The sequence below is a fragment of the Gymnodraco acuticeps genome, unplaced genomic scaffold (assembly GCF_902827175.1).
Source record: "Gymnodraco acuticeps unplaced genomic scaffold, fGymAcu1.1, whole genome shotgun sequence".
In the NCBI taxonomy this organism is placed as follows: Eukaryota; Metazoa; Chordata; class Actinopteri; order Perciformes; family Bathydraconidae; genus Gymnodraco; species Gymnodraco acuticeps.
The window spans coordinates 2,859,987-3,148,344 of NW_022992193.1; the positions used below are offsets into that span (position 1 = coordinate 2,859,987).

The following is a 288,358-nucleotide window of genomic DNA, read 5'->3' on the forward strand; positions in this document are numbered from 1 at the left end:
AGGGGAGGAAGGGTGAAAGAGGAAGTGAAACGCGACACGGCGAAGGAATCAAAGCTTTGATCGGGGTTGACCTTTAAAAGGTTAGTTTCAGCACTGACTGACAGAACAAACGGAAGAAGATGAAGAATAACAGGATGTAAACACAGAGGCTAACAAATGAAATAAGTTATGCATGACTATTCCAAGAAGATAACAGTCCCGGGGTTAACATCATTAAATAGATTCTACTCAGAGATATTGGTATCTGCCAGAAACATTAACGGAGTGTTTCTCAGATATCTCGCCGGACACTGACCTCGCTGGGTCACAAAACAGGGTCAGTACAAGTGCAGTTTGCCCTGACATTTCACAACGAGTTATTGTGCGGATCTTTTGAGAATATTTGTTAGGAATAAGAGAGCATCGCACAAATATTTAAAGCAACAGTTTCAACAGAGATCCAAACCCAAAGATATCTGAGGGGAAAGAAAACAGCTTGGCATGTGAAAACATTTGGAAATACTCTAATTGCAAGGACTTTTTGGCAAACAAGTACAGATATTGAGGGGATTCCAGGGAGAGATCGGACCGATTCCAAATCTGACCAGCATGTTTGGGGGTCAAGAAGCTTGGAATTTGTGTATACAAATGGAAGAAGAACCAGTCGGATTGTATCTTGTGACAGATATAAAGATTATACATTAATGTCCAATTTAACCACAGTCTTTAATTCTATTCATGCTTCAAGTGACTGCGTAAAACAGGCAAGCCCCAGCTGGAAGGAACCAGAAACACAGTGACCAATAATCATATAATATTTCCTCCATAAAAGAAAGAATCCTCTTGCTATAAATCTATATCTTAACAGGCGATTCGGTTTTGTCAACCCAAAATAGTTTTCTTATCAACACACACCACATGTTTGTCCTGTGTGTGACATGAATAATGTTGCATTAGGTCACACTTTCTTTCTTTTCTGCCAACTTCCGCAGCCATTTTGATGTGATTCTTCCCTGAGAGGTCTGTAAACACTAAAACTACTTTTCATTTCCACTTAAAATAACTTCCCAATCTGGCAGCACAGTTAGGAAGTTCTTTGGCTGGCATTCAAACAAAACTCTTCAACTGTTTTAATTAAGTTTCCAGCATTATTTCAAGAAGAGATCCGGCTGGCTTTCACTACACTTAAAATACGAAATGCTAAATAGCCACTGTGCGAGGAGAGAAAGACACCAGATCTTATTCAGTCGCCTTCAGGAGCATCGTCTCCTATCTGGCAGATCTGGAGGCATGCCAGCACCCGCCCTGTGGAATCAGCATCGCAGCGCACGGAGTTGACAAGTGCGCCTCCCCCTCCAAACGTTGTTTGACATACCCATCGTTGTAGGCTTTGCCTCTGGCAGTTTCTTTTTCAAAAAGCAAGCTCAAAGCCACAGATTATACATTTTGCTCGCAGCCCGTGCGGGATAAATAACCTACAGAGAGAGCGACAGCGTGTAACAGGGCTTTTATCTCTCATTTGGAGACGAGTAGCTTGCGCGTAAACGGCACCGGGCATCACTGAAGATTGAGATCCAGGGATATTATTTTGTTATTTTAATATTTTGCAGGGAGGGAAGACTATTCGTGGATTGTGAGCATCGGATGCAGTGATATTTGAGCGCGCAAAGCACCTGTGGATGCAACACCCCCTCTGATGCTTGGACTCAAATCATTCGCAAAGAAAGGATTCAGCGTGAGATATAGTTGATAATCGTTTCCAACCAACGCCCTGCTTTTAATATACGAGTCTCGCGCCATGCTGTGGAGTGTTTCCTTGCTGCTGCTTCCCCTGCTGAGCATCACCGGCTGCGGCTCGTCCTTCGTGCCGTGCCAGCCGTGCGATCAGAAGGCCCTGTCCATGTGCCCGCCGGTGCCGGTGGGCTGTCAGCTGGTGAAGGAGCCCGGCTGCGGCTGCTGCCTGACGTGCGCGCTCGAAGAGGACCAGCCGTGCGGCGTGTACACCCGGCCGTGCACGCGCGGACTCCGCTGCCTGCCCAAGAATGGAGAGGAGAAGCCGCTGCACGCGCTGCTGCACGGCCGGGGGATGTGCAGGAACGAGAAGTTGTATAAAATGCTGCATCCCTCCAAAGGTAGGCAACCACTGGGGCTCTAATGACGCTTAAACAGGTCACTGACTTGAATGCAACATTAATGAAGCCATTCATTAATAGCAGCTTCATATTTTATGCATTATAGTTGGTGCAGACCTTCTTTTGTCTTCTTCCACCTATTATATCCCACTATGAGGCTTTATAGTTATTTACAGTGTCCCTTTAAGGCCTGCATCTATCATATTTATGTCAGCTCTGATAGTGTTTCATAGATTCAAAGGCTTAATGTACATAATACACAATATCTAAAGTGCAATTGTGGCCAATAATGTTAAACTTAAGTCTCTGGCTATTCCAACAGTGCAGCATACATATACTATACTTAAGAGACAAAAGAACAAAAAGACATTAAACAGTGCAAGAAAACAGTGGGTTTTTATTACAATGATTGTGTTTCAACCACATATGTAAAAGGCTCTGGTGCAAAGAAAAAGCAAACAGCTGTATAATGATGATACTCCTCCTTTGTCAGGGCTGGAATTTTAATGAAGCCCTCTGACACACACATAGAGTCAGCCAGTGATGAATTAAGAAAAGATGAACAAATGTGCTCTAAAAACACTCCACACACCATGTCATAAAACTTAAATCCAACAAGTATTCTTTTCTTAAGGCGTGCGATTTAAAAAGGTGAGGTGTAAGTGCCCTCCCTGCCTCTCTTATGTGAGTCACTTCGCAGCCCTCTTTGAGACGGGCTGACACCTGTCATTAAAGGCACACGACTCAAAAGCCCCCGTGAGTCTTGACCCTGTGAACTCTGTCAACAATTGGTGCGGAGCGTCGATTAACCTGTCTTCTGGGTTTGAAAAGCCCTGGTGGGGCTGTGAGCCGTAAATCAGTAGGTTTCGTGTGAGTGGCCCATCGCCTCGGGGCGCCCAGCCGACATAAAACAAGGGAGAAGATTACAGGTGGTGCTCCGTGCGGCTCCTTGTTGGCTCCGCTGAATGGTAGTTCAGGGACAGTCACTGTGTCTGCTGGGGAGCATTGTGGGAAATGTTGGCCTGTGACACTCTCTTCATGGTCTGATTTATCCCTTTTCCCTTCCTCTACAGTTTCTTTTTTCTTTTGTCAACTTTCCTTCATCCACCACCTGTGCCTTTTCCCACACCTAACCCGCCTTTATGTCTCTCTATTCTCTCTCATCACACTGCATCTTCTCCTCTTTCACTGCCTGGCTACTGTCCCTCTTCATCTTTTTCCACCCTATTATTATTTCCCACCCATCCACAGTTTCACCCTTTCCCATTCTGTGTTATGCTTTACTCTCCTGCAGATTGGCGTTTTGGTATAGAAGCAAATCTACTCTGGAAACAAAAATAATCTCAGTGGTGGGGTTAGACCTCAGGACTGAGCCAAATAACCACGGTGTATTGGCTAAGAGTGAAGTCCAATAACAAAGGCAGAAGATAAGAAAAAATGCCATACACATGTATCACATGTGAGGATTTATACCATTATAATTTGGAGTTGCTGCACTCTTCTCATCAGACTAAGCTAATTTAGAGCATCTTAGAACTTGTCGTATACCCAAAAATATTCTTTTCATCTCCCTTTCCCACACTCTCCTCTGCTCCCCTCCCACCACTCTTTGTTAGTCCCACCCTGGTCTCTTCATCTGCCTCCCTCCCCCTCTCCCCCTCCCTCTCTCGGTCACGGCGCTGTAGGCAGGCCCAGGCTGTGCCGTGATTCAGCAGAATGCAGGCTGAGCGTGGGTTACTGATCCCCCCATCTGTCCGCCCGTCAGCCAGCTTCTCCGTTAACTCCACATCTCCTGCTGAGCACACATAAATTAAACAAAACCCATGTGCACACTTGTGATGAATACACACATCATTACATTTTACAGAACTAGAATGAGCCAAAAAGGTATATGCATGCATATAATCTAGTAGGAGCTGCCAAAAAGCTTATATGCACTTGAACACATCCTTAAGAACAGTAATACACCATGTGTCATGTTTGCTAGTACATGACACATTAAACTATTGAAGTAGTGCAACTTTATCCGGACAGATTTCACATTGATTTCCAAGGAAGGAGTTTCTCTGTGACTGCAAGGATCACCATGTTTCACAATTCCAACTCGAGGAAAAGGGTGATGAAGCAATGATAGATGTGATCAGTCAGCCCAGGTCAGATTAGACAAACTCGAGGATTAGCAAGTGAGGACTTGATTGGGTTTACGCTGGCTGCTGATCTGCCTCAGCTTTCAATGGACGGAGAAAAAAAGAACTGTGTCAGCAGTAAACTGAAGGATAGTTCTTGCGTGCTTCCAAGAACTTGGAATTATGTGGATGGATGACATAACCAGTGGCGTTTTTATATGTACAAAAGTGGTGGGGCACAAAAAACGTGTCTATATATAAGCTTCTGCAGAGAGGTTCATGGCTGGTGAGGCACTGGCACTGACTCTTCAGGTTTACAAATATTATATTTGGACCTAAATCAAAATATAATATTATTTTCAAAAGCTTTTTTTCTCTGATGCTTCGATTAATTTTAAACGGACAGTTCAACAGAAGGATACCCAAAAAATGTAATTTTCTCATTTAAATATTGGATTGTTCTCTCTTAGTAAGATCCCATTTTCAATAAAATTGTGGTCTTACCTTGACATGAAGATGAAGTCCATTTGCCTATCCTTCTGGACAAAAATCTCTTACTTTTTGTAAAAGTCCTCCTTATCTTCTTGTAGTTTCAAAAGTCTATCATAAATCTAATCTAATCGATAGATTTATGATTCGAAAATTATAAAAGTAGGGTAGACATGTGGATATTATCCGGCTGAACAAAACGTGCATTTATCTAACAGCTACGTTTCCCACAGATCTTATTTTGAGCTATTTTCTAAAATCCTATGGAGAAATCTCATTGCTTTTTTTGTGGAGGGAAGCCATGCGCAGCTTACTTCCGGGTTTTAGGATGCGTCACTGCAGCTCTCTCGTCTCCTCTTCACACACCACACTTTTCGCGGCACACGTACTTACAGCCAATCAGCTCTGAATGATGTGAGATGACGTATGGTGGGGATGGCAGCTCTATGCCCCTATGGTAATTATTTTTTTGCCACACACATTAAATAGGAAAATACTCTGAGCATGCGCAGTGTAGTTTTTACAGTCACCGTTCACTTAGACAGAGAGATGGAGGGGCAGGATCGGGTTTTGTCCCACATGGCTCTAAACAGCTCAATAGGCACACACTGTAGACACTAATTAGAAGAACACAGACTAAAACAGCAATGTACAGACGAATCAGATTATTAAACATGATCTTAAAATATATTTAATATATTTTTTTGCATTTATTTTGTAATCATTATTTTTAATACTTTCTGCTGACACTAGGTGGGGCTGTGCCCCACCTGCCCCTAATGACCAGCCGTGATCTTCCTCATCACTTGGGGGGGTTTGCCAGATTTTAAGCATCATTTGCAATGACCTAGTTTCCCCGCCCAGTTAGCGTAGTAGCTTAGCGATCACGCCAGTGCAGAAATGTGGAATCTGCCAAAATGAAAAAAAAGGGCGTGTCACAGCAGTGGAAATGGGCCAGCGGAGGCTTAAGACACATAGAAGGCCGATGCATGTTTTAAGCTTTAAATGAAGTGAAATATCAGCATAAAAGTGCTTTTGGGAAAGAAAGCCTCAACACAGTTGTTGCGGTGGGATGAATAGAGGGTGGGACGAGGCAGAGGGGCGAGCTGAGGTTTGAGCGACAGTGCGCGGCCCCCGAAAGAGAGCTATATTTTTGCACAGATGAAGGCTGCATGTACATGTGGAGGTTGGGACCCAAAATGGGCTGCGGCTGTTTCTGGTGGTCCGCCACATGACAAGTGTAATAGTATGTTTTCATGGGCCTGGGTGCCAGGGTGAGACTAAATATCTCATTTAGGTCACCGGCTATATACGTTTTAAAACCCCCGGTCTACATATACCCCAAACTGGCAACCTAGCTTGCCATAAATGTAGGCTATGTTGTTCTGTATGTCAACACTTCGGATCTGAAGCTGGCCAGTAGCCACTAACAGTGCTAAATAAGCATTTAGCTGCTGCAGTGAAATCATCTCGTCGTGTTGTGTGACATTCTCCTGTCCTCTTCCATCATGAGTTGATCTTTACTTGTTAATTTTAGGCCAAGTGGGAGCCATCATTATGCTTTTGATTTTGACCCCTTTTCTTCTTCAAACAGTCTCTTGAAAGCAGTAGAAAAATGCTTTGAAGCCTTGCTCTGCACAGGGCTAATATTACACCCGTGGACATCAAGTTGTTAGTAATAATTGGTATCGGGTTATTTTATTCCTGCATGTCTGTAATTTGTAAAGATCCGGTGTACCAACTGCACTGTGGTGAAGACAGTTCTCCTCTGATAATAGTAGTCCTGTGTGAATCAAGCTTCAGAAACACATTCTTGTTGTTGCTTTTGTTCTTGTGTCAGTATTCTATCATCCCATGCTCATATTCAAGTTGTATAGTAGTTTGAGTCAGTCCTATGTGCACATGTACAGTATGAAAAAAAACATCCCTGTGATACAATACACATTCCCATGTTCGACAGCATGCAATCATTAGTTTGCAAACAAAGTAAACTACACATTTTGATACAACTGTAACCTTCTAAGTGTGTTTTTTGTGTACCTAATACTGTTGTGTTCATGTTTAACATTAGCATATAGCTCATGTTGGCTTACATGAGCTTCAATGTATGCTTAGTAGCCAAGTTTATTTATGAAGGATTAGCACGATAAAACAATGTGTGCAATATAAAAGAGTGGCATTTTTATATTATTGATCTATAACTACACAAGATGTTCCGCCATTGGTTCTGGCGAGGCTGGAGCTCTGCAGTGGGATGCTGGAGAGAAATATAGAGAAGCACTATGAAAAAGCAGAGAAGAAGTCAAAACTGCTGATAATCAGCTTTGCAAATGTTTTATGGGGGAGGAATGTATTCAACACTTTTATTAGGCCTAAAGGATAAGCTGTTTATTTTGATGAGGATATTTAAATATAACTTAAAAGAAAAGCCCAGAGGGCCCCTTTAATAGCCCTCAAACATGCATGATCAGGGGGAGTGACCTCATCTGTCCTTGCCTTTCTATCAGACAGAGAATCTCAGCAAACCAAAGCGCCCTTAAGAGACCACATCAGCAGTCGGAAAGCCCAGGCCATGAGGCAGGCCAAGGATCGCAAGAAGCAGCTGGCCAGGCCGGGACCCTCCAGCAATCTGGACTTCTCCCCGCTGAGCCTGGATAAATCGGAGCCCGAGTTCGTAAGTGAAGCACAGACTACAGTCAGGCATAGCAGGGGGAAAATCTCACTTAGCTCAGAGGGGAAATAAATATAAAGAAACAAGTTCTGACAAATCCAAGCCAAGATGCCCCGCAGGGCCACTTTCACACATACAACAAGGTGTGAACCCAGTCGAATGCCAAATTACTGAAGTACTCATTAGTGGAGGTATTTCCCGTAATCACAGCATCTGGTTACCTCAAATGTCGCCAGGAAAACTATTGTACTAAAATGTAAAAACGGAAAGAAATAACCACATCCTATTGGTTTAATCCTAAAATAGTGGTTTAACAAAACTACAGCTGCAAAGATGACTTAAATATTCAATTTCGAAATCAACCTTCTAATCAACTCTATTTCAATATAGATCTTTAGGTCTTTAACCTGTATTACCTTCCTGTCTTGATGTCAGTATTGTTGCAGAAATAGACACAAAACACACATTGTGACCATGCACACACTCACACCTGTGTCTGTGTGTGTAGGGCCCCTGCGGAAGGAGACTGGATAATCTCATTCAGAGCATGAAGGACACTTCTCGGGTGTTGGCTCTCTCTCTGTACATCCCCAACTGTGACAAGAAGGGCTTCTTCAAGCGCAAGCAGGTACGAATACTGTCCATTAAAGGTCCCCTAGTATACTCTTTTTCAACAATATATTTGTCAGATATATACAATATATACAATCTATAGAATATGTCTCTGAAGTGTTTGGCTGAAATACCAACCAGATCATTGTAACATGCCTAAAACCCCTTTATTTCCAAAGTGCTGACTCTGTGTTAACTCCACCCTTGCAGTGTAAGCCGTCTCGTGGTCGGAGAAGGGGGATCTGCTGGTGCGTGGACCGATTTGGCGACAAAATCCCCAGCATCAACTACACCGAGGGAGACCTGCAGTGCAAAGATTTCGACAGCAGCAGCAACACCAACGAATGAGAGGGAAGCTCTTCTTAAACCCACCAATCAAGCTAGTACACGTCATGACGGCCAATCAGGAAAATATGGCACAAATGCTTCTAAGTATGGCCAGGTGTGATGGACTGTTTTTATTTGTTTGTTTTTTTGAAAAGCTTCACATGTAGGTCTTAACGCCCCATTGGCCGTATATGTTTGATGGTAGCTAACACCTCACCTCTTCATATCCATAGATAATAGAGGATTATATATATTTGTATTATATTGATAATATGTTGTGTACTGAGTGTATCCTAGAAACTATGAGACAAGACATGTTTTCAATGTGGCTTTAAAAAAAAAAAAGGTTGTGGAGACACAATTGAAGAGTTCTCGGTCCAAATTAGCATTACCTTACTAACTGTTACATGTGAATGACAACAGGATGTACAAAGATTGTTATTCCTGACTTTATATCCTGCCGACTAACATTAAACGTACCATCTTTTAGCCTACTTGTGCAGGAAAAAGAGGCAAACTGTTCTGGATTGCTGTCGAAATCCTGTTTTCCTCTCAAAAAACTGTCCATGGAAAGAATCCACTTCAGATGTTGGGTATGCTTATAAATCATTTTCTTTAGAGATGATTACTTTCTTCATGTCAATCAAGCACTCTTAAACAAACATATTGTTCTTTAACAGGTTAGATATTTGGCCGTCCAGACAACTGCGTCCACTCTTTGTAAATGTGTGTACAGATTGTGTCTGTATGTGTGTACCTAATGTGCCATGCCCTTATAGTTCTCAAATACAACAAGAAGCTTCATTTCTCACTTGAGCTACTGTCGGACAAAACGTGGTGCCGAGCATTTCCCTCCGCACACAAATCGTATGCAAAGGCCCACGCGCTGTTTGTGTTTCCGCCTGCAGGTTGTAAGTCTGCTCTCGGTCTTTATCGGCTCCTGTATCCTCTTAAGAGCGAGGTTGCTGAGTTTGTATGGAAATTAAAGTGCCTTCTGCCCTACGCCACTTTGAATTGTATTTGCGTGTGGTCCGATTGTATTGTCGAATCAGGGCCAACACAAAGGAGGTAAACAATTTGAAGTGTGTATGTGCCGTGTTTGAGTTTTATTTTTAACACAAAAATAAACGTACAATGACAGGGGACAACATTTTCGTTCTACAGCTCAACATTTGTTTGTTATAATCTTAATGTTCATGTATTGACTGTCACTCGTATAATCTCAGACATTCCTAATCACTATATTGTGACATAAGGAGAGCGTTGTGTCATCAGCTTATTCTTCCCCACTGTATCATGACTAGCACTCATGTAAACGCATCACGGTGACACTTTGAACATTTAAGAATCTCAGTTAAAAAAAAGCAATGTGAACATTTATGGTGAAATATTTATCAGGCGTGTAATTGATGTACTCGTTTTATTTTTTTGTAATGACAAATCACTATTTAAATAAAGTTCATGTAGTCACAACAAAGCCATGTCAGCAGTTTTGTCTTCAATGTGTGAATTGTTGAGTCAGTGTATTTTGTGACTGCTATCTGTATGACCTTCATACTGCTTAAGACACATAGGTGATACTCCATGAGGGTGTTTCCATCTGCTGTCATGGCGATACTGGTTGCCATGATATAACTCATAGGGGTCTAGCAAACATGTTTTTTTAATCAAAACCATAGAGGGTATGATTCATTTTGGCTTTATCATCAATAAATGTGATTTAAAATTCTAATATCATGCGAATTCCCACTTGATTTTTCTACTGCGGCATTTTCTAAATATGTTTGGGGTCCTAATGGCAAGTCTTCTTCAACACATCTTTATGTTACAACTCTTGCATTTAGAGTAAATAGACGAACAGACTACAAAATGTCTATGCAATATGTAGGAGTTTTTCTTTCCTTTACATAAATACAAATACTACTGCATCGAGTGTGCCAAATTCAAAGTGTGTTTACAAATCAAAACACAGGCAAGCCCAATTTGAATTTATTACCTTTTTAATAGCATCATCTGTTAATAAGGTGTAACAGCAAGCTAGGACATGAAAACACACCTAAAAACACCAAACATGTTGAAGGCTCCTCGTTTTTCAACACATACAGTAAAAAAACACTGATAACAGAAAAATCTGAGCAATAATTAGTAAAGCTACCAACACTCTGAACATCTACGAGGAAAAGAGTCTTATCTCCCGTTACATCCCACTCAGCCAACTGGATTCTAAGACTTTTTTGATGGTTAATATTTCAAACGTCACTGTCCTCAAATGAACACACACACACACACACACACACACACACGCACTCAAAGATAATAGCTTTCTCAGATATTTTTTGTTCCCAAGTACTTTACAGTTTATTTTTTGTTTCATGCCACATTATATCTGGGCCATGTCAGGGGTTTCTAGCTCCAGCTCCAGGTCTCTGAGGTACTGGCTGCAGTTGGGGTCTCCCCTCACAGTGGGGGCTGATGGGATAGTTCGGCCGGTGTGGGGGCTGACGCACCAGCACTCGCCCCTCTGACCGTGGAGGGACATCTTGCACTGAAACACAAAATGCTGTGTTTATTTCTGTGTGTTTTAGTTCCTTTTACATACTTGCAACCCTAAAAAAGCATATGAGGTGTATGTGCAGAAATATTGCATCAAGTTAACAGAGCCAATGTCTCTTGCTGACATAGTGAAAGATACATTTTTTTAAACCCAATAAAAGTGGTTTTAATGTTTAACAATTTTTAGGTAATTTGTCATCATTGCAACAACCCTTAATGCATGTAAATGTGTTGTTTGTGCTGAAATATGCAGAAAAAATAGTTACTGCATTTTTTGAGATTATTTTCTTTATATATATACAGTTTAAATAGTTAAATCATGGTGAAGATAATGTCTTAAAGAGCAACTTGCAGTTTTTTTTTACTAGATTTATACTTAACCTTGCCTGAAAATTACAATTAAAAAAGTTAATGTAGGATTTGATATGTTTTACGAGACATAAGGGCAGGAATTCAGAGGGGAAAGAAGCCGTTTTGAGCTCTGCTACTAAAAACTGCTTTTTTTAACGTCATACGTCAAACGCGTCAGATTACGTCACATGGGGGAGCAACTTTCTCGGACTCCTTCTCTGCCCAATCCGTGGTTGTAGTTTGTAGTTGGTTTGAGCGGTTGTGATTTAGTGCTGGTATTTTTTCGGTAATTTCACATTGCATTTCATCATTTGTAATCATGGTGAGCCTGTCAGCACATCGAGTCCACAGTTTCCCTAACAAGAAAAGGACCGGAGCTAGCTTTCGTTCCTGGGTGCGTTGTGCGAGGTGCATCCACCTCCCTGCAGCACATACTCTCCAGCTGAGGCCTATCAAACAAAACGTTTATCAGCAAACCGTATTACATCTCTCTCCCCCCCTTCACTGCTCTCTCTCTCTACCCCCACCCCCTTTGCTCCTCTCTCTCTCCCCTCCTTCGCTCCTCTCTCTCTCTCCTCCGGTACACACAGCACCGTAGACGTAGTGCGGAGTTGCATTAGGTAACGCGAGATACGGCTGATACTTGCGCATTAGTTTCTGTTATGGATCAGTATCAACAGTCCTGTCAGTAACGTTACTATATTATTATTATTAGTTATAGCCTGATATATGATAGCTAACTTTACAATGTTGTGATGTGACCGGCGTTAGCTAACATAACTGTAGCTAACGCCGGTCACTCACCAAGACATCTGCCCTGTTCTCCACTGGTTCTCCTCACACCACAGCTCCATTTCTCTCCGAATGCCGTTATTCCTTCTAATCCTTGGCTGCTCCTGGTCTCTTGGACGCCTAGCAGGCTCATAATTATCATGTTGTGGTCCGTCATATGCATACGAATATACATTTTCAACCTCTTCTGTGTCAAAACTAGCATTGTGAACCATGTTTATTCATACGTTAGACGTCACACGCGGGTGGTCTTTTTTGATGCGGAAGTAAAAACGTCTTACAAAAACGACGCCAGATGTCACTGTAGTGTATATTTATGTATATATCTTTTTTAAATCTAGTGTATAGGCCTACATCATTTTCCTACACATTTATTCACTGGGGTCTCTAACAAGTTGCTCTTTAAATTCCCTTCTACATAATCAAAATGAACACTATAATGATTTGTATGATTTAATGTTTATTTTATTCGTAAAATACAACATATTTTTGTCTTAAGGGGTGGTAATGATGCTTTACCGACCTTTTTCTCCTCTAAATACTTCCATATTATCCCTCTCCGTTAACAACCCTCTTCCCCATATTAACTCGACTCACCTGTTTGAGGTTGTACTGCCCCCTCTTGTCGCAGTTGGGGATGTGCAGGGCGTACAGGTCTTCCAGGGGCCCTCGGTTATCTCTGAAGGGCATCTTAGATATCCTCTCCAGGATCTGGTCCAGCTCCTGCTGACACTGAGTCTTGAAAAGAGCAAAAACAACAACACATGTCATGTTTACAGGCCCTTATTGCAGCATATGGGTGTGTTGAAGTCACAAGATTCTGTGGGTAAAAAATGTGGCAAAAAAATCCTGTTTATTTGTTTGAAAATATGGAAGGTGTTCTTTTGTATCACAAATCTAATTTAAAAAGTGCAAAAATGCCTTCAAATTCGGCAAAACTCATAAAATTCATAAACACTGAGTTGTGTTTGCAAGGGAATCGGCAATTTGGACAAGCTACATCAAATAGCTTTTAAAAGGCACACACACATTGACACACACGCACATAATAAAGCTTAACGGCTTTCTGTAACGAGCAAATTAATCATGTGTTCTTGCCTGTAATGAGTAACAACTCTTGCCAGTGACCTCAGGTTTACCTCACATCTCCACAGTTATACGTTTTCCGGTGCACTAATAACGTTTCAATGATTTTTATGGCATATGGAAAATACCACGATGCAGGTCCACTTGTGAGACCAAGCTCTGTTTCCCGAGGGGGTCAGTTCAGAATCTGACTTTTTATTAAAGGGCAGTGCATGGTGGGAGTTATGAATGGAAGGAAAATTAACTTTGTGCCATGACTGTTTTTATCCCGTTCAAATATTATTTGGTCTTTACTGTTTTTTCCTTTTTGGGCTTTGAAATTGCACTTTAAATGACCTGCATATGGCAATAAAACACTTTGCACCATGCAAACAACTTCAGCTGCTGTACCACAGGGAGGCGACACTGAACTGCTCCACTTCCCTCAGTAAAATGAAGAGTTAATGTAGTGTCTTCCACACTAACAAGACTTAAGGAGATTTACTAGAGACACATTTAAAAAAAAATACTATAGCATACTGTATCTCATTGCATTGTGTTAAAAAATCTTCAGTCTTTTCTAATTTGAACACGTTCAAAAATAATGTAGGTGTATTCAGAGTTCCTTTAAGTGTGGTTTTAAGACTTTTAAAGATTGGTTTAATGCAATTTGGAATACAATTTAAGCTCAAATATCTGACTGCTCTCCAGATAGCCACGACATTAATTTTTGAGATTAAACAATGCAACGTCAGAAAAAGCGATTCATAAAACCTACTTCCCACGTATATTAATTTTTTGATTAATATATTCACTGCGTTTAATTATCTGCAGGGACCTTAAACTACCTTTAATTAACTTAAAGTGCACCTATCATGCTATTTCAAGGTATATATTATGGGTCTCAGATATATAGGCCTACAAATATATAAAAACATGTCTATGATGTGTTTTGCTCAAAATACAAACAGATCATGCATTTTAGACATCCCTCATATCCCTCTATTCCAGGCCTGTTAGAGAAACGCGGATTTTGGGTCCTTAGCTTGAAAAAAAAGAGGAGGCGGAGCTAATGCCTGATCAGAATTCTACCGGAGATAATGTTACATTCTGCTGTGATAAAACGCCATCCTGTTCTAAACCACATCAAGGATTATTTCTGAAACAGTATGGAGCTCAAATGCTTTTCCTCTTGCGGGTTTATCACAAGGGTTTATCACAAGGTGAGTTCCTTTTTTTATTTCCTGCTTTTTAAACACATGTGCTCTCCAGTAGGCTACAGGTTAGATCTGAGTGTTAGCGAGGCTTGCTAATGTAAACAAAGACGAGATTACGTCCAAAACACGTCAGGCATTGTTTCTGATAGCAACTTTCTGTGGGTCCACCATCCGAAATTACGTCATATCGGCAGCAAATCTGTATCCGCTCGTTGCCCCAGTTTTTTTAAAGATTTGGGTACGGAGGAAAAGAGAAAGGGTTTTATTTTCTGACGCAGTGTGAGTTCCCCGACACACCCACCGGGGACACATATTTATGTATAAAAGACATACTTTAAGTCAAAGAGTGAAACCACCCTGTAACTTGTGCAGTGTGATCTAAATCAGATATTATACAAAAATGTATATCAAAAAGAAAAAGAGTGCCACATTGGAAGGAGTGTGAAACATACAGTTGTGTGTGGTCTCTATTGAGGAAGTTTACTAGGAAGCGTATGTTATTTGGTTTTAGAAGACGGCAAGAAAAAAAAAAGAAATAGTAAGAATTAATTGGGGAAGTAATGCTCGAATGGAAAAACTGACATGCGTCATCGGACTACAACAAGCAGACTTTGCAGCTGCAATAGAACACAGTCACAAATTAGTGCCGGATAGAATGCATTTCATTGAATTTAATCATTTAAGTGACTTTCACTCAACATTTCAAGAGCTAAATCTGTCTAAAGTGATGTCCCTCACCTGTTTGGGCCGTGCAGGCTTCACCTCCTCCACCTTGTTGGTCTTCATCTTGGTCTTCATCTCCTGTCTGTGCTGGCGTACGGCGCTCTCTTTGGGCCCCAGCCAAGTGGTCTCTTTGCTGGGCTTCCTGATGGCCGGGACCTCACTCACACCCTGCTCAAGCAGCGGCTCCACAGCCTCACCTGCAGCGAGGAGACACAACAGGAATATTATAAAAAAATCAATAGTAAGGAATATCATAAAAGTTGGCGATAATTTTTCTGTCTTTTGACCACAATTCTTCTAAAGATGATGTTGGGGGGGTAGGCTTAAGTGTCCAGAGCACTGTTAAAGTGCTCAGAAATGCATCAGCACAATCGATGAGTCATGACAATCCTTTTATTTTCTCACAGAGCGAATCAACCACATGCAGCTCCATTAACAAGCCTGTGGGCTGAGAGAAGTTGGCCACTGTTTGTCACAGTCAGGTTTCCATGGTTGCTTTTTTTCCTAACTGGTGGTTTAATTTCATGAGCAGATGTGAAAAGTGGTGATAAATGGACACATTTATTAGGCATTGAAACTCTAAAACTTGTATTTTGAGGTCGTTGCTGGTACATCAAAAATTATGGCAGACATTTTTTTTCGGGCTAAAGAAATGTTAGGGTAACATTTTGTGTTGGGACAACCTAAAATACATGATTTCATAGTTTTAAATGACTTTTTGATTCAATTAAAGCATTTTTTAAAGTGGTTCTGACCAAAAAGACACAGAAACTAAGCAGCTTAAGTGTCCTGAATGCAACATGATTTTTAAAAGAACAAGGCCAGTACACATGATGCACAACAATAGAAAATCCTCACTGTGCAACAATAAATATATCGTTTTAACACAAGGAAAGGTAACAAGGAAGTCATATTTAAACATGAGGCAAACATCCCACTTCCCTTGACAAAGCAAATACATTGCATGTGTTTTTCCTGTCCCTGAAAATACAAAACAGCAGAGTCTCTGTGGCCGGAGATTCCCCAGGCGGTTCTCATTCAGTTTGACCGTCTCCTCTCTCCTTGGAGTCTTGTTAAACATCAACCCTGAAAAAAACCCCTCTCTTCAAACAGATGGAGCAAACAATGTGAGAGGCCATCAGGTCCAACCCAACATGTTGTTTCTGACAACAGAGCATACTTAGAGGTGGAGGGTTGACAGAGAGGGAGAAGAAAAAGGAGCGTCCTTCCAAAGCAGCGGATTTTAGAGAAAGAAATGTTACATGAAAGCAACATTTCAGCTCTGTGTAGCTAGCAGTACAGGAAAGTGTTTGTTTTTACAGATTTTCCAGTTCAGCATGTATTTCACCTACTGTATGCAGGGCTTTATCTGACACCCGAAGGAAAGAAGGGGAAATAAGCACAGACAGTAGAGAAGGTCAAACAGTGGGCCAGTAAGTGGATAGTTATGCAAGGGCCGGGCTGTAATGTGCAGACTCGTTGAAAGGCGTTTGCAGGACAGAGAGTGTGTGTTACCGGTGGAGGTGGACTGGAGAGGCATTCTCTGCACTCTGCAAGAGGTACATTTGACATCCGGTTGTAGAATATGATTACAAAAGGCCTAAGAGAGAACGGGAGAAAGGAAATTCCAAACGAAACAAGGTGCTGGTGCCTTTTGCCATCAGATAGATCTGGTGTTGTTGGACTTCAGCTCCCCTCATGACGCTCAACCGTGCTTTCTCTGGCTCTCCTTTGAAGTTTCTTTCCCAAAAAAAGGGGCAAAAGTCAACTGAAATCAGGTGTGTGCTCTCACATGTGTGTGCAGATAAACACACGACACACTCATTGAAAATATTGGCGGATGGGGTGCCTTTTTAGTTTTGCTGTCTTACATAATCCCCACAGAATCCTAAGTGCAACACCATCACTTCCTCTCCTCTAAGGAAACCGGAGATGAAAACTCACATAGACACACACACACAACACAAACAAATCTCCATCTTGAATATACACACACACTAACACACAGGGTCAGGACCCCACTTTCAGGGGGCGCTAGGCCTCTGCAGACCGAGCCGTTCCACAGCGGTGGGCTTGGGATCAGCAGTATCAACAGAGCAGCAGGCCTACTGTCCAGTCTACTGCTTGAGTTAATCCTCACACAATGGCCCGAGAGGCTTGCTTTCTATATCTGATCCATGTCGAATTCCAAGATGGCACGTAGGCCAGAAGTGTCATGTCCGATTGTCCTGATTCTGGTCAACTGAGCAAATGGCAGACTTGGCCTCGGGTGGAGAATGGAAAGCATGGAAAGCATTCTCGCTCCATTATTTCCATAGAAACCAAATAGAGACTTGTTCTTTTGTCATTTCCTTCTTAATTCTCGCCATGTCGCTGAAGGAATGTTGACAGGTTAGCTAGTTGTGGAAAAATCCAAGGGAATTCATCAGAAAGTTAACATTTGGTAAACACTTTACATTCACTTGAAAACACACCAAAGTGAGAAGAATCACTTTCCAACTCCGACTATCTGATTAAAGACTTTCTTTATGTCTTTATTGAATACTTGAAGAAGTTTGTATGACTTTTACTGTCTAAAATGAGCTTACCTGAGATCACCTGTGACGATGCCTGTGTATCAAGGATTCTAACTGCATACAAATCGATTAGTAAAGCGCCAAACTGACTCTGGAACAGAAGGAATATTATTCCCCCCAAAACAAACCATCCCTCTTAATGTCGGAAGGAGGAAATCTGTTTCTCAAAAGGTCTTTTAATGCAGCTCGGACGTGTGAAATAGTTCATTTAAGAAGTGGATGAAAGGCACTGCAAAGACTAGCTGCAGTCCATCATCCATAGCAAGGCCTGGAAACACAAATTCAGCAAAGTACAGATATGTTTACCTTCCAGGCTTTCTGGTCCGCAACAGACATCTAAAAGCAGGCTTTGGACAGGCTTTGGACAGGCTCTGGCACGTACGTACACAGCGCGGCATCCAAGGCCATCTCGCTCTCTACCGGCACCGCTGGGTGAACTCTAGGGCGATTGTACGGGCCCTCAACTAGGACATGAACTGAGGCAAGCTGGAACACATCGAGATTGTACAGAATCAAATGCAGATGCCACTGACAGTCAACCATGGAAGGTGAGATATGTGAGTAGACGGAAAACACTAAAAGTCGTGGGGTTGGTTTTAGATAACATCAGCGTGTAGAGGATTTCACTGAAGTTAAAAGAGAAGAAGAAACAGATCAGGCCCCAACAGTTCCACTCCGTCCACTGTCAGTATTATTTTGGACAGTAATGGTATTGTCTTGAATCGCTCTTGACCAAAAAGGGTTAGTGGGAAGTTATTCTGGATCTCAATAGGCACGAGGAGATTCTTGGCACGGGTACAAGTGATGTCGACGCCTCGGGAAGATGGCGCAAATGCCCCTGTTTGTAGAGAAGCCTGGCATGAGGGGGGGGATTATCTCGAAGCTATTTCAGTCCTGCGGGCTCCGTTTGGATGCCCCCGCAGGTACACAGGAATGCCCCCTGTCAGCTAACAATGTTACATCAGTCGCCAGGTGGCATAGGAGTTTTCCACTTTTCTATCCACCCCATTTTTCTCTTCATAACAGATTGTATAACACTATTGATACAAGAACTGATTCTAGTTAAGTTAGGGTCAAATAACCAATTATAGCAACAAAGTATGGGTTTTGTTTTGGCTTTTTAATCAACTGGTTCCCGATAGAGGTCAAATATAATACAGTCCAAGTCAAAACAACTGAACGCCCATCAAGTACGATTAAAGGGACCTTTATTTGGGTCTAGGTTTCTATGGGAACAGAATATCAGGTGATGCTGCGCATAAACAGAGAGGGAAAGTCGTGGGTGTTCGTTTGGAAAATTCATCTAAGATGGAGTCGTTTTGTTATTAGTAAAAGTCTGATATTGAAATGAAAATAAACGTAGTTATATTATTCAAATCCATCCAAGTTTACCATGAAATATTAAGTTGCTTGGAGAAGAAAATGCTTTTACAGTGTGCAAACGTCTCATAGAGATAATGGAACCAAGCTCAGATTGGGAAATATTTCAACATGCATCCCTTCATCTGGTTTTAACACATGTGGATTGCTTTGGTAGGAAGCCTTAGAGATAAATACAAATCTATTTGAAGACGCACTTTATTTAATCAGTTCTGTCACCATGTTAAGTCAAAACTTACAAAACAAGCGTTTTTATTTTCTCAGATTCTCTGTGTAGTTGCCTGCAGTGTAACACATGCAGGCAATCACTCGTGCAGCACACACACACAGATCAGAGATGCTGAAGGCCTTAAGGGGGGGGGGGGAGATCAGAGCGCACAGGATTTGGTTTTGGTCTTATTCAACCCAACCAAGTGCAATTTCGCATTTGCATTTCAGACGTTCTGGAGGGTCCACATGTCTGCGTGCTCACATCCAATTGTAAGTCTGAGCACCACAGGAACATCGCGTGATATTTGTTGAATTCAGTTCCTTTTCTCTGAGCAGTGCTTGCATTTTCAATTGATTTCATATCTAGGATCAAATCTTGTAGGTATATCAGTGTTTTAGTAGCTATGTAGACAAGAAAGCAACAGCTATATTAGATTGTAATGGAAGTGTTAATCATTAGCCTCAACAAAACAACAACAACAACTGAATTTGTATCTCTTTAAAATGTATAATCTCCTAGTCACTCATCTTAATGTCCCTCCTCTGACTGATTTCCACCTCTCTTATGTTCTCTATCTTACCTCTTACATAATGATTCCAGGTTGGGGAGAATATTGTCTCTGACCTTTGACCTCTATAGTGGTTTGCAGCGCTGGGGTTTACAGAGATTGCTGCTGTCATTTTAAATTCCTATGGATACCCCATTCATTGGCATAAAACAAGCACTAAAACCAGGATGCCATGTCTGCAGTGGCCTATTAGTATCCAAATAATGCAGCTGCAATATTTCATACTTTGATTAAATACAACCACTTAATCGTTGTATAATCAGCCCATTTTCTGAGATTAATGCCAGTGGATTTTAGCCAGAACGTTCAAGTTTGCTCTAAAAATCCCCCGGCTTCTCCCTTGAGCTGAATTTGATCATAGATTTCATTACTTCCTCTTTTTGCTGTGTATCCGAGAAGAATTTAAGACAGGAAATCAAGTCTGTGTATAGTCTGAAACGGGGCCAAAGTAAAAGCAGGAGACTGACAGTAAGCATCCATAACACCAAGAGTATTATTTTAAATCACATAACATCTAATGGCGTAAATTGAAGCTCATTCTGCGTTATATGACCTCTAGGAGAAAGACCCTTCTGTGAGTCTTCTCTGATAGATTTGTGTGTCTTTGTGGTCATTTTGTGTCTCCCCATAGTCAATTTGTGTGTTCTTTTGTCTCTTTATTGTCATTGTGTGACTTTTTGGTCATTTTATGTGTCTTTGTATTCAGTTAAATCTTTCTGTAGACTTGTTATGTTGCTATGGATTATATTGAGTCTCTTCCTTGTTGGTACTTGTGTGCTTTCTGTGACATATTGTGAGGTGAAGGCCAACACACTGGAAGAAGAAACTCCTGTGCTATCTTCTGATACAAAAACATTACTCTCTTATCTTTTGCCCTTGAGAAGTTGCTATACACTTTGACCATGCACTGTGACACAGAAATGACTCTTGCATCCACAGCAAGGCTTTAATCCATAATTCAGAGAACATTTTACCGGTAATCAAACTGAATCCCAGACCACAGTATTGACACAAACTGTAGAAGAAAACAAATTGCCTTCTTGTTTCCTTGACATACTTTGTCCATGCATTTTATTCTCTTCTTTTGCTCTTATGTAACTTCAAAAACCTTGTGAACCTTGCTGAATAAGGTTGCATGAATGTGGGATTAAGTCCGGATGGTGGCTGATTATCAAACCACAAATGTGGCGTGGAGCATTTTTGACCTTTTTAAAGAGTGCTGCAGAGTTCTGACCGAAAACAGGGTTATTCTGAACGCCATAGTTTCTCTATACGTTCCAGGAGTTCAGTGCCAAAACAAACACGTGTCAGTCTGGAGGTAAACTCTGACAAAGCACGGATTAGGAAATGAGTAGAAATCACACTGCCGCTGGCTCCACTGGACACTCATTGACTGTGTGCAGCTTTTTATGAAATCATCCAATTAAATGAGGCTGTTTAGTTTTCTTCTTCACTGCGACCTGTTCTTGTTTAAACACAAACCACATGCTGGCTGCAGGCCGCACAGATCTTCATTGTGATCATCCTGCACATTCATCTTTGATCATTTCCCAGGTAGACAGCCCATAATGTAGTTACTTTAAACACCAGTTTATTGCTATTTATGGTCAAAGCCTAAAGTCCACTTTTCCAATCAATACAGCATTCCTCCTGCTGTCTCCCGCTCCACTCCCCTTTGGAAATGTCAACATCAATACTATGATGTTTTCTGTGTCTATCCAACTCATTCTAAGAACTATGCCACTACCTTGTTCTCTGTTACAGTGCTTTAAAGGCTGATTTGTTCAGACACTGGGAAAGACTGGAGGGCCAGCTGTTCGGAGCATAGTGCATGCACACCAGGAGGATCCTCAACACTATAAACATGTATGCAACATTAACAGGAGTGTAAGAAAACTGCAACAAGCATAAAATGAACCATATCTACAGTAGAAGTTAGAAAATACAGCAATAACATAAATGATTATGCAACATAATAAAGTGCTCCAACCACAGATTTGTTGTAAGTGTATAAATCCTGAATGCAAATGGTTTAAATTATTAAACAATGCATGTTAAAAGGATGCATTGCAGACTTTAAAGCAAACTATATATAAAATCATAAAATATATCTTAAAGATATCATGCACTATTGCATAATGGTCACACAGATTGGAGCTTCATGACAATGCAACATTTCTACTCTATTCTTCAGGCTGCAGTCTAGACAGTGTCATTAAAAATTGATGGGAGAAAAAGAACAGGATCCAGTAAACTGACTGACCGCTGGTCTGCTCCCGCTGCTCCTGGCTGTGAGTGGCGGTCTCGGGGTCCACTTTGCGCCGGCACTGGCCCTGGCCCTGCACCAGTTGCTCCAAAGGAACCTCCGAGTCGGGCGTCGGGTAGCACCGCAGACCGGTGGCGCACCTCGGAGTGTACACGCCGCACATCTCGGTATCTTGCTGGGCGCACACGGGGCAACAACCGCATCCCGGTTCACGCACTATCTCCGCGCAAGTCTCGTTGAGCCTCGGGCACAGAGCCTGGCGCTCCGCGGTGCAGCCCGGGCAGCGGAACACCATCTCGGCCAGGGAAGCACCGGCGAGAGACGCGGAGAGGATCAGCAAGCTGCAGCCCGCGTACGACAGCATTGTTAAAGGCATGAGGGTTTGGGTCATTATCATGGGGCGATGGAAGGCAATCCCAAGTGGAAAAAAAGGGGAAGAAATGTGCATGCGAACAGGTGAAGCCCGGGGCTGCGAGGCTGCTGGGTCCTACAAATTCCCAGGTTTGCTCTAGGGGCCACATGTGGGTGTTAATCTGGGAGCATCGGAAGACGTTTGTTTCAAATGTTATAGTTTGGCTGGCATTTTTGCACAAGTATATTTTCTTATGTTATACTAGAATTGTCTAAAATGGCTCAGAATGAGAGCATACCTCATGTAAATTAAAGATAATTGATACAATTAAAGTGTTGAGAATACAGCTGCATGATTAGATGAAATTACTGTTAATTTATTTTTGCAACTTCCTCTAATAGGGATACAGTGACATCTAATATTGAGGACGGAAACACATGTTTATAAAGAAAAATATACCTATATAAATTAATATATCAATGAGGTTCACAAAAACATGCTTTATATTGACTCTCTTGGGTCCTCTTTAGCTGACCCCTAACCTCTTTGTGGCAATAACAAAGTGATTCAAAGGCAATTATCAATACAACAGTTTGGCTTAATAGAAGTAACTTGAGCTGGTGCTCCAGTTTCAAAAGCAAGGCAGTAAATCACAGCTCCCTGGCAGTAAGACTCTGCATCACTTTACATAATACTGTGCCGGTTTGTTTCAATCAGCACCGTCTGCCCAAAACTCCCAGAATGCATAAATAAATAAAGAAACAAACAAACAAAAGTGCTATGTGCCATGCATTCCTCACGTGGAAAGACCTCCCCACCCACCAAATGTCCATTGACACTCAATTAAAAGTTGCCAGCTGCAAGCAAAACGTACATGCCTGTGTACAGTAATGCCACTGTGCACGTATTCAGAAGTGTTTCCTATCGATCAGCGAGGGCCAAGCCTTGAGGTGTCGTGTCTGCCCACGGAACAGGCCCCTATTAACCCTGTCCAGTGCGGTTCACTAATAGCTGTTTATCCAAGAGCCCAGAAATAGAAGTGTAACCTTACTCCAACTAAATTCAGATTATTTAGTTTTGTGGGTGCCCCCTGATTTGATGCTATTTGGCCCTATTCACAATTGGGCATCCTGAGGGAGAAAGGGCACATTTGAAGCTGTCTAATATCTCAGGGGTGGGAGTCAGGAGGACGCCCAGAAGACTGTTTGCTCATAGAACCTCATATGTCACTTTATGAAACCGTGGCTGGAAAAGCAGCAGGATAGCGACAGCTAATAGGCCGAATGGGCCGCAGTATCTGCCCATGTGTGCAAAGTAATCCCCACCAAGGTCAGTTACTTAAATTCCTCCCTGTGGAACTGCTAAGCAAACACAAACTCTGGATAAACTCTACATTGATAGAGGAGGGTATGGGATTACAGATGGGCTGAGGACACATACAGTACATGTGCCTCAATGGGTACACAGAGACTGGTTTGTATGGCAGATGTCATCTCCTACAGTGAGTCCCAAAGTTCTGCCCAGCCTTTCAGCCATTTCAGCACATAAATTAAGCTCATGTGATGAGTTATAGTTGGTGATTAAGACATTATTAAACACTTAAAATGTGTTTACAACTGAAGTGGCGTATAAATAATCTATTAGTTGCTCAAAAGTAGGGTTACAGCTGTTATTTCTTTAATCAATCCTTTTAAGAGCTTTTTCGTGATGTATGACATGTTTCCAAAATAAATGTCTGGTAAACAAATCGTATTTTTTAATACAAACTTTAGCATGATGTCTTTAATTGAGTACACCCCTAATAAAAGGGGGTTGTTAATATAAAGTGTGTTCATATTACAAGCCATATACAGCATGAATGTATATATAAGGACATTCACCATGTTGAAAAACGTTTGCCAACACAAATAACTCCTCAGAATAGGCCAAATACTAGAATCCTGATGATTTGGTGACATAAATTACTAGGCAATTCAAGTTTGTAAGATAATATTACATTACATCTGACTTATCTGACTTATCAGCGATAAAAATCCAGCATTGTTTCATCCTTAGACGTTCTCTAAAACATATTTTACCTTATGTAATAAAGCTTAAGCAAATAATTTCACAACTGTCTCTAAATCTAAAATGCATATTCCAAAACAAACACAGTTAGGTTTAGTTTTACTGTAATGTTGGCTCTTATCAACTGAAACGGGCCCCTAAAGACATCCTCATGTTCATTTGTCAGCCTCTGATAATGAATGAGGGCGCTGTTTAGTGTTTGGCTTTGATTACACTTAATTAAGGCTCCCTTTGCTTGGACTACTGATGAGATAAGTACAGGCAATGAGTACGGGGGTTGGAAAAGTAATTCATCATCTGATTAGTGGGAACCAAGAAATGAAGTCACACTTACATAAACTAAACAGCTGGTTATGTGTTTATATGCTACATTTAAATGTTCCTTGTCAGACAAGAACTTGAAAGATAAGTAAACAGATGTGAAGCACTTCATAAATCGGCATCAACAGATGAAAACTGGAAACAATTAAACACAGCCAGAGCGAAATTAAATATTGACTTAACAAATGAAATCATAACACAAATGAATCTTATCAGACAAAGGAATTATGAATTTGGCAATAAACCAAGTAAACTACTTGCCTATCAATTAAAGAAGGAGCAAGCAGAAAGGGCTATAAAAGCAATTCGTCTGAAAGACAACAAGATAACCTACCACCCAAAACAGATTAACCAGACTTTTTATGAATTTTATAACAAATTATACAAATCTCAATCTGAGTACTCACAAGATGAACTGGACAATTATCTCCATAACATTAATGTACCTACATTATCTGATTTAGATCAAGAGTATCTAAACTCATCAATTACAGAAGTAGAAGTTTTGGCTGCAATTAAATCTATGCCTAAATAAAAGCCCAGGGCCAGATGGCTTCTCGGCAGAATTTTATAAAGAGTTTTGGACTGAACTTCAACCTATATTTATGTCAATGATTAACAACTTCTCTCACAACAGAACACTTCCTCAATCAATGAATCTTGCATATATTACTGTACTACATAAAGATGGAAAAGACCCCTTGAATTGTTCTTCATTTAGGCCTATAAGCCTCTTGGATCATGATTATAAGATTATCACCAAATTATTAGCAAAACGACTGGAAATGATTTTACCTAAACTAATTAGTCCTGATCAAACAGGTTTTGTCAAGGGCAGATATTCTTCTGATAATATAAGGAGACTTTTGAATGTTATAAACCATTTGGACACCTGTCAGAAGCCATCTCTGCTTCTTTCTTTAGATGCCGAGAAGGCTTTTGACAGGGTTGAGTGGAATTTTCTTTTTGCTATCTTGAACAGATTAAATATGGGCTCTCGGTTCATAGAGTGGGTCAAATCAATTTATAAAAATCCTAAAGCAGCGGTTATTACTAACTGCAGTTCCTCAGATTTGTTTCCACTAACAAGGGGGACAAGACAGGGATGTCCTCTGTCACCTTTGCTTTTTGCAATTGTAATTGAACCACTGGCGTCATGTGTGCGAGACAACATAAGTATTCAAGGAGTGAAGATTAACGATGAACACAACATTTCTCTGTATGCTGACGATATCATTCTTTACTTAACAGACCCAGAACATTCAGTACCACATCTAGAGCAATTTGGAAGATACTCAGGATGTCAAATTAATTTGAAGAAATCTAATTGTTTCTTACATATGACGCCAACAGCAAATTTGGAAAAGTCTTGTTCTTTTAATTTGTCACCAGGTGGCTTTAAATATTTAGGAATACATATAACACCACACCTGGATAATCTGAATTACAATCCGCATTGACAAAATCAAACAGGATTTATCTAAATGGTCCACATTACCAATATCACTGCTAGGAAGAATCAATGTTATAAAAATGAATATTCTACTGAGATCTAATTTTCTTTTTCAAATGTTACCATGTTATTTATCTGCTGACTATTTTAAATCTCTCAATAGACACATCTCAAAATGTATCTGGTGTAATAAAAAACCAAGAATCAAGTTACTTACTCTTATGAAACCAGAAACTATGGGGGGTCTTGGTCTGCCCAACTTTCAACACTACTTCTGGTCGGCTCAATTAAGAAATGTACTGTCTTGGTCTCTGGGAAGAAAGGATTCACTATGGGTTCAGATAGAAGCCAATATCTTTGACCCGTTGCCAGTGGAAACTCTTATATTTGTTAAAGATTTCAATAAGGTGAAAAATATGGCCAAATGTTTTACAGTGGTCAATACACTTTTAGCCTGGAGGGACTGTACAAAAAAAGTTCATGTTAACTCTGGTATTTCAATTTTGTCTCCTATTTTAAACAATCCTGATCTTAGCAAATATTTGTTGTCAATTAATATAAACAAATGGACGAAATCAGGTATAAAGCAATTGAAACATTTGTTTCACAAAGATATAACATTAAAATCATTTAATGATTTAAGAGCAGAATATGACATTTCAAATAAGGATTTGTTCAGATACCTGAAAATTAGGAACGTGATCCAATCAATTATTAAAAGCAATAAATTGAGATCGGGATTGTTGGAAGAGGAGGAGACATTGATGTCATCGAGCACGATCAAAGGTCAAATTAGAGAATTGAATGCAGTTTTTTCTAAAAGAGCTCAGTCATCCTTTCCAACTTTAAAAAATATCTGGGAAAAGGACTTATGGATACAGATAGATGAAACTACTTGGCTGAATATCTGTGAAAGAACACATTTTCCATTCACAAGCAATAAAATCAAAGAAGCAAACTTTACATTTCTCAACAAATTTGACCTCACCCATAAAGATGCATAACATTTCCAAAGAAAACTCCAAATTGTCCGAGATGTAAAGTAAAAGAAGGAACATTTATGCATCTGTTTTGGGACTGTGATCTCTTGAAACATTTCTGGGATTCGATTAATGCGCTCACAAAAGCCGTTTTAGGTATCGAAATGAGCCTAAATCCATGTTTCTTCCTGTTAAATGACATGCCAAACTTTAAACTGAACCCCAAACATTACAGAATACTAATCACAATAACATATTTTGCCAAGAAATGTATACTTTTAAACTGGAAGAATGAACGTCCTCCAACATTTAAACTTTTCATTGATCAGATAACACATTTTTTACGTCTGGAGAAAATGACATTGTAAAAATATAATCGTGGACATATTTTTCAAGCTCTGTGGGGGGGGGGAGTGTAGTGAGTGTACTGTGGTACTGTGATATTACAATATAAATGAAATGGCATCGATCACTGTACACTATAATGAAATAAAAAGACTTGTTGTGCATCTGAACTGCAAAGGAAAGAGTCCATACGGGTAAGGAGACTAGCTTTCATGCATGCACAGTTAACAAACGGGTGCAATGTGCAACATCTCAGTGAATGGAAATGTTTACCAAATTGCAGTACATAAATCCTTTTTGTGTATGTGAACGTCCAAGTGTTAGTGTGTTTGTTTGCTGCTTAGCAACAAAGTGATGCATGAGCAAATTAGGAAAGTGTTTGCTTTATTTGTTCATACAAATCTTTGTGAAGAATCTGCCACAGCGTTAGTTACTCCCCAAAGAGACAAAATAAAGACCTGCTAAAAAGTGCTCTGTGAATGTGTTAAGTTAATGCGTTGCTTTACAGTCCAGAAGTTCAAGCCTCAGCCTGGTTATATGCTGATGTCAGTATTACACTATTCACTGACATAACTGTTTTTCCTCTATCAAAGTTTCTACCTTCTAACTAAAAGCATTTCACTAGGAAACAGACTTTCCAACACAACATGTCTCCTTTATTCAAAAACCACTACACTTTATTGCCATGTAAAGTAAAGCATTAGTAACACTCACTTTATTTCACCAACCAGCTACCCATCTCCATTTTTCATTGCTGCCATGACTCGGATATGGTTTGACCAACAGCTGCCAACATGCAGATGTGGTATGAGACTCAAGTTGGTACATTTGACAGATGGCATTAATAGAAACCTCTGAAACCACAAAGCGCGTGCCTAACTACCTGGGACTTAAAAACTGAGAGGCACAACAGATCCTAACCCAATTTTAGTCAATACGTTCAAGATTTGAAATGCTGTTTCTGGCTTTATGGTTAAAAGAAAGACCTCATTTTCAACAAAATGCTGTTTTGTTGTTGTTGCTATGCATGGTGCAGCAGCTTGCTTTTCTAATGAATGGTTGGATGGATTCAGTGTCTTTGCTGGCCATAGTGAGCACTTAACTGGACTTTTTTTATTGGCAAAAATCATGTCTGCATGCTTTGTAAATTCTGGGTTACTCGCTAAAGGGCGACACCCAGTGGCCACCTACAGTAACTGTTCAAATGCCGCACAATTAACAAAAAAGTGCAAAAGCAGCACAAAAATGTACTATTTGTATGTCATTTTAAGTTAAAGCTATTGTTTAATGTAGTTATCTCATTAAAACCATACATTTTATAAGATGTGACAGCATTTGTCAAGCAGTTAAAGGGGAACACACTGAAAACAGGCGTTTTTGAGTTTACATTGAATAGTTTCTACTTTAATGTCTTCCAAGCAGTGGGTAATGAAGCTCTTATCCTAAGCACCAATACACGAAAATTAAAACGGTGATTTCCTATTTTTTTGACAGTTTACATCTAGGGAGGGGAGTGGTTGCGACTTTTTGACTGACTATCAGTATTTTGTTACCTCGTGGCCACCGTAGAAGTGTTAGAACTGAATCATGTGACGAAAGGATGTCAACATTACCGTGCACTGCTCTATGACACCCAAAAAATACAACTGAGACGTTGTTTTCCCTCTAGTTCAACAATGAAGACGATTTAGTTCTGCCTACTCGAAGTAAAACTATATGTTAGCTATCCATTGTTTGGCTGTCACGGCACAGGTATGCCGTTTTTTGCCAATTAACGACGGTTAGCTGAGCTAATGTTAGCTGCTGCAAGTGCAGAGTTTATAATGCTAACGCTAAACAACCATTCTAAAATGCATTGACATGTACAGTACACAAATGTATTAATTAGCACGCTGAAATGTTTGTTATCAGCTGCTAAAGAAGGACATGTTCTTTATGTATGTATATTATAATGTCGTGCTAACATAATGCCTTGTTTCAGGATGGCTGCACCTCACAGTGGACAGTCCTCCCTTGTACACAGCTTGGCCACACTCCTCCGAAATGATGGTAAATTACACTCTTATTCACATACTACCCAATGTGTACATACATACCAAAATACTTTGGCCGACAAAAAGGTCGTGTCAAGTGAATTAGGGCTGAAGTTCCACCTGCACAATGCAACCAAAACAAGAGCTGGGTGTATTCACTCAGACAGGAAGCTATTAAAACAAAGCATGATATTTAAGTCGTTTAATTCTGAAAATCTGAGGTTGCTGACATGCTTTGGTCCTGCTTTGACATTGCTTAGAAACAACACAACAAATGACATTATTATTATTATAACAATATGCAAACTAACTGTGATAAATATGTTTGATTGTCAGAGAAGATATACCTTAGGTATTTTTGCATAGTCAACCCTCATTTAATGTAATTAATTCAATAGTGGCTGAAGCCTTTTTGTCAAACTCAAGTTTCAAAAGTTATATTTCCATTTCTTTATTATTATATATAATGTCTTCTTTAACAGTTGTTGCAATTTGCTGCAGATTAAAGTGTACTATTAGATTAGGTAACTGAGTTGTCTCTCCTCACCTCCAGGAGCCTCGGTGCTGGACGGCAGCTCCACGCTCACCCTGCAGGCGGCCAGCTTGCAGCAGCTCACCCGGCTCTTTGAGCAGTACTTGCTGTCCAGGAGCCAGCAGCATGGCTTCCTGGCGCTGCCCTCCCACCCTGCGGACACTGCCTCTCTGCTGCAGCTGCAGTTCCTGTTTGACGTGCTGCAAAAGACCATCTCCCTTAAGGTAAGCTAGGGCCCCTTAAAATGATTTCCATTGATAGTCATGATAGGCTCCAAGTGACCTCTATCTGCTATTTAAAAAGTCTATCTAAAGCTCCTCCCAAAGCTTCCCATAAGTCATTGAATACGATTCGATAATACTTTATTGTCAGATGAAGTCTGAAATTATTCCTGCATCACAGAAGCTTCATTTGCAACCTCAACAAAGTCACACTTTAAAAAAACAAGGGAACCATCATTTAACACAACTGAATTACATCTATTTATTGAGATAGCTTTTAACCTGAGCTGTCATTCATTTTTGTAAGAAGGTGTGTTTTTTGTAATAGTGGTAACAGTTGTTTAAATATCACTGTACCTTTCCTGGATTCCTTATTCATGACATGTGGTGTCTTTATTTCAGCTCATCAACCCGCCAGGGGTCAAACTCCAATCTGTGGTGAAAATCTTCCCCTTCAAGTCTTTGAAGTGTTTGGAGGTAGTGTGAACCCTGACTGCATTCATTCACTAATTTCTACCTCTGTCTTTTTTATTTCACGCCTGCTTCTGCCTTCATTTTCTATTTGTCTTGAAAACATTCAGATTTGTATTGTTCTGTCTTGTAGCTAAAGCGAATCCCTCCACACTGTCTGGAGGGACTCAGAGGAGTTTACTCCCAGTTGGAGGTCTTCACATGTTCAAAGAGCCTCAGCTCCCTGGAGGTGATTAAATGTTTGCAGCATATTGTCTTACTGTCGTTGGATCTATTTTGGGCAATCAAAGTAATTTATCTGTGTTCTCGTTGATGTTTTTTCAGGAGCTGCTCTCTCTGTGTGGAGGTGACCTGAGCTCTGCACTGCCTTGGCTGGAGCTGCACACACTCAACTTTAGCTACAACTCTATTGTTTGCCTGGACCAGTCCTTAGTGAGGACACAAACACAGATGCATCATTACTGACCTATGAGCTGATCATCCCCTCACTTTAACCTTTCTTCTTCCGTAGAGTTTACTTAACGTCCTGAAATCCTTAGATTTAAGCCATAACAAGATTCAGGAGGTTGCTGAATTTCTTAAGGTTAGGTTATTTATAAAATTCTACTTATGCTTGTGACCACACCTTGTTTTGCAGCTGTCTTATTTCCTTATTTCCTTGTTACAGCCCTTGAGTGAACTGGAACACTTGAACCTGGGCTACAACTGCCTGCAGAGGGCGCCAACGCTGGGCCAGAGTGCCAGGGCCAAACTCGTCACACTCATCCTCAGGAACAATGAGCTGGAGACTATTAACGGTAAAATCAACTCATTCAGGGTCAGGGTGTTACTCATGTTGTTCTTTAAAGCATTCCTGAGTCAGATCAGGGATAGAATCACAAAGAGACAAAGCAACCTGAAGAGGAAAACTGGAAAAACGGGAAGCTGCCACACTGCCAGCTGTTTTCGTAATCCATCTGTCTTTCTTTGATATTGTTTATCAGCACTCAGTCAAACATTAGATCACCTTACACCTGCCTGTTTATTATGTCTGCTTGGAATAGAGAGCAGAACAGCATGAGGATTTGAGCTGCAGGTTTCCTTTTATGTCGACACTTTTGTGTTGTTTATACTGCGTGTTCTTGATATAATCCGTCTTTTCCTGTGTGGTTAAACAGGTGTGGAGCAGTTGTCTTCACTCCAGCACTTAGACTTAGCCTACAACCTCCTGTTGGAGCACTCCCAGCTGGCCCCTCTCTCCCTGCTGCACTGCCTCAACACAGTAAGGAAACACATGTACGCTGACACATGTATTTCCCTTAAAATATAAACTTGACGTAGCGTGGTAAAGCAGACACTGTAAAATGTAATGTCTTCTTCCAGCTTCACCTGGAGGGCAACCCGCTGTTCTTCCAGAAGACACACCGCACCGGCACCGTCAGACATCTCTCCCCTAAGGCTGCAAACATGAGAGTGAGACATTATTCTAGCTAGACGTTTACACATTTTGAATATAAAATAATGATCATAAAAGTTGTTTTGGAGGCATCAGCACAGGATGTAGTATATTCAGAATCAGAATACCTTTATTAGTCCCACGGAGGGGAAATGTGCGTAGTTACAGCAGGAAAAAGAGCCACAGACAGCTTAATGTTACATATGTTAAATATGTGAAGTGCATTTTTAAAAAAAAGAAGTACTAAGTTATGATATAATTAAAAATAAAAAGTTACATAATTAAAAAAAATAGACATCCTGTAACAGTTCTAACAGCAGCCAGGTATATATTACACAGTTATTAACGGCATCTATATATATTGCACATCTAGCACATATTGCACATAGGTGGTTGGTATTTAACAGCAGCAAGTTACACAATTTACAAAATACACACCTTGTAACAGTTCTAAGGATTTAGCAGCCAGGTATATATTACAGTTTTTAACGGCATTTATATATTGCACATATTGCACATAGTTTGGTGGTATTTATTCAAAACAGCATTTGAAGACAAGGATATCAGCTAAACATCTAGCAGGTCCAACAACATAAGACTTCTTGGAGCTACTGTAAGCAACAGTTGGCGGTTAGGAGTCGTTTAACAACAAACAAAGCTTTCTGTCCATCAGGAAACTCCATAAATCACATCATAGGGGAAACCAAAAACAAATGTAGAGTTGAGTAGTTACTAGGGATGTAACGATATATCGAATATCGCGATATCGCGGTAAATAAATGTCAATACCGTCGTGAGACTGACAAAATCTACCGCGATTTAAAAAAAAAAAAAAAATTTAAAAAAAATGTTTTGCTGGCTGCTCAAATTGACATTTTTTTTCTTTATTTTTCAATATCGCGATAACTATCGTACTGTGGACTTTTTATCGCGATATTATCGTACCGTGAGTTTTTGGTATCGTTACATCCCTAGTAGTTACACTGTGTGGCTTTACGTTTTGGGTAAGCTGGTACATTTCCAAAGTAGGCTGTGATCTGAAAATATATCCAGCAGGTGTTGGCTCAGAGGAGTTATACTGTAGGTATTGATCTATTAAAAGCACACCCTCTATACATTTACAAAAGAGCTCTGTCACGGAGGTGATCTCTGGGCTCATAGATCTCGGCCTCCGTTACGGGTTGTTTAGTTTTTTGTTGTTGAAAAGTGTTCCCCTTTCCCCATGTCTGTCGTTGATTGTGTGCACCTGGTGCCCTGTGTTGTCTCCTCCCCCCTCACCTGTGTCCTGTTGGGTTGATTGGGTTGGGCATTTAGGCTCTTAGGGTCATTTAGGGTTTTGCTGTTAGAGAGGGAGTGTGTGTGTGAGATCCTGGTGCTGGCTGGTGACTGTGTGCACAGGAGCAGCAGATTGAGGCTGTGTCATATCATGTGTATGATTTAATAAATGCCCACACCGGGTTGTATTTTTGGACGTTCTGCCTCCTTGCTTGGTCTGGGCTGTTCAATTGTCAGCTTCACAACTCCAAATCAGCTGCCTCTGTACCACTGAAAACAATTTCTACATGTTTTGTTTTTCTTCCAGCTCAAACTCAACGGTACCACGCTATCGTCATCTGAGTTATCAGTAAGTTTCAATCTCATATAATCATCCCGGGGTGGTAAGCGTTTGTGTAATGGGTAAACTGTACAAAGTTGCATTTTAAAAAAAAAATAATAATAATTCTGAGTTAAAAGTCAAATAACTTTCTTCTGCAGGTTCTGTCCAAACAAGGCCAGCTGATTGTCCCTGTACAGACTTTACCTCCTGTTGCCATGTCGACAGAACGGAGTAACCAGGATGGGTCCAGTGGTGCCGGGGAGCTGAGTGACAGCATGTCAGTCGGAGAAGTAGGAGTCACACGCCTTCGGAAGAGGAAATCCAGAGTAAGAGAGCTTTTAGTAGTGCTTTTTTATAATGTCAAATATTTCCCATATAATGACTTCTTCTTCGTTACTAAATGACACATTTTTCAAATCATTCTGTGTTTCAGAGTAAAGTGAAAGTGCGAAGGGCTAGCATATCAGAGCCCAGCGATACAGACTACCAGCCCAAGCTGCGTTCCTCCTCACAGAGTGGGTATTATAGCATGTCTTTCAAAGGATGCTGTTAACATATGACTTCTTAATCAGAAAAAACACTTTTTTATGATACACTTTTTATTATTTGGTGTCTACTACAATTTTAAACCAGATGAAGGATCATTGGACGTCTAAAGTTATTTAGAGGAACAAGCTAAACTAACGTTAGCGGTTAGTTTGCAGCCACTCTGTTCTGTGTCTAATGGAGAGACACAGATTTGAACCCTGAAACGGCTTTATTCTTTATTCTTTAGCAGGTTTAACCACTCTATCTGAACACATGATACAAATATTAATATTGTGCGTTTAATATGTTCTTCCTGCGCTAGGCATTGTTCTTCCTCACCAGCAGGAGATTGAGCGCATGTCCAGCTTCAGAGATCAGCTGGGGGAGGATTGGCTGAGGTACCAACACCATCTAGATGAAGCACAACCCTCTACTGTTACCACCGCTGTCGTCAACGGCAACCCTCCCCCTCAACCCCTCCCCAACGGCCTTAACACCACCACATGTCCATCTACTAGTGTACAGTCCATGGAGGTCCCAGAAGTCCTCCCCCCTCCGCTGCTCTCATCCGAGCCTAGATTGGAGACGTCTATTGATGCAGACTTTGAAACAGAATCCACGCTCCAATGGCATGGCACCTTAGAGGAGAGCACGGTGGATGACCCTATGGAGAGCCAGGAAGTGGGGGGTTCACCTGAGCCCAGTCCAGGCTCCCAAAAATCGGTCAGTAGGGAGAGAGCAGACACCAAGGAAGAAGAAGAGGAGGAAGATCTGGGAGGTAGGGTACTCAATAGATGAAAATACAAAGACTAAATCAGCAAAAATTCTTCTGATCTCCTTTCCTTTTTTGGTTTTCAGTGGACCTCTGTCACCCTCTACTTGTGGGTGTCTTATCAGACAAGGAGGAAGAAGACAGAGAAGGACGGCGGGAGAGGGGGAGGAACAGGAGGGAGGTGTTCCTGTGCATCAAACAGGGCCTGGTGCTGGAGGTGGACATGCAGAGCGGCCGTGAGAGGTGCCGCCTGGAGCTCAACAGCCTGGCCCGGGTGGAGACTACAGAGGCTGCCTGGACCCGAGGGGTGAGGGCAGGGGTGTGGGGGTGTAATGGTTCATTGATCAACCCTCTGTTAAAGGTCTATGCAGAGTGGAAACATCCACACGTCTTGAAGAAACGCCGCTCTGCATTACTATGAGTTACCGTTTGTTACTATTTATTAGTACTTATGTGGTTGAGGGGGATTGTAATTTCTATTTGAATGAAGGAAAGTCCAATTTGTTTCCTCTTCAGAAACGTATTGATTTTCTGTGTCTCTCAGGAGACAGAAGAGATGCTTCCAGCTGTGGAGCTTCATTTCGACTACATCAGCAGAGACAAAAAGAGGAGATGCTACGTCTTGCTTGATGATGATCCACAGCAGGCACTGCAGGTTAAAACACACAGAAACTCAAATTCACACACACACACCTTTTAAAGGTGGGGTAGGTAAGTTTGAGAAACCGGCTCGAGATACACTTGTTGTTATATTCCATGGAATGCTCTTAACATCCCGATAGCAATGCATATCTTAAGTGCTTTGACAAAATATCCATAAAGAAATGTCATCTGTGGAAGCCTGTGCACAAACTTATCTCGTGCCCTCATTGGTCATGTGCGCGTTCGTGTGTGTTGGAGGAGGGGCTCTGTAAGGAAGTGGCAGATTTTTTCCGGTTGTGTATTTTCAAATTCTAGCGCACTCGATCTGGTTTCTCCAAAATTACCTACCCCACCTTTAAGAACCGTTTTTATCTTTCAAGATTACAAGTTCACCCTACTGTGGAAAAAAACGAAACTGACAGATTAACCTACCCACCCACATACAGTGAGTCAGAGAACACACACATTACCTAGAATAACACACACCTATAGGGCGAGCCCGGTCCTGTTTACATTTCTGAATGTGCATGCAGCAGCACACTGTGTTCCAGGTTAGCTACCCTGTTTACGACTTTCTGCTCTTTTATTGTCCAACATTAAATCAGCGTCGGATATAATTCAAAGAGCAGATTCCAGTATGTCATGACTATGATTTATGCTTTGTAAACAAACACATTGCTTAATGAAAAGTATAAAACCACAATCAACACCCACACAATAGCTGATGGTGGCCGACCTACAGCGATTGTTTTTTTCCTCAAATCATCCCTTAGTCCTACTGATTTTAAACCTTTTACAAGCTTCATGTAGCTCCTACTGTTCCAAAGCTTTTAACAAGAAAATTGTTTGTGTTTATGTCTACTTGCCAGAGAGAGCTTTTTTTCTCAACCAAATATCATTTAGCTGGGATTTTACACGAGCTGGTGACAGCCGAACAAATCCTAGTGAATGTTGGATTGGTTTCTCAGTTGTCTTAGTAATAAATGAACTTTTTTTCTAACGTTCACTGTCAACAAACTGTTCTAAAAACCTAACTTTTTGGCCGACCAGGCCTTGACGGACCTGCTGACCCATGTTGCCGAGGAGAACCAGCAGCGGGAGCTCCTTCCCAGCTGCGTCCGCCTACAGTGCCTCCGCTGCAGGGCAGAGTTCACGCTCAAGAGAGAAGGACGAGATGAGCTGGCGGGGGGGAGGGCGAGGAGGAGAGGGGCCGCCATGGTACCTGACAGTGCGGAGGACGAGGGCGAGGAGGAGGTAACACAGTTCCATGATGACAGCAAAGGTGAGAATGATGAAAGGGGGAGTCATTTAACCAAAAATAAAAAGCTAGCAAGTTCTTTAATATCAAGGAAAACGTGGTCATGAGTTCCACAAACCAAAGCCTTTTTATCTATTTAAAGGGACAAATATTTACATACACACACATCTGTATTTCCCTTGTAAATACATGTGTTGTTGCGTTTATTTAAAATGATAGAAAGTTGAGAATTTTTGCTGGTCAGTGCCAATTCATTTGCCAAAAAACTGTCATATCTCATCCAATGTACATCTGTAGAGCCTGGCAAGATGTAAAAGGCACCCTAATAATGAAAATGTGTACAAAGTAAACATGCAAATAGGAACAAAGCAACAACATGACAGGATATGAATAAGTAAATATGTGGAGCAGGGAGAAAAAAGGGTTAAAACAATCATCATATCTTGGACTGTTATCACTAACCAAATGTTTAAAGGAACTTTGAGAAAATGTGTAAAAACAAATTACAATATAAATTCCATTTGCGCACAACTGTAGGTGAAACACGGGCCCAAGCAATGTGATGTTTGGCTTGGGTTTATATCTGAATCAGTCATCCATAGATGTCAAACAATCCCACACACATGCCTCAGCTCTGAAAGACCTTTTTTCCAATTCCTCCCTCATACTGAGACACGCACATTGAGTCATGCTTCAGCCTGACAAACTCTAAACCGGACAAAAATCAAAGCATTACATTCATTTAAAATGTTCCACTCAAATCTGCACTTTCATTCCTCACCGTCAGCGGCCTTTGTTGTTGACAAATTGGACAGAAAAGTGGCAAACACAAGGTCGCACATGTACACCTGGAACAATTTATGCAAACAAAACAAATGTTTATCGTGAGTTGACGTCAAAGCACTCCTACTCGACTATCAGGTTCCCATTGGAAGGCTGCATATTTTCCCAAAACAAACTCCGAGACGAGTTCAGCATCTCAGGAGTTATCTCCCCTCTTTCATTGCCTTGCTTCTCTATAGTTAGCAGTAGATAGATGACACCCTTCGCTCCAGCATTTGGACCAAACCTAACATTAAGACATGCTCCGGCACGCACACGCTACACAGGCTTTGTCCCGCAGATGTTCTGGGGGATTTCATGGATCAGCGCGCCTTTGTTTGTGTTAGTGTTCGTGTTTCAGGCTGTAAATACCTTTTGTCATTCGCACGTGTCTAAACTAAAACATTTGTTTGCTTGTGGGTAACAGACATACATGCCCTGCAGATACGAAAAAGAAAAAGGTCCACCTCATATGAAACTTGTTAGGAATGACGCATGTTTCCTGCCCATATTCGTGCATACAGGTCCTTTGGTTGTCAGAATCATTAAACTGTTCCCCTGTTCTTCAGCAGGGATGGACACAGATGATTTTAAAATGAAACACTCTGGTTAGGTTAACGCGCAGTCAGTGGAGAAAGTACTCTTGCTTAAGTAAAAGTAATAACACCACAGTGTACAATACTCATTAATAAATGTCCTGCATTGAAATGGTAAGATTTGCACCAGATAGAGAAGTACTTTAATGCCAAATTGCATATTTCAGATGAATACAGTATATTAGATCACTGTTATAATTATTGAATTCATTTTAATTTTAGGATCTGTATGAAACTAGGCTTTTAATCTGTACAATACAGTTTGTAGGCTCGTCCAGGATTATATTTTATTATATTCATCCTTAACCAATATTGCGCTTACTGTGATTTAGATATTGCAATTTTGACAAATGGTGCAGATCTAGTTTTTTCGGGTCTGGTTGCCTCCGCCAATAACCTTTTTTTTCCTCTTTGTTTTCTCAGGAGACATTAATATTTGTCTAGAATGTGGTAGCGATCACGTTGTCCATGTGGATGGCCAGTCCACTCCCTACAGCAGTACCCCAAACAAGCACTCATCCAGGCCGGAGAGTGAGGACGATCTTCTCCATGTGATCCACAGCACTCGGAATACCAATAAGGTCTTTCAGAAAACAGTAAAACACTTCCTCTTTGTCCATTTTATATGTATTTCCCACCAACTCCTCTCTCTGTCTCAACAGGAGGATTACACAGACGGCAGTATTAGCAGCAGTCCAATCCTGGAGGCCACCGCCACCACAGAAGACCCCGCCTTCTTCACTGCCCAGGGAAGCTCCTTCTTCATCGGGGACGCTCAGGGGGATTCCTCCAGCCTGTCCTACAACACAGAGTGCCAGAGTAAAGAGGACCTGGCTGGGAGCTACTGCTACACCGCGACAGGTGCTACACCACCTGAAGTCCAGGCACCTCCTGCAGGAAGATCCACCCCTAATGGTGGGTTGATAAACCTTTGGTTAATCCATTCATCCATTTTCTAACGCTTATTGTCGCGGTCTCATTCATTTGACTAGTTATTATAATTATTTGACTATACTCTTATGCTTCGACATGTAGGATTGGGAATCGGGTATTAAAGGTCCCATGTCATGGCCATTTTTACTGATCATCATTCCATTGTTGAGGTCTACTAGATGGATTTCAATTGTGCAATTTTCCAAACTCACATTGGTTTCTCATACAGCATCTCTGTATAGTATGTGTATTCACTCTCTGTCCTAAACGCCTTGTTGGAGCTCCTGCCCCCCCCCTCCCTGTGAGCCCAGTGTGCTCTGATTGGTCAGCTCGCGCACTCTGTTCTGATGAGTCTACCACCGTGACAGCGGAACATCAGTGATTATGTGTTACAATGGCGTTAGCAACCAGAACAAGACACCAGTAATAACAAACAGATGAGAAGGCTGCGTGGGGTCTGTGTGCCGTGTTGGGGGGACGTTGCGAGGCTCGCTGCTGCGAGGAGCGGACAGTGTGAGCTGGCTTACTGGTGTTGTTTCCTGGTTGCCGAGCACACACACACACCCACAGCCTCGCCGCGTCCCGCCGTCTCAGGCTGAGAAATCTGCGGAGCTGCAGCTGAGAAAAGATTGAGTGTGTGAGGAAGTCCACGGATTGGTCCATTTGGACGCTTACGGTATGGTGACGTAACGGAACGGCTCCGCGGACGTGAACGGCTCCGCGGACGTAACGGCTCCGGATTGGTCCATTTGGGTATGGTTACGTCACCATACCCAGGAAGAAAAAATGTAAAAAGAGAAATCTCCAACGAGGCGTTCTGGGGCAGCACAGACAGGTCTTTTCTGTGTTAGAGTTTTACTCGCTACAGGGTGTACTTTGAGGGTTTTTGACTCTGCAGACCGTTTACATGCAGAAAAAGCTACATAACACACAAGGGGACGGGTAATAACCAGAAAAGCATGTCATGGGACCTTTAAAGTGCATTCTGTGAGTGTTGAAAATGTCTTTAAGGTCCTAAAGTGAACTCGGTGAACCCTGCAGAAGCCCTGTTTTTTTTATAGCTGCAACTAATGATTGGTATTTTTACAAGTGAGGCTCCAAACCTAATTTTCCTTTAGACATTACGTCACAGCCCACTCACAGTGCAATGTTTCACCCATTAGTTTGTTTTCTTTAATCACTTCTGTGGATTTAAATCCTTCCTATTGTGAGGAGATGTGGGTAATTATTGTGCTGCCCTTCTAAAAAAAAAAAACATTTTAAAGAATTGCAGAAGTAACAACTTACTTAGTCCACATAAACTACTTGGAGCAGGAAATATAAAATCAAATCAAGTTTTATTTATATAGCACATTTATAAACGATTTTTGGTCGAGCCAAAGTGCTGTACATAAAATAAAAATAGCCTACAGTAGAGACACTTTACAGCAAATACAACAGCACAGATTGTTCAGAATATCAGTATGAGAAAAAACGACACCCTCTGTCCTTAGACCCTCACATCGTACAAGGAAAAACTTCCAGAGAAAACCCACAGTTTAAGGGGAAAAATGGGAGAAACCTCAGGGAGAGCAACAGAGGAGGGATCCCTCCTATATAAAAGATGTTTATAAAAATTCAACAAAGCTTGGCACCCAGTTAAATAAAGTGGACACCTATCAATTGGGATCTGCTGGTTTGATGTATAGCATGTACAAAAAAACTGAAGAACTCTCACAACATAGTATGTCAGAGCTTAAAGTTATCAAAAGTCCAACTTTGTCTAATTTAAAGTCATCTAAAACAGAGAAAAGTATCAAATCCTCCCATTTGAATAGCTAGAAAAACCGAAACAGTTAATATGTTTTTGCTTGAATGTTCACATCCTGTCAGCTGTGGTTTTTTAACATCCATAATAACATTTTGATGTTGGCAGGACTGCTTATTGGAGGAAAGCCCAAACAGCAGTAAATTATAAATGATATTTTATGACTTGATTTGAATTTGGCTGTTCACATGGTCATTGTAAAACACATGGACTGTGGCGTGCGGTTTAAACTGTGTACGTCAGCCTCGTAGCCCTCTCTAAAGATATATTTAACTCTTAATTGGACGCGAGCAGAGATGGAAAGTATTTTGTGGATATTTTGTGGTGCAGAAATCCTCCAGAGCGCTCTGTATCTCTGTGACAGCATCCCGCGCATCTGTCTGCCATTTTTCGATGAACCACATGGTGCAGGAAGACAGATTGGAATCATTACTGGAAGTGATGGGAGAGGAATGAAAGTCTGAGAAAGGGAGGGCTAATAAAAGTTTTCTGTGTCTGTTTGGAAATGCTGCAGTCTTTCTAAAAGCAAAGTCTTAGGACAGTGAACTCATCCTAAACACTGACACTAAATATGGGGTCCTTTTTCCGTGGCACAGAGCACCCATTGTTGTCTCTTCAGAAGCAGCTCTTGATGAATCAATGTGTCTCTGTGCGTCTCTCCTTCAAAAAGAAATGTGTCTTAGGGTTCAAAGGCCTCTTTAATCTGATCTCTGTTTGCACACTCTTCAAATGAAAGACGTTGCGTTTGTTTAGGCCCCCGCGGGTCAGCACCCTGTCATTTCTGATTAGCTCTAACCATCCATCAACGCTCAAATAACCTCCAGTGCAGTTCATTGGTTAATTTATTGCTCTTAAATGTCGTCCTGCTGCTGGCTAGTGCTCCCGTCTGCTGCAGTAAAAGCTGTCGTCATAAAAGTGAAGAAATATAGGTTCGCATTTCTGCCAGAGAACTTTACTATTAATGTGAGATATCATCGAGGGAATCAATAAAGTTCACTTTATTTAAGCCGTCTATTGTTTGACATGTCATGTTAGATCACTCATTTACATTTTCCTTGTAGATGATTTGGACTTCCTGTCTGAGGACTACGAGGCGGTGGACCATCGGCTACAGCTCTTCCTCGATGTGGAGGTCTTCGAGGAGGAGGAAGAAGAGCTTCACTCCTTCCTCAAGGTATGTAAGAGTGAGGCAAGTTTTGGAACCGCATGGTATCACTAGGGTTTCTTTACTGAATAAACAAACACTAGATGAGCTTTAGAACAGAGCCAGGATAGCTGTTTCTAATAGTTTTGCTAAGCTAACTGGCTATTAACTGTATCTTTTAAAAGACAGCTTTAGCTAGATGGATGAAAACACATTTAAACTGTTTTTTTTAATTCAAATCAGTTGCAATGCAGATCTAATAACTGTCTGATTGGTGCAAGTGTGTACCTTATTCCAACTAAGCCCTGCCTTGTTAAACAACCAACAGAAATGTCTATTGTGAAATAACCAACTCCTTTTACTTTGGCAGAAAATAATATGTTCATGTTTGACTCTACTGCTTACAATAAAAAACAGATTTAAAAATAGTCTTTTCAGGCCTTTTAATCTTTATGGAGCTAATATTAAAGCAGGAAACAGTGGCTGCCTGTGACTGATCGTCCAAATTCTACAGTGTAATATTTTTTATGCTTCTTTTGTGATTGTGGTTTTAAAAGTTCCTCTAACATATACGATATACGATCTAATAGCCAAGAGATTCCCGCTTAATGGGTGGTGACAGCTTATACTGCAACACTTCAGCTGCGGTTTCATCTCCGTCAGCCAAGATGAGTCAGTTAATCTCCACGCTCCAACTTCGTCTTCTTCGGGAGATTTTTCCAGCCCCCCCTGCCCGCATTCACTGAGACACTCTTTTAATATGCAATGCACCCTGGGAGCTCTTCAAGTCAGACGGATATTGCTTTTCTCTGTCAGACACCTGGACGAGCAGCAGAGAGACGTACAGGATCAAGCAAACGTCCCGGTCCCGCTCCATTCATTTTTAGTTCAGTTTATTTATCTAGTGACAGGGCCGCTCGCTGTTCACTGTTTTGACTTCTTGGGTTGTTTTAGAGAACGTTAAGGATGATTTTGGTCCAGAGAGGTTTGATTTTAAACTCCTATAGAGCCTGTGCAAAACTGTTATTATGATAACAAAAAAGGCATATTATATAGAATAAGTCCAATATTGGTCCAAGGCAAACATACAAATATATCTGAAGTAGAAGGACGATTTATTTCAAGGAATAAAAACAATCCTTCTTCCATCATAGTTTTCCTCTTCGACCCTGCTCAACTCCTTCACTAATTCACAGGGAGGAGCAGCACTTTGAGTAAACAATCTTTCCCACTCCAGACAATGTGCATTCAGCTTAATGTCATGCTTCCTTTTTACTGTGTGGCTTCAGATGTCAGCTGTGAAGTTTGGGGAGCCCGGGCAAGTCCCCTCTCTGCTGGTGGTGTCCAACATGCGCATCTATTTCCTGGAGATGACATCAGAAACCCAGTGAGTAGAGCCACTTCACAGACTAGAAACAAAATAATAAGTGGCTTACACTGTAGTGATATGTATTATATGCATAACACGTATCTTGGCAGTATAAAGTCAAGTCTGTGAGATATTTAGACAACACATTCCAATTGATCAAAAGGGTAATTAAATCCTGCTGGAGTGGACAGAGGTTCAAAAGAGGGTATTGTGGTGTGTGTGTGTGTGGTGTGTGTGTTGATGTGTGGTGTGTGTGTGTGTGTGTGTGTGTGTGTGTGTGCTGTGGTGTGTGTGTGTGTGTGTGTGTGTGTGTGTGTGTGTGTGTGTGTGTGTGTGTGTGTGTGTGTGTGTGTGTGTGTGTGTGTCGTGTGTGTGTGTGTGTTGTGTGTGCTGTGTGTGTGTGTGTGTGTGTGTGTGTGTGTGTGTGTGTGTGTGTGTGTGTGTGTGTGTGTGTGTGTGTGTGTGTGTGTGTGTGTGTGTGTGTGTGTGTGTGTGTGTGTGTGTGTGTGTGTGTGTTGTGTGTGTGTTGTGGTGTGTGTGTGTGTGTGTGTGTGTGTGTGTGTGTGTGTGTGTGTGTGTGTGTGTGTGTGTGTGTGTGTGTGTGTGTGTGTGTGTGTGTGGATTATATTGCATAACCTGTTTTCTGGGTCACATCTTGAGAACACATTGACCTCGCAGTGTCTCTGGACTGTGGAGTATTTGTTTTATAGTTTTAACCCCTTGTATTGGTTTTTTTTCTTTCCTACCACACACGCATGAAACCTTACAAGGAAATAATGCTAATACACCATTGAATATTGTAATATACATGTTGTATATTGTGCACATTTTTACTTCTTTTGTCAATTTAAATATTTGTCTTATCTGTTAAAGGACTTTTATTGAAATATCTTTATTCGGTTTTATTTTATATTTTATTACACTTGTTCAAACTACCTATTTGTATTTAGATGTTTGTATACTATTTTAATTATTATTTATCTTTTATTTTATTTCATAATGGAAACACTGTCTTTAAAACCCATTTCCCACAGGATAAATGAAGTATTGTGATTGTGATGAAAGTAACTGTGACCATAGGGACTTGTTCGTGCAAGAAGTCCAACTATTATTTTGACCTTATATTTCCATCTTTAAAAAAACAAGGTAATTCATAAGTTATTGTCATGTAAAGTAAACTCTGGCTTAACAAACACATTTTAAAGTGTTGTTCTGGCAGTCACACCTCCAAGTGTCACAGGTCATGTAAACCATTTCATCGGTCTCGCTGCGACTACATTTTCACTTTCTGATGCCTGATATTCCTCCCAGCAGAGGCCAGCTCTCCGATTGGCTGCAGAAGCGGGACAGCCACCCAATCATGGAGCTCAGCTACCTGGAGGTGGGACTTGGTTCCCAGTGCATCCACATGGCGTTTGGGGGAGTGGCCTACACCCTCCTCGTGAGGGACAGTTTACGCTGCAAACGCTTCTTTGGCCTCCTGACAGGTAAAAGAAACACTGCCAAACACAATGTTTAATGTATGGAAAAACATATAAAAGGACCCTTTTGAGGGAGGAACTCACTGACCCTGTTCTTTCTGTACTAACTGGTCTAAGCAAATCTCTGCCCCCCACAGTATTGGGTTCACACAAACTGAGCACATCCTGCCCAGCGTCTGCACGGGAGGACCAGCGGCCGAGAAGAAAACCTTTTATTAGAGGGGGCTCGGACCTGGAATGTCTGGGAAAATTAGTGAAAAGTCTGTGAAGTAAACAGGAAAACACGTTACATTTTGGGACATTTGTAACAGACAGTGTTAATTTTCCACCAATTACTGTTTCATATTATCAATGAAAGGGTGCAAAACATTGAACACAGGCAAAAAGCTTTTAAATTCAGCAAACAGACACGCTGATTAGAAGAGCAGTCGCAACTTTTTCCACTACTCCCCGCATCCAGCTGCTGTCTGAGGGGGCATCTGTCCAGCTTTCACTCACACACAATCAAGCAGGAATATTCTTGGAAGAACATGAAAAGTGTTGTTTGATATATATATTCTTCTAGCAATTCATTCAGTTGGACACAAAAACGTTTTAATTCATTACATTTTTCCATTATTTTACCCCGTGAAAAATCAAACGAGACCAGGCCAAGAAGGCAGCATATGAAAAATATTAAATACAAAAAAGTCTTCTTCTACCCAGAATAATGTTATAATAAAGCAAAAACATTTGAAGCATCATATCATAGGGAAGAAATGACTAGACCTATGTTACATATTTGTGCTGTGTCATTACATTACATGACATGAAAATGTAACGCCAGATTGCCTGTAATGATATCCTTTCTTTTTTGCACACGCATCAGCATTGTGGTCGTGTTTCCCTAAATCCAACCCATCCTTTTATCCCTCCATTTGTTCCTAGCTTCCGCTGTATCCTCTGGGAGCTTTTTTACTTCTATCCAAATTCATAAACAGCTGATTTAAGCTATTTTTTTGTCACCGAAATTCATTCCAGATTGCTCTAACCAAGGGCGAAGAGCTTGTCCAAGACATGAATAATAGTTTTCCTTCCCTTAATTCTAAACACTTACACATAAAGTATACAAGGTCTATATTTCCTTAGATCCGTTACAACCCAAGCTGTTATTGTGGCAAACTATGTATTTCCTAATGCCGAATTAACCTCAAAACAGCTGTTGTAAGATTCTGTCAGAAGTACGGGAAAGCTTAACCAAAACAAACTCGGTCTATTGTCCAAGCTGGCTCCCATCATGCGCACGAAGATGAAAGCTGCAGTGACGGAGGACTCTGAAGTTTGAAACTAAAACAGTTTTCTGGATTTCAGAAACAAACCCAGTCTGACACAACTTTATTGAAACAGGAGAGATAACACGAGACCTCTGAAATCTGCAGCCAAGAGACAAAAAAGTCCAGAATTTGTGTTACTGATCTTCTGTTGTTGAGAGGAATATATCAGTCTTTTGTTGTACTCGGTAGGAACGATGAATGTATTTGGGTTAGGGTGAAATGTCCCCCTTTTAGGTGTTGTTTTTGAATCCGTTCCCTTTTCATACTGTCCCGTCTCCGCTGTCCGACGTATCAAACGGGGCTTTGGTGTTTGATTTCGTGTGAAAATCATCGGGGGCATTGTTGTTGGTGTTGTAGGCAGCCAAACAGTCTGGGACTGAAACAAGAGGAAGCGGGAGTATTGACACAGAGCAGAGCACTGTTGGGGGTTCTAAACGTGCCCGTCTGGTAACCTTTGCTTGCTTCTGATTGCGATTCTACATGGCACCTTGCTAAAACTGTCCGTGTTAGCAAGTTATAATAGCTTTAGCTTGGTCTGACATCCTCTGTTTCTCCTCAGTGCAGATTTTCGTGATCAAGCTTTGTTTCAGTATCAAGTATTTTGTTGAGGCATTCAAACATTTCAGTTTCAAAATGATTACAAGGCCGATTACAGAAACAAATGTGACACTAAAACAATACAAGAGAGAGAGAACAGGGCAGGAATGTTACATTTTCTCCAACAGCAACCTTCAGCATCCATTACAATTTAGCAATTCAACAGTGAAACCATGTTATATGCTTTCCACAAAAGATTAAGGGTTGTGGTGCAAAGTTGGTTAGTAAAGTGTTCACTGCAGTCAAAATGTTGTATTTAATTCATGTCTTACTTTGTTTTATAGTTTTATAGTCAAATAGTGTTTCTACAATTTTCTAGAGCAACATCTTGTGGTTGTCGACTTCAAATCATTGATTAATTTTTATCCAGTTCCATCCATCCATCTTCTCCCGCTTATCCGTGGTCGGGTCGCGGGGGTATCAGTTCCAGCAGAGAGCCCCAAACGTTCTTTTCCCTGGCGACATCAACCAGCTCTGACTGGGGGATCCCAAGGCGCTCCCAGGCCAGCGAAGAGATATAATCCCTCCACCTGGTCCTAGGTCTAGGTGGACGTGCCTGGAACACCTCCCTAGGGAGGCTCCCAGGTGGCATCCTAACTAGGTGCCCGAACCACCTCAACTGGCTCCTTTCGACGCGAAGGAGGAGCGGTTCAACTCCGAGTCCCTCCCGGATTACCGAACTTCTCACCTTATCCCTAAGGGAGACACCAGCCACCCTGCGGAGAAAACCCATCTCGGCCGCTTGTATCCACGATCTCGTTCTTTCGGTCATGACCCATCCTTCATGACCATAGGTGAGGGTAGGAACGAAAATGGCCCGGTAGACAGAGAGCTTTGCCTTCTGGCTCAGCTCCCTTTTCGTCACAACGGTGCGGTAAAGCAATCCAGTTATTTATTTATCCAGTTATCCAACACAATGTTAGATCCTGGACTATTTTGACTATATATTCTAACTGGATGAAGGATTTTATTCACTAGATGTCTGGAGTTATTTTAAAAGAGCAAACTAGCAGTTAGCTCCTTGCCCCTTCCTTCCATGTCCTATTCTACGTTTCCTTTAACAAGAAACTGCTTCATTTAGTGTCTTACTCAGCATGTCCGTTTGTCTGGAAAAGGAGGAGACCTCTGTAGATATTTCGTCTCTAGTTATTAGAAAAACAGGCTGAGCAAACATTTGTGTAACTCGGCCCGCATCCCCCTCCAGGACATCAGTTGTCTGCTGAGCGGTGCAGTAGGAACTCAGATTGGTTTGACATGAAACTGCTTTATTTAACAGTTTTCATCATTGAGTCCATTTGTTCTGGAGAGAGTACCTCTATGGATCATTTGTTTACAATTTCCTTAATGTACAAGATGGGTTGAAACCTTTACCATGAGTGTGGAAAATGTTCACACTCGCACTTCCATGGTCAGATTCCTCGTCTTGTTTGCTCCTTCTTTGGTCAGATAGTTCCTGTTGTGGTCAGGAAAAGTGTGTGTTGTATTCAGAAATAAAACGCCTTCACACACACCTATAAACAAACTTCTAGGAATAATGGAATGTGTTTGTTTGTTTTTTGTGGAAAAATGATATTCATGAGACTCCCTTTTCTGCTCGCTGCACCTTCCTACTTCATAAGAAGGATTTTGATAATCTTATTTTCCTTTGTGTCCCTTTTTAAAAAAAATCCTTTTTTAAAGTCCGTCTATTGTAACTTGAGTGTGGAGCCACACTACAGATACCCTCTTATCCCCGTATTGTTGTCACACTCACTGATACGCTACAATTGGTAAATGTGAGCGTGACACAGCACATTGTGTTCCCAGCCTTTTCTCACCCACGGCTTCTATGGAGATGAAATCTTACACCTGCAACGAGAGACCTTTTGGCTTTTTTATCATGGTTGTAGAGAAGGAAGGAGTCTCAGATTAGTTTGGCTTTTGTGCTTTCAAGAACTTCTGGGTGTGACATATTTTTAGTCCACTGTACCTTTTTCTGTGGCCTTCAAAAGCTAAAAGGAAGTTTTTTCTAGATGCTGTCATGCCTGCAATTTGCTATGCTGATCTAGGTTTACCCCGTAGAAATCTGTAACAGTTTGTTTGATCAAAAAGTCAACAATGACGATCGAATCCAAAAGGCATCCTCTATTTCCTCCCAAACGTCTGATGAAAGTCAGCGCACATGCTTCCATTTACTCCCAGATGTGTTTCTTACACGCAGCTCTTCACCTTCACAGCTGTTCCAACAGGCTCAGGGCTTGTATGCAACTTTGGTCGGCTGTTAACTATCGCAGTCTAAATCACCTTTCCTTCTTTGATTTGTAAATGGGTTTTTAATGTTTGGTCGTTTAGATTTTACAGTTATGAGTATAATGGGTTAATCGGTTGATTATTTTAGTGTTAGTAGTAATGTAAATAGTGAAAAATAACCATTACACTCTGTTATCCAAGTTTACATCTACAAATTGCTCATTGTACTCATTAAACATATCCATAAAGACACGCAATTTACAGTAATATGAAGCTAGGAAACCAACCAAAAGCAATAATATGACAGAAGTCTGGTTTTATAAAAGTCCATAAAAGAATGACCTTACTTCTCACTTGATTTGTTGCCTACGGAAATATATTTCTGATAAGTTTAGGGTCTCAATCACTAGTTTATGATCAGGGCTGCACATAACTGGTGCGCATCCCCCGCCAAAAAAGGCGAGAGAGAGAGAGAGCGACAGAGAGAGAGAGAGAGAGAGAGAGAGAGAGAGAGAGCGACAGAGAGCGACAGAGAGAGAGAGAGAGCGACAGAGAGAGAGAGAGAGCGACAGAGAGAGAGAGAGCGAGAGAGAGAGAGCGACAGAGAGAGCGACAGAGAGAGCGACAGAGAGCGACAGAGAGCGACAGAGAGAGAGCGACAGAGAGAGAGCGACAGAGAGAGAGCGACAGAGAGAGAGCGAGAGCGACAGAGCGAGAGAGAGAGCGAGAGAGAGAGAGCAACAGAGAGAGCGACAGAGAGCGACAGAGAGCGACAGAGACAGAGAGAGCGACAGAGAGAGAGAGCGACAGAGAGAGAGCGACAGAGAGAGAGAGAGAGCGACAGAGAGAGAGCGACAGAGAGAGAGAGAGAGAGCGACAGAGCGAGAGAGTCCGTCCGCGAGCACGGCGGCATCTGCAATCCCTCGCTCTACCCCTCGCTATCGCGTGAAGGGTCTGCTTTGTGCGCTCCGCACAGTAGCCCTGCTGCGAGGCACGGGCGAACAGTTCATGAGCGTGCTCACTAGCGCACCTCCCCCCTCCCCCCGTTCATAAAGTCAAGTACCCCTCAAAAGGTCCGGTTTATTTCATTTTAAGGATGCGCACCAAGCAACATCTCCAGGTGCTCCTTTGAGTACCAGGGCAAAAAAGTTATGTGCACCCCTGATTATGATTGACAGGTTGATACTGCAGAGTTAGGTTTAAACCCTTTCAAAGTCTGTTTTCAGGTCATAACACTTAAATGTAATAGCTTGGTTACCTACAATCGTCTTGTTTAGTTTTCAAATGTATTTATCTCCACCCTCATGTCACTTCTGCTTCCATCAAACAAGAGGGCTTCGTCCAATATGCCAAACTCAAGGCCTCAAAACCATAGTCAATGGTGACTTTGTCTACTTCTTACAAATAAACACAATGATATCATATATTTTTGAATTGTTTGTGTCCTTATTTCCTCAGGAATTGTGCGCGAGATGGCTCACAAATCCGACAGCAAGCTGGAGTCCATCTCCACCACGAGACTCGACCCTCAGCACCATCTCTGGTACGTCCCACTACAGACGCAACGAGACAATGGCAGCCGCCTGTGATTTTATTTGTGAAAATGCCGGAAGATGTGGTCGAAATACCGTTGTGTAGTTAGAGTTAAAGGGAGTGCTAACACTGCGCACATCTTTGCTTGATTACAATCAGCCTTTTCTTTTTTGCACTTCAATTTGTAAAGCAAGCACCACTAAATTAGCGGGGGAACCACATCTTAATTTATGCCATGTGTAGCGCAACAAATCCTGACTCATGCACCAGTACTTTCTCACCACCTGATATTTGTAGCAGTTTGGGTGGTGGGCTTTGTAGAAACACTCTGTAAAAGTCCCTCATTCCCAATGTCACTACTTACTAGTACTTGAGTACATACTTAGTTCCTCTCCAGCATTCTAGTTACTTTACCAAGCCAAACATGCTTCATCCAGCTTAACCCAGGTACCAACGCGCTCTTGTATCTTTAAAAAATCTTCCAATTTGTCCTCTGCTCGATAGTCAAATAAATGGAGACGAATCAGAGCAGCGCCTTGATGTGCAGCGAGGCGCTAACCGCAGTCTCACACTTCCTTGGTTTTCACAATCCAAGCTCTGTCAGCTATTATTATGTCAATTATCCCCTTTGCTTCACAGTTACTGGGGAGTTCACCCTGTGATGCTCAAGTGCTTCCATCTGAGACAGCACCGCACACCCTGTCATATATGAAAACACTGGCAGTGGTTTTATTATTGTAATGTTATTGATCTCTTCTGATCTTTTCAGGCCTCTGGTGTGTGAAGACATCCAGGCAGACATGGAAGATGGACAGCTGCAGTTTTTCTACATCCTGGCTTTTGTTCTGCAAGGTGACGTTTATTCAGCAAAACACGAATACGGTGTGAACTTCACGTTTTCAGCTCACTGTTTTTCTCTCATATCAGGTCATCTACATTCCTCCGTCTTACTGGGAATGACCTGACACGTGTTAAAAGGACGAACAGATCTCAACATGTCATGTTATGATTTCTCGAAGGCTAATTGCTTTGACTGCTTGTTTTCCTGTCATCTTGATTTATAGTCGTTTTCAAGATATTTCTCAGTTGTATTTTGGTCATCTAGCTCACTATTATAGGGATTATATAGAATATAGAATGATAGCCAGGAAAGTATGTTATTTGCGAAAAAATGATTTTATTTCAAATAGAAACACATGTTATTCGGATGTGATTTGTGGGCTGTTGTGAGACACCTGTTGCTGATCCCCATTAAACGAGGCATTAAAGTGTTGTTTTGACTGAGATGAGTGACAGAACAGTGCCCATTATAACTCACTTTCCGTGCTTCATGAAGCAAAGGGAGCTGCAGGCTACACACAGCAGTGCACGCCTGTGGAATTTGAAGTGCGGTAATTTAGCATGCCGAGATCTGCCTTTTTCCTCGACTGCTCTACTGAAGACAGGGCAGTTCTGACATGAAATATAAAACCCAAACTAGCAGAAACGTCATAAATATGTGTTGGTCGTTAATTCAAGACGTTAAATGATAGTACTAAATGAACACTTGAAAATGATTTTTTTTTATCAAAGATATGAGGCCAGAGGGTGAAGTTCACTATCATGTGGCTCACAACAGAATTGGCATAAGATGTTAATACTTTAAAGGCCCCTTATTATACTCTTTTTCAACAATATATTACAGCTCTCCTCTCAGATATATACAGTACAGAACATGTCTCTGAAGTGTTTGGCTCCAAAGTGCTGATTCTCTGTCTGTTACTTTAGAGGAAAATAAGGAGCCCCTCCCCACACCCCTCTGAGAGAGATTTGGTTACAAAGAACTCAATGGTGCTCTAGCAGGAGATTCAGGTGATAAGGTGGGGGGGGGGTTACCTTGGTTGGTGATTGGCTAATGGTTACACAAGCCAAAAAAACACTGACATCACAAAGTGGCCAAAATCTGATCAGCTCATTTTCAGTTTATATATAGATGATAGATCTCTTAAAACAGTGGGGGGACATATTTATATTTATTATAAAAGACATGAAAAAGTGGATTTTGCATAATAGGTGACCTTTAAGTAGAGACACTACAGGGGAATAGGGTAGCAAACTTTAACTAATATATTTCACAAACTTCCAAAGTTGTGTGTTTAGTGAGTTTTTTGTATCACAAGTTTTCTGAACTTTATTGTTTGGATATGCAAAAATATTTCATGCTTACTCTTTATGAATGAAGGAAACATCTACCTACTTACATAGACAATGTTTTCTTTCAACTGCTTTCTTGTAATTGTAAAAGTAATTTCTGATTGTTTTGCAAACAAATTAACAAGACAAACATGTCGCTGATGACGATGACCAAAAATATATGCTAGAGGGGGGTAGGACCAGAACCTTTTTTAAGCTTCTTCTTGCCCCTGTTGAACATGACAGACTATTTAGTTATAATTATTAATTTGAGTGAGAAGAAAAAAAGAATATATGTTATTGTTGGATGTTTTAGTTTCTGACATGTTCAATAAATTGACTAAAAAAGCCTAAAAGTGATGTTATTGTCTTTATTACAGAAGACATTTGGACGCCCCTTACAGTCCTGGCCACCCGGGAAACCCTGTACCTGCTCCAAGAGGATCACCAGTGGTGTAAAAACCCAAACAACACTGAAAACAATGAAGCCAGCAGCGGGAGTGTTGACATTTTAGAAACGCTGCCTATCAGCTGCGTGAGCTCAGTCGACCTGTGGCCATCAGATCAGTGCCGGATGGATATCAAGCTTTACGATGAGGTGAGTATTCAAGGGTGGAGAGATGCAACGGGACACACAAGGAAACACTGTTCTTTCAGATGAAATTAGAATCGTTTTAAACACATGCATGACTGTGATTTTTGTTTTCCTCCTGCAGACGGTGAAAGAGGAGAAGACGTGGTATGTGCGCTCCGATAGCGCTGAGCTCCCGCAGGGTCTGCTGGCCTGGGTCAGAACACAGTGGGAGGCCATGTTCGGAGTAAAACTGCACACAAGCCTGCAAGACAAAGCAGCGTAATGGGGGGAGGGCTCGACTGTGTGTGTGTGTGTGTGTGTGTGTGGGGGGGGGGGGAAGAAATGTTTAGTGAGCGTGAGCCGAGGTTGTCTTTATTTTCTCTCAGTCTGCTTCCATTACGCTTTCATCGTCTGTTAAGGCAACAACTTGGAAATGATTGCACTCATTCATGTGGCACACAAGCCTGTAAAAGCACTGGTTGCATAATTCCCGATTCCCCCCCCCCCCAGATAGCATCCTGCTTTTCCACAGCTCAAATGGAGTGTGCCTTGTTTCTGAATGCACCTCAACGTGTCTCGTGTTCTTCAATCACCGTGGCGTCTTGCAGATTTGAGTTTTGGGGGCTTTGGGTTTAGATTTTTTTTTTTAAACATCCCCACCCCCCTTCATTCATCTAGACAGAGCCCTTCCTCGCCGACTTAGGGTGCAGCGTTTTGGGAAATCACGCGCTCAACACGAGGCTGGGGGGTGTCATCTAGGTCACCTCACACCTTCCCACCCCAATTAGGGTCTCATGGTGTTTGTGTGTGTGTGTGTGTGTGTGTGTGTGTATATAGCATAGGTTTATGTCAGGTAAAAATAAGAAATACTGCCTCATAAGATTAACAGCAGTTATTGTCTTTCAAACTTGGGAGCAGATGTTTTTTTTATTAAGCTGTATTCTTTTGTTTATCGTCCTCATTTATGTTTTGATAAATGCAATGGATTTTCATTACTAAGTATAAATCCTTACGTTTAAAATGTTGAGCATTATTATTGTAATCTATGTACATATTACAACCATGCACAGTAAATATAAAAACTCAGCGGAAAGATTAACCAGTTAACTTAATTTCTTAGCTTTGTTTTTTCATTATGGTTTGATGCAAAAGTATTTTATTTTTATATAAATGCCATCATAAAAAATACATTGGATGTATCATGTGTATAATGGGATAAAAATGTGTTTGTAGTATTTGTGTGGTTTATTTTTCTGGAATAGGTTCACGTTAGCAGCATGCAAGAAATGTGAAAAATCCTAGATTATTGTCTTAAAAATACGTTACTTGTATATGTTAATGTTCTGTACTGCAAACAAGAATCAAAAAAGGTGACAGAATGTTAAATATCAACCTACAGAAAGCTGTGAATGACATCAGCACAGCTGCAGTCTGCTCGGCCTCTTCTGCAGGGTAATTATTGCTACATCACTTCTGGCAGCAGTTAAAAGCTGCACCAGTGAAGGAATGCTAAAAGATCTGCAGAAGACGTCAGGGATGTTGGATCAAATGTATGGCCATGTAGTTACATAGCATTCTTTTTTGTTGTGCTCACTTAACACTTCCAGGCTCAGCTGTGTAAAGGTATGCTAACCCATTTCACAGAGTAAATATTGCTTTAGCCACCTAAATGCTAGATGCTATTGAGTACATGTGCTGTGCATATGCTCGTTGGAGACCTGGATCACCTTCAATTGCCCCCAGGTGGCTGACAAACCCCCCGATCCTGATCTGGGAGCCGGTTTGAGTGTTATTCACATTCATATGAGGAAAAAACAAGTGTGGTTAATTCTGTTACTCTTTCTGTTTCTTGCATCAGGTACAGAACAACATCCTGAGAGCTAATAACGGATAGACTTTCTGAAGTGTTGATACATCACAGCTCTCACAGTAAAAGAACCAACTGAATTACAGGAAGTGTGCATTAAAAAAGCTTGTGATTAAGAACTCTTGTGCTGCTACCTTTCATGGGATTTTAGGATTATGTTGAGCACATAAGTCAGCAATAATAAGCGCTTGAATTGGAATCAAAAAGTACTTTTAACCAGCCTCCCACACGGCACTTTCAATGAAAACTGTGATGGGGTTTTTGCAGAAACGAACATTTGAATTTGAACAATGAAGTCTATTTTTCAGGGGGGGGGGGAGCTGGAGATTAACTAAGTGCCTCAAAGTGCATTTTTCTCCCCTAAAAAGTAGTTGCCATGAAATCAATAAAGGGCAGGTACATAAAAGTGAGTTAATGGTGTGGTATATTACATGATTAATTCAATGTTATGTTTCTGATATGGCATCTGGGACCATTTTCCTCACTCTCACATGCCCATATTACGCCATGCATTTCAACATTTTATTGTCCTTCCCCATGTGTTAATTGTTCATTTTCTGTGAATGCTTAAGAACCTCGTCCTTCCTGCCAGGTTGCCTTTTGTTTTTGGCCGAAACCACAGTAAAATTAATGAGCCTAGAAAGTCGGCATAAAACCCTGCACGTCATGAATTTAAGTCACAACGTTTTATGTGGAGGAGGAAATAAGCAATCGAGACTGATACTAAAACACAACATTTGTATTTTCAAGGATGTGCAGGTGGGGCAAAAACCAAAAGGCTTCACACCAGTGAGTCATTCATGCAATTAATATATGCACCGCAGGGGGGGGGGGTAGGAAGGAATGTTGAGCCTCAACAGGGACCCCTTTTTTCATTTTGGATAAATTGCATTATCCTATAGTGTCATTTTTCATCGCTTATTGTCACGCATGTCACTCACTCAAGTGCCAACATGAAAAGCTAATTCTCCCAGGAATCCACAAGTGAACATAAAAACGGCTGCGAGATGCCAAGAGAGTAATCATTTGTGTGTGTGAATAAGTGAGGATAAATGGTGCAGGTGAATGAGTTCACGCCTGAGGAAGCTGGGATGCAGCCATGGTGATTTGGCTGGGCGAAGACATCTGGCCTTCCCACACACGTTTGGGCTCCTCTGGTAACTCAGGAGCACTTCAGCTGCATGACAGCAAGAAATCTGTTGTTTGAGTCATCTAAACTCTGTCAGTGGGCCTCTGCCTCTAAAGCTGCAGTCACGCAGTCAGGCCAGTGGGATGCCAAACTGTGGGCCGCCGCCGATAGAACGGGGTCCCCTGTAAAAATGCCAATGATTCTATTATGGGGTTGCACTCTGTGTAGTTTTAAGCATATAAAGACAAGAATTTAGCAGATAAAAAGGGCCAGTCCACTCATTTTATACATCAAAATCGCGCGTGTGTGTGTCCATCCAATTGATATTAGAGAGTAAATATTAGAAACACATTGTGAAAATGAAGTTATAGTGGAGAGGTGCATAACAAACCCCAATATGCTCATAATATAACATGTTAAGAAGAAATGGCACAATATGTGCTAAGATTGGTCTAAAGCTTTGAAATCTGGTGTGTATATATATATATATACCTTTTGACAAATATCTAACAGTATAACTTTGCCAGTTTTGGCTCACAAGGAATGTCATACTTTAGTGATAGTCAAGAGCCAGCATCTTTGAAAGATAAAACCATTTTAGAAATGTATTTAAGCTGCATATGTGGCCAAAGCTTTGATATTCCACTTTGTATGAGCTTAATACTTGACTGTGCTCCTTGTTATTTCTGAGTAAGACATTTTTCTTATGGTATATTTAGTCTGGGCACATGGGGATACAGTATGCCAACCAAAAACAAAATCAAGAAATTCTTCAGATGTGTGCTTTATGCAGCAAAAATCCTGGAAGTTCAACAATATAGTAACATAAAACCATACCAATGTTACAATTATAAGGAATCAATTAAAGAAGAATGAATAATATATTGAAATATGTTAAACATGACATGGCTGTCTATTGTTGAGTACTATATTCCTCATCAATACTTTCCAAAACAGCTATTTTAGTTGGAGAAAAAATGTAATAATGACTTTAAGGAGGGCCTATTTGTGTATCTATTTAATTCCTATACTCTCCCTGAGTTGAAACTGTGACACTTGCATAGCATCATCCTTTTATGAACCGTATAATAGGAGAGTGTTTTGTGGGGAGGGCAGAACGGTAGTCAGCGTCCCGGGGCTCAGGTTTCACGCGAAGGGCCTCCTCTTCTTGAATGGGGCCGAGTTAGGTGGAGGAGGTGTGGGAGGAGGACAGCAGGAGCCTGCGGGAACCACAGATCCTTCTCTTCCTTTGTCCTGCATGGGGTCAACACGGGCTGAATGGCTTCCTGCTGAAAGACTGGCTCGGACGCGGAAGCGCGCAGACGCCGATGAGAACGCGCACTAATTAGGAAAACCTGGTCGAGCAATTAAGGAGAGAAGCCGCGCGGAACGGAGCGCAAAAGGTGGGTGTTTGGTAGCGGGATAAGTTTGTTAAAACTGCTTGTTACAAGTTTTTGAACCTGCTTTTAGTTTTGCCATCACGCTGCTGTGTTTTCAAGTCTGAATTTGCAAAGTGAGTTCCACGTAACGACTTTTGGAGTGTGCGCTTGCCGGAGAGCGGTGAGTCGACGCTATTTTCGCCCGTTTGAAGCTAAAAGGAGAATATTAACGTGTAAAAGAGTTTGAAAACCACTGTTTGTTTCGCTTTAACATTGTATAACTTCTTACAGGTTGATAAACTTCCAACAAACGACATGTAATATCATAGAATAAGACCTTCTTCATCGTGATGGCTAAAAACACTCACACCATCGACTAAGAGCATTGTTTTTTTTGTTCCCCGACTAATTGTGGTTAACGTTCCAAACTTCTGTGTCTCTGACTCTGTGAAATGATGGCTTCATCTTCAGATTTTTGTTTGCCCACTAAAGCTTGGCAGCACTTTTTCCTCCAGGAATGCCACAATTTCCAAAACAAGTCAGTCTGACTCAGCAAACCGTGTTCATGGCTCCCAAGTTATGCAGCGGTGCTTTAAACTTCCTTTTAAAACTTTTTTGTACTGCCCATTTGGAAAACCAGCATTCTCCCCCTCTGGATGTCTTAACGTCACAAAGTGGTATTTGTTGACGCCACAGAAGAGGAGCATTTGTTGGAGCTGTGTTCTCCATGTGCTGTTCAGACTGCATGGAGATTTCATGTGCCCTCTGTCTGCTCCCTGAACCCTAAAAATCCAGCTCTCTGCTTTTGGTTAGGCAGGAATGCTCGCTTTGCTTTGTCCAGATCCTTTGCCCAAAAACTTCTCCAACCCCCTCCATCTCCTCCTCCCTCCATCTCCTCCTGACTCCTGAAGCAGAAAAGCTATTAAATCAGTTGAGCTTGGTTTAGCCCACGTGAGCAAATGAGCTACTGTTTAGAAGCTGTCTTTGGTTAGCTTTTTGGAAGGGTGGCACTGCAGAAATGTTTGCATTTAGGAAACCAGTTTGTCCTTCTTTGGAGACTTCTGTCTTTCTTTGAGTGTGTTTATTTGAAGAGAAGCAGTGTTGGTATTTAACAGTGTGTTCACAAGGAGGGCTGTCTGAGTTTCATCTGATTTGTTCTGGCTTCTGTGGAAGAAGTCTACACCTCTGGAAACCTTTCACAGGCCAAACTCATAGTCACCTGTTGTAGCCTAAAGAGTTTAAAACACGGTGAAAAATGAAGTCTGGAAGTACAGGAAGTTTCTTAGGGTGAATAGACTGAATGTACATTTGTTCTGAGCAGACACACGGTAAGAAATGTAACGCCCAAACTGTGAAAATCTGTGACATGTCATTTGAGAAAATGGTGTTGTGATAAATATCAATCCCTTTGACTGCAGTTGCTCATCATTCTGATGTAATATTGGACCAAATGCTGCTTGTATAACCTGTATCTTGGCAGTGGCAAGTTATATCACATGTTGATTGTCCAGGTGACTGAAGTGCAGTGATAAGTGTTTTTAAAGGTTGATAAAATGGCACCAACAGAAGTAGAGGTCAAATTTGAAATGTCAGCCTTTCGCGTCTTGTTTTGGCAGCTCAGCATGCGTTTTGGTTGTACTGATATTAGACGACAATTAGTGGTTAGGCTGCTCAGGATTCATGACGGTAATGCCTCTAATTTTTCAGAAGATGCTTTTGGTCAGCACATATTTGTTTGGGGAATCAGGTCGTGTCCTCACAGCACAGTTTGAAGGGGAGACGGCTGAATATCTGATTGAAAAAACAGGAAATCAAAAAAGTTGAACGGATGCTTTTTAAAGGGCCAATCTGCATCACTCACTGTCAGGGCTTTTAAATGTTATCACTGTATGAGACAATGCATGTTCTTTTGTGTTTTTTAAAGTGCTTTTTCCATTATGTCACATGTAGGCTACTGAAACACCTATGGCCATGTACTTGTTCCCATCCCACACTTTATTTCAGGGTCATAAAGCTGTCTGTGTCCTCAAACTATTATCTATTCCCACCACCAAGAAACACGGAGGCACAGACATGTTTTTTGTGTGGAGATAAGGATATGTGAATCTGGTTTTCTCAAAGCTTAACTGGAGCTTAACCATGAAGAAAACCTCTGACTTACTTTTAGATCTGAGAAGTGTCGAGGCCTGTAATTTTCAATGTCTGTTCCTGGCCAACTTTGGTGAGGCTTTTTTTTTTCCTTCATATGAGGGTTACGATTTTGTCAGAATTTGTTTCCGCTCAGGCAGGTTGCTAAATCCCTTCTCCAAATTGCCACATTCAGATGCTAAGAAAGCGAGGGGATGAGTAACCCTGCGAGGGTGAACTCATCTTAGGAGGCATGCCTATGTAAGCTTGTAAAGGCTATTTCAATGAGTCATGAAAGCTGGTTATTGTCTTTGCAACAACCACTTTGCTGAAGGTTCTTGAGTTAATTTAGCTGTTATTCCACTGTTGCTGTTAAAAATTCAAGCTTTTTCTGTAAATGAAAAGCATTCCCTTGTAATGGCTACTGAAAATGACCAGTATTGTTATTTTCTCCGTGTCACAGCTATGTAAAACTGAGGGTTTTTAAAGGGCTGGCAGTGTGCCAGAAAATACATTCCTCGCCCCATGCTCTGCTTTAGTATCGTAAGCTCTCCTCACGGCTAGCTACATCTTGCCAGTCGACACTTTGATGTTTGATTAAGCAGCTCGCGCTCAGCATGCCAAGGATCTGTAAGAATGTAGCTTCACTGAACCATTACCAGGGCTCTGACCAGCAGCACTGATCCCATGTCTGCTGTTTAGTTTCCGCATGGATACCTGCCCGTCTGCGATCTCTGTCTGATTAAACAAAAGCACGTGGCTCTGTTCATCCCTCAGCCCAGCGGTTGAGGTCTACCTAAAACACTCGCAGGGCATCATTTAGCCTTGTGTTCTTCAATGATTTTGTCCATGTGTCAACATGGTGGTGCGAACCCCTTCTGTTACTTCAGTGGGGGCTATTTGAGTCATGCCTTGAGACTTAAGTGTCAGATTTCATTTCATCAATCATTTGGACTAAAAACTGTAAAAATAGTTTAAAATGTCTCAATTTTCTCGTCAATGTTTTCAAAGGTCTTGTTTTTTTTGACCATCCATCAAACCAAAAGAAAAATTTAACATCTAAAGAAATCCAGAAAATATGTATATATTATAGAAGAGATTGGTAAATATTAGGCTGACATCATTTCTATTTGACTAAATGTTAAATATTTGAATATCACACTTTGGATGTTGACTGACTAAATGTTGGTTATAGTTGTTTCCTAGTTAAATGTAAAGTAAACGTTGTGTTTGTGAGCAGAGGTTTGCAATTCAACCACAGGCCAAAACATCTATAATTGCTCATTTGAATAACGGTTTTATTTCCTCAATTTCTTTTTTCCACAGAGCTCATTTAGCTCCCCGGTCACCTTGGCACCATGAGTTGGAGTTTCCTCACTCGTCTGCTGGATGAGATCTCCAACCACTCCACCTTCGTGGGGAAGATCTGGCTGACGGTGCTCATCGTCTTCCGCATCGTGCTGACAGCCGTCGGAGGCGAGACCATCTACTACGATGAGCAGAGTAAATTTGTGTGCAACACGCAGCAGCCCGGGTGTGAGAACGTGTGCTACGACGCGTTCGCGCCGCTCTCACACGTGCGATTCTGGATCTTCCAGGTGAGCTGCACATCACATTTCAATAGAAGTTCTGTTTAAACCCGTAAATGTGTCAGATGTGTGAACCGTGCACATGCTGGGTCCAGGTCATCTTGATCACCACGCCCACCATCATGTACCTGGGCTTCGCCATGCACAAGATCGCCCGCATGGACGACAGCGAGTACCGGCCCGTGCGCACCCAGAAGAAGAGGATGCCCATCGTCAGCCGCGGGGCCGTCCGGGACTACGAGGAGGCGGAGGACAACGGGGAGGAAGACCCCATGATCGCTGAGGAGATTGAACAAGACAAGCCTGAGAAAGTGGAGAAAAGTAAGGTGGCAGTTTAAGGAGCACTTTGTTCTGTTATACTTACTCTGAGTCAGATCCTAACCAGTCTCTATTTTCCAGCCTCGGAGAAAAAGCACGACGGCCGCCGGCGGATCCTGCGTGACGGCCTGATGAAAGTCTACGTGTGCCAGCTGATGTGGCGCACTTCTTTCGAGGTCGCCTTCCTCTTCGGCCAGTACATCCTCTACGGCTTCGAGGTGATCCCTTCCTACGTGTGCACCCGCTCGCCGTGCCCGCACACCGTGGACTGCTTTGTGTCCCGCCCCACAGAGAAGACCATCTTCCTGCTGGTGATGTACGTCGTGTCCTTCCTCTGCCTGCTCCTCACCATCTTTGAAATCATCCACTTGGGGATCGGCGGCATCCGAGACACCTTCAGGAAGCGGGCCGCGCTCAGCTCGCGTACCCCCCTGCCGTCCTCCTCGCGATCCGTGGCGACGGCTCCACCGGGATACCACGCCACCATGAAGAAGGAGAAGAGGAAAGGAGAGCTGAAAGGAGAGCTGAGAGACTCCCCGGTGGTGGACTCCGGGCGGGAGAGCTTCGGGGACGAGGTGCAGTCGTCCAGAGAGCTGGAAAGGCTGCGACGGCACCTGAAGCTGGCCCAGCAGCACCTGGACCTGGCCTACCAGGTGGACGAGGGGACCCCCTCCCGCAGCAGCAGCCCCGAGGTCCACACGGCCACACAGACCGCCGCCGAGCAGAACCGCCTCAACTTCGCCCAGGAGAAGCAGGGGCAGGCTAGCGAGAAAGGTCCCGTGGAAACTCCTTACTTAAGATTCACTACTTTTTTATGATTTAAAAGATCTGAAAAATATTTCTTTGCGTAATTTTTAGAACCCAGAATCTGTATACTTTTTTTCAGTGAACATTCATGCTAAATATTCCCAATGTTTGTTTGCTCTTCTCCTAGGAATACATGCCTGAGCGTGCTTCCTGCCTCAAACCTCTGTTCTTACATTCCTACTGGCCTTAAACACATGGGGGATGCACATATGGGAGTGCAGTCAGACCACTGAGGGAGACCAAATCGTGTGTTTGTGTGTGTGAAATGATGCCTTTCAGTATTAGGGGTCAGACAGAAAGAAAAGAAAATGCTGACCAAGCTGTGTTGTGACAAATGGTTAATCCCCACGACTCTAAACTTCAAAGCCCGCCACATCTCCAGTTTCTACTCGCTGACCTACGTCCAAATCTTCACTGTGCCTTGGGCCTGCGCTTTGTCTGCACCCCGGTCTCTCGCCCACTCTGTTTTTGTGGCCTTTGCAATAATCTTCATCCAGTTCAGAACTCGTAAGGATTATCAGACGCTTTAAACTCCTCTGGGCGAGTGTACTTTATGTTGTTGTCGTCCACACACAAGAGAGGCTCTCTTTCTGTAAAATGTCAGATGTTAACGTCTCGCTTTGTCGAGACTTGTTGGCCTCAGAGATTTTTTTCCAACCACTTTCTGGAGCGTGTGCAGCAGCGTTTCCGTGCGGCTTAACCTGCCAAGTCATGTTTAATTCAAACAGATTTGATGTTAGGGATTATCAGTGTTTATTATACGCAAGTCACACCATTTCAGAAATATTTGATTAATATTGAAGCCTGTATATTTACTCCAATTGGCCAAAATGTTTACCTGGGAAATGCTTGAATTCTTTATCGACAGGAAATGTTCCATGGAATTTCCTAGAATATTTTTTTTTTGTACAACCAATTCATTTAAAACACCATTTATTTTAGCAGAAGTTATTGTTAGTACTATTTCCTGACCAAAGCTGTAGATTATGTACCTTGTTCTTGTTTAGAAGTGTTGGCATCATGAATGCCACTTAGTTCTTGGGTATTTAGTAACTCTGCTTCTTCCCTAAATGATGTAATGATGTAATTAGAAAAACAAATTGTCCTTAAATGCAGAAATGTGAAGAATATTACGTGAGTTTTCTTTTGCTAACCAGCTGGAAACATCTGTCTTCTGGGCTACCATCAACAATAATTGTCTGTCCTTGTCTTTTGAAATGTACATTCTTCTTTGGTGAGACATATTTTCCGTCCTTGACATGCACCACCACCCCTCTGTTTGTGCTGAAACATGGATGCTTTTATGCATCATGGAAAAAAACACAACCCAGAGCTGCGTAAACTCATCGTGAGACTTTTGATCAATACTGTTCAGTTTGGACTTTCTCGTAGCCCGTCAGCTGGTTTTATGATCTTTGGCTGGAATAATGGATCTTGCCAAAGAGATGTTTAATGCTGTATTTTTGTAATCATCTCACTTCCGATTTTGCTACTTTTTGGCAAGGTACGACATTCCATTTTTGAACCTTTCTCCAATGGTTTATACTTTATTTTTTTTCTATTGCAAATGTTGTAGTTTTTGTAACTGTAGAGATTATTTTGTCTTCAGAGTTAATAAAATAAATATATTTGAACATTATGCGTTGGGCTTTTGCACTCTTTCTGTGGTAAAGTTGTGTAAATCCATCAGGAGCTTAAACATTTTAACTTGTGATGTAAGCAGAACACAACATGGTTAAATCAATGATTTATTAATAATAATATACAACAGAAGTCAGACTGGATATGAAGTAAAATGGTTTAAAAATAGGCCGATGCTGCCCTCTAAAGGTCGTATCAGAACACAATAAAAAAGCAATATAATGTTGGCCTTAAGGTATTTTACAGATTGTGGCTAAATACAAATAATGCAAGAGAAAAATGCTAGTAACACTCGTTTGTAAAATACGCCATTTAAAAGGAAAACTCTAATTGGTCCGATAACCCAAAATAACGATTATCTTTCAAAGACTGTAGAAAACAGGAAATATCCTTTTGTGTTATTTGGGTAAACTGGCCTTTTTAAGATGTCACATACAAGTACACTCTTCAGGCATGATGTTGGGCAGGGTCTCATAATTGAACGTGTACCCTCCGTCAGATGTTGTGGTGATCCTCAGGGACCTCATGGTCCCCGGCACCGGGGCGCAACACTGTTTGATCCCCAGCATGGTGGCGGTCCGACCCTCGGCTGAGCAGTTCCCCTGGCAGTAATAGAAAGTGAGCGCCTTGGGGTGCACGATCCAGCTGTCCCAGCCCAGCTCCTCGAAGCTGATCTGGACCTCCGCTCTGGTGCAGTCGCCGAGTCGCTCCTCAGAGGGTCTCTTGAGCAGCTCCACAGCAGCAGGAGACCAGGGGATGGTGACACTGCGGGGGGAGCGGGCAGGACCTCGAGGCTGAGCGTGGAGGTGGAGGAAGGGGGTGTGGTCTGGTTCACTGCTGCTGCACTGACAGGCTGGACAGCGGACCTGCAGCAGGAAGGGGCCCTCAGCCACAGAGACCAGATTGTCTTGCTCCAGGTCAAAGGTCATCCACCCGTCTGAGCTCGTCTTTGAAGGAGCCTCCGCCGCCTGATGGAGCTGCTGAGCTGAAGTCACCATGAACAGCTGGGCGGAGGAGTTGGCTGCTCCTTCGCCTGCGTAGAACCAGAAGTGGGCAGACGTGACTGAAGTCTCTTGGCTGTTCATGGAGGGCTGGAAGTAATATGTGAAGTGGCTGCTGGCGGTTTCTGCAGAGTCAGATCTGGCACAGGATGAGTCTGCAAAGGAGATAAGACAGCAGTCAGGGACGTTTTATAGCTTTTTATTGGGGCAATTTCGCCTTTTGTTGTCTAAACACCCTTCACAAACAGGAGGTCATAACCTAAGACCTTTTTTTACTGACCTCCACTGCTACGAAATGACACTCAAAATAGACACTAAACATCTCCAAAGAGACATATACATATAGAAAGAGATGCAAAACAGCTATGAAAAGACACACGCTCAAAAACTGTGAGGAGATACTCCCAAGAAAAGACACGAAGGAACTATAACGAGACACAAAACAATTCCAGATAGGCACAAAACCAAATCGATTTGCTGCACTTTTAGTCCATTCTTATTCTCAAGCATCCTATAAGACATGAAGACTGAATATCTCAAATGTATTATCGTGTGAACTGGCCAGTTTTGTTGTGAAAAGAATATAATAAACAGTGCTAAATTGAAATGTAATGTAATGTCCATTGTGTTCGTTATAGAACTCGAGTCTGTATAATTTGAGTCTATACAAATCTGAATCTCTTCAATTCCTATTATTTGACACAATTCCATGATCTGAAATGAGGGAATTTTGGCGCGCGCAATACATAAATAAGGTGTTAAAAGTTTTAGGAGCGTTATTCTTGTTAAAAAAACTGCATATTTCTCACCAGAATTTGGGAAGAGAATAATTTCCGATGTTTCCTGCGTCGGACTGCTTTGTTGCTTGACCCACGTTGTCCTGCTCGCCCTGGCGGCCCTTTGAGGTGCGGGGTCCCTATCTGGAGCCTGCACTGGGGTTAAAGGAGGCTCCTCCAGCCTGAGGCCCTCCAGGACCCGCACTCTGACCCAGGACAACACCTCTTCCCGGGACAAATCCTCTCCGCTGCATGCATGTCCCAGAATGTGGACCCACAGAGGGCCGAGGATGAAAAGAGCACAGGACACCATGACTGCACTGTATGAGAAAGGTGCAAAAAAGTCTGATTTATGGTCCAGTTAGCTCCAGAAAACCGATTATCCTCTGTAACTTTCCTGATTCTCACACATTTGTTTCTCTCTGCAGATATCTGTGTCTGAGGGAAGTCTGTAAGCAAAGCATTCTGTTGCCAACACACAAATGGCAGATTGCAAAGAGTGGCCTTGGCGGGTGGGATGCTGCATTATCTGTTTCACACAGTATCAGAGGACATTCCCTTCTGCTTGTTTTTGTTTTCTTTCTTTGTGTCCTGCAGCGTTATTAAATGCCAAATTGTTCATTATTAATGTAATGCACATGAGGGATCGTTTTAACATTACACTGTGCAGTTAGTGTCAAGTCACCAGAGCTGGATTTAGGAATGAGTAAATATGCCTCACTGTATTTAGTATGCATGTTCTTCCATAATCCTAATTATAAAACATCATTGATTGACCTCCTGGTAAGTATTAGCTGTAGAGCAAACTTTTTAGGATGCAGAAGTGTCAGCTTTGCAAATTCTGACTTATCATAGCGCTCATATCTAACACACACCTGGTTATGGTCACAAGTATACTGTTAGGGAAACCTCTTTATCTGCCCGGCCTTGGATCCATGAATCGGTCTCAGAGAAAATGTTTAAACTGTTTTTGTTCAACATTTTTTACTCAGGACAAAGACCAGGTGTTACTACAAGCCTTATATTGAACTAACAAATTGTCTTTAGAGTTGGGTATGCTTGCTATTCTAACGTTTTAATAGCATTTTGTGGTATTGTTAGAAAGAAAATGACTGATCAGGACTGAGCATCCTCATCCTCCTCATTGTTGTCCATTATCATCAGTTTTTTCCTGTGGTATTTGTGTTTAATTCCTGCCTGTAAACAAAAGCAATACCTGTGCCTTCAGTTGGATGACCTGCCTGCCTGGGAAGAAGAGCAGGAAACAACAAACTGGTGAGAAACACACTTTGTTTACTTCCTGTTAAATACCATTAATGCTTTAAATAAGAAAACATTTTATACGTTTTGTAATACTTGTCTCTATGGATCAGTGTAAGCTACTAAAAGTGAATGTCGATGTGTTTACATTTTGTATTATTTGTATAGCTGTGATGCTTCTGGTCATAATTGTCAGTGTGTAATGTTTAATCTTACCATTACCTGTCTTCACCACAAGAGGGCGACAAAGTACTACATCAGTGTGTGTTTTTTGACAGTTAATGTTTTTTGGCCAAAACAGCACAGATCATGGCAGTGAGTGGGTTCCTTCAGATAATGTGGGATGTCTGTAATTTGATATGCTTTCTGCTGTTCCACTCGAGGGTAAATTACAAATAAAAGCACTGTTTATTTGTTCAAATAACTGCATACTTTACAAGGACTAAAGGGGCGATTTTAGTTTCTTCTGTTTTTGTTGTTTAATTTGATATAAACTGCAATCTTCTTTGGCTGGAGGACTTGTTGCCACAGCAACAGCTCCTCAAAGTCAAAGCAGCGAAAAGCAGGATAAATTCAGTGTGATTTGAAGCGTGCCCGGGTCCTTCAAGTTTACTCATCCATTAACTCAGCTGAACGTGTGGTGGCACTTTCTCTCAGAGTCTCAGTGGATCAAGGTGCTCGGCTTGAACTGAGAAATGTCCACAGGTATATAAAGTTTAAAAAATGAAAGCTGTTACCTTTATATATTTAAAAAACAACGTTTACATAGTTGTAATGTTAATTTACTTTACATCCAAGGTGGGCTTGATGATGTTAAAGTAGATCCTAATTCATTTTGAGAGTGTGTAAGATAGTGATTATTTAATTTTGGAGATGGTTTGTAATCTTGTTTCTATGATTTGCTTATTACAATTAAATGTATTGCCACTGTCCATATACTGGCTTATAAGATATGTTTATGAAAAGCTGTGAAAGAAGACATTAAACATAATTTCAGCCATTATTTACTTGGGTGTGACCGTTGTTTATTTTTCACGCACGCCTGTATTGATTTGCATTTTATCACATGCAACTTTTTCCCATGTTTTTATTATGTCAATATGATCCCTCAAGGATCTGCTTTGTATTTGCATACTGTATGTTTATGTAACACTGCCTGTCAGATGGATTAGCTCAGTGTGATAAAGAAGCCCTCAGAAAGCATGAGGTTGTGACTTCAACTCCCACAGTGTGGTAGAGAGCCTATCATGTCGTTTTAAACTGCCCGATCAACTTGTTTTATGGATTTAAACTTTCTAACTAATAGAGAGCAGAAGGTGTCTGTCAATGGACGCCTCTCTGACTCTGTCATCACTTCCACAGGCTCGCCTCAAGGATGCGTTCTTTTGCCCCTACTTGTTATAATGTACACTGATAAATGCAGGAGCATGCAAGACAACAGCTACCTGGTTAAATTATCTGACGATCCCGCCCTCTTGTCCCTCCTTAGCGGCTCAGAATCAGAGTGTGCTCTTACTGATTTTATTTCCTGGTGTGATGACAGTTTTCTGGATTTAAATGTCTCTAAAACCCAGGAATTGATCATTGATTTTAGACGTCACAAGGATGTTCCTAAGGAGTGCATCATACACAATGACAAGGTAGAAATTGTCACATCATACAAATACTTGGCCACCATTTTCGATGACCACCTCAAATTTGATGTGAATACTGAGTGTATTGTGAAGCGGGGCCAACAGAGAATGCACCTTCTTCGCAAACTGAACTCTTTCTCCATCAGGCCTTTCATTCTTTGTCGTTTTTACCAAGCATTCATTGAGAGCCCTATTTGTTTATCTGCTGGTTCCATAGCCTTACACTGAAAGACAGGAACAGCCTTGTTAAAACCTGCTCCAAGATCATCGGCGTGAAACAGAGAGACTTAAATTCCTTCTGTAACCAACAGATTCTGCGGAAAGCAGAGAGCATTCTGAACTCTCCAGGTCATGTACTTTCACATGAATTTCGTCTGTTGCTATCAGGGCGTAGATATGCTCTACCTGATCAAAGGACTAATCGCTTTTCTAAATCATTCATCCCTTCTGCTCTCAAACTTTTAAATTCGTGAAAGGCTTTTAACTTGATTATTTATGTATTATTGTGATGCTATGAACTATTTATAGTGTAAATTGGAATGATCCACATCTGTGCTCCCGGGTGTATCTGTGTGTTTTCTTCTTGTATGTTCCTGCCTGTGTTCATGACATAAGCTGCTGCTCATAACCAATTGCCCCTTGCGGGATTAATAAAGTTGTTGATTGAATATGTTTATCAATTTGTCGTTAGATCCAACACCAAGAGAGAAGAAATCAAAAGCTCTAACACAAATATGGAAAGCACATCTGATCATACTGATAGATGTTGGGTTAGAAGATCTGAGGTTGTGTGTTTGATTCATATTTGGTGCAGTGACTTTATAAATCCAATTTCCCACAGAAGAAGAACAAATGTGTCCCTGTGACTGTGAAGTGTGTTCAGTCATATAGCTCAGAGTGGAAGATGGGTGGTCTGTCGAGCTGAGGTTGAGTGTTTGGTTCCTGCTTGGGTCGACCACAAAGAAAATTACTTTGAAAGGTTATTATATTGTTTCTATGAGATTTCATAGCTCATGGACTTATGAGGAAGCTCAGTAGAGCTGATGTTGTGTGTTCGATACTTAGGTTTTGAAAGTCCAACATGCAGAGGTTGTGACACAAACTCTACCAGAGACCTGTCTCAGATCTCATAGAGTGATGTTCTGAAGAACTGTAGTCTTCGGTTCGATCCTCATGAAGTGCAGTGATTTTCACAAAAAACAACACCCACCCAGTACAAATGTTTTTTGAAGTCCAAGACCCAAAGTGTAGAATTAGATTACCAAGCGACACAGAGTCAAACCAGGACAAATGGCTCACAGGTATAACACACCGCCTTGAACACAGGAGGTTGAGGGTTCAATGCTTATCATTGGCAGGGACTTTTAAGGTCAAGCACCCGATATAATGACAGTACAAGTTATTGTAGTTTTACATTAACATCTGGTGGTGGTGCAATTCCGTTACATACTATACTATGACTTTCTTCACATTGACTTTGTTTCACAACCCCTACCAAGAGACAGTCTCGACCAGAAAACTGACAGAGAGCTCAGGTCCTTTAGCTCAGAGTGATATGAGAAGGATCAGAAGACCAGAGGTTGTGAGTTTGATTCTTAGAGGGAGCAGTGATATTAAACATCCAGATTAAAGAAGAGCAGAGTTTTACATTTACTTGTGTCCATGGTAACTGTTCTAGGCACAGCTTTATGACAAACTACGCAATTACTTTTTTTACATTTCCTTTTTGAAACAAAGTCTTGGACAGTTGGACAACGACTGTCTCCGATCTGATAGCTCAGAGTGATACTACGCTGCTCAGGTGAACTGAGGTTTAAGGTTCGATCCCCATGAGGTGCAGGGATTTTCTGGAGTCCAAGACCCAAGTGGAATTATTACCAAACGCAACACATATGGGCCAGGGAAAATGGCTGCCTGGGATAAAGCACTGCCTTGAAGACTGGAGGTTGTTGATTCAAACCTCTTTATTTCCACTGGTTTTTCAGGTAAAACATTCAAAATGAGGTAAAGAAGAGTTTTTCATTTATAAATGTTGGTGGCACAATTGTATGACATACTTACACGGATAGTTTTATTGGATGCACTGCACAATAACTTGTTCTATTTCCTTTTTTACATTTTCATTGTTACATAATCTACCAAACAACCTGAGACTTCCACAAATGAAATAGCTCAGTGGGATACAACGCTGCTCAGGTGAGCAGGAGTCTTGGGTTCGATCCTCATGAGTTTCATGTATTTTCTAAGTCTAACAACCCAAAATAGAGAATTAATTTAACAAATGATATGTGTCACTGGTCAATTGGCTCAGAGGGATAGAAGACGGGTTAGAAAGTCTGAGGTTGTGTGTTCGAGTCCTCGTGAGCTATAGTGATTTTTAAAGTGCTTTACTCAAAATGAAGAAGATAAATGCGCCCGGAGCACAGGTCTTCATGTACATGTGTTGGTGGCCGGATTGGGTCTGTTCTCGGCATTAAGGCGCCCGTGTCGAGTTCAGGTCTGCTGCTTAGCATGTACGGGGTTCGAGACTCGGAGTAGCTGAGTTAGGCATACTAAGTGAGGCAGGTAGTTCATACTAAGTGAGGCAGGTAGTGCACCGTAGATGAGGCAGGAAGTGTAGGGTAGGAGTGTCGCGTAGCATAGGAGAGGCAGGTGGCGTAGGAAAGCAGAACGAGTAGATCAGGGTAAAAGGGTTTCGAACCCTGGCATCTAGGATTCTTCCTGGCTCACTGTGCACATACCCTACCAGGTGAGCCACTAGGTCATACAAAGAAGGAAGGTTTAAGTTATATTTATCATGACGAGTAATAATCACCTTTAAAAGAATGACATTTATTTGATACGTCATTATTAATGACTTTTAGAAACTATTTATGATTTTCTAAAGGCATTTCACATTTTAACAACATTATTAGCTAATTATTGTGGATTTAATTAACTTTTCTATGACTTTTTGCAGTTTAATGATTTTCTGCTCTGACTTTTTAAACAACTTTTTATGAAAAATGTAATTGTTTTTTGTAACTTCTCTTTGGCAAACATTGTAATGAAATTCTTGTGACTTTTAATCATTCTTATGAATTTGTTGCTATACTATATACTATGACTTTCCTATGACTTTTATTAAGGCAAACTATACTATGACTTTTTCTGACACTAAATTACGCATGGCGTAGTAAACTATTATGGCATTTCTAAAGTTTTTACTTTCCTAAGACTTTCTGAACACATTTAAAGGTTTGCGCTTACTAAGGCTTTTAAATGCCATACTTTACCACGAGTGGAGGAAGAAGAGCAGAAGTGAAGAAACCCGGCCGTCCTCAGATTTGTTCCAGAAACTCTGCACTCATCTTGGGGACAAATGAAGAGAGGGAAGACAGCGTTAGGATTATTCTGGTTTAAGACATTTTAAAAACTAGTTTTTCTCTCTACTTTTTCAGGTATTTATTGTGCATTTTTTAAATATTCTTCACCTCGGGAAACAAATATTTCGTCAAAAAAGGAAGGCATACAGAAGGGTTGATGTTATCTCAGGGACTGATGGCTGCTGTATTTCTGTATGTGGTAATTGTTTCCCTTTTCATTATTTATAGAATATTTAGAGTGGTTAAATGTATTCTTTCTGCATTAAGTACTTAAGTACCTTTTACTGATTAAACATATATTTTCTCAAGAAACATCAACATGATTTTTTATGACAAATACAATAATACATTTGTCACGGTTTCCTAAACTATGAAATTAAATCAAGCCATTCTACATCAGCTCACCTTCTACTCATACTTAAAATAAAGCCTCCTCCCCCACTGGTTTCAGTGAGTTGAAGATGATAAAACAGCTTTACATTTGTCAAAATACCTGTCAGAAAATAGTAGTTCTGAATCTCGTGTATTTCAACAAGTAGCTTCATAGATGTTACTAAAAGTGTTAAAAGTAAATCCGTTTCTGAACACATTCAGGAGACTGATGCACCACAGGAGATTTAAATTATCTTAGTATTCAGGACAACAAACATGTTGGCACAGAAAGCTTTTAAAATTAAAAAGATAAAAGGTAAACATTAAACTATATAAATACAATATACATGTAGTGTCTTACATAAAACAATAATGTTTACGCTACGCCATTGTGAGGTTGTAAACACGGAAGTGGAACGTGACTAAAACACTTACAGACCTTTCTGATAAAAGTTAGCGTTACTGTGAGTAAACCTGACCCACGCGTAAAACAACAACACTGTCTACTAACAGTATTTACTTACCAATGTTGACGGGATATCAGAATGCGCAGGTTGTTTGTAGAGAAAACGTCAACAAGTTATTCCACACCGGTGCCGTGCTGCTTCTCTGCACGATGAGACTTCCAGGGTGTTTCCTGCAGAGTGACTCTTTCCTGCAGAGAGGCTCAGCTGCTGAACGCATCACATGTAAACAACGTAGTAAACTATAATCTAGTAGTTCTGCAGCAAAACTGTGGATTAAAAGGGATACAAATCAATGTATGGAAGATTCATGCAACGCTGACGCATGCGTAAAGTGGATAGATCGACACATTACGCGCACCTTTACCTCGATTAAAAAACAGGTAGGCAGTGAAAAGTAAGTTCATTTACTCAAGTATTGTACTTAAGTACTTAGGTACAATAGTGGTTCCATGTAATGCTACTTTATACATCTACACCACTGCATTTCAGAGGCATATTGTTCTTTTTACTCCACTACATTTATTTTAACACTCATAGTTACTTTGAAACACATGATATGCTCACATGCAGTACAGTATTACTAATCTACACAGTATTTCTAGTAACTACATGTGGTCCACATTGACAAACTACAACACTAAAGTGCTCTTACATGTATAAAAACAGGATAATATAACAACCATGATATATAATACTGTGAAAAGATCCATTCTGCATACTTTTAATACTTGAAGTACATATAACTAGCTATAACTGTTGCACTTTAAGACCATAGTATTTGTACTTTTACTTATCTAAAATATCTAAGTATTTCTCCCAGCACTGCAGATAGATCGTACAGTATCTAATGTGTAGCCCGGGTTTAAATAGCATCTGCCATATTTTATATATTCAAGCAGAGTATCTGTAATCATGCTTAAAGCCAAACTGTCTTCATGGTATAATTGTTGTGAACACTCCCTCCTTTTACATGTGAGCATTTGTATCTGCAGCACACTCTTCTCAAACTAGTATTTTTTATTTTCATTAGCTAAGCAACATTTAGATTATTAAACTTCAGGTATTTTGAAGAAGCCTGATACAGCAATGCGTTAACAGGAAAGGTTTTAATTGGAATGAGGATATGTTAACGATATTTTATTTACTCAAACCTAAATATATTGCCTTATTTTTCCTGCAGTGGTTCATTTATTAGATTACTCGATTGCTGAAGAGCTACAATTGCACAGGAGCATATTTCGAGTAAACATGCGTGACTGAACCTTGGATAACACAAAGGACGAAAGAGACATGTTATGTAATGTTATGATATCTTCTTGCAGGCATACAACTCTTTTTGAAGGACGAATCACAATCGCTTTATCAGGTATTGACAGATAATGGGATATATAGTGATTGTATGCTGATGCTATTGACACTTTATTTGTTGCTTTCAAGAGGATAGATTTGTCAAAAGCCTGAGTATAAAAAAGGGGAAGGATTTAACAAATGATTTGATAAGAACACTACAAATTGGCTTCCGGTGAATAAATGTATGACTCATGTTATCCTATTGTGTCTACTACAACTGTTCCAACCACTTATACTGCCTTGTAGTGTTATATCACTGCCCTACAGTTGTATGAATCACTGTTCTGTCTTTATTCTTAGACTTTCTTTTTATAGCAACTCCAACTGTCACTCGCATGCTGTCTCTGCCTGTCTCTCTCAAACACACACACACACACACACACACACACACACACGCTCTCACATATATTGGTAGATAACATTATCTAAAAGGGTTGGAGTGTGGGAGCTTGCGTGCGTGCCTGTGTGTGTGTGTGTGTGTGTGTAGGTCATACTTGGCAGCCCAAGAAATGTGACCTATCTGTGGTGCAGCTGTCGTTCCCAACCTGAGGGAGTTGGGGGTGAAGCAGTGAGATGGGAGAGAGGGAGACAGATAACATGAACTGATTGAAGAACTAAGAGGCCTAAAAAGGTTTAAAAAATGTCAAAATTCAAAGGTAGGTAAAACACACTAAAGCAGAGGGCCTGAGTGCTTTGACATTTGGGGAAAAGGTCTCTCTCTCTCTCTCTGTGTCCCACCTCTCTTCACCGGGGTTGAAGCTGTTGAAAGGTACCAAGGCAGTGGCTGCTAATGCTACATGATCTAGGGCGGACTTACACCTCCAGCCAGTGCTCGCTAAAGGACACGTAGCGACACAGGCTTTAGCAAATGGTTTGAGATGAAATACTTCACTCCACGGATCTTGTTACTTTACCTTGGACTTTGCGGGCATGTCCAGATGGATTCCTTTCGGCTTTAATGGGTGAGGTAAGATGCATTTATTTTCTAATATCGGGCTGGGTTTATTTTAAGAAATGCTTTGGATCAGCTTAGTGCAAACCCATGAAATAACATTTGGAGCAAATCCAAAAACGAAAATGTATTATTTGATAATGGCATTTCTATGAACTCAAATGACACATTTCCAAAAATATAGTACACTTTCAAAGTTTTCATGACATTGCAAGAGAGAGATAAAGAGAGACATCTTGACTTTTGTCCCTCAGTAAACTCCAAAAAACGATCCTACTTTTCCCATAATGCAACTGGATAGCACCTCTACTTAGGCCACCCCACCTATTTTATTTTCACACTTTCATTTTCCCAGTTTGTCAGGCTTTGGAAAACACATCTTGACCTAAAACCAAAGCTGTAATACCCAGTCACAATATAATACACAATGTCACTGTTTTCTCAGGTAGCAATTCAGTAAGCTTTTTGCACTCCAATGCTGTCATTCTTTTATTATGAAGTTATTATTCTGTCACTGTAAAATATTTGTCACAATAATGTCAAAATGTGTGTTTTTAATCCATTTGAAAAATCCACCAATGATGTCATTTTGTATCTGATAAGCACATAAACAAACAAGAAGTGTATGTAGTCAAACTGTTTCATATACTTAAACATATTTGTAATCTAATTCTGATGTGCTCTGGTCATTACAGTACTCAGTGTAACAGCTCAGCTCAAACATCTGCAGCAATGAAGACTTTCAGAAGAGGCAGAGAATAACTTCAGCACATCGAAATCAGTTACCAGAAAAGGTTAAAGAAGTCTAAAAGAAATCAAGATGGCTGATGGTCCAGGCTCCAGTCCCGGCCTCCCATCTAAGAGGCCCAAAATCACCAAAGACAAGATTGTTCCGGATACTGGTTCATCAGAACCCACAGCACCATTTTTCACACGCAAACTCCGTAAAGCAGCAGTAGGAACAAGCTGTGATATCCGACTGCGGGTGTCCGTGGGAGGATTTCCAAAAGCTACTCTCACCTGGTACCACAACAATGAGCCGCTCCCTCCATCAGAGGCCCAGGATGCAGGCGGGCTGTGGATACGGGACTGCCGCATGAGCGACGCTGGCCTGTACACCTGCATGGCAACCAACGAGCTGGGAGGGGCAAGCTGCAGCGCTGTACTGGCCATCATGGACCTCGGTGAAGGTAATCACAACCCTAACGGAATGACTCTTTCTTCAACAGGAAGCTTCAATCACATTTTCTTTTAAACAAGTTAATGTGGACCCCCGAACAGGTCCTCAAATAGACTCAATGGCATTCTTGACACCTTGTCTATTATTTGATTCTTTGAAACATTATCCCTGTCAGTGAAAGCTCACAAACAATTATGGATACAAGAGTTTGTTTTGATCATCAGGCAGTAAACTTGTCTTCCATTTCTGCAGACCTGCACTGTGAGATACTTGAATTAGCTTGTGTAAGTAAGTAGAGACTTGGCGGAGGAGAGAAGTGACACCTGCCTTTGCTGTAGCTGCACGGCTGAACCTTTTGGGTGTTGATTGTTGGTGTTTACTGAGCCGAGGAGGTCGTGATGTTGTCACCTGGTGCATCTATTAGGATACATTGTGTCTAATTTAAGCCAGGAAACGTGGGGAAATTCCCCAAAGCCTGGGCAAAGTCATGTTTAAGACATTCAAACTGTGACAAATCCTCAGACTGTATGACTGATTTTTAGGTAAACGCTCATCAGTTGTATCATCAATCTGAGCATTTGAAACGGCTGTTTGTATTAGCAAAGTTCATGCTTTTTGATGTTACAGTATGACCACAGTTTAAACTTGCAAAAGTCATTTGTGTTGGTCGTTCTATTAGCATACATTCAGACATTGCTGACTCTCTTGTCTGTCCCCTCCCCCTTATCTTTATCGTGTCTCAAACTCTTAGTATATTGCTCCCCTTTTCAGTGCACAAACAATTTGGAGCATGATATTCAGTAAACTAACAGCTTAGTTTGAAGATGCAATGCTCTCCATGCTGCAGAGCACTTGGAAGGGAATCACTAAGATGTCTTGCATGGTGGGTTTGAATGGATTGTCTAGTATTTCCCAGGGTATCTTATCACCTCTGCCTTGCAGAGATAAGAATAGCATTTGTCAGTGAAGCTTTAGTCTTTTTTTTAGCTCAACTCTTCTCTGTGCCACAGTGAATAACTCCAAGATAAGTAGATTCCGGAGCCCTGTCATATTAAGCCCTGTATGTCCTTGTTTGCTGTAAAGGCAAGGCAAGGCAAGGCAAGTTTATTTATATAGCACTTTTCAACACAAGGCAATTCAAAGTGCTTTACAAAAAATGAAAGAGATTAAGAAAATGGCAGTCATTAAAAAGAAAAGCTAATAAAATAAACATTAAAAGAAAAAATACATGGATACAAGTTACAGTGCTGTCAATTAAACATTAAAAGAAAAAAGTACATGGATAAAAGTTACAGTGCAGTCTAAGATATGAATAGTTCAATTAAAAGCAGCGACAAAAAGAAAAGTCTTCAGCCTGGATTTAAAAGTAGTCAGAGTTGCAGCGGACCTGCAGGTTTCTGGGAGTTTGTTCCAGATATTTGGAGCATAATAACTGAACGCTGCTTTACCATGTTTAGTTCTGACTCTGGGGACAGAAAGCTGACCAGTCCCTGAAGACCTGAGAGATCTGGATGGTTCATAATTTAGCAGGAGGTCAGAAATGTATTTTGGGCCTAAACCATTCAGTGCTTTATAAACCAGCAGCAGTATTTTGAAATCTATTCTGTGACACACAGGAAGCCAGTGTAAAGACTTCAGAACAGGAGTGATGTGATCCACTTTCTTAGTGTTAGTGAGGACTCGAGCAGCAGCGTTCTGAATTAGCTGCAGCTTCCTAATAGATTTTTTAGTGAGACCTGTGAAGACACCATTGCAGTAGTCCAGTCTACTGAAGATAAAAGCATGGACAAGTTTTTCCAAATCCTGCTGTGACATTAGTCTTTTAATCCTAGATATATTCTTTAGGTGATAGTAGGCTGATTTAGTAACAGTTTTAATGTGACTGTTGAAACTCAGGTCAGAGTCCATGACTACACCTAGATTTCTGGCTTTATCTGTTGTTTTGAACATTGCACACTGAAGCTCAGCGCTAACTTTTATACGTTCTGCCTTGGCTCCAAAAACCATTACCTCAGTTTTATCTTTGTTTAATTGGAGAAAGTTCTGACACATCCAGTCATTGATTTGTTCAATGCACTTACTCAGTGTTTGAATTGGAGCATAGTCTCCTGGTGAAATTGTTACGTAAATTTGTGTGTCATCTGCATAGCTATGGTAACTTATTTTGTTGTTCTTCATTATCTGAGCCAGTGGTAGCATGTAGATGTTAAAGAGAAGAGGCCCCAAGATGGAGCCTTGAGGAACCCCACATGTCATATTTGTCAACTCAGATGTGTATTTACCTATAGAAACAAAGTTGTTTCTGTCCTTTAAGTAGGATTCAAACCAATTCAGAACTGTTTCCGAAAGTCCCACCCAGTTCTCCAGTCGGTCTAGTAATATGCTGTGGTCAACAGTGTCAAACGCAGCACTGAGATCTAATAATACTAACACTGAAGTTCTGCCACTGTCTGTGTTTAAGTGGATGTCATTAAAGACCTTTACAAGAGCAGTCTCAGTGCTGTGGTTTGGACGAAAGCCTGACTGGAACACATCAAAACAGTCATTTAAATGCAAGAAATTACTCAACTGTTGAAAAAACAACTTTTTCAATGATTTTACCTAGAAATGGCAGGTTTGATATGGGCCTGTAATTGTTCATTACTGAAGCATCTAGATTATTCTTTTTTAAGAGCGGTTTAATGACTGCAGTTTTCAGGGCCTGTGGAAAAATACCTGAGTGAAGAGATTTGTTTACTATATGAAGTAGATCTGAGGCCATGCAAGGCAAAACATCTTTGAAAAATCCTGTTGGAATAATATCAAGGCAGCAGGAGGAGGATTTCAGAAGTTGAATAATGTCCTCTAGGTTTTTATCATTAATCTGATGGAATTGTGTCATGATGTCTGAATTGATGTTAAGTGGAGATAGGGACAACACATTTACTGTTCCTGATGCAGAGGCACTGACTGCTTGTCTGATTTTCTGAATTTTGTCAGTGAAAAAGGAGGCAAAATCATTGCACGCCCTGGTGGATAGAAATTCAGAGGCTACTGACACTGGGGGGTTAGTTAGTCTGTCGACGGTAGCAAACAAGGCACGTGCGTTGTTTTTGTTTTTGGTAATGATGTCAGAGAAGAACGATTGTCGTGCGTTTTTCAATTCCAAATTATAGAGGCCAAGTCTCTCTTTATAGATTTCAAAGTGAACCTGGAGATTTGTTTTTCGCCACCTGCGTTCAGCTTTTCGACATTCTCTTTTTTCTGTTTTCACGGTCATGGCCTTTCTCCATGGAGATATTTTCTTGCCAGACACTTCCTTTACCTTAGTTGGAGCAATGGCATCTATAACATTTTTAATTTTTGAATTAAAATGATCTACTAGCTCATTTACTGAGATGTTGGCAGGGGCAAGTGTGGAAGAGAAATTCTGAGTAAACATTTCCCTAGTGTTTTCAGTTAAATATCGCTTTGTGGTTACCTCTTTTTGAACATTTTTGTGAACAGAAATAGAGCTCTCAAAGAAAACACAGGAATGGTCAGAGAGTGCAACATCAGTCACCACAACCTTAGAGATATTCAGACCCTTTGAGATAATTAAGTCCAGAGTGTGCCCCTTATTGTGCGTGGGCTCCGTCACATGCTGAGTCAGTCCATAGCTATCAAGAACACAAAACAGTTCTTTAGCCCCTCTGTCCTGGGGGTTGTCAACATGGATGTTAAAATCACCAACAATGACTAGACGGTCAAAGTCAATACACACTATAGACAGCAGTTCAGTAAAGTCATCAAAAAAGCTTGCACAGTATTTGGGTGGTCTATAGATATTTAGGAACAGAGCTCGAGAGGAGCATTTCAGCCGGAGGGCCACATATTCAAAAGAATCAAAGTTTCCATAAGATGTCTTCCTGCATTGAAGGGCATCATTGAACAGAATAGCAACTCCACCCCCTTTCTTATGCATTCTTTCCTGACTCATAAAACTGAAGTTGGGAGGGGTTGATTCGATAAGAACAGCTGCACTGTTATTTTGTTCAATCCAAGTTTCTGTTAAAAACATAAAATCGAGATTGTGCTCAGTGATAAAATCATTGATTAAAAATGTTTTTCCTGCTAAAGACCTGACATTTAATAAAGCTAGTTTAAGTTTGTTAAACACACTATCAGTCATGTTTTTTGTAACAAGCTGTGGCTGACATGCAATCACTGCTAAATTAGATACACTCACACAAACGTTTGAGCGCTTCCTGTTTCTATGATTCACCGCTCTTAATCTATTACCTATCAACACAGATATCGGCAAAGCTACTGGCAGGCAGGGCCCCGACATGTCCTTGAAAGAGTTGAGAGTGCCATACGCCCTTGAGCCTGGACCCATCACATATCAGTAAGAGTTTGTTGTGTTTTGTACACACACATCCTTATCAGGCTTCGGAGACTGCAGAAGCCCCCTCGAAGGGAGGGGAGGTGGTCGACGTAGGCACGGTGATGGAGACGGGCTAGATGGTGCGGGGGTAGAGGACATGCTGCCAGGGGGGGAGGTGGTTGACGTAGGCGCGGTGATGAGGACGGGGGAGATGGTGCGCGTCTCCGCGGTGATTTTGGTGGGCGTCGTTGAGGAGCGGGGGTAAAGGACATGGTGCCAGCCCTGCGTATCGCCTTTGTTTGGTCTTTGAACTCCAGGAAGGAATCGGTGCCAACCCTCTGTATCTCCTTTGTGTGTTCATCGATCTCCAGGAGGGTGGGCGAGGGTGAAAGGGTGAACGGAGTATCCTCAAAGGCGTTGACAGGGGGGGGGGGCAGTGGAGACTCCTCCATGTGTCTCATATGTCTCCCATAATCAGAACATTCCTCAGGCGGGTGCAGTGATAATTCTTCAGGGTTTTCTGCGTGATGTGTTGTGTCTTTCTCGTGTTTTGATTCCTCCTGCCGCTTGTCCTTGGCAGAGGGAACAGATTGATGACGCAGGCAGTTGAATATGTTAGAGATAAACAATTTCACTCCTGACTTGTTCAGGCAAACTCCATTTGCCTTGAAAAGATGTCTGCGATCCCAGAAAAAGTTAAAATTGTCAATAAAATGAACAGAATGGTCAGTACAGGCCGTTGAAAGCCACGTGTTCAGTGCAAACAATCTGCTGAATCTCTCCACTCCTCTTCTGACTGGCGGTAGAGGGCCACTGATGAACACCTCTGCATTTAGAGAGCTGGCAGTTTCCAACAAACATTTAAAGTCTTCTTTCAGCACTTCTGACTGTTGTTTCACAACATCATTTGTTCCAATGTGCAGTACCACATTCTTCACAGTCGGATGTTCAGCCCCAATATGCAGGATCTTCTCAGCCAAGTCAGAGACCACATCCTTGGGAAAACAGAGTACTTTGGTGTTGTTCTTATTACACAGACCTTTTACATCTCTTACAGCAGAGTCACCCACAATCAGAGTTTCAGGCCCAGTCGTTAGCTTTCCCTCTAGCCTTTTACTTTTAGAGTAGCTATTGGTCCTTACCCTGCTGCGTGAAGAGGACAGGTTATCCAGGTCATCAGATCTCCGGTTCTCGGTCAGCGGAGCGTATCTGTTCTGGATTGGCACACTTGGTGGTTTAGGAGGATTGTTTGTAATTCTCCCTTTAGCAGCTGTCCACGGCTGTTTCCTAGTATGAATAGGGGTTGAAGAGGCGCTCTTCCTGGGTGATAACAATGCAGGCCAGCCGGTCGCATCACAGATTTCGGAGCTCTGGGCTCTGCCTGTTATCCGTCCTCCCAAATCCCATGGAAGTGATTTACTCTTAGGCTTTGCACCCAGAGAGTTCCAGGGAGGACTACCACTTGTAGATTTATTACCCGGTACACAGCCCTCCTGTTCCTTGGAATCTTTGTAGCTGCTAACTAGCTGTGAGTTAGCATACCCTTCTCCATTACTTAGCAACACTGGTAAAGTTGTGTCATTCCCACGACATAGTCCATTCACTTCCACGTTAACTTCCAACCGTTGCATTTTCATTTCCAACACAGCCATCTTCTGTATAAGTTTCTGGAAGTCATCTGTAGAGAACGGAGGCATTTTGCTACCAACTAGCATAAAGGCATACTACACAACATATTTTAGTGAACTAGTAGTTTATTATTGTAGTAATGGCTTTTATGAATTCATGTCGTCAACAAGAACGAAAGAGAACATGCATTTGGAATGAGATAACAAAACTTCCTGACACATATTAAGCTCACTTTTGAAATGTAGAAATCCATTTTTAAATATAGTCAACATATAATAGTATTTAGTTTAAACATGCAGTTGCATTGTGTAGCAGTCCATGACACCGTAGTTAATTATATCCAAACCTCAATTGAGAGGTGTTTTTTTTATTTTTGTCAAAGTTCTGATACACATATAGTTGTAATGATCTTTAGAGCTGGAAGACAAATGCATTTTTCAAGAATATAATGACATCACATCTAGTGGAATAAAAACGCCTGACCGGTTTGCGTCATCCATTTGTGTCAAGTGCGTAGACGACTGAATAGATATTCAGTGAGATCATTGTTATGCCGGCTACATTTGATGGTGGTGGTGTTTCCTTGGCCTGTGTAGCTCACATATCAGTAGCTCTCACACTATGAGCTGGCACACACAGTCCAGCTGGCATATCACTCAGCACCTCTCTGTCTTGCTCTTCTACTTTTTCAAATTCTCACTTCAATTCAGCGCTACTTTCCTATTTTTCACCTCTGTTCCTCAGTGCCTATTTCTGCTCTTTTTTTCTCCATCTGTCACCTGTTTTGTCTAGGTCTGCTAACTTCAGCTTCATTGGAGTTATGTTTAAAATGTATTTAACAGCTACAAGACAGCACAGATGGTATACGCTTATCGTTCTTGTCCGTAATTAAATCGATCTAATTGGGCTCTTGGAGAACAGGGGAAGTGTCGGTGTTTACCTCGCTAGCAAATGAGCTACAGGAGGCTTTAAAGGCCTATGCTAGCTGTGTCGTGCAGAACCGGGGGTCACGCAGGCCGGGTACTAACACTACTGTAGCTGGTTTGCTATGTCTTGTGTTGTTGTACTTGATTGATGTGATGTCATGTTAGCAACTACTCTTGTTTTTGATCTTGAGTAATGTCATAATAAAAAATGCATGCGTAACATTACAGCTGTCCGTATTTCCGACACCTGAAACTAGTTTGTCAAATGACTATGTGTTGCTTCAAGAGACTTCGAAAAAGCCCCCTTTCTGTGTTTCTTGCAATAGATAAATGCACATGAATGATAAACTGGTAAAAGACATAAAAATAAACGTTTTTCTGTTTTCTGGTTCCTAGCTGTCTCACTTTATCTCTGACCTCTGCCTCCTTCCTACCTCCTCTCTCTCTCCTTGTGCGTATTTATGGCCCGGTATGTGCCGAGCTGGCCAGAGGACTCGTACTCCACTGATGTGTGGATGCCGCCGGCCCCCTCTCCGATTGCACCAGCAGACATCACAGATAATTATAGCTTCACCACGGTCAAGATGCGGCGCTGTCGCACTCAATCACGGTCACGGTGATGAAAGAGAGACTGTGTGTGTATGCCGGGGCAGGGGAAAGGCAGTGAGTGTGTATCTGTGTGGGTGTCTGTTATTGTGCAGTTACACACGTGTGTGGTCAGTTTTAATGGCTGTCCAGTCTGCTTTTCTTTCACACACAGTGACGTCACAGCTACCCACAATGCAACGCGCGCCATATATTTTTTTATAAAGACGCCATTTTTCTGGAGGTGCAAAAATCCTGGCAATGCTAATATAAACAGCTAGCTAATGTTGCCAGGCAGAGCGCACTAGGTTTTTTTTCTGATTTAACGACCGAAGAAATCGCTGCATGTCTTCGGATTACATCTCTGGACTTGAGGGGTGTGCTCTAGGTCGTTACCAGCGTAAACTAGAGCTGTGTGGGTTGTTGGATGTACAATGTATGGAATTACGACCCTCAAAAGTGGCCTTCGGTCGATTTTGGCTGCATCTACGTCTATCTTCTGGAAACACCAGGTGAATACCCCACTTGTCACAATAATATTATCATGCCAATGCATATATGTGGTATTTTAGAGTTGACTATATTGATTAAGGCAATCGACTATGATATTCTGTATGCACCTCGTGTGAAATGGTTGATACCGGAAGTACGGTGTCGCCCTCGGCCCAAAACCCGTATGTGTGTGTGAAAGATTTGAGTGAGTCAGTTGGATGTCTGTCACTTTAAGATATCACCCTGAGACCAGACCAACCAGAAACCAGAGTAGTGATGTGTCACAGGTCTAGACCACTTTATTGACATCACCCTCAGGCTTACAGCGTTTTATTAACATACTGTCAGGCCTCTAAGGGCCCGATAAGCAGTCTGATAGAAGCTCTGAAAAAGCAGCACATCCGTCACATGCAGTTTTTTAAACTACTTTTACAATATCAGATTACTGTGGCAATGGGACGCAGGAGAATTACATATATGACTTGCCGTTATTCATGATTAAAAAAAAGATATATGTATATTTTGAAAGCAGGGTTTTCCAACCTGTGGGCCTAAAGACCTTTATGTGAAGTTGCTCTTTAGGGACATCCACTGGGCTAATATAAAGAAAATAACAAATTAATTCATTTAATAATGAATGGCTTGAATGTCAAGGCAGTGATATCTTAAATCTTTACATCAGCTAGTAATTAATCTAATGTGGTTAAAGTACATTAAAGGAAAATACTGAATGTAACAGATAGCATATTACAACCCAGTCTCATGGCATTTCGTGTTCACCAACAGGATTTTTAATCTATTGATTCGTGTTCACCAACACGATTTTCCCCTTTTTTTCGTGTTGCACAGCACGATTTTAAAAGCGATGTATTTCTACTGGTAATGACGCTCATGGAAGCCAACACATCCTCACTCCCAGGTCGGCCTACGTTGACGTTATGTCAAGTCCTGTGTCGGCTTTTGCCAACGCAAGGGGGGGGGGGCCTTAGCGTCCATTTTCAACGCAAGGGGGGGGCCTTAGCGTCCATTTTCAGCTTTCCGGGATGTCCATATGCTTCTATGGACGCTCATGGAAGCACGGCATTCGTTTGTGTCGGCTGCCCTTAAAGGCAATGTGAGCGTCCATTCTCATTGGATAACGGAGAATTGTACACCCGGAAGTAAGTATTCCCCTTAATGTCGATTGAGTTTACAGTGTTATCTGCACTACTCATCGACTAAAAAACACCAGATTATCCTTGTTAATTACACAACATTGATTGGTTTAAATTGTGTGCAATGCTTTTGTATTTTTCACCTTCGATTCGGAGAAACAAATATTTTTTCGGAGTAAAGGATGGCAGAAGACACTACACTACCCAGAATCCCCAGCTATCGTTTGGACTACACCATGTGCTCTGTTTGACAAACCCCGTGATAGTCCTCAAGCTCTGTGATTGGAGAGTGTGCTCCGAGGGTTACGACGAGCCTCGAACAGCACTTGAAATGGAGGCAGACTTTCCAAAACTGGATTTGAACGGGTCCACCCCGTCCCCCCCTCCCCCACCCCGTCCCCAGAACTACACATGCTGGCTATTGTGTTTCGCAACCTTCGCAACATGCTCTATGGCACTCCTCTACTGGGAGTTGTAGTTTTAAAAGACGTTTTCGTATTTGCCATAATAAGAAGTGGTCAGTATTAAACTGTGTCCATCCCTGGAGGTTTAGGGGATAGGAAACACTCAAATATAAAAGATATAATTAATAAATGGGTGAAAATTGCTTGTGTCCATAATGGGCAGCATTAACCACATGCCAGCTAAGGTCAGAAGAGCTTTATTTAACAGCTGGTCTTATGTCTGTGACCCCTCCTGTTGTTTATTGATGAGCCTGAAACATGCACTTGTCAAGGTTCAGAGGCACATTTTGCAAATATGGCAGTAGCCATCGATCATCTTAAGATAAGATATACTTTATAGATCCCAAGTTGGAAACATTTGCATTACATCAGCATGTGTAACAGTTGTAAATATGCAGTGGTGTTTATTTGTAAATCATTTAGTATAATCACACAAATTCTGTGTTTTATATTTAATAATTCTGTGTTCTATATGTATTGATTGTTCAATACCTGACAAGGCCGGAGATGAAAAACTTTGGTCGCAGATTCCTCAACAGTGCATTACAAGACATCTGATCAATATGTGTGTATACCTTCACCATTAAACTGTCGTATTCTGCACATTTCTTATACTATCTACATACATCTTATATCAGAGTATAATACATATGTATAATATCAGTTAAAATAAGTGCTTCAACATAGTTAACATTGCCGGAGGTATACACAAAGTTTTTCATTCATTGCGTAACTACACCGTTTGTGTATTCCTGGTCGAATGTACTTATTGTAAGTCGCTTTGGATAAAAGCGTCAGCTAAATGCAATGTAATGTAATGTAAAATGTAATGTGTATATGATATGTCAATAAACCTTAGAAAATCTTGAAATCTTGAAAGGGATGTGCAAAATAGTCATTATATACAGTGTTTAATGAACTATTAGTAGAGAATAACGAGTAATGAATATACTTTATAGGGATCCTATTAATATCTAATAATAAAAATAATGAAATTCAATAACATGCTTTAACCACCAGGTGTCCCTTTCTATCAGCTCTGCACGGTTATGGTTTAAATACAGCCTATCTACCAATTGGATCAAATATAAAAGTCAGCCGAATTAGTGTTGATACTGCAAGGAGACGTATTGTGGGAAAATAAATGTAAGATGTTGTTTAATGGCTGATATATTTATGATCCACGTCACGTTTTCAGTGTGGGCGGCAGTTCCTCATGTTTGTCTAGAAGTCTTCTCATCAGGGCTCTATAAATAGAGAACTACGGCAGATATGTAATATGTAATGCAGCCGAACCGTGTATTACAATGCCGTTATGTGATGACCTCCAAAGAGAAAAGCAAGCACACTCGGAATAAAGTGTTTTCGGTCTGTTTCCGGTATTTGTTTATGACGATGTGCTGTGAGATGTGAGACTGGAATTGCACAGGGGAAAATAACGTATCTATGCCACAATTTTAGATGCGGATTTTGTTAAACTAATACGTTTGCGCTGTGGACCAACACTATACATTGACGGGGAAGGGAGTAGCAATAAAGATTACACCATTAAACTGTTACACAACATAACAGAAATAATATTGATAGCAGCATCCCTAGCAACCACCTTGGTGACAATGAAAACGTTGTATAGACACAATTTCCTGAAGTAATCTTCGTAATAACTGGCAAACTAAAGATCATGTACATCCACTGCACACATCATCTGAAATAAAAACTCATATTTCTCACATCAAATGACATCAAAACGCATTTGAATGGCCAAACTAACTTTAAAATAGGCATTTTACACCGAGAATAAAACGAAGTTCGGCCATGTTTTTTTTTCTGCAGGGAGAAATGTGAAGATCACGTGACATAGACGCCAGCCATTGGAATGAATGGTGAAAAAAAACGTAGGGATCTTACAATTTCAGAGGCGTTTTTGTAGAAATACTACGTCCTACGTTGTGGACCAACGTAGGTATTACACGTTTTTTTTATGAGACTGGGTTGAAAACTTGGGTCGCAGGTTCCTCAATAGTGCATTACAAGACATCTATCAATATTTGTGCATACCTCCAGCAATGTTAACTATGTTGAAGCATTTATTTTAACTGATATTATACATAATGTATTATACTCTTATAAGATGTATGTAGATATTTAATCTCCGGCCTTGTCAGGTATTGAACAATCAATAAATAAAGAACACAGAATTGTTAAATATAAAACACAGAATTTGTGTGATTATAAATGATAAATGATTTACAAATAAACACCACTGCATACAACTATTACACATGCTGATGTAACGCAAATGTTCCAACTTGGGATCAATAAAGTATATCTTATCAAAAGCTGATCGATGGCTACTGCCATATTTGCAAAATTTGCCTCTGAACCTTGACAAGTGCATGTTTCAGGCTTATCAATTAATGTAATGTAATGTAATGTTATCAATTAACAACAGGGGTCACAAACATAAGACCAGCTGTTAAATAAAGCTCTTCTGACCTTAGCTGGCATGTGTGTATATATATTAATGCTGCCCATTATGGGCACAAGCAATTTTCACCCATTTATTAATTATATGTTTTAAATTTGAGTGTTCCTACCCCCTAAACCTCCAGGGATGTACCCAGTTTAATACTGGCAACTTCTTATTATGGGAAATATGAAAACGTCTTTTAAAACTACAACTCCCAGTAGAGACGTGCCATAGATAGAGAACATGTTGCGAAACAGAATAGCCAGCATGTGTAGTTCTGGGGACGGGGAGGGGGGGGGACGCGGTGGACCCGTTCAAATCCAGTTTTGGACAGTCTGCCGTGGTTCCATCCCATTTCAAGTGCTGTTCGAGGCTCGGTAACCCTCGGAGCACACTCTCCAATCACAGAGCTTGAGGACTATCACGGGGTTTGTCAAACAGAGCACATGGTGTAGTCCTAAACGATAGCTGGGGATTCTGGGTAGTGTAGTGTCTTCTGCCATCCTTTACTCCGAACAAATATTTGTTTCTCCGAATCGAAGGGGAAAAATACAAAAGCATTGCACACAATTTAAGCCAATCAATGTTGTGTAATTAACAAGGATAATCTGGTGTTTTTTAGTCGGTGAGTAGTGCAGATATCACTGTAAAATAAATCGACAGTAAGGAGAATACTTACTTCCGGTGTACAATTCTCCGTTATCCAATGAGAATGGACGCTCACATTGCCTTTAAGGGCAGCCATGCAGTGCTTCCATGAGCGTCATTACCAGTAGAAATACATTGCTTTTAAAATCGTGCTGTGCAACACGAAAAAAAGGGGAAAATCGTGTTGGTGAACACGAATCAATAGATTAAAAATCGTGTTGGTGAACACGAAATGCCATGAGACTGGGTTGCATATTAACATGTGAATAGTATATACAGACCAATTCAATCAGATCCTGTCAAATACAGCACTAATTCTGTTGGAGAAAGCTGTTCATTTATTTGAGATGCAATTTCCCAGCAGCATGGACCCTAATATGAATACCAGAGGGTCTGTTACATCACCTGAAAGTGTCTATAAAGAGAGTGACAGGTTGAGAAAGAGGGCTCAGTTCCACAACAGCTCTAATAAAAGTTGCACCCAGACTGTGGTCAGCATTTGATATTCTTACACAGTCTTAGTAAAAGCCCCTGGTGTTCTATAATCACATTCATATAGATTACAAAGCATATACCCATTTAGTGACACACATTCAAGGCTACGGTGTTATAGTCACCTCCAGCACCAAGGTTTATCAGCCGTCTGAAATAGATCCCCCTCACATGCCTTTCTCCCATTGTCCCGTAATGTATAGCAGTTGTAGCATAACCTCAACGGTGTTTTACAACATGTCTGCCTTGTAATGGACTTTTAAAAAGTCTCCGTGACCCACAGAGGACGTCAAAGGTCGTTTTGTATCCATGTAGAAGTGTGCTTAATCTCCTGCTCTAACTGGGGGGGCAGGCTCTGTGAAAGGGGGTGCAAAGGGAAAGTACAGTACAACTGGAGGGGTTGTACTATGCAAGACTGGAAATAGACTGCTAAGGCTGGCTGTCAAAGTTGGGGAGGACTGGGGGAAGACAGGGAGAAAAAAGACAGACGTGGGATAAGGAAGATGAAGTAGCCATTTTAAGAGAGCATATGCTGGCTTGACCAAAACAAGATTCTTGGAGAAATAGGCCTGTTGGAGCCATTATGAGGTAGTTGGTGGTGTGTTTCGATGGACTTGTTGGAAGACTGTTCATAAAGGATACGTGTTTTTGGGGCATCTTGACGTTTTTTTTAGAGGAACACACAAAAGTAGCTATGTTACGGAAGGAGCTGCTTGATGCACGGAAAGCTTTGAGGAGCGCTCGGGAGGGCGTGAGTGGGCCGAGAAGCAAGAAACAGAGAGGTGAGTGGGAGCAGGTATCAATGCTAAATATTTGTTGGAATAAAATGCTCCAAGTCCAAGTAGGAGAAGGATCACACTGTAGCAGGGGTATTTACTGAATGCAACTGAGTGGAACAGCTGTAATGGAAATGAAAACAAGGTAATACACTTGAGGCAGTTATTGCCGCTGCCTAATTGGATTTAGTTAGCTTGTCCTCTATGCCTTGCACTGTTGTACAAATCCCAAGCTATACATGGATAATGCTTTTTACTGCAGGCTTTACGCTACATCAATCTTGTTTGTCATAGTGCAAGTATAGAAATGGCTAAATAAAGACTGTTGTTTTCTCTCAAAATATCACTCTTAGTTTAAAAATTGTGAGGGTTTCATTTGTGACTCAAGAGCTGGGAAACAGCATGTACAATCTTGTTCAACCAGTCCTCACGTCGATAGAAAACAACTATAGTAATCCCTTTAGAGGGCAAACTCCACGATCAAAATGTAAACAAAGGGTCATCCCATCCTCTAAGTCCAGAGAAACTCCCAAAAATGATTGACAGGTCTATAACCACATGGACTACGAGAGAATTAATGGTTAAATATAAGATGTTCTGATGCTTATAAAGGTTGGTTTACAGTGGTTCCATGTTTACGAAATTAAAACAAGCCTGATGTTATAACAAGTGAAACTCTTCAAGTATATATGGAAGTACTCACAAATGTGGCGTTTTAATGAAACACCGAAAATAAAGAACTGGCCTTCCAACATGCAATTCCAACGGCTATAAAAGTAATAATTCAATGTTTTCTATCTGCATAAGACATTTGCATTTGAAACTCAAACCCATGTATCTGCTCAGGCAGTGTCTGTTGTGGAGCGTATATAGCATGGCATTCCTGCTCTCACTATTTCTTATCGACCCTTACATTGGCATCCTGGCGCAGAGATAATCTATAGCCGCTTGATGATTTCACATTCTCTGAATATTACGTTCAAGTGGATTAAGGAGACAGTACAATTAATTATCTTTTCTATTATCATCAGGCAGCTGAGGCAATACGTGGGGGTGAAGCCAACGCTGTTTCTCTGGTGATTAGTCTGGCAAAGTGTGTGTTTGTGTTCCATCCCGGTGGTACACAGCCATTCACAGGGACCCTCAGGGATTTGGGGAGGATTAGGTGGTAGGATCGGGTTGCAGTGTGACTGTCAACATTAGCCACTGTCATTTAGGATTTCCAAACTGCCTCGCTTCCACATACCATCATCACTCATTTGCCTCGGGAGGATGATTGGGGGGGCAAATAACAAAGCGTCATTGTGTTTGGTCTCTAATCTTAAAGGTCCCCTATTATACTGTTTTTCATCAATATATTATAGGTGTCAGATATATACAGAACATGTCTCTGAAGTGTGCTCGAAATACCAAACAGATCATTGTAGCATTGTAATCCCCTCTGTTTCAGCCCTGTTTCAAAAGTGCTGATTCTCTGTCTGTTACTTTAGATGAAAATAAGGAGCCCCTCCCCACGCCCCTCTGAGAGAGATTTGGTTACAAAGAACTCAATGGTGCTCTAGGAGGAGATTCAGGTGATAAGGTGTGGGGGGGGGGTTACCTTGGTTGGTGATTGGCTAATGGTTACACAAGCCAACACATCATTATGACATCATATAGTGGCCAAAATCTGATCAGCTCATTTTCAGACAGGTTTTTATAGAAATGGATCAGGACAAAAAGAGAGAGAATCTTTGTTCCTGAAACTTTCAGAATCTCTTTCCACAGAGGGGACACATGTTGATGTAGAAACCAAATCAAAAAGTGGATTTTGCATAATAGGTGACCTTTAAATCTTTCTTGATGGAGAAACACTGTGTGCATTTTGTAATGTGCAGAATGAAGTCTGTGTTGCAGGGGTTGTAGTCTTACATTTCCCATTATTGGCCCGACCTATATTGTGCATCAATATACTGACTGTTTAGTTTGATAGCACATACAGAAACATCAGAGAAGGATGTAACAGCAGCAGAATGTGTTTCCTCGTGGCACAGAGACCATGCCAGACCTGCTGCTGATGAAGCTGCGTGACCGGAAGGCATCCATCACAGAAAGCAGCCTCTGTCAGAAAATCAATCGCTTTCCGTGAAGTCTGCTTACTCTATTGTTGTTTTAAGCTAATTAAACTGAAGCACGCTCCAATTTGCACCTCTCCTGATTGTTTGTAAAGCTCATTCAGTGTGTACTAATTGTCCGTCTCCGTTAGTATCGCAGAAGCCACATTTTGGAGACGCTTCAACATAAACCAGTCAAAAGTAATGCATGTGTTTTTTGCATTTGCATGTCTGAAACAGCTCAGCAATCAATAATGAGGATCTGTTTACTCCCATGTCTGAGAACACTGCAGTGCAGGGGACCATTTTGCCTTCGAAGCCTTTAAAGGAAGCCAGATTCAGAGCAAGACAAATGACACGCACCAATAGAATGTAATTATCTTTTCTCAATGGCTGATATTGTTTGATATCCCAGCCAGAGATGAGTTGAAGCTGGTTCTTTGTGGCATTTAGTGAGCATGACAAAAAAACAACCCCATAAAAGACTTTTCCAAGAAAATGGAGGCTCTCCACCGTATCTGCCCTCTCATTGGATGATGGTCATGGAATGTTGTGTAATGATGGAGTTATTGATCCAGGGCGTTTGAACTGTTACTTGGGGGTGTATCCCATATCACGCATACAGCCTTGGCATTGATTTATGCACTCTGGGAGAGTGGAGGAGGAGTGGAGGCAGGCGCGAGTGCATAGAGGGAGGTTTGTTGAAATAACAATTACACTGTGCTGCATCTAGGTTTGCCTTTTGTCTAAGAGGGAAGGCTTTAGTTTTGGACGTCATTTAGATACAAAATGCAACGAGAAAAGGCAACAAGATAGAGACCCCGCTACTTCTTTTTCACAGCAGGAGTAAATCTCCTATTGATTATGTGTTCACAAGGCAATACATAGTAACATGCCTCACTTAACAGCGCTAAAAAGCACATCGCTCAGTGAAGCAAGTCGGGGACAGAAATGTGGACACGGATTCTGAGTAGATGGTGGAAGGTCTGCCTGTAATTATGTTTAGATTCATTTGTTGGAGGAGGTGTAAGGAGCACAGATGTGTCTGAAAAGAACAATTCATGTGAGTGAGAGTTTTTTTAGACATGGAGATGGAGGTATGAAGGAGGAGGTAGATGGGTGGTGGAAAGCAGGAACATATTCTTGTCACAACTGCAAAATAAATGACTGGAAGAGAGAATTGTAACATGATCTTTGTCTGATTTACACAGGCCACTGTGTAGATCAATCATGGTGTAGGGTGTACGTGTCATTTAATAGACTTTACAATGAATTCATCATTATTTTCAGATCAAAGTCATTTCAAATAAATTATTTGTAAAGGTGTTTTGTTTAGGTTGATCTGCTTGTTAGGTGCCTGCCAATCCATAAGGGAAACACATTTGCTCTCCCAGTGAATAGAGCCCTCTACTGCTTGAGGCTGTGCTAACCGTGATCATTGTTTAAAGCTCACTTGGAATATATATAAATAATGAATGCCTATCCTGAGGTCTGCTACATTGAATAGAGACGAGAGCAGGAGAATAGACTGAAATTAAGAGGGTGGAGGAAGGATGTGAGGTTTGTATTCAGTGGCACCTTTTTCTAAGAAAACATCAATTCCACTGGCCCTTCCCCCCTCTTTAATGTCTAGCCATCTCATCCCTTCTCTCCTCTCATCTATGCATCTCCTTTTCGCCTCCTCCCTCTTGAAGCTTTTCCCTCGTCTCCTACTCTCGCCTCCACTCTCTGCTCTTTCTCTCTTCCCTCTTCTCAATCCAACTCTCATCTTTCCTATGTCAACATGCTCCGTTGAAGCCAGTTGTTTCTCTCCCTCCTCCTCTTATCCAACACTCTCATCGCCGCAATAAAGACCCACACACACCTCAGACTTCCAACCTCCTCTTGGACCGAGTGTGCTCCCGATTGAGGCAGATCGAGCAGAGGAGGGGGGGACTTGAGCAAACCAGCTGAGAATTGCCCCTCTAAAGGCAGCGTCTACGTCAGAGAGGGACGCTGTTCACATCAACGGATACACACTCAGACACAAAGACACCTGGCTCGGGCTGATTTGCATTCGCCTCTCTCGTTCTCCCCCCTCCTCGCTGCCAGACTGGAGAGTAAACACACCCACGCACAAAAGGCGGCTGAATCCCTTTTGTGAATCTGGATTTTTTTGAATTTTGTTCATGCCACACCCTGGGCTTATTCGGCTTGTTTTCCTGAGCTCATGCCACAGGTCATCTTGCACGCTTGACAGGAAGCACTACTTGAAGAGATGAAGAAAATCTGGTCCAAGAAGAGGTTTCAGGTTAGTTTGCTTTGGGGGGGGAACTGCATTTAATGATTGTGTTGTGAAGCTCTATCCAGACAGATTTTTATGGTTTAACATTTTGGTATGCCTTGCCACACCCTTTACCTGATAATGAGATGCAAATATGTTCATGTGCAACAGTGGTAAAAGGAACATTTTAGGAATATGCGTAACAACCTCACAAAAGGCATGCGATTCTGTTTTGAGAAAGCCAAAAGAGCGGAAGTGTGAAAAGGAGAACTGATATTTTCCGGCACGTTGTATCCGCTGATATGTTGAGGGCAAGTTAGGACAACATGTCAAAGAAAGTCAGCGCAGGAAAGCTACAAAGCAGAAAAAAGTGTGAGCAATCAAGACCACTTCTTAGGACTCTCTCATTGAAACACAGAAAGAGGCAAATTACCCCCTTTTACATATTCAAACAGTCCAAATCTCCGCTGTCCCGCAGTCTATGTTGTGAAATACATAGCTTGCCTTAAATGTCGTGACAGTTTTGTGATATAATAAGTTATTGTTTAGTAAATTAGGAGCAGAGAGAAAGTGTGTCAGTAGGCTACACCCCGTGGAGACATGAGGAACAGGGCAGCCTGTCAGAAGGGCTTCGGAGGGGTAAAGCTGATGTCTCATGGTGCCTTTGCCTCCTTTTTTAATTCTGCCTCAATATCAAACCCCTGAGAGTTTCTCTTTTGCTTCCAGAGGCAGATCTGTGACAGTAATGCTGGTAGGATTTGGATTGCACCCAGAGCTTTCTTTTGAAGCATTTGCCAAATGCAGCCTTTTCAAAAAGCCGCTTTTGGCTTGTGGCTGGCTTTAGCTGATATGATTGCCTCGAGGCCATAACAATGGAGATCACGACAACGATGGAAGCTTCCAGCCGAGTCAAACAGCGTGTTATCACAAGGCAACAGTTAATCAAATTGCCCGACACAACGCGCACACACGAACGGGGGGGGGGGGGGGTAAAAGCGTGTGAAATGAGTCACTTCGCACTTTTGCTACTTTCCCTTTCCATCCACGGCAGAGCAGTGAGTCATTCTGAGGCGCTCTCCTTGGTGCTGATTGACAGAACGTCCGAGAAGTCGTTTCACCAAGTGCTTCATCAGCAGGGACACCTACTGAATCCAGATATCTATCATTTAAGAAATGGATGAGTCAAGAATATTTATCAGCATTATTCTCATATGATCACATCGTCTTTCAGAAGTTAGATCACTAAATCCAGCTGTTTGATGTAATGCATAAGTGGAACAAATGGGACTGTGTTGAATATAAATTAAATACTTTTAAACCAGTAAGTAAGGGTATTTTAATATGATAAAGACAAATGAATCAGGACTTGGATAAGCTCCAAGAATTTGTATTATTATATCAGGAACAAGTGTAGTGTTCACACCTTCTGCTGCTTAGAGTCGAGTAAGCAACAGACTTACTTTGGGGTAAAAGGGACCGGCAGTGTTGTGCTTAACAGAATTGTTGTCTGTGTTTGTTGTTGAATAATACATTTGACTTTGTATCTTGTTTCAGAGAACTGGGCATTCCACAAGGACATTTGGCAGATTTACCCATGGTGTGTTGTCAGTATGAGCTTTACTCCATTTCTGCTGTAGTATATTGTGTTCTCCTCTGTTAGAAAACAAAACAACCGTAGCTTTATGATTTTGCTCAGCCTGGTTAGCCTTCATGTACTTCATTTTTGATGTATTCCTTTAATAACTTGTATGTGTAAATGCTGTTGTAGCCTATATATTTCTTAAGCGGGTTTATTCGCTTTGCTGCTCGACTGCTTCCAACCAGAGTGGGTTTTATTATTGTACATCCTCCCCCACAAAGCAGTATCTTTTAATCACGTTGTTGCCTCGATGTTTTACGGTATAATATTTGGCAAAGATGTTGTGCAATCTACGATCCAAGCCAAACCAAAGGCTTGCTGTACTCTACTCCAAATAATATTTACAGTACAACACATGAAATATATTCCCTCATGATTACATTGCTGAGTCAATTTCCCTCGCCTAGTGTGCAAGCTATTTAACTTCATTTGACGCAGATGGGTGAATCTAGGAAGACACACACACGCTAATGTAATGAGTTAATGGTGATTGTTCATGTTACATTGGCTTTCTTATCATTAGGCAGACCTTCTGGAATGATCTAATCCCACTTGATGCGAGGCGCAATGAGGCTCAACCTATTTGGTGGTTGTCGTCCTCCTCCTTCACAAGCTCTCTAACCAGAACACATATCTGTCAGCCAGCCGGCAGTTTGGCTGGTGATTTTAGACGCTAATGGGTACGAAGAGGATTGGTCGTGTGGGTGAGAGAGATGCTGGTTTCCATAGTAACGGTGCTCTCCCGTCTGCCCTCTCTTGCTGCCACTATGGAAGTGAAGTTTTCCGCTCCTGCCGAAAGCAAAGCTATGGTAAACCTGCCTGTCTGATTCATCTTCTGACCTTTTGTTTTTTCTCGTCCCTCCTTGACTTCATCTGTTCACCCTGCTGATGTCATGTGATCTGTGTTGTGGTTTCAGGCAGTTTATTGTGAACCGACTGTGTGTGTGTGTGTGTGTGGTGCATTGTGTTCCCTTCAAGAAAATCCGTTCTCCATATCATCTTTTTTGACCTTTTTTGCTTTTGCATCTTCCTTATAAAATCAAGCCTGCAATCAATGGATGTTGTACCTGTCCTTCTTTCTGTTGCACACATTACTTGTGTTTTTGTGATTTTAGTTTCTGTGAACTTATCTCTTATGACATTTTCTAGATGGTTGGCATTTTCTTCATTGCAAATCACTTCATGTTGTTCCACTCATACTGATCTTTTGGAAAGGTTACCCAGTTATCATCATAATGAGGTATTAGGAGGTACTGTGTTTAATGACTATAGCAGGTGACCTATTTATAGAATTATGAATCTAAAGAAACAAACCGATCCAGACTGATCAGAGAGTTGGGCTGAACGATATGTCGTGTCATGGCGATAACCGCGATATGCGCATGCGCGATATTCACATCGCAGGGACGTGATTTTATTAAAAAAAAATTCATTTTTTTTTTTTAGGATGTGCGATATTAAGTAGGCACATTAACTCAAACATGTCATGTTACAATTATTTTTGCTGCTTGCTACAAAAGGAAAACTTGCGCGGCTCTCATGTCAGGGGTACTTGAGTGAGTGACATGCAGGCTCTGCATGCACAGCAAACCACCAATCACAATCATTCTTGATCAGATCACAGCAGGCCCCGCCCCGCTAGTTTGCAGACCATCAAAACACCGGTAAAAAATGAGCGAGGCACAGGAGGACAATACCGGCGAGAATGAAGATTTACTTCCAAAAACAAAAGCAACATCTGCCATCTGGAACTATTTTGGATCCAAAAAGGTTCTCTTCTTCATTCACAGATGAACCCCCTTATTTGAGGGTAAGCAACATGCATTATCATGACATGTTAGATCATGACTTAAGGTATGATGAGTCAACCAGTTAAGATCCAGACGTCCGTGACTAAAATCCTTCATCCGGTTAAATATAGTTAAAAAGAACGCAATATATATCGCAGGGGAAACAAATATCGCAATGTCAGTTTTTTTCAATATCGTGCAGCCCTATCAGAGAGCATCTTTACATTACCCCGCCTCCATGTACCAGCCATCTTTTCATAAGTCACAGCTGGCTCCATGTCACGCTCAAGCTTCAACCCATTTGATTTCACTTTCGGGGCCCATCTCAAGGCCCCATCGAATTCTGTCTCGGTAAGCAAAAGTGAAAAGTCATTTTCACCGGGTCTCTGTTGTTGATATCCCTCTCCTTTTCCCCAACTCAATTTCTCTTTTCCCGATTTCCATCTTCTTTCCCCATCCGAACTTATCTCTTTTTGCTTCCCTTTATTTCAGACTCTGAGACCACAGAGGATGAGACCACAGAACCTCAGATGGAAACAAAAGAAGGGCTCGGGAGGCACCAAGACAAGGCCGGACGGAGAGGACCTGCAGGTAGTTCATCTAAAAAATATTGCTGAGGTTGTGTACACATTTTGCTTCTCCTGGATTAACTCTTCAAATATGTAATTTCACCTTTTTCCTATGTATATTTTTATAATATGAAACATGCATTACTTGCCAAAAATGTTCAGCGGGCAGCATCCACAGAGTCAGTAGCTATTTAAACCTTATTTATAGTCAATATGACTTACTGCAGCACCAACATCACTGCCAAAAACACACTTCTTCAAAATGATGACTCAAGGCAGATTGATATATGTAATGGAGGTTGTTATCAAGCCAGCCAAAGCGGTGCGTTGGATAAATTCAGAAAAGAAGGGTCGTCTATTAATCAGAACGTTGCATCACCACAGAACGTGACGTCCATTTCCCATGAATCCCTAATGCTGTGATGCAACAAAGTGACACACTGCCCTAGTTTCAGCAGGGAACCTGTCTCAGGTCTGGATCCCTCTGCAAAAGATGACATTGTTGGATGAATGAGGTCGAAGATAAATGCGGCAATTATTTTACATTGTGTGCTTTGACAGTTTAAATCAATAAGGAAATAAATATGGGGCATTTAGTACAGCAAACCAAAGCACAAGAGCAGCGCTCAAAAGAGAAAGGACAAGAGAGAACAAGGAGATGTAACAGCTAAACTGACAATGGGGGGGGCCAAAACAATATTTGCACCGGGGCCAATCACAACCTTGTTACGCCACTGGCTCAGACCATGTGATTAAAATTAATAGATTAAATAGATTATATAATAGATTAATAGATTAAATTGTGATTTGTTTTGGGCTCATTTTCTGACATCTCATTCACAGTAGTCTGTTAATCAAGACAATTCCTGGAAAGATCAATAGCAATTGTTAATTGCAGCCATGCAGTTTTCATATTTAGATCAGGGTTTGATCACAAAAGTACAGTTCTAGGTCGTTTTGACCCTGTCTTTAATTAATTGTGACAACAACAAGAATGACTTACCTTTATTTATTATATAGGTTTTTGTGCATGGAAAAAAATTGAAGAGTGTTTCTTGTGCTATCCCATCAACCTATTTGGTCTAAAATACAGAAACCAATTTCAATTTAGAGTGCTTTCACTTTAGACATGAGGATGGTCAAATAAATGTTCACTCCCCACGATCTCGTTCTTAATGCAAATGTGAAAAAGGATTTGCCTTTCCTATCAGCTTAAGAAATCCTCAAGACTATTCACTCATTTGCTAAAATGGTGTCGGTGGACTGGCGTCACAGAACCTGCTGCCCTCAGCGCCCGTTCCTAACTAGGCAACAGGAAGTCTGAATATAGATCTCTAACATTGACACCTGCACCGAATAGACATTTCACATTCTTCCCTCGCTTGTTCACAGTGTTTGCACTTTCTAGGCTTACGTGTTGGCGGGCTGACTACGCCCTCATCACATCCCTCCTGAGACAAGAAACAGAAAAAAAGAGAATATCAAATGAGGGAGGGATGGATGAGGTGATGCATCGTTTGTTCTCTTCTAGAAGCAGATTCCTGTTTCCTCTGCTGCATACCAAAATGTAGAACGCCTTGTTAAACACAAAGAGGATGCTTCTTAAATGGTGCGAAATATTTCGTTTTGTTTGACTTCAGACTGATTTGTTTAGATCTAATGTGCATGCATGAGACAAGATTGTTTGGGAGAATTCTCCATTAGCTTCGTAAAAATACTGCAAGACAACAGAGAGAAATGAAAAACAGCACTTTAAAGCTCAATGTGTCAAAGTCTTGATCTGTGTGATATTTCCTTATAGTTCTGTTGCTGTTACAGTTAGTTTTTCTGATTCTGGCGCTGAGTCAGTACAGTTTGCGATGGCAGTGGGAGCCTGCCGTTTTATATCCTCGGCACCATCGCTGTTTCAACGTTTCCGTCGTTAAAGCAAGATGCTGACTGCCCTTTCTTTTCGCTGCCAAAGCATTCCCGTCTTCGTTGCTCATCACTAAAACGTCAATCATCACCTGATTTGCGACGGGGGAGGATCTCTCTAAGTGGTGCATGCTCCCGCAGAGTAGCCCTTACACATTTCATTTCCTGTTTCCAAGCAATCAATAGACCCTTTATCCATCCTAGCCCTTTTTGATGCTTAATGATGATCCTGCACTCCACTTTACATCACTATCATTTTCTACCAGTTCAGGGTTCCTCTTCATTAAATTGCCGTATCGTTGGGTTGATTTAATTATCATTTTTTGACATGCTTTTGGGGTATGTATTATGCCAGGGGTGACCATTTTTAATCAGCCCTCAGCAAATTCAAAAAGTATAATGACATAAGTATAATAAACTTCTGCTTGTCTTATATTGTACTTCTTAAATATATATGTTGAAATATATTACACAGTATTCAATTTTCATATAAATTCAGTCAATTCAAGTTGAAAAAATGTTCTAACAAATCTAAGTTGATAGGAAAAAAGCCCAATAACAAATGTACATAACAACCTTGAAATATACCCTTCATATTTCCTCTTATTATAATCAATCTAAAACTTCTGTTTTAAGGAATGAGCTGCTAACACAATAACTGAATGAGAGCTGTAATGTAGGCAGCATTTTCAAGTAACAAGAATAATTTACCTACATTGGATTGATTGAACTTAACTTATGAGGCGATATACCTCTAGGGAGTGGCCCAGCCCTTCGTATATTTTTCTGTATGTGGCCCTCTGTGAAAAAAGTGTGGACACCCCTGCATTATGCAGACATAAAACACAATATAAAACATACTGTATATTTGTGATTCCTTTTTAATGTCTCCTCTCTGCAGGGGAGGGAGGCGGGATGATGGACTACAACCCGGACGCGTCGGATCGCAGGGCCACACTCCCTGGTGGCTATGACCCCGTGGTGGAACGAGAGCTCCGAGCTCTAGGATCTCGCCCTCCAGGGTCTCGCCCTCCAGGGTCTCGCCCTCCAGGGTCTCACTTGGACCCCACAAACCCTGCCAGGCAAGCCCTCGGAGGGGCTCCCGCTGAGGGGGCCCCTCCTGTCCGTCACCTGGGTGTGGAACCGCTAATCCGGGCGTCTCACGCTAACTTGGCACGGCCTGTTCAGGGGTCAGAGGAAAGTGTTTCTGTAGGCAGCGACTACTATGGGAGCATGTTCAGCCTCTACAGAGGGAGGACTTTTTCTATGCCGTTATAGCACATGGCATTTTATTTTTATGATCCCACTTTAACATAAAAAAAGACTGGCCACAAACCCCAAATTGCAAAGAAATCCCAAGACATAACATCTGCCATAGACCCAACTTGCAAAAACTGTATTCCATGTAATAAGTTCCAAAACTGTTAATTTTTTTTACTCTTATTTAATATATTCAAACTTTTTTCATACAGTGTTGTTTCATTTTTGATGCCACACTTTCCTTCTGACTCTTTTTGTTGCTGTGAATGTGGTTTTGTTTTTATCTAACAATGATAACATATCCCTCTTAATATCATTGTTCATATTTCTAAAGCCATTAGAGAGGACTCAATGGCACAATCTGCTCAAATGTATTATTGAGCACTTTTGGAAACTGTGATGACTCTTTTTACCCACTGCATGTTTTGTAGAGACGCCCCACACTTTTGGATTACACCATATCTTTATAGGTTTGCTGTGGCTTGCATGGGTGGCTGGCTTTGATTCAAGATAATATTAGCATGAACACAATTTAATAATCATGTAGTTCACAGGTTCTTTTTAGGCATGATGTTTTTGTATTTGAAGCAGGGGCATTTTGTAAGAGTTCACGTTGTAGATCTGCATTTTTGTTGCTGCATCATGCCTACAATTTCCAATTCAGTTTTAAAAAAAGAATGAAATGTGGGCTAGACTTGATTTCAATTCCTATTTCTGCCATTTCATTTGACTTTGTCTGATGTGTCTGAAAATGAGACACAGACTTAACACAAGAAACTCACAACATGAAAACAAAATGACACAAATGGACGTTCATCTGTTTCTTTCTTACTATTCCGACGCCTATGGAAGCTGCACTAGAGCTCTAACTTCACACCTCCATTTCCCCTCAATCCTTCCTCACCCCTATAGGACTCAAACTGCTGACGAATCACAGGGGCTCTCCTCCCGTGTCCCCCTGTCTTCTCCCCAGCACAAAAACAGCATCCCAGACCAAGAGCCAGAAAAAAACAATCCCCAATCTTCTAAGACAGGCCAGGCATCAAGTGTTGTCATGACACCCAAACTGGCTCGCGCTGGGCCCAAGATATTCAACAAGGTTTGTGCTTTTGAGGAAAAAAGGGCTAGTGTGGATCCATCAGGAGGATCTAGATCTGGCCGAGCGGCTTCCTTCGACTCAGACGACAGCGGAAAGAAGTCAGGAGGCCCGAGCAAAGACGAGGAGCGGGTCCTGCAGGGCGCAGCGCAGAAACGATCAGCGTTCAAACAACGGGCCTCGTCCTTAGAGGACAAGACGAGCTACTCGCAGAGGGTGCAGAGCTACCAGAGCAAGTTTGCAGAGGAGCTCCAGAGGATCAAGAAACTCGTGGGGAAACCGAGCTTGAAGAAGGCGTATTCCACCGAGCAGCTGTCACAGAAGGAGAGACTCACCACGGGGAAAGTAGAGCCCATTCCTCCCCAGGTGGTTAAGAAGTTGGAGGAGAGGGAGCGAGCCCTGGAGGAGAGGAAAGTCGGGGAACAGGAAGTGGGCAGCAGAGTGCAGATGTCTCCACAGGCCCAGGGCAAAGGTCTGCAGAGTAACAGCCCTGAAAAGAGAAACATGACACAGCCAGATTCACAGGGGGAACCAGAAAATAGCTCACCACGAGGAAGAACAGGGAAAATCTCTGTTACCATGGAGACGGCGCCAGTTCACCAGTTACCAGGGCAACCATTGCCAACAGCCATAAGGACAAGCCTCACCAGGTTTGAAATACAAATACTCTTTTACTGATTCATTCTAAAATGCATTTTTCTTACGTAAGGTGTGAACAAATCTTGAAGCAACATTTGAAATTGACTTCACACTTCCTTGAAATCTGATTAAAAATGTTGTACTTGTGAGTGTTACATAACCATGTTCTTGTCTTTGCACACAGAGAAACCCTACAAAGCTCTACTGAAGCTGACAAGGACGCACCAAAGTCTCAAAAATCCTCATCCCCCAGCAGAGACCTGGGGACAAAGAGGGACAACGGAGCGGGCCACAGATCACCAAGCCCCGACGGGAAGAGAACATCTCCACTAACTGTGAGGGAACCAGGGTCCCAGTACCCTCCCAAGCCCCCCCGGCTCGCCCCGTCACCCACTCCTTCCATCAGCCCTCGCGTGAAAAGGAGGAAGGCCGAGACGTCGCCCGCCTTGAAATTGAACATCCCCACTATCCTGCTGGATGATGAACCCATGGAGACAGAATGTGATGCAGACAGGAGCAACGAGAGGAGCAGGAGGAAAGAGGGGCGAGTCCGCAGGAGCAGGAAGGGTCGTTCTGTTCAACCCAGGTCTCCGGAGGAAGGTAGGACACATTTGTAGAAAAGCCAAAAGTAGCAGCAGCCACCACAGAGGAATGTAAAACCCAATGTATAAATGTTTAGCAACACCGTTCCAATAATGGCCACAAGCTGCACTGTCCAAAAATACTTGGACTAAATCTAAAAAGTTAGAGAGTATATTTTTGCGTTATGTTTTCCTTGACCTTCAAGTCTCTCAGACAATTTCTCAAAAATGCTGCCTGCATGAACAACCCCAACTCAATTGAACCCACATTTAAGAAGTTTGTTCCATTGTTTGTAATCCTACTTTACTGTATGACTTCATAAACGTGACCTTTTGTTTTCAGGGGGCTCATCTGATGACTCCTACCTGTCTGCTGATGAGGAGCCAGCGGAGGGCCCGAGGTTTGAGAGGCCTCTTCAGGACACCAAGGCATGCAGTGGGTCAGAGGTCACGCTGACGTGCATCGTCACTGGGAGCCCGTCCCCTATAGGTACCACAGAGAACATTTTGCAGTATGAAACACCAAGGCTCATTTTTGTTTTACTCGCTTGTAAGAATTGTAAAAAAATATGTTTGAAAAGGAAATAATACAAGAAATCCAGGAATGTTGCAACAATAATGATTTGTCCATTATTTTTGGAGGAAATCAGTTTTAAGTCACATTTTGATAGCATCATGTTTACTGGAAGAAGGTATTATGTGTGTTCTTTCAGCCAAAAGATAACTATGTTTTACTGAGGAAACAACCCAGTGGGACAATCCTTCTTGAAAGCCTGCAAAAACCGAAACCAATGGGCTTTATTCATCACTCATCTTCGTACGACAGACTGGGCTATATCTGTTTTTCAGTGGGAGGTTTTGTTACGTTTGTCATCTGCGTCGTGAATGTGCTTTTCTCTACCTCCTCAGTGACATGGAGGAAGAACAATGTGGAGATGCGCAGCGGGGCCTTGCAGTTGGTTAAAGCTGAGGGTGAGAAGCACAGCCTGGTGATAAAGCAGATGAGTCCGAAGAGCGCCGGGTCGTACTGCGTGACGGCCGTCAACGCGGCGGGCAGCGCCACCTGCAGCGCCACGCTCTACATCCAGTCAGGTGAGGAGGGGGATGGATGGTGCCACTGCGACACATCTACAGGCATTTCAATGAACACACTCCTTGAAATACATGTTGACTCACTCACACTTTAATCCCCTGCCAGCCCTCCTCCGCCTGACATTCTGTCTTAATGACAACAAAGGCCTGCCGGAGCTCAGCATCCCGACCGGGGGCTCCTCGCAGCGATAGTTACCATAGCAACCCATTCATTCTCAAAGGCAGAATCAAAACGGCAGACCTGCCCCGTCACACAAAAGGTCCTCTGAGTCCTAAAGGCAGGCATGGCATTCAGAGTAAACACTGGAAATATTCCTTCTGGGGAAAAAGGTCGCTTTTACAAATGTGCCCGCGGTGTGTGTGTCTGTGTGTTTATATTGTACGTGTGTACCACTCCTAAGAGTACATTCAGCTTGTGTCAATGCAACCTGCACCCCAGTTTTGTCAACAAATGTGAGCGTGCACTCTGGTTCTGTCTCAACAGCAGTGTGTTGCCATATTAGGCCAGTGGAGTCTAACTTGCCGGAGTATTTTTAGCCGCCCTCTTGTTCTCCCGGGTAATTGCAGTCTGCTTTATGTCCCCATGCCAGATTACTGCCGCCGAAATCATAGTGTTTTTCATCTCTAGATTTCATGCTGCAGGGGCTTGGAGTTGTCAAAATGTTCTGGGAGATTATGTGAGTCACTTTAACTGGGAACAGAGTAGATCTATGGCAGGGTGATTTAAAATGTATAGAGAAAAGTGATTTGTATGCCATAAAGGATGTCCAACCTCAATGTGGTGACAGAGATTAACACTCATTTATGATTAAACATCAAGTAATTATATTTTCCACAATATCCTCCTTATTTAACTCTTCAGATGCTATCATCTTTGTTGGAATGCTACAGACTATAACAGTGACAGGAAGCAGAAGAGAGAATAGAGGATGGGGCTGAAAAGAAAAGGTTAGCTGGCTCTGACTGTGCAGCAGTTGTGTAAGAGTTGGCAGGTTTGCGTAAATACTCCCGGGACTTATCCCCTGGTGCACAGACGCCGCTCAGAGATGTGACTCTAGGTAGGTTATTCTGTTGTTTTTCCTTTTAATGCCAGTGTGTTGACAATGTATCTGAATCCCAACCTACCTTAGACAAGAAACCTGTCATTGCTAGTGTTTTTCTGTACAGAGGAACACTTTTAATGGTACTTTTCTATAATTCAGTCATTGGATGTATACTTGGATGTATTTTTCTGCTCATGCTGACAAGTCTTTCCTGGTCTTGTTTGACCTGCAGATGACATGTATGCGCTTTTCTCTATCCACTCTGCTTTTCTCCTCATGAGAGGACATGTTTTGATTCTCTTCCACGGATGGATGTTATACATTTTCACTTGTCACACTGTTATCAGCGTATGCCAGCGGTGTTACAGAGAAAGTGAGAAAAGCGAGGATAAAAAAAAAGAGAAACACGGAGGAGTCTAAAGAGAGGTAGTGTAGGGTGACAGTTTTATATTCCTCTATCCAGCAGCGAATTAACTCTGACTTTAGCAGAAGCTGCCGGGACTCCAGACACAGTGTCTGCTCTGGAACTCCATGGAAATAAGCGAATGATTGGGTCAGGGATTAAGGGATTAATTCATTATCTGTTTAGTCACAGACACTTCAGAGAGGTCCCTATGCTCCCCCTGTGTGTGTGTGTATATGTGTGTGTACGTGGGTGCGCATGGCCCACTCATCTATAACTCTCTGCTCTATGTTGCCAACTGCTCATCCTGGCAAAGATAGTCATCTCAGGAAAAGCAAGCAAAGACATCAGAGCCCTGACAGATTGGTACATTCAAAGGGTTTAAAGAGCCACCCTGGTGAAATGATAACCATATTCCATGAGATAAGCACTTAAGTAAGGAGAGACCTCCATGAAAACTCCCCAGTTAATGAATGACAATTACATTTTCAATACATAATAGCTAATTTCGCCATAAACTCAAGTGAAGGTGAATTAGAAATAGCTTCTTTCTCCTTTTCTTACAGAGCCCACCCACATGCAATGTGGGAAACTATCCGGGGCCTTGAAAGTCAGTAGTAGGACGCAGTCAGAGGAGGAGTATCTGAGTCCTCAGGAGGAGGCCATGGAGCTCGAGGAGTCTCCTGCACCGATGAAAAAAAGAGTCCACTTCCAGGAAGCTCCCTCATTTCAGGTAGGAGGAGGAGCTGTCAGGAACAAAGTCTTACTTTAGTTTTAAAGCTGATCTTCAGGACTGACTGACTGTCTATGGATGCATACATCCCCCAAGAACTATGCTAACAATCCTAAATATACTGACCGAAAACAAATACTAATGCTAAGGTGTGTTGTGATCCTGTGAAAGGTGGCACCATGTGACCAGGAGGTAACTCCAAGTCAAGATGTCGTCATCTCAGCTCAGGTCGCAGGGCAGCCCAAACCCATGGTGTATTGGTAAGGCATCTTTCCTCAAATACATTTTCATAGACGCTATCATCTCAGCCAAGGTCACACTCTGTAACACACCCTCCATTTAACACCTGAGTATAAACGACTGTGACAGCCACTTTATTTTTGACCCAGGTTGAAGGACGGAGTCTCTGTGAAGACAGCGGGGCGCTTCGCCGTGCGAGACACAGATGACGGCACCGCTGAAATGAGAATCAGCTCAGCGCAGAGGTCAGACGCGGGGCAATACGTCTGCAAGATCACCAACGAGTACGGAGCCAAGCAAGCTGAGTGCAGGCTGGAGGTCAAATGTGAGTAATGGAGAAGGAATCTGCCTACGTAAATATAACAAATATTTTCTAAAATGTCTGTTTTTTTCTCATCAGCGTCTGCAAAAACAGCGCTGAAAATAACCAGCGAGGTTAAAGGTGTGGCGGTGAGGGCCGGAGAGTCGGCCGTGTTCGAGTGCCGCATTTCAGGACCCCCCGACGTGGATGTGGACTGGCTCTCCAACGGGAAGCTGATCCAGCCAGCGCTGCTCAACTGCAAAATGCCCTTTGATGGCAAGAGGTGGGTTCATGCATCTTTGAAAATGTATATTGGTGATGTCTGCGATTAACTATTTCCTTCTTCGTGTCATTAATTTGGCCTCAGTGTTAATACGAGATGAAACATGGGATGCCTTTAATCCCTTGAATATGTATCTTGCCCTAAAATAAATGTTGGTTGCTGGAATCACTTATATCCTTGGAACACCAAAAGATCCATTGTTATGACTTGTTATGTAACTGGTAAAGCGCTTTAACTGGTTTATCCAAGATTAGAAACATTTCAGGACCAAGGAAAATAAAATCAGGCATTAATGCAATTACACAGGTTACATTTTTTTTAAATGAATAAAGGTGTTTTTCTAAAAGTAAAGTGATTTTTAAGATTTCACTGTCTTATCTTGCAGGTGCCGTCTGCTGCTAAATTCAGTACATGAGGATGATAGTGGAACATACACATGCAAGCTAAGCACCGCGAAAGGTAAAGTATTAGCTTTAGTTAAATAACTCCCAAATATTTCCATAGATTTCAATTAAATAAAAGTGTTTTGTGTGAATATGCTGCATAAAAGCTTTGTGTGGTTCCGTTCACAGAGGAGTTGACCTCAAGTGCGAGCCTGAGAGTCACGCCGTCCATCGACCCTCTGTTCACCCGTAAGCTGGACATCCTGGAGGTCATTGAAGGTCGCACTGCCCGCTTTGACTGCAAGGTGAGCGGATCCCCTGCGCCTCGCGTCACGTGGATGCATTTTGGTAAGAAACCACAGTGTAGTGTCTGATATTGAACATATCATGTGGTTTTCTAGATAGAAGAAGTGTCTGATTGTCGTTTTCATGCTTTCAGAGACGAGAGTGGAGGAGAGTGATAATGTTCGCATCCTTCAAGAGGGGGGTCGTCACTCGCTTGTTATCGCCCACGTTAGCAGCGACACAGAAGGCTTCTACACAGCGGTCGCTCAGAACATTCACGGAAAATCTGATTGCACCGCTGAGCTCTACATGCAAGAACCCCGAGCCGCCATCTCCTCTCACATGTAAGAGAAGTCATTCCTATGTGTCATTTTAAAGGCTTCAGAAAGGGAATAAATAAAACCAAGCTGTCAGTAAGGAAGTCAGAAAGCCTTCATTTTATCTCTAGGGAAAAGAAAGGGAAAAAGGAGTGAAGCTATGTGACAGGAGTTAAATAAATCCGTTCAAGTGGACGCCCTCAGAGTTTTTAAATCAATTTATTTTTTGTTCCTCCAGGGCCAAGCTGGAGAAAATGCCATCCATCCCCGAAGAGCCAGAAGTGCTGGAGAGTGAAGTGGAGAAGAGGAGCATGCCGGACTTTGTTAAACCTCTGGCTGATGCGGAGGTGATTGAAGGCAAAGAGGCGCTGCTGAAGTGCAAAGTGTCTGGTCTGCCCTACCCAACCATCGCCTGGCACCACAACGGCAAGCGCATCGAGAGCAGCGAGGAACGCAAGATGAGCCAGTGTAAGCAAAAAGCCAAATAGCAAAGTTAATTTTTCCGGGGAGAAGTTGGTAAATAATAAAGTGTGTGTGTGTGTTCTTCAGACAGGGATGTCCACAGTATGCTCCTTCGGAGCGCTTGTCACGCTCATGGGGGCGTCTATAAGGCGGTCATCTCCAACAAATTTGGAAAAGCAGCCTGCTATGCACATCTATACGTCACAGGTGCACAGGGAGGGGCTTACGTTCTGATACCACAGTCAAGAGATTTCAATATGTGCTATATTATATGAATTGTATTTATCATTTGAAAACAGATATTGTTCCTGACCCCCCTGATGGCCCCCCAGTGATAGAGGCTATAACAGGGAAAACAATAAGCCTCAGCTGGAAGAGGCCAAAGAGGCTGGACCCTTCTTATGGTAGGTGTATTAGTTTCTAGGATACCAATATCTTTTATCTGCAATCTTGCGAAATATCTTCACCCAAAACATTTGAAAGAAAAATTACTTTACATAAAACGCTTGCGGGGAAATCTATTTATAGCATGCCCCAGATGCCTTCTGTTTTTAAGAACATCATCAGCACATATTTTTAAAACAAAACGCCTTTCTTCAGATGCCGGCTGCTTGCTCTATGTGGTGCAGCAGCAGCCTCTGGGCTCCATCCAGTGGTCTGTCGTGGCTTCCAACCTGAGGGAGACCAACTACACCGTCACCTCGCTGTCCAAAGGAGTCCGCTACGCTTTCAGAATCCTCACCTCCACTGGGAAGACATTGAGCAAACCATCAGCCTCCACTGACCTGGTCCAGCTGCTGGACAGAGGTGACACCTATGAGAAGTTGCCGTGACTGATAAAGAAACATACATTTTCCCATGCATCATCTGAGGTTGTGATGTTTTGCTTTCATAACATGTTTCCTTTTACAATCTTTTCCCCCTGTAGGACCCTATTCGAGAAAAGCCCCAATTATTCTGGACAAACCGGACATTGTTTATATGGTCGAGAACCAACCTGCAAGCCTCACCATCACACTGAACCACGTGCATGCAGTTGTCACCTGGAAAAGGTTAGTCCATCTATCCCTAGCAGTTAGAGTTATTTGTACAAAAGTCATACACTTGTCTGCAAGAGAATGCAATACTACAACTAAAGGTGTGCACACTGAGGCTGAATTGATGAGGCTTTAATCTTTAAATGTAGGAAAGCTTATTTTAAACAGGAAAGGTCAGAGCACTATTTTATAAATTGCGATAGAACTTGCTTATCTTCAGATGAAATTACAAATAATTCAATCTTTCTTGGAGGGAAGCCTAGTTCTCTGTCTGCAGGGTTTGTGCTACTAAAGATCCTGTGTAGACTTGAAAGGAAAACGGTTGATTGCTCGTGTGTAGCCCTCTACTGTCTTGCCTGTTTCCTAGGAGGGGGGTAGTCTTGGTCAACAGACCGGGGATGTATGAGATGAGCATGCCAGACGACGATCAACACACCCTGAAGCTTCAGCGAGTCCGGAGCACAGACATCGGGCAGCTGGTGGTCACGGCCAGCAACCAGTTTGGCAGCGACCTGTGCACGCTTCAGCTGGCGATGGCAGGTCGGTTTAGTTCAGGGAGAAGCACACATGACACATTTTTCATTTCTGATTAAATTCAAAGGACTCACCGCTTACTCCTGGCAGTAGTTAATGACAACAAATGGCAGATGTGTGTAACTTAATTTGAGCTTCAGCTTTCACAAATCTAAATAAAGCTTCTCTTAAAATGACTTTGGCAGAACCCTCATGGGGTTTTTGCATCTATTTAGATTACTGGGACCAAAAGAACATCATGAGAATATATAGTATTTCTAGTATAGTAGTATAGTATGAAGTGGTATTTGAGGGAAGTTACTTTCAACTAATAATCCATAATGTTTTAGATTTTCATATCTGTCTGAACCTGTTTGACTTGTTTCTTTTCCGTAGTTGCTCCCAAGTTTGAAACCATCATGGAAGATGTGGACGTGCACATTGGGGAGACTTCACGCTTTGCTGTTGAAGTTGAAGGCAAACCAGACCCAGATATCATGTGGTATAAGGTAACAATTGCTTCATATCAGATAAGACTGTTTCCTTTATAGTTGCTGTGGTACTGAAATGAGTTAATCTGAAACCGTATTGTTGTTTGCAGGATGATGTGCTTCTCTCTGAGAGCAGCCACTTCACATTTGTGTACGATGACCCAGAATACTCCCTAGTTGCCCTAAACGCCCGCCCCGAACACTCCGGTGTTTACACGTGCACTGCAAAGAACTTAGCTGGCTCCAACTCCTGCAAAGCAGAACTCACGGTCCATACAGGTCTGCAAACACACTTTTCATAGGACAGATGTATCATAGTAAAATTGCAGAAATGCTGTGCGAGTAAAACATAAATAAATACTGATTCATTCTCAATCCGTTTTGCTTTAAAAATCATTCAAATAGGTTGACCCAAAGGCCTTTTCTTCCATTTTCTGTTGATCTTTAACATTCAGTTTAGATTATATCCATTTGCCGATGCAGCACACAGCAATATAAGCTGGTTGCTGTTGGAAATTGCACCGCTAAATCCACACCATATGGGCGGGACCACCAGGTGTTTAGAGACTACAATATGAAACCATCTGTCACTATGCTGGCACACACACACACACACACACACACACACACACACACACACACACACACACACACACACACACACACACACACACACACACACACACACACACACACACACACACACACAATGATAATGGCTATGTTGATGCTCCCTGCAGAGCGGAAAGAAGCAGCAGAGCCAATGGAGGACGAGGGAACCATTCTGAGGAAGATGAGGCGCTTGACGGATTACTATGATATCCACAAAGAGATAGGGAGGTGAGTGTGTGTATGGCTGGCCACACACTCATGCTATCACCCTTCACACACATTGAGCACTAAGGGTCGGGCTGTGGGGGGGGCGGGGAGGCGCACCTGCTTAACAAGGGTTAACAGGAACGAGAGATGAGTCACCCGTCTGAGTGCAGAGAACACATTAGCCGACTGATAAAACATTTCGGTGGAGACGGGCATTAAGTGAGAACTGTAGAGCATTGGGAATGACAGAGGGGGGCAAATCTTTTGTCCAACAGATGGTTTGGGAGGGCAGTAAACTCAACATATAGTTCCTTCTCACAAACACTACAGAAACACACTCATAAAGAATGAAAGTTAATAATAAGATGGCAAAGAATATTTCATTATTTAATTAGTGGAAAAGGGCAACACTACCAATCGTTAATAGTTTGTATTGATTTTTACATTTTCCAAAAAGAAAATACCAGCAATAACTCGGTACCATGTACGGAGTATTTGCATCATTGGAATCCACACACAGCATTCATCGTCCCAAGAGCATTAGAGTATTAAACAATGGTGTTGTACATGAACAATACAATGCCTCAGCTTAGTCAATTATCTTTTAATCCTTACAAGATTCAGAGGTTTCTCCCAATTTCTACCAAAAATATGAGTTATCCAACCTATACAGTATCTCAACTTTTCTTAAGTCACAACATCAGATATCAGAAATGTCCACTTTTGAACAGAAAGATGTCATCCCCAACCCCTTTTTCATTATAGTCTGTACATCGCTAAAATGAATAGAACTTGGTGACCTTCAAAAACCCATGAAGTTGGGGAGTTGTTGCCCTATGCAAACACGTATTCCTTCACTAAGATAAGGTTAGAAAATGAAGAAACAATATCGTAAAGAAATTGTTGACTGTTTTAATAGGGCTTTTGACTCATTTGCGGATTCTCTGTCCCCATTCTTAAAAAGCTATTTTTTTAGGTTGAAAGGCTAGTGAGTGACATTTGAGCTGACATGATTTTGTCCAGACACTGTTCACAAAGGTCAAGAATGTATTTCCATGCTGTAATAGTTATATTTCTGATCCATGCCCTATAATTATGGGATTAGTTTTGTATCGTAAAGATAAAGCAACACTTTCTCAGAATAAAGCAAAACAATGAGTTTAAAAGAAAAAAAAACTAAGTCAAGCAAAATAAAATAAATTTCAAAAATAAAACTATAAGTTGCAAACAAATCATTTGTGTAATCATGTAAACTATAAGTATTTTTTCTTTGTTTTAACATAGGTTTTTGTTTGCAGTTCTTGTTTCTTCTTTCTCAATGATCAGACTTTTGCTCTCGCTGCAGCTTTCTCTTTTGCGCTTCCTCATTTTTTGTTTGAGATTTTGACACAAACATCCCAGGTGGGCGGGACTTTCAGGGGTGCGTCCTCATTGGCTACTCAATTTTTGAGTGACAGCCCACTACACCACAGATCATACAGTACAACTCATGCAGCAAACTCCGGAGTCCACTCGGCCATGTGTGTCGGTGTCTCCTGGGGGGTTTTCATGAACATATCGGACTTATCTTATGGATTGCAGTGCATTATACGTGTGTTGTTGTCACGGTGTGTGAAGCAGGTAGGACCCAAATGCAGATTAAAGTGAAAGTTCCTTTATTTCAAGGCTAGGTGATAACAGACAGAACAGAACACTCACCGACGAACTAGTCATGACAAAAGACGAACCGACAAAGACAGACAGAAAAACCAGAACTTAAATACACACAAGACTAATCACACAAACAAGACACAGGTGAGGAGGGAGGAGAAAACACAGGTGAACACAATTGGGTAATCAGACACACCAGGGAACTAACGACAGGGAACCACAGACAAATCCAAACAAGACACAACGCAGACAGAAACAGGCAAGACAGGAGGTGAAGACCTTACAAAATAAAACATGAAACAAGACGAGACAAAACACCATAAAGACAGATCGTGACAGTACCCCCCCTCAAGGGACGGATCCCAGACGTCCCAAAAAAAAAAACACAAAAGTCCTCAAGCAGGGTGGGTGGAGGGGGTCCGGAGGAGGGGCGTATCACTAGGCCACCAGGGTGGGTGGAGGGGGTCAGGAGGACGGGACTGAGCTGGCCGCCCAGGAGCACAGCAGAGGACCAGGAAGGGATCTCGGGCGGACGGCCCGTGGGCAAGGCAGAGTTCAAGGAGGGGTTCTCGGGCGGACGGCCCGGGGGCAAGGCAGAGTTCAAAAAGGGGTATTCGGGCAGACGGCCCGGGGGCAAGGCAGAGTTCAAGGTGGGGGTTATGGAGGGGCGAAGGCCATCGCGGGCGAACTCAGGGGGCCGAGCATGAGGGCGAGGACCGCGGCCGGGAAAGTCAGGGGGCCGGGCTCGAGGGCAAAGGCTGCGGCAGGAAGAGTCAGGGGGCCGGGCTCGAGGACGAGGGCAGCGGCAGGAAGAGTCAGGGGGCCGGGCTCGAGGACGAGGGCAGCGGCAGGAAGAGTCAGGGGGCCGGGATCGCGGGCGAAGACCACGGCTCACAGAGGGCCGGGATCGAGGGCGAAGACCACGGCTCTCAGGGGGCCGGGCTCGAGGGCGAAGACCAGAGAGCTCCGGAGGCCGGGCAGGAAGGCGCTGACGGGCCAGCGCCGGAGGCCGGACAGGACCCGGTGTCGGCCGGACAGGAACCGGAGCTGGTGGGACAGGCCTCGGCAGGATCCCCCACGGAAGAGGACCAGGACACGGGATTGGCAGGACCCCCGGCGAGACAGAGGATGGCGGGGCCTCCAACGGAACAGGACAAGGAGTTGGTAGGACCCCCGGCAGGAGAGTAGTCGGCGGGGCCTCCAATGGCACAGGACAAAGGGTTGGCAGGACCCCCGGCAGGAGAGTAGTCGGCGGGGCCTCCAATGGCACAGGACAAAGGGTTGGCAGGACCCCCGGCAGGAGAGTAGTCGGCGGGGCCTCCAACGGCACAGGACAAAGGGTTGGCAGGACCCCCGGCAGGAGAGTAGACGGCGGGACCTCCAACGGGACAGGACAAAGGGTTGGCAGGACCCCCGGCAGGAGAGTAGTCGGCGGGACCTCCAACGAGACAGGACAAGGAGCTGGCAGGACCCCCGGCAGGAGAGTAGACGGCGGGACCTCCAACGGGACAGACATACGATTGGTAGGACCCCCGGCAGAGGAGTAGTCGACGGGGCCTCCAACAGGACAGGACATGGAGTTGGCAGGACCCCCAGCAGAACCTCCAACGGACCAGGACAATGGGTAGGGACTTGAGACGTGACTCGAGAGGAGACTCGAGAGGGGAACCGAGAGGAGAACTAAGGGGGAACTCGAGAGGGGAACTAGAGAGGGGACTAGAGGAGAGACTAAAGGAGGGACTAAAGGAGGGACTAGAGGAGGGACTAAAGGAGGGACTAGAGGAGGGACTAGAGGAGGAACTAGAGAAGGGAACTCGAGAGGGGACTCGCGAGGGGAACTAGAGGAGGGACTAGAGAGGGGACTAAAGGAGGGACTAGAGGAGGGACTAAAGGAGGGACTAAAGGAGGGAACTCGAGAGGGAACTGGAGAGGGGACTCGAGGGGGGACTCGAGAGGGAACTGGAGAGGGGACTCGAGGGGGAACTCGAGAGGGAACTGGAGATGGGACTAGAGAAGTGACCTGAGGAGGGACTAGGGAAAGGACTAGAGAAGGGAACTCGAGAGGGGACTCGAGAGGGGAACTAGAGAGGGGACTAGCGGAGGGACTAGCGGAGGGACTAAAGGAGGGACTAGAGGAGGGACTAGAGGAGGGAACTCGAGAGGGGACTAGAGGAGGGACTAGAGGAGGGACTAGAGAATTTACTAGAGGAGGGACTTGAGTAGGGACTAGAGATGGGACTAGAGGAGGGACTAGAGATGGGACTAGAGGAGGGACTCGGGAAGGGACCAGAGACGGGACTAGAGAAGTGACTAGAGGAGGGACTTGAGAAGGGACTAGAGAGGTGACTCGAGAAGAGACTAGAGATGGAACTCGAGAGGTGACTCGAGAGGGGAGACTAGAGGAGGGACTAAAGGAGGGACTAGAGGAGGAACTAGAGAAGGGAACTCGAGAGGGGACTCGCGAGGGGAACTAGAGGAGGGACTAGAGAGGGGACTAAAGGAGGGACTAGAGGAGGGACTAGAGGAGGGACTAAAGGAGGGACTAAAGGAGGGAACTCGAGAGGGAACTGGAGAGGGGACTCGAGAGGGGACTGGAGAAGGGACTCGAGAGGGAACTGGAGAGGGGACTCGAGAGGGAACTCGAGATGGGACTAGAGAAGTGACCTGAGGAGGGACTAGGGAAAGGACTAGAGAAGGGAACTCGAGAGGGGACTCGAGAGGGGAACTAGAGAGGGGACTCGAAGAGGGACTAGAGGAGGGACTAGAGGAGGGACTAGAGGAGGGAACTCGAGAGGGGACTAGAGGAGGGACTAGAGAATTTACTAGAGGAGGGACTTGAGTAGGGACTAGAGATGGGACTAGAGGAGGGACTAGAGATGGGACTAGAGGAGGGACTCGGGAAGGGACCAGAGACGGGACTAGAGAAGTGACTAGAGGAGGGACTTGAGAAGGGACTAGAGATGGAACTCGAGAGGTGACTCGAGAAGAGACTAGAGATGGAACTCGAGAGGTGACTCGAGAGGGGACTTGAGAGGTGACTCGAGAGGGGACTCGAGAAGGAACTTGAGAGGGGACTTGAGAAGGAACTTGAGAGGAAACTGGTGAGGGGACTCGGGAGGGAACTGGAGAGGGGACCTGAGAAGAAACTGGAGAGGGGACTCGAGAGGTGACTCGAGAGGTGACTTGAGATGGGACTCGAGAGGAAACTTGAGAGTTGACTGGAGAGGTGACTTGAGAGGAATCTCGAGAGGGAACTCGAGAAGAGACTCGAGAGGTGACTTGAGAGGTAACTCGAGCGGGGACTCGAGCGGGGACTCAAGAGATGACTTGAGGGAACTCGAGAGGGAACTCGAAAGGGGACTCGAGAGATGACTTGAGAGGGAACTCGAGAAGAGACTCGAGATGGGACCTGAGAGGGAACTCGAGAGGAGACTTGAGAGGGAACTTGAGAGGGAACTTGAGAGGGGACTCGAGAGAGGACTCGAGATGGGACCTGAGAGGGGACTTGAGAAGAGACTCGAGATGGGACCTGAGAGGGGACTTGAGAGGGGACTTGAGAGGGAACTTGAGAAGAGAATCGAGAGGGGACCTGAGAGGGAACTCGAGAGGAGACTTGAAGGGTGACTTGAGAGGTGACTCGAGAGGTGACCCGAGAGGGAACTCGGGTAGGAACTGGAGAGGGGACTCGGGTAGGAACTGGAGAGGGGACTCGGGTAGGAACTTGAGAGGGGACTTGAGAGGGAACTTGTGTCGGTCGGTACGCCGACAGGACACGGGGAGCTGGCGTCGTCTGGGGAGCCAGCAGGAGACGAGGTGCTGGAGTCGGCCGGTACGCCGACAAGACTCGGGGAGCTGGCGTCGGCTGGGGAGCCAGCAGGAGACGAGGTGCTGGAGTCGGCCGGTACGCCGACAAGACTCGGGGAGCTGGTGTTGGCTGGAGAGCCAACAGGAGACGAGGTGCTGGAGTCGGCCGGTACGCCGACAAGACTCGGGGAGCTGGCGTCGGCTGGGGAGCCAGCAGGAGACGAGGTGCTGGAGTCGGGACCATGACTACTGGAGCCGGTACTTTAGCCGGAACCATGGCTGGAACTGGGGCCGGAACCATGGCTGTATGGGCCAGCTCTGGTGCAGGGACCATGGCTGTTGGGGCCTGTACTGGAGCCTGGATCATGGCTGTGTGGGCTGGTTTTGGAGCCGGAAACATGGCTGCTGGGGCCGGCACTGGAGCCGGAACCATGGCTGTTGGGGCCTGCACTGGAGCCGGAACAACGGCCGCTGGGGCTCGCTCGGGCTGCCAGCCTGGCCCTGCGACGACTCCTCTTAGCAGCCTCCTGAATACTCCGTGGACCTCCATAAGCCTGACGAGTTCCGGAATACGACTCCTGGACAGGAGCAGGAACTGGGGCAGAAGCACGAGTTGACTTCAGGCAGAACCCACCAAGGCGTATGGTGCCAGGTTGGGAATTGGGAGAAATGGAGTTAGCATGCCTGGGGCTAGCAGGCCGGGAATCACATGTTTCAAGGAAGTCCAAAATCCAGTCGGGTAAGAACTCAACAAAACATAGTTTCTCTGCTGCCAACCGGTGCGCCTCTACCAGAGCGGCCCTCTTCTGCCGAACACTGGACGCTTCCTTCCACCAATCGAAGCAGCAAGCCAGATAGAAGGTAAAATGCTGTAATTCTACCTCCCATGGATCATCTGCTGGGTCCATTTGTTTGGTCGGTTCGTACTGTCACGGTGTGTGAAGCAGGTAGGACCCAAATGCAGATTAAAGTGAAAGTTCCTTTATTTCAAGGCTAGGTGATAACAGACAGAACAGAACACTCACCTCTGTGCTGTCCCCTCAGAGGAAGTGGGAACACAGGATAAGACTCTGGACGCCACGCTGTCTCAATGATCCACACTGTTAATATGAGAGGAAAATAAATGTTTTAGGAAATGAAAAATATGAAGTTAACAAATAAAACACAGCTCAGGGGCAGTCATGGACGGTAGGTTTTCCTACAAAGTTAACTCAGCCTCCATTGATTTTCATATCAAATTAGCGTGTTAATAAAATAAGCTATCATGGCTTATACTTGCATATCTAAACAGAATCATGAAAACCTGTTGGTATAGTCAGGCACACGAGTCGGTTTGAGTGTGTGCGCCGGAGTCTGAACGCTCACTCACTGCTAGCTATGTAGCTAACTGTTAGGCTAATTAGCTTGCATTGTTATGGATCTAAAGGTAGCACAAGCTAACTTTCATAGCACAGCTTTACTTCTCACTTAACACAATAAAGAAACAGACCGTATAGCACAAACAACACAAATGATCAATACTTACATATATATTTTCACTTGTAGTATTATAATAATTGAAATGCTGGTTCTTCTGTCCACGCTCAGCTAGCTACCGCACCGCAGCTGCCTACACTGTACAATCGCTGGAGGACTGGGCTGTCACTCAAAAACTGAGTAGCCAATGGGAACGCACCCCTGAAAGTCCCGCCCACCTGGGAGGTTTGTGTCAGAATCTCAAACAAAAAATGAGGGAGCGCAAAAGAGAAAGCTGCAGCGAGAGCAAAAGTCTGATCATTGAGAAAGAAGAAACAAGAACTGCAAACAAAAACCTATGTTAAAACAAAGAAAAAAGACTTATAGTTTATATGATTACACAAATGATTTGTTTGCAACTTAGTTTTATTTTTGAAATTTATTTTATTTTGCTTGACTCAGTTTTTTTTTTCTTTTAAACTCATAGTTTTGCTTTATTCTGAGAAAGTGTTGCTTTATCTTTATGATACAAAACTAATCCCATATATAATAAGGTCACTGTAGTACACTTACTTACTTTCTGGTGTGACTGTCAAATAGAAAAACAACTAGTTCATGTTTGGTAATATTTTAAACCCACTTCCTGATGCAGGGGTGCCTTCTCCTATGTGAAGAGGGTGGTTCAGAAAAAGGGAAAGGCGGACTTCGCTGCCAAGATCATTTCTGCGGGAGGAAAGAGGAAGGCCTTGGCCCTCGGAGAAATGCAGCTGCTGTCAGAGCTGGACAACGAGAGGATTCTCTGCTACCACGACGCCTTTGAGAAGAAGAGCGTGGTGGTGCTCATCACAGAGTTGTATCCTTTCAGTGTCAATTCTTAATCTATGGTAGGAATGACATACTTTATCATGCCGTTTCTATTCTCTATTATCCCTTCACACATGTGCAAACTTGTTCATAACTCTACAGCAGTGTAAAAAAGTACATTGCTAAGTACAAGTGCTCTCAAAAGCATCTGAAGGGCAAAAAAGATCCAAAGCATTAATCCTTATGTCTCCTGCAGTCCCCCGGAGGCATGAATGAAGCGCAGCGGAGCTCTTTCTCTCTGACTCATCGAGTGGAATTAGCAAGAGATAGCATGCGTGGGAGTTTTGCTCATTTATAATTCATTGCTCGTGGACTGTGCATTCGAGTCACACCTCTTGTCTCTTTTCCTCAACTGCTTGTGTGAAGATGTCACGAGGAGTTGCTGGAAAGAATTGCCAAAAAAACATCAGTGAAGGAACTGGAGGTTTGTGTGCTTCTGCTCCCTGCATTGCGCTATCATTACGTAACATGACTGTGAAGCTCAGGCTCTTGTGTTTCAACACAGATCCGCTGGAGTGTGCAGCAAGTGTTGGAAGGTCTTCGTTATCTTCACCAAAAAAGCATCGCCCACCTTGACATAAAGGTCAGGCCATCCCACACATGGTGCTGCATCAATGTATTTATTTCCGATGTATTTATAACTGTTTCCTGTTCTAGCCAGAAAATATTTTAATGTCAAGTCCCGGGAGTGACCAGATCCGAATTTGTGACTTTGGTAACGCCATAAAACTGGAGCCCTCTGAGGAGTACTACAGTAAATATGGCACGCCAGAATATGTCGCGCCAGAGATCGTTAACCAAACTCCAGTCTCCACGGCAACAGACATATGGTGAGCCACCTGTTCTCCAGCACGGAGATGTGAATAACACTGCAGGCTCTACCTTGTTACTTGCAAGGAAATACAATCTCTTTCATGTTGTTCCACTCTGTATTCATCTGTCCTGCTCTCCCACAGGTCCGCTGGTGTCCTCACGTACCTCTGGTAGGTCACATACATTTACTTTTTCCTTCTAAAATAACCAAACATGTGGTGGTGATGTGTTTTTGTTGCTTTTTTCAGCCTTACTGGTGTGTCTCCTTTTGCCGGTGAGAATGATAGAGCCACTGCCTTAAACATCCGTAACTATAATGTGGCGTTTGAGGAGAGCATGTTCGCTGACCTCTGCAAAGAAGCAAAGGGATTTGTCATCAAGCTTTTGGTGGCAGACAGACTGTAAGCATATTTGACTTTTTCCTTACATGAACATGCAATTTTTTCTTTTAACAGCCTCTAAACTCATATTCCTCATACATATGTATTTTCTCTTCTAGGAGGCCAAGTGCTGTCGAGTGCCTTCGTCATCCTTGGTTTAAGGTGAGTTGTCATTTAGAAAGTTTACCACCCGGCCTCTAAACTATATGTGTTATAAGATATTCTTTCAAAGAAGGTAAAGGATTGTGACTTTTTTTGTCTTACAGTCAGCCATGGACAAGAGCATCAACACATCCATGCTAAAGCAAGTTTTGTCAAGAAGGAAATGGCAGGTAAGCCAATCAAAATGTATTTCATTTGTGGAATAATCTTTAAAGTAAGAATTTAGTATTGTACTGCTGTTTTGCTGTCGTTTTCTTTTTTCATATAGTGTTATATTGTGTAGGATAAACTTAGTAAAAAAATTACAAAAATTGTCCTATTAGACATAATCCAATAATAAATTAACCTCTATAAGTGTTGGGATATAATACTGGAGATGGCATAGCTTTTTAGTTTATTTCCAAAATTAACAAACACTCTGTTTCAGTCTGTAAGTTGTCTTATCGACTCTGAACTGAAGACTTTGTACAAAATAGGGAAATGAAGATACTATCTCACGATGTCCTCTATTGTGTTTTTCAGCGTTCCCTTATCAGCTACAAATCCAAGATGGTGATGCGTTCGATCCCAGAGCTTTTGAATGAATCATCCAACCACGTCTCCATTGCTGTGGCGCGGCACTTAAAAGAAGGCACCCCACCCCCCTCCTCTTCCTCCGACTCCGATGCAGATGTGGACGAGCTTCCCTTCATTCCTATGCCGCTCTCTATGGTCTTTTCTGGTTCCAGGGTCTCTCTCAACGAGATCCCGGGGGACGAAGATGGTACTGCATGGACAAGTGTTGCCGCTGATGGCCCGAGGAATAAGGACAACATGAAGGTGGAAGGTACGAGAGAAGAGGCTTACAAAAGCAGGAAAGATGAAGAGGAAACCCCTGATGAGGACAAAATGGAACAAACGAAAAGAGAGAGCCTGAAAAAAGAATCAAGTGTGGAGATGGACGAACCGCAGACAAAATCCAGGCGGGCAACCATGAGGAGAGGGAGCTCTGCTGACTCCGCACTGCTTCTCCACATTGACCCAGAAGAGGGAAATGCAAAACAGGATTCAGAAGGAAGTAACAAGAGCCTGAAAAAGGCTGTTTCCATGGAACTACCCAATCGCAGCCCCAGCCCCGGGGGGACCAAGTTAAGCCAGGAGGATTACGCCCTGAAACTGGAACTGATGAGGCAGCGGTTGCTCAGGGGAGGAAACGCAGACAAGAAGATGAGCGGCCTGCGAGGGCCCTTGTTTGAAACGCTGGGCATGGAAGATGAGAGGCGGACGGGGTCTCTCGATAGGAACGTGAGGAGATCCAGAGCGGGGACATCAACTCTCACCAGAGCCGCCTCTTCAGAGACTACTACAGAGGACACGCCAAAGACCAAAGTTTTCTGTAAAAGCGCCTCCTTCAGCCAGGGGGATTCTGAGCCCATGCCCCTGCACCGCCGGTTTGGAGCCCCCTTAGAGATCCCATCCGTTGGCAATGGTAGCATAGAAGGGAAGAAGCTACAGGAGGCAACGTCAATGTCCGCGCTCACAGAACAAACAACGCTGGAGTCTAGATCTGCAACGCCTACAAAAAAGACTTCCTTTATACTCCCAACACCAGGAAGAATGGACCAACAGAACAATGTGAAAGAACGGAAAGATTTGCAAAGTATGAATGAGAAGAACATGGATGAGATTATAGAGAAACGGACCAAAACCCAGTTAGAAAAGCCAGAGGAAGTAGAATCTGATTCTAGATCCCCTTCTGTAATTACTCCTATAATTGTAATAGAGGAGGATGATGAAGAAGAAGAGAAGAAAGAATATCCCGAGTTGCATATTAATGAAAAAGGTACAAAGGCAGAAGAAAATAAACCATCATCTGCATATGCAAGTGTTTTTCAAGCAGTTGCGGGGCAATCTCACACATCTGAAGAGGCCAAATCCAAACAACACGCTGCTATAAGAGCCACAGAAAGTCCAACATTACCTGAACACCCCGCAGTGTTCGCTAAAGTAGCAACTGCTGATCGATCTCCCAGTGTTATTTCCACATCATCCAACCCTGATCTCACTGCTGCCCGCCAGCCTGTGCTCAGAACAGACATCAAAGACATCGACTCAGAGGAGGTCTTTGAAGCGAGGTTTAAGAAGCGGGAGTCCTCTTTGACCCGTGGCCTTCGGAAACTGACCAGAAATAAATCAGAGGAGAAATCCCCCCTGCTAAACCGGAAGGGGGGCGAGGCGGGGGAAGATGTTTACAGGCCGGGGGCAAGGGGGGCACCTGTTGAAATGGTGCCCAAAGGACTTCAGGAGAAATCCAAATCGGTTCAAGATTTAAGAGAAGACGATAAGGAAACAGGCCTCAGTTTGATCGGGAGGTTTTCCTTGCGGGCCAAGAGGTCATCGTCCGTTGATAAGAAGGCTGAGAAACCAAAGGAGGAAAAGCCTCAGGAAGTGCAGGAAGCGGCTGTGAGCAAGAGGGTTTCGTGGGCTGTCGGTCGCAGTAAGTCCCTGGATACAAACAAGGATGAGAGAAAAGCTGACGAGTCTTCGGTTTCTGCTATGAGGCGCAAGTTTGAGTCCAAAGTAGCAGGAATCTCGGCCAAAATAAGGACCAAATCAGAGGAGAGGAAGGACGCTGGGGGAAGTCAGAAAGAGCTGGTGCAAAAGGATTTGAAGAAAGTCAATGACTCCCCGGTCCTGGCAATGCGACATAGGTTCGAGAACCAAGTGGCAGGAATCTCCTCGAAAATCCGCAGTCAGTCTGAGGAGCGAAAAGAGGATGAGGAGGGAAAGAAGACGCCCCTGTTCACCCGCCATCGTCATTCCCAATCTGAGGGGCGAGGACTCAAAGGAATGGGCATCCCAGAGAATCAGCTGGCGAAACAGACCGGCTCCGCTGCATCCAAGGAATCAATTGAATCCACTTCTAGCATGCATTCCGAGAAAGCCTCAGAGACGGAAAGGCGGTCACGCTGGGACAGGTGGGGTTTGAGGGGAAAGAAAGACAAAACCCCCTCTCAAACTGATCTGCCTTCATCCGTCCCCAAGGAGGAGGGTTTGTCAAAATGCCAGCAGTTCAGCCGCTCCGCTTCGGATTTCGCTCCAGTGTTCCACATCAAACTGAAGGACCACATCTTATTGGAGGGGGAACCTGTCACTCTTACCTGCCTACCAGCTGGAAGTCCACCTCCAGAAATCACATGGACCATAGGTATCTGACCTTCCAAAAGATTCAGTTTTGTGCTTTTAAAAGTAGCTGCTATTCAGTCGCTTCAATTCTCTGTGTTTTCCAGATCGGAAAGCGCTGGTGCTGGATGACAGAATCAACCTGATGTCCCACCCAGATGGAAGGCAGCTGCTCATGATCCCAAAGTCCAGTCGGAGGGACGCTGGAGTTTATGAATGTGTAGCTACCAACCCCATAGCTGCCATCACCACCTCCTGCACACTGTCCATTGCTTGTAAGTATCCTATTTAGACTATAATTATATCATCACCCACAGAATAACCATTAGGATATCAAATTCAAACCAGCATGTTTGTATTCGTTCTACACTATGGAGACATGCTAGGCAGTTTTTTTTCAAGAATTCACAATAACATGGAGTAACTGTTAAACTAGTAATAATTGTGTGGGTGAAGTATTCCTTGATCGTTGTTATTGAATAGAATGAGGTTACTGGCAGCTGCGAAATGGAAAACCTTATTCATTAATTCTCAACTGCAAATGATCACATGGAGCGAGTTCTCTAACCAGAGGCACAGCTGCTCTATTGCCTTTCTCACAGTAATTATCATTGTAGCTCCCTCTAGTAAATGACACGAGGCTGAGTTCTTGATTAAATACGGGGTTTATTCTTGTGGGACCTATTCCAACCCGTGAGAACTGGGTTGTAAGACAAAAAATATATAAAAAGGTAAACAATAAATAAATATGGAATATATGCATGTCATCACTGTTAATGCCGCTTAATAAAACAATAAACGGCACACATATCCCACACAGCATGTAGCACAAGCTAACAATAGCATGTAGCACAAGCTAGCGCATAGCATACATACATATAACCTGCAGCTCAACCACACACATTTAGACAAACAACCAGCACAAAAACGTACCTCGTAGGCTGCTAGTCATCTAGAGGGGCTGATATCTTTAACTGCATTTTTCCCTTAGTTTCCTTAGATTTTCTTTACATTCTGCGTTGCTCTGCAGTTGCGACTATCAAGTGCGTCGATTAAACAAACAGGTGTAACACAAAACACCGCAGATTAGTTCCGCCCCTATTAATGTTGCACATAAAAGGTAGGAACCAAAAATACAACGTGCAACAAAATAAACAACAGAGTGAAGACAGTTACACTCCCACCAAATCACCTGTGATTTCCATAAACATTTTAGAAAACCGATATACATTAATGTAAAACTAACTATTTTGTTTTAGATCTATTAAGTGCAGAGTGTGAGTGAGAGTAACTGTTCAGAGTCTTAGTCTGCTTCCAACAATAACACCGTCTTGTGAATAGGCCTTTCGGTTTAGCGAGGCGCTTTCCCTTTCCATCCAGGGTAGAGTCGCTGATAAGCAGCTTGAGCCTTCTCACTCTTCCATCCCCTCCTGGGTACACTTCCACAACCCTGGCAAGCTTCCATTGGCCACGGGGTATAGTGTTGTCTTGCAGAATGACAACGTCATTTACCTTGGCATTTCTGCGGTCCTTGATCCACTTTTGTCTTTGTTGGAGATGGTACTCCTTATGCTGCTGAAGGCACTTTATTTCTTGAGAGAGTGTTGCTTCTTGAACCATCTCGATTATGGTCAGCTCTGCTTCTCTCCTCTAAGCGTGTGGCTTCACAGGACCTTGGCTTGAGACCTTTAATTTCCTTTGCAAGGCGCTTGAGTCTGGCAAAGGCTTTAACCACTCTTGACCAGTCTGAGAATTTGTGAAGGTGATCTAGTAGCGACTTTACTTCGTTTGCCTGGGTATCATGAACCTGGGCCTTCTTAAGCTCTGGGTCACTACTCACGATCTCTCCCACCTTGACTTCTCCACTTGGTAGCTCTTTCTGCCAAAGTAGGTCTGGGCCTGTGAACCAATTTGAGGCTTGAAGTTGCTGTGCTGTGAGACCGTTGGAGGCCTAATCTGCAGGGTTATCTTCAGAAGCTCTTTCGACAAAGTCAGATTCCAGCACCTCGACGACATCTGCAGGTGAGACTTCCTTAATCTGTGTTCTACAGACGTAGTGTCCTTCCCTTGGGAGGTTTGAAGACTGGAGACTTTGTATCACTTGCTTCACGGTTACCTGGTGACTTACTCCAATCATATCTCCAATGTCGAGACAGGGATTGCCAAAGCCGACAACACTCCAGCCCAAATCTGTTCTCTGTGCAAAGGGCTGGTTTCCTTCACCAGGCACCACTTCTCTTGGGACGAGAGCTTGGGAACAGTTGTAGCCGATAAGCAGGCCAACATCACAGCTTTGCTGAGGAGCGATCTCATCTGCGAGGTGTTCAAGATGAGGCCATGCTTTCGCAGTCTCTGGTGTGGGAATATGGTCTCTGTTTGCTGGGATGAATTCTCTTGAGTAGGTTACTGGCAGAGGTATTATCCTGTCCGAGTAGATTCCTCTCACTTGGAGACCAGTTAGCTTCCTGCATGACACGACTGTGTTTCTTGAAGCCATTGTGGAGAGCTTTAGCTGCACTGTTTCATTATTTGTGTGAAGAGCCTTTGCCGTTTCTTCAAGGATAAAGCTTGTGTCACTCTGTGTATCGAGGAGTGCATACACAAGTATTTCCCTATGTGGCTCACTTGTGGCTGACACCCACACTGGAACGATTGTGGATGTATGGGGGACTTTAACATTCTGGAAGACTGTATTGGATGTTGCCTCATGTGGTGTGCATGCCGCTTTACCTCGTGGACGTTCCATTGTGCTTTCTCTTGCACCATCATGGTTTGTTGACATTCTTTCTTCTCTGGTGCGATTGTCGTGGAGACGAGTTGGATGTCCCTTTTCGCATGTTTCGCACATCTTTCTGAGCGATGGCCAGATTTTAAACAGCCAAAGCACAACTTATTTTCTTGAACAAACTTGACTTGCTCAGAGATTGTCTCATTCCTGAATTTGTAACATTTGTGCAGACCGTGTCCTGTCTTCTCACAGAAAAGACAGTTTGTGGCGTCTGCTGTTTCATTTGTCTCTGTAGTCAATACGTTTGATACAGGACTTCTATTCGTTAAAATCTTGCCTTTTTTGCTTTCTCTTGATTTTAGAGCATGGAGAGATGTTATTGGGTTGCAAGCTATTTTGGCTTCACGTGTGAGAAATTTAACAAACTGGCTGAAGGTTGGGAACGTGTGATTTTGTTCTTCCATTTCTGTGACCTTTCTGTTCCAACTTGAGGTCAACCAGTCTGGAAGTTTAGCAAGCATCTTTTTGTTTTCGTTGCAGTCGTTAAGTACCTCAAGTCCTTTGATCTGTGACATGGCAGCCTCACAGCTGCGAAGGAAGTCAGAGCTCTTGAAGTTCTACGCTGTCTTTGGAACTTATCTTGGGCCATGCATCAAGCTTATCTCTGAAGGCCTTAGCAATGAGGAAAGGATTACCGTACCTCTCTTCTAGGATGGTCCACGCGGCATGATAGGCTGACTCTGTGCCTAGCAGGAAGTAGCTCTCTATGGCCTTCTTGGCAGGTCCACCCACATACTTTCTTAGATAGTATATCTTTTCTTCAGCTGGAATGTTTTTCCTGTCAACGAGTGTATGAAAGGAGACCTTCCAGTCATTGAACCTCAGTGGGTCACCACTGAACGTTGTAGGTTCAGGCACAGGTAGACGACTTGCACTGATGGACTCTGCAAGAGCTCTGATAAGAGCTGAAGTACTGTTCTTGTTTTTGTTGTGTCGCAGCTTGAGGTGGTGAGTGGTTTTGCAGTTCACTGCTTTTATGCTTGAGTTCTTCTTTCACAACCAGAGGAACATGTTGATGGAGCAGCTCGCTAATTTCTTCGTCTGAGCATGCATTCTGTTCATATACTTGATGTCTCGCCTTTGCAGCTTTTAGCTTCTTTACTGTTTCTAATCTAATGTTTCTAGTTGTCTGCGCTTGGCTTGTAACTGTCTTTGTCTCTCAGCATTTTCTGCCTCCTGTTTGGCTGTTAACTGAGCAGCTTCAGTAATCTGTTTGGCTCTTAACTGAGCAGCTTCAGCCTCCAGTATATCAAGTTCTTCGATCTGTTGTTCCTGTTCTAGCATTACTTCTAAAGTCGCTTCATTTGCAGCAATTTCGGCAGCGGCTTCTTGTCTTTTGATAGAAGAGAGGAATGAACTTCTTGATGTGGCTCTCGAGTTGCTACGAGAATGAGTCGAGGACCTGGTGACATGAGAGCCATTACTTCTCTTAACGGAGGCAACAGATTTGCATACAGACTCGGTCTGGTTTTTACCAATTTCTTCTTCCTCATGACTTTCGTCCTTTCTTGTGTCCATTCGTTCTCTTGCAGTCTCAATGATTGTCTTTGTAGCTGCTTCACAGGTGTCTTCTCTGCGACGTGTGTCATGGTCGGCAATGTCAATGAGCCTCAACTCTTCATAAGCAATATTCACATCATTGGAGGTCTTCCTTATCTTAGTGATGTATTCATGCAGCAGGTCATTAGAGCATTGACCACTTAGCGCTTGTTTGGCTTCCTTTGTGATATCTTTCCACCTTTTGTAGCTCACACTGAAACGGTGTACAAGTCTTGTTACTTGCTCATCGTGCAGTTCTTGGCCCTTTTCCGTTAACTTCCGGACTCTTTGGCTCCTTTGTGGCTCTTGTGTGGAAAGGCTATCCATTTTCGGATCTTCAGTTGCCTGTGGTTGCTCGTTTTCTACTACACTCACTTCATCACTCTTAGTGTAAGACTCAACATCTGACATTTTACTTGTTTACTTAAGTTTGGTTTGAACTCTAATATTTAATTATCTTTAAAGCTAAGTAGTTAGCCAATTTAGATATTAGCTTTGAGTTATCTTAAGCTTATACACAGCTATTGAGCCTTATTTAAATGAAAATCACAAGTGATAATGATATAGGCAAACAACAAAAAACTTGGTACATTTCTTCAACACTTATCACTTGAAAGATATTGTCCTTAAATGTACTTTGTTACTTAGTCTGCAAATACTTACTGCAGATACCTTAATACACAAATCAATATTAACAACCTTTAACTTCCATTAGAAAGGTAAGTAAATAACATTAACACAGATTATATGAACGATGCAAATGTCCCATTTTCTTTGTATGGCACTTTGAAGTCTCTTTGTTGCACCTAAATGTACACTAAAGCACCTGGACTTTCCAGAAGTAGTTGGATCTTGTGCTGCTGTGTAGATGGCTGCTACAGATGCACACGCTGCGACGGAGATGTCCCGTGCCGTCCATGGATCGCTGCCGTCTGGCGCCGTTTTACTCGTCTACTCATGCGGAGCAGTCGAGTTCTCACTGAAGCTCCCTCTAGTAAATGACACGAGGCTGAGGTCTTGATTAAATACGGGGTTTATTCTTGTGGGACCTATTCCAACCCGTGAGAACTGGGTTGTAAGACAAAACATATATAAAAGGTAAACAATAAATAAATATGGAATATATGCATGTCATCACTGTTAATGCCGCTTAATAAAACAATAAACGGCACACATATCCCACACAGCATGTAGCACAAGCTAACAATAGCATGTAGCACAAGCTAGCGCATAGCATACATACATATAACCTGCAGCTCAACCACACACATTTAGACAAACAACCAGCACAAAAACGTACCTCGTAGGCTGCTAGTCATCTAGAGGGGCTGATATCTTTAACTGCATTTTCCCCTTAGTTTCCTTAGATTTTCTTTACATTCTGCGTTGCTCTGCAGTTGCGACTATCAAGTGCGTCGATTAAACAAACAGGTGTAACACAAAACACCGCAGATTATTTCCGCCCCTATTAATGTTGCACATAAAAGGTAGGAACCAAAAATACAACGTGCAACAAAATAAACAACAGAGAGTGAAGACTACGGTGGCCCTGAAGTGCAAGACACTACAGCATTTCAGAAAACACCACAGCATTTCACAAAACACAACAGCATTTCACAAAACACTACAGCATTTCACAAAACACTACAGCATTTCACAAAACGCCACAGCATTTCACAAAACGCCACAGCATTTCAGAAAACACCACAGCATTTCACAAAACACCACAGCATTTCAGAAAACACAACAGCATTTCAGAAAACACCACAGCATTTCACATTGGACGGAAAGGGTATTCCTTTAGGGAGAACACTTCTTGTTTGTGATTGGACAGAGCCAGCCAGAGAAGCACTGCTGTGATTGGTTGTTTTTGCTGCCAGTCAAGAAATGACGCTTCGTGATTGGTCAACACCCGACAGCGAAATATGTCCCAACACATCAGCCGTTAGCACACACTCAGAGCTCACAGCTCTTCATATCTGTTCAGAAACTGGACAAAAGTTAAACATGTACAAACCACAGACTGTCTGTGTCATGGCGAATACAGTCGCTGCTTTATTTATGTCTGTATGACGTTGTTGTGAGTGTGGACGGAGCAGCTACAGGTTAGTTTAGCCTGCTGGATCCGATTCCATTCAGAAAACACGCATTTTAAATGCTTTTCGCCTGCCGTCTTATCTGCAGACTTGTCAAAGCGTTAATTCATGGTTTTTACTAACCGTTATCAGTATGTAGTTACTTCAGCATTGTAGAGGAAACTTCTGTGTAGCTATGCAGTGGGAGTCACCGACTCAGGAAGGAGACACGGGAAGAGCAGTAGCTTTGATGTCAAACACATGATGGTTTATTTGGAGTTAACGGCCGGAGGATTCACATCACAAGTCCAAGAGTCAGAGGTTCTGACTTCACGGTAGAGTTGCCACGTCAATTCTGAAGAACTCTACCCCAGACCCATGTATTTAGCTAGTTCAGAGAGCATCATCAACATGCTGCATAACAAGATAGAATGATAACACCTCTATCAGCTGACGCCAACAGGCAGGAACAGGGAGACAAAACACTGAGAGCACAGCAGCCAAGGTTACAGGTGCCTGTGCTCAGTCAGGACAGTTTGAACTGATACACTGGGTCAAAGTTATGGGTCTTGGAAAATATTTCCACAACAGGCATCAATTTGAAACGTGTATTACAATTAAATCACGGTCAAATATGTTCATTTTGTTGTAGTTGGTATCTCTCATAGGATTTACATGGAGATACGCCCCGCCCCCTCTCAGCGCCTCTTGTTTGAATGACAGGAGCAAACACAGCTGACAGCCGTGGTGAAACTCGAGCGATTAGAGCGATGCGAATATTGGGTGGTCTACCATAGTATTTACATGGAGATAAGCCCCTTAAAAACCATGAATTAATAAAGCATTAATTCTGTGTTTACTCCTGTCATTCAAACAAGACGCTGGAGAGGGGGCGGGGCGTATCTCCATGTAAATCCTATCGGAATCGGATCGATCAGGCTAAACTAACATGTAGCTGATCCGTCCACACTCACAACAACGTCATACAGACATAAATAAAGCAGCGACTGTATTCGCCATGACATAGACAGTCTGTGTTTTGTATTTGTTGAACTTTTGTCCAGTTTCTGAACAGATATGAGGAGCTGTGAGCTCTGAGTGTGTGCTAACAGCTAACGGCTGATGTGTTGGGCCAATCACGAAGCGTCATTTCTTGACTGGCAGCAAAAACAACCAATCACAGCAGTGCTTCTATGGCTGGCTCTGTCCAATCACAAACAAGAAGTGTTCTCCCTAAGGAATACCCTTTCCGTCCAATGTGAAATGCTGTGGTGTTTTCTGAAATGCTGTTGTGTTTTCTGAAATTCTGTTGTGTTTTGTGAAATGCTGCGGTGTTTTGTGAAATGCTGTTGTGTTTTGTGAAATACTGTTGTGTTTTGTGAAATGCTGTGGTGTTTTGTGAAATGCTGTGGCGTTTTGTGAAATGCTGTGGCGTTTTGTGAAATGCTGCGGCGTTTTGTGAAATGCTGTTGTGTTTTGTGAAATGCTGTGGCGTTTTGTGAAATACTGTGGTGTCTTGCACTTCAGGGCCACCGTAGAAGACAGTTACAATCATCATGAGTTGAATTTTACGTAATTGAATTGTAATTGCGGGAAGAATGGTATGCATATTTATACAGTTGGAATAAATATTAATGTCAAGAGATGAACTTCACAGTAGATTAATTTAATGGATTTGTGTCCCTTCTCATATCCATCATGTAATGGGGAACAAATTATGCTTCCTGTGATTTTGGAATTATCACACTAAAAACTCCAGTCATGCCTTTGCTGACAGTGTGTGATGAGAACAACAGTGCTTAAATGCATCCCATGGTGCTCACAAAGGCAGCAATAATAATAATGAGACCTTTCAGCCTCCAGTGGAAAATTCATTTCTCAGACGTCTGCTGAAATCCATTGCTTTAGAACTTTATTTGTTATTGCTTTGGACATGTAGTATTTCTAATCTCATCCACTGATGCTATTTGTCTCCCTTTGATAATCTCATCAGCAGTGTGAAAAATACTTCAGACAGCTTATCTCGTCTGAAGAATTGGCTCTATTGTTGATGCTGGTGCACAGGCCTAATGGTAAACACATTTTGAAATGAAGGAATGACCCTATTTGTGTCATGTTTGGTTTGGTGTGACGACAAAACTTTGTCTGGTTCTATTTTTGTACCCTGGGCTCTATAATGAACATCCTGTGTGTGGTATCTCAACATGACATTTTGATGCAAATCAATGTTTAATAAGTGATTGCTTAACAGAATTGTTTTGTAAGCTATTGGGAATTGATGACAGAATTCAAAGTAATATATGTCTTTTCCCACAATTTGAAGGTGTCCCAAAACGCCCAGGGACTCCTGAAGTCCCCCAGACTTACAACAACACTGCCTTGGTGCTCTGGAAGCCGGCCGACACCAAGCCTCCATGCAGCTACACCCTGGAGAGAAAAACAGAAGGTGAGCAATTATTGTCATTTGACAAACCTTAGAAGTTCCCCTAACTACTTTTAAAATGAATAATTAAGCAGCATTCAGCTCATTGAAAAGAAATGTAAAATACGTTGTGAAGGGAAAATGAGTTAGCCCATGAAGGGATAGTGACTGTACCAGTACTGCTTTCAAAACTGTTGTAGCATAATATCATAATTAAGTGAATGAATATAAAGTCATACAAACTCTGGAGTAGTAGCCTTTTTATTAAGCTTTTTGGTCTGATGGATTTCAGTCAGCACTGATGTAGGTACTCACAGAACAATGCGTCACTACCTCATTTCCATTTTAATGCAGGTCTCTTTCAGCGTACCTGCATAACCAATAAATTACGATGACAGGCGATTACTCAGCAGGCAATCTGAGCATTAACTTGTTTGTAAATGCAGAACATTTTACCTTGTGTTTCAATTCAAGCCTTCAGTCTTCATCCATATGCATGTGCAGATATCTATCACTTTGACAACACCGCCATCTGGCGTTCATTTTGTGATCTACAAAAAATATTTGCTATTCACATCAGGGTTTATTTTCTATATTAACACATATCTATCCCAATCTGCAGGTGATCCCAACTGGTTGACCGTGGCCTCTGGAGTGGTCGACTGCTACTACAATGTCACCGACCTGCCAACAGGGGGCGTGTTTAGGTTCCGCATCGCCTGCATCAACAAAGCAGGACAAGGACCGTACAGCAACTGCTCCCATCCAGTCAGCCTGGACCCAAAAGGTAATTAAAACACACTCAACATGTACATTACTGCATAGGGTTATGGGAGATTATCCTGCACTGGAACACACTGAAAAGACAAAACAGAACTCCACCATAACCACGATGAAGGTAGAAATCTGTAATATCTATAAACAAACACATTGTAATTCTTGTGCCAATCTGTGTCTGTTCTGACAGCTGGAGGAGCGACGCCTGCTGTCGCCGTTATAAAGACAGTTCCAACTGCACCTGAACCAGTCGTCTCTTCCTCTGTGACTGTGCCTCCACCCAAGCCAGTCCAGAACAGCGCTCCCAGGATAGCCTCCACCATCGCTTCCACGTTCACCTCTCCAAAAGAGGCAATCTCCCCTGTTGCATCACAATCTAAAACAGTGGTCACTCCCACCCCTCTGCCGTCTCTGCCTTCGAACCCTCAACTACAATCTGAAAAAATAAGTTCCTCTCTTCCCTCTTCACCCCCAGTCAAAGCCCCTCCACCCTTTGTTCTCCCCAAACCCCTGAGTCCAGTGAATGTGGTGTCTCCCATGACTCAGAGCCCACCCATGTCACCGCTAACAGCTCTTGTAACACCACCATCAACACCAACCAAACCAGCCTCTGTGCCCACATATGCCCCCACCACCACCATCACAGCTCGTGTGATCCCCACTCCGGTCTCCTTTAGCCCACAAGTGCTCCAGGCTTCTAGCCTTAGCCCTTTCAGTGAGGGGGCCAGCACCGACACCAGAGGCACCCCATCAGGACGCACTACGCCCTCCACAACTCTACGGCAAGGGGTTCCACAGAAACCCTACACCTTCCTGGATGAGAAAGCCAGGTAAGACCAATACTGACCTTTTGGGGGAACATTTATTTTATTTATTTACTGTTTTTGTCTTATCATGCAAACTATAGTACTGTTTTGTTTTTTTTAAACCAGGGGTCGCTTTGGAGTGATCCGAGAGTGCCGCGAGAACGCGACGGGTAACATCTACATGGCGAAGATCATTTCCTACAGCCAGGAGACCAAGCAGGACATCCTGAAGGAGTACGAGATCCTGAAATCCCTCCACAACGGAAAGGTCATGGCTCTGCACGAAGCCTACGTCACGCCGCGCTACCTGGTGCTGGTGGCGGAGTACTGCACCGGCAAAGAACTGCTGTACAGCCTCATAGACAGGTAGGAGGAAGGGTATAGAAACACATACTGAGAAACAGTAACTCTGACAGTATACATAGCATTTTACAGTTGCAGTCTATTTGGTGACTTGAGCCAACTACTTTAATTCGGGGCTAATTGTACTCTTCTTTTAGTAGAACAAATTATAATAATAGTAGGAGGGTATTTATAGAGCTTATGTTCAGTTATTCCCCTGGGAATTAAAAACATTATCACTTTATTATATGATTACATTCGATCTCAGGAATTGGGAGATGTGGCTTGTATTAATAGACACTAATTCGTATTTATTTATCCGGGGATGTTGCTAATTGTGTCCTTTGCTTACTTTTCCTATCTGAGTATTTGATTATTTTTGATCCTCCTCATTGCCTACCACAGGTTCCGTTACTCTGAGGACGACGTGGCGGGTTACCTGGTACAGATACTCCAGGGAGTGGAGTACCTCCACAACCGCCGCGTCCTTCACCTGGACTTAAAGTCCGACAACATCCTGGTGACCAACCTCAACGTCATCAAGATCGTGGACTTTGGAAGCGCTCAGGGTTTTAACCCGCTCAGCCTCAAACAGCAGGAGTCAGGAGCGGGAACACTGGAGTACATGGGTGAGGACAACGACCTCTACTGACTGATTGAAAGTACAGATGCTTTTCATTTTTGTAGTTTAATATATTATCAATCTGATCCCAGCTCCTGAGATGGTCAAAGGGGAAGTGGTTGGTCCCCCTGCAGATATTTGGACTGTTGGAGTTGTCACCCACATCATGTAAGTGAAATGTGAATTTACAATCATAAGACACTGGTTTACAATATTGAAATATAAGTAGATGTCTGGTAGATAATGCATTATCCTTACAATTGAGGAAAAACTGAAGCCATTGTCTGTGTTTACATCCAGGCTTAGTGGTCATCTGCCATTTGAAGATAAAGACCCTCTGCAAGTGGAATCCAAAATCCTATTGGCAAAGTTTGACCCCACAAAACTGTACCCAAATGTGTCCCAAAGTGCCTCCGCCTTTCTCAAGAAGATGTTGAGCAGTTACCCATGGTGAGTGCCAACTAAATTGTCCTTTACACTTCCTGTTGTAAAGAAAATTAAACTATTTTGTGTGTGTTTTTCCAGGGCGCGTTCGACTACACGAGACTGCTTCACCCAGGCCTGGCTGCAGGACTCCTACCTGATGAAGCTGAGGAGACAGACTCTCACCTTCACCTCCGGCAGACTCAAAGAGTTCCTGGTGGAGCAACAAAGCCGGCGCTCAGAGGCCGCCACCAAGCACAAGGTGATGCTGCGCACCTACCAGGGCTCCCCCAAATCCCCGGCGCCTGGGACCTCACCGCAAGTTCCCAGCCCCAAGTGAGATGACGGGGGGAATGAAGCACCACACATGAGAGAAGGATCTGTCATAAAACACCTCAGTGAAACATGACAAATGTCAGACTGAGGTTAAGGCACAGAAAGCTGGATACATCTTAAATATCCAAAGAAAAGACAGGAGTCCACGTGTTATTTTAGGAGAATTCAACATTCAACGCTAAAGAGATGAGACTTGATGAATTGGTGGAGTCCAGAACTGCTCAGAAACTGTTAATCCACTAAAAGGATGTTCTTTGCTTTCCTCTCATTGATTGCACAATTTGAATTCTGAAAGTACACTGTTTGGTTTAGATGAACATTGGTCTCCAGATCAGCCTGGAACAACCTTGTTTATGTCACTTTTTTAGTAGTCAACAACTCATGTGAATGTACCAAGCTGCTATTTAATTTTTGCATTTACATTTTAAAACTCAAATCCAAAAATATGTTTTTTTTCTTTTGAAATTGTTTACTTTTTCATGTTAATTTATTTGCATGTGTGTGCCTGCGCGAGAATTTTTGATTCACTTTTTTGACTTAGCATCGAGGCAAAATAATACAAGTATTAAGGAGTGTCTTTGTGATTGGTGTTAAGATTAAGAAAAATGAACTCTTTTAGGGTGAGCTAGGAGTTTTTGGTACAATTTCTTGTTCTTTGGTTAAAACTCATTTTAAGAAACCACGAAAAGCAGTAAATCTGTAAATGCTGTAAATGCAGATAACATTTTACTTGGAAAAGTCATACACTGGTGAATTGCTGTGTTCCTCTGTATTACCCGTAGTTGGTCAGGTTATTTAAATCGTGATCACCAGTCAGTGCCTAAATTGGATTAATATCCAAAATATTTATCGTGTAAATGTTTCTCCATTAGTACTAATACACAATTGATGAATTATTTGATCAAATCAAACATTTGACTGCAATATTTGACTTTACAACATACACACAGTACATGCAGTCCTTGTAATAATAGAACGTCTTGTGTATTGCGCTATCACAGTGTTCCTTTTTGTATGAATTTGGATGGTTGAAGATTTGTAAATGTACCAATTTGCGGTGTTTATATGTGGGAAAAGTTGAAGATGTTTTTATGACATAGTATGTAATAAACTATTGATACAATTGGGAATATGAACTTGCTTCTCTCTGTGGAATAGTTTTGGACTCTGCGTTCCCTACTTTATGATGTCAAATATCTGGTGTCTTTGTAAAGTGCATGTATTCTTCTTACACCCAGCATTAAGCGTATACTATAAAGAAACGTGTCACACAAATCACACACTCTAAAAATAAAAGGTAAAATAAAGGAAGAACTGTTGGAATACAAATATATATTTAATAAACAAACGATATCTTACATAATATATCATTTTAAAAAGCGTATTAATACCCACGCAGCCAGACATTCCCCTGCTACCGTATTTTGAATGAGAAATAAATGTACACCAGGCATAGAGACGGCACTTGTGCGACGCTCCCTGACTAGAGGCAGTTTCAAGGGGACCCAAACTGGGCGTTTCTCTGCCACTTCTACAAAAACACCACTTCTACAAAAAGTGTTGCTGTTGGGCAAGTTTTCACTTACATTAGCTATTACACAACAACTACAGTAGTACAGACCCACATATACATAAACGTGCAAGTGGATAAGTAGCAAATGTGGTGAAAACTGCGTCATTATAGTACTGCGTAGTATCACAGAAAGAACCGTTAGCTAAAGTTAGTTTGTTTTGCTATCTGTAGCCTAATAGTAAATTACGTAAGGCTAATGTAAATGTCATGGACGCATAGTTGAGCATAGGCTACAAAAATACCCATCGTCAGAAGTGTAAAGGGCATAATATATTTTTTCAAGCAGTAACTTTTACTGTTATAAGTGCTGTGTGGCTAGCCTGCTAGCTAAGTTTTAAGTAACTTTGTTACGGGCTACTTTAAGGGACCATCTGCAAACAGCAGGAGTGGGAGTGTTGTCCGCAGCCATTGCCTTACTGCGCCACTTTAAGTGAAATGGGAAGCCTTGAAACCTCCATGTTTGTATCATGAAATTGCGAGCGGAGTTGAGCACCATATTGAATCAAAGTTGCCATCTCCTTGACAAATATTTTATTAAGTTTCACACTTCAAACTTTAGCGTGTATCCGACATCGGACGTGTAATGGACGTGCTGTAAGATACTTTTTGCGATGTTTCCCGGGGTGTTTCGGCTTCTTTTCCGTACATGTTAAGTTGGTTTAACACACCGAGTCTGCGATCAATCTGTAACTTTAACGTGTGAGGTCAGCACTGTAGATCAGACCTGGATGTGATGGACAATCCGTCCTCAATAATCACCAAGTCAGCCGGGATGAAGAGGGGAGTAAAGCCGCAGGGGAGAAGGGTAAGTCTTTATTTTTGTCCCGGTTGTGTTTTGCACTCATGCCCCCCGAAAAAAGTTGTGCTGCTCCGTGAGTGAAAGTTCACGATCTTCCTTTCAGACCGTACTGAGATCTGATTTACTTCAACAACTTTTGCACTTGTGTGAATAGCAACATTAGTAAAGTGGATTAAAAGTCACAGCACTAAAACTGTCACTGTTTCTCACTTCTGCATATTAGGGCTGCGGCCCTTTGGCCTTTGATGAAAGTAAAGGAAGTGACGTACTAATGCAATTATGCAGCTATAAGACATAAATAAAAACATGAACATGTCCTACAGTCATTATCAGTGATCGAAGAAATACTCAGATGTTTAACTTAAGTAAAAGTAGCAAAAGTATATTGTAATACATGTACCGTTGAAAGTGAAAGTCATGCATTCAAAGTCTGACTTAAGTGAAAGTGCACTTCAGAATCATGTGATATGAATGGATTATGATTACTGATCAATTAATGTGAATCAAATATGTTATCACTTCGTATAAATGGATATATTAAATCCTCAAAAGTGTGTCTGTGTGAAAATCTTATTATTTTATGTGTTATCTCTTCTATCTTGCTGCCATGGCTTTACATTCAGTGTATTTGTATTACAATGTATTACAACTGTGTACCTCTTAATTCAATAACGAAGCTGTAACATTGAGATGTCCTCAATGTAACACTAACTTTATCAGTAGTATTTATTCACTAGCATGCAATGTTAGCACAATGAGATGCCACAGAGTGTAAACACAGGTTACTGAATAATCCACTGACCACTGTCTCGTATCGTTTCCTGCAAACCACAGTAGTATTTCAATAGTCTCTGTTACTGAAGATATGGTGGATAGATAGGCCTACATGATAAGTGGCTGAAGTCATGCAGTGGCCTTCTTGTGAATGTGTGTTTTAATCTTTTACATAACCTCTTCTCCACTCTTTGAAAACATGCTGTCTCTGTTTCCTGCATTAAGAGATCATCGAGAAAACGTTCAGTTTCTCTGAGACTCAATAAGAGGATCATTTTGGTGGACTAAAGTTCTATAGTTTGAATTCTAAGCATTTGAGGGTTATACATTTGCTTACTAAATTGAAATTCTATAGATGTCTAATGGCTGCTCATGTACGGGCATCTTTGATGTGGTATGTAAGTGTTTCTCAACGGCACAACCGAACAAGGTGTTGCTTAATAAACTGAGTCATGTCACTACGACTGATAACATCTGTTATACGCTTAGAAATTCTCTAAACTTTTCAATTTCTAAAACCCTTTATTTAGTATTTTATTCTTAAATGACACAAGCTGACAGGAGGAGTCTCTTGCTGCATTGCAATAAAATAGATAGGCCTGAAAATAGTGTCAAAGAAGGGCTGCTCGATTATGGCAAAAATCATAATCACGATTATTTTGGTCAATAATTGATATCAGGATTATTAAATACCATTATTCATTGACTTTGAAAACATCCATTTATTGAACTTTAAAACAAAAATAATTTGAACAGTATCTTTTTCAAATCAAAAATATTTTTATTTAGTTTCGACAATCAATCAATGAACAGTATCTTTTTAGCTGTTGATTACCCTGAACGTATAATTTAACTGAAAAACCAATACAAAATAAATGATAAATGTACATTTAAATAAATAATATCAAAATAATAAATACCAATACAGTGTTTCCCCTACCATTGTCTTGTCCTTTTTTTTAAAAATACATATTTATAGCACCAAATTGCAACTAATCTATCTACTGTCACTTTTCACATTGAACATGTCCCAACAACAAATATATTGCAACCTAACAAGCTTTTGCATGCTGTTTCTGTTTTCTTTCATTTGAACTTGAACGTTTTATAACCATGACATCACTAACTAATCTAAAAGTTTCATTAGTTTGTTTTATTGGAGAGTTTTGTTATCCCCTGAAAGTGTAGCAGCTGTTTAAAAGGCCATTCAGTTCACATAATGAAACTTCTCTTCAAGATTAAAGCACATTTATACATGTTTTTCTCAGCTGTCAAAGAGGCAGACATTATTAGGAGTGGGAGCGTCGATTACACAAAATGATTAAGGCTTTTAAAATGAACCCCGGATTGATAAAAGTATTGCACACTGATGTCACGCTGTGATAAATCAGCATATGAATTATTCAATGTTTATAAGTTACGGGACAGGAGAGAACATGTTGAGGTAGGCATTTCTGTTTCAGGAATTAGGTTTTGGTTCTAGGTAGAGTTGCATCTTGTGGTATTTTATATTTTGACACATTGCTAGTTTACTCCAAGGCAAGCCTATACATGCTTTTCTCTGCATTATTGAAGTCTTAAAGTGAAAATAAAATAAAGCCCTGAGCAGATTTAACAGAGACTTAGACCCCATTTACACGCAAACGCATACGAAACAAACCGAATACGATATCAAAAAAGTCTTCCGTTCACACGAGACCGCTCGAAAGCGCTGGAGACGCTATAGTACATATGCCGGGCCTGTAAGTGGCGCTGTACTTTCGCCAGAATATACATCAAAAGCAGCGATGAAGACCCCCGAGCATGGTTGCCATGATTGCCCTTCTGTTTATGCCCCGCGGTGGATTTAGCAACATGTAGTTCATGTAATTCTCCATGTCCACTTGTTGCTGATGGTTGTGGTAGAGGAGCTGTAGATTTTTGCACTAACATCTGTAGCATGGTCAGACAGTAGCTACTGCTACAGCAGTGAGCAGCAGAGGTGGGGAGAGGCGGGGCTATGGCTTCATCGTTATCAGAAAATTATCATATAGGGCGTACACACGGAGCCGTTTGGCCCTCCAGAGCATTCCGGTTGCAGATCTATCCACCTTGGGACCCGTTATCGCTTGCGGGGTCCGTTTCCGCGTTTCCGTTACGGCCGTCGTGTGAACTAACGGGCTACACGAAAGAGAAAAGTAGCGGATACAACCGTTTGCGTTCTCGTGTAAACAGCACCTTAACACAGCATTAGACATCAGAGGATACAAAACCTACAAAATGACATTTCTCTTAAATAACATTATTCAAGTTGTTGAATTAGTAAGAATACAGCAGTGTAAAGCAATGTGATGCTCCAAAACAGCTACTAATACTTAAGATGGGAACATCTTAAACGTATTTCAACTTAGATTTAGAAATGGTAGAGCTAAAGTTATTTAGTTGTTTTGATAATTTTTCAAGCTAAGGTTGTCAACATATTATATTTAATTACAATATTATCCAAAACGTGAAGATTTACTGCTGCATGATAGCAAATTACAAAATCAACTTAAAGACAATAATGATAGTGGTAATAGTTATGGCGCTCGACAGTGCATTTAATCTGCATTTGAAATATGTTTTAAGAACAAGACAATGACCATTGTTTTGTCTCCACATTTGTACAGATTGTATTGGACTGTACGTCCAAAACACATTTTTTGATGACTCAGATTTAGGAAGACGGGATATTTTGTTAGCTGAAGTCGGCAGTATGTCAGCTGTACTCCATAAATTCCTTTTCTTCCTTCCCTTTTATAAATAAAAAACGCTTACACTGTGTTTCAGGGTTAGGGTAGGTCATTTTATATGGTGAAAGGCGTGTGAAAAAGTATTGAAGCCAAGGGAGACTGGAGGAAGTGAATGAGGGCAAGGGAGTGAACGCTGGAAAGGATATGGACTCAAAGGAGGGAGTGAGGTCACTAGGGAGTGAAAAAGGCAACAAGGAATGCAAAAATGAATTTAGGACATAAGGGAGTGATTAATGTCATAAGGCACTGAATAAGATCCTTTATTTATTTCACAGCTAAGATGTGTCAAATGACCAATTTCTTCTTCCTAGCTGAACGCTGATTTGCCATGACAGTGACTGGGAAGAAGCTACATGGATTTGTGTGTCATAAGCCCGTTGTAGCTACACTAAAACATGAAGGCAGCAGCAGCTTCCTCCTCTGATACCCGTCTGTTTCCTCTTCCTGTTTTGGCCTGAGCGCGGCAGAGGCCAGCGGAGGGTCAGACAGGATTTTAATCCACAAATGGAGCAGGAGGGAATGGCAGGGTTTGAATAAAAGAGCGGAGAGAGAGAGACGCACAACGGAGGTTTGTGTGTTGGTAACACAGACACGTACGGAGAGAGGGAGTGTGGGGGATAAAGAGACAGAAAGTGTTAATAGGAGATTTATGGGACAGGGCAATAAAGCATTGGACATTTGGCTTGACACACTTTTGTGGACGCTGACATCATCTCAATGACTGACCTACATTTAAAAGGGAATGGTTGAAGAACCACTTGGTAAATTGTTCAACTGAAGAAAATAAAGTCTAAAATCCATGATCATACGTTTACATTGTAACAGCAGGGACAATGCACATACAATTAAAAGTACACTAATATACTAAATAAAGAGTTAGGCTTGACAAAACACAATTGTAAAAGAAGATTGGACAAGCAGCATTTTGCGTTCTTTTTTTTACCTTGAATGTCTTAACACTCATTTTTGGTCTCCACCCACTTTTATTGCACTATTGTCAATAAACCGACTTTACAATACCCGTAAAAAAACAAAACAGTTTCCAGGAAGTTTTAAAGCACAGCCAAGTACTGTAAGGAGTCTTATTGTTATTATACCTGTTGAGCTGCACAGGTGCACACTTCTTGCTCTGCCATAGCTCAGCGATCAACAGATAAGCCTGCGAGACTAAACTCAATCACCTGATGCCAACATTTGCTGACAGGAATCAGCTGGAGCTTTTATCATGTAGTTAAAACAAACAACCGGTGGCAGAACAATTCAAGTCACCTCCGATATGCACCCCATAGCTATAACTTCATGGGGTTAGGATGTGTTGTTTGCTTACTGTGCCGTGAAGAAGGGAAGAATAAGCCATTTTTTCATTTGCTGTTAATGGTTAACGTCAGTTGGTATTTAAAATAGACAGACAGAATGCAGCTCGGTGACCGCCTCTTCCTCTCTGCAGGCTCTTCCCCGGCTCCTTCCTCCAAGAAGCCCCGGAGCCGCGGCCTCTTCTCCAGCCTCTTCTGCTGCCTGTGTCGAGACCAGCCCGACCCCCCGCCGGTCAACAACAACGCCCCCCTGCTGGTGGAGGAGAACGGAACCGTCTCCAAGGTGTGTTTACCCCTCGTCTCTCTCGTGGCGTGTTTCTCCTGTTTTGACAGCAGTGGAAAGATCAAATCTGTGTTCAGAGACAAGCCAGATTATAACTGCATTTACATATTTTGTTCTACTTCTGTGATCCCTCAAATACTTGTATATACCTATTGCTGTGTGCTGGTTTGAATACATATAATGTAGTGTTTTTTTTAGAACCAGGTAAAGCCACTTCTGCATCCAGTGAAGTCAAAAGACTCGGGAAAGATCTGTGTGGTGATAGATCTGGACGAGACGTTAGTTCACAGCTCTTTTAAGGTAAAGCAAAATGGGTTGTTTCTATATACCTTAGGTTTCTATATGCAAATCAAACGGGGGAATTCAGAAATCTACAGATGCAAACAGATAAAATAAGTAAGATTAACTCCTACGTGTTTATTTGAGATGTTTCTTTCTGCAAGTCTGATAAAATGATTGTTATGGGAGCAAATTTGTCTGAAAATGGAGCAGCGCTTAAAGAAAACAATGGCTGCAGTGTCTCGCCCTCATTTCTTACATCATGCATGGACTTAAATAAATAATTTGTGCTTTTTTTTTTATAACAAAGGAGCTGTAAAACACATAGTTGTCCCCTGTGATCCCATTACAGCACAAGATAGTTATGTTAAATAGCAAAACAAGTCTGCATCAGGCCCACATCTCCACATCTGGTTGTTGTTGTTGGCTCTGCCGGTGACATTTTAGTCATCGATGACAAATGCCAAACCGAAATGAGCTGTTTCTCCAACCCAAATAAACACAGACGCTCCTAAATACACACACACATACACATGCACACACACACACACACACACACACACACACACACACACACACACACACACACACACACACACACACACACACACACACACACACACACACACACACACACACACACACACACACACACACACACTCACACACACTCACACTCATACTGTTTGTCTCTACCTGCTTCTGTCCTGCAATAACACCACAGTGATATTTAATACGGTAAGAGAAACAATGTAGTGTTTTGTAAAACAAGCCTGCAGCCATTCCTGGAAGTAAACAGACTTTCTTGTGACTTTATATTGCTGTTCAGCCATGTTAAAGAAGCGGAATAAAAATACTTTATTCATCCAAGGGGGATTTGATTTCTAAGAAAGATGCTCCACTTTAAAATGTCCAATAAAAGACAAAATAGAATACAAATATTTCAATGTTTTTTTTGCCCTTCCAACAGCCTGTGAACAATGCAGATTTCATCATTCCTGTGGAAATAGATGGAACAGTACACCAGGTAATGTTTGCGTCACACACAATGTCCTTACTGTGTTGTCATCAGTGCCTCACTGCCCTTGCGGTTGTTTTAAAGTGCTGAGTGTAGAAGCTGCTGCCGGTGTTTAAGGGATTTGAAGATGGAGATGCTTGACACTCTGTGGGTCTGGGCCTGATTCAAGTAATCCAGGATAGGTTTGTTCAGACAAGCAAAGCCTATTCCGGATGACTTGGTTCAGGAACGCTACCCTTCAGCCTCCGACGCCACGGAAAGGAGAAAAAAAAGGAAGAACTTCAAGGAAACAAGTCTTTACTTTAGGAGCCAAATGCTCTCAGTGATCTATACGAATATCTTCATATTAAGTTTCCAATGATGTACATCCACGACTACACCCATGTGGCACAGGAAGCAAAGATTATTTTATACAGCGCCATGGTTCCTCAGACAGTGAAGGTTTGTAGAAACATGTTTTATTTTGTAAAAGCAGCAGCCGGTTTGATACATTCCTGTGTTTTCCAGGTGTACGTGCTGAAGCGGCCGCATGTCGACGAGTTCCTGAAGAGAATGGGGGAGCTGTTTGAGTGCGTCCTGTTCACTGCCAGTTTAGCCAAGGTGAGAAATACTGCCCTGCTGCCAACTGCTGCTCAGTGTCAATAAGTACAAACCCAAATACTTGTACACTACATAAAATTGTAGTTTAATTCAAACTAAATCGCTGAGGGAAATTGAATAATTGCAGAAGCCAGTGTTGGATACGGGGAATTTGACTATTCACATTTTAAATAATTTAAAATTAGAGGTAGGAAGTAAGAAAAAGTGTCTTTGGGAAAAGGTTTTACAGGGTGGGCAAAATGTGTGACTTAAATTTGGTAGCACAATAATGACTTGAAAGTTGGCACAGCTGCTCACGTCCTTTTATTATTGTATTAACTTACAGTCAATTTACACTTATTCTTACAACTGACGTTATCAACCTTTAGCAGCAAAGGCTACACTTGTCTGTGTTGTTTTTTTATTTCTGAAAGCTTGCGTTGGTTTAGGAACTGATCTAATGTATGTGTTTTTTTTTGTTTCAGTACGCAGACCCCGTCTCCGACCTGCTGGACAAGAGGGGCGCTTTCCGCTCCCGCCTGTTCCGGGAGTCGTGTGTCTTCTACCGAGGAAACTACGTCAAGGACCTGAGTCGCCTGGGCCGGGACCTAAACAAAGTCATCATCGTGGACAACTCCCCCGCCTCCTACATCTTCCACCCCGATAACGCAGTGAGTATAACACACCGCACCTGAATGAGTCATGATCTACAAAATAACGTTGATGCTGATGACTTGCGTTTTCATCCAGGTGCCTGTGGCCTCGTGGTTCGACGACATGTCCGACACGGAGCTCCTGGACCTCCTGCCTTTCTTCGAGAGGCTGAGCAAAGTGGATAACGTCTACACGGTGCTCAAGCAACAAGGGACCGCGAGCTAACGGTGTTCTCATCTCAGCTCTGAACAGAACGGCGTACAGATAAAAAAAATCACCCACACCGGAGAGGCTCCAGCTCTCACTGCCAACCAGACTGCTTCACAGCTGACCGAGCCTTCACCTCCCCAGAATCACAACAACACTTCTGGGAGTCTTCAGCGGCTTCGATGGCGTCATCACTGCCACCTCCTGGTCAAACAGAAAACTCCTCTGAAAATCAGCTTGTAACTTTTCTCCTAGGAAAGCATGGATGAATGTTTTAGGATATTTCTGCAGTGTCACTGAACTTGCTAAATCTTTAGCCATGAATCCTTTGGACACAGACTGGGTACTGGACTTCTCTCCTCGATGCACAACATGCAGGATTTTGGTAAGCAGGAATCAAGTGAAAAGGGTAGATTTACGTACAAATAAGCCTTGTCGGTCTTGTCATTGAAAGAGAAGATAGTGTACACGTACTATAGATGTCTGTTTTTGAACAAAATTCACTTCACACCCTAATTATTTTCATGCATGTGATCCCTCTTTGTCATTTTAGAGTGATGTGATCAAGTATTTTTGAATAATCATGACAGTGTTATGGATGAATCTGACAAAAAAAAAATGATCAGGAGTTTTAATTCACTAATATCAAAAGGATTGGACAGCACTTTACAAGTACAGTCCCCCCTCAGTGCTATTGAACTGTGGGAATTTAGGTCAGAGAAAATCAATATACTCGTCTAATCCCTTTTTAAAATAGTTTTATAAGTGGGAATTGAGCCCTATTAAACAAGCAGTAAGACACTAATAAGAAATCCAACCATCTGCACATGACAGTGCTAGGGCAGCTGATTTCGAAAAGGTGGTTTAAAGCCTGGTGGACAGCCAAAATGAGAAACAATTGACCCCAGAGACAAAAGGACCAGGTTTATTTTTCTCTGATGGGTTCTGGTCCTCGTTTTAAAGCCACTGACGAAACTTGAATTTCTCGCAGCATATACAGGCTGTTTTAGCGGCGGTATGATGCAGGAAAGGTCACAGTTTGGCTTGTCTCAAGCTACAAAGTGCATTTTATTTTTCCCTAAGCGGTACACATTGGCTGGAAACTATTTCAGGACTTTATAATAGAAATGTGTCGAGATTCAAAGGAAAAATCCACACTGTGACACTTTTAATAAACAGCTATTGGTGATTTATTTTGCACCTCTTTTCTGTTATTTGGATGGATTCTGTTGGATTGACATGCCGTAAAGGTGAGGTAGTTCTAGTGCAGTGACAATTGAGTTGAATAGAGAAAAGACAGAAGAGGTAGACAGTCAAAGTACTGATTCTGCTTATTATTCACTCAAAACGGTTATCAAAAAATAATGATTTGACGGTGGAATTGACTTTGAAAACTCATTGACCATATTGGGTCGTACACATTTAAATCTGTATATTTTTATAAGCTCTATAAGGTGATGTTGGTCCAGCAGTTTGTCAGAGCAGTGTTATTTCCCCCCCTCATATGCGTTGACAATACCATGTGTTGACACCGATGAATGAAGCCGTAGATTTGACGAAGAGCCTCCATAGCAGGGGCAAGGATGACAATTAAATCCGCCATTTAAGAGCTATAACATTATTTTTCTATGTTTAACAAATATTGTCAATCACAAGTCTTTCCTAAATAATAACTGATTCATTTTTCTCACCGTGGAGTGGTCCTCTTATACAATATTTTGCAATTCGTTTTCCAAAAGGGGAAACATTTTTCTTGCTGTTTTATGCAAGACCTGATTGGTTACCTCGTATATTAATAGGTAATAAATGCATCAGAAACGCCAGCAAATTACTAAAATGATAGCATCATACTGTTGTAGGCACATAACAGGGTTGTCATTTTTGGTGTGTGTTTTATGTAAACCATCATCACATGTCTCAATTAGGTTCATTGCTTTTGTTTTTTTCATTACCTTGGCAAACAGGATTATGAATAGGAAGTCATTTTGATTACATATAAACCCAGTGATGTGTCACTACAGGGGCCCATTCACTGATAGGCCTACTGTACTTCTCACACATTCAGTAGATATGTATATTTTGTTTTGCACAGTAATACAGCAAACAAATGTTCATTAATATATGGAATATTCATGTTACTGTACTCATGATTGAATAGATGTAACCTTTCATTTTTCTTGACCTGTTGTTTTATCATACCAAATTATATATGGACTGTATGTAATAATGCCATTTCCTCCCCATAAATGCTAAATGAAAGATGGTCCAAGTGTGATCATTTCTTTTTTCTAAAACAAATAGATTGAAAAAGTATCATTTGTGAAAATGTGGGTGTATAATATATATTTTGTTTAACATAACACATCATAAACAAATATTTAACATTCATTTCTGAATTCGCTATGTTTAATTGACAACTTTTCCCCTGTTAATCACAACATGATTAGAAGTAATTTAATTAAAGAGGGTGCTGATAAAAGGTAAGCATATATCATTAATATATAACTAAATATTAGTATTCCATCAAAAATAATATGTTTTCCGGTCACTTAGGGGCACCATAACAGGCTGTAAACAAACATTGTCAGTGTATCAAGATTAATTAGCTACCTGTCGGCTAACTTGTTAGCAAACGTTTGCCCAGTTACACAACACAACTGGCTGACGCAGAGCAACATTAGCATTCATTTGGAGTCATGTTGATGGGGAATTGATGAACGTAAGTTGAATGATTACTCTCATTTTATTTATATAAACACGTCAGAGAAATATATCTTATTTCTCTAATAAATTATTTTCACAAATTAGCTAGCCATCCAATAGGTAATTTGAGAAGCATTAGCTAACTGTAGCTCAAGCTAACTAGCTAGCCGCTAAAAGTCTGCCTTCGGTGCGTGTGAGGTAATGTTTACACGTTGTATTTGTATTTTCAACCTCTATTTATTTCCAATTATTAATGGTGAATGTTGTATTAAATGTACCAGAAGCTATGCTTGTAATGCAATACAAATACAGCGTATTTAGCATTGATATTAGAAAACTGTCAGTGCATTTTAATGGAATATTCTGTTAGAAACCATATATGACATGTATTTGAACCATGTTATTAACCACTGTTACTTGCTGTTTTATTTTGAGGAGTTTGATCAGAGTACAATAATGTAAAGTCAATTAAAAATCAGGCAATTAAATAGCATCTACATGGTAAAAAAGGAATAACTTGACAACATGCACGGTCTGTCTAACTTGACTGAATACCATCAATTTGAGTTACATTCAGAACAGGGAAATGCAAACTGTTAATCATGACAAATGGATGTTTAACAGTTTAAGGTGGCATGAAAGTTTCCCATTTTGCAGTCACTTTCTTTCTCTCACTTTCTTTCTCTCAGAGTCACTTTCTTTTTTCTCTCTTCCTCTACTTTTCCTTTACAGTGAGTGTGGCACTGCTCTTGGCCTTGCCCAAGGTAAACTTGACCACCCCACTCATGTCCACACTGGTGTTTTTCAAGGTGAGTTTGTGGACCGTCCCGTGGCTTTCCAGGCGGACAGAGGGGCCCGTCTGAAGAGTCTCTCCATTTAAAGTCCACAGAGGAGCCTTGTTTATGTCTACAGAAACCTCACACTGGAAAGATGCGGCCTCAGGCTCGGTTACCTCATCATCCTCCAGCTCTTTCACCATTACAAGGGCTTGGGCTGCACAGAGGAGACAAGTGTTATCATGGTAAGAAATACTAATTCATAATTATTTTTTAACCTATAACAACTCATATTTCATAACTTACCTTCCACCATCAGTTTGGCTTTGGATGTGTGCTCCCCGACCTCGATGGTGTAGGTGCCCTCATCCTCCACAGACACCTCCTGGATCACCAGTTTGTGTGAGCAGTCTTCAGACAGGATCTCAATTCGATCAGAGGAAACCAGCTCCTCACTGCCCTTGTACCAGGTTGCGCTGGAGCGTGGCGTGGAAACGGTGCATTCAAGGATCACGCGGTGTTTCTCCAGGGCCGTTCGATCTCGCAGGGGTTTTACAATAGAAACAGGGAGTTCTGAAGTGAAAGGACATGTTTTGAGACTTTTTAATTGGACACTTATTAAGATGACAACATCCTAGAACAATTCAACTTTAAAGTAACATATTAATCTCATATGAACTTACCTTCTACTTCGAGGTAAGCTGTAGATTCAAGATCCTTGGCTACAAAGCGGACTTCCCCAGCATCCTCAGCTTTGACGTTACACATCAGAAGGAAGTGTTTGGACCCTGAAGGTGAACAAAATACATAGATTATTTTTGCTTTCTGCTTTTTCACAGACCTTGCAATTTACCATTTGCCCACCAGAGGTCAGCCTACACCCTATAATCACTAGTCCAGTAACACCTTTCTATTCATCCCTATTTTAGTTTTGATCCGTTATTTATTATACCATATTCTTGTTATCTCACTTGTCTAACTCTACCTACTACATTTAGATATTAAGCACAATACATTAGGTACTATTTAAGTTATTTCTCAATCTTATTGAAATTAGTCAGTCCTATCTATAATAAAACCATCCTTTGTTACCTTCAGTGCGGATCTTGATGGTGCTTGTGGGCCGGATCTTGTGGCCTTCTTTGAACCACTCCCCAGTGACCTCCTCCAGAGAAACCTCACACATGAAGACAGCATTCTGGTCCTCCTGAATGTAAAGGTCCTCCAGATTGTGCACTATCTCCAACTTATGCTCTGCGAGGTGAGTAAAGAGATATAAGAATCAACATAATCTTTTTCATCCTGTAGAGGGAGATATTTTATAAGCTAAAAACACATTTGCAGTGTCTACACACACAACCCTTAGAATAACCCTGAGAAGATAAATATCAAGACGTTTGTGTTACGTTGCCTTTTTGCTTGAAATAGTTTTTAATATTTAATGTCATGTGTTTTGTTGCAGCTCCTGTTACTAACCATTAACCTCCAGTGAACAGGAAGTGTTGATTTCCCCCGTGTCACATGTGTATGTTCCAGAGTCAGCCCGGGTGCACTGCATGATCTGACAGAACCGCTTCCGGCCCATGGAGTAGATCCGACAGTTTTTCCCCGCCTTCAGCTCCTTCCCGTCCTGATTCACAGAAGCAAAGAAACCCAGGTATTCCTCCTTCATCTAAAATGAACTCAGTCTGAACTAAAAATCTGTTTTTAAATTGATATTTCCTACAGAATTGAAACATATCACTTTTTGTTTATTTGTTTTCATTGATATCAAGCAGGAATTATTATACAAAATGTTTTTAGAAACACATTTCTTTAAATGATTTTGTCTTAGATGAACACATATACATCAATAGCTCCGTGAGTCTCCATCACATCTTCCATTTCTCTGCAATAAGCCAAACCATAGTCTACAAAAAATGAGCATTTATTGACTTGTTTTACCTTAAGCCATTTGACTTCGATGTTTTGTCTGGAGAATTCACACTCCAGAGTGACTGGCAATTCCTCCTCCACACTGACATCAGTTAGCAATTTCAGGAAAGACACCGGAGTCTCTGTTTATTTAACAAAATCAATCAATGAGCCAATGAAATAACACTTCGAAAACTTATAAATTGACCCCTCATATTTTTGGGTTATTTAAACATTTAGATAAAGTTAGTTTCAAGGCCAGAATTTACCTTTGATGGTTAGCCTAGCGCTGGTGCGCGCCCCTTCAGCTGTGAAGACAATAGTGCCCGTGTCCTCCAGGGTGAGGTTGGACAGGGTGAGGCTATGGACCAGGCCATTGGTGCTTACCCTCCACTGGTTGTTCGCTTTCACCCTGATGCCATCCTTCTGCCAGATTCCCTCCACATCTGTGTGGGATAGCTCCACCTCAAAGGAAGCAGTCTCTCGTTCTAAGGTTTCTTGGTCAGTCAGGCCTTTACGGATGGTGATGTTACGTGCTGGATTGGAAGACGTAAGGACGAGTTATTTAGCGAGAGGAGTGAAAACATTATGTAGTGGAACCAGTTGAGTTTATAGCATCACAACTCCATGGTCCATTATCACAGTGTCATTCAGGACACCCTTTAATAACAGCATGGCTGTGTTTCAAAAACCTTTTCACACATACAGGTCGAGCCCTGCTATTCTTAGTATCTGTTTGCACTGTGACATACTGTGAAAAGCACCTCCTATATGTACTGTTATCTTGTTGCCTAGATCTCATCTGTTTCCTTTTCCAAACATTAGAAAGGATTCTATCTGTTAGTTCTGAAACAACTAGAAGATTGATCTGTTTGTCATCCTCATCGTGCCCCGGATCACTTACGTTCTACATTGAGCTTGACCTGCGTCCGGTCATGCAGAGTCTCGCAGCGGTAGGTTCCCCTGTCTGACAGGTTCAGGTTTTGGATGCTGAGACTGCGTTTACAGCCGTTCTGGGCCAGCGTGTGTCGGGGACCAGGCTGGATGACCACTCCTTGCCTCATCCACTGAACCTCTCCCGTCTCCAGGCTGATCTCTGTCTCCAACGTGGCGTCTCCTAACTCTTCCGCCATGACAGCTTCCATTTTCTTTATAAACATGACCTGAGCCTCTGAACATTATGAGGAGACACAGAAATACAGGTTACATTGAACTGCTGCTTTGTGTTAATACTCTCTTTTCCTCTCATGAAATAGTTACCCTGAACTTTGAGGCTGGCTTTGCTCATTTGTCCCTCCGCCTCTGCTGTAATCTTAGAACAGTCCAAAATCTGGCACTTCTTGATGAACAAGGTGTGGCACAGGCCGTTCTGGTTTGCCTGGAAACGATCACCCAGCGTGATTGGCTCATTGTCTAAGAGCCAGACCAGTTGGATATCCTCAGGGGACACCACACACTTGAACGTAGCATCTTCTCCTTCTAGCACAGTGGTGTTGTGGAGCTCTGTGAGGAACTCCACTACTCTTGGCACTGAAGAAACATACAAAAAGTGAATGACCATGCTTGCTCACTTAAGAAAAGACAGAAATTCTGATCACAGAAAAAACTTACTCTCAACTTTCAGCATTGCCACGCTCCGGTCATCTTTGGACTCACAGGCATACTCTCCGGCATCCTCTTTGATTAAACGGTGGATGGTCAGGCTTCTCTCAACTCCATCCGCCCGAATAGTGAACCTTCTGCCTGGAACCACCTCTTCTCCATTCCTCAGCCACTGGACATCTGCTTTTGGCTTGCACACGTCACAGCGAAGGGTCACCATACCGTCTGCATGGGCCACAGTGTCTCGTAGTGGCATCACAAACTTTATCCTCATTTCTTTAATACAGAAAAAACCAAGTTATCATGTTGTTCCAGACTTTAGTGCTTAACAATTTTATCGAATGACAACTTGAAATTAAAATGTTGACCTTTCACCAGCAGGCCGAAGCGGATCTGGTCTGTGTTGACGTCACATGTGTACTCGCCAGCATCAGAGCGTCTCAAAGGATTGATTGTAAGGGTGCGCTTATGGCCCTCCACGAGAGCTTGGGTACGTTCACCTTCAACAGGCGTCCAGTCTTTCATCCAACGTACCATGGCGTTTTCCTTGGAAACGTAGCTTTCCAAAGTCACGCTCTCTGCTTCGTAACCTGTCACTACAATGTCATCCTCCTTGTTCACAAACGTAACTGGAGGTTCTTTAATAGAATAGGAAACAGAGTCATTTATAAGAAAACCATACAATCCTATTGATAATCATATCTCTGGAGACATCACTGAGTGTTTACCTTGAATCTTGACAACGCTGATCATCTTATCGTCCCCAGCATCGCACACGTATTTCCCAGAGTCTGAGGGTTGAACATTTGAGATGATAATTTTCCTCAGAGTGCCATAGCTCTCAATGTAGGTCCGGGAGTCACTGGTTAGCAACTTCTCATTACAGAACCACTGGACGGGGGCGTTGGCACGGGACACTTCACAAGCCAGGATCAGTTCATCGCCTGCCACCATCTCCTGGTTGTCAGGGTCATTTGAGTTGCCAATTATTGTCACTGGAGGCTCTAAGGAGAAGAGAAGAAGACAGATGATAAATGGAAGGAGTTATTTCTAAACCAAATCATAAACAAATTCACTTAACTAACTCTACCTTCTACTATAACATGGTAGCTGATATTGTCAACTCCGACATCCAGGAAGTACTCTCCTGAGTCTCCAAGTTCAGCGGCGAGGATGACCAATGAGCGGAAAGCCCCTTCTTCCTCTTGGCAGAACCTTTCATCGTCCTCAACACGACAGTTGTCCTTGTACCATTTGCCGACAGCATTGGCTCTGGAGAGCTCACACTCCAGCACAATGTCATCAGAAATCAGAGATTTCAGATTTGTCTTAATCTCTGACTTTCTTAGGATCTTCACTGGTGGCTCTGATAATGCAAAATTACATATTTAGAGTCAACATGACATTTTGGTGTGCTCTAAAATTGCATTTTGGGACAGAAATCATCTCCAAAACATGGCCTCTTACCTGAAACTTTGACCTCAAAATCTATTTTATCATCAGCAGCGTCACAGGTATATTTCCCAGAATCCTCTGGGGTGGCAGAGTGGATCGTCAGACGATGGATGAGCCCTTCCTCAGTGATTGCAATGTTACTGCTCTCCTCTACTTCTCTGCCATTTAGCCACCACTTCACTTCGGCACCAGGCCGGGACACTACGATCTCCAGGACGATTGGTTTGCCAGCAAAACTCTCCAGTTTCTCCAGCGTGTTTTCTGGACGAGTAAGAGTTACTGGGGGCTCTAAATGAAAAGTCGGATTCAAATAATTGAATAGGAAAGAGTCATACGTGATATTATTCCCTTCAAAATATGTAGATGTTTTGAAAAGTCACACTTATTTCTTTCATTCTTACCATCAATAGCGACCAGGAAGGCCACAGAGTCATCTTCTGTGTCACAAATGTACTCCCCTGCGTCATCCACAGATGTAAAGGGTATAACAAGCCGGCGATGGGCCCCATCCACCTCCAGCATCAGGTTAGGACTCTCCTCTACCTCCATGCTGTCTTTGTACCAGCGGACCGGGGCATCCGCCTGAGAGATCTCACAGCTGAGCTCCATCCTCTCGGATGCCGAATGTGTCAGTTCCACCTCTGGTTCACTTGGGGAAATGATTCTTACCAGGGGCTCTGATGCATGAAGAGGATAGTTAAATGTAATTGCACAGACTTGTATTAGATGTATAGTATATCAGAAAAAGGCACAAAGACAAATCTCTGTCTTACCCTTGACATTAAGTTGGAAAAAGACAGAGTCTCCATCTGTTTCACAAACATACTCTCCGCCATCGTCCACTGAGCCGTTGAGGATGGTCAGCCTCCTGTAAGGACCTTCAGATATCAGCTTTACATTGTCACTTTCATCCTTCTCCTGGCCATCCTTATACCAGCGCACCCTCCCACTGGAGCGAGACAACTCGCACTGCAGGTTGACCTCCTCTGAGATGTAGCTCTCCATCACAATATCATCCTTAGGCTCCACAATCATCACTGGAGGCTCTGTTTGAAGTTTGAGGAAACCAAGGGAGGTAAGATTTATAATGCAGCTTATGTTAATATCCATAAAGAGAGATGATTTGGACTGTATTGCAAATAGATATCTTTTGAAACACTCTTCGGAACAGCAGGCAGAGATGTCCCTGTACCTCTAACATTGACGGTAAAGTCCATGCTATTGTTTCCTGTCTGGCAGGTGTAGCTGCCAGCGTCTGAAGTTTCTGCAGAGCGGATGATCAGCCTCCTCATGGTTCCCTCTGCCTGCAGAGTGATGTTTTCAGTGGACTGGATCTCACAGCCATCCTTATACCTGGGACACACATTATCACACACAGACTACTGTAAAACACATGGTGACCAAATAATACTTTATTATAAAATACAAAACGTTATATCAAGTCCAGTGATCAATGTTACTATATGGGAACAACAACACACGACATAAGTGATTCCTCATTTTCTTACCACACGACTTCGGCATCATCTTGGGAGACATTGCAGAGCAGCACTACGGGGTCCAGCTCCATGCTGCTCTTATGAAGCTCCTCTTCTGGGATCGGACTGAACTCCACAGAAGGACCTGAACAAACACAGGGAGAAAGGAATATGGATTTTTGTTTATTTACATGATGCAGATAAGTAACTTAGAAAAATATAAAATAGGAACTGAAATGTATCAACTATTAAAAAAAAAACGTTTTACCTGCAACGTCCACATTGAATGTAATGACATCTCCGGAAGTTTCACATGTATAAACTCCAGAGCGGGACGCATCAGCTGATTGAATCACAATCCTCCTCATGTTCCCATCTGATTGGATGTTAAGGCCATCTGTCACTTGGAGCTCCTGGCCATCTTTAAACCAGCATACTTTTGCGAAAGGGTGGGAGACTTCACAGTAGAGTACAATGGCGTCACCAGTTTCCACCCTCTTATTGCTGTCCACATTTGACTGTGGACTGAATTTGATCACAGCAGCTATAAAGACAAAAAGAACAAATTAAAGAAACTCCAAGAAATACATAAATCCCAGACGTTTAAAGAAGCTTTTAATTTCACAGAAATACCAGATGTTACACCTACGTATAACTTTGAGCACAGCTGAATCCCGGACTCCATTGGCTATGAACGTGACCTCTGCCGAGTCTTCTGCGGTGCGAGTTTCACAGATTACCAATGAGTGCCGTGTTTGGGACTGTTGTAATGAAAACCGTCCGCCATGCTGCAGTTGAGCGCTGTTCAAAAACCAAGTTCCAACCATTGGTGCAGACAGTTCGATGGAGAACGTAGCTTCTTCTCCTTCCAGAACCTCACAACCTTTGAGCCTGCTGCAGATCTTTGGCCCAGGAACTGAGGAAAAAACGTAATGACAAGCAAACAAATTATTCATCACTTTACAAGGAAGACTATTCTTACAAAGAATAACACATGTATAACTGTATTTTACAGTAGATTCCTCACTTATATGGACAACTTTGGGAAACTCCACATGGCCGCTTCGCCCGTACTTGTTGATGCAACAGAGTCGGAACCGGTAGTCGCCCTCGCACGGAACGCTGTCGCTGGTGATATCCGCTGAAGTGGCGCTCTCTGAGGTGAAACACTTATGCCACTCTTGGGAGCCCACTTCCTGTCTCTCCACGACAAAAATGGATCGGGTGGAGGTCTGGCTGTTGGGAGCAGTAACCCAGGTGAGAAGAGCGCCGTTGAGTCCATCCACATTCATTTTGGCTTCCACAGGGCAGATAGGAGGAAGATGTCTTGTTGCTAAAAGAGAGAAAATACAAATAATATAATGAGTCTGTTTTAAGACGCAAATCTTAAAATATTTCAATTCATTTCCCAAATGTACCTTTGACTTTGAGACGTGATGAAGTCTTGGATCTTCCTGAGACAAAAGTAACTACCCCTGTGTCTTGATAGGCCACGTTGACAAAGACCAGAATGTGCGTTGTGCCAAACGACTTCAGGATGGTCTGCTGAGTCTCGTGAAGCATCAAGCCGTCTTTGAACCAGAGGATCTCCATATCATCATGCTCCACCTCCACGCAGAACACAGCGTTCTCCCCCTCCAGGACCTCCAGCTTCCGGGGAAGTTTACGAACAATAGAACCTGTAAAGTAGATACATTAAAATCCTGGCTGCTTGAAAATGTTCTAACTCATCCTGTCTTATTTCCCTTTATCATTAACCTTTGATCCACAAATCTTGAATACTGCATACCGTCATTCAATAAAACAAACCTTTAACTGATAGCTCTGCGATGCTCTTCCCTCCATCCGGCATCTCACAGAGGTAAACTCCATCGTCGTCCATCCCAACATCCTGGATGGTCAGTCTTCGTGTGGTTCCTTTCTGCTCCATCCCGTATTTATTGCTGGGCATCAGCTGCTGGTCCTCCAGGTACCAGGCAGAGGGGAGCGACTCATCAGGTACCTCACACTCTAGCACGGCAACATCCCTCTCCTGTACCTCCACGTCTCTTAATGGACGCCTGAACCGCACAGCCGGGCCTAAAGACCAAAGGGAATGGCTGAGTTAAGATGTTTTAAAGAACAAAAATGAGTGGATGAGTTCTAGATTTTTGATGATTTTAGTAATAGTAACAACATTACATATTTTCAGTAACATGTAATAAGGTGTATGGGGATTATGAGAACAAAAGCTGTTTCCGAGAACCATTTTTCCATTGTAGTAAAACCTCTTTCCAATCACTTGACTGTCGAATGCCTTTGCTGAACACGTTTCTAAGCCGCGTTCAGTTGCTGTAATGGCACTCTACATTATCTACACATTAAAGACTGGCATGTTGACCCGACGACTTAACTGACACTTGTGATAGAGGCAGCTGGCACGACGCAGGATTGTGTGTATGAAAAGGCATGTGACCCCAATAATTATCTGCCCATTATCAAGGGATGAGAACAAAATAATTAGCCACTTTAAAAAGTGATTCCATGCATTTCAACAATGCTCACAAAGCTTACAAGTGCCGCTTGTGGTTGGATGCATTAGTAGCCACAATGATTCATGCATTTGGGCCATTAGCTGTTACTAAAATATTTACTAACAATGGCATAGAATCTCTGGAAAATGTGTGTTATATAGGCTCTCTGCTGTTATTTGGCAATAATGAAGATTATCTATCAGTCTTTTGGAATTTTGAACAGCTCTATACTATTTTATATTTTATCTACTAGTTAGAATTGCTGGAAAAGCACTGCGCTATCTCCTACCTTTGACTGACAGGTGAACAGCGCTGAGGGTGTTTCCAAGCGCGTTTGAAGCTGCACACACATACAGTCCTGTATCTTGCACTTTGCAGTACAGAACCTTCAGCGTGTAGTAACCCTCTCTGTCCTCAAATATCAGATGGCGCCTCCCGGGTAGTAGTGGAATCCCATCTTTCTTCCAAATGATCTCCGGCTTTGGCTTCCCTGTCACAAAGCAGCGGAACTTGGCGTGTTTACCCTCTGCCACGGCAAACTTCTTGGCTTTAGACGCCCTGACAGGTGGCTCCTCTATGACCCTCGACAGACTGAGCCTCCCGCTTCTTTGCTTCGGCGACCACTGGCTGTTAGTTTGACCGTTCGAGGACATTTTACTCTCCTCTCGCTCCGGTACGAGCTCAACAAGAAGGACGGCACCGACCAAGGCCTCGCCATTGCAGTTGACGGCCCTGCAGGTGTAGACTCCTTTGTCCGGCATGCGCGTCCTGTAGATCTTGAGCTGGAACCAGTTGCCATCTTGATTGCTGATATTATAGTGTGCACTCTCAAATATATCATTCAGCTTCTTCCCGTCTTTCTCCCACGTCACCTCAGGCAGTGGCGTGCCCCAGATTTTGCAGGAGAAGGCAGCATCTTCTCCGCGGTCCACGCGCAAAGAGAGGGGCTTGATGAGGAATCGTGGTTTATCGTCAGACGTTAAATCAACCTCCTCTTGTTGTTTCCTGTGTTCACCATTATCCACCGTGCCGTATCCATTCTGATGTCCTCCAAATTCTTCATTTTCTTTCATTGGTGGCTGCATACCATTGACCTGCTGGGCCTCTACCTCCACTTTTAGAGAGGCTGCTGCACATGTTTCACCTACGCTATTTATGGCCTTGCAAATATACTGGCCAGCATCCTGCAGAGTTACTCCAGTAATGGTTAGTGAGTAAGCTTTCCCCTCCTCAGAAAGCTTGTAGCGTCCCTCAGACAAGATTTGGATGTTTTTACGCTCCCAGATCACATCAGGACGAGGGTCACCACCAATTTGGCACCTCAGGGTTGCGTCTGTGCCACACTGTGCCAGCACAGGGCGTGGGTAGCCCAGAACTCGAGGAGCACCTCCGAAAATATCCATGATAAGGTCACCCTACTTCTGGTTTGAATGAAGACGTTTCCTTTGCTGTGGGATCACCTCAATAAGAGCCTCTTATCTTTTGTGGAGGAGCTGTAAAATAGAGAAAATGTTTATTAAATCAAGCACAAACCTGTATTGGCAATTTAAATGACTACATTTTTTTCTTGTGCTGACTGTAGCACAACCTGAACCTGACCTTAACCAGATGATTGTGAGATATCTTTGATATATCCAAATCTTGAGTGTGTTGATAAAGGACTATTTTATTAACTTAAATCCGATTAAGATACAGTAGAGCAAGAGAGTGTTTTTGTTAGCAAGGCTTACCTGGGGTTTAGTCAAGGTGTTTATCACGTGCTTGTTGGTTTAATAAAGGCTTTTTTGGCAAACATAAACCACTTACATCTCTCAGCTGGTGCTGTAACTCATTGAAGTGTGTATTTATAAAGTGGTCTGTCCAAAAAAAGCAGCAGTGGCCATGTGTCACATAGCCTACAAACTGTGCAGTGTGCAGCCACTAACTAAGACAAAACTGACCCATTAGTGTAGTATGAATCAAGCATGACTGTATCCTTTCTGATGGAATCTATTTGTGACTTTGCTTTCTTGTCATTTAGCTTCATTCCCTACACTATTCCTGTATTACCTCTATTGCATTCTAACAGCCTATGATTTGATCATGTAGCAGTCAATAACATCAGTCTCTCTTGTGAGTCCCATTTGTGTCCCTTATGTTGTCATCATCTATATTTTGGCTGCTGTAAAGTATGACTCAACACACAACTGATGCACATCCTCTGAACAACACAGATCATGCACTCATGTGCTAATGTCTTGGCTAAAAAGAGAGCTCTTGGTAGTACTACAGATATTCTGACAAGTCTGAATGATCAATACAGATATGAAACAGGCCTAAATACTCATTGTGTCGGAAGTGATTATACTTAACTAGTCCTAATGTCAAGAAGCAGTATAGAGACCTTTCAAAACCTTTATTTATCCAGGTAAAATCCCATTGAGATCAATGATCTCTTTTTCAAGGGAGACCTGCAGATATACAGTGATAGTACAGCTTGTAAAAGTTACTAGAAAACTCACAGGATAAACGTACCTCTATAAGGGTTGCCGTCCTTAAAGCATTCTGTCTCTGATGTGAGGTCTATCTGAAAATGTTGTTCTCGAGACGTTCACGCTGGCATCTGTTCATTCATGTGTCCTTTTTTTAAACGATTCTTAGTTGGTAGAAATGGTAGCTTTCCTTCTGTTGCTCTGACGTGAAGCTCTGTGAGTCTCCTCCGCTCTTGTTCCTTGTGTCTCTGGTTTGTTGTTTGTGGATCAGGCTCACATTTAGCACACCTCCTGGTCACTGAGAGTCATAGCAAGCGAGGACAAATAACTCTTCCATTCACACTCGATGTCTAGGAGTCAGACAGTGACCGCAGTCTTTCAGCCGAGTGCTCGGTTGGTGCGTCAGCTCTGTCATTGTCCAACCGCTAAAGAGTGAGAGAGAGAGTTGGAATTGGGGGTGGGCATTAAATGCTTTCGCAGCTGCTGCCACTGCAGGCCAACACCTAAAAATACCGGCAGCTTCGATGACAGTGGGCCAGATAAAGTCAGGCTGTCCACTCACAGAGCGGGCTCACTAAAGATAGAGGGGAGGCCGAGCTCTGCCATGGATCACTCAGCTCAACAGATATCCCCAGATAAGCGTAGGAGGAGAAGGACACCCCAACTGCTGGAGCTCCTTCAGTCATGACTCATGCTGACCTAAAAGACACCATTAGAGATGCATCAGTGTAAGAAAAGTTTGATATAAAGTAGTGATCTAAAGAATTAACATCAGTGTTTCCCCTACCATTGTCTTGGAGGGGCGCTGCACCCCGCCAACGGAGCCCCGCGTCCCTCTGAAATTGAAGGTGTTAAAAAAAAAAAAAAAAGATTATAATTTTTTTTTCTTTTATACATTTTTTTTCATATATATATAGTACCAAATTGCAACTAATCTATATCTACTGTCACTTTTCACATTGAACATGACCTCTTTTATTAAATGAACTAAACGCTTTCATTTTAAGTTGTGAGTTTAGTGTTTTTGACCCTAAGAAACACCGATGCATTAATCAATAACAATAATCCACAGCTCCTCTCCGTGCTCCAGAGGATTTAAAGAAGATATATTCCACCAGTTATTAATTAAGATGTCCCTAAATATGGTGTGTAATCTGACCATTCGACCTAATGGTTCAGTGTCTTAACAAAGTACAAATCAACATTGGATGAGTTACATATATATTGTAGCTATAACAATATTCTACTTTAATGAGACCTGTTTTGATTTGCTCAATTGCTGTGAAACCTTAAGATATCTGGATGCCTGTAGTGCATTCAAGTTAATTGGACAAGGCTAGGAATTAGATGATATGACACATGACGAATATCAGTCACCTCTCTAAATTGTGTCAAACAATATATGAGACTTCGGTGGATAGGATAGATGGATAGGGATAGGAAGCCCAAAAATAAAGAAATAGACGTGATGTTGGATTTGTCTTTCCTCCCGCAAGTACCTGTTCTTTCCTAGTTAACAAAAGGCTTCACCATGACAGTTTAGTATCCGGTGCAGACACTTGTCGCCTGCATTCTCAGACGATAACTCTCTAGGCTTGCTCTCAAGTGGAGTGTTTTGGATCGCTAAAGCCGCTGATACACACTTTAAAGTGTCGTCAGTGATATATGTGACTTTCAGTGACGGTCACATACCTTTGTGGCAGTTGCTGGCTTTAACGTTCTTGGCATACCTTCTCACACACAGATGTTTGAGTAGTTTTTGGCACCACTAAGGCATCACTCTTTTTGTAATTTTAAGGACATGGCTACTTGGACAGCAGCTGGGTGATAAAGAAAGTTAAAGAAGTTAAAGAAAGCGATGTTTCACTTCAATAGACACATTCATTTCTAAAAGCATAAGTGCATTTCAATAGACCACAGAGACCAACGGGCATATGATTTTCAGAAGGTGAAATTCTTGCCCTGGCCAGTAAACAATTTGCTAAATGAATAGGAGAGTCATTTGGAGGACTCACACCACACCAGTGACTCTATTTAGGGCTGTCACTACCTCTGACATTCTCCTCCACACAGTCATCCCTGCAGCTGTTGAATACAATGTTCTCCTGGAATCAAAAGCACCGGGTAGCTCTTTGTCCTGAGATTGGGTTTCCATATCAAAAGCTAAAGAGGATTGAGACCTCTTAACAGTATGTCAATCAACCCAGTTCGTAGAAGAGGATTCTTTCATGCCAATCATCACGTTTTATCAGAAGGTATGTAGAATTCCCACACTGATACTGACACAGGTGTAACTGTCTCGCGCAAAATAGTCCACTAGATGGAGCTAGAGATGTATTTTAAGAGGACAATCATTTGAACTGAGATGAGATAAGATCAAGCAACACTCCGTAGAATTGAAAGGAAATGGATTAAGGAAGTATACTCTTTGAGGCACACAACTCTGTCCTCCCCTAATTTATGATGGCAAGTCAAATATCATCACCAGTACAGCATCAAATTGAATTCCATGATAGAGAAGTGCTCACATTGAATGATAAACTGTGTGACCAATTCCAGACAAAGTAATAAACGGAATTTAGTTGGAAATGATCTGAAATATAGACGACAAAAGTGAGATGGTATTCTTTCAATAATGTTGTCTCAGTGTAAAACTGAAAAGCTTAACTCCATGCTAGTGGGGAGAAGAGAACAATGTGCAGAAAAGTGTGGCTTTTTAATTGGAAGTCTGTGAATGCATTTGGTACGAGGATGAAGATGTTAAGGACCCTAGAGAGTAGAAGAAGCGTGTTGAAGCACACGTACATACTTTAGTGCAGACCCCCCTCCCTCTGTTAAACGTGAATGAATGTATACTGGGTATACACTGAGGTGGTAAATGATAGAGATGTGCAGAGTGGGAAAAGAGACATCAAACATTTGTGTCAGGTTGACCTCTGACATTATAAGCTCCTCCTTCCTCTCCCTGCAACCTGCGAGCATGCTGGGAGAAACAACAAGGGATTCTGGGAAAGACAGGAGGAGGGCTTTTCTTAAATATAAACAACATCTGTGTGTATGTGTGCGAGGCATCCATGTATTAGAGCTCAAATTATTATTAGATTTGTTTTTTCTCCTGAGAATCATTTTAGCTCAGATTCACAATTGACATATCGGGTTATGATGCAGGCTGTATACCTTTTTTTAAATGATTGATTGGAAATACAGTTTCCTTATTCAGCCATTCTGTGGGAAACTAACATGTTCTATACCATGGGATATTATAGCAGTTGCAACAACAACACACAATCTGTCAATGAAAGTTTAACACATTAAACTGAAGACTAAACAATCCCGTCTTTTTAACTATTACCAACACTTTTGTTATTGAGCCAGGCACAATGAGTTACATGTATACAGTCTATATTTGTCCTCCCCCCCTCCCTCCCGGTCCTAGCAGGTAAAGTAAATAAATACATAAATACATATATGGAACGTAAACATTTTATAGATAAGGAAATAAAGAATAATAACAATAATACATGTACCCATATACTCACATATGTATACCCACATACACATATATATATATATATATGTACATACCTACACCCATACCCACACATACACATATATATATACACACATATATATATATATGTACATACCTACACCCATACCCACACATACACATACACATATATATATACACACATATATATATATATGTACATACCTACACCCATACCCACACATACACATACACATATATATATACACATACATATATATATACATTGTTTGTTTGTTTGTAGCCTTTATTTAACCAGGTGAAGCCCCTTGAGATCAAAAGATCTCTTTTTCAAGCGTGACCTGCAGGACATTATTTACACATGTAACATAAAAACAACAGAACAACAATAAGGATGACATACAACATAATGTGCAGGGTACAGTTTACAAACTCTATTCACAGAGACAGGTACCATGAGTATCAAACAGCATGTCACCCAGCCGAGTTTTAAAATGATGCAGGGGAACCAAAGTGCTCAGTTTTAAACATGTTTGCAGACTGTTCCAATTTAGTGGAGCTGCACAACTAAAAGCTTTCTTCCCTAAGACAGTCCTAGCACTTGGCACATTTAATAAAACAACATCATGAGATCTCAGGCAATATGTACTTTCAATTCGTCGAGAGTTCAGAGAGCAGATATAAAAAGGTAGTTTACCCAACATGTCTTTGTAAATGAACGTGTACCAATGGCTGAGCCGTACAGTTAGTGAAGGCAGACCTGCCTTGGCATACAGGGTACAGTGATGAGTAAGTGCTTTACAGATACACACATATATATGTACATACCTACACCCATACCCACACATTTACATGCACATATTCAAACACACACATACATATCCATACATACATTCATATAAAGAACAAAAAAACATACATTCATAGTCCCCCCTTTCTTCCTAACTTAATGTCTTAAGTTCAGCTATGTAGGCTATCACAGAGCCCCAGACAGATTCAAACATTTCTGAAGAGCCCCTCAGGTTATATTTAATCTTCTCCAAGTTCAGGTATAACATTAGATCTTTAAGCCATAGAGATGCTTTAGGTGCTATTGAGGATTTCCATTCAAGGAGTATTCTTCTACGTATTACCAATACTTTCATACATTTTAAGTTTAATCCAGAAATTGATAACGAGTTGAAAAATACATTTCACCTCAAGGTCAATCTCAAAGTTTCTGAGGTGAAGAAAGTCATTTTTTCCCCCAAATCATACATAATTCACACATCTAGGAACACATGGCTTTGGTGCAGTGGCAAAAACACACATCGTTTTTTGTATGAATATTTCATTAACATAAATGTGTATAATGCTACGTCAGCCTTTATCCTCTGACCTCATGGAGATCAAACGTGTGACCTTCAGTCTCTGTCATTCCGACCTCTAGCCAGCCCTTCTCATATTCCCATCTCAAACTACCTGCATTGTTCCAAATGTCACTTTCCCATGGTGTGGACTGCAATGCTTTTAAAATAATAAATCCTATAATCTTTTCAATATTACAGTTTTGTACTTACGTCTTCTTGCATCAGTATAAGAGCTATAAATTCAAAAGCAGATTTATTCTTGCGCACATTTAATCAAAAGTTACTCTTGAGAGTTAAGATCTTTTAGCCGCACTGAAGCTTTCCACAGTTTGTATTTTGTGTAAACTCGGACCTGTATTTTGTGTTCTGCTGCGTACAGCTGATGCACTCCGGTCTGAGGATTTGGCCTTTAAGTCAGCTCCTTATTGTACTTTAATAATGACAGTCAGATGTTGTATTGCAGATAGCATTACTTTCATGATCAGAAGCAGATGTAGAGCAACCTGAAAGAAAATGTCTCTCTGATGAGAAAATGGACACTCATAGCTGATAGAGGGCAGAGGAGCACCGCACTGCATCTTCTCTTATCACTGTTTGGAGCCATTAAGGTTTCAAAATGTATATTTCTTATCTGCAATTTATGTGTGTGGTAGAAAATAATAATAATAATAAATTGAATTTATATAGCGCTTTTCATAGTCTCAAAGTCGCTTAAAATCTACTGGTCTTTAACTTTGAAGTTAATTGACCCAAAGAGTCTGGACTGGCTACAATAACATATTTCTAAGAACTAAGAGCTACTCAACCCCCTTCCGCACAATATGATTGGTTGATGCCTTTATTTTAATTTCATGGCAAAAGCTCAGAAAAATCAACCTTGTTCTGGAAAACTGCTTTTTTATCACGTAATATTCACATTCTGTATGAAATTACTTGAAGAATGTACTGTCGTTATCACACCACAAAACGCCCAAAGTGTGTGAAGGCCTTGATACATGCCTTAAAGTAAAAGTACTAATACCATAACGTCATACAGTAGGCTACAATATATGCGCTTTGTTTACTCCCTGTTTGTAAATCAATTACATTACTGTACTTAATCGATTCAATCACTTAAATGTAGAACACTATTGGAAATAGCTGCGGTCCACTGAGGACAATCCTTACGTCACTGGAGGTCAGTGTCCCTGAACGCAGCAGAGATGAGCGATTTACAGCGATAGTGATGTTAAAGCGGTACCTACTGGCCTTTCACGCTCTTACTTCCTCTCTCCTCGCTTTGTTGCATTTTTTTCCTTTGAGAGGGTGGCAAACACGTTTCTTTGTAGATTTTCAAACAAGAATTGCAGTAGTTAAATGTAGTATTCTTAATATGTCAGTGTGCCACTCGGCAGCATGTGTGTTACTACACCCCCACCTCATGTCAATCATGTGCTCACAAACACCCTCACAGCTGCTCATTGTGAAGCCCATGCGGTTAGTTGGCCTTAATTAACTGACGGCTCTAATTAGTGGCAGGTTATCTGACGTGTGTGTGAGAATAATTGAGGCAGAGAGAAATGTAAATTCTGCAATGTGTGTGTGTTCTAATGATTGTGAATGTTAGCAGTGTGCTATTTTACGATTCATAAGACCTTTGGAAATGTAACCTTGTGTTACTGTCCCAAAAAATGAAACTACTTCCTGTTTACTTTTTTTCCTCTTAACTGGTCGAGGGCTGTGGTGTTCAATTAGTCATAAAACTAAATACGGAGCACTTTTTTGTTTAAGAATACAAATTCAAATCACAGAAGTTAAAGATAATTACTGATTTCTTGTATTAAAAGTACCATTTTAAGATTTGTATACAACAAAATGATGGTGAAAAAGTTTCACTTTAGAGACGAAACGTGTCATTTTTGGTTGGATAAGGACGCTCAATAGAGTATTGATATAGAGCCAGTGAGACAGGTATAGACCAGGGTTATTTAAGGTTCTGTTGTTATCATGGCAACCAATTTGTGTATGGGTGTGCGTGCACCGCTAGCTAAAGTCTCCTCCACATGAGCCCTACGCAGTTACTTTCCTATCTAATGAGTGAGAGAACGACTTCACTCAGATTCACTTGCTTTTCCTCTCTCCTGGGTAAAAATAGTCCTGTCACACGTTTCTTACAGTAACCATGTTGTTGTTTATAATAATGTATCCTTATGTATTCAAGACATTGAACTCTCAGCTTACTCATACGTTTAAATATTGTGCCCTTATAAAAGAAAATCCAGTCAGTCATTTGTAATCATTAATAATGCTGCATTATTCATTGTATATTCTTGCTGATGGTTAGAAGTGGTTGGAATTTCTTTCTTCACATTCGCCTTCCTCGCCGTTTAATTAACGACGTAGTTGGCCCAGTATTGCTTCTGCAGCTTTGATGAGGGAAGATAATGATAGTGTGAAACTCTGGCTTCACACACACACACGCACACACACACACACACGTGTCTGACAATCCATGGCATTGTCATCATTATCACCAACACTTGAGGGAAAACACACAGAGAGAGGAGGTATCATCTGTGAGAGAAACAGATGCCAGATTGGAACTGATGATAATTCTCTTCCCTCAAAAGAGTACTTCACACACGTGCTATCTGATTGCCATGGTTACCTTTTACACCTGTCACATGCACACAGACACCCAATCTCTAAATAGCTTTTTTTCACAATGGGAGAAAAGCACCTGATGTTTTCCTCCTGCAGCAACTTTTTTATCTGACTTTATTTATTTGATCAGATCAAATATACAAGGACATTGTTTATTCTTAGATTTGAAATGATGAATGGTCGGCAACAAAGGGGTGTGGCTCTAGGGAGTAATGAGTGGATGAAGACAAACGGGAGAATGAATGAAAGTACTCTTCCTGATTGACCTTTCACTAAACCCTGTGACATTTCTTCAACCCACATTACCAGCTGCAGCAGTGGATTAAATAGTACCAGGAAAATCCTTTAAAGTTTGAAAAGTAGTCAATTAAGTAAAGGAGGGATTATATGAGTTTGGCTTTATGGTCATTCACGTGCACTCCTGCAACAAGGTGAGATATGTAACTAAACTTTCCCAAACTTGAGAGGTTTTGTTCCAACTTGAGGGGGAATTTAAGTGATTATTTCCCTCTTTTTACAATTATTCCGAGACAAAATGAATGCAGCACTTATGACACACTTCGCAATTTTAACGGAAGGAAACTTTGTGTGTCCGCACCGTGATTTGAATCGGCTCTTCTTCCATTGCCCCTTCTGAATTTGGGCGTAGTTGTTTTTCCGTAATCCTGACAACCGAGACATAAACCTAATGTCCTTTGTGATGACGCATACACTCGTGTGTAAGAGGAGGTTATCTCTTCTATATGTTCTGCCAGTTGATGAGCTGTTAAACGTCTCGTTGGCTCCCTGGTTTATGAAGCGCACACAGGAGGCATCTATTAACACCTCCATGATTACATTGTTACATAACAGTTAGCACGTGCACGCTATATTAAACTGATCATTCAGTGATTCCCTGCACACACGGAGAACTATATGGCAGAAAGTCCGAGGAATGAAGAGTTATGTAACTGCAGTGCCCACCATGTGCCACTTGATGGAGTCAACCGGGGCTAAAGAGAAATCATACTGGTGTGTGTATCAGTGTGTGTTCGCGTGAGTGCATCAAACACTGACTGGCAGATTGCTTGCAGTGAAATGTCAGCTGCCCACACCATATGACATGCTGCGCTGCTATTTGTGTGTCCATATCTAAGTGTGTGTGTCATCCCTTCATTCACAAGGCAGTGTGAGAGAGCAACAGGCAGACAAAGAGATGGAGAGATAGCAGGGAGAGTCAAATCAAAACGGCATACATTTTGTTCATTAAATAATATTCATTTAATGTGGTTGTTTGTTTCACTCAAGTTAACACGTACTAATATCCAGCTTCAAAATGTTAAAGCGGTCAGCAAATCCTGCCATGATCAGATTGAATGAGTTTTCCAAAAATGAGGCTTTTCTCAAACAGCTGACCTGCAATCCGCATATTTATTCATGTTTTTTGTTGTGCAAAAGAGATTAAAACGAATTCAGATATACATAGCAGGTCCAATTCTTTGTGTCAATAGTCCTTAATCTGCATTTGTTCTATTAAGATATTGTTTATATAATGTTATAAAGGCTGTTGTGTTTTTTTATTTTACACAAAAACCTCTGAATTGCTTGGCATTAAAATAGTTTTTAAATAGGTGAAGGCCAACTTTGAGACCTGCTATATACTTTAAAATGTATATACTTTAAAAATATATATACACACACAGACAGACAGACAGACATACACACTCTCATTCACACCGCCTGCCTCCTTCTCTCAAAACATTGCATACGTACCGTCTCGCCTGGTGTATTTGCATCACAGGGTGTTCTGCTGGGGTGCAGATCCGTTGTCATGGAAACTAAGTAATGGGGTTAAGATGGGGAGGGGTGTATTTGTGTGTCTGTCTGTGTTTTTGTTTTTGTATTTGGCTCTGCAGCAGAAGTGTCTCATTGGGAGTGTGTCGCAGTATCACACATGACTCCAGATTGTGTTCAAGTGTGTGTGTATTGACGGAATGAATAATGGATAATAAAAGGGGAACAGAGAAGATGAGGGCTTTCTGTGCCTTGGTAGGACTCTTATTGATTTTTCGCAACAGTCTTCCAATGCAGCTGACCGTGGATGTGTCTATCTGTGTGTGTGTGTGTGTGTGTGTGTGTGTGTGTGTGTGTGTGTGTGTGTTTTGAAAGCATCCATCAGGCCTCTCTCATCCCTCCCCACCACAGTAAATCCATCTCTCGGGCTCCCTCCTCATTAAGTCGCTAAGATCGGTCCCACAGGCCCCCGGAGAGAAATTCATGCTCCATGGTGTGTGTCTGCGTGCATGCATTAAAGTGTGTTTATTGTCCTTTATCCCGATTCCAATCCACGCTCGTGTTGTTTCATGTGTGTGTGGCCAGTGAGATGATCCTGCAGGGCTGTAAGACTAAATCGAAATTCCGTTGTTTTTTTCCGCAACAAAAGCTCAGAGGGGATCTGGGAAATATTTTACTTTGCTTTCAGCTTCATATTGGCCCCCAGAGGCTCCCAGTGTGAATCAATTTCCATTCCACCGAGTGTGTCCGTGTGTGTGTTGAAAAAGATCCATGTGCTTTTCCCTCGGTAAGACCAGCACAAATCCTCTCACCCTTACACTCTTTTACTAGATATCAGGGAAAGGAGAAACGTCAGTATGTGATTCTGCCCCATCGCTTACATCCTTGGTTTGCATTACAGATATAATATCCAACATCTCCGCATTAAAATGTCTCAAAATCACTAGACCTATGTGATATACTGTGTTGAGTTATGTTACATTATCCACTATGTCGTCAACAATTGTAAATATCCATAATTGTAATCGGCTTGCGGTAAAAACCTCCTTTGCAATAAACAATAAGGGAAGGGTGAGAAACACACCCACTGACCAACTTCACAATACACCAACCACGTCATATGTTATTGTTTTGATTGAGACCCCTAGTGGCAGATACTTACAAATTCTGATTTAGTTATATTAAAGTGGACCTATCATGCTATATTTGAACAATATATTGTAGGGCCATACCTATATAAAGTATATAAATATAGTTTTTTTTTTCAAAATACCAAACAGATCATGCATTTTAGCCATGGCTCATTTCGCTCTATTTGCTCTTTCCAGGCCTGTTTTTACAAGGGCTGATTCTGTGATGTAGTTTTAATGCAAATGAGCTGCAGCTGACCACACCCCCCTGCAGGAGAGGGGAGGGTGCTCTGATCAGCTGCTGGGCTGTCAGAAGAGGGGGAGAAAAAGAGATCTCCGTCCTCCGTGTTTTATTCTTATATGATTATATAGTCATTATTCATTTGTTTTAAAGCTCAATAAATAACAAAGAAGACCTTTGACCGGCACTTTTCTAATTTTGTCCGGAAGATTTCAACTTTAACAGACATGTTGACCGGTGAAAAAAATCGAACTGAAACTCTGCCGCACTCTGCTCGTTCCTTTGGAAGAGGCGGAGAGGTGGGTGTTTGTCATCTGCTGGTGGACTAACCGGAGAGAATTACAGCGAGGGAGGGATTGCAATGAATAACAGCAGCAGGAGCAAACGCTTGCCTCGGGGAGGGAGAAAAAGAGCCACAGCGGAGAATAAACAGAAGGGCAACCATGGCAACCATGCGCGGGAAGCCTTCTTCGCTGCTTTTGTGGCAGACTACAGCGCCACTTACAGGCCTGGCACATGTACTACAGCGTCTCCAGCGCTTTCGAGTGGCAATGGCTGGCCGTGGCCCAACCCCACATTCCCGATAGGTGGAGAGTTGACCATATAGGCGGAGCTCCTCGTTCCTGACGTCAGAGAACTTTCAAATCTGTATCAGTCTGTATCAGATCCGTTGCAGCCCCGTTTTTAGAGATTTGGGTATGGAGGAAAAGAGAGAGGGTTGTGTTTTCTGACACTTGGTGAGTTCCCTGACACACCAGGGACACATTCATGTATAAAATACGTACAAGAGAAGAGTGCATTTTGCATGATAGGTCCCCTTTAAGTTGACTCCCTTCACATTCAAAACAATCAACCATTTTCGGCACACCTCAAAGTGTGCAGACATTATTGTTTGGAGACATTTTCATTTCTAAAAAAGTGTCCTAGAAAACTGTTTGTCCTCCAAAAGTTGACAGCAAGTAGAAAATGTTCGATGACTCCAGGGACGCGAGATAATTGTAGTCTGACTAGCTAAAAACACAGTGAGGTCGGTCAGGCTATTGCACAGCTTTCATTTTAATGTCTCACAAGTTGATTACATTACATTACATGACATGTCACTTGTTAGACGCTTTTATCCAAAGCGACTTACTTACTTATACTCAATACTGTGGGCAATCCCCACAGGAGCAATTTGGGGTGAAGTGTCTCAGGGACACAACGACATGCTGACTGCAGTGGGGTTTGAACCTGTGACCTCCTGATCCGAATACCAACTCACAACCCACTGCACCACACGCCTCCCTCTGATTAGGAAGAACGAGAGGAAGAACTTTCGATGTTCCGTCCTTTGAGAGTATAGCTGAAGGCAAAAGGTCAGAGAAGACGAGGCAAACTTAAATAACGCAACACTCTGTTCACACTACTTCTGCTGGTGGACTACCTGAGAGATATACAGCAGGAGAACACGCCGTCCACCGCGGAGAATAAACAGAAGGGCAACCATGACAACCATGCTCCGGGGTCTTCTTTGCTGCTTTTGGTGTATTTTGTGGCGGCAGCAGCGCCACTTACAGGCCTGACATATGTACTACAGCGTTTCCAGCATTTCCAGCGGTCTAGTGTGAACGGACACGTTAATGAATCGAATGTGTGTGAACGGAAGACTTTTTTTGCGTTTGCGTATGCGTTTTACTGTATGCGTCCTCGTGGGGCCGGGGTCTAAGCCAAACTATATCCGGTCACAGAGATCTGCTATTTTAAAGTAAGGTCAACACATATCGACCCTAAATATAGTCTATATTAAGAAAAAGAGAAAAGTCTTAACATATATATCGTTTTTTGTAAACATATGACAAATGTGTGAGGGTGATGACGTCAGAGCATCGTCCTATGTGCCGGGCTTAGCCCCGGACAGCCCCAGCCCAATTTAACCCCTGGGTATTTGTGAGGGAGCTCCTATCTGGCATTACCCCGCTGAAGCTCACCAAAGTTTAATATATTTCATAGTTCAAAGGTTTGTCAATTGTTTTGTTTATTGGTCAAATACTGGTTTCTAATGGTTTCTGAGGAGTTCTACTGGAATGAAAGAGCACAGAGTACAGAAGCAACAAAGCAGCATACTGCATTAAACCTGACCTTCACAGAGAGGTTGAAGTTCATGTGGAGAGGAGGCTTCAGTAGTCTGTCTGCACTCTGTTTAGTTGTGCTATCTTACAATCAATATAGTAAATGTGAGGTAAAGTGTGTCGCTAATGTAACCGGTTAGAACTCGAAGTTGCGATGAGGTCTTAAAATGTATGGAAAGGGTCTTAAAAAAGGTCTTAAATGGTATTACATTTGACTTCAGGATTCCTGCATATACCTTGTTATATAGCGCTTTTCTAAAAACTCAAAGACCCTTTGACAGAGAATAAAACAAAAGCAGAACAAATACAATAAGAGATAAACAAAAACAGAAAAGAGGGACAGAGCTCGACATTATAAATGGCCCGCTGGCCCGTAAGCACTATTTAGACCCCTCGGGCCAGCATGACGTACTTTCCACTTGCCCGCTCGAGCCACTAAAAATATTGCTTTTTAAAAAACAAAATGGTCCTGTGGTATTGGTATTTTGACAAGCAATTTTGTTAAATAGTTTTGTTTATTAACGCTACAACATAGCGTTTCGTGAGGCGGTTGTCGTTGTTGGGTGAAAAGCAAACTTTTCACTACAGACTTTCTCGCCACCTAAACATTCGCTAAAATGTTTTTTAATACCGGCCAAGCGCCTGGCAAAAAACAATCTTCAAATAAAAGAAAGTCACCGGAGGAGTTAAAGGAGAGTGACAGGGAGTAGGAGAAGAAGAGGGAGAGAAAGTTTCAGCCAGCTTGATCGATGGAGTTTACTTCAATATGATGCCAATATAAACAAGGTCTTTTGGCGGCTCTGTACATCAATGCCGACCTATGCTGACAAGTAAGTGAAGAGTAGACAATATAAAGGTATTGGCTATAGGGAAATGTCCCGGCAGTTTAGGATAATGAAGGTTCTAATCTAATCTATTACATGCCATTCCATTTCTAACTCCTGATGACAGGAAGTCAGAAAGCGCATTATACAAATAATAATACTCATAATAATGATAATAGCAGACATTTTTTAACAATGATTAAAAGTTGATAAATCAATTTAGCGAAAATTAAGGCTATTAAAAAGTATTAAACGGCATTTCCCAAGGTATAACATTTTGTAGCTTGTTTTCAATAAGTATATAAATTGTCCAAAGAGGTTGTATACAGTCTGCCTGAATGTAATCACTGCGTAGGTGTGTAGTGTGATTCTGTGTAGTTTATTTATGGCATCCCGTTGGATTGGACGTCATCTGAGCAGGACATCGCACGCTCACTGCTTGATAGCGCGCGAAGGTCCGTTTACGCCGGTTGTTAAACAACATCGTTATGGGGAAATGCAAGTTTGAGTCCAAATGGTTGGAAGATAAGGAGGAAGGACAATCAATACTGCATAGTACATGTGAGGTAAAGTGTGTCGCCAAGGTAACCGGTGAGGTCTTAAAATGTATGGAAAGGGTCTTAAAAAAGGTCTTAAAAGGTATTAAATGTAACTTCAGGATTCCTGCATATACCCTGTGGGTGCATTCTGTGGGTAAGCTGCAGAGAGAGCCTGTTGTGACATATTTCCTCCGCTATCAAACTTAAAACTTTGCAACACCAATTCTCAAAGTATTTCTCCCGCTATAGAGCTGTTAGTTTTATGAATGCGCTGCTTACTCTTTCTTCAGTATCCTTTGATTTTAAGCACACTCCTTGCCTTGTGGTGTTTACCGTGCACACAGACCTACTGTCAGTCAAACAGTGTGTTACACTACAGGAAACTAATCAAATGAATATTAATCAAAGCATACAGTCTGGGTAAAATTAGGCTTCTACATGAAAGTAACCAAATATTCACCCAGAATAATTGCTTTTAACCCTAAACTTAAAACCAATAAAGGAGCAAAGCTATTTCCTACTTATTTAAAGTAATATAAATGTATTCTCTCATATGAAAAACCACAGTTTTTAGTCTTCTGATATAAACATATAAAAGATGTTGGGGGTTTTTCCTTTTTTCTGTAGTGTGTACTATACACACTCCAGAAAAAACACACCAAGCCGATTTCGGATGTCGTAGATGTCGATAGATGTCTGGCCGTCGATGAGTGTCGTGTCGCCCTACTCAGATTGGTGTGTCCTGCACCGTCGTGTCTTTTCGGCCGTGCCGACACCTCCCGCCGTCGATTCGACATGTTGAATCGGGAGGCTGTCGTCCAAAGAAATCACTCTGATTGGCTGTTCAGCTTAGCGAATCAGTGCATGAGAAGCGAAACGGAAGTGAGGGACCCAAACAAACTATTAAGAAGGCAAATCGAAGATTTCATTGAACTCCAGCTCTCGACACAGGTTCGGGAAAGCCCCGTGAGCTTCTCGCTGTGGAGTGAAAATGGAACGCACACGCTATTTGTTGTTTGTTTACATCACGCAGTCTGTTCTTCTTCTCTCGGTGTATCACGCAGTCTGTCTTCCGGTTGTTGCCTCTTTTGAATGACGAATACACACTACCGCCGCCTGCTGGTAAGGAGAGTTATTGCTACTTGGCCGTCGGCTGAAGTCTTTGCGGTGTGTTCCAGTGCGACTGTTTGGCCAAGACGCAGGAGACGTGAGGCGACACAACAGTCGTGTTCCGTCGGGACGTGTTCTTTGGTGTCAGTTTGGTGTGTAGGCCCCTTAAGTGCATGTCAATGGTCTGCAAAGACTAAAATACCTGTGTTCCCTTCAGAGGGAGTTTCTCTCCCACACACTTGTTCTACTTCCCCCCAAAAAATGCATACAATTCCTTGATGATTTATCCCTGAATCGACAATAATAGTAATATTTTCCATTACCTGGATATTCATTAGCCAGTTTTGTGTCATACTAACTTACTCATTGTACATGTTATTACATCATTCAACACTTAAAGACAAGGCAGGGTGGCACGTTATGATGTATGTATTTTGTGCAAGTATGTCTAATCCCCATGAAGAGCTCAAATCACAGCATATCTGCAGATCTGGATGATACGCCATAGTAGCCAAACAATATAGAAAAACCCCTGAGGCCACATATTAGTTATTTTGAAGTATTATATCTAAATATACTAATCAAAACACATGATTGATCTGTTCATGTCTCTGCAGGCTGAACCTGTCAAGGAATGAAGAGGTTACAAAACACATTTATTTTCGAATTTCACAATATGTTAGTTATTTTAAAGGGGTGCCCGTAAAAAAGCACATTTTAAGAGAATAAGGCAAATCCTTTCGTTTCCCCTCGAGCATTGCAGTCTGTTAAAGATCTGGTTTAACTGGATTTTTCTGTCTTAAGCCGTTGAATTCTGCTGACCTGTCAAGTTTTACAATCGAGTGAATATGTGTAGTTTGTAGATACAGTGTGGAAATACTGTACCCTTATACGAGGGGAGCTCATTGTTTGTGACTTGTTTATTGTAAACAAACGGAAGCTCACCTATCTGCTCTAGTTGTGCTCTTGCCTCCTTCTTCTATGAGCGATACAGATGATGAGAAATATCGTAATTGTTTTTTACAGTCGGTATGCCATCATTTAATGTTTGCAAAAGTCTTAGTATTATCCTCTCTTGGCTTGCTGAGGCTTGACTTGTTGTCTTTGAACAGTGTAGGTAAATGTGTGTGGCTTGAAAGCATTTTAGGGGAATTAAAGGCTTAATATAAATATCATGGAGGGAAAGAAATATGAAGCTAAAAAAACAAAGAATTTTCATGAGTAATAAATGTCTTGGATAGAAACACCTTAAAACCTTGTCTGTGTCAGTTTGCGAGAAAAAAAGTCCTCATTCAAATGCAAATGTTGTTTGTTTCAAAAGGCCCCACTCACAAGTCTCCGAGGTGTTGATTCTTATGATAATATGTTTATTCTCAGTATATAGTAAATCCCTACAGACCAGGTTTGTTTTAATCCAGGTTTAATTGACTACTTTAATCTCAGAAATTAGGTGTAATTTCTCTGCACAGTAACAAAATGTAGTTTTTTTTTAACCCATATCAATCAATATTATAACCTGAAATATGGCAGATGTCTTCTTTAACATTGCATAAATGTTTTTTAGCTTTGACTTTGAAGGGCAGTCAAGAAGAATTCCCACAGGAGCAGCCACCAGTTGTATTTTGGTCAGTGGAGGATTAGTCCGGTGGGAGGTGGTGTTGCTTTGGATGGGATAGGCTGCAGCATGCAGGGTGGAGGGAGAGGGGGGGGGTCTCTATGTCAGTTAGCCTTTCAAGGCTGTTGGTAATGTAAATATTAGTGTTGTCATGTATAGGTGTGTGGGAGGAGAGGGGAGTTTTTAGACTGGTTGGCTAGTTTTCATCATATTTGATTAGTATCATCAAAGACCCTCTCTTTCCTGCTTTCATCACTTTTCCCATTATAGTGCTGTCCACTGCTAACTTTGATCTGTGTGTGTGTGTGTGTGTGTGTGTGTGTGTGTGTGTGTGTGTGTGTGTGTGTGTGTGTGTGTGTGTGTGTGTGTGTGTGTGTGTGTGTGTGTGTGTGTGTGTGTGTGTGTGTGTGTTGGTAGTTTTCCATGAGGGAAGGTTGTGCGGGCCCCAAGGGAAAGTCTTCACGAGGGGAGGAGTCAGCAAAGGAATTCTGTGTGTGTGTGTGTGTGTCAGTGTGATTATGAAAATGAAGAGGGAATGCAGGGGGAGGTAAAGGTGTGGGGGTGTGTGTGAATGAACTCCTGTTGGGCAATAGCAACTGTAGAAGGGAAGTGGAAAACTCCAATGTACAAAGGTGTTTTTCCTGTCAGGGAATAAAGTTCTATGGCACAATCTGCAAAACAAAGTGTCACGCAGAGAATTGGGAAGATCATTCTGCCGTGTCACTTCTCAGTTTGAATTATATTAAAAGTTTGTGGAAGGACTAGAGAGGCAGGAAAGAAAGGGAACGAGAGGTCAGTAAAGTAGAACTAGACGGAGGAAGAGAAGGACATGCAGTCCGATAGAAAGACAAAGAAATTGTTTGTTTTGAGACGCCAGTGTCCTTTTCAAGGACAAGCAGACATGCCACTGCTGTCATGTGACTCCTCCTCTTCCTCGCCTCCTCCTCTTTCTCCTCAACTCCTCCCTCTGCAACTTCCACTTGTCCCCCGTCTGACTTTTTTCTCTCAGCTTGGTAACTTTCTTCTAGCTCTGCTGAAGTGGAGCTGAATGTAAAAAAAGTCTTCCTTCAGCAATTCCAGTGAGGAAAGACAAGTTGAAAGCAGCAACTATTTTCCTTAACTTACTCAACGCATTCTGTGTGTGCTTCCTAAAGAAACTACAGTAGGCTATAGGGTCCTCCCCTTAACAGGCTCCGTTAAGAACGTCAAACTAAGTAGAGTATATGTGATGCTGTTAGACGGTGTGGAATAAGCTGATTGTGACCCAACGTTAAGCTACTCTTGCTCTGGAATTTCTTTCTACCCGTTTGAAAACTTCCCGCTGACCTTTGAGCCAGTTTGTGAGCAGAGGTCCTGCAGCTACTATCTGTCAGGGAAGAGAACACCAGTTTCGCTTTGAATGGCAGTTACAAGCAGTGCTTTAATTTTTGAAAGCCTCAGTTAAAAAAACACAAGAAAGCTCTGGATCAAAGGATGTTAACACGGCATCCCACTGACAGTAAGCTGATGAGGCAGATATGACTCGTTATGCACTCGTTGTTTTTCTAAATATGCTTGAGAATCACATTTTCACACATTGTACTCCTCCCAGTTGTCACAGTTTTTGTAGGGGTTACGGTTAGTTCTATTTTGATCTTGTTACAATGTGCTTTGGATGCACATTACTGTAGCAGCCTTTTTCTAGCTTCAGGCAAAACATTGTTACTAGCATAAACGTCACCTTGGTTTTACATCAACAATCATGTCATTTTGTTTTGCTAAGTGCAAGTAAGTAAGTAGCAGCGTGTTATGGCCAGCCTAATGACAGCATACAGTATAAAGACGTTTACTTAGCTGTGAAATCTGTGGATGTTTTGATAGCATTAGGAGTAGACAGATTTCCAACCACAGACTCTCTTATCAGGAAACTGAGGTCATGACCCCGTAACAATTTCTGATGCTCATTTTGAATCATTCACACTGAATCCAAACCAGACAGATACATACAGAATCACATCTTCTGAGTTTAAAGGGAACAACATTCACATTTTGCGGACACTTCTATGCGTGTGAGCAAACTCAGTGTGCGTAGATGCTCGGGTGTACACAGTACAGTATGCATGCGTGAGTGTGTGGGACACAGTGAGGGGGACAGTGGCTCTTTGTTGCCGTTGCCAGGGTGTTGGATCAGTCAGACTGGCAGTGCCTACAGGGGCTCTTTTCTTTCTTTATCCTTTCATTCACTCTTTCACTAGTTTGCTTGTGGCTTTGCTGCATTACATAAAGAATAGAAAATAATAAAGTGTAAAATAAATGATGTCTGGGAATTGTTTTTTCAATTTCTCTTTTCGAAAACTACTGGCAAACCTCAGACAAAGTCAAACACTTTTCTTTTCGAGGAGTCAACATTGTTTCACCAAGCTCAGAAACACACAGAAGGCCGGAAAACATCTTGGAAAATCTGAAAAGTTGGCCTTGGGTTAGGTCTGTGCGTTCCAATCTATAATTATTATAGTTAGAAGATAACACCATGTGTACTGGATATAGTTTTACGATTTATTTTTCACTTTCTCTTCATTTCATCCTGTGACAGGGTGTCTTACCTGTCCCTTGGCTAAGAGACAAAGATTTTGGGGTTATAATTAACCCTGGCAGGCAAACCTGGTTATTTCCACAACAGGATAAGCTTCGATATCTAGATCAAGATGGGCACGCACAATTATATGAGAAATAAATCCTGATGAAGCCTGCTGGCGCGGTTATGATTTTAATATGAAGTTATGAAAAATAAGGACGCTAGCCTCCCAGTGTGAGAGGATTTTCTGCCCGGTAAAGATACACATCAAATTCTCAAAGTGTATGATGTAATGATCAGTGGAACCTAAAGGGAATCAAGCTCGTGGGAAAAAAAGTTTGTCTTTCAAATACCTACTTTGATGCTTTACATTGACTTAAACAAAATAAATTAAACAATAATGATTCAACAATTATCAGAAAGCACATACAGTATCTCGCTATGTCTCTTTGGCTTTATTTCTCCTCCTTCCCTCACTTTCTCATTCCTCTAATTACATCCGTAATCCTTGTGCCAGATTAGAGGGATGTGCAGGACCTCCTGTGTGTGTGTGTGCGTGTGTGTGTGTGTGTGTGCGTGTGTGTGTGTTTGGGGGGGTCTGCATAAACGATGCATAGATCTCAGAGATTACTCGATCTCTGTCATCATCATCGACCAAGTGGAAACCGTCAAGAACCCAATTTACTGGCGGCCGGCATTTGTACGAGGAATGTGATCGGACAGCTTGCGCAACCAAACCAAACCTGAGCGTCTCCATGGTGCCACGGTGGTGTCATGATTGTTGTCGAAGCTTACTTTGACTACAATTTTGATCTATCAGCTGTTGTATCTCTTGCTGACATCGGTGATTTGGATCTGCAGCAGTTTTCCTTTGATATAAAAGCCCACCTTCATAATTCCCGCCTGCTTTCCCTTTCATTGAAGCTGGCCTGGAAGGAACCAGGTTTTTTTGGCACATGTTCGGATCTATAAATAGCACCAGTCTGTCTTTTGTGTCTTCCCTTTTCGTTCACAGTATGCCCTGGCTGTCATGTGTTTTACACAATGTGCATGTGCCTGGGCTTCTAAAACTGTGTATTTCTGTTCTCTGACAACCTAAGTTAAACATGTAGAGTGAGAAGGTCATGGGTTAAATTACTTCCTGTTTGACTCCTATTGGTCGTAATTTGATTGTGACATTCAAATGTCTCACATTAAGGCGTTTTGTGTATTACAAATTGAGACAGAAAGCGACTGTCAGAGGCATTATGGCTTGGCTCTTTATCTTTGTGTCTTATCGACTGTTTTCTCCTACTGTCGTCACCTTTATCTGTGTTTTTGACATATTTTCAAGAAGAAGGATGTTGGACCTTGACACAGAATTCCACAGTAGTAGACGGGCGAGAAATCTGGGGTTGATGAGAGTCACACATCTGGTATCCATGGTGTCAATGTTATTACCCTTAGCTGTGATTTTTTTTTTTATAGGACGGTCATTTCAATGTCTTCACAAAGCCCTTAATTATTTATTACGTTCTGGTTAAAGCGGTAATCCTCTAGTAATGTCTCAAACACAACATACATTTTCAAACATTGAAATGTGAGAAGCTGGGCGCTAAGAGTCAACAGAAAGATTCCACTTTCCCTATACACAAACACCTGGGCTGGGAATTTCGAGCAGGTGTGTGAAGTCTCTTTTTGGGACCAAGTCTCTGACCATGATGCTTGAGATTTCTTGTTTTCCTCAGTTTTCTCTAAAATTGGGTTTGCTCTGAAACCCAACAAAACTATTACTGGTTTGTTTACGTGCTTTATACAAAGGCAGATTAGTGATGGCATTGGCACTTTAAAGCTGCCAATAACAGTGTTGTGCGTCATCGTAGTAACAAGGGCAAGTGTCACCAGCTAATGCTCCATGTTTTGGGATAGCATTAACAGTTAGTTGTTCTAACACATTGTACATGTTTTCGAGCTATGATATAATGCTGTTTGGTCATTTTCATTTAAAAACAGTTTGGAGTATAACAAAATGGTGGATTAATACATTCATTATGTCCATAGTCATACTTTCTTCTCCTCATGTAGCTGCTATAAGACAGCTTCTGCTTTCAGCTTCTGCTATGGTCTACTAGCTTTCTGTAACAAATTGTCTGAAATGATGACACGGCGAGTTCAACAGAAGGAAGAGAGAGTTGGTCTACTCCCTCTGTCAGTAAATCAAACGTTTCACTAAACTTCACTAACTTCATTGTCTTCTTTGATCTGATTAAAGTAGACAGCCAAGTCAGTTAACACACTTGCTTACACATTGCTAAAATAACGTGGCCATATTTGACCCGTACCCCCTCCGAGAGCGGTCTGAGTCTCAATGTGTCCTGGTTGTTTTCACAACATAGCTGACCATGATCACAATAGACTGATGTTAATGCCAGGTCTAAACAGGGCCGTTGTTATGCTATGCATTTGCAGTCTGTGATGACAGGCTGATTTACAGGGGAACTTTGAAGATGGAAGAATTTACAGCGTCCAGGGACGGAGTATGTGAAGGGTCATGTGAGAAGCAGCGTGGCAATTGTACGCAAAGAAAGGCACGTTAATCGCCTGGGAAGCGTATTAAACAGCTGCTATTTGACCGTTTCGAGTCCACAGTTGTGGTTGTTAAATAACTACTGTTGTGCTTTTACAATACTGCAGTGTATTGTGGGAGTCCTGGAAGCTCCGTGGGCTGAGAAACACTGCATGAAATGTGGTGGGATGGATTTTCACTCCTAGCTGTGGTTAGTCACTTCCTCGCTACTGCCTTTCCCAATACTCCCCATTGTTGTAATATAACCATAATCCAACAATAATATCTCAATATTCCAAAAGTCACAATGTTTTTGAAATCTTGTGACGGCAGCTAGAGAAGACAATACATGATAGTCTGTGTACTCCCCCCTGAAGGAGGAGGAATGTCTTTGCGCGACAAATTTCCTCCCCATGTGAACAAAGGTTCCCACTGTCCCCCCCCCCCCAGCACAGCTCAAATAACAATGGAAGTAGCCAGGACATATGTTGGTGCCACTCAGGGCCGTCTAGTTAACATTTGTGTAAAAGTCTACCTCTATAGTTATTCATTTGATCTGATAACCAGTGTTGATTGCAGCCTTGCCACTGTATCCAATATAAGACGCTTGTGCATATACTTAAATTACTCTCAGTTTAAGGACATGTGGCAGCTGTCTCGGATAATGTCTGGTATCAGAGCAATAGCCTCTACAATATCTCATTGACATTTGTTTTTACAAATTTGTTTATTTTGAAGCAACATTCCAGAATAAGGCGAGACTGCTCAGTGAACACACATTTTTATCTTTGTCAAATCAACTTCAATGTCCTGTCCGTATCAGAGTGTTCAGTTAGTAACAATGGAGCCATCTTAGACGTTGGCTCTCTCCATTTGTGTCAATCAGTGCTGGGCTTCTGTCAAATAATAACAGTTTGAAAACGCTGGTGGTTCCGGTTAGATCATTAAGCATTTTGAAAGGCCCCTACGTCACACTTGGTCTAAAGTTCAGCACAGCTTGAATACTACAAGGGCAACCTGCAGCCAAGTGAAACATTTACAAAGCACTTCCATAAACACCTTTTTAGGGAGAAGACGGTTTACTTTTCGTTCAGACTCCTATAGCCAGAATGATTCATAGCTTTTGAATGTTCTACAGACTCAGAAAGAATCAGGAGAACGGAAAGAAACAGAATGTTTAACAATGTAACACAAAGCTATCTGCAAAGTCTGAAGCCTTTTTGTATTAAACCTTGAAATGAGACTCCATTGTGCCCTATGTTTATCACATCTAATGCTAATATGTTGCATTTGTTTTCTATAATGATATCACTATTACTCCCTGTGTTTATACCACAGTGACATTCCAAAGGCCATGTTTTACGTCTTCAGCTCCCTCACTGTATGCATAGCAGAGCATTGTTTGGGGTTAAACAAGAACGTAAACTGCATTAATTATGGTGCTGAAACCCTCCGTCACACGCATTCAATCTTGGTTTTTCTTTTTTACTTTTTATTGATGGGGGAAAGACATCTCTGCCGCATGGGAGGTCGATTTCCCACATAATTAAACTAGCTCAAATACAAACCCCTGCAAAAGGAGAGTGTAAATAGAAATATGTTTGAATAGAAGGTGTGGCCACAGCTTTGGAGACAGGTGCTGGAAATATGTTCCCGCACATCCACAGCTGTTGACATGATGGGCTGTGAAGCACATGTTGTTAGCATCCCAATGCTCTTCAGCGCGAGAAAGTGCACCACAATCCAGTTTCGATGGGCTCTATTGTGTTGTGGCAAGCTACAGCTATTACCTGGTCATATACACCGCCACGGGAACAAAACATCTCATTCTTTTGGGGTGAACTGTCCCCTTAAGGGTTTTTCAACCTTAACTCTTGCATAGCCTTCTTCTTTCTATTGGATCTATTTCACCCTCATGAATAGAATTAGAACACATTGAATTCAATACACTGCTGGTTGTCTAGGCCCTTTTAGAGCCCTTCTCCACGACAATTATTAGGGACATGTTGAACTTTTTACTCACAGCTTAAGTTACTAGTTACTTTAATTATAATGCGTAAAAAAACACAAATGATATATATTAGATTATAAATTCAACTAGCAAAACGTTGCTAAATTATTGAATAATGATTGTTTTTAATAAATAAATAACCAGCATTAATAATCTTTTATGTAATGTTATAATTTATTTATTATTATTATTAGATGTTCTTGAATTTGGTATATTTAGCCGATTATACTTACTAACCGGACTTTTCCTTGTACCATAGTCTTACTGTGTGGTATCAGTACTTTTATGAAGTATGTCAAATATCTGAATACTCCTTCCACCTCTGACACCCTCCTCCCTGCATAGTCTAGTGACTATAAACAGTAGGAAGTTTACTACAAACACATCCAACAACCCCCACCAGCCCGCCAACAAGGACGATTCCCCCCCCCCCCCCCCCCTCCTCCGTCTGCCTGCGAGGTTTCAATGAACAGGAAGAGCACTTCATGGTTTCAGGGGACGTCAGGGTCATGACTCATGAGCTAAGGTGGCAGCCATAGATAACAGATCAAACTGGGGCTAATAAGCTGTAGCTCTCCGGCACAAATATACATGTTATACTTCTTTTTGGTGTTGAGCTTTCCTGCACCAGCTTGAGTTTAGAAAACCCTTTGTCGGTTCAAGGACACAGAGTATGTCAGGGGCATTAGGTGGTTCAATCATGCATTTAAAAGCCTCTCAGTTAAACTTTATGGCGTTGCTTAAGATTTCTGTTAGGAACACTAAAGTGGGGCTTACTAGTGTAGCTGTTTTCAGTTCCTGGTAGTGCGTCTAATTAAATACAATTTAATGAATTTCCTTGTTTAGTAATCGCTGATCGTTGCCAACTTGAACAATGAAATCTGACCTGAACTCTTAAGAGATCTCTCCACAAACATTTTTTTTTTTGCGTTTCTCATGATGATTAACGTATATTAATCCTTGTGACACTGTATGGGTGCTGCATGCAGTCAGTCAAGGACCTTGAGTGTTGCAGAAATGTGAATGTATGGGTTAGCTTCAAGAAACACATTCCAGTCACGGTCTTTTGACTTTCCCCGAGGTGAAAGGACTTTAGAATCAATGACATGGTATTTTTGTGCAGGGCATATTGACCTGAGACAGAGAGGGAAAGCCAAAGGATCAGTGGATTCCTCCCATTGCATTCCACTTGTTATCTTTGCTATGAGTAACCTTTTCATCCAACTTCTCTCTTGTGGAAAACACAGCTTTAATAACCTTTCTTCTCTTTCGGTGCTAGTTAGTAAGTGAGGCACTTGAAGAACTAGTTCAGCTTTGGGTAATCAGTCACCTGCAGAAGTGGACTTTCACCTTTCTAGCTCTGATTTTATCTCTCCATGTCTGTCATTCACTTTTTCCACTATCTTGCTTTTTTTAGTTGCAGACGTCCCTGTTTGTACTGTAAACTAATACAAGTTCTGAAGGGCGTTCGAGTCGTCCGCACCACCTACCCCGGTCAGAAAAAAGCAATAGATAGGAGTAAATGAGTAAGAGTGAAAGAAGAGGAAGGGAAGCGGTGAGAACAAAACCAGGAAGTTGAGCAATAACAACCCCTCCCCTTTTGTCCTATACTCCTCCGTTACTAATGCCCACACCTCCTGAACACCACCACTCACCTGTCCAGTTTCACCCCTTTTCCACCCCCTCTCCCCCTTCCAAAGCTCCTCCTCTCGGGGCAGGTGAGCCAGTAGGCACTATAAAGGGTTGGCTAATGTGGAGCAACCTATCTTCTCTGCTCGGGGTAGTGCGGAAGAACAGGAGGCAGAGAGAGAGAGCGAGAGTGGTGTGCGAGAGAGAGAGAGAGGCGGAGTAGGAACGTTGCAATTTAAAAAGACAATTGGATTGCCTGTTCTCAGACTTGCGTTGCAACCATGGGGCTGGGAGTAAGTATTGGAGCTTTGTCACATGCTTTGGACTCGTTTCTCAGATTCTTTAGGTTAAGATTAAGCTGGTTATGTTTTTCCCTTTTGAGCCTACACTCAAGTTTTTGTCTCAAGTTATTGCCTGAAGTACTTTCCAAATCGGCTGTGAACTTTGAGGGAACTCTTTTAAACTCTTTTAAATTGGAAACTTTTATGAGAGTTATTCACAGTCCTTCTGACAATGATTAACGCAGCTTGTTTGAACAGCAACGTTGACACGGCTCTCGGCTCTTGCAATTTAGGAGGAAGCTGCAGAGCAAAATTACCACGTGTGCTCAAGTCCTATGTTATTTTGTCTCACTTTCTTCAATTCAGCGAGGGAAAGAGGAGTACAAACTCGCAGCCACGTCAGATGGCGGGGAAAAGACCTCCAAGAAAGCCAAGGCGCTTAAGAATATGGAAGAACTCAAGAAAGAAGTTGACCTGGTAAGTGAAAAAAAACTTTAAATAAACCTATAATTTACCTAAATACTTGTGTGGAGCTATTTCAGTAACTCAAACCCTCAAACGTGTTTTAAACTTTCAAAATCCATCTTCTAACTGAAATGAACAGACATGAAATAGAACGACCTTGTTGAACTTTAAAAGCATGTCCTCCCGTTAACATATTTTGCCTGATTTAGACCATGTTGGTCACTGTAAGGCAACATGTACGGTCACAGCAATGACACAGTCACGGCTGAGACAGACCGCTGCTTTGACCTCATGGCTAGTCACATGAGATGTAACCGTCTGCCCCGTATTTCATAAAGATTGCTACTTACACCCCATGCATGTACTGTCACATGTCATTAAGGAGTTCGCAGCCATACTTAACTTCTAAGTCATGCTTATGTGGATTAGTTTTATACGCTGAGAGGCTCTGTTGTCATTATTTTCTTCAGTTTCTCAAAACACTCACTTTTACTGCAGCCTGTAAATGTTTATTATTCTGCTTCTTAGTTCTTTTCAAACTCTTAGATCACGTGTAGTCATCTCTAGCCGCAGAAACTAAAGTGCAGAGTTAGTGCATAGAGTTTCTGGTGGTTTCCTGTGTAAAACAGTCACCAAATTTCCACTGGTGTCAGCGTTTCTCAGTCTGTATCTGAAGCTCTCAGAGGTCATTTCCCAAGGTCACTCTTGCATTAACTTCATCCCCTAGTTAATGAGAAGGGCTAATTAATCATGTCAAGCCACTTGCTGTTCTGAAAAAAATGCATTTATTTAAGTTGTTAATAATGATTTAAGTAAAATGATCTCTACTTATTGTAAAGTCTACCAAATATGTTCTCACTTCTGTCTTTAGCCGTAAACTAAAGAATGTCCTCTTCAAGACAAAGCGTCTTTTAACTCCCGTAGGAAAGTGTCCTTCACAAGGTCAGTTCACAAAAGGCACATTCAGGTGTCATGTTCATCTCAAAGCTCGAAAGCAGACATTACTGAAAACTAGTGAAAGATTTGATAATAACATTATAATCCATTTCTGAACATTTCGCTGTATTATAGACTTGTCTTTGACTCTCACAAGGTCATCAGTTGAAGGTGCCGATTAATGCTGTCAGTTTGTCGCAGGTGTGCCAAAGTACAACAAACAGCAATAACTTGGATGCTGTGGCTTGTTGCCAGTTTTAATATTAAGTGCAATTTTCTCCACATTCCAGGCTCAATGTCACCCAGCAGGTCACAGAGGACTGCAGGTTATTAGGCAGTAAAATACGCATCGTGGTGACATATTAATGATAATTGTTCTCGGTGCGTCTTAACTAGATCTCAAAGTCTTACCGCCTATCTCAATGCCATAACAGCCGTATCGCCAATAGGCCATAACCTCCCTAGCATATCATTTACTGGGATTAACAGCAGGCGGTGTCTTTAGTGACTCTCATGCATTGTTTTTCAGAGAGTTTGGAAAAATCGCTGATTCTCAGATTTAAGCTAGAATGAAAGAATAATTGACCAGCAGTAAAACAATAATAGGTCAGCGTCTTTGTGCCGATATGTTAATGATTATTGCACCATCATATTTGCGGCATCGTACAATTAAATGAGGCGACAAAGTCCAGCTAAAGACAATAGTAGCTATCCCCATGGCAACATCAAGCGGTGATCAAATGTGACAACATGAAATGCTAAATATAGAATTTGACAACCTCAATAGTGTTTGGCCTTCAAGACATGATCCAAATATGAGCTGTAATAGTGATTTTTCTCTGTTAGGCTGATGTGAAACAATGGCATGGCGGGAAAAACTGCAATTTCACCCATTTCCTCCACTAATCTTGAGTATGCGTGATTGTAAAGTGACTTAGTTCTTCCCTTACAGCTTAGGACCTCACATTGTTATAATGTAAATGCCTTCTCATACAGTGGATGTGAAATGTTTACCTTAAATGGTCAATGTAAGCTTGTACTTAAATAATACAATGGGTCCTTTAGTGGTGTGAACTGACGCCTCATTCATTCCCTCATTCAGTCATTCATTCATGGAGCTACAGTAGCCGGGAACACATCACCCATCTTTCATAGCCCATTTGCTTTCAGCACAGATCATGACATGGGAGTCAACCAAATAACCATGCTATATGTACAACAAGCTCAACATTACTTTACAATAATGATAACAATTTCCTACATGACACACGTAAATAATGATAGACGCATTGTTAGGATGTAGCAATCTGTGCAGCTTAAAGACAGTAATGCAATACTGAAATGGAAAATTCCACACCAGTCTATCACAAACAATAATTTGTCACTTATGTGAAGGTGGTAAAAACACTTGGGATGTTTCGCTCTTTCGCATTTGGTATAAAGATCACAGTATGACAAAAAAAGAAAGAAAGGTGGGAGTCAGATATTATTGCAGATCCCCCAAATGACACGGGAATAATCAGTATTCATCACTGGCTGTAGGCGTTATTCAACAAACACAGTGTGGGCACGCCAGCTTCTCTGGTTGTTCATTTGCAGATCCACCGTCATTTGAATTCTAATCCCCCGGCTCATTTCAAGATCAACAGATAGCTAATTCATTTGACGACTCTGGTATTGACGTGAGTTCGGCTCTACCCAAAATACATGAGCGCTACTCCAGCAAGTGCATCAGTGGCTGGATTTCATTCAGCAAACAGTTTGAATGAGTCCAAACGCAACCCAGCTTAGCTCTGGTTGTTTGGCTGCCACTTCTCTATCATCAGCTGACTCTCAACGTCTGCTTCAACTAATCTTAAAATCACACTGTACGGACCGGCGTGCGTTCTGTAATCCTGATCAGATGGCCCATTTTGCCTTGTCATCTTTATGTCCCCCCTGTGTCCCTCTGAAACACAGGACATTTTTATAATCCTCAAAGGAGATAATATCTGCATACGGGTTGTTGCTACTAAATGTCTCACAATGTCTCCCTCCTCTCCATAGGATGATCACAAGTTAACCTTGGATGAACTGCACAGAAAATATGGTACCGACCTTGCCAGGGTGAGTAGTCTGCATTTGTGTGTGTTTACTTTTTGAGTGTGTGTGTGTGTGGGGGAGCTACAGGGAAGATCTCCCTGTACAAACTGAGGTCAAAAGCACACAAATAGAGGCAAGGAAGAGAAATTGTTGTTATTTGAGTGGACTGACCCTCTTTCACATTGTACAACAAGCTATGGGCTTTACCAAGCACCACACACTTTATCCCATTACACAACCCGATACAGCCCAAAGCGAGCCAAATGCTTGACTGATGCTGATTATCCACTGAAATCTGAGCTGTCTGCCCCAAAACAAAGACTTCATTCACACAGGAACACCGGTAGCAACCAGAAAAAAAGAAACCTTCAGTCAAACTCTACTTTTAAATCTTCAAGTTTTTAACATTTGGAAAACATGACCTTGTTGACGCTCTTAATGATAACAGAAAGAAGCCGGTTATCCTGTCTCTCACACTGTGATACCACAAGCTGCTTGTGAATGAAGGAAGCAGTCATTTCAGGATTACTGACATTTTTTCTTTCTGTGGATGTGTTTCCGATTGTTTTAACCCTACCTTACCTCCTGAAGTAAAAGTGAGGTGTTTACCTAGAAGACCTGTTTTTATAGTGTTTCCCTGCACTACACTCTCCTCACAAGTTTAACTGTATGAAAGTATGCATGCTATTTAAGCTGACATAGCTAAACCTGTTTTTCACGTCTCTTTTAGGGTCTCTCCAACGCCAGAGCGAAAGAGATCCTGCTTCGAGATGGCCCTAACGCCCTCACACCTCCCCCCACAACGCCTGAATGGGTGAAGTTCTGCAGACAGGTAAAAGTGACTTCTTCCCAGCAGGAAATACCCGTTTGGGAGTGCAAGATTTATCATGCAAAACCTTAGTGAATTTGCATATTTAATGCAAACGGGATGCGATCCAATGCAAGATGGAACTTGAAATTTGATGTTGTTTTGTTCGCAGCTGTTCGGTGGTTTCTCCATGCTGCTCTGGATCGGTGCTCTCCTCTGCTTCCTGGCTTATGGTATCCAGGCGGCTTCTGAAGATGAACCCGCCAACGATAACGTAAGGAAATGTTTCCTAGAGTGTGATATTCATCAAAGAAAGATTCAATGACTAACATGCTTTTCTCTCCGATGTAGTTGTACCTGGGTGTGGTGCTCTCTGCTGTCGTCATCATCACTGGATGCTTCTCGTACTACCAAGAGGCCAAGAGCTCCAAGATCATGGACTCCTTCAAGAACCTGGTCCCACAGGTGAGCTTTTCCTGACTTTTGTACCTTTAAATAATTGTATTATGTGCAAAATGGCTTAATGTTTAATATCCAGTTGCTCAAAATGTTCCATGAATTTCACTAAACACTTATCATTTCACCTTTTGTTCGTATAGCAAGCCCTTGTCCTCCGTGACGGCGAGAAGAAGAACATCAACGCTGAGGAAGTGGTGGTTGGAGATTTGGTGGAGGTGAAAGGCGGTGACAGGATCCCTGCTGATCTGCGTGTCGTCTCCGCTAGCGGCTGCAAGGTGCGAACCTGAAAAACTTGTTTTAATCAGATTTCACGGGCATTGTGGCTTGAAACAGCACATACGCTTCTTTACATCTGATAATGAACGCTAACATTATTTTCATTTCTCAGGTGGACAACTCCTCTCTGACCGGTGAGTCAGAGCCTCAGTCTCGTACCCCCGACTTCTCCGCCGACAACCCTCTGGAAACCAGGAACATCGCTTTCTTCTCCACCAACTGTGTTGAAGGTAGAGATCTGACAATTAGCCGACAAGACAAAATTCACCGGGTCATCGTTTTCTCTCAACTTCATCACCTCCATTTCTCTCTCTAGGTACTTGCAGAGGAGTCGTTATCAACACCGGAGATCATACCGTCATGGGTCGTATCGCCTGTCTGGCTTCCAGTCTGGATGGTGGCAAAACTCCCATCGCCAAGGAGATCGAGCACTTCATCCACATCATCACTGGCGTGGCCGTCTTCCTGGGTGTCTCCTTCTTCGTCCTCTCGCTCATCCTTGGGTATGGCTGGCTGGAGGCCGTCATCTTCCTCATCGGTATCATCGTCGCCAACGTGCCAGAAGGTCTCCTGGCCACTGTCACTGTGAGTTGTAGTGTACACCATTTCTGTATCATTTCTCTGAATATATTATCAGTGTAAAGTATTTAATACTTGGTTTCCGTCTGTAGGTGTGTCTGACCCTGACCGCTAAGCGCATGGCCAAGAAGAACTGCCTGGTGAAGAACTTGGAAGCCGTGGAGACCCTGGGCTCCACCTCCACCATCTGCTCCGACAAGACCGGCACCCTGACCCAGAACAGGATGACCGTGGCCCACATGTGGTTCGACAACCAGATCCACGAGGCCGACACCACGGAGAACCAGAGCGGTGCCACCTTCGACAGGAGCTCCGCCACATGGGGCGCCCTCGCCAGAATCGCCGGCCTCTGCAACCGCGCCGTCTTCCTGGCAGAGCAGTCCGGTGTCCCCATCCTGAAGGTAAGATGCTTATTGCAGTAAGCCTTCAAAAAAAAGCTCAAGTTATTCCACTTAAAACCCCCAAAACATAGCAGAATGTACCCTGATCACCTGATGGAATACTTTCCCTCCTTATAACATTTTGTTTTATTGAATACAATACCCATGTGATTGCTGAGATGCAGAAACTTTGTTTGGAGGTGACTTGGCAAGAAGCTTTTTGGATACCAGCAAAATAAAGATGCAGCGAGGCTTCACTACAAATCTTTATAAAAAGCACTCCAAATAATTGAAGGCCTTTTCAGAAATATAAAGCCGCAGCTATAGCAAGAAGGTGGCTAGACAGACCCATTGATTTCATTCTAACTGAGTACTGACTAGTCTGTTTCTACAAAGAAATACAGAAAATAGCGTTTTATGTTATTGAATGCTATTCAAAGGGTTGTTTTTCTCTCTGTGTTATGTCAATATGCACAGTATATTATAAAAGAAGAAATACTAATTATGTCGACATTTTGAGTCAAACCCACTAATCAAACACTTTGTCGTCTGGTTAAATAAACAGAGAGATGTAGCCGGTGACGCCTCAGAAGCTGCCTTGTTGAAGTGCATTGAGCTGTGCTGTGGAGCCGTTGGCGACATGAGAGACAAATACTACAAGCTTGCTGAGATCCCATTCAACTCCACCAACAAATACCAGGTAAAACCCCATTGGTTGTACATTTGAAGTGGGACATGTTGATTTACGCCCTCTAGTGGTTGGGTTTGATTATGTCTCTGTTTCTTTGGAATAAGGGCAAGTCATTCAATCCACTCTTCCTCTTGTCCTACAGCTTTCCATCCACAAGAATGCAACACCTGGAGAGTCCAAACAGCTGCTGGTGATGAAGGGCGCCCCAGAGAGGATTTTGGACCGCTGCTCCACCATCATGATGAACGGCAAAGAGCAGCCTCTGGACGACGAGATGAAAGATTCTTTCCAGAACGCCTACGTTGAGCTGGGAGGACTTGGAGAGAGAGTGCTAGGTAACACATAGCTTCATTCCATAGCTGCACCCTTGGTCGGAGGAGATATGTGGACTTCTGACAAGCATTGTCTTTCTTTCTCAGGTTTCTGCCAGTTCAACCTGCCCGACGACCAGTTCCCAGAAGGCTTTGCTTTTGACACAGAGGAGACGAACTTCCCCACTGAGAACCTTTGCTTCATCGGCCTCATGTCCATGATCGACCCTCCTCGTGCTGCTGTGCCCGATGCTGTCGGAAAATGCAGGAGCGCTGGAATCAAGGTATGTAACTAGGTCTATATCTATCATTTCAAAAGTAACACCTCAATCAGGTTATGTGTTAACACTTGTCTTCCCTCTCAGGTTATCATGGTGACAGGTGACCATCCCATCACAGCCAAGGCTATCGCTAAGGGTGTGGGTATCATCTCTGAGGGCAACGAGACAGTTGAAGACATCGCTGCCCGTCTGAATGTCCCCGTCTCTGAGGTCAACCCCAGGTTAGTACACAGCTGAGCTAAATGACGTCGTCCTTCTAGACATGTCTCTTTCTTTGTCCCTAATTCTTGGGCTAATGGAGCACAATTCAATCAGCATTGGTTAATGAGGCCCAGCGTTCTACTCGTTAAAACGTTTTTGTCATTAATTCACTGTAGACAAATCCATGGGACTCTGAGCTGGTGCCTAATTTATACTCATCATGTTTAAAAGGATGTGGGATTAAAACTGTTAGCCTAACGCTGCTGTGATTTCCTCTGCAGGGATGCCAAGGCCTGCGTCGTGCACGGCGGTGAGCTGAAGGAAATGACTCCCGAGCTGCTCGACGATGTGCTGAAGTACCACACTGAGATCGTCTTCGCCAGAACCTCCCCTCAGCAGAAACTGATCATTGTGGAAGGATGCCAGAGACAGGTTAGCATCAAAGAGAATTTCAAAAACATTTCACTGACGCAAATCAGGATTTAAAGCTTTCAGAAACATACATCTTGACACACTAACGCTTCTCTCTTCTCTCTGCAGGGAGCCATTGTGGCTGTGACAGGTGACGGTGTGAACGACTCTCCTGCTCTGAAGAAGGCGGACATCGGTGTCGCTATGGGCATCTCTGGGTCTGACGTCTCCAAGCAGGCCGCCGACATGATCCTGCTGGACGACAACTTTGCCTCCATCGTCACTGGAGTGGAAGAAGGTAACAGATTGTACTTAACAGAACACTTGAAAGCCCGTTCAGCTGCAAGATTTTACACAACACTCTGTTCTCTCATCAGGCCGTTTGATCTTCGACAACTTGAAGAAGTCCATCGCCTACACTCTGACCAGTAACATCCCTGAGATCTCCCCCTTCCTCCTCTTCATCTGCGCCAACATCCCTCTGCCCCTGGGAACCGTCACCATCCTCTGTATCGACCTGGGAACTGACATGGTGAGCTCTTTGACATGACAGAGGGTCTTATTTATAATGGACTGGTTGTCAAATCAAATATTTAATTGACCTTTTGATTTTGTTTTCTCCCAGGTGCCTGCCATCTCCCTGGCTTATGAAGAAGCTGAGAGCGACATCATGAAGAGACAGCCCAGAAACCCCAAAACAGATAAACTTGTAAATGAAAGGCTCATCAGTATAGCCTACGGACAGATTGGTAAGCTTTCCCAAAGTATATTGAAGCATTGAAACAGAAATGACTCTTTTTTTATCTAGAGCCATAAAACTGCTCTTCTTCTTGTCCGTTAGGTATGATGCAGGCCACAGCTGGGTTCTTCACATACTTTGTGATCCTGGCTGAGAACGGCTTCCTCCCCATGGACCTGCTGGGGATCAGAATGAAGTGGGACGACAAAAGTATAAATGACCTGGAAGACAGCTACGGACAGCAGTGGGTAAGTGACGCTCTAGTTTCTAAGCATGCTATGACATGAGCTCATTCAAATATTAAAGGGAAGATTATTTGAGCTAATGTTCTTTCCCATTTTCCCTCTACCAGACATACGAGCGCAGAAAGATCATAGAGTTCACATGTCACACAGCGTTCTTCGCCAGTATTGTGGTCGTCCAGTGGGCCGATCTCATCATCTGTAAGACCAGGAGGAACTCCATCCTGCAACAAGGAATGAAGTATGTACATCTAAACACTTTGTAAAATGATCCTGGGCTTTTACAAAAGTTAACTCTGTTGCCTTGCCTCCAAAGGAACCGTATCCTGATCTTTGGACTGTTCGAGGAAACAGCTCTGGCTGTTTTCCTGTCGTACTGCCCGGGCATGGACATTGCCCTCAGAATGTACCCCCTTAAGTGAGTAAAGCACACACTGGCACATACAAAACATTAAATACACATTATATAAGGGCCAATTTACTAAGTTCCTATGCCACTTAGTCGGTACCTAGTCTGAACTAAAGACCTCTGATGAACTAAGTACGGCAAAGTACTTGGTGGGAAAGCGCCTATTATCTTGTGGAAGGTGGATAATATCTTGTGTCACTGGTCATTTCCACTTCAGAGGCAGAATGAAGCAGGAGAGCTTCTGTATTAACGAGACTCTTTGCCCAACAGAGTAAAATAGAGCGCCATTAAAGCATGTTAGGCTCATTAGCTCACACGTAGCTGAAATCCCTCCGTATTTTCTCTCCTCATTGTTTTGCCTTTTCTCCTGCTTCTGCCTTTAATCTTCTAACCCTTCACCCACCCACTCCCCTTTCTCTCTGCCGATGTTTGACTAACCCCGGCTTCTCTTCCTTTCTGTCTAAGAGGCTAGTGCTCCTATTTCTGTCTTGTCTGTGTTTGTTTTGCTTCTTTATTTCTGTCTTGGATCGCAGTCTCTCCAATTATATATAAAGTTCTCTGCAGGAATGAGTTGAACATAACATTTGCTGAATAAATCCGTTAATACATATTTTCTTTTGCTTTGAACAAGCTCTGAAACAGGCCACACTTTAAAGACATGTTATTTAAAGTCCCTATGTGATGAGCTCAATCTTTGTGTCTGTCGATCCCTATCTTAGGCCATGTTGGTGGTTCTGTGCCTTGCCCTACTCCCTCCTCATCTTCCTGTATGATGAAGGCAGAAGATATATCCTCAGACGCAACCCAGGCGGTAAGATCTTTTCTCCTCTCTTAGTACACATTTTGGATGTAATGCAGGGGATTTTCTTATTTCCCCGATGAGAAATCTGAAAATGTGATGGCGCTCAAAGTGTCTCTAAACACTTCAAAATTGGTTGTGTTTGTTTATGGTTTAATCAAATATTCCTACTTCAATAACCATTAGAAACTCCATTGGTTTATCTTTAAAAAAAGGCCTGCAGAACAAATAAAAATCTCATAAATACTATACTTCTTGGAGATACATTGCTTTCGACCATACTTCATTGAAAATGTAGAGTTTTGAGATATCCTGCTAACTTAAAACACGTTTCTGTGTTCTACTATTACTGCGTCTGCACACAGACCAGTGAACTGTGACGGATGGCTCGGCCCAGTGGGATCTCAACCCTCAACCCTGCCTTTGTTAATGCATTGTTCCACCCACGAAGCTGAGCAGAACCAGCATGCAGGCCTGGCTCTAAAGCAGCTGTGTGTGTTAGTGTGTGTGGGTCTGTAACATCTGAGCCCCGCAGCACAGATCAGTGAACATCCCGTTGCCCATCCATGCTGAATAATGTGTTTCAATCAGACCGAGGAAAACAAGTTAAACTGCATGGTTTACACTTTTTAGGGATTCATTTGAACAAAGCAACTCAGAAAGAGATTTTCCCACTGTGGCTAAAAGCTAACTGCCCTTCAGATAATTGTTTAATCATGGACCAAAAAAAGCTTTAACTCAAGAGTGGAAAACAAATCTAGCACGGTGATTTTGATCACTTAGGTCAGGGGTGTCAAACTCAAATACACAGTGGGCCAAATAAAAAAAAACGGTACTAGTCGAGGGCCGGACTGGTTCAATGTTTATTGCAAAACGTATTGAAATGAACTTATTGCACATATTAAACCTGGAACTAACAAAGCTTAAATGATTGCCTATAAAAACAACATTAAACATTAAAGAATCAGTTGCATTCATTTCTTATGGCTCTATCTGCAGCTTTTCCAGAATCATTTCTTATGAGTACATTTTCCCACAGGCCAACAACAGCTTCAAAAAAACTATTCCCCTCAAAGAGAAAACCAAACATGCCCTGTTGTCATGAGAGAGAAAGTGCAGAAGGAAGCATCCATTAAACTCAGTGTGCTGCTCTGTGATGCTAGCTCAGATACTTGGCATCTCATCTTGGGTGCAAGTTCATCAATGTTTGGGCTCAGGCTCTGAGCTGAGGAGACCCTCAGGATTGAGTGAAGGTGTGCGTGCAATATACCGGCGGGCCAGATCTAATAGGAATTAGAAATTATCCTGCGGGCCGAAATTAAATCCACCACGGGCCTGATTTGAATTTGACATGTGTGCCTTAGGTTCATAGGGTTTAGGCCTGGCAAAAGAAGGCTTCTATTAACGTGTATAGTCCTTCCGGTGATGGGGAAGTAACTTGCAAAATGTATTATATTATATATTACGAGATTTATTTGAAAGACACCTTTCTTAGCAATATTTTCAAGAAAGTCTAATTCAGGACGAAAATAGACAATTTAGATGGCAGATGTGTGGCAAAACGTCCCGAGAATGCCCCTAACTCTTCTTTTGTCTCCTTTTGTCTTTAGGCTGGGTGGAGCAAGAGACATACTACTGAGTCCCCACGGAGAGCACAGTCAGTGTTTCATCGTTATTTACTGCCATGTTACATATTTCTCTGAGATGTTGCTCAGACCTCAAAAACACAAAGCATGGAAGAATATTTTGATGTTTATGTCATTCACAATAAAACATTTCCGCACCATTTTACATTGACGTCCGCTCAGGAATTTGTTTTGATATTTTGCACACACTAATGCTTCTCTGACACATGGAGGATAAAAGCAGGATTAGCTGCAGGATGTTGTTTCAAGGCTCAATAGATATGTACCAGTGAGTCAGATCCGATGACCCATGCGGACGGGATTATCCACCTCAACAGGTCCCAAACTTCGGTTTTGGAGCTACATTTGTTTAGAAAAGAGAGGAACATGAATTTAAACAAAAATACATCGTACATTGAAAAGCAAAAGCTTTCTCTCATCAAATGGAAAATGTAATCAAATGTTAGCGTTAGATTAACTGTGTTTACTTGGGACTCAAGTAACTGATCGCCCCAATCAAATCAGTTAATTATCTGTTGATTGGCTCATCAGTGTTATCTGCAACATCACTAGATTTCACCTAATGAAATGTTTACTTTCCCGTGGTTTTATCTTTACCTGGCCGATATTAAGGAAAGCGTGTCGGGGCAGTGTGTGTGTGTGTGTGTGTGTGTGTGTGTGTGTGTGTGTGTGTGTGTGTGTGGTGTGTGTGTGGTGTGTGTGTGTGGGTGTGTGTGTGTGTGTGTGTGTGTGTGTGTGTGTATGTGTGTGTTATCAAGGGCCAGTCTACCACAATGGTGTTAGCAATAGATTGCTCCGTTGCACGCTAATGCAAAGAGGCTCTCAGTGAAAATGAACTGAGACCACTCTAGTGCTATCTACTTTGTGTTTACCCCGGTCATTATGAACGCCCCCTTCTCCCTCAACCCCTCTGCTGTGTGTGGTGTGTGTGTGTGGTGTGTGTGTGTGTGTTGTGTGTGTGTGTGTGTGTGTGTGGTGTGTGTGTGTGTGTGTGTGTGTGTGTGTGTGTGTGTGTGTGTGTGTGTGTGTGTGTGGTGTGTGTGTGTGTGTGTGTGTGTGTGTGTGTGTGTGTGTGTGTGTGTGTGTGTGTGTGTGTGTGTGTGTGTGTGTGTGTGCACATTTGAATGCTTTACCATCCTGGCCACAGATGGGCTGCTTCGCACACAATTAGACACTTAATACTACAAAAGTTCTGATTGTTCTTACCAGTTGAGTTAAGTTACAGCAGTGGGTGCTGGTGTGAGACACACAGCGAGAGTGCTAATACAAGGATGGAGGGATGTAGAGAAATGGGAAGAAAGCTTGATAGATGGGAAAAAAAGCGAGTCGATTTGACAACAACGAATATCTGAGCACTCTTTCAATGCGTGTAATGAATCATCTTATTGTGATTTGATGCTTAAACTGTTGTGCATGGCTGCTTTTCTGATGATTTGTCATGGGGAAAGAAAGTGAGAGAGAAAGACGAAGCAGACAGACACTGACATTATCATACCTTCATCCTTCGTTCACAAGCAGGGCCCCTGAACGTGCCTGTTGCTATGGCAACTCATTTGCAAGTGCTCTCTCTCACTTGCTCTCCTTCCGTCCAACATCTAAATAAAATCTGGGCTATTTATAGAGTGGCCCTGGCAACATGCAAAACTACACTCATGGCACATGCGTGGACTTGAATGCACTCACCAAAACAAAAATATGCACGTGCACCCCCAAATATACGTGGGTGTGCCCGCTCCTCCACAGAACCTGCTGGGTGTCCATCTGGGCATTAAGTCCACCTGTGGTTTGGTTTGTTTACCAAGATTTTGTTTATTTGCTGTGTTGTGTTTCATATTTTAGAGAAGTGAAAGCCCTGAATAGATAGCTCTCGCAGTGAAATCTTCCCTCTATCTATCAGGGTTATCTTGTCAGTTGGCGCAGATAGTATAACTGATAAAGCCCATTAGAATACACAGGGAGCCTAACAGCCTATCTGAATACAAAAGTACCCCAATGCTGGAGTTTGCTTCTATTAGAAACGTGGCTTTTCTTTTCACTGGTTTGCCCTTAGAAATGTATGAAATATGAAGCTCTGTTATGGAGGGAATGCAGACTCATGTTTTCCTCTCTGTACACACAACAACAAGTGGCTGAATTCCAGGGCTGGTTACAGGCGTAGATCAAGGGATGAAAGACCAAATCTCCCATTTGTGTTTGGGATAAAGGGTTTAAAAGCTTCTGGAACGGATCCAAATACAGGTTGCAGTACAGCTAAACTTGCTAGCATGGCTGTAATGTTATAATCGACAGGGTCTCTGCATGGAACCCCCTCCTACAACTTCCATCTCCGCAGGGGGCGTCATAGGTCAGGGAGCCTCCTGGAGCTTGCAGAGATTCATAGTGGCAAGTATGTGCAGCCCATATGCTGTAAAGGGGCTCCACTAGTTAAGAGGGAATACTATGAGGGGCCCCAGAGCTTAAGGGGGCCTGGCATATCCTTGCTGTGTAATCCCAAGCATAACTTTTAAATCACTTTTAATATGCAAATAACTTTTGTGTTTCCAATTTAGTTTTCCCCCTTTTTATTTAGATGAATCTAACCATCAGTGCTGGTATTTAAACGATCAAACAAGTCATTTAGCCGCAAGCCAGGCTATATCAGAAGATGACAAAAATAATCAGTAAAGTTTGCAGTCAACAATACTTAGTTTTACAGAGTTATGTGCCAAATACTTTTTGGCTGGGTGCAGTTGCCTGGCAACCAGACTGTAGGAAGAGTTGTTAGCAGATTGTAATTTTTATACTTTTTTACTTTACTGGAGAGCCTGATAGCTTCCCCCCATTTCCAGTCTTTTGCAAAGCAAAGCTAGACAGAACTAAGCTTACTTCCCTGAAATATTCTGTTAAGGAACATAGAGAGATATGATATCACATTTAACACAACCCCGGGTCATGCATTATACATTAAGATGTTTTGTTCGTGCATGAATAGTGGGGAAATAATTGTGTTTCTCTCAAGCTGTTGCAGCAACTAGTCTTTTTCCTAGTAGATAGTTATTCATACTTTAACTCTGGTACTTGAATTAGATTATTATCTTATTATCTATCCATGGTGAATGATGTGTGCTCTGTGTGTGTGTGCGCTGCATGACAAACAGAAGAAGAAGAACAAACGCCCCGCCTCCATCCGTGGGGTTACCATGGCAAATGGCGTCGACGTCACAATGGCATGAACGCCGTCTATAAGTATTGGAGGGTCTGCCGCGGCCGCTCGCGAACTCGGATGTGTGTCTGGAGGAGGGACACGTGCTGAAGAAGAAAAACACAACATAAATAAAAAAGAGGAGACATCCACGAGTTTTAATATTTTTTATTGTACATATTTTTTAAGGTGGAATTTTGTGTCTCAACTTTTTACTTGAACTGGGAAGAATTGAGCAACCATGGGACGAGGAGTGAGTATACATGTCTATTTGTTTGACTTTTTTTCTATTTGATGCATTTTAATAAGTTCATATTAAGATATATGGTGGGGGGGAAAGATAGTTTTAAAACTTTGCCATTCAACAAGTGGTTTACTAAATGAATGTTGAGGGGGGAGCTGGACTACCACATGTGTTAAGATGAAAAGCAAGCTTCCTTCTCTCCAAATGCCTGCTACTTTGTACTTTCAGGACTTCCACACACACCTCCCTTTCATTTAGCTGTCAGGGAAAGTAAGTCGTACGAAATAAGTTTCCAAAGCACACAAAAGATGCTTCACATTGCCTTTTAGCCGGCTCGGTGTCCGGTTACATAACGGGAAAGGCTTGTACTGTCAAAGTTTCGCGAGCTAACGGAATTAGCAGCGACGGTACATCTGTGGAAGTGAAGCCGTTTGAAGTGAGCGGCTGCGGGGTGTTATTTCACGGTGTGGACTTCTTCATTTAAGTCGAACAATTGTTAACATATATTCCTGATACATGTTTTGGGTATAGGAAGTCGTTCCCTCGTCAATAATGTATTCCACTCAGTAGGGAAAAAAACCGTTTCCATTTTCAAACATTTTGCTAGTTAAGTATTGCATTTCTTGCAGCTGTGTATTCTGGGTATAATGGCTTGTTAGTGGGAGGGAATATGGTAAAAGTCTAGCCCACATTTTTCCCTTTTCTGGGAGATTTGATTTGCTGTAGCTCCAATTTATCTGAATGCAGATCTGCACTCTTTTAGGCTGCTTTTTAGACTCAGTTATGTGAGATGCACACTCAAACAATGCAGTGTAGGAAATAGGCATTAAAGTAGACCATTAGTAGATTATCCATAATCTCTGCTGCTTTCTGCATACATCACATCATGCACATATGGTGACCCATCCCTGACAGGTCTAGCAAAAATAATACATTTTATGAGTCTAAAAGTTGTTACTAAACATTGTAGTATGATGTTTTAAGCTCAGTAAAATCTCCATCTTTTCTTCTGTCTTTTTCTCCCCTTCCTGCAGAGGTGTTCGGCTTCAGTAGAGTTTGTAATAGCTTTCATTCACATGCATTATCCTATTCTTTATTAAAAAGTACCACTAAATCCACACAATTATTTTAACCGTTCGCATCCTTTTAGAGGGATGTCAAAAATAGATGATTTAAACCCTTGTAGATTACAAGTAGCCCTTCTGTTACTGTTCTGTTTTTGTAAACTTAAATTGGATAGGTTGAAATGAAACTCTGAAATATCAGTAATCGCCGCACCCTGCCATGCTGCGCAACAGAAACATTCATTATAGATTCAGCCCGTGAGGAATGGAGAGTTGGATGTAGGGAGCAAAAGAAAGGGGAAGATGGACAGAGAGAGATCTGGCGGGAGATGTGAAGCCTCTTTCAGTCTCGCTTCCTTTCTCCCTTTCTCCAAGACGCTCATTTAAGATTCTGAAAACCTTTGCTGGCTTTCCCTTGGTTGCTGCTGATTTTTTTTTTCTTTCCATATGTGAAGAAAGAAATGCCCTGCCCCCATCCGACCTCCCTCCAATTCCCCACTGCGTCTCCTTTCCTTGCCTCCTCCTCCTCTCTCCTCTCCTCTAATGTATTCAGTGCTGGCACAGACGGAAAGCTAGACTTGGAAGAGCTAATCGCCACTACAGAGCGAGGGTTTGAGTTGTTTTGCACAGGTATAAAAAAGGTGATTTTTCAGACATTTCTCCATCATTTTCAACACAAATAAATCCCGAGTGAGCAGACAGGAGGGAGGTGGGGGGGGGTTAAGAAACACTAGTTGCCGCATTGCCTCCGTAGAGCAACTTCGCACCCAGACTTGATAGAGAGAAGAGAGGCTGGGTTGGGCTGAAAACTGATATATTTCTTTAAAAAATGACTGATGAAGAATGATCCATTCAGCTCTTAAAGTTAGAGATCATTTAGAAACAAGAGCACGTAAATCATGATGTCATTTCTCCGTATAATATTAAATAAGTTCTCCTTATGAGCGATTGTAGGAAATATAATTGAAATACAAATAGATCCCAAGACTGCAGAGCAGGAAATGGGAGACAGCCGTACGTCTCACAGTATGAAGGGATATCCAGCTGAATGAATCCTAATCTCACCTGAATCAACCTTTTCTGCTTTATCTCCCCAGATGCCTGCAAATATTCCTGTTTTCAATATTAAGATATAGCACTTTGAAATGTTGACATTTTGTGCGAGGAAGTCAGACATACTTTGCTTTTCTTCGGTTATCTTTTTTAGATGTTAGGAGTGTGCTGGTAGATGGTTTGATGAAGGGCATAAACGGTTAATGGACGGATGAGCTCTGGAGGATGTGGCAGATACCCGGTGTTTGTGAGCATGGCTGAGCATCTTTGGAAAGGGCCGTGTGTCTTTATGAGAAAGCAGACGGTAACATCTTTCTCCTTAGTGGCCAGAGACGGCAACAGTGGACCACCATCCAACCTCCCCATGTCCGAGAGAGGGTTCTTATTTTCTAACTGTTCTCCCCGCTGTGAGCTGACCTCGCGAGACTTCACCTTCACATTCATTCTTTACAGTCCGTCTCCCTCTTGTTCTCTCTGTTTGTACCTGGTTACCTCCTCTTTATCTGTCCCCCCCTCCCTCTGAGGATTTAACATTCTTTCCGCTCGGCAGTCATTGTGTATTAACTGGGGCTTTTGTCACACGTCACCCCTCATCTGTGACAGCCTTTCTTCCTTCTCTCTTTCACTCTCACTCCATCCCCAGATCCCTGTTTTCATCCCGTTATACCCTCCACTTTGTTGTTACTTTGTTTCACTTGTCTCCTTTCCTTTCCCTCTCCTCTGGCAGCCTTCTTCATGCCACCTCTCTCTCCTTCTTTCCCCGGGTTTGGCTAAGCCTCTGTGACGGCTCTTTGAACTTTCTGTGCAAACCTGTTGCTCTTAAAAAGTGCAACACTTAATTTCAGAGCAGTCCATTTAACTCGGAGGAAATATGACATTTTCCGTTCCTGAAACAGTCGTGTCATAATCCAGGTCTCAAATGTTACAACCTGAGTCACTTGGTAGTTTGAAAATGACGACATGAAGAGACGGGAAGTTTGAATATTGGAAACTAATATGTTGGAGACATTTAGCCTTTCCCCCGCTTGAGGAAATGATGCAACTTGTAGCTATGGGGTCTTGGCAAGTTAAAGTCACGGGGGTGTGGCTAAGCCCTGAAAGGGGGGGGGGGAAAGGCATGAATTTACTGGTTCATTCATTCTAGTTCTCCAGATCGGTGTGGAAAATGGAATATTTACCTATTTGAGACAAAATTGATTTATTGATCTTTGCTTACAGCCTTGCTAATTTTCTAATCGATAACAACGAAGATAATACAATGAGGAAAAAGCGTGTGTGTTTTAGAAGAGTATTGTGATCTAAGAAAGTTGTCACATTTTAAGTTATTTAAGAAACACAGATGTGTCGACAGTCAGGGACAGTTTTATCACCCATTTCGTCTTGTATATATTTGTATTTCTTTGTTGAGGATCCTGTGACCTCCACACTTCAGTTGTGTGTATGACATTAAACCTTTGACATCTTTGAGATCTTGTAGCAGGATGGCCTTTTGGACCGGATTGCAATGTAGAGTTTTAAGAATGTTAACGGATTATAGAGCCAATAATGTTAAACTTTCTCCACTTTAAAATGGTTCACACTGTTCTGTCCTAATGACAAATAAACAACAAAAGCACTGTAGGTAGATGTGAGAAGTTATACATTTTCAGCAAGTGTTGTGCGTCACCCTGGCAGTAGAAAAGTACCCACAAAGTATGCAACAAGGAAGTGCATTGATTCACTCACTCACTTTTGTTCTTTTCAAAGAACGCTGAAAGTTGCACAGGACGTGGGGAGAGTGTTAAACACGGTGTAAATTAACACACTCTCCTTTCATTGTCTGAATACAAAAAAAAGAGGAGGAAATGAAAGGAGGAGGGGGAGACATTTGGAAGGAGAGTAGGGGTATTGGGGAGAAGGGGGAGGGGCTACAACCCTTGAGTCTGTCCATTGACATGTCTGAAGAGGTGTGGCTAAAGTCGCCGGTAGCAACGTGTGTGTCTCAGTTGAATGAGCAGCTTGTTTATCTGGCATTAGGAAGAACAGTTCATAGGAATTCTGCCCGTAAAAAGTGTGTGCTTGACCGACCACTCTCTCCTGGGGTTTGTTTGAGCCTGTTGGACGTTTGTTCTCTGGGGCGAGGAAAAAAAGGGGGTATGGGGGGGGGGGGAAAGAGGCCTCATTCTTGTAGAAGTTGTGTTTTTGTGGGGTTTCAGTGCTATTCGGAGCGGCTCATTCATTCAACTATTGGAATCTCCACGTTTTTCTCACACGAATGCTGGCTCTTCTCTTCCTATGTTTCTGAAATGCTATTGGATTCAGTAGCCTGGTGGACACAAGTCCAAACAAATACCCCTCAATAAGTTACATTTTTGTCCACTTTTCTGTGTCAAGCATTTAGGAGCCTTTTGTTTTAGTTTGTGATGCAGAATTTATGAAAGTTTAAGTTTCTTTAGGTATCAAAAGAGCTATTGAGGGAACCCTTAATTTGTCTATAATATGTCATTTACAAAATACACTTGTTAGTTTAGACGGCGATTATTCCGCAGATCTTTCTCTAGATTAATGAAACATTTCCATACCAGTTTCTCAAAGTCCAAAGTGACTGTAAATGTTAGTCCAAAAATGTAAGTTTACACATTTAAATATCTACCAGTAAATCAACGTTTTTATTAACGTTTATTTGTTGGTTTTTAAATGAGTCTCAAGTAAGTCCTCCTGCCTTCTCGTACTTTAGTTGTCCTTTGGAGATAAAGCCTGCATTCCAAATTTGGGGTCTGGACAACTGTTTGTGAATTATTTGCCTAAAGCCAGATGGCCCCCGGTGGCCCTCGGGGGTCCAGAGGCTAAGATGTATCCGCAGTGATCCAGAACCAGGCGCAGTGTTTTCCCAGCTTAGCTGGCCAGGGGGCCGGAGCAACAATAACAACATGTGCTGGATCACACACTCTGCTCTGGTGACTCCCTGGGAAACTATGGAGGCTAATGCAAAACAAAACAATATTAGTTAGCATATCTCCATGACTGGGATGCAGGATGTCCGTATCTAGTCTTTTGTGTCAAATTATATATCGCCTATAGAGTTTTTAAAATGGCTGCTGCACACTGTGGACATGCAGACAAATGGCTCATCAGTAATCACTTTGGCAGCTTCCCCCTCCCCAACATAATAAAACCTATGATCCCTGTACAAAGCTGAATAATATAAGGGCCTTAACTGCTAATCGATGTTGGCTGCTAGTGTTGCCATCTCCTGTTCCCTACCTGAAACACACTTAAGCTTAACCTTCTCCCCTTTCTGTGATTTACACACACACAAGCCTACACACCTGTTAAGGGACATCTCGGTGCTACTTAATGGAGTGGCTGTTGTATTTGTTGAGTAATAAAAAAAGAATACATCTTAAATAGTGCAATATAAATACATTTCATTTCTATGAGGCTGTACTTAGGCACAGCTGTGCAGTTCACACATCTCTATTGTTTCGTGGTATATTTAACTTAGCTATCAGGGTTTGAATTCAAATTGGTGGTTTGCAACATTAAATTGATACATTTTAATTATTTATTTATTAAAATGTTTGGGTTTTGGTTTGACAAAACAAGACATTTTAAGAGCTGGATAAAATGTAATAATGAAGTTAAGAATGGGGACTAAATACATGGAGGCTCGTACAGGTGCTGTTGTCAACTCCCCTGATTGTTGGACTTTTTCTAAGCCGCCGCACCTCTTCAGTTTACCTGCGTATCTCTCCTTCTCTCTGTCAGTCTGTCTGGCTCACCTCACAGCATACAGACTTCTAGAAGACACACTCTTTGTGCCCCTGTTGGCACCAGTGAGGCTGATAATGAGAGGGGATGCTATAGAGGAGACAGCGGAGAGAAAAGGGATGGCTGACTGTCCCTCTGTGGCAAAGTGCCAGAGCTGATGGTGGGATAGGGGACGTCAAGGCAAGATTCACAGTCACAAATGAAGCACATCTCAATGTTTGTGCTTCAGGTTTAACACAGACATGTTCACTTTTAATGAAATGTGTTTTTTCCTCCGAGATCATTAGTGTCGGAGTTGAAAATAACCAAAGTGTGATTACCATTACATTATTCCAGAGTGGTTTATTGTTCCACTCTGTGGTCTGGCTGGATCACTTAATTGGCCAGGTGATTTTCTGCAAAAAATCCTTGTGACTGAATGTTTTATTCGCTCGGACTGTGACACCATTGATTGGAAAACGTGGGTGTTTTCCAAATGTATGTTTGTCCTCGTGCCTAACCTGTCCCACCGGGCCAAAGAAAGGCACTTATTTTCCAAATGTTCCAAAAACACTGCTCCTTTTGCTTTTAATTGTCAATGCATACCGCTAAATTGTTACCGTTGAGCTTGACTTATTCAATCAATGTCTAGATTAAACCAAAATGCAGAACTTTAGTGTCAATGTGCGTTGGACCAAAGCAAAAGGAAAGTAGTGTTTTTAAAACTGCTCTCACAACAGAGGGCCTTTCAAAAGTTTGAAAAGTCCTTAAAAAGTGGATCCCCATAGAGTTGTTTTTGCCGTGGCAGATGGCTCTGAAGCCAGGATGCCAAACTGTTCTTTTCACTCTGCTCGTCCAACAGCGCTTTTCATCCCCCAAGCTAACTTCATGTGACGAGTAAAGAGGTGCCTCTTTCTTTCCTCGACCGTCTGTTCACGTTTCTGTCAGTTTGTCTTCTCAGTTTAGGCCACAGTTTTCCCGAAGCTGAGACTTGGCTGAGTTTACGCTTCTTTTGTGGGACGATATCTGTCTCCAAGTGGTTCCAAGTGCATTGACCGTGTCCTAAAATGATGCTTTGTGACAAACTGGCATTTTCAGTCATACGTGCTCACGTTGCATTGCACACCAACGCAGTGATGTTCCTTGGCCACAGTCCAATGCACGTTACTCATGCATGGGCTTTTTGTAGCGACCCAGAAAGGTTGTAGCTGTAAAGTTTCTGATATAATATATGAATACATTTGAAGACCTCAGGCCTCAAAGTATTCCGGTTTAGGTTGTGATGCAGTCATGGTAAATATCAAGATATGTGGGTGGGTATAATCGCACTAATATATTTGTCAACTGTGGCGCACTTACCTAAAAAGGATGAATCTACAAAGCATCAGTGATGTGAGAACAATGCTAACCAGCTCACTGCGTGTATCGTTATGTTACTAACCAATGATCGTCCTTCCTTCTCCTCCGCTGTGTCTCCAGGAAGGACGCGAGCAGTATGAGCTTGCTGCAACCTCGGAGCAGGTCAGCAAGAAGAAAGCCAAGGGGAAGAAGAAAGAGAAGGACATGGATGAACTGAAGAAGGAAGTGGATATGGTGAGTGTCTCGTCCTCTTGAGTGTCCGTATGACCATATCCCACCCTCTCGATCGTGTTCCTATCATTTCTCTCACATCTCCTCCCTTCACGTGCCTCCTCTTGCTTTTCTTACTGCTTCATTCTCAACCTAATGCTTACCTTCCATTCTCCTCCTCCTGTCTCTCTTCTCACCTCCTTCATGTCTGTTGTTGGCTCCTCGTCCATCCATTCATTCCCTCCTCTCAACTGTGAATGTTTCAAAATGAAAGGTCAGCCGCGCACACTGAGCTGTAAATGTCACCTGCTTTTCACACACATGCATTGAGTGGAAAACACACACTGAACTGACACCACCATCTTGTCTCCGTTTGTCCCTGCAGGATGATCACAAGCTGACCCTCGATGAGCTCAACCGCAAATATGCTACAGACCTCAACAATGTGAGTGAAGTCTGAGATGAATTTTGTCGAGCGTCTACATTTATCATGGAGATGATTAAATATCTGCGGAATACTCGCTGCAGCTTGGACGAATACAAATGAGGACTCTGCTTCAAGAGAGTGGGGATCTCCTCTCCTATCATGGAGGAAATGTCACGGAGGATGTGATTGGTTCTCCCAGGGTTTCTTAAAAACGAGTTTAGAGCGAAAAAGAGTGGGAAAGTAAGAAGGGGAGGGTGATATCCGAATATTAAAGTGATATCTGAAGATGTCTAAAGAAATCTAAGGAAAGCAGTTAAACAATGCTTCAGAATGCCTTTTCTTCCTGTTCATGCATGCAGGATCTTCTACAGTCTTTAGGACCAGCCTACACCCCCCCCCCACCACATTCAGTCACACACTCCAACTAGCCTTCTCTCTTAATGCAAATGTGCTCCTGATCACGCAGGAAGGATCAAGGAGAATAGTTAATCAGTGCCTCCAAACTGGGGTCTCCAGGCTCCGTGTGTGTGCGCCTGCATGCATGTGTTTGCAGCTCTTGTGAATAATGGATCAGCTGCCCGAGCCCCTGTGCCCTGATTTCACAGGATCCCATTGGCCGCTTCTTGTTCCTTCTCCTTCTGTTTTTCTTCCTACCTGCTAATGAAGGACGTGGCCCTGTTTTTCTGTTGATGCCGTGTCGCTAGGCAACTAGTAGCATCTACGCTTCCCCTTGGACTTACATATATGCCAGGGAGTTGTGTGTAGTTGACTGGTAAACAACCAGCTTGTGCTTAACACGTGGTTGTATTCACATCTTCTAACAATGGTTTCCCTCACATCAGGGTTTGACTGGTGCAAAGGCCGCTGAGATTCTGCTTCGTGACGGGCGCAACGCCCTCACTCCTCCTCCCACCACCCCAGAGTGGGTCAAGTTCTGCAAACAGGTAGGCTTTGTTGTCATGACTGACAGCTTGTGTTCAGCTTAAACGAGCCTCACTCTTCTAATTGTATCACTGCTGTTGTGTTTCCCTGCAGATGTTTGGGGGTTTCTCCATGCTTCTGTGGACCGGTGCCCTCCTCTGTTTCCTGGCCTATGGTATCCAGGCTGCAATGGAGGATGAGCCTGCTAATGACAATGTGAGGAAAGCTCCTAGTCGTCTCTGTGGATGTTTTTATGAGTACAAAGCATTTTTATGATGCTTTTTGTGGATGATTTGCCTTTCACAGTTGTACCTGGGTGTGGTGCTCTCTGCTGTCGTCATCATCACTGGATGCTTCTCGTACTACCAAGAGGCCAAGAGCTCCAAGATCATGGACTCCTTCAAGAACCTGGTCCCACAGGTTCTCACATTTTAAACTTGTATTCATTTAATCTGTTTGTCTATATAGTAAGTTTCGATAACTGCATTTTGTACATATTCATGAATATGCTAAGCTCACAAAATATGACAACCATGGTGTTGTCACCATGCCAACTCTTAATGATTATGTTAATTCAAGGTCTCACCCACCACAGACCCCTCTTGACATCTGAATCTTGTTAGCCCTCTTAAATATGAAGAGGTTAATTGTGAAAAACTGAGCTTTACATGCAAGATGTAAAAGTGGACGCAGGTATAACAGACAAAAACAAAAAAGTCGTCGTTCTCACCTTCTCCTTTTCCTCCATTTCTCGTTCTGTAGCAAGCCCTGGTCGTCCGCGATGGCGAGAAGAAGTGCATCAACGCGGAGGAAGTGGTGGTGGGGGATTTGGTGGAGGTGAAAGGTGGTGACAGGATCCCCGCTGATCTGCGAATAATCTCCGCTAGCGGCTGCAAGGTGGGTGTCCTCGTTATTAAACTTGGAAACCACATGAGTTATTTTGCTGGATCATTCAAACTCTCATAATTGAACCAAAAGCAATTTGTCATTGTTCATTTGTAGGATCCAAACAATTCTATGTGAAGTCTGACACTCAGCAGCCCGAATGGAGTGAACCCTTATCTCATATCACATTTGATCCACAATGCCACTGTGATTGGCTCTATAGCCGGCTGTTCTGGGTCACCCCGACTGTGAAACAGTTTGCCCTCTTACATTTCCTTTGCAGTCTCTATATTAATAAATGGACTGATTCCTTTTCATGTGACTAATGGCCGTCTTATTATGGGGACAAAAACAAGTCTGTGACCCACTTTGGGCCCTCAACTAAACTTTAGATCAAAGAGCAACCCAATTACTGCCCAGACTTTTCGATCAGCTTCTGAATCATCCATTGTTACATCGTGTCACCTGCCTCAGCATCGTCTCAGGGGTTAACATGGAGGAGGAAGTTTGTTCTCCTCCCTGAGAAAGGTGCTTTGTGGCGTTTTCTGAGGCGGATATAGCTACATTTCTTTCTTCCTTCAATCACAGTCTGTGTTTCATTGCTCAGGTGGACAACTCCTCTCTGACTGGCGAATCAGAGCCCCAGACTCGTACCCCCGACTTCTCCAATGAGAACCCACTGGAGACCAGGAACATCGCTTTCTTCTCCACCAACTGTGTTGAAGGTATGATGTCAGGATCAACAAAGCCCTTTAGAGACACTGCTACATTCTTTGTTTGCCGTTTTCAAAATCTACTCCACCATCTTTGCTGCAGGAACTGCCCGTGGTGTTGTGATCAGCTGCGGAGACCGCACCGTCATGGGTCGTATCGCCACGCTCGCCTCTGGACTCGAAGTCGGACGCACCCCTATCTCCATCGAGATCGAGCACTTCATCCACATCATCACTGGCGTGGCCGTCTTCCTGGGTGTCTCCTTCTTCGTCCTCTCGCTCATCCTTGGATACAGCTGGCTGGAGGCCGTCATCTTCCTCATCGGTATCATCGTCGCCAACGTGCCAGAAGGTCTCCTGGCTACAGTCACTGTGAGTCCTGGTGTTTCCCGTCTAATAAAGGTAGATCTATGAATCCCTAAAAAAACAACTAACTGAGCCAAGCTGTCCCGTCTGTAGGTGTGTCTGACCCTGACCGCTAAGCGCATGGCCAAGAAGAACTGCCTGGTGAAGAACTTGGAAGCCGTGGAGACCCTGGGCTCCACCTCCACCATCTGCTCCGACAAGACCGGCACCCTGACCCAGAACAGGATGACCGTGGCCCACATGTGGTTCGACAACCAGATCCACGAGGCCGACACCACGGAGAACCAGAGCGGCACCTCATTCGACAAGAGCTCCGCCACATGGGGCGCCCTCGCCAGGATCGCCGGCCTCTGCAACCGCGCCGTCTTCCTGGCAGAGCAGTCCGGCCTGCCCATCCTCAAGGTAAACACACACAACTATATTAACTTTCATCCTTTGTATTCAACAAGTTTTTCATTTTTTGTAGGTCTTTAGTTTGTGTGCTTATGTGGGCACGATTTAAACGTTTTGTAACACTGACTCATTTTCCAGTTTGAATGTGCCCTTTTTCAAACCAAAATGAGTTCCTCTTCCCCATTGTTCTTTTCTCACTGATATCTTTGCTTCATTTCCAGTAATGTCAACAACTGTTCAAGTGTACTTGATAAACGATGAGTGTTCCAGTATTAGTACTCCTGAAACATTATATTAAAACAAAAAATTATGAATTCAGTCAATGGTGCCAAAGTAATACATTAAATAACACACTTATGTACAAATGTATTTCCCTGTAATTTGTATATGCAAATAGATTAGCCATTTCACGATCTACAGATGTTTTTCCATTCAGGCCAACAGGCTTGTTTTCCACCTTATACCACTCTCCCTGGAGCTCACACATTTGTAACCACATCATTATTCCCAACCCCACCTTCCAAAACACACAGCGACACAAACAAACACCCAGATGCGCGCACGTCTCCTGGCTCCCAGGCTTTCCTCGGTGCTCAGTCTCTAGTGTCCATCCTGTGATAATAACCTGTTAACGTGTGTGTGTGTGTGTGTGTGTCTGATTGTGTACACATGTATCTGTGTGTTAGTCTGGCTGGCAGCATGGCTCTAATGAACCATCATTCTCTCTCACTGCTCATTATGTTTGGATGGACTACTGCCCTCTTAAACATGGAAGTGAGATTCCCCAATGGCCATTGTTTTTTCAAAATGAATAGGTGAAAGTGTGCCCACTGGTAAAGCCCGTTTTTAACCTCAACTGTAGAGGCTACTGGCCTCCTACGTTACTGGAATGTACTGTGGCTGGTAAAAATGCCACTACTTGGTTTAATTATTTTTGCATACCCACAAAAGAAATAAATACAAATAAGACTTAAATATGCCATTTTATTATTATTAAATAAATCAATTTAAAAGGCCATATTATACCTCCCTAATATTGCCCTCTCAGCACTGCTGCAATCTGCTGATTATGTCCTTGAGTCATTAAGTCATTAAAGCCTATTGAGGATGTTTGTTATTCAGACTCACAGACTATTTATAGAGAAACCACAATTTCCCGGCAGAAACTAAAAGTGTGCTTCTGTGACTTCTGGTGACCTTTGTGTGTGTACTTAATGTTGTCCCTCCTCCGTCCTCCTCCACCAGAGAGACGTGGCCGGTGACGCCTCTGAGTCCGCTCTGCTGAAATGTATCGAGCTGTGCTGTGGATCAGTTTCAGAAATGAGAGACAAAAACCTCAAGATTTCTGAGATCCCGTTCAACTCTACTAACAAGTACCAGGTATGGAAGGAGATTAGATTCATTCCTCTTACAGTAAATCCAAAATGTGTGAATACACTTTGCAGATCAGTTTATTCCCTAATAGGTGTTTTATGGATAAAGCTTAAAGGTAATGGAAGCTACACACATAGCTTTTGGCTTGCTCTCTTTTCATTTGATCATCCTTTATCGGCTCTTTCATACCAAATTCCAGCACAACAAAAGAAAGAAAATGCTCGGCCTGATCTGTTTTATTTTGGTTCTTTTTCTGCTAGCTTTCCATTCACAACGGTTCAGCGGGTGACGAGGGTACCAAGCACCTGCTGGTGATGAAGGGCGCCCCAGAGAGGATTCTGGACCGCTGCTCCAGCATCATGATGCACGGCAAAGAGCAGCCTCTGGACGACGAGATGAAAGACTCTTTCCAGAACGCCTACCTTGAACTCGGAGGACTTGGAGAGAGAGTGCTAGGTAAGGATAGACGGCGGAATGAATTGACAAACGGAGCAGAAATTGAAATGACTACTCAGAAAATCACTTCATTGGGCATTTTGTCCTAAACTGCTTTTTGACTCGTATTCTTTCCAGGTTTCTGCCATTACAACCTGCCCGACGACCAGTTCCCAGAAGGCTTTGCTTTTGACACAGAGGAGGTGAACTTCCCCACTGAGAACCTCTGCTTCATCGGCCTCATGTCCATGATCGACCCTCCTCGTGCTGCTGTGCCCGATGCTGTCGGAAAATGCAGGAGCGCTGGAATCAAGGTAACTCATATTAAAATGGAAATGAAATATTTAGTTCACATGAAGCTTTTTCAATTGGCCTGTTCGCTTGGTTGGTAGTTGTGTTGAACAATGTATGCACAATGTGTGCAGTTGAATGCCCTCCAAGTGACCTAATAATAATACATCTCTTGTCTATAATTCACATGCTTGATAAAGTGTCCCTCTTATCCTAGGTCATCATGGTAACAGGTGATCATCCAATCACAGCTAAGGCCATTGCAAAGGGTGTTGGCATCATCTCCGAAGGCAACGAGACTGTTGAGGACATCGCTGCACGTCTGAACATCCCAATCAACGAAGTGAACCCAAGGTAAGGACCCTACTGAAGAGCCCCGAGTGGAGTTATTAAGAGGACAACCGTACTTCAAGGTTATGTCCTGGGCCCCATTTTGGTCGGAATAAGGTTTCAGCACTACCCTGTGTTTTAAATTCAAGGCTTTTAATATTCCATTAATATATTCCTCAATATGTTTATGTTTAAGTGCAATCAAATATTATTTATAAAATGTTTGTATTTAAATGTGACGGGATTAGAGTTATATCTTTTTGATACATCTTGACACAATCCCAAGCTACTATATGATGTCAACAAGCCCTGTGTTTTGTTATTGTTTTGACCAAGAACAAATGACATATTGTGCATTTAGGTAACTTAGTGTCTTCGTATTCTCTCCAGAGATGCAAAGGCCTGTGTAGTGCATGGTGGAGACCTGAAAGATCTGTCCCCAGAGCAGCTGGACGACATCCTGAAGTACCACACGGAGATAGTGTTTGCCAGAACCTCCCCGCAGCAGAAACTGATCATTGTGGAAGGCTGCCAGAGACAGGTAAGCTCTAATCCAACGAGCCTCTGCGGTGTTCAGAGCAGTTCCAGTCCCTCACAGCATGTGCCTCTGCCTTGTTATGTTAATTCACAATTTTATATTTGATATCCATACCCCCTAATGCTTATTTATGATTTTTGCTTTGACCTGATCACTAAGTTAACAGAATAATCAAGCACAACATCTGTCAAGCTGTGACCTCAATGAATATTCACAAGTGTATCAGTAGGCAGAAGTGAGTGTTGTGTGGACTTATTTGAATTGATGTTTGTTGCTGAATATTGCCTGATCGAGACCACAAACATAGTCTTTTCTTAGCCTTTTACAATTAAGGAAACCCTGACTAAACAATACTGAAATGGAAAATAACCCCGGCGGTAATGAATGTTCTAAATAACGTAATCTATTCCAGTGGGTCCTACATGTTTCCTGGTGAAGGAGTGGAAGATGTATTATGACAACTCAGTCACTTCAATTCAGTTCCTCCATGTCCAAGGTTTTAAGATCAGACTTTCGGGTTCAAACTAATAATAGCTTTACAAAAAGTAATGTCATAAATATTTAAAATCTTGTGTTTGTTTTCAAGGTAATCCCTTATCAGCATGCAGCACATCCACTGATTATTATCACATGTCATCTCTGACCACCTCTGTCTCTTGTTTACTTTTATCCTGTTTTGCCTGTACTGTCAGATAAAGATGATTTGCTTTGAATCAGAGGCGTTTTGATTACACACGTTAAGAAAATAAAAGTGTCATCTGACAGCACGAATAGTGACTTTTCTCTGACACCTCACTTTTCTTTATGAAAAACTGTGTTTTTTCAAAAATTTGGATCGAGACATCATTTTTTTCTTGCAGTTTATCTTAACTTTCACTCACTTTTCTTTCTTTCTGAAAATAATTGTCATGTTTTCCTCAACGCTTCTCCCCCCTCTCTCTGCAGGGAGCCATTGTGGCTGTGACAGGTGACGGTGTGAACGACTCTCCTGCTCTGAAGAAGGCGGACATCGGTGTCGCTATGGGCATCTCTGGGTCTGACGTCTCCAAGCAGGCCGCCGACATGATCCTGCTGGACGACAACTTTGCCTCCATCGTCACTGGAGTGGAAGAAGGTAACAGATTGTACTTAACAGAACACTTGAAAGCCCGTTCAGCTGCAAGATTTTACACAACACTCTGTTCTCTCATCAGGCCGTTTGATCTTCGACAACTTGAAGAAGTCCATCGCCTACACTCTGACCAGTAACATCCCTGAGATCACCCCCTTCCTCTTTTTCATCATCGCCAACATCCCTCTGCCCCTGGGAACCGTCACCATCCTCTGTATCGACCTGGGAACTGACATGGTGAATATGGACTATTGTGCTGCTAAAATGATGGTTCCCAGTAATGTAGTGCAAGTTAGGGATATTCCAAATCAACAACATTCTATAAAAGCCATGAACGTTTTTGAGTTTGACAGGAGCATGATGAAACAACATTTTTCGGGGTAAATGATTGGGTTGCTTTGCGCACCACATCTATTCTTAGCTCTGTGACTCGTGACAACCAAGCTGTGAGAAAACCGTCTGATTCTGGCTCCTATAAACTGATGTGTCAACATTGATTGTTTCCTGTCTCCCAGGTGCCTGCCATCTCCCTGGCTTATGAAGCAGCCGAGAGCGACATCATGAAGAGACAGCCACGAAACCCCAAAACAGACAAGCTGGTGAACGAGAGGCTCATCAGTATAGCATACGGACAGATCGGTAAACACCATTGATCAGAAATCTTAAAGTAGAACCAGGAGTTCTTGCATGGCTCCATTTTGTAGGTTTTTCTGGAAAGGCAGCTCTGTATCTGGGCGCTCAAAGATAACTTGGAGTGACATGCACCAGAAATACTGTCAGTGGTTCCCACAAATCTGAAATATACTTGTGGTGGTAGCCGATAACAGCTTGGCGGACGTTAATATACCTGGGCGGTCTGCCCAAGTAAAGTCTATGTGTGGGAAACCCTGAGTGTCATACTGATACAGAACAGTAGTGTGCGTTTGTGACCGAGCGGGGCCTGTGGCTTTTGGTTTTTCCCTCTTTGGAAATGAAGCCAGGAATAGGTTTGACCCTCCTGGACTTCCTTTAGTTCCTTATAAGACCAAACATGTTGTTATCTCCACTGATTTTCCTCCAAGTTTTGTTATTAGAGCTATTGCACAAATGAGCATACCACTTATGAATTGCCTTATAAGATTATGTCACTCGCTAATACAAATTAACATCATTTAGAATGTAATTATGTTTTTAAATATTTTCTAAGGTTTAGATGAATGGGTCCTACAATGCATATACCCTCTTGATATAACTATATTTCTTGACACATGTTCATATTATTGTGTGTCTTTGCGATTTATTATCACATATGGTTTAGTCCCAAAATTGCCTGAAAGACTAAATAATTCATTGTATTTTTCCCTAAACACCAAATGAGCTATTTGTTTTCTTAATCATTCATTCATTCCCAGTGGAGCTTCCAATTCTAAATGGACTGATTAACTGCCTTCACTAACTCTGTCTAAACATAATTATAGCCCTTCATTTAAATATGATACAACTTCAGTTTCTGTGACTCACTTTAAAAATGTGACTTCTTCCCTTCTCCTTCCTGCAGGTATGATCCAGGCGCTTGCTGGTTTCTTCACGTACTTTGTGATCCTGGCTGAAAATGGCTTCCTGCCCTCCACCCTGCTGGGCATCAGAGTGAACTGGGATAATAAATATTTGAACGATCTGGAGGACACCTATGGACAGCAGTGGGTCAGTAACATCAACTGCACACACCACAAGTAGAAGGTAGTAATGTTGCCGAGCGCAGCTGGTCAAATGTGTTTTCTGTGTGTTCCCCTTCAGACTTACGAGCAGAGGAAGATCGTGGAATTCACCTGCCACACCGCCTTCTTTGTCAGCATCGTCATCGTCCAGTGGGCCGATGTTATCGTCTGTAAGACCAGGAGGAACTCTGTCTTCCAACAGGGCATGAGGTAAGAACAAAAATGCCCCGGCATATATCTTTCAAAGCGGCAGTATCCTCTTCCAACTCTAAGCTGTAGATGTTTCATCACAACTGATACCCTTTTGTTCTATCCGAATTCCAATACTTCTATTGGTATGATGACACTATGTACACTGTATACACAATAACAAGTGTAGGTATAGAAAAGACACATTCTCTGCTAATAAAACAGCCGCTATCTTGAATGCCATACCTCCTTTTCAACCTTGTGCTCGGTCCTGTCTTTCTCTAAAAAAAAAACACCTCTGGAGATAGTGTAATTTGGGACTTAGGCTGGAGCCACACGAGGACGATAACGCAAACGGACCGAAATCGTTAACAAAAAAGTATTCCGTCCACACGCAACAGGCACCAGAAACGTGTCCGTTCACACGAGACCGCTCAAAAGCGCTGGAGACGCTGTAGTACATATGCCGGGCCTGTAAGTGGCGCTGTAGTTCGGTCACAAAATACACCAAAAGCAGCGAAGAAGACTTCTCACACGCATGCATCGTTGTCATGGTTGCCCTTCTGTTTATTCTCCGCGCTGGATTTAGCAGCAGAGGTGGAGTTTCGCCGGTCAACATGTCCGTTAATGTTTCAATCTTCCGGACAAAATTAGAAAAGTGCCGGTCAAAGGTCTTCTTTGTTATTTATTGAGCTTTAAAACAAATGAATAACGACTCTATATAATAATATAAGAATAATACACGGAGGACGGAGCCTCTCTTTTCCTCCCCCTCTCCTGACAGCCCGTCAGTATCCGTGGTCTCATGCAGCAGCTGATCCAGTAATGAGTGACCCGACAGGAAAAATAAACATATTTATAACTAGTTTAGATAGTTTGAGAGGTAATTAAAATAGCTAAGGGTGATGATCTAACTTGAAGTGTATGTTTTGTTCCGCTCATCGCTCCATCACAGTGGGCGGAGCTGCAGGTTATCATGCAGAGCTGCGTGTCTCCTCTCCTGTCCGATTAGACTTCACTCGAGTTTATGTCCATATCGATCCAATCTAGCTGGAAGCTCCTGCTGGGTGCGCTGTCCTGCGAGACACCGGGACCTGGCTCGAAACACTGGGGCTATTGCGTCATCGTTAACAGGAAATGATCGTATAGGCGTAAACACGGAGCCGTTTTCCCCCCCCAGAGCGTTTCGTTTGCAGATCTACCCACCTTGGGACCCGTTATCGTTTTCTGCGTTTCCATGTCGGCCTTGTGTGGCCAAACCGTCTATATGATAGAGAACTGTAGCGGATATGACCGTTATCGTCCTCGTGTGGCTGCAGCCTTAAAAGGCAATTCACATTTTTATTTACACCAGTGGCTCAGTATGAATAGTTCCTAAGATGGTGGTTATTTTTAGTCACTGAAATTGGTTTGTTTGGGTCTCGGAGTCTTAATTGTTCCCCTTTGTTTTCCAGGAACAAGATCCTGATCTTTGGTCTGTTTGAGGAGACCGCTCTGGCTGCCTTCCTCTCTTACTGCCCCGGCATGGACGTGGCCCTCCGGATGTACCCTCTCAAGTGAGTAAAGCACAAAATCCCAGCCTACGATGCAGCAGTAAGCCAGCCCACTCTGTAATACTCCACCCACCGCATGTGGCTCATCCAGGCCCCGCGGCGCTGGATCAAATTCTCATCTATGTTTCTGCGCGTGTTTTTCAGGCCCAACTGGTGGTTCTGCGCCTTCCCCTACTCCCTGCTCATCTTTATCTATGATGAAATCCGTAAGCTGATCCTCAGACGCAGCCCAGGAGGTGAGTCCAGAATCCATGTTTTGTTATCTTCTCCTGTGTTTTCCTACCTCTCCCTCCCTCTGCTGTTGTTTTTCTGCACCCTCTCCTCCTCCCTCTGGATCATTCTCATGCTTAGTGATTGCAGAGAAACTTCTTATTCTTCTTAGTTACATTTCCTTTCATTATAGAGTCTCCCTGTAATAAAGTATCAAGATTGAATACATTGAATTGACAATGAATTGCCTCTAAATCCCATGGGTGTTTGTTTTCTCTGCCTGTGTGTCCAGGTTGGGTGGAACGGGAGACGTACTATTAAAGACCCGTCAGCCCATCAGTCCTGTCAGCTCGCGTCTTCTCCACTCCCGTTGTTGCATGAATATTGTCTTGCTGCTCGGATTAAAATGTTAACTTCTGTGAAAAAAATCAGAACATGTTTTTATATTAGGGAATGCTTGATACTACTATTAAACAAATAATGAGATGGAACGTGCTGATAATGCTGATGCTGTTGATAAATGATAATGCTAATAATGAAATGAACACTGAACATTGACATGACTATGCGTGCCTTGTTTCTGAAACAGGACCAATTTTATACATGTTTTTAACTGTTATAAACATTCAATAAAAATGCGCTCGAGTCAGGTCCCACAAGTGTTCCCTGTGCTTATTTATTGTCTGTTTGTCCTCCAAATATTGTACTTTTTACTCCACAACATTTCTCAGATTTACTTACTTTGAAGACATATTCATTATTACAAAATACAATCCATAAATAATTGACAATGTGTTATTACAGATTAAAATCAAACTTTGATGATCCCTTGGTGCCATGTGATACCAGTGTGTGTGTGCTTATCTCACTACTAAACTGTTCATAAGCTTTAGAGCGAATAAGATCAGTAGTTAAAAGTATTAATTATATATTGGTTCGACTCTGTTGTGTGAAATATATATATACTGTATACACAATGTAGCCTTATATGAACTTTGCAAAATGAGTCTCTGAGTTACTAAGGATGTTGTGGGTGCTTTAATTTACCAAGATCCAATGGGGTGCTTCATCCAATATCGGTGGGAGTTTAAAGTATGTGGTCTCTATCCTCCCACCCAATACTTGCGGAGTCTTGATACACACACACACGCACGCACACAAGAGGAGACTTGAGACTTTAAGAAGAGGCGAGCAAAAAAACTAAGGAGCTCAGCATCCTCCTACCTAAAAAAAAAAAAAACAGTTTTGAATAAATAGAGAAAAGGAAATTCTACATCACCCTAACACATTCACATTTGAGATCTCTGTTTCTTTCTTCTGAACCACACAACAGTAATGCTTGCTACATCTGCTATAATAATAATATATGCACACATCCTTTAATCCATCAATTAAATGTAAATGTACAGGTGACGACAAAAAAACTTAAAAAAGACAGCTCTATATTCTTTCTCCTACTCTTCACCAACAGTTGTTTTAATATTAAAAAACAATAATATAATAATCATATAATGCTTATATGCAGCATGTTTATCGAGTAAGTACATTAAAAAGTTCCATCACGCACCCCTATCTGTATGGATCAAATGGTTTAGTCCGAACACGTTTACATTATTGTGATGCTAGGTGGATGCTTCAGGTAGCACAACACTTCAGTAAAAAGTGTTACCTAAACAAAAGAAGGAAGATAAGAGAAAACAACTCGTGTTTAAGTTGTATCAGAAGAAAAGGTGAGCCTAAAGTGAGTGAGTTAAAAACTTGCCGTAAATAAACCGTAAATCTAGACAGGAACGTATTGAGTGACACAGGACAGGCTAGCTGACAGGTATTTTAATTAGCCTAAATAGCTTATGTGTAGTGGAGTAGAAGTAAAAAAGAGCAGACAATGGGCAATACTAAAGTAGGCCTACATGTAAATTAAATATCTACAGTAGCTATTTTAGCTAAGCTAGTTAAGTTCCACTGGTAGCAACAAAACTAGGTGTGGCTAATTAACAGCTTAATTAATTGTCGTCTGTGTTTGACAGGCATGACGTCATCTTCAGTGAGGCTTGTGTAGACTAAACTACTCAGTGGTAATATGTACTCTTACTTTACGTAAGCACTATTTTGTCATCATGTTTTTTTAATTGATCTAACTTTATACTTTTACTTCACTACATTGTAGTGGCTCAGTCAGTAGGGGCTTGGTCTGTGAGCTGTAGGGCTGCCGAACAGACCTAAATATGGAGTGTGGACTGCTACTTGGAGAGGTCCCAGTTCACCTCCTGGGCCCTGCCGTGGTGCCCTTGAGCAAGGCACCAGACATCCCTCCTCCCCCTACTTTTTGTCAGCGGTCTGCAAATTCAGCACTGCGGGTGCTAGTGGAGCCTCGCAGATGGGGGTGCTGCAGCCCCCCTCAGCACCCCTTCCCACGTCCATTCGCGATGTCTCGCTGTCTCGCAGACCCCACGCAGCAACCAGGAAATGACACCAGCAGTAACCCCATGGCAGTAACCCAGCAGCGAGCCGCGCCAACGTCCCGCCAACACGGCACCCAGACCCCACGCAGCATTCTCATCTGTTTGTCATTACTGGTGTCATGTTCTGGTTGCTAACACCATTGTAACACATAATCACTGATGTTCCGCTGTAACTGTGGTGGACTCATCAGAACAGAGTGGGCGAGCTGACCAATCAGAGCACACTGGGCTCATAGGGAGGGGGAGGGGGGGGGGGGCAGGAGCTCCAACAAGCCGTTTAGGACAGAGAGTGAATACACATACAATACAGAGATGCTGTGTGAGAAACCAATGTGAGTTTGGAAAATTGCACAATATAAATCTATTCTAGTAGACCTCAACAATGGAATGATGATCAGTATAAATGGCCATGACATGGGACCTTTAACTAGTATTTTGAGTTCAAAGCGTTTCTACGTTGACTAAGTCAAAGATCTGAGTACTAGCAGCTGAATTAGAGATGGGATATATGTTTCCGTCTACCTTTTAGACTACAGTATTGTAACATTGTGATGTACACAATCCTCCTCTTGACAGAAAACTGTTCCAGAGGGAAGCAGCAATTTTCCACCATGGTGATGTCCCTGAACACATCGCACAAGGTGAGCTTATGAAACTGTTGTTGTCACACTGCTGCACCACAATTTACACTTTTACTATCATCCCTCATGTCCTATTTATTTAGCTGTGAACCTCCTTTTCATTTGTGCTATGATTAAGTATTGTGTAACAGGACAACATAAGGAAGGGAAGTTCATTTGCAGAGGACATTTCAGAAATAAATTCAATTCCAAGTGCTTTACTTAGTGCATAAACAACACCAACAATACAGAAGGAGACAGACAACATGTCCAAAAGGATGATAAACCAGTGCATTTTAAAGTACGTGTTTGGCTCTACACAGTGTCGCTGAGGTAAACACCTTGTCCCAGTGAAACATCCTCTTATAACATGATGCCCTGGGAGCTCATTATCTGGGACATCTTTGGAGGTTTTTGGTGTCTTATAGGTGAGGCGCTTTAAGCTATTTCCCGTGTGCTTCTGTACTCCTGTATAGTATGCTAGCCACATCGCCTCTTTAAAGAAAAGGCATATATGTATTTGTTCTCTCTTTCCAAGATTCTTGAGCTTGATTCCGAATATTCAAATTTAATGTGGAATCTCCAGAAGTAATTATTAATCTTTTTAAAAGAAGAGAAGAAGTGTACCATACATTTTGATTGTTGTTTGCCAACAGAGGTTGTGTGATACTTCTAATTTAATTGATTTAACCTAGGCACACAATATTATGCAGTTAATATGGAGATGTTTTATGTTCAGCTGACCAATAAGAATCTCTAGCCACAAGCAACTAATACATAACAAGGTTTAAGAATTAAGGGGCAATACTTGTGTTACAGTGAACATAAAATGACAGCATCAATACGTGGATTTCATTGAATGTTCCTGTTAAGAGCAGTGTGTTAGTCCTTACCACATGTTCTAATAAACTTAACTTCAAGTAGAATAGACTCAAACCTCCTTGTTTAAATACACACAGACTGTGAGGCTCCTCACTCAGTGGGGGGGGTGTGCTTCTGTGTCAGTGAACACGTCACTTCTGTCAAGATATCAAAAGTCTCCCACATGACCCCAATGACAGCTCTGATCTCGTGTGTGTGTGTGTGTGTGTGTGTGTGTGTGTGTGTGTGTGTGTGTGTGTGTGTGTGTGTGTGTGTGTGTGTGTGTGTGTGTGTGTGTGTGTGTGTGTGTGTGTGTGTGTGTGTGTGTGTGTGTGTGTGTGTGTGTGTGTGTGTGTGTGTGTGTGTGTGTGTGTGTGTTGTGTGTGTGTGTGTGTGTGTGTGGTGTGTGTGTGTGTGTGTGTGTGTGTGTGTGTGTGTGTGTGTGTGTGTGTGTGTGTGTGTGTGTGTGTGTGTGTGTGTGTGTGTGTGTGTGTGTGTGTGTGTGTGTGTGTTTTTTTCCGCTATGTTTAGTTTGCAGTGACAGATGTCATATAAACTGGGGAGAAGGAGAGAGTGTATGACAGAAAATAATGTTGTAGCCTTTTTTTCTAAGTCATGGTTGAAGACTGGTTTTTCAATTTGTTCTCGTCCACATCTGATTGAGAAGATTGAATTATAATCAACTTCAAACATTTACTATGCAACACTTAACTTTCACTCTCAGATAAGATGAAATGAGAAGAGCAAGAAATGAACTACTTTGAGTCCCCAACTCAAAGTTCATTATCCTCCAGCCGTGCTATCCATAATACTATCTACAAATTTGACCGTGTCAACCCGAAGAATCAGAAACTCTGAAAAGATAATGTATGATCAAATCAATACCAGACACAACATATGAAACATATCTGTGCCTGCTGCAGTGTTTAGGAACAGCTAGTTCTGCCTGCTTCTGTTGCTGGTAGATTGTTCTGTGCAAACTCCAGTTAAATCTGGTCAAAGTTATTTCTTTCATACTCCCAGCTGCCATGATGTGTGTGTGTGTGTGTGTGGGTGGGTTATCTGAATCTATATTGAATCAGTTATCGCTTCCTGTCTACCCTTTAATGAAATCACTTCTTTAGCTGTGCCCTGTCACACTCAGCCTGTCTCTTCCTTCAGTGTCTTATTTATATATACATTTAATAATGTTATAAACATAATCATATCAAGAGGAAACTGGTCCTGGCCGAGCTCTGTGATTTAATATCATCACATCCTACTCATGTGACTGGTCAGTAGAACGTGATATACACAATAATAACAAACAAGCAGGTGTACGGTTTTCGGAGGAGTTTAATGTTATGCCTCAAATGCAAAAATGTTTTACAGAGACTCTGCTCACATGGCCTGACATTGATAGATTAGATAATAAGGTGACTGATTTTTTTCTGACGTGAAGAAAACTCGATCGAAATCTAGGAAGCTTTACGAAGGCATGACGCTCACTGTTTGTGTTTCCACAGAGTCCTGCTTATGTTCACTCGTCGTCTCTGTTCCCTGTATCTGTTCCACTGCCTGAGATAAAACTGTCTCCTCTCCTTATAAAGCCATGATGCCGCATAGTCACACACACACACACACACACACACACCACACACACACACACACACACACACACACACACACACACACACACACACACACACACACACACACACACACACACACACACACACACACTTGTACCATTCTATCTTGAAGAGTTTGTCCCTAAACATCACTATTATGTGTTTTCCTAGAGGTTCACAAGAGGATTGTTCGAATTGTTTCTTATAATCCTCAGTTTTTTAGAAGTTCAGCCAAGTCCTATATGCTGTCTGAATTTGCACTAGTATGCTGAATGTACTTGTCCTTGTGTTACCCTGTGTATGACAGTGTGTTTCAGAGTGGACGGGTGTTTCACTGTCGTCTCCTGAGGGCTTGGACCCAGTTGCAGAAATGTTTTTCCTCCTTGCTCTTGCTGTCTTTCCTCCCTTCATCCCCACTCTCTCAACCTCTCTCTCTCTCTCCTAGTTACAGGCAGGAGGCTGCCCTCAGGCACACGTTGTTTCTTAGGCAACTACAGCTGTCTACTCTCAGTGCAACACACACACACACACACACACTCACACACGCTGAAACTTCACAGATGCATAAACCATATCACTGCTGTAGAAACAACAAACAGCCAAGAAACTGCAGTGGCGTGAAAAATCTCTCTGATGATGACCTTTCTGGCGGCGGTCGGGTCATACGTTGCGTTTATGACTGCTATAGGGCACCATTTAGGGCCAGATGAGTTTAGACAGTCAAGGAAGAAAGAGAAGAAAGTCGTCGTGTGATAAAACAGACGGAGGAATGTATTTCTGCCTCGGAATCCTTGTTATTCTTACCGTCAAAACACAGAGCCTTGACATGTAATTCGACTTTTTCAACGTGTGGCGTTACATTTGAGGTTACAGCACACTGAGCACTGATATAACTTGACTTTAGAAAAGACCTGAGTACATTAAGAGGCTGTTGGAGTTCTTTTTTTCGTTGGAAGTCTTCTGTTTTCCATGTCACCTGTCTTCACCCACATTTTGCCCACAGCGAAAAACAAGCAAAAAGCAATAATGATGAATTATGAAGGCCAAAGGGGAAAAAGACCCTTTAGGAAAGGCAGGTGTGTGTTAGACAACAAATAGGTTACAATCTTAACTCTGTGGTAAATTGAGGGAACAAAGTGTGTGTGTGTGTGTGTGTGTGTGTGTGTGTGTGTGTGTGTGTGTGTGTGTGTGTGTGTGTGTTGTGTGTGTGTGTGTGTGTGTGTGTGTGTGTGTGTGTGTGTGTGTGTGTGTGTGTGTGTGTGTGTGTGTGTGTGTGTGTGTGTGTGTGTGTGTGTGTGTGTGTGTGTGTGTGTGTGTGTGTGTGTGTGTGTGTGTGTGTGTGTGTGTGTGTGTGTGTGTGTGTGTGTGTGTGTGTGTGTGTGTGTGTGTGTGTGTGTGTGTGTGTGTGTGTGTGTGTGTGTGTGTGTGTGTGTGTGTGTGTGTGTGTGCAAACCCATTTGGGATATAGAAGCTGCGTGGTTTGATGAGATTAAAGGTAGCTCAGATCTACAGACTGTTAATTACCTGTGTGTGTGTGTGTGTGTGTCCCATGTTTGTGCTGCTGCAGGGCTGAATAGAATAGAATTACTGAGTCTTGAGTGGGGGGGGGGGGATCTGGTTTAAGAATGATAGACGATTATAGCAACATGCAAATGATAAGCATTCACGTTATGTGTTTGTGAGTGTGTCCTTGCAAAATGAAAATGTTGTTGTTTACTTTATTCATATGGACAATGTTCCTCATCATGCTTTGACCCTTTGAGATACAAGAGCTTTATTTGTATTCACCTTTCAAACAGGATAGTGCAGTTCAACATGCTTTACAGATGCCTGGCAAGCTCCTAGGATAGTACGGATATGAATATAAAAACTATTTGTGAGAAATGCATGCACATGTGACATACAAATGATAACAAAGAACTGAAAAGCATATTCAAGAGCTACACCAAATGAGATGTGAACCTTTCAATGTTGTTTCTTTCCTGCAAACTTTTCCCAACAAAATGTTATATTTGTGTCTGTTACTTTAGCCTGCCATATGGACCACAACACGTTACAAAGCAAACGTCTGGAGCCAATGAGAGACATAGAGAGAGAGAGAGAGGGAGAGTGAGAAGGTCTGACGAGAGAGTGTTACGTCAAAGTGTTGAAAAGACTTTCAGGAAGTAGTTAGTTCTTCTCCACTCTGCCAATGTCCTCGTCTCTGGCTCGCACATTTTCCACTGCCTCGGCCAACTTCTCAGCCTCTCCCCCACACCACGGGGCACAGATAGACAGGACATCACTCCACGAGAGAGAGAGGAAGCTGAACATTTAGCCACCAGTGATTCCGGTGGCACCAAAACAATGTGTTCATTATTGGACTCGACACAAAGCCAGGAGGAGAAGAAAAGCAGGGACAGCATAGAAACAGAACTCATAGAATATACACAAAACTGTACACGCTGTGTTCAAACATCTCCTAGTGCAAAAATGATAGTGGCTATTCCTTTTAATATACACAAAATGTAGCATAATGTGTGATTGCTCCTCCTTGCTTTTAAGATTTAAAGCCTCACATTGTCTTTTATGCTCCATGCTAACTTAAATGTATTAGTTATCCGATAGGGGACACACGCGATCTAAAGCTATTGTAGCTTTGGCTAAACCAGTTCTTTTTTGAGAGACTATACATTATACATGTACTATATAGATTGATTTCTGTATGTCGAGAAAGTTGGGTACAAATCGTAATGTAAAAATGAACACATACTGAGTTAGGATACACCTTCTATAGCTTATACTAGATTCAAGTTAGATCTGATTAGTCTGTTCTAATCAGTGTATTTCTATGAAGGCAATTGGGTTCAACAGCAACAGGAAACAGTTTGTCATCCTCTCTGCACTTTCTCTCTCTCTCTCTCCTTTTCTCTTTGTACTTTGGGGGTCCCCTCAGTAATTACTATGCAGAGTGGCCCCACAAACAGTCCTCTGTGGCTGCATGTCAAGGCAGGAAACTCACTTTTCTGCTTAGTGACCCCTGAGACAAAGACTGTTTAATCAGCTGTTTAGGAGTATTTTTGTCAGCGTTTACTCAATCAGATCTGGGAAAAGTGCAACAGGATGACGCGAACCACTGTCCTCAAGCAGAGATGGCAAAAGTACACACATCCTCTACTCAAGTAGAAGTACAGATACTCGTGTTCAAAGATACTCTGGTAAAAGTAGAAGCACTGACTAAACTTCTTTACTCAAGTCAAAGTAAAGAGGCTTTGAAATGTACTTCAGTAAAAAGTACCCATAACTACCAGCTGTTTTAAAGAGTACCTGACCTCCCTTTATATTAATAGAACAATAATGTCATTGTTAGCTAATGAATGTTTCCATGCTGAACAACGGCAACATGACAACGTTTCCATTGGTCCCTCTTCTTTAGAGAAGACCAGGAAATGATGGATACACGGATCGTGTTAAAGATCACCGATCATGCTATTTTTAAGCAATAGCATAGGTCTCAGATATTAAAAATATATAAAAAACATGTCTATGAAGTGTTTTGCTCAAAATACCAAACAGATCATTCATTCTAGCCATGCCTCATATCCCTCTATTTCACTTCCTGTTTCAAAAGTGCTGATTTGGGGTATACAGCTTTTAAAAATAAAAATGTATCAAAAAAAGGAGGGGGCTGAGCTCATGCGGCAGCTACTGTCTAAACTAAATACTGCCGTGATGAAACGCCATATCATGGATTATCAAGGATTATTTCTGAAACAGTATTTCTCAAAGGCTTTCTCTCTTGCCGGTTATACCACAAGGTGAGTTCCTTTTTATTTCCTGCTTCTTCACACACATGCTCTCCAGTACAGGTTAGCTCTGAGTGTTAGCGATGCTAATGTTAACACCGACCATATTACGTCCAAAACAGTCGGGCATTGTTTTTGATAGCAGTTTCTGATTGGGCCGTGGGTGTAAAGCCAGCCTACATTTCCGATATTACGTCATATCGGACGCAAATCTGGATCAGCTCCGTTGTACCCCCGTTTTTAGAGATTTGGGTACGGAGGAAAAGAGAGAGGGTTTTATTTTCTGACACTGCGTGAGTTCCCCGACTCACCGGGGACACATATTTATGTATAAAAGACATCGAAAAGAACCAGCACCTTACCGTGGTAGAGAGGTTTGTGTGCCCTGATGAACCTGGGGGCTGTGTTGTCTGGAACCTTGTGTTCCTGGTAGGGTCTCCCATGGCAAATTGGTCTCAGGCAAGGGGCCAGACTAAGATTGGTTCAAAAGACTTCATGAAAGACGACACAAGAAGTGAGGATACCCGGCCCGGAGGAAGCCCGGGGTCCCCTTCTGGAGCCAGGCCCAGAAGGAGGACTCGTCGGCGAGCGTCTGGTGGCCGGGCTTGCCACGGAGCCCGGCCGGGCCCAGCCCGAAAAGGCAACGTGGGCAACACCTCCGCTTCTCCGTCCCACGGGCCCACCACCTACGGGAAACAGCGATGGGGTCGGGTGCGCTGCCAGAAGGGTGCCAGTGAAAGCGGAGGGTCTCGACGGACCAGACCCGGGTGACAGAAGCTGGCTTTGGGGACGTGGAACGTCACCTCTCTGGGAGGGAAGGAGCCGGAGCTTGTGCGGGAGGTGGAGCGTTACCAGTTGGATCTGGTTGGGCTCACCTCTACGCACAGCGTCGGCTCTGGAACCTTACTTCTGGATAGGGGTTGGACTCTATTCTTCTCCGGGGTTGCTCAAGGTGTGAGGCGCCAGGCGGGTGTGGGGATACTCACAAGTCCCCGGTTAGGTGCTTCGTTGTTGGAGTTTACCCCAGTGGACGAGAGGGTCGCCTCCCTACGCCTGCGGGTTATGGGGGGGAAAACTCTGACTGTTGTGTGTGCTTATGCACCCAACAGCAGTTCAGAGTATACGGCCTTCTTGGAGACCCTGGAAAGAGTCCTGTATGGGGCTCCTGAAGGGGACTCTTTAATCTTGCTGGGAGACTTCAACGCACATGTGGGCAATGATGGAGACACTTGGAGGGGCGTGATTGGGAGGAACGGCCCCCCTGATCTGAACCGGAGTGGTGGTTTGTTACTGGACTTCTGTGCTAGTCATGGATTGGCCATAACAAACACCATGTTCGAACATAAGGATGCTCATAAGTGTACGTGGTACCAGAGCACCCTAGGCAGAAGGTCCATGATCGATTTCGTTATCGTATCATCGGACCTGACGGCGTATGTTTTGGACACTCGGGTAAAGAGAGGGGCGGAGTTGTCAACTGATCACCATCTGGTGGTGAGTTGGGTGGAGTGGCGGGGGAAGCCTCTGGATAGACCTGGTAAGCCCAAACGTGTAGTTCGGGTGAACTGGGAACGACTGGAGGAGGCCCAAGTTCAGGAGACCTTCAACTCACACCTCCGGCGGAGCTTTTCGGGCATTCCTGTGGAGGTTGGGGACATTGAACCAGAGTGGTCGGTGTTCAAAGCCTCTATTGCCGAAGCCGCGGCGGGGAGCTGTGGTCTCAAGGTCCTAGGTGCCTCAAGGGGCGGTAACCCTCGAACCTCCTGGTGGACACCGGTGGTCAGGGAAGCCGTCCGACTGAAGAAGGAGGCCTTCAGGGATTTGTTATCCCGGGGGACTCCCGAGGCAGTTGCAAGGTACCGACAGGCCCGAAGGGCAGCAGCCTCATCCGTGGCCGAGGCAAAGCAGCGGGTGTGGGAGAAGTTCGGAGAAGACATGGAGAAGGACTTTCGGGCGGCACCAAAGTTGTTCTGGAAAACTGTCCGACACCTCAGGAGGGGGAAGCAGGGAACCATCCAAGCTGTGTACAGTAAGGATGGGAGTTGTTGACCTCAACTGATGGAGTGTTAGGGCGTTGGAAGGAACACTTTGAGGAACTCCTGAACCCGACAACTCCGCCCTCTATGTTAGAGGCAGAGCTGGAGTATGACGGGGGATCAACACCAATCTCCCGGGGGGAGGTCACTGAGGTCGTCAAACAACTCCACAGTGGCAAAGCCCCGGGGGTGGATGAGATCCGCCCGGAAATGCTGAAGGCTCTGGGTGTTGAGGGACTGTCATGGTTGACACGTCTCATCAACGTTGCGTGGAAGTCGGGAACAGTACCGAAGGAGTGGCAGACTGGGGTGGTGGTTCCCCTTTTTAAAAAGGGGGATCAGAGGGTGTGTGCCAATTACAGAGGCATCACACTACTCAGCCTCCCCGGGAAAGTTTACTCTAAGGTACTCGAAAGGAGGGTCAGGCCGATTGTCGAACCTCAGATTGAGGAGGAACAATGCGGATTCCGTCCTGGTCGTGGAACGACGGATCAGCTTTTTACTCTCGCAAGGATCCTGGAGGGGGCCTGGGAGTACGCTTATCCGGTCTACATGTGTTTTATAGACTTGGAGAAGGCGTATGACCGAGTTCCCAGGGAGTTACTGTGGGAGGTGCTGCGGGAGTATGGGGTGAGGGGGTCTCTACTCAGGGCCATCCAATCTCTGTACTCCCAAAGCGAGTGCTGTGTCCGGGTCCTCGGCAGTAAGTCGCACCCATTTCCGGTGAGGGTTGGCCTCCGCCAGGGCTGCGCTTTGTCACCAATCCTGTTTGTAATATACATGGATCGGATTTCGAGGCGTAGTCATGGGGGAGGGGGTCTGCAGTTCGGTGGACTAAGGATTGCACCACTTATTTTTGCAGATGATGTGGTTCTAATGGCTTCATCGGTATGCGACCTTCAGCACTCACTGGATCGGTTCGCAACCGAGTGTGAAGCGGCTGGGATAAGGATCAGCACCTCCAAATCTGAGGCCATGGTTCTCAGCAGGAAACCGATGGACTGTCCACTCCAAGTAGGGAATGAGTCCTTACCCCAAGTGAAGAAGTTCAAGTATCTTGGGGTCTTGTTCTCGAGTGAGGGAACAATGGAGCGTGAGATGGGCCGGAGAATCGGAGCAGCGGGAGCGGTACTGCAGTCGCTTTACCGCACCGTTGTGACGAAAAGGGAGCTGAGCCAGAAGGCAAAGCTCTCTGTCTACCGGGCCATTTTCGTTCCTACCCTCACCTATGGTCATGAAGGATGGGTCATGACCGAAAGAACGAGATCGCGGATACAAGCGGCCGAGATGGGTTTTCTCCGCAGGGTGGCTGGTGTCTCCCTTAGGGATAAGGTGAGAAGTTCGGTCATCAGGGAGGGACTCGGAGTTGAGCCGCTCCTCCTTCGCGTCGAAAGGAGCCAGTTGAGGTGGTTCGGGCACCTAGTTAGGATGCCACCTGGGCGCCTCCCTAGGGAGGTGTTCCAGGCACGTCCAGCTGGGAAGAGACCAAGGGGTAGACCTAGGACCAGGTGGAGGGATTATATCTCTTCGCTGGCCTGGGAGCGCCTTGGGATCCCCCAGTCAGAGCTGGTTGATGTGGCCAGGGAAAAGAAAGTTTGGGGCTCTCTGCTGGAACTGCTGCCCCCGCGACCCGACCACGGATAAGCGGGAGAAGATGGATGGATGGATGGATGGAAGACATCGAAAAGTGCATTTTGCATGATAGGTAAAATCAATAGGTGCGCAATGACTCTAAATAATAATGATCACGGCGTCAAACACAGATTAAAACTAAAGCCTGTTTTGAAATGTAAGAAGTAGAAAGTACAGGTATTTGTGTTAAAAATGTAAGAAGTAAAAGTAAAAAGTTGTCAGAAAAATAAGTAGTGGAGTAAAGTACTGATACCAGAAAAATGTACATAAGTACAGTAACAAAGTATTTGTACTCCACTACTTCCCACCTCTGTCCTCAAGTGAAGCAACGTTATGGTCACTAAGCAAAATGAGAGCAAGTCTTGTGTGTAATATTAATGTATTTTATCTAGAAATAGATGGGTAGAAAATGTCTGCAACACTGATTGTGCCGCTGTGTCTTTCCAGGAAGTCTCCGAGTGTTCCCTGGAAGTCACAAACCCAGTTATCAACCACCGACGCGGGTGCAACAAGATTTAAGGAGCCTTTCTAAATGTGGCCTATTGAGAAGATCCACTGTCTGTAAGTGATAACACATCCCCTCCAGGAAGCATCGCCCCCATGTATTCCCCTTTATACTATTACAGAATGATTCAAGGGCCGGAAACCGCAACACGACAAACACCAGCCTCTCTTTGCTTTAACTCTGACAATGTTTCATTTTCTGTTGAGAGATTTCCCAAGACATTTTGCAAGATCTTTTTTTAAAGATTGACACATACATTATCCAGATAGATAGATGATAGATGGATAGATAGATAGAGAAGTATATATAATAGTAACATATAACGGCAATGATATTTACTTAAAAGACAATCCAAATAAATAGTTTTACTGGGTCACCAATGATGCACACCTTCAGAGCAATTCACTTTGTTTGCAGTATTCTGTTTGCAGCTGTTGTGTAGCTGACACCAGGGTAAAGGTTTTGAAGGAAAAGCCTTGTTGTTCCTGCTAGCAGTCTGGTAAACTCAGTTAGAGCCACTGGGGGAGGAGGAAATACGATTTAACAGCCATTTGAGCCCGGGTAAGCCCAGATGAAATAAGATTTGAGGGTCATTTCTTGATATCAATCCCAGGGCCAGAGCAGATAACAGATCAGACATCACAAGCAACAGGAAACATCAATTCACTGTGAAGATGGTAAAAGGGAGAGCAGAGGGCGGGGGGGGAATGTTGCTGATATGAAAAAGTCCTGACCCATTTTTGACTGGCCTTTTTGTCTAGCTCTCGTTGCATAATACATCTTTGAATAGGCTTCTTTTATCAATATTTCCTTTGCAAAAAAGCCCATAAAACGCATTACATGCACTTTTTTTATTAAGTTGGCCATTCCCTTATTGCTAATACATATGTCAGGGAGATATTGTGGAACAAATGTCAAGGTTAAAATGTAAAAAAACATCAACAGTACTCAACATAAATGAGTCCAGATTGAATCGATGCCTAGACTTTACTGCAAAGCACTCTTACTTGCAGTTTCAACATTTAACTTCAACCGTTGATAATTAGTACGACATAAGACAAAGAGAAGCAAAGATGAGCAATTAAGAAGCTGGAAGTATTGAATATTTTGGCTTTTATTGACGTTTCAGTGCACCTATAACCAAAAAATAAAGCAATTTAAACAATATTTCTATTTTTTTGATTACAATATAACAACTACAGCTAGACTTCCTGTAAGCACCTCTGTCGAACCGCTTCTATTCATCTTTGTATCTTTCATTTAGCCAAACTTGCTGAAGTTCTGAGAGTCTCATTAATCTAAGAACCCGATATAGAGGAGAGGGAAATGTCATGGATATGATATTATGCATATGCACTGCAGTAAGCAAACACATTTATTTAGGTAATTGAATTTTTCCCCACTGCTTGTGTGGGTGTTGATAATCCTTCTCTGCCAGCACACAGTCCCATTTGTCAGCGTGCACATGACATGTGTGTATTAAGATGGATGTGTGTTTATGAATAGATAGAATTGTATGAATGGATATTTAACCCAGGCAGCCTAGGGATCAGACACACATAATTTCTCCTGTGTACGGCTCCTCATGGTTACCTGGGGGAGAGGAGATCCCACCATGGGACTCACACAGTCATGGTGTTCTGCTGTTATTATGATGAGAATGAGAGGCAAGGCAAAGTGCTTTACAAAAATGAAAGACATGAAGAAACATATTATGAAATGGCATTCAAAAACACTGATTTCAAAGCAAAGATAATAAAACATGAATACAAGTTACAGTGCTGTGTGAGATACACACATCTGAAATGTTTAGCTCTGACTCTCAATCAACTTTTTAGCAGAAATAGTTTTCTATCACCACTTTATTTCTACTTTCTTTTTTAACGTATCCTTTAGTCATTTTAAGTGTTTCATGCTAAACGAACCCCCCTTTGGAAAATTCTAATCCGACCGCATGGTACCTTTTTAGTTTTCGCCGAAACTATTCCTCTTTTTTAAATGCACATTAGTTAAGCTGCCTTGTCTTTCTACGACTTTTAGGAGAGAAGTGTAATAGGAACAGAATCTGAAAGGTATTAAGAGACGTGAAAGGGTGCTAGGAGGGAAAACAAAGGAGAGGTTAGGATAAAAAGACAGGTAAACCTCACCATGGGGCATACAGTACACATATGAGTATACTTTGCTGTCCTTTGTGACTTGAAGCTCCAGCTCTTAATAAAGGCATTAGTGGCAAAGATGTTCAACCGAACCAAGAGGTGCCACTTCAAATATGTCCACACAGAAGCAATTAATTCAAATCATCTGTCTTTCCAGACGGCTTGTTTTCCTCCACGAGAGCTTCATTTCATTTCATAACATTTGAGAGCAGAGCAGAAGAGAAGGGAGAGGAGACAAGGCATTATTTGTGTTGCCTTAATTATGAAATATAGCCTCATTAACTGTAATACAGTTTCAGGAGAGAAAATGAAGGCATCAGAGCAAAGAGGAAGCAGCGGAGGAGGAGGAGAGAGAGAAAGTGGAGCAGCTGTGAAAAATGTGTTTGGGACAGATTCACACCTCCAGGGTAACAGGAGCCCATAGTTATGTTACAATGATTAAATAGATCGTCTCTCATCTTAGGGGGGCCATCAGCTGACACTGCTTAAATCCACACTATCTGTGTTGTTGTATGAACATGTGGTACTTCATGAAATTCATTTAGATTAATATGTTAACAATTTCTTCAACTTAAACTTGATTTTACAGTATTCCTATGTAATCCTTACATGCACATTTCAGTTAATTTCACAAATATTTAAAGTACCACCTCTCATAGAATATTGAGAACATAAGCAAATGTTCACATTTAAGAAGCTTAAACCAGTTCACTTTTGGCATGGCCACATGAAAAGATTATTTAAAGAAATAATAAACAATCAGAAATAGTTGCTGATCTACAGTAAATATGCTTTTTAATAGTTGCAGATTACATAAAACTCTCTGTCCTACATTCAGCATGACATAATTATTATCATAATAAATCGTATTTATGGGAAGAAAAAAGAATGTCTCAGTTAGTCTCAACAGTTGTCCGAATAACACAAGTTTGTAATGACGAGCCGCATGAGGATACATTTCTGGCTGTGGTTTGCAACAATTACATCACCATTGAATTGAAAATACTGCATTTGTTACAGGGGAAATGGAGGGGAAGAGCAGCAGCACATAAGGAGGGACGGGTGAAAGTGGATGTTTTATTCTGGTTTGTAATGAGGCAGGATTTAGTTTGGGAGCGAAATAGTCTTTCTGATGATGGTAGAGACATGACACATTTCTACTTTTTGTCTTGTGAAATGATGCAGTTGTGTGTGCATGTTCCCATTACCTCGACTCTGCTGAGATGTCTTTCTACAGAGTTGCCAGACTGTCAGAGGTGGCAAAAGCACAAGTGTTATAGAGAGAGATGGTGAGGGGCTCGCTGAGGGTTTTTTCACTTGCTTACTGTTTAATCTGTTTGGTAATTATCATATCCACCATCTGCTACAGAGCATATGAAGCAGGAGAAGGAGCAGCGCTGCCAGGACGAGAGGGAAGGAGAGAGGAAGAGGAATGGAGAGACATCCGGAGAGGGAAGGAAGGAATAGATGAAGGGGAGAGAGGAAAGCATACAGTCTATGGTTTACACCTGTGTGTGTGTGTGTGTGTGTGTGTGTGTGTGTGTGTGTGTGTGTGTGTGTGTGTGTGTGTGTGTGTGTGTGTGTGTGTGTGTGTGTGTGTGTGTGTGTGTGTGTGTGTGTGTGTGTGTGTGTGTGTGTGTGTGTGTGTGTGTGTGTGTGTGTGTGTGTGTGTGTGTGTGTGTGTGTGTGTGTGTGTGTGTGTGTGTGTGTGTGTGTGTGTGTGTGTGTGTGTGTGTGTGTGTGTGTGTGTGTGTTGCATGGTGGGCACAGTGACAGCTATTTATAGCAGCTGCCTCACCTAGCTGTTAGCAGTGTGTTTACGAGGAACCCAGAGGCATCATGGGAGTCCTAACAGTCACAACTCAGCCCACCTCTCTCTTGATGACTTCCTTTATTGCTCAACCTAAAACATTGTTTTAAATAGGCTTCCAAACATGCCTTAAAATAGTCTCTTTGCACTCGGTGGCACAACAACTCAACGGCTTTCTGCACAACTGAAAATCATAGTTAGAATGATTGTTTGTTGAATTAATTAATCTTGAGTGTAGCTTAATTTCACTGGTTCAGAGGACTCTTCTGGCTCTGAAAACCACACAAATAATACATGTGTATCAAGCCACTGGTAACGTAGACGTTTATTTAAAGATGGCCGCTGATTTGGCTTCTCTGAAAATGTGTGAGAGGCCGTGAGTCGAAGAGCAACAATGTATAAATACAAATAAAATAACAGAAGTGATGGCGGTGCGTTCCAAGTTGGGGAGAAACCAACAAACGAGTCGGCCATCTTTCCTTCTCACCTTTGGAACAGTGTGGGAAAGAGTTGATGAATTGAAAAACAAGAAGAAGTCCAAAATGTGGATCATCCTGGTGCGACTGCTAGGTATTGAATGAGATCCAGATAATACAAAGAAAATGAAGCACAATACAAAAAGGGCATGACTTCCCCAAAGCTGCCATCTGTTTTCATTTGGAGTTATAACACGGACAGAAGGCGAAGTTAACAGTCAGTCACCATTTTGTGATCAACAACTAACAGCTCCTACCTAAAAATGAGCACACGTTAACACCAACAAGCATCTCATGTCACCATTTCGATTGTTTTCGTCATTCCTTACTTGAGTGAATAACAACATGAGTAAGGATTGTTTTGGTGGACGAGATTTGTCTAGCACTACTTATGTGGGTGCAAGAGAAATCCAGAAGGAATTCATTATTTCAAAGGTTTGTTTTGCGATACTAATGATGGCTCTTTTTAGCTTCATGTGGCACTTTGAATGCAGCTTCAAAGCGACACCAAACATTTTGAATTCAAACGGCCTCAAGAGTGGACACAATACTTAAAAGGGATGATAACCAAAGCGCTACTCTTGTGGATTTTCATTTAAAAAGGCAGAGTGGACGAGATGACAGGCACACAGCTGGACGGATGGATTCGTAAGCAAAATGAGTTGATTTAGATGAAACGGTTGGGAAGCATTTAATCAGTGTTGCTGACATAAAAAAAAGTCATACCGGTCTCCATTTGCAAATCTTATTAGCAAATGGTTTGGTGCTAAATGAATAATAGTGAGTGAATTTAAAGTAGTTGGACTTGTGAGTGGGTTTGTGTGTGGGTGGGTGTCAGTTTGTATTAAAGGAAAAAAAAACGGCCTTGGGCACAGCAGGATCTACGCATGGTACATTGTTTATTGGCTACAAATGAAGGTGTTTTTATTCAAAACATCTTATATTTTGTATGTACCAGGAGGACGCATATTTATTGATTAAATAACCCAACACTATGTGCAATACCGTTTAAACTACAACAGCAAATTGCCAGTTACACTAGAGTGAAATAATAATCTTTTTATATAATAATGATCATTACTTTTTCTTTTCTTTCTCAATGTACATTCTGATAACACTTCTGTACATAAATAACATTGAAATGGAGCGAAACAAAAGCACTGAATCAGTCTGAAGCTGCTTCTCTGCGCACACACACACACACACAAACACACACACGCTGGCAAAGCCTCTTGTAGCAGCAGAAGCATCGTTATTCGTTTTTCTCCCTGAACTAGATTCATGAATAATAAATAACAACTGGTGGAGAGAGAGATGGATAGATAGTGGATGTGAGCGGGACAGAGATGCGATGAAAGGGGGGGATCAGAGGGATAGAAAAAAGAGAGTATCATTAAGGGAGTCGGTGACACTATAGAAAACTGGACCACTGGGAAAAAGAGAGACGATTAAGGCGAAGAGAGAGAGGAAGATGTAGCAAAGCTTGAAAACAAGAGCAAGACAAGCCAAATGCGCCAAAGTATGAGAAATGAATCGATGGAGGGTGAGCTCCTCTGAAAAGGATTTGGATTATTACTCTTGTGATTCATCATGCCCCATCTGATTAATGACTAGCAGATTTTGCTTCCATAATTGTACTGGAAAAGAATAGCTGCATTAAAAATTCAAACGTTTTTCTCCCATTTTGCATTCTCTCACTGGCACCTCCTCCGATGATGTCTCCCTATCTCCTTGCTTTCACTTCCAGTCATTACCTCGTAAAGTAAAATAAAAAAGGAGGAAGCATTAAGTGCCATGTAGCGTTAGCACTCACTCTAATGGCCGCTAATGAGAGGTGAAGCCGCGGCTATCATCGTTAGCAGTGTTTAGAAGTACAGTTAAAAAGACAGATCTTAGTTGTATTGACATTCCTGCAGTGTGGCCATTAGCATCGCCCCATAGCCACAACTCAGAGACATTCTTCAAGGATTTTAAGGCAAATAAAAAGCATCACTTGTTAGGGCTGCTCGATTATGGCAAAAATCATAATCTCGATTATTTGGGTCAATAATTGTAATTGCGATTATTAAATGCGATTATTCATTGACTTTGAAAACATCCATTTATTGGAGAAAAAAAATGTTGAACAGTATGTTTTTGATTTCCCTGAACTTTAAGTATAATTCAACTGAAAAATAATAATAATACAAAAATAATCGTTTTATTTCGATTACGTTGTTTTAGTAATCGTTGCAAGCCATAATCGTAATCGCGATTAAAATACGATTAATTGAGCAGCCCTATCGCTTGTCCATCTTGTACCTTTTAATGTTGACCACCATTATGAATCCACTCTGTTTATTTTTACCATTATTCAGCATACAGCAATCTGCATCGCAATATATAACTTGGCTAAACAAACAAAACAAGAGAAGATGACACACATCCACAAAATGACCGCTAGTCAAAAACACAACACACACACACACAGGTTTTTGGAGAGATATGAAAGAGCTTCAGTCTGATTACGGTAATTAATTCGGTAATACACAGAGAACTGTAACAAACACAGAAAGGCGCTCTCAATCTCTCCCTGATATTGTTTTATCTTCCAAAAGTCAAATGATGCTGATATTTAAACGAGTTGTGGAAGTCTGATTCATTTCTATACTAATTGGCGAGGATGTATTTGTACTGGTGATACATAAGACTATGTGTTACTCGTGAAGTCACTTTGTTTCCCTTTATGGGCTTGTCAGATTTCCATTGGATTTCTCTCAATCTGATCTGAACATGTGTAAGACTATATGGACGTTTGGTTGTTAATCTTCTATGGTGCAGATAAGCAACGCTAATAGTGTCCTCCTTCAACCTGATGATATGACAGATGAATGTTTGGTTGTAGCATACCCTCTCCTCATTCTCTAATGTACTAAATGCACTTCCACTTGCAGCTGTAGTGAAAGTGCTTCCCCCCCTGTAGTGTATGCATGTGGGCTGAAATATAGATGCATGCGGTATCTAACGGAAAGTGAAGGATGCTGCTGAGTCACACACACAACACACACTTGCACACACATGGTTGTATACACACTTGCATATTCTTTTCTCACATTCATGTCAATATGCTCTCCCCTCATTATGCATGAAGATACATAACTTGAAATACCTGCTGCACGTTGTCAGTGTGTATGCACGGATGCAAATACTGGGCACACACACACACACACACACACACACACACACACACACACACATATATATATATATATATATATATATATATATATATATATATATATATATATATATATAGATTGTTATCACCAGATGTAAATGGATGCACATTGAATGTATGTCACCTGTGGCTTTGGAGGTACATTTTCAAATGCTGATCAATTAAAATGGACGATTTTATCAACGATTTTTTTGTTTGGAATTGAGACTGGATATCATGGATTTTAACACTTAGCTTGGCATCTATAGGTTATACCTTTAATTGACTCTTGAGTGAACTTTCTGCAGAGTTCCCTAAGAGCTGCTGAGCAAGCAGAGGCATAAAGTGCTGAAGCAGTAGAGTTATTAATCGCAAAAGAGGCAGTAAAACTACAACATCCATCAAAGCATGGTCTGCAACAGTCAACGGTCTACTGTTAGGGAGTTTCTGAAATCAACTGCTCTTCTCATTATGTTATATTCATCTTCACCATGTCACTATCACTTCTTCATTCGCTCAAACCCACACTTATCACTCATTTGTTAATTCACTCCAATGCAGACAGGCTCCCTTCTCCCTCTGCTGCAGGGTGTTGTGTTGTGTGGTGGGTGTGTCTCTCCCTGTGTGTGTCTGCAGTGGAGGAAGTTTCCCGTGAAGCTTCTAGAAACACACACACACACACACACACACACACACACACACACACACACACACACACACACACACACACACACTATGGAGCTGTGAATTAGCTGTAAACTGATGATCCATCCTGCATGTTAGCAATAACATGCTGTGTGTGTGTGTGTGTGTGTGTGTGTGTGTGTGTGTGTGTGTGTGTGTGTGTGTGTGTGTGTGTGTGTGTGTGTGTGTGTGTGTGTGTGTGTGTGTGTGTGTGTGTGTGTGTGTGTGTGTGTGTGTGTGTGGTGTGTGTGTGTGTGTGTGTGTGTGTGTGTGTGTGTGTGTGTGTGTGTTGTGTGTGTGTGTGTGTGTGTGTGTGTGTGTGTGTGTGTGTGTGTGTGCGTGCGTGTGCGTGTGTACAATGAGAGTGTACTGAGACTTACTCAAAAATATAATCTTGCGATAATACAGAAGCAACAAGAAATAAGTATTATACTGTTTTTCATCAATATATTATCGGTCTCAGATATATACATAATGTCTCTGAAGTGTGCTCGAAATATCAAACAGATCATTGCAGCATTACCCATAATCCCCTCTGTTTCAGCCCTGTTTCCAAAGTGCTGATTCTCTGTCTGTTACTTTAGATGAAAATAAGGAGCCCCTCCCCACGCCCCTCTGAGAGAGATTTGGTTACAAAGAACACAATGGTGCTCTAGTAGGAGATTCAGGTGATAAGGTGGGGGGGGGGGGGGGGGTTACAAGACAAAACATCGTTATGACATCATAAAGTGGCCAAAATCTGATCAGCTCATTTTCAGACAGGTTTTCATATAAATGGATCAGGACAAAAAGAGAGAGAATCTTTGTTCCTGAAACTCTCAGAATGTCTTTACACAGAGGGGACACATTGTTATGTATACAAGACATGAAGAAGTGGATTTTGCATAATAGGTCCCCTTTAAGCCTTAGAGAAAACAAGGAGCAGAGATAAATCACACAGGGTATTGTGTAACCAGTCATCAAGTAACAACATGAATGACAGTGACATGCATCTGATCTGTCAGAGCAGCACATCCGCTGTTTAACTGATTGATTGTCACACGTTTGTTTTGCAGTAATTAATGAGAGCAAGGCAAGGCAAGTTTATTTATATAGCACTTTTCAACACAAGGCAATTCAAAGTGCTTTACAAAAAATTGAAAGAGATTAAGAAAATGGCATTTAAAATCAGTCATTAAAAAGAAAAGATAATAAAATAAACATTAAAAGAAAAAGTACATGGATAAAAGTTACAGTGCAGTCTAAGATATGAATAGTTCAATTAAAAGCAGCGACAAAAAGAAAAGTCTTCAGCCTGGATTTAAAAGTAGTCAGAGTTGCAGCGGACCTGCAGGTTTCTGGGAGTTTGTTCCAGATATTTGGAGCATAATAACTGAACGCTGCTTCTCCATGTTTAGTTCTGACTCTGTGGACAGAAAGCTGACCAGTCCCTGAAGACCTGAGAGATCTGGATGGTTCATCATTTAGCAGGAGGTCAGAAATGTATTTTGGGCCTAAACCATTCAGTGCTTTATAAACCAGCAGCAGTATTTGGAAATCTATTCTTTGACACACAGGAAGCCAGTGTAAAGACTTCAGAACAGGAGTGATGTGATCCACTTTCTTAGTGTTAGTGAGGACTCGAGCAGCGGCGTTCTGAATCAGCTGCAGCTTCCTAATAGATTTTCTAGTGAGACCTGTGAAGACACCATTGCAGTAGTCGAGTCTACTGAAGATAAAAGCATGGACAAGTTTTTCCAAATCCTGCTGTGACATTAGTCTTTTAATCCTAGATATATTCTTTAGGTCAGTGGTTCCCAAACTTTTTGTGCCCAAGGCACACCAAATGACAAGTAAAAATCTCAAGGCACACCTATTGTGCAAAATAGCCCTTATAACACGTGTTATCACTCATATCATGTAAAATATCTGTAAATGTGCATAATTATTTACTAATGCCAAATAAAATGTGACAAAGACAACTATATTACTCATGAAATATTTATTAACGAAATATTTCAGAAATTAATTTGAAACTTTATCAAATTAGGCTTCATCAAAGCAGCGACACACTCATTTAAACCAGACAGGTCACAACATTAAAAATGAGGCAAGGGAAACTCAGCAGAAATTCAGCACAGAGAACTGTCAATGCAAGGAAGCGGCATTGTCCATGGTCCTGAACTACAAATGATAAATGTAACATTTCAGCAATCAGCATTGAAACATGTGCTATTGTAAATATTTTGCCGATTTACAAATTAGTGAGATACATGTGCATGTCGGGGCACGCAGATTTTTGTAATCCTTGGTGGCACTGAGGAGAGGGCCACTCGCAAGTCCTGTTCAACAGAGAGCCGTGACCTCCTGTTGTTCTTCATGTAAACCAGAGTAGAGAACGCCAACTCCAGAGATGGGGTTGTTACTAAAAAAAATGTAATATATTACATATTACTTTTAAAAAGTAATATATTACACTACTTCGTTACTATCTACATAAAGTAACTCGTTACTTTACACGTTGCTTTACTCGCCGAGCACGTACGAACTGCGCATGCGTGAGTGGCAATAACTTTCCTTACCAGCAGGCGGTGGTAGTGTGTATTTGTCATTCAAAACAACCGGAAGACAGAGAAGAAGAACAGGCTACGTGATATAAACAAACAACAAATAGGGTGTGAGTTAGCTTCACCTTAGCATGTGTTCTGTGCAGGTGTGTGTTGAGGTTTGACGTGGTGTTTCCAGCAGTGGATAACAGCTTCTGGCCTGGACACAGTTTGCACCTCACCGTCACATTCCTGTCTATTCTTTGGACGAACTCAAAATAATGGGCATACCTCCACCCCTCGAAAGTTATCGCTGACTCAGCCATGTTTATGCAGCACTGCACGTGGAGATGTGGACGCACAAATCGCGCAGATTACGTACATATAAACCTACAAAGTACTGATATAGTAAATAAAAAAAGTATTATTTTTGTGTAGTTGTATATTGCAATAATAATGTATGGTTGTCACAAAATCCCACGGCACACCCGGACTTGCCTCACGGCACACCAGTGTGCCGCGGCACACCGTTTGGGAACCACTGCATTAGGTGATAGTAGGCTGATTTAGTAAAAGTTTTAATGTGACTGTTGAAACTCAGGTCAGAGTCCATGACTACACCTAGAGTTCTGGCTTTATCTGTTGTTTTGAACATTGCAGACTGAAGCTCAGCGCTAACTTGTATACGTTCTGACTTGGCTCCAAAAACCATTACCTCAGTTTTATCTTTGTTTAATTGGAGAAAGTTATGACACATCCAGTCATTGATTTGTTCAATGCACTTACTCAGTGTTTGAATTGGAGCATAGTCTCCTGGTGAAATTGTTACGTAAATTTGTGTGTCATCTGCATAGCTATGGTAACTTATTTTGTTGTTTTTCATTATCTGAGCCAGTGGTAGCATGTAGATGTTAAAGAGAAGAGGCCCCAAGATGGAGCCTTGAGGAACCCCACATGTCATATTTGTCAACTCAGATGTGTATTTACCTATAGAAACAAAGTTGTTTCTGTCCTTTAAGTAGGATTCAAACCAATTCAGAACTGTTTCCGAAAGTCCCACCCAGTTTTCTAGTCGGTCTAGTAATATGTTGTGGTCAACAGTGTCAAACGCAGCACTGAGATCTAATAATACTAACACTGAAGTTCTGCCACTGTCTGTGTTTAAGTGGATGTCATTAAAGACCTTTACAAGAGCAGTCTCAGTGCTGTGGTTTGGACGAAAGCCTGACTGGAACACATCAAAACAGTTATTTAAATGCAAGAAATTACTCAACTGTTGAAAAACAACTTTTTCAATGATTTTACCTAGAAATGGCAGGTTTGATATGGGCCTGTAATTGTTCATTACTGAAGCATCTAGATTATTCTTTTTTAAGAGCGGTTTAATGACTGCAGTTTTCAGGGCCTGTGGAAAAATACCTGAGTGAAGAGATTTGTTTACTATATGAAGTAGATCTGAGGCCATGCAAGGCAAAACATCTTTGAAAAATCCTGTTGGAATAATATCAAGGCAGCAAGAGGAGGATTTCAGAAGTTGAATAATGTCCTCTAGGTTTTTATCATTAATCTGATGGAATTGTGTCATGATGTCTGAATTGATGTTAAGTGGAGATAGGGACAACACATTTGCTGTTCCTGATGCAGAGGCACTGACTGCTTGTCTGATTTTCTGAATTTTGTCAGTGAAGAAGGAGGCAAAGTCATTGCACGCCCTGGTGGATAGAAATTCAGAGGCTACTGACACTGGGGGGTTAGTTAGTCTGTCGACGGTAGAAAACAAGGCACGTGCGTTGTTTTTGTTTTTGGTAATGATGTCAGAGAAGAACGATTGTCGTGCGTTTTTCAATTCCAAATTATAAAGGCCAAGTCTCTCTTTATAGATTTCAAAGTGAACCTGGAGATTTGTTTTTCGCCACCTGCGTTCAGCTTTTCGACATTCTCTTTTTTCTGTTTTCACGGTCATGGCCTTTCTCCATGGAGATATTTTCTTGCCAGACACTTCCTTTACCTTAGTTGGAGCAATGACATCTATAACAGAGCAGCAGGCTGGAAGAAGGAAGTTGAGACAAATCTGTCATAATCCAGAGGAAAATACATTTCTGCTGCACTGCAGTCCAGATGCTAGGCTGACGTTTTTTATTTATGTTGAGCAATAGTTTCTATTCAGTTTGTCCGTTTTTTTGTTTGAAGTATACATACCACATATGCTCTCCAATATCCTGTGTGTGTGCGTGTGTGTGTGCGCGCGCGCAAGAGCGGTCCAGCTGTCTGCTCAGGGAAGTTGCCTTCAAATGTAATCCGTTTACCCATCTCTCATGTCTTGCTGTAAATGGAAGAGTGTCCTTCCAAAACAAGATACCCACCATTAGAGAACACCCTCGCTCTTACTTCACTTTGGCTGGCATGAAAGAAGAGAACATTACAGGCTCCCATTAAAGAGGGATTTTCTTACACTGTCGTTGTAAACACTCAGCATGCCTAACTTGTATCTACCACCTTCATTTCTGCAGGGGAACACACATTACTTTCTTTTTAAGAGGCTATTACTGGGCTAACATCTCTGCCTCTTCCCCTACTTGTTCTCCTCGTTCCCTTCTCTCCAGCAAAGGAGATGTGTCAGGCTGACTTAAAGCGACCATAACGCTGCTTTACTGCGAGCCATGTCTCTGTCTTTGAGGTTCTTCTAGCTGAAGCAGATTGATGAAATCATAAATAAGATCCTCGCCCTGTGTGACTTTACGGCTGCAGTGAAACAAAGACAATGCTGGGATCTCTTCTACCACAAAGAATTAAATGCAAATGAATGACTTATTGTACTTACTTATGACTTATATTGATGACTTCTCCTCTTTTTCATGTATTTATGGGTATGTCTATAGTAATCGGTCTCTAAATTCACAAATGAAGGTGTCCTCTTGTACTTTGTGTGACTGTATCAATGACCAGAATACTGAACATTTTTGGTTTCCTTCCTCCTAGACGAAGACATGAAGCTGCAGTTTAAACTTCCCTTTATCTCCTTGAACTATTTGTTCTGGGACCCGATGTCCCACACCTGCGTGGTTGAGCATGTTCTGTTCTGATGGTTCTTGATAAGTCATATTTCCTTTTGTCCCTTGTACAGTATCAACTTCATTAGCCGCCTTCTCTACAAAGTATCTCAAGTGGCAATTGCACAGAGACATATTGTCATCAGTGTGAATTCTCAAGATGTCACAATCTTAAGATGTTTTTAAGGAGGTTATAAGTGTTCGTGGAGTGCATGGAAGTGATTCGATTCTCGGAGGTTGGTTAACGATTTATTCTACATTCATTTAATTCATTATTTTCATATTTACTTCCCCTCATTGTCCCTTTTGTCGTTCTCTCTTGCATCTTTCGTTCTCTCTGCAGTGTAAAGCCCCCGGTGTATCCTGCTCAGCCCACTGCCTCTCAGCTTATATTGACCATTCAAGTTTAATTATTAATAGAGAGTAGGTCTGATCCGGCTGCTCTTAACCCAAGGCTTCACACACACTGTGAAACAAGCATTACACCCAACCCCCATCGGGAAATGGGCAAAAGCACGTCTGTCTTTTTGGTTTGTTTCCTCGTCTTTTTTTACTCCTTTTATATGTTTTGTAGACGTGTGTCTCAACTAAAGTCCTAAAAGGATAATAAGAAAAGCACAGTGTACAGACTAGAGGCTTAAACGCACACAGTAGGGTCTATTGCACTCTTTAAGTTGTGGTATAATGTCTAACAGGATTAATTTAACAGCAGGGCTGCCCTTTAGAATTATGAATGAACTTTGAGGAAATCCGTTTTATTCCACGGAGATCATTTGATGATAGGAAGTGACCAGCTTAAGACGTGTTTGACTCGTAACTTTACTGAAGATAAGGTTTCTGCGCTTCAAGTCTTTTTTTGTCAATTTGTCAAACACTGACAGGATGTGATGGCGGCCCACTTTCTCCCTGTATCTCCATCCATCTCATGTTGTCATTTCTGTGTGTTTGAACTCTGACCTTGTGTCACATGGTCGCGAACAACAGTCCCTCTCTCTCTCCCTCACATGGTTGTGAACAATGGGAGGTCTTTCTCAGATTCCTGCAGTCTAATCGCGTTATGCAATCTCCCCCCCCCTCTCTCTCCTCTTTACTTTTTCTCTCTCTCTCACACTCTCTCTAAAACAGACTACTGACGAGGGAAACGTGAGGGAAATACAAAGTGCTGGTGTCTGTCTGTGTGTGTGTGTGTGTGTGTGTGTGTGTGTGTGTGTGTGTGTGTGTGTGTGTGTGTGTGTGTGTGTGTGTGTGTGTGTGTGTGTGTGTGTGTGTGTGTGTGTGTGTGTGTGTGTGTGTGTGTGTGTGTGTGTGTGTGTGTGTGTGTGTGTGTGTGTGTGTGTGTGTGTGTGTGTGTGTGTGTGTGTGTGTGTGTGTGTGTGTGTGTGTGTCTGGGCACAGTAGTCAAAGAACAGACCAAGTTTTCACCGTTTAAAGGGGCAGTGCACAAGCTGAGAGACAATCTGGTTTTATACTAAAGTTGATTGATTTGTGATTTCATACTATCTCACTGTGTTGATGAATAGTTATCTCAATAGGAAGGAGACATTTCTGTCTTTATCTCATAAAATCAACCAAACTGGTGTGATTGAAGTTGAGTTTTTTAGGTTTAGTTCATCATTACGTTAACAAAATGTTTTAATTCTCCTATTTGAGGAACTAACACCAGATCAATGTTGTGATTTTTGCTTGAAAAAGGTCTGTAACAATTCATTTATTCCCAATTACCTTCCTTTACACTGGCTAATCAATGAATTGAGCAACTGCTAATATAATGGCCACTATACTGAAGACAGCATGAGTTGAGTTGAGCCTAGTGTGATGCTATTAATGAGTGTTAAGAGCATCTGAACTCAGGACCCCCTCTGGATTTATGAGCGGTCCATTGTGGTGCCTGTGTGCTACAAGTACAGCCATTCATCATCCAGTTATCACATCCACATAAAAGACACAAACAATACATGACATCATCCTTTACTGAACATTTTCAATGACGTGATTTGTTCATTAATAATATTTTAATAGAACTCACACTCCCTCGTTGTAGTACAGAAGAACCTGTAAATACTCGTAGCTTTTGGGAATAGAAGATTAACAAAGATTGTAATATTAAGTCTGAGGCCATCGCACATTAATGTCCCCGTATGTCCATTAAAACATAATCAAACTTGAGAACGAGGCCTTACATAAGCAAACAAAATAAATGTTTGATGGGATATTTCCTTAATAACGTCAGTGCTGAACGTAAAGAGGAAAAACACATTAAAATGGATCAAACTGAAAGATTTGAGCTGATAACATTATTCAGACAGAAAGTCTTTCACTATTTTTGATAGAATATAAACGGTGCATTGGATATCTGTGTCTGGAATGGTTGTATTTCGTTTTTTTGTGGTTCTACACATCTCTTTTCATTTCCCCTCAGTCTCCCTCTGAGTCTGTCCACATGCAGGGAAGCAGGGAAACCTGAAATCATAATTCATTTAGCAGGATACAAAATTGTACATTTCTAATGACCCATTCATCCGGGGTTTACATGTCCACGCCCCGCAGAGGGATGACACATTTAACCTCTCATCACAAAGGAAAAACTGTGACAAATCAGACGGGAAGCCAGCAGGAAACATCTGAGAGTAGACCGTGTCGGTTGCTGGTTCAAATCCATGCAAAGAAGAAGTGTGTTCCTTTATCCCGAAGCGACACTACTCGCGTGGCCTCGAGGCTTCGTACAGGCGATTACATCATCTTTCCCCAGCACAATCTCAGTATCGCCGCTCCGATGGGACACACACCACTCACACTGCTGACGGCCACAATGTTAGTGAGAGCAGCCGATCTGTCACTTTCCCATCATCCTGCTCCTTTAATGTCCATCGATGGTTACTTTATTCGTTTGGTATGAATGAAAGAATGAATGAAAAACCAGTGTACTTATGTGGAAAAAGCAACACAGCTAATAGTACACAGATAGTATTGTGGGAGCTGTCATGCTTTATTGAATCTATTTTTCATTCTTTCATGTCCCTGAACAAAAGGCAGTAATGAGCCTCTCGATGGTCCGCTGGAAATGGCGGCTGCGGCTTCCCAACCTGCGACTGAACATAGCGGCTGGGATTACGTGACAAAAACAGGAATGGCATTATTTTTGTTTTGCATCTGCTCCCAGCTGATTGGGAATAACAGGACTGAGCTGTTTACTGAGGATCACTGAGGGCCCCTGGTGGCTCACACATTTAATCCTCGCTCTTGCTCTCCATCAGCACATGGAACAGCAGGGCGGTAATGTGATTACAATGAACAGAAACTGCTCTCAGAACATTTGGTTTTAAACTAAAAAAAGAATGGACCATGCAAACCGATGATGATGAATAGTGAGATCTGTTAGAACGATTGATAATGCTGTAGACTGTCATCTCACAGGATCAACTGGAATCAATAGTTTATCTTAATTCTCCATAGTTGAAATAGTCATTACGTCAGAAGGTGGTATTTAAGTAACATAATGATTTATTGAAGTACTTCAGATAGAGATCACTGCAACTGAGCTTTTTATAGTATGTCAAATAATTAGTAGACTGTGAAGCCATCTGGCGGACGCTTACAGAAACTGCAAGCAGAAATAAAAAGCTGTGCATTTCAGAAACATTATGGGAATCATGTGTTTGAAGAGGTGGAGGTTTTCTATGGAAAGCCTCATAGGTTTTGAGTTTGTGTTCAAACCAGTAAAAGGAGATTTAGCTTTTCTAAAATGATACATCTAAATGTAAGGTCATAATTCAAAAACTAAAATGCAGTGTAGGAATACTACTGCTGTTCGGACATCTGTTCCAAAGTCGTTTCAAACTATTGTTGTAGTGCCATTTTAAAATATAGTTGATTGATATTGAGCATTTTATAACTGAGCGTACCTGAATGTTCCTGTATCTAATGTTTGAGCCCCTCGTGCATCACGCACGTCTGCCTCCAGAGGGCGCTGCTGCTCTACAAACAGAGCTGTTTTGGAGCAGCAGGACATGTGAGGTCAGGGATAAGAGGTCGCTTCCTTCTCATCTTTGTCATTGAAATGAAATTGTTAAGACAAATCACTTTGAATAGAAGTCTTCATGCCTTTCACTTGCAAAATGTGAAGTGTAATTTCACCGAATCTCTTCGAAGGTTTTTCTCTTCAGAGTAGAGTTTTGGTCAAAGATGGGGGGGGACACCAGAGCTCTCTCTATTCATTTCAGTTATTTCTGATTTGATGTCAAACATATTAAAGCAAGACATGTCCATATTTGAGGGGCTGACAAGTTAATCTTACAACTATGGATTGGTCGACGACACTTTAATATGTAGCCTACTCTTTGTACAATTGAATGGAGTTTAAGGGCCAAAACATTTTGTAATCTGTTTTCATGTGACCAATGTAACGGTTATAGTTTAAAGTTGATATTACAATTAAAGCAGCTCCTAATCATATTTGATAGACAATGAATGCAGTTTTAAAGCAATGCTTTCATTGAGGCATTGTTGAAATGATTAAACAGCGTTGAAATGGTTGCTCTTACTCTTCTGTAACTAAGCGGAGTGTGTCAACAGCATTAGTGGATAGATGTGTTTATGTATCCTTAGATGAATAGACTGTAAAGTGCCTGCTCTATCTTATGAAATGTTGACGCAGATAAAAGGCCCACGGTCTCTCTGCGTGTCGTACAGTGTGGCAGGAGCTCAAACTGATTGTTGGATTTAGGATTGAAAGGAAAGCAGGCCACAGCACACAGGTGATGACCCCAACTTCTTATCTCCCCTCTCTCCCTCCCTCCCACCGTCCATTCAGCTCCCCCTCCAGATATTTCATTTTTCATCATTTTCACCCGCCCCCCCTCCCACTCAGTCTGAGATGAAGATTTGGCTCCCGCTCATCCACTCGGCCCCCGCGTGACCGCCCTAATTCAATTTTTCCAATCTTTCTAACCTAAAGTTTTCATTTTTCTAATACTATCAAGGCAAAAGAGAAGTGGGGGGGGGGGGGGGGGGGGATGCACTGCTGGGTACACAGCTTGGCCACCATTTGTGAATATTACAACCTTGTCTTCATTAATAAGAGACTTCTTTGAACCCGACCCCCCTTCCTCTCCTCCATGTCTCCTTTCCCTTTTCTGCTGTCCTCTCATATGTTTGTATCTCTCTTTTATCCTTTCTTTTCCATCTGCAGTCTATCCCCCTTGAGTCAGGTCCCAAGTCCTAAATCATCACGATTATGTGGCTGTAGCAGGGGCAGCGGAGCGTATGGGGAAATGTTAAATCCATGATGGATTACCACGTCCAGATTGTCTTTTTGAATTAAAGAAAATGATAAGGAAAGAAATGTAAAAAACAATCATAAGTAGATTTAGTTCTCAAGGAGAAACTGTGTTATAATGAGGGGGGGAGGTTGATGTTACTGCATTCAATCAGTGGATATCGGCTCGGTGTGTCCCCTTAAAACCTTCCCCTGGTAAAACGCAGCCGAGCTTAACCGGGACCTGCATCTACTCAATTTCGGCTCTCATCAGGAAAAGCACTCGGCGGCCATCTTGTTTGTCAGTTTGCGTTATTACTCTCCTCCTTCAACCATCTGAAGAGGAGCAGAGGAGCTTTCTAATTCCCATTCTGCTGTCTCTGTGCTGTATGTGCGTGTGTGAGAAATCAAATGGTCGCAAACGTTATCTTCAGGACATTCCGTTTTTGTGTAAGCTCCAAAAACGATATCAACTTCCAAATGTTTGATATGCAGTATTAGAATGTTGACTATATAGTTCCCTATCACTTATTCTCATAACAAGCTAGTGAGTTCAATTAGAAATGACAAACATGTACATATGCCAATATAAAAGCAATGTGAAAAATGTGTTACAAAAGCTTGCAACACAAAAAAACGTAAAGTGCGTGTGTGGGTTTGTAGTCTGAAAATGGGGGGGGGGGGGGAGGAATAGTCGGATTAGCAGAGGAAGAGAGAATGGTCTTTGGGGAGATTAAGACCTCAGGTCAACAATTTCGATTTATTTTTATGAAATAATTTCTTTGTAATTCCTAGCATGTTTCCAGGGCAGTGATTGTCTTCACCTTTAAAATCAGGTCTTTATGCAGTATGGATAATGCTACATCACTGTACTGTTGCACAACATGTCCCTTTTATATTAGGAGTTGTGTATTGTTTGGGAGAGTTTAATAGTAAGGGCTACATGAGGGAAAACACTCCCATCATGCCACTCCCAAGCAAGGGCAACGACAGGACTGTGTCTCAGCTCACATTTAAGAAGAGGCTACTACTACGATTTGATGAACTGTTGTTGCCTCATATTAACTTCAGATAAACTGTGGAAACGAGGACTCACCACTAATATTAAACATGTTAGGAAAGGATAATTGATTGCACTGTGCTAACTCTCAGCTGCACACTCTGGCTAGGAGCGGATTAGGATCAGCAAAGCTACAGTTTTGGGTTACACTCTGTAGTCCAACGCTTCATTTCTACATTATACGATTGAGATCATGTGTGATTTGCAATCATATTACAATGAAAACGACCAATATATGCTATTTTAGAAATCCACTTGTCTTCATTTCACTCTCCTTTCAAAAAGTCTACTGTAGTAATCTGTAGTGATCTGTAAAGTAATAGCAAAACAATCTGTAAAATATGTATTATGTATTTGTGTAGGAAAAGGCAGGGGGCAGCAAAAGAGCATTACATGGTAACATGCTGTATTATACAGTGTGCTGCCCTGGCAATTTAAGAGGCTTTAATGGAGAAACACATTTCATTGGAAAGTTGTACTACTTTGTTGTCTTACTTTGGAAATTGGTCAAAAGAAAATGTAATATACTGTAATGTAGAAACATTGTACGGGGCGAAAACAAATCCATAATCAGCGGATTAATTGTTAGCTGCAGTCCTATTCTTCGCCATGATCCGAATGACCCATTTGCTCATCTCACTGCTTACATTATTTCCTCCTCTTTCTACGAGCGAAGCCTTCAGTGTCTCGTGCGCAGAGCTAGAGAATTCCTCAGTGTCTCACAATGTCGGCAGTAACTGTAAAAAGAATTGGTGCTAGAGGATGTTTGCGTATTATAAACACACATAAGATTCCTGGCATGTCTCGCTGCGATGGGCCATTTCACATGCCATCCCGAGAACTTAACCTGGTTTTAACCCCGATAAAACCCTTTGCTCTTCTCTTCAGCCCCATTGTTTCACCTCAGACCTGCTTAGCTTCCAATTGACAGCTGTCCACAAGTGTCTTTCTCTGTGTGTGTGTGTGTGTGTGTGTGTGTGTGTGTGTGTGTTATATTTTCCATGTTCGGTACACCCGGTCCCACCGCTGACCTGCCAGTGAACCTTGACCGCGGTGTGTTCAAAGACAAGCGTATTTGTAGACGTTTTGTGTGTGGACAGACGAGCATGGGAGGCCTGACATTCTGCCCCTCTGTCACTTCTGTCATGGTAGTCACTTTTGATGTATTCCTCCCCCTTCTACTGTATGTCTGCCATGTCTTTGGTAACATGGTTTATTTTCCTACCTCTTCTATCTCTCTTCCCTGACAATGCCGAGTGTGTCATTGAGTTATTTATAGGACGTGTTTCTGAAGAGGGCTCTTCTTGGAACCCTATCCATGTCTTGATAAATGAAATTCCTTGGCCCACTCTGGGGTCTTAACAATAGGACAACGCAGACACTGAGCTTAAGAGACTCGGAACATTTAAGCACACACATGCACCTGCTCCACATGTCATGCTTTTGTCTCAGTCACATACATGTTTAACTGCAAGTCTTCCTGCTCCTCAGTTGTGAGGATCTGCTTCTTCTACTTCTGTCTTTGCAAATGTATTATGCTAAAGTTTGGCATTTTTAATAAGACTAAACAAGCAGTTCAAAGACATTGCCTTGGACTTGGGAAATCGTGATATCATGAACATGACATAGAGTACAATTAACGGTATATAATCAAGAGATTAAAGTAAATCATCTCAAAGTCAAATATTAGTATAGAGTGTGTTTTTAGGGATCATGCAACTATTGCTTGTTATATGCAGTTTGAATGCATTATGACACAAGACGTTTTAGGTTGTGGTTTATTTTGGTTTTTGTTGCCATCTCCATCACATCAACTTCTTTTAATTCCCTCTTCATCCATGAAGGAAATACCTCCTTTTTTTCAGGACCGTCATAGAAAAGTAGCCCTTAACAACATTTGATGGCTTGCTCAAGGACACTGGATGATTGGTTAAAGTAATTATCAAAAGGCAGATTTTTCTGTTCTTTTGAGGCTTAAATATATCTGTTTTACAAAATTCCCTCTCGTCTAAGTTTCTAAAAATTCTTTTAAAAATTAAAAAGTTCATATTTACAAAGAATGTTGACTCTAGTGCAATCACATGAAGTCATCCCTGGAATCTGATTAATTCATTTTCAAAAAAATGAGGGGTGGTTGTTGTGGATTAAAATGGAGCGGCCCCTGGCTTCACTCCATTTTATCTGGTTAAAGGACAAAGTGAGAGGGAAAGTTATTCCTAGTGTGTGTGTGTGTGCTCAGATGGGAGAGTGTTATCTGTGTGTCAGTAGATAGAACCCCTGTTATTCTTGAAAGGCTCTTATTGACAGACTTAATGCCCTTATTGGACATGAGACACGTGGCTGACACACTCCCTCAAGTGTATGCGCGGTCAAGCTAATGCTGAAAGTGTGTGCTCCTGTAAGCATGCGTTAATGTGTGTGTGAGCCCCCTGTATCTGCCCTGTGTGAGCCTGCATTGATTTCCACAGCAGAAGTCTCCTCTCTCTGCTGGTCGAATTATTCCATCACAGGGTGTCCAGTCGCTGCCCTCAGGATGTCTAACACGCAGACAAACGTTTTGATTTTACTTGCTAGTAAACATGTGTAATGCCAGATAATATTTAAAATATCCTTCAGTTGAACTAGCAAGTCATTTTTCAGCTGCTGAAAGGCATCGACTGCAACAAAAGATGCAGATGTCCTCGAAACATAATTCTCAATGAATTCAATCCTTTCAAGCAGAGCAAATCGAGAAGCTTTGAATACATCCACTTTTTTTTCGTGCAGATGGCAGTGACTATTGTGCGTTATATCAAACCAGTGAGAGATAAGGAGGGCACACATCTGAAGGCAACAAAGTTCATATCTGGCCAATTCTTTTCAAACAACTGTATATAGGCTGATATGTTATTTAGACAAAATACTGTAAACTAAACTTTGTGAATTACACACTGGATTTGGTGTCTACATGAAAAACAACATGTCACTGATTCGGCAAGCCTAAGCGTCCACCATAGTTCTTTCAAACGATACCTTAACAAACTTTTGGCTGTATGTAAAATGTCCAACTAGACGGCATTATGAGACACTTTATTGAACCACTAGTCTCTTTCCCTCTTGACTCCTGTGTTCAAGTCTTTTACCAACACTGTTTCTTTTTCACTTTGTATCACTTTGACTCTATTCTATTATTTACTTGCCTCGTTCATTTCTTCTCCCCCTTCACTCCCTGTTTTCCTTCCCCTTCGTGTGATGAAAAGTGCAGTCTTGGCGTTTCGTTTTCATATCAAATGCTCATACGCGTAAAGGGAGACTAAGATGCCAGCCAGTGTTACCCTCTGTGTGTGTGTGTGTGTGTGTGTTTGCCAGGAGAACATTGCATTGAAGCACCAGTGAACATCTGGCCCATGTGCCAATGATTGGTTGGGGAAGTTCCTCAGGATATAACACTTGAAAATGTCTTGGCATGTTCGCGACAACAGCAGTGCAGTTTGTGCAGTGTTTTGAATGTGTGTGAACGTGCGCTGAAGTGGTAATATTTGCGATGTGTGTCTGTGAGGGATGATTGTAGTCAATGTGTGAGGAAACCATTACGTGTGAGTGAGTTTAAGATGATTGTATTCTTCTGCGGTGATTCTGTGTGTTTGCGAGGGGAGCTTTGACTTGCCACCATTAGCGCTAAACAATTTTTTTGAGCAGGCGGCTGATTCTTCCCTAGATTACTATTATGACTTCAACTCGTTTACCAAGCGCCATCTCTCCTTTGTTTTATCTCTCCGTTTATACCTCCTGCCAGCTCGTTATTCTTCTTTCTCTGGAATCATTTATTTGTTCTTTGCTGGTTCCTAATGGTGCAACTTAGGTTCAACGAGAGGCCAGTAGAAGTTTTTGATTTCTTCCTTTTGCCTTTACCACCTTCTCCTTTCCTTTCTCATTCTACAATCTCACCTCTGTGACTCCCACGCCCTGATCCACACTGCTCTCTAATAGACTACACATGCACGCTGATAGCACATGTGTCCCCGTAAAGGAGACGTCCGCCCGGTGGTGGCGGTGGGCGGCGGGCCGTAGAAGATGCGGCAGGGTTGTTAAAAGTGTTGTTAAGAGAGCGGCTGGCAGCTGTTCCTGACAGGTTGGGGATGGAAGGACAGATGGTGTTTGATTAGCGAACAGACCGCTGATGGAAGGAGGGATGGAGGGAGGAATCAGGGAGGAGGAAATTGATATCAGTTAGGAGGGAGGGTAAAGGAATATAGATTATTTAACTTAAGGATGGATTGATACGCATAATAACTAGGATAAAAGTCCTAATGCTTGGATGGTTTGTTGTTTAATCATGGGCAAATTAAAGAATGGATGTGTAACTTTTTTTGTAAATCAGAGAGGGATGGAAGAATATTGTTGATTTAATGGCTTAAATATTACACAACAGAAGGACAGATTCATTATTTTTAGGAGAATTATCGGGTGGAATGGGAGCACGACCTGATCCAGAAACAATTGCAGAGCGTGGAGGAGGGAGGAAGTGAAAGCGCTGTCGGGCAGCTGTTCTGAACAACAATTAGCTCCATCCACCTGGGTGCCATCTTAAAGAACTGATGCAAATAAACCTGCAGCGCTGGCTGATTAAAGTCTGTTCAACAAGCTAACAGTGATCGTTGTAATGGTCCGTTTCAATCAGTTGTTTGCTTGAAGGATGTTTTGAAGTCATAATTAGATGTGAGTTTTAGGTCAGCCTGAGGTTAGACCGTGCGCTGAGGATCTACTAAAGCAGCTTGAAATACAATAAAAAACATATTAAACATTAACAGCTAAACGATGACGTCTGACCAGATAGAAACATTACACTTCTCTATTGGACTTTACAAAGGTATTATCTTAAAAACAACAAATGCAGCGGAAAACATTATTTTCCAAAGTTTACTGAACAGCAGGTCTGCAACTAACAATTAGCTTCCTTATCAATAGTTCTTCACATTTTTCTAAATAACCAAACCAACCAAGTTATATGTCGAAATTGCGAAAAATGACAATAAATGTGTAAAAAGAAAAGCAGCACATTTGGCTCAAAAGTTGACTTGAAGACTCCAAATACTTTCTGTAGATCATCAAATTGATACATGAACTTGTTTCAGCTCAAGCAGACCGTGTGAAGAAGCAGTCAGTTCTTTCTTCACAAAGCAAACGTTTGATATTAGTTATGTTTTACATTTTTACATTTTAATCACAAATGATAAAAACCATTAAGATCAAGCGTGATAACAGACATGAAGTTGTGTTTCTGCCTCCCATTGCATCTATTTACCAATATGGCAGTGAGTGTGAATAAAGAGGGTAAAACAAACACACACACACACCGCATTTCACTTTAGCAGCAGTTAACACGCAAGGCAGTTAGTGCTATTAGAATTATGTCGAGAAGAGATTTTCCTCTATAATAAACTCCCTACTCCACAATAATAGCGGCCATTATCCAAGATGTATCACTGCTATGCCATCTCGGCGGACAATAAGTGTGCTTGTGTCGGCGTAAGTGTGTTTGTGCATATGACGGGGTGATTGAAAACGAAACAATCAGCAGGCCAACACAAACACAGCTGTTTTATTGTTGCGCTGCTCAGATGTGCTTTCACAGGCAGACGGTGTATGTGTGTCAGAGTGTGTGTATGTGAGTGTGTGTGTGTACTGTATGTGTATGTGAGAGATCATATATGTAGAGCAAAGAGTGACCCCACCTCCTGTTCAGCCCCTCCTGTTCTAATGGAAAGCTTTGGCAGTTGACGCTATAGAATAGATCATCAGGATTCTGCCGTTTGTTTTCTTTAAATTACTTGTTTTACAACTTTGATAAAGTCCTCTCAAAGACCATAATTGATTAATTCCTCTACTTTTTTCTTATCCTGCAGAAATATTTGTACACCTATTCTTCCAATACCTAATCTGAACATCATATCAGGATATTGGCTCATATGCAGCATGTATACTTACTTATCCTCTCTTTTTAATTAATGTACGGTCTGTATTCCTTAAGACATGGAACGTAGCTAATTGCTTTATGCAAGCCAGCGTAAGTCCTGCGATTGTACTTTTCAAATTCATTTCAAACCTTTATTTAACCAGGTGAATCCCATTGAGATCATCGATCTCTTTTTCAAGGGAGACCTGCTGCAAGTAGGTTCCACATGAAGACATAAACACAGAAAACAGAAAAACAAAAAGGACATCATACAACACAGATACAGGGATTTACAATGTACATACCTAACGACATTTACAGGTACCAACAGAATCAGATTGCATAGCATCTATCCGAGCTTTAAAGGCAGTGGAACCAAATTGCTCAGTTTCCATTCTTTTTGCAGACTGTTCCAAGTTAGTGGAGCTGCGCACCTAAAAGCTTTCGTCCCTAAGACAGGCCTAGCACTTGGCACATGTAATAAAACCACATCATGAGATCTCAGGCAATAGCTACTTGCAACTCTCTGTGTGATCAGAGAGCAGATGTACAGTAAGCAGGTAGTTTACCCAGCATGGCTTTGTATATGAACATGTACCAGTGACTGAGCCTCCGTACAGTTAGTGAAGGCAAACCTGCCCTGGCATACATACAGTGATGTGTAAGTGCTTTACAGTTAGTAACAAATCTCAGAGCACTGTGATAGGCGGCATCTAACTTGATCAGGTAATGGACAGGTGCATTCATATAGATCAGATCACCATAGTCCAGCACAGGTCAAACGGTCACAGAGCCTTTTCCTGGCCTCAAGTGAGAAACAGGACTTGTTTCTGAAAAAGAAACCTAGCTTCCCCCTCAGCTTTCAAAGCAGATTATTGACATGACATTTAAAAGAGAGGCAATCATCAAGCCAGATACCAAGGTGTTCATAACAGGCAACCACTTCAAGTACTTACGTAGTAACAATATCCAAAGTGGTCTCCGGTGTCTTTTGAAAATACCATTACCTTCGTTTTATCAACATTTAAAATAAGCTTAAGCTCCGCGAGCTGCGTCTGGATAATATTAAAAACAGCCTGCAATTTAACAACAGCCTCCTTAATGGAGGGACCTGCACAATACATCACGGTATCGTCCGCATCAAAATGTACTTGCTCCATCCACATTTTGACCTAAGCTGTTGATGTAGATGGAGAATAATAGTGGACCTAAAACAGAACCTTGTGGTACACCATTTGTAATGTTTAACCACTCAGAAGACAGCCCATCAAACTGAACACATTGGGACCTTTCAGTTCACAAACCACCCCACTGCATGACTGGATATGCCAATACTGGCCAGCCTCTGCTTCAGGATTTGATGATCGACGGTATCAAACGCTTTGGAAAGATCAATAAACAGCTGCACAACTTTTTGTCTAAGATATTGGCAATATCATTCACCACTTTCATTGTGGCAGTGATGGTGCTATGTTGCTTTCTGAAGCCTGACTGATGTTTAGACAGGATGTCATTTTTACAAAAAAACTACCTGTTCACTCACTTCAAGAACCTTAGCCAGAACTGATAATTTAGAGATTGGCCTATAATTATTTAATAAGGTGGCCTCCCCTCCTTTTAGCAAAGGCAGGACATAAGCTGACTTCCATACTTTTGGAATTGTGTTCGTGCTGAGGGAGAGGTTAAAAAGAGTAGTGAGAGGAGGTGCAATAAAATCTGCAGCTATCTTTAAAAAGAAAGGTTCTACGTTGTCTGGGCCGGCCGGTTTCTTAGGATCTAACTTGGTTAACGCTTCATGAACGACATTAATAGTAAAAGGAGAAAAACTGAAAGGGTTTTCCACATCACATCGTTCAGAGTCACGGATTGGGGTGTTCACAGAAGCAGAATTAGTGACAGAATCAAACAGAGAACCACAGGACACAAAATGCTCATTAAAACAATTTAACATAGTGGCCCTGTCCGATATAGTGCCAGATGCTGTGGTAAGGCAAGGAGGTAGCTCATTTCGGATTTCACCGGTGGATATCGATTTAATGGCTTTCCAAAATGTTCTAGGATTATTCAGGTTCTTTGTGGTAACTGACAGATAATACTTCGACTTAGCACTTTTGATTTGTGACGTGAAGCTATTTCTTAGCTGCCTAAAACACAGCCATTCTACCTCTGAGCCTGATTGCCTAGCCTTTGCTCAGGCATCGTTTCTCTCATGAAGGAGACTAGACAGTTCAGCAGAAAACCAAGGATTGTCTCGTCTCTTCACTCTAAATGTACGCAGGGGTGCATGTCTATCAATCATTTCCATAAAACCAAGATAAAAATAAGACCATGTAGTTTCAACATCAGCACACAGATCGATTTGACCCCAATCAAAACCAAACAGATCATGTACTGTTTGCTCCACAAAATGTTTTGTGTCTCTCTTTATGATAATGTGAGGTTGGACCTTAGTGTACCTGATTGTGGCTACAACACAGTGGTCACTCACATCATTTGCAAATACTCCCACAGATGATTATTTATAGGGAACATTAGTTAAAATGAGATCAATTAGGGAGGAATTATTTGGGGACTTAATGCTAGGGTTAGTAGGACTGTCTACAATCTGAGTAACATTTAATGAGATGCAAAGGTTTTTAAAATCCTCTGAAACTGTAGTTAACCAGTTAAAATAGCCAAGAAGCACTATTTCCATGTAGTCAAGTTGTCACGACCTTAACACAAACTGGCACGACCCAGAGACAGTCTTGAATGCAGCAACAAATGTATTTTAACTTCAAGCCAACAGAAAATCCCTCTTAACAGAGTACTGGATTAAACAAGCGCTCACAAGGAGGAAAACACAAGCGTAACAAAAAATAATTTAAGATTAACTTAAGTCTGTAAAAAATAACAAAATCTGACTAGACTGGAAATGATCCTCTCTTGGCTGAAGCCTGGCACGACCATCCATGGAAACAAACAAGACAAACTGACACAGGACAGGGGGAGACAGGACTATTTAAACATGAGGTGAGTGGGAACAGGTGGAAACAATCAGGGGCGGGGCAGACGCTGACCATGGCGGGAAAACACACAAAGGGTGGAAGTAACTGGGCCTGAAATGAGACAAGAGGTAAGTACAAAATACAACAGGAAATGGAAAACGAGACATGACATGAAACACGGGGATTTCACCAGAGATAAATGACATAAATAACAGACATGACATGACATGAAAACCTGACTAGACTTGGAATGACAGACCTAATACATAAACAAAACTAACACATTTGATGAGACACAACACAAGTTGAGATAAAGGATTTTCTAACGAAGACAAAGAGTCCTTGACTGCTGAGGGGGGTCTGTAACAGCCCACCACCATGACCTGTTGACCCTTTGCCACTTCAATATGTAAGGTACAAATTCGAGTTGCTTACTGATTGATTTGGAAACCAACGTGGTTACACTGAACATATTCTTCACATAAATGGCAACGCCACCACCTTTATTAGGTTGATCGGTACAAATACTTCTGTAATGACCAAATACCTGCAAAACTATCTGCATAATTTGTACTTTTGTGTTTCATGCCAATCAGAAAATACAACGTAACATTATACCTGCTAAACATCCGGACATTAGCAAATAGCTTAACGCCTCACAGAGCTTCTAATATTGCTGTGGACTTGTTTTTCTCTCATGCTTTCATTTTGTGAGTGCCTTCCTTATCACTTTATGTAAGTTTGATTTTCAATTTGACTTAATGTTTAGACAAAAAACCTTCATAGATCATTACAGGATCCATAACTTTGCATAAACACATTAACAGTTTATTGTGCCATCATCTTTATTGGGCTTCTGGCAATACAAGCTTTATTAACTGCAAATGCTAGTAGTGGCAGAAGTGTGTGTAGCCATGTGTTGTGCACACCTTGTCGTCTGCTTCTGTACTGTATGTAAGAGAGGGAGAATTATGAGGAAAAGGCAGGCAGAGTGCTGGCACTTTATCCCATGCTGGTGATGGTGGTTGGCATTGTGTGGTGCCAGTTAGCGTTTGGCGCCGACACAGAGGGCATGGTGTGTGTTTGTGAGTGTTAGAGAGGTAAGTGGTGTGACAGGAGGACAGAAATAAAACCTACAAGAAGGGAGGCAAGGAGGAGAGGAGAGGTAGGAAGAGGAATAGGAGGAGTAATGTCAGTGTTAGAGGATGAACATAGGGCGGATAGAGGAGAGAAGGATAGGGCAACAAGGGCAGACAGGCCTCGTCCCCGTGCCTTTGTGTGTGTGTGTGTGTGTGTGTGTGTGTGTGTGTGTGTGTGAGTCTGCACCTATGTCTTTGTGTGTGCGTGTGTGTGTGTCTGCGTCTTTGTACTGGCTAATCTAGGCGTCAGCAGCTTTTTGAGGCTTTTGTGCTGACAATAATCACACAGCGCTCCTCTTTTCAATTCATCAGCAACAACAACAAGGGATCACATGTCCCCTCCACACAATCCAGAGAGAGAGGAGAGGAGGAGAGGAGGAGAGGAGGGGAGAGGGCATGGGCAGAGTTAAAGTGGCCATCATGTTGCTTAGTTACCGCTTGGGTTGATGGCGATTTGGTGTGTGTGGGCAGGCCAACACCCTCTCTACACCTCTGCTGGGCAAACAGAAAGAACAATCACACCCTTTTTTCAAAGAATAATTTATTTCAGGTTGCAGTTGTGATGGATAAACAATGAGTAAACCACTGGTCAAATCTGTAGCAAGCATTAATAATAATCACCATCATCAGAATAACATTAATAGGAATAATTATTTCAATTATAAATAATAACAATATCAGAGTGATCAGAGTATTACATCTATACAAGCTACAAATATCAGCATTTTGTCCTATGTCTTTTTTTTTCTGCTGTTAAAACCTTAAACACTTCACACATGACCCAAGCTGCTGCCCCTCTTGGCAAAGAGATACATCAGGCTTTCCCATGATGCTTTGTGGTGACTTACAGTTTCAAGGATCTTATAAGGAAGGAGAGTTTTCATCGGATATATCTGAATGAGCCACATTTTCCGTGCGGCTGATTGTACCACAGTTGGTCACCAGTGTTTTTAAAAAAAAATGTTATAATCCAATATGCAAGTGTCTGAGCCCTATACAAATCATGTTTTAAAACAAAATCAATACCAACATGGTTACATCAATAACATGTCCTCAATACTGTGTACTGAATGTATCAGCGCTATACAGTATATTGAAAATATTATATATACATCAGTAGTCGTTGGACCTGATATTAGCTTATCACAGATCAATACATACTGGTGTATTTCTTTCTTTTTTTCAACTCTAAAATCAGTGTATAACTTTGTAACAAATTCTACATTCCAAAATGTGAATTCAAATGTCTTATAGGTGAACAGGAAATAAATAGTAAGTGCGGTAACTGAGATTAACTTGTCAAACTGACACACTTTGTCTTGTGTCTCGGCTAACTTTGTTTCTGACAAAATGGGACTGGTGGTATCCAGATCTGAGTTCATTTAGAAAGCAACATGAGCCAAGAGGGGCAGTAAGGGGGGGGGGCAGGGAGAGCCACACGGTCAAAACAAACACCCAGTAAGTCTCAGTACAGTAAGAAGTGGGAGAAGTAAAAAGTTAAATCAACAACAACTAAGTTTATTCATGTCCAGTTTTTCTGGGTTCACTTGGGGATTTGGGAATGCTACTGTGCTTTACTATTAAGGATGTGTGTGTGTGTCTGTGTGTGTGTGTCTATGTGACTGGGGGTTCATAGGAGAGAAGCTTATACAAAGGAGCAAAAATACAGAAACATCACTTTTTCCCCCAAAATGCCCATGTAACTTAAAAACATCCACAATAAAAAGATTTATATATATTATCATCTTTATTTTTAGTTCTCCCCTGATCCATCATCTTCCTCATCCTCCAGAGGCGGATGAAGAGCTGGCTTGGACGAGTTGCGGGCGAACGAGAAGAGGAGCTTTCTGTAAGTGCAACAAGGTTCAATTTCCACTGTTTTGCTTTTCATTCATAAAAGTCTCACAGTTCTTTCATTGGTCTGACTCTGAGCCCCCTGCCTCCTTCAAGAGGAATATTCTTTTCTTTATAAAACATTTGAAGGGGCAGGTTTGTCTTTAAAAGTTGGGCTGACCAAAATCATCAAATCTCTCCAGAAGCCTCCAAGTAGAACCACTTCAAGTCTCGCATTAAGAGCGTCATTTTACTGAACCTAGTCTAACTAAAGCGTTTTCTCAATGGTCTTCCTTCCGGGTCGCCTTTCCTTCTTTGCCTCAAGTCAGTCATGGAGGAGCTCTTGTAGACAGTTTGGGGATTTGAAGACATCGGGAACCTCGTGGTCCAGTTTGCAGATCACCTTATAGATGGCCTTCTTCCAGGACGGGTCTGCATCCTTCCCAGCCACGATGGCATTAAAGAACTCACGAAGAGTCACCTGGGACACCTCCAGGAATCGCTCGGGAACCTGAAGGGAAACAAAGGTAAAGGGTGGGGGAAAGAGGTAGAGAGAAAAGAGAGAATCATAAGTGATTGTTTGAACTAAAGAGGAACTTCCACTCAATCACCTTCCCCTTCGATGTCCTAAATGTCAAATACAGAACTGTTTTACTTCTGTATGTGTATATGCAGTGCATTATTGTCTTTTAAGAAAAAAGTACCTCGAGGCATACATTACATGGTCAGACAGGACTTCAGACAATATTCAACAGCTCCACACTCAAATAATACAAACTTCAATTGAGAATGGTGTACTTGTTCTACGCCACATATTTGACATTAAGCACTTAAGTGCAACTGAAGTTTGCCAAGTTCTTCACTTTTCTAATATACTTTTCATATGTGCCGCTGCCATTAAAAGAAAAAATATTCTGTCAATATCCGCCGGGGGTGGACATGACTAAAATCATGATTGGAATACAAACATGTTTAAATATAGAAACACTAGAAAAGTGATTTTGCAACTGAAACTTATCGAGAATTAGGTTAAGTGTGCGTGTGTTTCAGGTGTCCATATATTACTATTCCTGTACCAGGTTCTTCTCCAGCTGTCAACTTCCCCTTAATGTACTTCCCCTTTCTTAAAAGCCTCCAGCCGTGTGTGTGTTTGGTCTCAAGAGTTCCTTATGCTCACACAACATGACAGATGACACACTCGGTCCTTGACAATGGCAGGTGAACAGTTGTCTGTGATCTGTCAAAACAGAGTGTGTGTGGGTGTGTGTGTGTGTGTGTGTGTGTGTGTGACTGTGTGTGTGATGCAGAGTTTAAATAAGAACGAAGGGATTGTCGGGATCCAATTGTCCTTTCCACATGCAGGCATACATATACTGTCATCACAGGGCTTTTCGTGTGTGCGTGGGTTTTAATGCTGTGTGTGTGTGCTCATAGCAGTGTTTGACAGCAGAACAATGGCAGACACACCCACCCACACACACACGTTTTGTGCCCTTTCTCCCGGGGGCAAGATCATACAAAGACACTTAACAACCTGACTAGATACTCTCCCCCCTCATTTTTTTCCTCTTTGTCTCTTTTTTTGCATGCAGATGCACACGCACGCACACACGTGCACGCACACACATGCACGCACACGCGCACACACACACACACACACACACACACACACACACACACACACACACACACACACACACACACACACACACACACACACACACACATACACACACACACAGGAGGCTGACTTTTGCAAAATGAGGTGCATGCTCCTATGCACCCAAACAAACTCACACTCTCACACACACACACACCTACTAGAGGACGAGAGAGAGCCGTCTGGGTGTCCCCGTCATGCGTGGCAGGACATGCCAAGGTTAGCCGCAACCAGAACGGACGAATCACCCCACACACACACACACACACACACACACACACACACACACACACACACACACACACACACACACCCTAAATGATTCCCTGGACTCTCATAGAGTCTGGCTACCCTCAGCTACCCTCTCTCTCTTTTTTAGCTGGCCTCTTGAGACCACAGTTATTTATATGAGGCCCTCTGTCACTGTCTTGCTATAGACACTACTGTACACACACACACACACACACACACACACACACACACACACACACACACACACACACACACACACACACACACACACACACACACACACACACACACACACACACTCTTTTTCGTACAGACTCACCCCAAATATTTAGCTTTACAGGTGATATCTACACCGATTGGTAGGTTTTCCACAAAAGTTTCACAAAAGCTAGAGTCTGATTTTGATCATTTTGATCAGTTATGGTCACATGAAGCTCAAAAAATCCAAACCAGTGTATTTGGAAGTGAAATACAATCTGATTTCCCCTATTAGGCCCACAGTTAGACAGATGCTGTAGGTGTAAGGGAACCAGGGAGTAGGGTTGTAGTTCTGATAGTTGACTTAGGGTTTGTGTGAAATTCATGTTTTTCTTTTTCACTGCTGTATTTGAGATCCCAGCAATTGTGTTGGTTGAAGCAATCTTGTTATATGAGATGGAAATTATCGGATGTATCTATTTCAACAACATTTAATAAAGTAAACAAATACTATTATTATCAAACCAAAACCTTTTAATCTAAACCTGTTTTGTTTTAGCTCTGAAGGAAAATAGAGGAAGCCCCAAAGTCAAGCTGCTGTTTTTAATAGTTGCTGTGAATCTCTCCACTGGGACAAATAAAAGTTGAAACCTGAGCTTGATCTTGAAGATGAATGTGCCTTTGAGGCGTCCTGCCCCTCCTGGATTACATCCCTGCTTCATTGTCTCTTCAAATGCGTTATTATCTATAAAAATAGAGACAAATCCACTATTTTTAACATCTTCCTAGATTTTCTTTTTCTTATGTTTTCCTTCTGATGTTAATATTTGTGCGCTCCTCAATCCGGATGCTCTGATTGAGCTAAATCCTCTGCATTGAGACATCAATCACAATGAGCTCAAATGGTCCACAGTAAGAGAGAGGTAGTGACCTTGTCCTAGAAGGGCCCTGGCCTGAGTGTGTTTGTGTTGCAGTGTGCCTTGTTCAGCATGATGATCGGTGTTTTACATTTTTTTTCAGAATGAAGTGCGTCATCATGGCAACGGTGAGAGGACTCAAAGGCTGAAACAAGACTACAGTGGGGAGACAGAAGGACACGGCCCATTCACAGAGAGGTAGGAAAACTACAAATGAAAATTAAGCAGGGAGGATATTGTGTGTCCGGTCGGGTATCTCAACTGAGTGCACACACACACACACACACACACACACACACACACACACACACACACACACACACACACACACACACACACACACACACACACACACACCACACACACACACACACACACACACACACACACACCACACACACACACTCTGACACACGCCTGGGTCCAGATGCCCAGCTTTGTCTGGCCATCGTAAATCAGTCTAATAAAGAGATCTAAATTAGGCCATCATCAATACAGATGGGCCCGTTTCCCCCATGTCTGTGTGTGTGTGTGTGTGTGATTTACTCCTGGCTCAAGTCTTGATATGGCATGGAGTTGCCAGGAGAGAGAGTGTGGGTGAGGAATGGGGAAAGTGGGAAAGAGTAGGGAAGATAAAGAGGAAGAAAGACACTTGGTTTCCAGTAAACATAATTCGCATGATTGCTCCGGTTCGGTGGGTAAATATTGGACGAAGGGAGGCTCAATTACTCTCTCTTCACACACACACACACACACCACACACACACACACACACACACACACACACCACACACAACACACCACACACACACACACACACACACACACACACACACACACACACACACACACACACACACACCCAGAAGCACAAGAGCCTGTAAATCTCTACATCGCTGCCCAACAAAGAGGCCTACTGGGACGCCCCCCTCCTCCTTTTCTCTTCCCTCTCTCTCTTCATCGTTCTCCTCTTTTGTTCATCGGCCCCTCCTCTCTTCTTGTAAGTGTAGTTTTATGAGGGACTTAGTGGCTGAGTTTGTTTTTATAAATCACAAGCAAAAGCATCACACGCCTTGTAAGATATTTAAGAGTGATGATCTCCGTGTGCTGACAAAAAGATTTGCCGCTGTGAAGAAATGACACCTGCTGTTTTTGATTTTCCTGATGATTTAACAATTTATCTTAAACCATTTTCGTTGCTTGTGGTCCATTTTATTAAAGTGTATGAAGTACAAATACAAAGTTGGCAACGTTTTTCCCATCAAATGTAACTGTTGTGTTAACCTCAATTACCGTCAAAACAAAATGATGTTTCCTGCTTTGATTTAACGGTACGGCCCTCTCCTTCACATAGCATCTATGGTGCATTGCAGGTTGTAGTAGCAACCATAGCTGCTGATGTTTGATAAACAGGTAGCAGTCACACAAAAGAGCGCCCCCTGCAGAAAATCACTTCATCACTAAGGCCCGGTGTTAAGCACTTAGCAACAGTGACGTCCGCGCTGCTAATTCAGTCATTTCTTACAGTGCAGGCCACGAGAACAAAAGGGCACTGTTGCACTAAAACATATTTTTAGAATACAGGAGAGCTTTTTATAAGTAGGTTGCTTCTTTATGAACACACTGCCCCGTTTGAACACATCCCAAATAGACAGAAAACGTGTCTGTCACATGTGGAAAATCAACTGTCATCCCTCATAACATCTACCTAGACAATGGATACTCTTAAATGTAGTTACAGCCAATATCGATATGGTTCCTTTATGGAAACAAGTGTCGCTGCCTTAAAGATCAATCACTGAATACTACACAATAATAACTCCAGTTCCTCGAGTTATTTGATCATAATGAACGATCAAAAGGAGTAGTTTTATAGTTCCACCTCACTGGCCTTTGTCTTATCTCGTCACCTTCCTTTAAACCCTTCACTCTTCTTCCTTTTCCTTAACTTTTGCGAACCACCTCTTTGACATCTATCCTCATTATCAGTCCATAAGTTCCTGAACCTTCTCTTTTTTCTCCCCTCCCCATTGATCCCCTTCTCTTTTCCCTGCCGCTTCCCCTCCTCTCCTCTCTTGTGAATAAACCACTCCTCCTCCTCCACTCCTTTTTTCCTCTGCACACTGTCAACATGAGGCTGATGGAGACGTCTGGGTTGTGTGTGTGTGTGTGTGTGTGTGTGTCCTCGGTTGACTCTACCTATTCACCTCTCCTTACGTCTTTCCACCTGCGTTTCCACCCGTCTCTCTGTTTCCTTTCCATCCTCACTCTGCTTCTCGCACAAAAGGGGGAACGCACACCAGGCTCTTAAGAAATCACTGTACAAACACCATATGTCTCGTTCTCAAGGTGTACAAACAGAACGAGGCTGTGTGTGTGTGCGTGTGTGTGTGTGTGTGTGTGTGTGTGTGTGTGTGTGTGTTGTGTCTTCTCCTCTCCCTTTAAGTCTTTTTACCTCCCTCCATTAACATGGTAGACTTTCACAATGTTTACTCAAGTGTGTGTACACTGGTTTATTCGGATCCAAAGCGTTTTTTTTACAAGATTGCCTTTTTGTGCGCTGCTTGATCATTGATCATTTAGCTCACTTGTCCCTTTCAACACTGTCCTTCTACTCAATGTTGCTCTATTCAGTTTAAGATGTACAAACACACCTTGAAAGTCAATGCCGTCCATGTGTTCGTTCTGTGGCCTTGAGGTCCACTTTGCTGTTGGTCAGTACTCATGAACACAATACTCTTTAATGTGCAGTCCTTCTGTGGACTGAACAAATGCTCTCTGCCTGTGTGTGTGTGTGTGTGTGTGTGTATGTGTGTGTGTGTGTGTGTGTGTGTGTGTGTGTGTGTGTGTGTGTGTGTGGTGTGTGTGTGGGTGGTGTGTGTGTGTGGTGAGTATGTGTTGTGTGTATGGGGACAAATTGGAGGTCCCCATGAGGGGAATCATTAATTTTAGGGTGAAGACTTGGTTAGGGTTATAGTAAGGGTAAGGGTTAGGGTTAGGCATGTGTTGGTTATGGTTAAGGTTAGGATAAGTCTCCAGGAAATGCATGTACAGTAAGTCAATGTAATGTCCCCTGAAGTGATGTATATATGGTATGTGTGTGTGTGTGTGTGAGAGTGTGTGTGTGCGTTGAACTGAGAGGACATATTATTTTTATGCCAACACACAAGCATCTGCTTCCTTTTTCCTCCTCTTCTCTCTCACTCTCCAGCTTTTCCTCTGCTATCAGGTCTGGCTCTTGTCACACACGCTCTGGCAAGAAAATATGTTGCACGCACACACACATTCGCGCGCACACACACACACACACACACACACACACACACACACACACACACACACACACACACACACACACACACACACACACACACACACACACACACACACACACACACACACACACACACACACACATCAAGAGAATCCACCCTTCACTATTCCTCTTCATATTTTTATTTTTATCTTTTCTCCTTAGCATAATATTATACGGGAAAACATGCTTTGGCACTTTAAGTCATTCACGTATTTCTTTGTAGATATGATATGATTGTTGGAGATGAAGTTTGGAAGGACTCTAGTAGAATCTATGTTAGTTTTCCTTCTCCATTTGCATCGTTTTTAGATTCCGTCATTACAAGGACTCTCATTCATTTGTATTCAAAACAGTATTGTTTTGGTTTGAAACTTCAGTTACACACCCCTCCTGCACGCATGTGTGTTCTCCGTGTTCTGTGGGCTGCCCTCATCTGAGATAATGTTAATGTGACAGAACAAACAGGGGACATGTACACGGTGTACTTTTGCATGTCATTTTGAATGTATAAGTGTGCATTCAAATCAGGCTACAGTAAAAGGACTTGATTTTATGCCTACAAATATGTTGAAAAAGTTACTTAGTTTGAGTTTTGAGAAAAATGTTATGTATATAAACAAAGATTTGAAAAGGAAATGTTCAAATGCTGCCTGGAAGACAAAGTGCAAAGTGTCTTGTTTGTGGAAATTGCCCTCGGGCTACTGACACTTGAGTATCACTAGCAAGACTTAAGACTTGACTTTCCTCACAAAGATAAATACAGCTCTTGGGGATTCAGTGTCTGGCTCAATGTTGTTTTAACACTAGTTGTTCAGAGAAGGGGGGGACGTTTTGAAAAAACGTTCTTACTTATGTATCGATCACGGCGTCAGGACCACACATCCTATGCCATGTTAAGTGACAAAATTAAAGGTAAAGTGGAGACTGAGGGTTTCTCCGGGACATCAGCAATATGTTTCCTTTCTCTGCTGCTCTTTTGTCAATCAGTCACTGATCTCACTGTCTCCAGGACAATGGCAATGAAGTTTCTCTTTGTTCACACTGCATGTGACCGAGAGGAAGGGTCTGCGTCCTGAGATTGCGTCTGTGTGTGTCTCATCTGATGAGTGTGTGCATTTTCTTCTTGTATCCAACAAGTGTGTGGTCACATTTTGTATGTGTGTGCGTCCATTCACGTGCTGTGTTTCCCTGGATTGGTGTGTGTGTGCTTATGTGTGTTCTTGGCTTCCTTGTGTGTGTGTGCAAGTGTGTGTCACCCATAGAGGACAATAGCCTGGGTCATCTGACTGAGAGGCTGCAGACCACTCGTATCACATGACAGAGGCTGAAGGCCACGTCTTTGTTACCAGGCCTATTGTTAAAGCTAAGGAGACAGCTGGGACAGGGGAAGGGAATCACTGCATGCACAACACACACACACCACACACATACAGGAAAACCAAACACATGCACACACACACACACACACACACACACACACACACGCAAACGCATACGCCACCCCTCGTGACTCCAATCAGGCTCAGTGACAAAGATGATGCCTTCTTCTCAACTGGAATACTAAGACACACACTGTCAAACATGCACCCACACACACACACACACACACACACACACACACACACACACACACACACCACACACACACACACACACACACACACACACACACACACACACACACACACACACACACACACACACACACACACACACACACACACACACACACACACACACACACACGCACACACACACACGTTGCAAGCAGATAGCTATAATTATATTGACAGAAACTGGCAGGTGGCATTGTCTGTAGCACACCGCTCTCTGTAAAGCAGCTACAGACACAGAGAGGAAGACTTAGTTACTTAGTGCTCATACCTTCTTAATGCCATTGAGTGACAGCAACAAAAGTGTGTGTGTAGATTATGAGCTTAGGTGTGTGTGTATCTTGTTTTCTAAAAATGTATGTTCATTTTCCTGGCTCCCTATAAGTTCTGTTTAGGCATCTCAAGCTCCCGGTAAGGGAAAGATCGACATCTTGGTAAAACATGTAGACATTTATCATTTTGACAAAACGCTTTAATATAAATGTTTCAATAGCCTTCAGCTAACAGTATGTCGCAGGATGCCAATCCCAGTCTCCAGTGTCAGAACCTTAAGCGCCCATCCGCCCACACTGACCTACTCAGCAATGTCTTTGGCAAAGCACATAGACACATTGTGAAGGAGACAAGGTTGCAGCTAACTGTGGTCCAATGGAAATTGTTTCGATACATTATATAAGAAAGTCTATAGTTCTGAACTGGTTGTTTTACGTGAAGCCCTATGCACACCCGAGTATAATTTTCATGTGCTTTGGTACCCTCTCTTAATATAGTTTAGGGGGTCTCAAAATAATTGGCATGGAAATAGACAAATCAAGATAATAAATCATGTTGTCTATGGGTAAAAAACACATCTAGTGTGTATGATGTAGTGAGTGCCCCTAAGCCCTGAATGAGAGAGAGATCAGAGTGGGATAGAGAAGGAGGAGAGGACAGGTGTAGTCTTTGAAATGTGTGTGTGCGCGGGTGAGGGTGTGTGTCTGCCTTCTGGGTAGGTTACAAATAGAAGACATAAAAAGGTAAGGACAACAGAAAGACGAATGAGACACGAGGAGAAAGGACTTCGGGCTAATGGATTGAGACAGACTATTGTTTCATATTTTGGTGTCATTAATTACAAAATGATTAGAGACAGCTTCAGCATTTAGCACAATACGCACAGCTTCAGCTCCAAGCATGTGATGTAAAGCGGGAGAGGAAAAGGGAGAATCGGACAGAATCTCCACTTTGTGAATCGATTACTGAGAGTCGAGCTCGGCCCATTTTCCATGGACTTGAGTGAAGCGGTAGAGATGAGTGAATGGATGAATAAGGAGAGACAAAGAATGACAAAGAGTCTAAAACGGCGGAGAAAGACATGAGAAGTTGAGCCTTTCATAAAGTGCACAGCTTATGAAACCAGATAGCCCTGAAATGTGAGTGTGTGACCACTCTGTGGCCTCCAGGTGTGTGTGTGTATGTGTGTGTGTGTGTGTGTGTGTGTGTGTGTGTGTGCGTGTACGGCTGGCTCAAAGTCAAAGGGCAGATTTTGGTAGCAGCCACACCCACCCTTCAAGGGACGGTATCTCTGCTCTTTCAGACGAACACAAATGAGTGTGTGTGCGTGAACAGGTGTGTGTGGCGCAGCTGTGCCGTGGTTTGGTGCTGACAGAGCCAGCGAGGATCCTTGAACTGGAAAGATGAGAATGTCCTCGAGAAGGCTTCATAAAATGTCTCATTGTCCCTCTTCAGCCGCCACAAACACACACACCAAATATTACAACTCCATCCCTTTCTATTCTCTCTGAGTGGCGAATGTGCTCACACACACACACACACACACACACACACACACACACACACACACACACACACACACACACACACACACACACACACACACACACACACACACACCACACACACACACACACACACACTCACAAGATAAGACTGGAATGCCCAATGCTGCTGGCAGACTTGTCTCAATATAAAAGAAACGTTTCTCTTCCTCTTGGCAGAAGGTAGACTCTGACACCTTTCCCCGAGTGTCCTGGCAAAGAAGTCTCTCTCTGTCTCTGTTTGTTTTCCCCTCTTCTTTTTTTTTTGAAGGGGAGACTATTCCCTGTTTCCTTTCCCATTCTCCTGCCTCCTTCCTTTCTTTGCCTTCCTCATTAGTTTATGGGCAGAGCTGCAATTAGGACGGGGGGAAGGAGGAGAGAGGAGACAGTGAGGAGTGAGGGAGGGAGAGAGGTAAACAAGAAAGAAGAGTTGAAAGAATGTGACTGGAGAGGAGATGGGGAGGTAGTTAATGAAGCTGCTATAATTACTGGGGCCTGTTCACGCCAACTAGACAACACACACACACACACACACACACACACACACACACACACACACACACACACACACACACACACACCACACACACACACACACACACACACACAACAAATTACTCTCACCTTTCCACAGCATTAACCTACTATGACTATTTAAAATGCTGGCCATGTGCGTTAACTAATGACACAAGCTGTTTCCCAACCCACCATAAAGGACACACTTCCTTATCCACCATGTAGACATTGTTGACAAAGATTATGTTTGCTTTTTTTTAACAGGAAAACATGAGAAAATGCAAATGTATAACCTTGCAAGGTCTTCTATTGGCAGGTCATTTGACAAAGAGCAGATTTTTATGGAAGAAATAAAAGCTGTTGGGGCATAAAGAGGATGAGACAGGTGAAGGGTGGAGCGTTTTGAGAGGGAGAAAGGGGGGAGTGAAAGAGAGAAGAGACTCTGGAGGAGTTAAAGATGGGGTGTAGGAGAAAAGAATAAGAGTGGAGGATTTTAAAAGGATAAAAGGAGAGATGAAAAAGGCAGCAGGCGACAAAGGATAGGACAAAGCTAAATTAAAGAGGAATAAGAGTAGAAGGACAGGAGGTTGCGAGATAAACAAAATCGGCAGAGGACAGATTCATCAGGAAGGAGAGGAGGCAAGGAAAGAGTAACAAAAAGGAGGGAAGGAGTTGAGGTGGGTGCGATGGGGACAAACCAAGGTGGAACTCTGATGATGCTATATTTGGCAAAAGGAGAAGACTTCTGTGTGTGTGTGTGTGTGTCGTGAGACTTGCTGAATCGGCCATGGTTCCAGTTTCACGCCTCTGAGTTTGACACAGGGGGAGGGAGAAAGAGAGAGAGAGAGGGAGAGAGAGGGTCCCTACTAGCCGGTGATGTTCCCTCAGGGCGGGCGGACGAAAGGGTGGAGGGATGGAAGGAGGGAGGTTAAGGGAGAGAAGGAAGAGGAAAAGATTTATACCTACCTTTGCAAACACGCCATGGCTTTATGGTCTTTTAGTGAAGTCAGCATCCTTTACTGATCACAATGATATGTTATAGGGCTGCAAACTAGCCGGTTAACCTCAAATCCCTATATTTATATGAAAAAGAAGAGGCCTTTTTATGAGGGAGCGCAATAACAATCAACCAGGCTTGAGTCGCAGCGGGTCAAGATTATATTCAGTAGGTCTTCACATGGCCCCATGTTGTCGCTGCTGACCTCAGGTCTGTGTGTCAATGTGTCTTATAACGATTGCAGTAGAAACTGTTGGTGTTCTCCAATGAAATCGATCTGTTCAGGTTACCCATGTTTCCAATTGGGTTGAATGTTTCCTGTGGGTTGAGTCTCTTTGTATTGGAACTGTATTTATACAAATTAAACTACATGTTTAATGTAAAAGTTCTTAGTTTTCTGCTTTCCAGTGTACTCATTTTCATATTGCACGGTAATGACCTAATGAAGGCCGCGCTTATTGTGGTACTCTTGGCACTAAGTACAAGTGTTTTTGATGTGTGTTAAACATTCAAAGCCATTGTCATAGTTCTCATACCCCTGACCTCAGTATGAACCTTACCCTACAGTCCCCCCTGAAGCCCAACACACACACAGAAATGATTTGCATGTGTGTGTTTCCTGTACAAGCTCTTTATATACACACCATCGCCAAGCTACCTGACTCTCGTTATGCAAAGCATTCGCTGTTCGTTCCTCGGAATACAGAGTGCTCAGATATCTCGACGTCTCTGCAAATCTTTCCCTCTGTGCATTTAAGCTCCAACTTAGCTCAAATGCTTCTCTCCTTAGGCAAAAGAGGAAAGTGTGTGTGTCAGCGTTGAGGTGTGTGTGCTAATGGACATCTAAATGCTGCTGATGTTACGTTGAATAGTTTAAGGGCCCTCAGGTCCCCTTAGACCAATATTGGGAGAGAAAAAGTGAGGGAGCGAATGTGACTTCTGCAAATCGCTTTGACAAGGACACCCGCGCCTCGAGCGGCGTCCTCTTTCGCCTCATCGAACACACACACACACAAACACACACACATACTGCGACATCCACACCTCAGCAGAATCGTGAGGTGACTGTTGCGCTCTGAACAGCTGACTTGGTAGAGGACGTCTGTGTGAGCGTTGTGCTGAATCCACTTTTAATTCAATTTAGAAAGTGAGCCAAGTAACAGTTTGATGATGGGATTCGTAATATTTGTCCGAGGCAGTATATCTTTTTGAAAAATACAAATCAATCATATATAAACCAGACTAACCTCAAAGTCGTTGGCCTTGTTGTAGTGCATGTTGAGCGCCCTGAAGAGCTCGGAGTCACGGCCCACCGCCAGCTCGTCTGTAGAGGTCACCCCCTCGTTGATAGACTGCCGGGCGAACTTCTCCATCTGAATGTAGTAGAACTCCCTGAAGTTGCTGAACCACTTGATCAGCTGGGAGGTGATGCATCGATTGAACTGAAGTCAGAGAAAGAACAGAATATGTTTTATTAGAGGTTACATTTATCTGCGCTGAATGCTGCTTCCTGTTGGTGCTGCACATTCATTTGCATGGTGGTATTTCATCTAATGTGACATGACCTGAATCCCTATGTGACTGCTAACCTTGGATTATGGCACGAAATCATAACTATGTGTGTGTACTTGAATAAAACCTAAATTGTACATTTTTAACAAAGTCCAAAAACGTATATTTGTTCTCATGTGGGTCTCTGTTTATACAAAATGTATGCTCTGAGTATCCCTACAGTTAACACACAGTTAAAAACTCTGAAGAATACTCCATATCCACCTCATTAGACACTCAAATGTTGTCTGCACCTTGAGGGCTCCTTGTTGTAAATCAAATAATAAATAATCGGCCCCTAGAAACCTTCCTATAATCAAACAAGAATGACCCAAATATGATCTTATTGCTACGCCATCATAGGCTTCCAGACTAAGCTGAAGCAACATTAAACGGCTCTCATTAAACACTGCTCTTGCCCTGCAGGCCTGGACAGTACAAGGCAAAGGACCTCTGCCACATTAAGACATTTAAGCTGTTTTGCAGATCTTTCAAAACAAAATGTTATTTTTTTGTTTGTAGTTTATATGAATGAGGGACAGACCTATAAGCAGATATTTTCTAATTCAAAAATCTCATTTAAAACTGACAAACATCTAGAATGTAATTACTCTATTCACGCGCCTGCGTATCTACTCACTCATCTCGTCCTCATAAGAAACGAAACGTGGAGAGAACAAGTGCCCAGTGAAAGTGTGTGTGTATGTGTTCGGTGAAGGGGAAAAACGGCTTTGATACGGAGATTAAGCTCGCTATTGTTACAAGACATTGTCTCACAGGAACAAGGGATGAGCGAGGGAGAGATGAATAGAGCGAGGCAGCATGGAAAAATAAATGGGGAGAGAGAGAGAGACTAGCATAGGAGGACGGTGAGGGGAAGGGATATTTTTTCAGGAGCGGTCAGAGGGGGTGACATAATGGAGCATAATTGGGAGGCTTGGAGTGTGTGTGTGTGTGCGTGTGTGTGTGTGTGTCACAGCAGAAGCAAAGGGGATTTGCATAGCATATTGGAAAGCAGGGGGAAATTGTGTGTGTTGGGGGGTGTTTTGACCCACAAAAGAGTTTAACCTGATAACTACTGTATGTAATTAACACACAAGGCGATGTCATCCCAATCTATCCCCTCAAAAAACTCTAATTCTGACATCTGCTCTCATGGAAATAGAGCTCTAACATACTTGTGTTCATTAATTTTCAGAGATGCTTTACCAGAGATATTATAAGATATATCGCAGGGACGCATGAGAATTAACTATCAATTCACAGAAATAATGCTAAATATCTGTAAAAGGTGCCTAATAAGTCAAGTCTAGTAGGAAATATGATAAGCGTATAACATATGTTCAGTCCTGCTATACAATGTGTATTTAATTGCAACGGGAATCTGATGAAAACTGATATTATGCAAATTCAAGACCGAACCGCAGGTGCATACTCTATGAGCTGCAACATATGACTTATTGAGTGTGGACGTAGCTTAACATCTCTTACAGTGGGGTGTTTTTCAAACTGATGGCTTAACTTTGAAAATGCAGATATGTCAGGAATGCAGACAAACACCCAGCCCTCCCACCACCTGCCCTTCCACCCCCCCCACCCCCCCCGTCCAGCTCATCACAATCAGCGCAAACCAAAAGGACGAGAGACAAAAGACAGAAAGATAATGGAGGCGGGGGGGGGGGCAAAATGCTGAGCTTGAGGAATGCCATTTTCAGTTTACAACGAAAAGAGGGAAAGGGAAAGTGTCAGAGAAAGTGTCAGGACGCCCCCCCCCCTTTACTTGATGGCGGTTTTGCCAGCCCCCCCAGGCCATGTTGGAAGGGCAAACACACATCCTTTAAGAATCTGCCCACTTCAAGCAGAATCGCAGTAGCTCGGCAGATTTTACAGAGGACAATGTGAATGTGCACGATCAACACAAATCTACAAGTTGTAACACTGAAGGTTTCCTGTGGATCCTGGCAGAATAGCTGCTGCAGGAACTGGTTGCCACTCATGTTTTGGGGCATTTTCTGCCTTAGTGGACAGTATACAGCAGGGAAGTGTGAAGAGGTGAATTCAGTGTACAAAACTCCTATTACTGTATACAGAAGTCGTATCTCAAAGTCGTTTTTGAAGTTGTGTATTGTTACTAGAAGAATTCTCATAATGAAAAAATATTCAAAGATACAAAATCTAGCAACATTTATCAGCGTTATAATTTCTTGCCTCTGCAGATTCAATGAAGACATCATTCAGATTCTAAACTCTTCGTCACATCGATGATTCAAACTCTTCCACATCGTCATTTCTTATGTCCAGTTAAATCCGTGTGATTAGATTGATACTGAGCTGTTGCTGTTTCACGGCCGTGTTGCCAAATTGGCCGTGTAGCTCTAATTGACAAGACGGGTGAGAGGCGGGTTGGACGCTAATTGATTCCTGCTGAGACGACGGCAGTGAGATGTCATTTCTGCCTCTTAAGGCGAGAGTCTTCAGGGCTCTCGCTGATAAATGTGTCGCTGCCTCGCATTCCGTGTGTGAGTGTATGTAAAAAAAAAAACATCCTCAGCTGGCAGGGAACTTGTGTCGGAAGGAGTTCCCTGAGCTAGCAAGCGTCTAATTAATCCTAACTCCTCCAGTCTTAACGAGCGCTTAATTACTCTCACTGGCTCTCTGAAGACACCACGGCAGAGACCGTAGCAACACACACACACACACACACACACACACATATATATATATATGATTGTCTGGTCAAGAAGGCAAGAGCTTTCACTGCTCAATTAAGATGTGTGTGTGTGTGTGTGTGTGTGTGTGTGTGTGTGTGTGTGTGTGTGTGTGTGTGTGTGTGTGTGTGTGTGTGTGTGTGTGTGTTGTGTGTGTGTGTGCGTGCGTGGTGTGTGTTTGGCGTGCTCGCTCATCTGTGCCTTAAAACAGTTGTCAGCTCAACCCACTTCCCACAGCGAGCGAGCAGCCATTGTGTGTAAGAGGCTCATCTTTAAGAACCAGTTTCCCATAGACAAAGTCCATTCAAGTCCAATTAGGGGAAGCCATTCAGGGCTCTAATTCCCTTACAGTGAATCTGCCTGATCCCCCTAACACATGCTACTTATTGTTCCCTGGGAAGGAGGTGGGGTGGGGGGGGGGCAGGGGGGGGGGAGGAGGAGTAAGAGAGGAGGGTGAGAAAAAGAGGGAGAAAGAGACATTGACCCGGATTTTGGAAATATGGTAATGATGAAGGTAATGAGTGCAAAGGGACAATGAAACAATACTCAGACAGACAGCAACAGGGTGCACACTCTCACTCAGACGCACGCACGCACGCACGCACGCACGCACGCACGCACGCACGCACGCACGCACGCACGCACGCACACACACACACACACACACACCACACACACAACACACACACACACAACACACCACACACACACACACACAGGCAGCCTTGAAAAGAACAGCCTCACACATTACAAATAGGATTATGCGTGATTCATTTATTTATTAAAGAAAATATAATATCTGCAGAGTTCCTCCCACTGTTAAACATGGTGGATTAACGGGGGATTACGACTCAATTAAAACTCAATTTCAATGTAAAACGTTTATTTGCATAAAATGTCAATAAGAAACCTAGGATTCTTAAAGGATAAGACTGCAGATAAATTGTTCTTATTGTTAACAACTCCTATGAATATAACAAAATCAACAATTTAATGAGACTACTTACGGGTTGAAATATGAAAACGCATTAATGAGCCACACTGTCGCACTAGGTGACATGTTCCTTCATTTTGGTTGAACACAAACGTTCCTTTTGACTCAATCTCACGTACTATTGTAAGTATTTACTAAAGAAACACATGTGTATACTTCTCCATGTGAAAATAGTGCACTCAAAATTGCACTTTGGTAAAAGTAACATCACAGTGTTAACTAAATGTAACGTATACAGTAAGTGTGAATAACAGACTGAGAAGTTAATAAAAAAGACTAAACTAATAGTAAATCAGCTTTTCTTTGTCTGCAATAGAGGCTCACGTTTAGCTGTCATTCAGTTAGCTGTAAGTCCTTAATGCTTAGACAATACATTCCAATAGAACTACGTTTTCATTTCAATAAATCCCACTGTTTATGTAGATGTGATCCAGCCTGTAATGCTGTCCATCTGCTGAGGGAAGTTTCTGTCCAAAGCACTGCAAACATGTCCTAATCTTAATCCATGTTTGTGGTGATGAGGGAGATTCATTTAATTTCAATGTAATGATAAACCAACAGATTGGAAATAACATTCATTTTAAAGCTAATATCAATCTCAAAAAGATAAACTCATAAACGGATTCTATGCATTAATAAGATAGTAATTTATCATTTCTAATTCACCAAATTAAACCTAAAACCACAGATTATTTGTCCACTACAAAATGAAGTATACTTTCTCACATAATTTACACTATGATGATTAAGGAAAATTACTAATTGCAATACATATGTCTTAAATCTTGATATTTAGAAGATGATAGATATTTCTTTACTTTCAGTCTTTAAGACACTTGCAAGATTGCTGACAGACCTTACCATCATTCTCACTTAAATTATAATTTCACGGAACATAATGGGACTTTTTAAAGAAGTTTCTCATCATGGTTTATTAGGATGTAATACTGCCTGGACACTATGACCCCTAACGGCCCACATTTCTACCACTTAATGGACTCCGAGTCACACACATGCACTGGGAGCAGGTAGACTTAGCAACCTTGTGTATGCCTAGCAACCTGGTGTCCCAGCGACCCTTGTTGCCATGGCAGCAGACCAGGATGTGGCACTGCCATGAGGAAGTGGTCACCACAGATATGAGCTAAAGGGCAGCTGGTGTGTGTGTTTGTGAGTGTGTGTGTGGAGCTGCTCATTTGAATAGAGCGTCCTGAATCCGCCGAGGAGCCGTATGCTCCTTTACAAAACACACAGCAGCCTGTAAACACGGAACAATCAGCGCCTTTGTTTTAAGGCTGTTGTTCTGTTGTCATTCCTTTCATTTGTTTGTCAAACACCCCCCCCCCCCTCTTGTCCCTCTGTCATTTTCTCAAAAAAACTCACGCACACATACCGTCCATCATGTCCTTTTTTCTTCTCATTAGTTTTCCTTGTCTTGCGAATCACTCACTGTTAATATTTCATATCAATTTTTACCCATAATACCTACACAACCTTTCTTGTATAAAGATGATTTGTCTTGTCCATAGGTTTCAAGAAAGGTTAAACTTCTCATTTTATAACTGAGAGTGAGAGTGAAAGTGTTGTTGTGTGGTGTTTGGGTGAAAGAGGTCCGGAGGTTGAGGCCGGTGTGTGTGTGTGTGTGTGTGTGTGTGGTGTGTGTGTGTGTGTGTTTGTGTGTGTGTGGTGTGTGTGTGTGTGTGTGTGTGTGTGTGTGTGTGTGTGTGTGTGTGTGTGTGTGTGTTGTGTGTGTGTGTGTGTGTGTGTGTGTGTGTGTGTGTGTGAGAGAGGGAAAGTGGGCGGTAACACCCCCTCCCCCCCAACCCCAGGACGATTAAGGCCAGAAACTCTAATTATGCTACAGAGACGTGACAGACTGGAGCACCCATCTGCGCTATAGGGACTCACACACACACACACACACACACACACACACACACACACACACACACACACACACACACACACACACACACACCGAAATAACACACATAACTGAATAATATCAGACATCAAAATGCATTAACAAACAAACACTTCAGTGTGAGAGTATCTGACGGTGTGTGAAAGGTGGTGAGAAATTAGCTCAGAACACAATCATGAACAACAGAATCGCACTGTAACTGAACGCTTCAAAAAGACGCACACCTGTTTACAACAGCTCATCTGTCACTGATTTTTGAGATCTGATTCTAAATATGCCATTGAATACCCATCGCTTCCTTCAGGCTGACAGCAGCATTTCCCATATCTTTTTTGTATTTAAGAAAGAGTAGGAGCCACCCTATCCTGTACATATCTTCTTACAATTGTGTACTAGCACATTGAGGCTCCATTGTTATCGCAATGCAAACATATTCTTTTTTATATATACTTTTGATTATCAAACAGCAACTCAAGCTTGTGTTTTCAACAATGCAGTTATTCCTATTCAGTTATTTGCACCCTAAACCATGATAGTTCATTTTTTGTCTGTCATTTAAAACCTTGTCTATATTCGAACATGTATATATACATAAAGATGTATCTCCTACAATATCTAGAGAAATAATAACAGGTTATTCAGAATGAAAAGCAAAAGAGCAGTTAAGTCGCATTAAAAAAAAACGTCACAGAAGAGAGACTTGAATAAAACTGAAAGTTGAAGGAGTGGAGGACAGAAATGTGAGGCTCATAAAAGAGAATACATGGAAGAGAAACACGAGAAAGACGAAATAGAGAGGGAAAGTTCTCACCTTGACATCTGAGAAGAAGATTTTGAGCATGTTGGAGGAGGGGTAGCGGTTGAAGAAGAACATCAGCTTGGCCTTCTTCAGGTGGTTGGGAGACAAGCCCTCCTGAATCTGAATAATAGTTAAGGAAGCAAAGAAGTATTTTCGGGAAAACACAGGGGGGGCATTTTAACAGAAGCTAAAGTCAGGTATATCATCATAAAAATATTTTTTTTCCCCTAAGTGACGTCATTATCCGCTTTATTTGCATTTTTTGTTCAAGTGATATTTTGGGTACATGGTCTTGGAAAAGGTATTTGGTGTTTTTCCATCCGTGCCCTCAAACCGGGATAAAATAGGCATGTATACGCACACAACGGATGAGTAGATAGAGAAAGAGAGTCTTTTTTAAAATTCAAATTAATTATTTAAAAGCAGTAGTGTGATTTGTGTAACTGCGGAGTGATTAGTGCCAGAGATGTCACATAGAGGAGTGACCGGTCCAGTAAAACACAACCGAAAAACATTTAGAGCCATTTTACACCAAAAGCAAAGATGGGCACCTGCTGGCTTTGGATCAAATCCCACATTCATCCCTGCATCTCGCCGCCTCTGCATCCCCGTGTCTATCCCACTGTCTCAACTGGCAAAAATAATAATTGTGGTTGCGGAGTGTATGTGTGAGTGTTTGTGTGACAACAGCTGTGCCCCACCACGCTGCCATTTCCCCACTACATTAACAGCCCTATAATCTATCAGAGAAGATGAGGCAATCAATGGAGCCCCCTGCAAGGTCAATTAGCACACAGGCAAACACACACTCCTACACACACTCACATACACATACAGGAACCCCAGGGGCCCTATAGTGCTGGAGAGAGGAACAGGGAAAGTGGGAGAGGGTGGCATCAACTATCGGGAAAAGAGGGAGAGAATGGACATGAATAATCCGAAAGAGTCAAGAAAATTGAAGGAGGTCTCAAGGCAGCAAGCAGAGGATATG

The 288,358-nt window shown here is 42.3% G+C and overlaps 11 protein-coding genes and 1 pseudogene across 19 annotated transcripts; 7 read left to right on the top strand and 5 right to left on the bottom strand.

Annotated features, from left to right (window-relative positions):
• Positions 1–1,339: 1,339 nt before the first annotated feature.
• On the top strand, positions 1,340–9,818 carry igfbp5a (insulin-like growth factor binding protein 5a). Its single transcript, XM_034205524.1, has 4 exons — positions 1,340–2,111; positions 7,234–7,400; positions 7,906–8,025; positions 8,220–9,818. Exons 1-4 carry the CDS (start codon positions 1,778–1,780, stop codon positions 8,355–8,357), a joined length of 759 nt encoding a protein of 252 aa, XP_034061415.1. The 5' UTR covers positions 1,340–1,777; the 3' UTR covers positions 8,358–9,818.
• A 500-nt stretch (positions 9,819–10,318) lies between these two features.
• Positions 10,319–22,527, bottom strand: igfbp2a (insulin-like growth factor binding protein 2a). The gene is made up of 4 exons (XM_034205481.1): positions 22,036–22,527; positions 15,053–15,234; positions 12,630–12,770; positions 10,319–10,881 (listed from the first exon to the last, which is right to left on the bottom strand). The coding sequence occupies exons 1-4, from the start codon at positions 22,484–22,486 to the stop codon at positions 10,717–10,719; spliced, it is 939 nt and encodes a 312-aa protein (XP_034061372.1). The 5' UTR covers positions 22,487–22,527; the 3' UTR covers positions 10,319–10,716.
• Positions 22,528–29,147: 6,620 nt separating this feature from the next.
• stk11ip (serine/threonine kinase 11 interacting protein) lies at positions 29,148–54,850 on the top strand. 5 transcript variants are annotated; one of them, XM_034205488.1, is made up of 26 exons: positions 29,148–29,262; positions 29,538–29,605; positions 30,143–30,345; positions 30,745–30,819; positions 30,947–31,042; positions 31,138–31,245; positions 31,325–31,396; positions 31,481–31,610; positions 31,971–32,074; positions 32,176–32,265; positions 33,831–33,872; positions 34,004–34,171; positions 34,279–34,360; positions 34,696–35,151; positions 35,232–35,464; positions 35,690–35,800; positions 36,838–37,069; positions 38,887–39,044; positions 39,126–39,378; positions 42,265–42,377; positions 43,637–43,734; positions 45,028–45,203; positions 50,795–50,879; positions 51,639–51,721; positions 53,422–53,639; positions 53,758–54,850. In XM_034205488.1, exons 2-26 carry the CDS (start codon positions 29,539–29,541, stop codon positions 53,896–53,898), a joined length of 3,594 nt encoding a protein of 1,197 aa, XP_034061379.1. In that variant the 5' UTR covers positions 29,148–29,262; position 29,538; the 3' UTR covers positions 53,899–54,850. The 5 variants fall into 5 exon arrangements, with proteins under 5 accessions (XP_034061379.1, XP_034061378.1, XP_034061380.1 ...); XM_034205487.1 differs by having other exon boundaries at positions 29,167–29,308; XM_034205489.1 differs by having other exon boundaries at positions 29,167–29,308; positions 45,031–45,203.
• Positions 54,851–57,770: 2,920 nt separating this feature from the next.
• LOC117539356 (gap junction gamma-1 protein-like) lies at positions 57,771–64,470 on the top strand. Of its 3 annotated transcripts, none has more exons than XM_034205510.1 (5): positions 57,771–58,014; positions 61,444–61,715; positions 61,802–62,027; positions 62,106–62,798; positions 62,959–64,469. In XM_034205510.1, the coding sequence occupies exons 2-5, from the start codon at positions 61,476–61,478 to the stop codon at positions 62,970–62,972; spliced, it is 1,173 nt and encodes a 390-aa protein (XP_034061401.1). In that variant the 5' UTR covers positions 57,771–58,014; positions 61,444–61,475; the 3' UTR covers positions 62,973–64,469. The 3 variants fall into 3 exon arrangements, with proteins under 3 accessions (XP_034061401.1, XP_034061402.1, XP_034061403.1); XM_034205511.1 differs by having other exon boundaries at positions 57,773–58,171; positions 62,959–64,470; XM_034205512.1 differs by lacking the exon at positions 57,771–58,014 and adding an exon at positions 59,301–59,318 and having other exon boundaries at positions 62,959–64,470.
• A 96-nt stretch (positions 64,471–64,566) lies between these two features.
• Positions 64,567–73,571, bottom strand: inha (inhibin subunit alpha). 3 transcript variants are annotated; one of them, XM_034205475.1, is made up of 4 exons: positions 73,405–73,571; positions 72,419–72,493; positions 66,283–66,569; positions 64,567–65,628 (listed from the first exon to the last, which is right to left on the bottom strand). In XM_034205475.1, exons 3-4 carry the CDS (start codon positions 66,560–66,562, stop codon positions 64,901–64,903), a joined length of 1,008 nt encoding a protein of 335 aa, XP_034061366.1. In that variant the 5' UTR covers positions 66,563–66,569; positions 72,419–72,493; positions 73,405–73,571; the 3' UTR covers positions 64,567–64,900. The 3 variants fall into 3 exon arrangements, with proteins under 3 accessions (XP_034061366.1, XP_034061364.1, XP_034061363.1); XM_034205473.1 differs by having other exon boundaries at positions 66,283–67,490; XM_034205472.1 differs by having other exon boundaries at positions 66,283–71,900.
• A 1,652-nt stretch (positions 73,572–75,223) lies between these two features.
• spega (striated muscle enriched protein kinase a) lies at positions 75,224–138,612 on the top strand. Its single transcript, XM_034205476.1, has 44 exons — positions 75,224–75,659; positions 76,345–76,839; positions 96,721–96,763; positions 97,580–97,614; positions 99,088–99,186; positions 101,980–102,160; positions 103,251–104,084; positions 104,258–104,673; positions 104,998–105,144; positions 105,564–105,746; positions 107,759–107,925; positions 108,097–108,185; positions 108,315–108,490; positions 108,566–108,749; positions 109,135–109,208; positions 109,322–109,480; positions 109,572–109,761; positions 109,973–110,202; positions 110,284–110,403; positions 110,496–110,600; positions 110,797–111,003; positions 111,125–111,248; positions 111,601–111,773; positions 112,143–112,255; positions 112,348–112,516; positions 112,978–113,077; positions 120,618–120,818; positions 121,196–121,253; positions 121,335–121,412; positions 121,487–121,659; positions 121,786–121,812; positions 121,891–122,043; positions 122,142–122,184; positions 122,289–122,354; positions 122,707–125,371; positions 125,454–125,621; positions 134,072–134,194; positions 134,793–134,957; positions 135,138–135,777; positions 135,880–136,119; positions 136,501–136,724; positions 136,810–136,885; positions 137,018–137,167; positions 137,243–138,612. Exons 2-44 carry the CDS (start codon positions 76,470–76,472, stop codon positions 137,478–137,480), a joined length of 10,176 nt encoding a protein of 3,391 aa, XP_034061367.1. The 5' UTR covers positions 75,224–75,659; positions 76,345–76,469; the 3' UTR covers positions 137,481–138,612.
• Positions 126,785–131,186, bottom strand: LOC117539329. The gene is made up of 3 exons (XM_034205471.1): positions 130,974–131,186; positions 127,887–130,741; positions 126,785–127,842 (listed from the first exon to the last, which is right to left on the bottom strand). The coding sequence occupies exons 2-3, from the start codon at positions 128,647–128,649 to the stop codon at positions 127,298–127,300; spliced, it is 1,308 nt and encodes a 435-aa protein (XP_034061362.1). The 5' UTR covers positions 128,650–130,741; positions 130,974–131,186; the 3' UTR covers positions 126,785–127,297.
• A 398-nt stretch (positions 138,613–139,010) lies between the features above and the next one.
• On the top strand, positions 139,011–149,989 carry LOC117539355 (carboxy-terminal domain RNA polymerase II polypeptide A small phosphatase 1-like). The gene is given in 8 exon segments (XM_034205509.1): positions 139,011–139,804; positions 139,807–139,854; positions 144,841–144,989; positions 145,188–145,289; positions 146,239–146,295; positions 146,794–146,886; positions 147,351–147,536; positions 147,616–149,989. Coding segments are annotated over 8 exon segments (786 nt in total). The 5' UTR covers positions 139,011–139,782; the 3' UTR covers positions 147,745–149,989.
• A 657-nt stretch (positions 149,990–150,646) lies between these two features.
• obsl1a (obscurin like cytoskeletal adaptor 1a) lies at positions 150,647–163,049 on the bottom strand. The gene is made up of 25 exons (XM_034205506.1): positions 162,682–163,049; positions 160,457–161,660; positions 159,464–159,733; positions 159,073–159,333; positions 158,682–158,987; positions 158,304–158,570; positions 157,923–158,198; positions 157,685–157,799; positions 157,369–157,529; positions 156,950–157,222; positions 156,578–156,853; positions 156,189–156,464; positions 155,812–156,087; positions 155,450–155,725; positions 155,090–155,359; positions 154,731–154,997; positions 154,380–154,649; positions 154,024–154,290; positions 153,389–153,655; positions 153,150–153,262; positions 152,682–152,835; positions 152,298–152,459; positions 151,889–151,993; positions 151,512–151,778; positions 150,647–151,422 (listed from the first exon to the last, which is right to left on the bottom strand). Exons 2-25 carry the CDS (start codon positions 161,568–161,570, stop codon positions 151,145–151,147), a joined length of 6,567 nt encoding a protein of 2,188 aa, XP_034061397.1. The 5' UTR covers positions 161,571–161,660; positions 162,682–163,049; the 3' UTR covers positions 150,647–151,144.
• Positions 163,050–188,234: 25,185 nt separating this feature from the next.
• LOC117539354 (sodium/potassium-transporting ATPase subunit alpha-1) lies at positions 188,235–200,361 on the top strand. The gene is made up of 23 exons (XM_034205508.1): positions 188,235–188,513; positions 188,868–188,978; positions 191,949–192,008; positions 192,715–192,816; positions 192,965–193,066; positions 193,144–193,257; positions 193,392–193,526; positions 193,640–193,757; positions 193,844–194,112; positions 194,199–194,507; positions 195,052–195,186; positions 195,320–195,512; positions 195,597–195,772; positions 195,854–195,990; positions 196,252–196,402; positions 196,511–196,679; positions 196,759–196,913; positions 197,007–197,130; positions 197,223–197,368; positions 197,473–197,603; positions 197,679–197,780; positions 198,491–198,582; positions 200,181–200,361. Exons 1-23 carry the CDS (start codon positions 188,502–188,504, stop codon positions 200,207–200,209), a joined length of 3,072 nt encoding a protein of 1,023 aa, XP_034061399.1. The 5' UTR covers positions 188,235–188,501; the 3' UTR covers positions 200,210–200,361.
• A 3,020-nt stretch (positions 200,362–203,381) lies between these two features.
• Positions 203,382–223,148, top strand: LOC117539352 (sodium/potassium-transporting ATPase subunit alpha-1). The gene is made up of 23 exons (XM_034205507.1): positions 203,382–203,650; positions 210,967–211,080; positions 211,442–211,501; positions 212,326–212,427; positions 212,519–212,620; positions 212,711–212,824; positions 213,167–213,301; positions 213,897–214,014; positions 214,106–214,374; positions 214,462–214,770; positions 216,007–216,141; positions 216,396–216,591; positions 216,709–216,884; positions 217,079–217,215; positions 217,582–217,732; positions 218,675–218,843; positions 218,923–219,077; positions 219,356–219,479; positions 220,378–220,523; positions 220,617–220,747; positions 222,181–222,282; positions 222,424–222,515; positions 222,782–223,148. The coding sequence occupies exons 1-23, from the start codon at positions 203,639–203,641 to the stop codon at positions 222,808–222,810; spliced, it is 3,078 nt and encodes a 1,025-aa protein (XP_034061398.1). The 5' UTR covers positions 203,382–203,638; the 3' UTR covers positions 222,811–223,148.
• Positions 223,149–268,000: 44,852 nt separating this feature from the next.
• Positions 268,001–288,358, bottom strand: part of LOC117539268 — a 26,031-nt pseudogene continuing 5,673 nt past the window's right edge.

What these genes read in the sequence shown, in the direction of transcription:
- igfbp5a (XM_034205524.1), top strand. Translation starts at nt 1,778, where the DNA reads ATGCTGTGGAGTGTTTCCTTGCTGCTGCTTCCCCTGCTGAGCATCACC. An exon ending in ATAAATCGGAGCCCGAGTTC is followed by an intron (nt 7,401 to 7,905) that starts GTAAGTGAAGCA and finishes CTGTGTGTGTAG; the next exon opens with GGCCCCTGCGGAAGGAGACT. An exon ending in GCTTCTTCAAGCGCAAGCAG is followed by an intron (nt 8,026 to 8,219) that starts GTACGAATACTG and finishes CCACCCTTGCAG; the next exon opens with TGTAAGCCGTCTCGTGGTCG.
- igfbp2a (XM_034205481.1), bottom strand. Translation starts at nt 22,486, where the DNA reads ATGCACATTTCTTCCCCTTTTTTTCCACTTGGGATTGCCTTCCATCGC. An exon ending in GCAGCGGGAGCAGACCAGCG is followed by an intron (nt 15,235 to 22,035) that starts GTCAGTCAGTTT and finishes TCCTCGCTGCAG; the next exon opens with GTGAGGCTGTGGAGCCGCTG. An exon ending in GGCAGTACAACCTCAAACAG is followed by an intron (nt 10,882 to 12,629) that starts GTGAGTCGAGTT and finishes TTTGTGTTTCAG; the next exon opens with TGCAAGATGTCCCTCCACGG.
- stk11ip (XM_034205488.1), top strand. Translation starts at nt 29,539, where the DNA reads ATGGCTGCACCTCACAGTGGACAGTCCTCCCTTGTACACAGCTTGGCC. An exon ending in AGAGGAGGAAGATCTGGGAG is followed by an intron (nt 35,152 to 35,231) that starts GTAGGGTACTCA and finishes TTTGGTTTTCAG; the next exon opens with TGGACCTCTGTCACCCTCTA. An exon ending in AGCTTCACTCCTTCCTCAAG is followed by an intron (nt 42,378 to 43,636) that starts GTATGTAAGAGT and finishes GTGTGGCTTCAG; the next exon opens with ATGTCAGCTGTGAAGTTTGG.
- LOC117539356 (XM_034205510.1), top strand. Translation starts at nt 61,476, where the DNA reads ATGAGTTGGAGTTTCCTCACTCGTCTGCTGGATGAGATCTCCAACCAC. An exon ending in TGCGATTCTGGATCTTCCAG is followed by an intron (nt 61,716 to 61,801) that starts GTGAGCTGCACA and finishes TGCTGGGTCCAG; the next exon opens with GTCATCTTGATCACCACGCC. An exon ending in GCCTGAGAAAGTGGAGAAAA is followed by an intron (nt 62,028 to 62,105) that starts GTAAGGTGGCAG and finishes TCTATTTTCCAG; the next exon opens with CCTCGGAGAAAAAGCACGAC.
- inha (XM_034205475.1), bottom strand. Translation starts at nt 66,562, where the DNA reads ATGGTGTCCTGTGCTCTTTTCATCCTCGGCCCTCTGTGGGTCCACATT. An exon ending in TATTCTCTTCCCAAATTCTG is followed by an intron (nt 65,629 to 66,282) that starts GTGAGAAATATG and finishes TCTCCTTTGCAG; the next exon opens with ACTCATCCTGTGCCAGATCT.
- spega (XM_034205476.1), top strand. Translation starts at nt 76,470, where the DNA reads ATGGCTGATGGTCCAGGCTCCAGTCCCGGCCTCCCATCTAAGAGGCCC. An exon ending in GAGGCTGGACCCTTCTTATG is followed by an intron (nt 110,601 to 110,796) that starts GTAGGTGTATTA and finishes GCCTTTCTTCAG; the next exon opens with ATGCCGGCTGCTTGCTCTAT. An exon ending in CCTGGAGAGAAAAACAGAAG is followed by an intron (nt 134,195 to 134,792) that starts GTGAGCAATTAT and finishes CCCAATCTGCAG; the next exon opens with GTGATCCCAACTGGTTGACC.
- LOC117539329 (XM_034205471.1), bottom strand. Translation starts at nt 128,649, where the DNA reads ATGTCACAGATCAAAGGACTTGAGGTACTTAACGACTGCAACGAAAAC. An exon ending in CTTGAAGAAACGGCAAAGGC is followed by an intron (nt 127,843 to 127,886) that starts TCTTCACACAAA and finishes AGCTCTCCACAA; the next exon opens with TGGCTTCAAGAAACACAGTC.
- obsl1a (XM_034205506.1), bottom strand. Translation starts at nt 161,570, where the DNA reads ATGGATATTTTCGGAGGTGCTCCTCGAGTTCTGGGCTACCCACGCCCT. An exon ending in ATTCAATGTGGACGTTGCAG is followed by an intron (nt 157,800 to 157,922) that starts GTAAAACGTTTT and finishes GTGTTTGTTCAG; the next exon opens with GTCCTTCTGTGGAGTTCAGT. An exon ending in TTTTGAGGTCAAAGTTTCAG is followed by an intron (nt 156,088 to 156,188) that starts GTAAGAGGCCAT and finishes TTGCATTATCAG; the next exon opens with AGCCACCAGTGAAGATCCTA.
- LOC117539354 (XM_034205508.1), top strand. An exon ending in GTCTCCTGGCCACTGTCACT is followed by an intron (nt 194,113 to 194,198) that starts GTGAGTTGTAGT and finishes TTCCGTCTGTAG; the next exon opens with GTGTGTCTGACCCTGACCGC. An exon ending in CTCAGAATGTACCCCCTTAA is followed by an intron (nt 197,781 to 198,490) that starts GTGAGTAAAGCA and finishes TCCCTATCTTAG; the next exon opens with GCCATGTTGGTGGTTCTGTG.
- LOC117539352 (XM_034205507.1), top strand. An exon ending in ATGAGCCTGCTAATGACAAT is followed by an intron (nt 212,621 to 212,710) that starts GTGAGGAAAGCT and finishes TGCCTTTCACAG; the next exon opens with TTGTACCTGGGTGTGGTGCT. An exon ending in TCGACCTGGGAACTGACATG is followed by an intron (nt 219,078 to 219,355) that starts GTGAATATGGAC and finishes CCTGTCTCCCAG; the next exon opens with GTGCCTGCCATCTCCCTGGC.